This window comes from Psittacula echo (genome assembly GCF_963264785.1).
Source record: "Psittacula echo genome assembly, chromosome: 2".
Classification (NCBI taxonomy): domain Eukaryota; kingdom Metazoa; phylum Chordata; class Aves; order Psittaciformes; family Psittacidae; genus Psittacula; species Psittacula echo.
The window spans coordinates 86,271,215-86,559,572 of NC_137737.1; the positions used below are offsets into that span (position 1 = coordinate 86,271,215).

General features: G+C 38.1%; 1 protein-coding gene across 1 annotated transcript; it reads right to left on the bottom strand.

The window, feature by feature from the left end:
* Positions 1-437: 437 nt before the first annotated feature.
* ADCY2 (adenylate cyclase 2) lies at positions 438-213,906 on the bottom strand (the record flags this gene model as incomplete). The annotated part of the gene is made up of 25 exons (XM_080611585.1): positions 438-590; positions 1,899-2,023; positions 5,731-5,845; positions 7,899-8,006; positions 9,143-9,289; positions 15,764-15,922; positions 22,367-22,451; positions 24,003-24,187; positions 28,398-28,517; positions 35,634-35,771; positions 44,344-44,428; positions 53,323-53,420; positions 55,259-55,328; positions 60,053-60,133; positions 63,302-63,345; positions 64,743-64,919; positions 65,254-65,386; positions 65,740-65,898; positions 70,994-71,121; positions 72,178-72,289; positions 72,849-72,997; positions 109,270-109,419; positions 148,185-148,346; positions 194,431-194,628; positions 213,676-213,906. 25 exons carry the CDS (start codon positions 213,904-213,906, stop codon positions 438-440), a joined length of 3,312 nt encoding a protein of 1,103 aa, XP_080467711.1.
* Between the last annotated feature and the right edge of the window lie 74,452 nt (positions 213,907-288,358).

The window sequence follows — 288,358 nt, forward strand, 5'->3', positions numbered from 1 at the left end:
ACAAATACTGTATACTTTAATACCAGATTAGTGGATGCTATTGGGGAGCGACCGTATTTTCCAGAAAACACCATGCATCAGAAAATAGTATGCACCCCTAGCTTTATTGCCTTTTTTCCACGCATTTGTCACTAACATCTCTTTAAAGTCCTTTCAGGATGAGTTATCTCCTTTTCATTCCTATTCCTTCTTTTCTTGTCTTTGAATAACAGTGCAAGTAGCAGTACAATCTTCCAGTCCTATAGTGTACATCGCAACTGTCCTTGAACATAAGGAATATCAAGGTGCAAAATGATGGCTCATGGGACTATTCTGCAGCCATATTAAAATAAGTGCCACATACCAGAAAATAGCACGCATGTTAAGGGCCAAAATGTAGTTAAAAAGTGCGTGATACTTTCCTGAAAATATGGTACTGATGACACGTACAAGCATCTTCAAGATGCCACGTTCCCTTGTGAAAGGGATCTTGTCATTTCAGTATGTACAAAGTATGTCTTCAATTCTCCTTTTCCTTTTACATTTATTATTCCTCTGCAAGTGCTCATGTACCCCAGTGTCTGCAGGACGTTGTTTGTCTCCTCTGTAACCTGCAACAACACAGGAATAGAACCAGTGTTGATAACAGAGCAAAACAGAATCTTCTTCCACAGCGTGAAGAGAACATATGTTCTGAGGAATTATAAGGCGGTTGCTATAATGCTTATAAGGCCTTTAAGGGTCTCATGTGAGATTTGAGCACCTGGGCTTTCAAATAGTCTGTTGCCTATTTTAGTTGCTTACATCGGGTATCAAATTTGGTATAACCATTTCTGTACCTAGGATTGCAAACACAGTAGATATACAAATGGCACTATGGACAACACTCTTCCTCATATAGAATTTTTTTCAACTTCAGGAGGTGTTTTCCTTTCCAGTAGACCCAACCTTCCCCATCATTTTGCAAATGCTAAGGCTGTGTGAATGAAGTGATATTAAGACATTAGCATCTGTGTCAGAGATGCTGTTGCCAGTTTCGCACATAACTGACAGTGAACCAAACTTCAGGCAGTTCTGCCATTTCAGGTGAAAGGCCACTAGAATGGGGGTTGTTCAACAGCATCAGTTGTCTCAGACTCTGTTTCTTTGTGAAACAAGCAACTGTTTGTAGATGTCATTGCTTTGGCATCCCTTCTGTTTTCAGTTTTGACCACATTTGGTAACTTTACTTTTCCATTATTTAGTTCTGAATAGTCTTAATCATAGATTCAGAGTGCTCTCAATTGCATGCTGGGATCCCAAAGTGCAGGGCAGGATACGAGGCAGATACTTAAAATGTGATCCATCACATGGAATCACTGGAAAGTTAGTAAATTGAAGGTCTTTTCTATAAGGTCTGTCTATAATTTATACAGATAATAATATATAAAGATTATTAATCAGCATGATTCACTGAAAGGGAAGTTTCATGATCACTTTATGGATTTAACTCAATGTACAACAGTTATGGTCATTTACTTTATTTAGAAATAACATCAGCAATGCCCTTCAGACATAAGGTAGCTAGTATTTTATGAGTTTAAAAATCCGCGGAATAAAATTGTGATTTCCCTCAAATCATCCTCTTAACCTAGGGATGCATTTCTAGCCAATCCATGATGTCCTCCACTGTATTCCTCTGTAGGGTTAAGACAAAGTTTTGCTTCTCTTCCCATTTTGCCCATAATTTTGTTTTAATTCTTTAGTTTCCTGCCCAGGGTCTAATTCTTCTGAAATGTAAAGTTACAGCTGGTAGGTAATGTTTTTTTGTAGGCATCCTTAGCTTCAAAACACAGACCTGTTTAGTGTACAAATAGGCGTTTTTTTAAGCGTCAGACTCAAAAGATTAAGATAAATACTAGCACAAAAGGAAAAGTTACCTGTATTTTGTCTAAGACACCAGTGCTGTCCATCCTGCTGGCCACATTTACTGTGTTGCCCCAAATATCGTATTGTGGTTTTTGAGCTCCAATTACTCCAGCTATTACAGGTCCATGGTTGATACCTGGAAGACATCAGAACTTAAGAACAAACATCCATCAAACAGGGATGCACAGAGCATCTGGTGATATACCAAGTCAATAAACATGGTATTTAGCCCATGCTGAATAGTGAAGAAAGCTAACAACAGTTTGTTCACAACTGCTTTATTAACAAATGCACATTGTAAGGGTGAAGAACACCATAGTACAGTCCAGTATTAGACTCTGGCCATTTTTAATCTTGCAGTCATTTTGTATCCTATGTTATGTTTGTAAAGGAAGAGAGTTGTACTCTGCTAGTAGGGAAGGAAACCAGGAGGCAAAATCAAAAGCACTATCATTAACCATCCATCAAATAAATATACTATAATTGCAACTCTAGTTACAGGGATGAGCAGAAAAGCCAAGTTAGATGAGCAGGAAAGCCATGTCAGACCTAGTGAGAAATAAACTCTGGACAAGGAAGTAGTTTGGAGTTCTAAAATTATCTCCATGTCAATGGATCATAACTGACTTCTATTAATTCCTTGATGGAAACCACCACTAGGGATACATCCGTGCAGTAAAATGGAAGTGTGATTGTAGAACAGGGAGGCATTTCAGAGATGGCTCATGTAGTATGGATCATATGTGACATGGCAGCATGGGCTAGCAATCACAGTATGAGCCCACTTGGAAGCCCTGGAAAAAGCGACTGTAGCAGTTAAATTTAGAAAACTGGGGACATTATGCAAACCCTAAAGGATACCAAATATAACCTGATAAATGTTTGTCTAAGTGCTTGAGATTAAATGCACAAAAGGACTCTAGGCCTTGCAACACCCTGCATTAACAACCAGGCCATGGGTGTGTCTTTCTGCCTCAGATCATCCAATGTGTATAAAGCACTAGGGACCTAGGAGTGGAATCCACAAAAGCCATCTGCTGAGTAGCCAAAGCTGGCTAGTGGAGAATATCGAAGAGATGTGCATGGCATACACTCTGCCATGATCCAGAAATTAGGGCAGTGTGGTGGGACTTTCCTACAAAAATACGATGAGCAGGAGGTGACTTTAAATTTTTTACCTCTTTTCTGAACCATTCTGGTGGTTTGAGTAATACCTCAGGGGCTGGAGAGCCAGTTTCAGATCCCCCGTCCTTCAAGGAGACTTCTACCCATATCTCTTTGGAATGCGTTTTGGTCACCCAGGATTTCTGGGATGTGGTGCTCTATGTCACTGCTGCTAGTGCAGGTCTCTTTCGCGTGACACATGTGAATGTTTACTGGGGCAAGGCTGGAAGAGTAGTACTGTCAGTCCAGGTGAATGCTCTAACAGAGGGTGATACCATCTGTCTCTTTCTCTCGTATCCAAAGTGACATTTAATTATTACATGAAAAGGAAAATACTGCTCAGCAAATAACTGTTCTGCAGGACAGACAGAGAATATCTTATTCCAAAGTATCCTACAACCTGGTCTCATAGGATTCTCCAGGGAAGAGGGATCCTTATGCTTGAACAGCCTCAGCCAAAAGAAGAACCAAATTAAGTTCACCTACAACACAGACAAATGTTCTAACCGTAAAGCTATATGGAAAACAACATGTCCAGCCTTTATTCTGTTCTGGAAAAAAGCATTGCCTGTGCAAAACTGGCTGCAAAAGCTTACCTGAACTTGTCTAATAAATCAAGTACTTTAGCTAACAGAAGGAGAGGAACACCTGAAATATAATCTAGGTGCTCCTTTCCCTTGCCTGACAGCGTCAGAGTAGGCTGTGTACTTCCTAAGGCACAACTAGCATTTCAGGCACTCGCAGAAAATGAAGGTTGAAATCTGAGACCTCTAGTGAGTTACAGCAATTCTGCGATTAGATGCTGGCTGAGGAAGGCTTTCACAAATAGTGGTTCGGGCTTAAGTCGTTTCAGTGGGGATATTGTCAGAGGTTCAAACGTTTCTGTGGCTGTAATTGCCATGGGTATCAGATGGTTTCATGGTCAGGTGGTGATGGTAAGTGGAGAAGTGAAGATGGGAAGTCGGAGATTTCAGTGGTGCTTGTATTGGACTGAGGTGGCAAAAGTACCATTTCGGGGCTTGCGTTCCTTTGTACATTTAAACATTCCTCATTTCATGAAGCAGAGGAGCCTGACTTTTCAGGAACCTATAGCAAACACTTTAAAAATCACTTTAAAGTGGGAAACTTTTCCCCTAGAAAGTTTTCTTTGTGATTCCCACTTTAAAGGAGTCAGTATTGCTTTACTCAGTTTGCAGATTCATCCCCAACTCCTAGTAGCTCTTTATCTGTACTGACATTGCTGATAAAAGTATGTATGTAGCATGTCCTCTATGGCAAGAAGAGAACTTTTATTCTGTATGGAAATATGGTCTCTCTACATGTTTCTTTTAAACCCGTCAAGTTCTGTAACACTTTGAGAAGGAAGTATACTTTGGATTTCCTTTCTCATTTTTTTAACTTTAGCAAGGAATACAAAACCGACTGGAAAAAAGGAGTGCTCTAAGGAACACATATTTCGAGTCAGAAGATAGCAAGTTTTGCCACTGGGTGGCACTGTGAAATAAACATGAAAGGAGCAGCCTAAAGTAAAAGCGAGTGGCACAGCAAGGAAAATACAGGACAGGAGAATAACTTGGAAATCAAATACTTCTGACATGTTTACAGGATTTATGGGTTTCCAATATTAATTTAATGCTTTCATTTCACACTTTCCAAGTTACATATTGCATTGTAAAACTGCTGTACTGCTATCAGGAAATAAACATTTCAGAACATATGCTTCTTGACCAGCTTTGAATACATTTATTTCATCATCCTTTCCATGGCTTACTGCAGCTGCCTATTTCTTTTTTTAAATACCATGATGAACAAGTAGAAGCAATTATAAGCTGAAATATAAGGGATACCCCTTTCAAAGATAAACAACTAGTCATCTTTGCTCTTATTTGTCAATAACCACAGAATAACAGAGAGAAATAGAATCATAGAATAGTTAGGGTTGGAAAGGACCTTGAGATCATCTAGTTCCAACCCCCCTGCCATGGGCAAGGACACCCCACACTAAACCATGTCACCCAAGGCCTCATCCAACCTGGCCTTGAACACCGCCAAGGATGGAGCATTCACAACCTCCCTGGGCAACCCATTCCAGTGCCTCACCACCCTCTCAGTAAAGAATTTCTTCCTTATATCCAATCTAAACTTCCTCTGTTTAAGTTTGAACCCCCCTTTGTCTAAAACTGGGAAGGAAAGGGTGCATTTTTTTGTATGCTTACTTGAATTTAGTGCATCTAAAATATTTCAACTCCAGCCTCACTGGCACCTTACAGCTCCTGCTCTCCAAAACCATTTATATGGTTTTGTAAAGCCCTGTCCAGAATCTTCTTGTGTCCTTAGGTATTGATAAGCTTAAAAAAAATTCTGTGGTTAACAATAGCTAGAATAATTATTATGGAGTTACCATAAAACCATTCAGAGCCATGGGAGCATATTTTTCTATTGCTCTTTAGTTAGGAATACCGCCCTTTCCCGATTCCTGCCTTGAAACACGCCTTGCAACAATAGCAGCCATGGTTAATGGGCAATACCATGTAGGCTGCTTTCAGACAGAGTAAAGATGGTGCTATTCACCTTCATGGCACTTCTGGTCAGTTCTACTAACACTTGAATCAGCTGATACTTCACAATGAATTCTCCCTCTCCTCTATGATATTCTTATAAAAATTCTGTGATACATACCTACTCGTAACTTGAAGTCATTGAATGAATGCTTGTTTATGACATCCAGTTTTGCCACCAAGGCAAATGCAAACTCCACCATGGTTCCTATGTGCATGTACTGTCGCTCAGGTTCCTGGATTTAAACAGCCAAACAAGCAGAGTAAAATCATTTCCCTTAGCCTTAGAGAATACAAACCAAAATATTCATAACACTTGAAAGCACTTAAACCCTCAGAGACGTCCTAAAAGATGGTGCCCTGTCCAGCATTAATTAGACCAAACAATGGCCAATAGACCAGGATACATTTTACTTACAGAGGCAGGCAGTCTAGAGGTGATAGGTCCAAAGCATACATAATCTAATGTTTTGATTGTCAAATAACTGATTAGCTGCTACCTAGTCCCACAGGCACTCAATAGCTATGTGTGCCTAAGATTTGCTCATTAATTTTATCTAAGTGTCTGCGTCTATATTATGCCCTTTAATAAATGATATTTGTGGACAGCCCCACAGAGACTTCTCCCTCTCACTGTTGCACATCTCAGTACCTTAGTTAATGCTTAAGAACCGGTGAAATTCGCAATTTTAAGAGTTTCTCTAATGATCTCATCTGGTAGAAAAGCAAACATCTCTGAGAATCTAATAGACCTGAAAATGAATAAAATACAGGAGGAAGAAAGGAAGAAGGCAACCCATCCTCTGTCCCCTCATTTCATAGCTCAGAGCTTACACCACTTATAAAACCTATAGACTTAATGTCTCCTCATACATCAACAGTGTAGCCTGATTTCTAAGTACTGGTTTGAGTCCTTGCAGGCCAAGGAGAAAGCTGATTTTCAGGCTCCCACAGCCCAGAGTAGGCCCCTGACAAGAGACTTATTTCATAAGAGATGGACTCATCTCTATAAGAAATGACCAAGTCTTTCTCATTTCTTGAGATAAAGTGACAGAAGAGATGGGCAGATGACAACTTCAGGAGATGATTCATGGAGTAGATGCCTCAGCCTAGGTGGGACAGTAGTGGTAATTGCCAGAGCAGCTGTTTAGATGAATTAAGTCTGCTTCCTTTGGTGTTCACTCCTACTTAAGACAGACGATTTCCTGTTCAGTTCATGTATTCAGACCCCGTCCTTAAGCACTTAGTCTTCCTTGGGTGTTTGAAGCTGGGGGCAGTTCCCAGCAGTATGCCTAGCAGTCAGTCACTGCCACACTAAGTACGGAGGTATCTGCATTGTCAGGTATCTGGACTGAAAGCTGCTAAATCCTGGTGGATTTCTTTTGCAAATGCGTACTAAATTACCAAATGAACACTGAAACTTGGATTTCTTGATTCACAGTTTGTGGAAATAACTGAAATGATACATTTCTTGCTGTGCACACACTAGTTTTAGTCGTGACTGGGAGCTCCTCTGTCTTCTCATCTTGTCTGCAGTTCTGTATTTAATTCATTCCCTTCACCTCCCTGTATTAAATGTCAGAGCTAATTTAGAATCATTCTTTTGCTCTTTTTTTTTTTTTTTTCATTGTCTTTTTGTCCTCGGGGTCCTTAGGGTCTATAGTTCAGGTGTTAATTGCCTCTGTCTAGAAGGAACATGAGTTTGGCAAGACCACAGTTATTCTAAGCAGAGAATGTGTTAATTCGTAATTGCTGTCTCTGTCACTAACTGGTAGTACTCTAAAGATCACGGCAAAAGCAAGGTTTTTGCTTAAAAGTTATATGAACTTCATTTTGACTGACTGCAGTTCCCAATCCTACCCTATTAAGTAAGCTAGGAACAAAGGAACATGTTCTCAGTGCTGAGCCTGAAGGTTCTACAAGTGTGTGGTTAGTATGGCTAAACCCTCCCAGCTTGCAAAGGAAAATACTCATTTTTGCAGTGGTTTTCACACTTTACAAATCCAGTTCTGCTGCAGCATGTAGAAATAAAATTCTGTATTGTATTTAGCATAGAAGACCTGTTTTAGACTTAGCAAATACAGAGGTGGCATTTTGAAACCACAGTGTGAAAAGCAATAATTCAGAGAGACCACTAAGCAAAAGCATACACTTGTTGACAACAATACAGTCTATCCTAATATAAAAAAAACCTAGGCCACAACATTATACATAACCTGCAGTTTAATGAACAGAATTTTAGCCTTCATTTGAACATGGTTTTTATTAACCAAGAACCTCTTCCTGTACCTGACACTGTTCTTGGTTGGGTGTGGCACTCAGTCCTGTTGCTGCCATGTAAGTACTCCCAATGGTCTTTATCTTTTCAACTCCACTGAACTTTGGCTTCGACAATAACTGTAAAACAAGGATGGTTATTCATTATTCAGATCAGCTGTCTTATTACTCTAGCAGCATTGTTACTCTAACAGCATTTAGACCATCAATTCTTAGAACAGTCTCTTAATAGACTCCAAATGGCTTCACAAATACATACAGGATGAAGGACTTAAGGGTGGATAAAACAATGGTTACAGCCTCCAAGCAAAGCGAATGTCTGTCTGCTAAAATTTAATTTTAATCAAATTTAGTCCCTTTTCATTACAAAGGACTAAATTTATAGTAATAATAATAAATTTCATGTTATTATACATACAGCTGTTAGAAGTCAGTAGGCTTTGCACTCATTTGAGATTGGAATTGGGTCACCATGTGTGACAACAGTTAAGATATAAGCAGTCTTCCAAAAGTGAGCATCTCTTCCACACCAACAGGACAGTCAATGCCAACAGGACTAAAATCCAAGGATTTTAGTTCATATCCCAGGTTGCTGTGGACATTCCAATGTTCCCCACATGGATTTGCAGCTAAAATACCTTCTATAGCTGCATATCCACAAATCCAGACTGTGCTTTCTTAGTCATAGCATGGCCTTAATGTCTTTAAGAAACATACTGTTCTCACTGAGACCTTTACATACACCCTTTTCACAGTCCATCTGTAGTCATACTCTGTACTTCAGAGAATGGAATATTAGAACTTACACAGTTCTTTGACTTGCTCATGTAATCAACTGATCAATGCTCTGTATAGTGAGACAGATCAGGTGTAACGCAAAGCTGTATCATTTTAGGGGACATAGATTTACATACTTGACTTTAGGCAGTAGTATTTAGAAACTGTAGTCGATATATGGCATGTAATATGACTGCCTCATGAGCTGCAGCTAAAGGGCAAAAATTTCTTCATCAGATATACACATAGGATTCTTATTACAGTGAATCAAAAGCAATTGAGTATGTCAGCTCAATATCTGATTTATCTCACATCAACCTCTTTTTCCTTTAATACTCCCTGTTAAGTAATTTCCATGTGACTAGGCACACAGAAGTTCTTTTCTGACAGCTCTCTCTTTCAAGTACATTTGCTTACTGTTGCATACCCTAAGTTATTAAGACTGAAACCATATGTTGATTGCTGTTAGAAGTACATACATCATCAAAGTCAGCAATGATCTCATTTAGCAGCCTGAGACATTCCAAGCCTTCCTTATTTACATCAGATTCTGTGTAAAATTCCTTGAAATCCGGAACAGAGGCAAACATGACACAGACACAGTCATACGACTGATGGTAGAGATCCTGTCCAAAAGAAAACAGAATAGAGAAAAAAATCTGTTATACCCAGCTCTAAATAAAAATTTCCTTATTAATAATATGCAGTATCCAGTTTCTGAAAAGGGAGGAGTTGCAGTGGTTGGAATGCCTTAAGATGGTGGTTGGGTATTTTTTGCATTTAGTTGCATGTATTAATTTTAAATGGTGTATAAACAGACTCAACACATACAGCTGAAAATATTTTAGTGATTTAAAGTTACTTTTTTTCCTCCTGAACATTAACTCTGTGAACATAAAATGTTCAGTAATTTATTAGATAGGACCCATTTCTGAGGCTTCTTATGAGAAGAATTTGGTCTGGCTTGTATGTCTGAAAATATATTTTGTAAAAGAATATCTAATTTATTATTAGCTGTTTGCGTTATTGTAATAACCAGCAAACTGAATCAAAATCACAAAGTGAATGCACTACAAATGCATAATGCAATGCAAACCTGACTGATAGTTCCTAACCAAAAATAACAAGATCTCCATTAGGACAAAATAATTATCGTTTCTATAACAAGGAACTGAGGCAAAGGGAAAGAAGTCACTTGAACTAGAACTTATTTATGTGAGATTCTCCACTGCCTTCTGTGACCACCTCAGCTCCATAGGAATATTCTGGTGTTAAAAATGACCACCCCCCTCCACCGCCCATTCAGTCAGAGAAGGTGGATGATTTTCACTAGATTTTTCTGCTCCTTTGTTCTCTAGGGATTCCATAACCAGAGCATCACTGAAGCTCCACCATGCCTCTGGGCAGTGCAGATGGAATATATCATTGCCATTCATCTTTATTATTTGTATTCTTATAGCTGAGCTGGTTGTACCTGACATCCAGCTTACAGCCATATATACAAAATCAGTATCACTTTAATGTGACCTGATTGTGCAAATGAAAAGCAACTAAACAAAATGTCCAAGCCAATGAGTCCATAGTCAGATTGCTACTAAACTTCAAAGGAGTTCTGGATCTCCCGTATCTTCCTGCCAAAAGAATTTTTCATAAAGAACTAACATTGTGATTATATTTTTCTGTCATCTATTTTATCCATCTCCACCAACACTTGGTTAATAAATTTAATCCATATAATAATGTTAAAAGTAAATGTTAAATAATAATACGAAAGTAACATATAATTTAATCCATATAATGAAGTAATCAAATGAGGGGAGAGGGAACCCCTCTGGCTGGATGACGTCAACTGCATTTATGCAACTGAAGCCTAACTGAATACCTGGCTAATGTATTTAATTTGAAAGCATGGTCATCCTATGTCCATCTATATTGTCAGAACAGCAGATGTGCATATCTGGGAAGTAACTTTAATGCCAGATGAGCAGAATCACCTGAGACAGAATTTCCTTCTCTCAGTCAGTTATGGAAGAAAGGCTAAAGAGGTAATTATTTTTTCCAATGTAAACACTCAAGAGGAATGCCTGAAACTCTACAGGATGACTCTGACTCTAAGAAATTCAGAAGCTCAGGCCCCAAATGATCACTTTCTGCTCCAGTCTCCCACACTTAAAACCAGCTCCACTCTGTAATACTGCAGTGACATACACTGGGGGCTGTCTTGAGTATGTATGCACTTGGACTTGCTGCAGATATACTCAAGTAAGCTTGAAATTAGTGAATTGAAGCAGTAGAAGAAGAATAACAGGCTTAGTCTGGAAATGTTTAGCTTTTGCACTCTGCCTTTTGCTTCACATACTTACTTCAGGCATGCCTACACTGAAGCTACAGTAACATTTGACTATACATACAGTCAAAAGTCAAGATCTGATGTGCTGAGTGCTTTTCACAGACAAATTAGCAAAACAGGTACAGAGATTACATTCTGTGGTTAACTCGGCTTTCTTTCTATTTCATCAAGTCACCTTCCTTGTAACTTAATTTCAATTTTGGGTGAACGAATTCAGGCCAAACACAGGGCTGGTTATTAAAAGAGAACTGCATCACAAATATTGGGCCTTGGTAATAAAATGTTATATAAAAGACTGGAGGGAGATACAACATTATTTATGGCAGAATGTAGATAATTAATATTCAAAACATGGATTATTACAGATAATTTTGAAACTTTACCTGACAAAATAAAATCGTATACATCTGTAACAAATACTTAAGAAAGAAAAAAGAAAAAATTCAGATTCCTACTAGATTGAAAAATCCGGTAAATTAAATCCAGTCAAATTAATAGTACACAATAATACATAATTCTGTTGTCCTAGGGATTCTGTTAATTGGTAAAAAAAAATTTGGTTTCAATTCATCAGATAAACATGAGATAACAGCTGTTTTATTTGCTTTATTGAATCCAGCTGATTTTGCATCCTGAGAATGTAAAACATGCCAGAATTACATTATGGATGGGATTCCGGTTGTAAAGACAAAATCTAGGCACAGAGGTGATACTGGGACACTGCCATATAGAATCACAGAATAGTTAGGGTTGGAAAGGACCTTGAGATCATCTAGTTCCAACCCCCCTGCCATGGGCAGGGACACCCCACACTAAACCATGCCACCCAAGGCCTCATCCAACCGGGCCTTGAACACTGCCAGGGACGGAGCATTCACAGCCTCCCTGGGCAACCCATTCCAGTGCCTCACCACCCTCTCAGTAAAGAATTTCTTCCTTATATCCAATCTAAACTTCCCCTGTTTAAGTTTTAACACGTTACCCCTTGCGCTATCACTACAGTCCCTAGTGAAGAGTCCCTCTCCAGCATCCTTGTAGGCCCCCTTCAGATACTGGAATATATTTCAGATATCTGAAATAGTACTTGGAAACTAGCACCGTGTAAAGGTTTATTTGAGAATAAACTTCAAGTCATAAGAATACAGGTCTTTCAGGAGGTACAACTGAACCCTTACAGGAAAAGGAGACCAACTAGCAGAGCTGCAGGCATATGATATTACTGCATAATATGAAACAGAGAGAGTAGAAGATAGTTTGCTTTTATCACCTCATAATAGAGGAACCAGAAGATAAACAGGACATTTAAAAGTAGAATAAGGAAAAATATTTTACATACAAGATAAATAAATGTTTATTTCATTACTATTCAACAACATGAAAGAGCTTAAAGGGTTAAACACCTGAATGCTTATGTGAATACTAGAAAAATGCATAACTAGGAAGTGAACAGAAAGCATCTGCAGAAGCAAAATACACCCTTACATTTACAGGTAAAAACACAAGGATCAAATAGCACATTAAGCTTCAGCTGTTCCTCGAACTTCTGCTGAAGTATCTAACACTGAATACTGCCAGGGCCTTGCAATTGACTGGACTGCTGATAGGTGGCAACGATGCTTACTACGATTGTCACTGAAAAAAACAGTCTATCTTATTAAACAGAAGACCTAATTAGCTATTAGAAAATGCCTTTGCTGTCCTCCTTGAAAGCAGAAATGTTGCCCAGAATAAATCATGGCAACTTGCACACTGCACAGTCATCAGGAAAAGAAATATGACTGAGCAAAAGGCAGGAGCAGAGCTTCGAACAGAAGTGCTGTCGTGACACAGGAAGATGAGTGTGCATTATGCTGTTGGCACTCCACCCAGTATGGGGATAACCAACATGTAAGAAATGCAACAGTCATGCCTGACTATTAGAATTATAGACACAAATCCTATTTTTCTATAACCAGAGGTATCACTCCTTCCTCTCCTCCACCTCAAAAATACTTGAACAGATTGTATATAAACAATTGTCATATGCTGAAGCTCAGCAACAGTGCCCCATTTCTCTTCCTTTCTGTCTAGTACTGGGGCAATATCCACCTCCACTAATGCTCTATAGCATAGTAGCAGCATGGAAACAACAAATGGCACTGTTTATAACCAGATGAGTAGTAATTGTGGCTGTCACAATAAATGTCAGAGAAAGTAGGCTTTCCCAGCTAGTTTATTTTGATCATTCTTAATAGTAAAGACTGTGGCAATTGAGTGTCTTCATTTTCCTGAGTAATTCTCCTGAAACAGTACTCTCCAAAATGTTTAATCAGAAAATTAAATGCAACACTATTCCAGGAAGGAACAGCTTTGCTTCTCTCAACAAAACCAAAACCATCCTTTCTTCTGCAGTCAATCCCTTTTAATTTTTATTTTTTTTTTTTCCCTTTGATAACATCTGAATTTCTGTTGGTTAGCTCTTGTTACTGTCCTCTCTTCTTCTTTAGTGCTTCGACATCTTGTCGGAATGTAGGAGGGAAATGCTTCCCATTGCACCTCTTGGAAGGGTATGGTGATGAGCTTCTCTGGGGCAGAATATCTGTGCTAAGTAGGATGCTGGCTCTAACCTGTAGCTGATGAAACAGGATTGCTCTTGCTGAGTAATGTGCTTGTCAATTAGCTAGCAGCACAAAAGCTCCTGAGCCCTTTTTACTAATAGGGGATCTGGATGCTAACAACATAAATGAAAAAGCTGAATAAGCCAGGTGCAGATATATTTAATCCTTGCCCTGTTTTCTGCTTTTAGTTTTATATTTGTTCCTATCTTTCTCTCTGTCAACTGGGAAGAGCCCTGTTTGGTACCCAGCATGAAGACTATAAGCGGAAACTCAGTTCCAGAGGTTCTGGTACAGCAAACAAACCTTTATTACAGTTTGCTCGGAAGTAACTTTGCTTTTCCCATATCAGCATTAGTTAATGTGTATCCTGCTATGAAAAGACCGTTGTTGGTCATCTAAAAGTATAGTCACATTACTCTCAGTTAGCATCTATCCACTCATATTTTCCCCTTTCATCCTTGCTGCCTGTTCTTTAGCAGCACACTTTGCCTTCCCTTTTCTCCATTGAACTGCATGCATAAAATTCTAAGAGAAGTAGTATTCTGAAACAGACTATTCATCCATTAGATTAATTTTCATCTCAAAATTGGGTTTAAACAAAAAAGAATATACATAAAACCATATCAACACGAGTGTTTGCAACTAAGGAAAATGTGGACAAATTTCAATTCAGTGTCTGTTGACCTAAATATCCACACAAAGAAAACAAAGGCTTGATCTGTCTTAATGTATTCTTAGGTATATACACATACACACATACAGAATGTCCTTTAAGGGTCAACACATTCTTGCTGACTTTGAAACAAATCTGAGGACACGACAGATGCTTATAATCCTGAATATTTCCAGGGATTTGAAAGGTTCTTCCCTCTTTGAAAAACTGTGTTCGAAGATAAACAAAATAAGAAATAAACCTCAAGATTTTTAATTATTTTTTTTAATAAAATATTAATTTTTTTTTTAATTTATGGATGCCACTAAAATAATGACAAATCATTTTTACTTCAGCTGACATGACAGATTGGAGAGCTCAGCACATTACAATTTCTGTTCTTCACCTAATTTACTGAAGCTTATTTCAACCTAAGAATCTTGAGGGGTGACAATATAAATCCAGTTGCCAATACAAAGGTGAGCAGATGGTGTTGCTCTGCTGGGGAGCTGAAATGGAATAGCACATAAATGAGAAAGCAATCTCCTGATGGTTTGCTGTGTTTAATGCCTGAACTGAGAACTGGAGCTGTGCCAAACTGGCTTCCAGCCAAGGTCTTCACTGGATTCAAAGGAACCCCACAGCAGTTTTTATTCGATATTAGCTACCAAATGAATATTTGTAGGTAGCACTAAACTACTGATTCAAAGTACTGATTAGTAGTGCTTAATGCAAACCACAGTGAAAGGGAAGACATTACCCTTATTGACTCGAGAGACTGAAAATTAATCCCTAAAGCTGCCATCTCCCCTCTTTTGTCAGTTCTGGAACAGTTGCTTGGTATGCACAAGTAATTCAAACTATTGCTTTTACAATCTCTAGAACTACTAAATTCTTTTCTTTTTCTAACCTTTTTTGTTTTATTAAAACTCTAAAGCAATATTAGGAGCAGATCTTATTTCCACCAAAGTCAACAGGGAACTTCTGGTTGACTTTTCTGTTGCTTGGATTGGGTCCACAAGCAGCAAGTAAGCAGGTGATTCAGTGCACAGAACCTCTTCCCAGAATTAACATAGCCACTTTAGTTTAAGGGAAAAGGTTAATTTTCACTCCAGTAAGCAAGATCTCGAGTCACCAGAAGAAAATTCAGAACCTGGATGCAACTCCACTTTATTCACAAAGGAAAAAGTTTCTGAATGCATATGATTTAATTTAAATATATGTTAATTCAACCATCCCATTCTTCCTCCTCACCCTTTTCTTACCCTCCTTTGAAAGGCAAAGTGCACTGCCATTTAAGATAATCTCGTATTTTTTTACTTCAAGGCACTGAGGTGCATTCAGTACTGTAAAGCAAGCCTTTCAGGTAGGCAAGGGGGAATGAAAGTGACTGTAAATCTATAATCTCGCTGTATGGACCTACTGTTCAAATCAGCATTAAGTGGCATTTCCATCATATGCTGCTTTCTTACAGAGCAGAGGATATACAGAGATGGCTGACCTCATTCTTCAGGTTTCTTGCCAAGAAGTGTTCAGCTACGTGGGCTGGAAGCACATTCTCCAGAAGCACCCGATTCAAGTTCTCCATGGTTTCAATCTCCTCCCGCTCTTTTTTGAACTTGTTCTTCCACAGGAAGTCTAACCTACAGTAATATTCATTCTGTTACAAGAGGACACAGAGGTAAAGAAACAATAGGCATCTTGTCCTGCTGGAGTACAGGTTTAAGAGACAAAATAAGCATAGTACATCACCCCTACAAGGCTGTTATTTGGCCACTCAAATACAATTCCAGACACCACAGAAATCAAATCCCAAACACGCAATATGCGACATATATTTCATCAAACTTACATGGCCCTCCCAACAAAGTGGCCCATAAAAAGTCCCAGGAAAAACTAATGAAGTGCCTTAAGCAGTGAAAGATTTATTTATTTACTCTCAGGCTTTAGTAGAAATTAATTCCAAAAATCAAACACTGTTACAGTTTTGCAGCTTAACATGGTTTCTTAAGCGTAGAATTTCACTAACAATAATGGGCAATTGAGGATCATCCTAACTTTTACCAACTTGTACTTATGTCATGCATTCAGCCTCGTAAGAAAAAACAGCCTACTACTATAACATGCCTTAAGTTTATCAAATCATCATCAGGTTATCAAAAATGGCCCAGTCAACTAGGCCAACCCAGTTGAGTTTGTTGGGTTTTTTTTAAATATCCCATCAATGAAAATAACTGGAACTATATGGAAATGTATAACATTCTTGGAATATCAGTATTTTTGTAGATCTGGTTTCATGAAAATTGTGTTGACAAATGAGGAGGAATGCATTTCTGTGGAGCTCTCCCTACTTCTTTTTAATATTGTTAATGTTTTATCAAAAAATCTATGGCATTATTACTACAGCAAAGCCTCCACTGGCCTATCTCATTTGATCTGATATAAATTAAGAGCTATTTCAATATGGTTCGATGGTTTAATGTTATCATGCAGCCTCAGTGAAGACTATGCTATTAAGCAGGGGAACATGATTATGATGACAGTCTTGTTATAGAAAAATCAGAAAATGATAGCTAGCATTATTAGCAGTCAGTAAGCATTCACATAAAAAATTAGAGTAGTCCTGGTTGGACAGTGGCTGTCACAGATAAAAATGATTCATACATGTTTTGTTAAGATCACGGCTGAAGATAGAGTAGAAATGAGATGGTATCAAAATGATTTGGAAATCTTTTAGAAAACAATGAAGGTAAAAATTGGTGGAGCAAAAAATGTATCTGCAAATACTTGCAAGATTTTCTTTGCAAAGAACAGTACCCTCAGGTGGCCTTTAAATTGTTGATAAAGTCTAGGTTCTATTTAGGTACTTAATTATGAAAACAAAAGAGGTCATCCATACCATGAAATCCTTATTGACAAATTCTTTTGTGCTGATACATATACTAATAGGGACAGAATGCAGATCTCAATTGCACTGCAAAAGAAATATTCTGGCTCTTCTGACACAAAGGTAATATTCTTCTGAAAGTAAAATGAGACTTCACATCTTAAAAAGGATCATGATGCATCCCATAAATCTGGCCTTGAGATGTCAAATAAGCAAACAAGCTGGATCTTTTCAAGTAATTACATGATACTAAAGGATATTTGCAGATTATAACAAACGAAGAGTAGGCAAAGAATTAAATGTGTGTAAAGACAAACATGAAGGATCAGTGAACCTTAGAACAGGCTTCTGCAGGAACCTGAAAATAGAATTTTATTGTTGTTCTCTGGCATCATTCCTGTATCAAATGACAGTTATCCCTTCTAGAAGAAAGGAGGTCATGAACAGCCTTTTTTTTCCAAAACTCACTACATGATGCAAAATACATGCAGCCACATTTTTAGAATGTTAGATTTGTATGTATATTACGTATTTACACATCGAAGTTCTCCACATAGATGATAAATTCAACTGTTTAAGTATTCAAGCAGAAAAAAAAATCCAATCAAAACCCGGGATGTCAAAATTACTTGCATAAACTGAAAAAAGTAAACTGGATGCCTGCTGAAATTAGGTATTTATTGTACCAACTATGTATTGAAATAAATGGTGCTGGATAAGCTGAAGTCTTCAAAAGGATGGATTTTTTTCAAGAATTAATATTAAACAGATGATTTTATTTTCTGCTTTTTATTTTTATTGAATGAAATGTAGGCTGCCACAAAAAATGGCAAAGAGAATTCAGAAATAATCAAACAGAATGTATTCTAAAATTTGTTTTGAAGTTAAAAAAAATCAACATACCATATTTCAGAATGTCTATTCAGGCTTTTAAAACAAAAAAAACCCAACACCACAAACCACACATTACCTTATTAAAATGTATTTCAAATTCTGTTGGGTCTTTTTTTGTTTGTTTTTGTGTTGTGTTTTTTTTAATGTTTGTGTGATCTATCCAATTTGGTATACAGGCCATCAAAGATCCTGTTCAACCTTTGTAGCCTTACAGTCATATGAAAAACAAGATTGTTTCCTATTTTAAATGTTATCTCCAGGACTTTTTCAAGATATCAGAATGAAAGTATCTTGGAATGGCTCTGCAGGCACAATATCCTTGAGATACAAAATTTTCCCTCCTTACCTTATGCTGCTTTATTTGACACCACTTCCCAGCATAGTGGAACGCCCAAGGAGGCATGAAGGACACTGCATTCCTCCGGGCATCACAGATTAATTGGCTTCCGCCAGGACAAGAGACTACCATGCATCTGGGCAAGGCAACCCACAGGTTCAAATCAGTGGTAACTTCTTGGGCAAAAGCAGTTAAGTGCAACAGAAACTGATTCATGTCTCATTGATTGCACAGAGATGGATTTATCTATATTTTGAAATTCTAGTGGGACAATCACCTGGGTCTATTTTCAATATTTGCTTAAGTAAGGCAATGAACTAATTCTCCTCACTAAAAGAATGTCACATAGAAAGTAAAGATAGGTGTCTACAGTCAGGGAAGGTGAATGCTATGGCATTCAGCAAAGGGGCAGCAAAGGCAGCACTGAAGCAGCTAAGATCATAGAAATTAAGCCTAGGTTTTCATTCAAGTGAGGGAGCTAAGGAGATTCCACCTCACAGCTATTATTTGCCGACAGCAAGTCTAAGAAAGTATCTCAACACAGAGCATCAGCAGAAGATGCCTTAATAAATTGATCAGCCAGAAGTCATCAGCTCAAAAGTAAGCAAAATGAGAAGCTGCCAGTCTGAAACTCACGGTGGAGAGCCAGCTCATCCAAAACAGCCACAACATTAGTGAAATGACAAATGAATGGTAAGGATATAATGCAACTCTTTGGAACAGAACTGTGCTGACCCTGGGAAAAATTGAGCAAGTTACTTTGAAAAAAAAATATGCTAAGGAAAATAGCTATTTAGACATACTAGCTAAAGCTGATACAATGGGGGAGAGCTGACATCTCTTCTGTGAACATGCCTCCATCTGTTATGAAGAAGTCAATGGGCAATAGGAGTGAAGTTGAAAATAATTTTTCGTTACATTCTTTCATAAGGGGCTCTTGAACAGACTACATTATCTAAGAAGAGAAGGAACCTCTCACAGAATAAAAGCTTAGTAAAAAGCAGAACAGAGACTACACATAAACAGTTTTCATTGCTGAGGGAAGTTGCTATAAACATCTGGGCAGTAAAACAGCCAATGAAATTCAGTGTGGATAAACACAATACAATCCATCATGGAAAGAGCCCAAAATATTCACCTAGCCTACAGAGTAATGGGCTATTCATTATTTTAGGTACTGAGAAGAAAGGAATTCACAGGCCATGATGATACTGGTAATGCAAATTGGGCCATAAGAGAGATTTAATGCTCAATAGAGTTTACATGTGAGCATACACCTTACACAGTCTAGCCCATACCAATTTGCATTCTCCTGGGCAATCTCTGAGCAGGGTGCAAGAGTTGCTATTCTCAACATACTGTCTGCCTGCTGCCATGTTATCTTCAAATAACTGTAATGGCATGCATGCAGAATGAAATGCATCACTTAATCTCAGTGTCAGGGATCAGTATTGGCATGATCATAAAAAAAAAGAGCAGTTCTACTTTTGGCACCTCACATCTGGCTGTTCACTCCCATTCTGTGATCATTCTTTTGTCACAAGCATTGCTGCAGCCACGCCGTAAAACCAGATCCAGAAATAGATCTGTCAGCAACCCAACCATTTTTCTGGTTAACTTTTAAGGCAGATTTTTACCCTATTTTGAGCCACTCTACAGTTCCACAGGCAGCTGTGCCAGTACAAATGAGGCGACAGAACAGTAAGAATGAGTAGCTGAGGGAAGGCCTACTTCTTTCAGTAGGGATGCTAGCGGTGCAGCTAGAACTATTAGTTGAACCTGAGAATTAAATTGGCTTATAAAACATGTAATGACATACTAGCTCTCTGTCTCTTCATTCCCATTCAGTCAGAGACACACATTTGCCCTCCTGCTTTTGCACCAGGACAGGCATATCTCTGACCAGTGGTGGCAGGTTCACAAAGCAAGGCTTGTAAGAAAACATTCTTTGGTTTAGATGATCTTTCTGGTTATCCGCTCTGAGGACAGAGGAGCACCAATGCCAGCTTAAGGGAAATGGAAAGACCACCATTTTCATTAGCAGCTATTACCTTTGGCATTGTTAAAATAATCAGATATTAAAATAAGAGAAACAGTGTTACCTGCAAATCGGAAAAATTCAATAGCAAAGAGAGATAGCAAAGAGAGAAATTACTTGTATTACTTCCCTGTGGAAGAAGGGTAAGGAAGAACTTTACTTTGCTTACACTGCCAAGATGGCTTGACAGTGTTCTGCAAGTGCCACTCAATGAAAGTAGGAAGCAGAAAGTTTAAGAACAAGACACTTTCACAGGACATTTTATCAAGTTGTGAAATTCATTATGAGAGAGTTGGGAAGACCAAGAAGATAAAAAGAGTTTAAAAATGGATCAGACAGTGTAATAGAAAGCAGAGCAGCCAATAGGTATTAAAAATTGCCACAGAAATGCCAACTGGCAGAAGGTGGGAAGCGTATGTCCCTGAAGGGATCACTCTACACAGATTCACTTCCTCCCCTATTCTTTTCCAAAGCATTTGCTACCAGTCAGTATCACTAGCAGTAACTTAAAATGGCCAGTCTTATGCCAGGTAAGTATTAAAATTAGTTCACAAAGTTTTCTAGTTATCATTTAGAGTTTGCTTGAGAGTGAAAACACAGAGGTTTTTTCGCCTTCCTTAAGGAAGAATAAATTAGCACAAAAATCAAAGGCAAAAGACTGAAGAGCCACAAACAAACGGTATCATAACAAGGGTCCTGCACCTATAGCTCCAAAAACAAAGACCTTTTCCATTACAGAATCATTTTATAGTTGGTGTGACAGGGAACAACACCTGCACACTGTTGTATGCAAAACAAACTTTCTTGTTGACGTGACTGAACCTACAAATAAACACTCTCCTTGCTCTGTGAAGATGGCTTCCCTCCTTTTTATCTTGGTGTTGCACCCAGGGACTACAGGTTGTCAACTGGTGCAATGAAGTATTTATCCTGCTTTGCAAGTGAAATAGCTGTGTTCCAGTCCCACTCTGCTACCATCATCAAATTAGCAAACTCATACTGTGCTGGCAGCAACACAGATGAAGAATGTTATTTCTAACTCAAGAAGGATGTTCCCCACTACAGCAAATCTTTGGATCTTCTACTGGAGAAGCTGCCAGGTGAGAATTTTTTGTCTAGCAATCTGCAAAGCCTGTCTGTCAATTTAAATGACAGTCATTATATTTAAAGGAATTGTAATGTAAATGACTGATTTAAAGACAGTCTGGGATAAGATCCTTCCCAAGGCTGCAGGCTGTGGGGGTACAGGCTGTTCATGAGATCCCACATGGATTGCTTCTTCCATCTCAGAGCCCTCTCACGTGCACTGCATCATTCCTGGCTAAATGGGCTGGAGTTGCAGTTTTAACCATGCATCATGGACAGACCAGAGGATTTATATAAGGAATTGCCCTTGCCCCTGGCCTCAGCTTCATAGAAAGTAAGACCATTGACATCACACTGGTACTGGAAAAGCACAATTGGGTAACAAAAAGAGTAGCTTCCTGTTGGGTCATAGTTTCAGTGCAACTGTGGCCTCAGTATGTGGTACCCTTCTGTTTGCATGCTACATTGTTTCTGTGTCTTCATCAAATTGTAATAACTGTGAAGAAAATAGCTTGTAATTAAGCAACTAGGGAGACAGCAGATGGATGCAGACAGATGGGAGCACACTAGGAAGCCATGAGACAATATTGGTCAGCATGACAAGCAATAGTCACAGCACACTATCAGCATAATGTCTACAGTCCCAGTGACAGTTATTGGTGAGTTTTAAGGCCATATTGAAAGGTAATAAAAAAACCCAGCTTTTTTAGATGCTGTGACACTTCTTTGCAAGGGTGTGGGGCAGAACAGAATAAAGGTGTTTGTCAGAAAATCTAAAGCATTCTTGAGAAGGTATGCATGGCTGCATGTGCAGGCTGGCATTGTGTCCACTGATGCAAACAAAGAGAAGTGTGCATCTTACCTGTCTGCCCAAAACCAGTAATGTGATGAAGAATATAAACAAAGAAATTGAGCCCATTGTCTTCAGGTCTTTCAGTATTCCTGGCCTACAAAATAAAAACATAAGTAAAGGAAGTAAAGGAAGCTGCTCAAAAGTTAAAACAGTATTACTTCAGTACAAGACTAAGACCACGATTGATACTACTTTCTAGTATATAAACTAAGACCATTTAAACATGATATGCTTTATTATTTGATGAAATATGATTAATTCCATTATGTAGCTATAATTACTCTACTGCATTTTGTGCAAATGTGCCTACAGTTTGAAATCCGATAATAAGATGAGGATTTAGTAAAAATGATGTCCTTGTTTGCTTACAAATGGAGAGCATTTCGTGCTTATTCTATACAGGCAGCCTAAAAAGAGTTGGTTTTTTTTTTTTGGTTTTTTTTTTTTTTTTTTTTTTTATGTAGTAACACTGCTTCCATAATGGAGAGCTTGACCGTATCTAATGAATGTCAAGAAACAGAAAATAAAGCACCTAAGTCCCAAGATGTCTTTCTACCTCAGAATTACAGGAGGCACAAACTAGATCTCGTACAGAGTTTATTAGCTCTGCTTTGGGAAAAGACACTACAGGTGATGGAGAACAATTTTCCCTAGCACTCTCCTACAGATGCTACTGAAAGAAGAACCTTGGTGAGAGATTTAGGAAGGAAAATACAAACAGACACACATCTTGACTGGCAAAATCAGAGCTGCCAGAAGCACATGCTCAATCTAACCTGTTCCATGGTTCTCCATCCCGTCACACAGATATCTGTTCCTCTAATGCAATGGAAAAAAAGGACCTGGGTTTGTCCGTTTAATCTTTAGATTTAAGTGCAAAGAAAACAGACTTTTTAAAAACTCAGATCCTTTTCCATTATTGCCTTTGCGCCCTAAAGATCTCGAGCAGTTTACAGCACAGGAAAAAGGATACTGAAACTCTATTCTGAACATTCAGTTTTTCTGTTGTGGTATATGCACTGCACACTCAGCCTACATAAAGGAGAATCACCTCTTTGATTGAAAGTGAGGTAGAAATTACAGGTGTCCAAAAATTACTTAATACAGCAGTACTTAGAATTGAGTCATAATTTTGATCTTACGTATTATCACCTCTAACAAAGATTTCAGCAGTCTCACAGAAAAATTAACACACATGAGCACAGCAAAAAAATTCCAAACTGTTGGTTTATTATTTTTTTCAATAGTTAAGACTGAATTTGTAGAGCTTTAAGACAATGTGCTAGTTTGAGGAAGTTGATTTTATTTGGCTTGCAGCAAATGTCTTAACAGTGTTAATTATATTCAGCCTTAGGCCTTAACTACCTTGATGATAACTTCTTCCTAATGTCCTTTATTAAAAAAATGCAAATTAAACCATAGTCTATTTCCTATAGCATGTGCCCAGACTTGTTTATTTTATTCTAATGCTCTGAGGTGTGACATTAAATCATATATTAACTGCAGCATGACAATGTTTTTAAATTATGACTTGTAGATTATATAGCTAAACACACAGAAAAAAAAATCTGTTCCATGACAGAGAAATGCCACAGGCAGTTTTAAATTTCAGTTAATTTCAGAAGGACTGGAGTTATCCACCTACCTTCTAAGAGGTGCCATTGCATACATAAATTTGCTGTAGTCATCCAGCATGGGCCCGTGAGTGTGCAGAAGGATAACATTGTAGCCCACCAATGCAATCAACATTATCACCATTTTTAACTCATAATTAATCCTCAGGAAAACAGAACAGGAAATGAGCCCTAATATGCAGCTGTATATAAAATACTGACAAAGAAAAATCAAATGGAAAATATTTAGAATTTGACCCCTGAGTAGGACATCAGACATAATGAAATGCTAGTATAAAATAAAGTATTATTGACTGATCACTTAAAAATGAAATCCTTTACAACCTGGGACATTATGGTTTACAGACAGTCAACAATAACCAGATGTTGGTATTTAATAAATTAGATAATTTTTTTTACTAGGCCTCTATTCACCCAAAACTCAATAGAATCCAGATTATACTCCTAATTTTTGCCCTTTGTCATTTTTTTGTTTACTTTTCTGCAGTAGTGAGGAGGGCCTATTCATGGAACACCACTGCTGGTGTTGAAGTCTAACTTAAGAGTCCACTGCCAGCAGACTGACAGATTTATTCCTGTGCCACTGTACGGTTTTTACTCATGCTTGAGTTCAGTAACTACCCCGTAGCTATCACTACCATAAGGTTCAAGGTGAAATGCCTAAATATCTGAAAACAATTTCATTGCCTATATTTGCTATATTTATAAACAGATGCAGTAAAGAGTTATTATGAACCTCACAGATACACAATTTTACAAACTGTAGAAATACAGCTGATATGAAAAATGAAAAATTAATAACATGGCCTATGCATAATATAAATATAAAAAAAATCTGTCCATTCAATCCTCTTGAGTTACGACTACATAAGAACACATTAAGTTGCTAAAAAAAGGCCTTTTCTTTCCTATGTCATATATATCAACAAAAATATGCATGGTTGAAATTAAATTCCTGGAAAATACTTTATATACTTTCTGGAAATTTATTAGGGCATCAATATTAATGCTAAAACAGGAATTATACATTCTCACTAGGATTGTTATCTTAGTCCTTAACATACAGGGCCTTTGCCAAAGACGCCTCCTGAAAATTACAGTCCTGCACCTTGTAAGGAAGTTTTATTTTCTGGAGCTACAAAGCATTCTATTTCTAGATATGCTATTTCAGACTACTGTTGACTTGTTGATGGCAGCACTTCTTGACAGAACTTGAATCACTGTATACTAATGTTGGAGGATCACTAAGAAGAATAATTTTCACAGCACCCATCAGACAGAATTGATCTGCCATCTCAATCCCTGCCGTTACTGCAATTTGCTTGTAGATCTGCTTGAAATAAGAATCTGAAATAGCTACTGCTCAGAATCACCAAAAATAAAACTTCTCTGATGCCTGCATTCCACAGGAGGTCACACACTGTAGAGGACTAAAGGTAACTGGCATTCTGGCTAGCATCTTAGAAGGATGCATGCAGTTACAAAGCAGGGAAGACACCGATAAACACAATTCTTTAGTGAAGGAACAGTCAAAATAGCCGTACAGAAAATCAGGACTGGTGGAATTACTGTCCGATGCATATCATGAGAACTCTGGTCTTTGTCAAAGTACAAAGATTGCAAGCTGTCAAACAAATGGCAGCCTGGCTCCCGGGCCAAGAATTCTGCTGTCTGTTCATCAAATGAGCATGAACATTCCTATACAGGAATTAATGCCCAGCTGGGAAAAAATTACTGGTTTTGTGTGCAGGTATACTGGGCTTGTTTCGTAGTGAAGACCAACGTTCATCCTACACCTCTGTACAACCTACTGAAAGAAATGTGCTCAGACTACATAGGCATTGAGGCTTTCTCCAAAGCACAGTTGCAGCGATACCTATCTTTCGCAGTGACCCTGACGGGAGGATCATTGCACACCAAAGTGTTAGCAACCCACACAGCAGTGAAGCTGAGCAGGCGCTCACCTGTGCTGTGCTCTGCATATCCCTCCACTGCAGGACAATATCAGCCACAGCTCAGCCGACTTATTGCAACCAAGGAGGTTGCAGGCAGCTCCCACTTGGTAGCAGCAGTTATGCCACCTCTGTGGCCTCTATCTAGTGCAGCAAGTTCTCATGGATGTTTTTTGTCTGACATCAGAAATGACAAATAGAAATGTTTCTTTTTAAAAAAATCCTGTAACAGCTCAAAAGATGAAAATATTGGGTAACATCTCCACAGGCTGGATCTGCACCTCACGCTATTCCTGACTGGTGCTTCACAGTTCAGGGTTCCTAGTATCTGAAGGGATGTAACTCCATCTACCCCCTTTTTTCTCTTTGTGCTAGCTCCAATAAATGGCATTTTAACCAATACCTGACAGAATCTGAGTGCCTTTCTTACCAGGATCACTTGCCTTGCACAGCACAGTACACCCTTAGGATCAAGCCCAGTCCATTTGATCTCTTCTCAGAAAAATGTAAGATCTGCAGTTCTGTGGTTATAAAGACCTTTACTAAAGTAAAAAGGGATTCTACTCAATATGTCTGTGAAGAAAAACTTGAGAACGAAGTAATTTTGGAAATCCCTAGACAAATAAAGTGTATTCTAAAACTGCATATTTTAGAAGTCGGGATTAGGACTTCATTTATTTAACATGTGGAGGCGGCAGCACTAATACCAGTCTGTAGTTTATCACAGGAACAGACATGCATGACTTGAGATCTCCCATGCCTAACTTCTATTATATGGAAACAACAGAAGCATCACAGCAAAACCCAACAAAACTCAACACAAGCAAAGACCTAACTCACTGTGTAACCTTTGCTATATCTTGAAAAAGAACAAGAAAACAAGCAATACAACTCAGAAAAGTTATTTTGGGGGCTGGATGAGGGGGAGAATCAATTAGTTTGCTTCAGAATGCACTAAATTCTGTTGCTGCTGAAGTAATTAAAAAAGTCTCTTGTTCATTCATTTTAGATAACATTGTCTATAGATCTGTCAGGTCCATTATCATAAATCACAGGAAGTTTATCTACATGAATAAAGCTTAAAAGCTAACACACAGATTCAAAAGATTGAATTTTTAATATAAGGAAACAAACTTTGCAGCTTAAGTATTCAATATCTCATTTAGTAAAGAGAAGAATTCTGTATTATTTTTTTTTCACTTTAGATCAGAAGTAGTAACTCAAAAGGAATTCATAGCTTTTTCAAGCTAGAAGCTCTGCAGTTGTGCAAGATGAAAATTATGTGTATTTGAGAGATGCTGAATAAAAATAGGTTAGGGAAAAAGTTTTTAAAAACTCTACCCAACATAACTTTTTCATTTATTATTATCAGAAGTGACATTTTAACAGATTTTTTGTGCCAATTAATCAGAGACAAAAGAAAACGCAGGCACCTTTCCATACTTGGTGGCATTTAGTAAGCTAAATTTGAAAATAAGAAACAAAGTCATGCTCTACTGTAGCTTTACCAGGGAGATGCTGAAAATCTCTAAGTAAGTGCTGCAGTTACTGTAATTGTTATATATATATTTTTTTTTTCCAGGATGGGTCTATATACAACTAACATTTTGTTTTGTGTGTGTGCCTAAGGGTTGCACAGCTTGTCACAGTGAATAGCTGTTTCATGCAAAACACATTGTGTAGAAATCAGCACACACCATTCTAGTACTGGTTTCATCAATTCTGCCTCCTGCTTATTCATCCAAAGACCGTTGACCTGTTTTGGCACAATACACAGCTTGTTATGTTTAACTGTGTGTCTTTTGTAATCCCTTTAAGAATCATTGTTCTCTAACATATAGATCACACTTTTTTCCAGCAATGTCCTTGCCCCTCTTCTTGCATGTGCTGCTCTGCTTTTGTTCACACTAAAACATTTTCAAATCAGTTCAGTTCTTTTGAACAGCCTATGCAGTGGTACACCAGTGTTGTATTTCTCCCTCTCTCACCTCACCTCTTAATCAAATATGCAATGACAAAAGTGTGATGATCATAGATTTCACATTTACTGCCAGGACAATGATAAAATCTGTGAATATTTTCAGGTCTACCACTAGTGCTTGTGAAACCCATTTGTGAGCTGACCTGGCTTTCAGTGCACAGTCTGCTTTGCAGTTGCTGTGTGTTCTCCTGCTATCTTGTAACACCCATTTGTTGGCATGGGTGAGCTAGGCTTCCTAGTTATTGTACTGTTTCCTGCTTTTTACTCTGACACTCATTAAACCCTCTATTTTCAGAAGTACTAACCTCCTTTCACTTCCTACTTACTTCAAATGCAGTTGCAGGTGACTGAAAAAAACCCAAGCTTTCGCTACAGTCTTAAAAACTGGTGGATGTTTAACTTCAAGCAGATCCAGCAACAGTCAATTTAGTGCAATTGTTGTAAACAAAGAAAGAAATGTAAAATGGACTTACCGGTAGGAAAAAACAGTTGTTTTGTATACACCACCGTGTCTGATTACTCAAATTAGGAAAACTCGCATTTGATGAATTAAGAACTGAGGGAAAAGCTTTTACAGCATTATCCAGGAAAAACTAGAGAAAAACAACATATAATCCATTAGCTTGTCAGCTGTTTAAGGTCAAAACAGAGAAGACAAATGGTGAAGCAGTAAAAGCCTTGCCAGTAATCATTTAACTTTGGTATTTCTCTGCAAATTGAAGTAGCAAAGGGAAAATGACATCACTTGATTACTTGTTCCTGCATCTTCAGACAAAACCATGTTTATTAGCCTCCACTTTCCATTTGAATAAAAGACGAAAGGCTCTTTGTTACGTTACTTTCATATACCATAAGCTCACACAACGAGAGACAATGATTAAGTAAATTCAATATGAATAATTCCTGGATTTACCTCAACTCAACCTCCTATTTAAGCGCAGGAAGAATTAAAGAAAGGATAAGAAGTCTTTACTGAAGTTGATTTACACAGATGTAATAATGTAATAACGATGTCAATAGTATTGGTACTAATGTTACTGAAACAGAAGAGTGGAACCAGTATCTCCTGGGTCATCAAATTCAGCCAGCTGATGTCACATGTAACCATCACCATACAGCACCCCTTAAATGTATTGATCCAATGCTTTCTTAATGAGTTAGATTTCTGTGACTACATTAATTGCACTGCTTTGAATCTCACCACTTAAATAGTTTGTACATTTAATCAATATTCATGGCTAGTTCTCATGTTTTTCTTCTTATGTGAATTTTATTCTTTAATTTCTAGATATCTCCTCTCACTAGTATTCTTCTTAATATTTAATGTTATCACAGCCTTCATTATGCTCAGCAAACTATGTTCTTCTAGTTTCTTCCTAGAAAACATGCTCTTCATTCCCCTAATCATTCTAGTAACCTCTTTCAAGTCAACCTTCTGGGTGACCAAAACTGCAAACACACTTCCCAGATTTTATCAGTGAGTCATACCATAGCATTAATACTGATTTCACAGAAGTATGTTTTCATACATCCTAGAATGACAGCTCATTTGCTCACAGCTACAAAACCTTAATAGCTGACCCATGCAAGTGGGGCTCAGACAGATCATGACCTTATAGCAGCTGAACACATTGTGTTACACATTGACACAATCCCAGTCACTAAAGTCATGCTCAGCAAACATGAGGTAGCTTTCCTTCACTGGGAGCCACTTAAGTAAACAGGATTTATACTTACCTTAAGAGCAGCCACATGGATGGTTATTGTGATCTAGCTCAGTTGTCATCAAATCCACAGAATTAATTAAAATCCTGAACTCACTGCATCTCCATCTGATGGGCTTCCAACTTGTATCAGAATTTCTTGTCACTGATCTGTCAGACCAACCATAACCTTGCACTCCGTACTACTAAATTTCATCCAAGTTCTTTTACTCAGCTCCTCAGGTGCTTCCTTTCCAAAATCCCAAGCCTTCCTCACAGACATTGCTCATTACCTTAATTTCATTAGAAAATTTCACAGTCTGTCTCATACAGAAATCCACTCCAGGCTGGCCATTGCAGAGCTCCAAGGGTTGCCTCCTTCTCACCTGTTGTTCTCTGCAGATATAAATTCCCCATCCCTGTCTTTACCTACTGCTCCAGAGAAAAGCATAGTTTCACTCAGAGTGACCAAATGTGGATCAAAAAGATTTATTGATTTACTACCTAACATTAGATCTGGTCAGCCACAGCTCTGTATAGCCAAGTCTTGAAAACCTCCAAGAATGGAGACTCCCTGGTCCCCCTTGGCAACATGTCACAGCACTGTACTACATATACAGTGATTTTTGGTTTGGGTTTTCTTTTTCTTTTTTATAGACTATCCAACCTCCCATGTCACCACTCATGGTCAGTGATATGTTTTGTGGCACTGCTGAGAAGAGTTTGAAACTATTAACACTGTAACACTACTTTGACAGAAGCAGGATGTGTTGTGGACTTGAGAAGGCGATCAATACACACCACCTGCTACCAAGACCAAATTGGCACTCACCTTTGTTTGCACAGTTGCACATTCAGGTTGTCTTCCTTCACTAACATGATTTTCTGACTGTTTATGTGAAACTGCACATAATTAACCTGCAGTTAGTAAACTATACAAATGGTAGCATCAAACTAGGTTTTGTCAGTCAGCTGTTTCTACTCATAGGTCTTTGCCTCCTGTTACAAATGTCTGTGCTTCTTTTATACTACTTCTCACACTATTTCCTCCTTTACTTCAGAAATCCTTCTTGGTTACTGGTGCTGGTCTTCCTCTTTAACAGGAACAATCCTGAGCAAAGGCCCTCCAGACAGCATTAAGTATTTAATCCCCTTTCCTGCCCCCAACATTCTCATCTTAATAGGTGTCATTTGCAAAGGGTGGGAAAAGAGAGTTCCTACATCCTACCAATAGTGCATTTCTTTTTTTCTTGCAAACATGAAATAACTATATTTTGTTTCAGAATCCCATCCCCCATATGTCCACAGAGCAAAAGAGTAAATACAATAAAGAACTCAAACACAATTATACTATATAAACACATATGCGTATGTATATTTCCATATATTTATTTATATTAAAGCATTTTAATTTTGGTTTTGAGCTTTGTACAGGGCATTTGTGTCCTATAAACATTACCTGCATACACAGAATGCTGTATGAAATGTGGTGTATCTGTGAACACAAATAAATATAGAAAGGGAAAAAAAAAAAAGATATGGAAATGTTGTCATATCCTGTGAGCCAAACAACACTTATTTCTGAATGATGTGTTTGTACTTGCCTTTCTTGTCTCTCATCAGTTACCTACATCTGCTATCACGCTTTGGAGATATATATTGTTCTTCAACATAGTATTTTTTGTAAGAGACAGCTCAGTCCTACTAAGCAGTCACACCTACTCAAATGACTCAAATGAAAGCAATATTTTTTATGAATACCAATGTTTGCCAGGGAACATCTGAGCACACTACCATTAAATTCTCATTTTAACTTCATGTATTCTAACAGCTTTTTCTTTTCTTGTGTTTGTATCACCTGCAATCTTCAGTTGTGAGGTTTTTGCCTCACATGTTGGAAATAATCCTGTGATGCTACTTCTTTCAATAGGAGTCTCATCTAGGTGTTCCTGCTCCGGCAGAGGGATTGGACTAGATGATCTTTTGAGGTCCCTTCCAATCTCTAGCATACTGTGATACTGTGAGCCATGCGGTGACAGATCCTTCCCCCACATCATGGTTAGTGTATCTATCTCCATTGTTATCTGACCACAAAACTGCAAAAGACTAATACACTGGTTTAGATCATAGAGTCACAGAATGGTAGAATCCACTAGGTTCGAAAAGACCTTTAAGATCAACAAGTCCAACCTCTATCCAAGCACTGCCAAGTCCACCACTAAACAATGCCACTAAGGGCCTCATCTTCACACTTTCTGAGCACTTCCAGGGATGGTGGTTGCACCACTTCTCTAGGCAGCCTGTTCCAAAACCTGACCACCCTTTCAGTGAAGAAATTGTTCCTAATAACAAGTCTAAACCTCCCCCGGTGCAGCTTTAGGCCATTACCTTTTGTCCTGTCACTTGTTATTTGGGGGAACAGCCACCTCCTTGCTCCATCCTCCTTTCAGGTAGTTGCACAGAGCTATAAGGTTGCCCCTATCTTAACTTAAAAAAAAGCCAACTTTCTCACTAAGGTACTTTGAACCCTTTTCCTTGCCTCATATGAACATGCAACTATACTTTAAAGCAATTTTCTGATGTTCCAGAAGAGCTATGCAATCTTCTCATGACACAGTGGTCTATGGTTTTTATAGAGCTGTTGTAAACAAAGTTCTTTATGTTTGTACCTTACTCTTGTTCAGCAGAACATAGAGTGTATGTTCAGTACACTTTTAAGTATGGCAGAAACATGCAAGTCTGGTATCACAAGTTGAACTACAGGATTTACATTTTCCTCAACACACAAAGAAGCACAGACGCTTTTGTTCAGCATTGCTCTTTCGCCTATATCTTTAAGGCACACACGCAGGACTCCTCTTTGTTTTTAATTCTTCTACCAATTCTCCAAATATCCATGTAACTTATGAGAACTTTCTTCTCAAAATGTGTATCACTGCTTCTTATGAAGCAGTGATGTGAATTCCTTCCTTCCTGCAAGTTGGGCTGGCAGCTGCATCAGGAATTTACCCCCAGATCCCCACATGAATGCCCCAAGAATAATATGGAGAACCCCAAATGCTGGTATCATTCCTTCCCTAGTGAAACACTAGAATAGTTTGCCCAGAGTGGTGGTAGATGTCCTATACCTGGCTATTCTATGATTCTATGATCCTTTTTGGGGACCTTCCTCGGACAGTATAGCCCTGAGATGCTGTCACTGTGCCAAGAACCATTCATGCATTTGATGCAGAAGTCACTGAAACAAAGAGTTGTTCCAGGTTTCTTTTATCATTCCGTGTTCCTCAAGATTACGTGAATCCCAGACGATGGTGAGGTACAATCATTTGACGTACTGTATACAGTCATTCATTTAGCTTCCAAGAATCAACCCTTTACAGTCATGCAGTCTTACCATCTCTCTGAGATGTCTGGATTGTTCCCTGTAATATACTTTCTCATATTCAGTTTAATACAAGCCAGCTTCACAAAAACATTATACCTCAGCCGCTGATTGTTGCCCTACTCTATATATAGCACCAGATCTAATTCTCAATGGAAGAAACATTAGTCACTCTCTCCCCTCAGCTAAGAAGTATTCGATACTTATGTTACATTACCAGTTTTTTAACTTTCTTCCACTGATGATGACTGCATACCTCTCAAATGCGAAGACTAGATTCAGATGTCTGCTGAAACAGCTAATTTGAAATAAAATTGCACCCCCAGTCTTTTCTAATGTCCCTTGACCATAAAGGCTGAGTTTTATTTGACATTTTGATCTTAATTATGATTTATTAGGTGTGGGAGAGTTAGAGGCTTTTTATCTCCATTAAATCTTAATGGCTACATTTCGCCTTTGTCTACTGAAAGAGTTCACGGAAATAAATGCAGTTAATGGACTCTGCTACTAAGTACATGTTGCTTGGAGATATAATAACGATACTTCAGAGTCTCTCCCACAATTTGCTATTAATATTAAGGGAATGCAAATTTCACAATCACATTTAAAGTAATTTTGCTAGTCAAACTATTAAGGTTTAGTTTCAAGGTGGGAATTGTACTTAAAATTATCATCTCATGAATATCATGGAACATGATTATTTGTAACGCTGCAGTCACTACTGATAAGGCACAAACACTAAAATACAGCCTATTAGGTTTTCCTGTAACATTTAGTCCACATAAAAATGGATGTGAACCAATAAAATTAAAATCTGTTCCTAAAAATGATATATTAAGCAACTGGGTTTTTGCTAGAATGTCTTTTACTAGCTGAAGGTCAAATCTGAAGTGGGCTGTGCACACCAGTAGAACTTTAAGAAAAAAAACAGTTGCTGACCATATCTTCTTTTACACTTTTTAACTTAATAACTATATAGTTGCAGGAACTCTAACTCAAAGTATGCTTTAAAGCCAAGTAGAAGATTTCATTTCTTCTTACATATTTATAGAGTTCAAAATAAGAGAAAGACTAATGTAATCTCCATTTTACAAGCTCCTCCATCTCTGTATTTTTTTCCTGTAGTATGCCAAATAATTTTTGGCTAAAGGTTATCATTCCTAAAGACATACGGACTTCAGCTGCGGACAAGAAGTGATGGAAAATCAACAGCTTTTCAGAATAATTGTTTCCATTGCTTACTGTCTTCACTGATGAAAAGTGGGCTTGTCATTTCCAGCCAAATTTTCTTTGAGTTTTTCCTCTGCTAACCTTAAATTCAGTTAGATGAATTGTAAATTTTGAACATGGAATTGTTTTGGAATCTATCTCCTCTCCCTAAAAAAAGAAACCAAAAGCAGGAGAAAGAAAGGAAACTACCTAATTTTCTGAAAACAATAAAACCAGAACTAGAATCATTTAATAAACAAAATCAAGAGAAAGTTCACCAGAAATTTCAAGTGTTCATATCTGAAAGTCCACATCACATCATCACATCATTCTGACAAGTCTAGTACTTACTGTAACAATGATTGAGTAAGGTTCCCCTCAAATGTTGTGGGAAAACAAATTAAACAATGTAGGTATTACCAATCTGTAAGTCCTTTATGATCCTCAAGTAACAAAACTACCAGCAACTGAAAGGAAGTGCTGAAGTGCAAATCTCACTCACTTAAAATGTGACTAATATCTATGCATTAATGTTGGAGTGGAAACATTACCTAAAGAAATATTACAGTTCCCATTTTGCAGATACAGAACTGAGCTGGAACACTCAGCTTTCAGAGGTTTACAAACAGAATCAGGCTCAGCCAACAAGGCAAAGCAAAGGAAGTTTTCTGATCACACATACTGCTCATGCTATTAGCCAACACATCCTGCAGAATAAACAAGGACATTATGATTCAGGATTTAGGCAGATTAATGACAGAGCTACTCTACATTTGCTACAGTTACAAAAGAATAATAAAATTGCACAGATTTTACATAACGGGAGAGGAGAGAAAAGAAAAAGCACAGGTTGAAATGTTCAAACTAGAGGAAAGCCCTAACAGATCCATAGTTTGGTACTTTTGAAGTTTTGATATAACTTTGTTTGGTTTTTTTTTTTTTTCCTTTTTTTTTTTTTTTAAAGAAAAGACAAGCACATGAAATTCAATCACACATAAATTATGATCATTTTGTGATCAGCAGAGGAAAATTACAAATCTGGATAAAGCTTACTTAGTTTCACACAGTCTTTCACACAGTCATTTTCTGAGCAGTACTCTGTGTTTCTAAGCAATGCATAAATGAGCAAGGGATTTGAACTGTTCAAATCTGGGATTGAACTACCTTTAATTTCTTATAAATTGCATTTTCCTTTAATAAACTTAGCCAGGATCTGAGCTCTTGCTGAGCATCATGTTGGCAGAGGTCCCCATTATACAATATGTTTTCTGTTGCTCTGCTTTACAGTTTTGTCCCTGGCAATCATTATCATATAGGTTCCTGGCATAGCCATGGGCCATAAATTTGACATCTAAACAAATACTGAACTGAACAAAACAAAAGAAACAAGAAAAAAATACCCCTTTTCCGCTTACCATGTTGAATACAGCCATAGTTAATATTATAGCAGTGGTTGTCAGTGTGAGAGTGATCCGAGGCCAAGGACGGTTTGCAATTATTCCAGATGATTTCAGAATCCATAACAATGAAGCTGATGCTTTCTTGCTACATTGCTAAGTGCAAAGAGTTCAACAAAGAGAAAACAAAAATAGCTTTAGTATTTTTGATTACTATAAACAAGAGTAGAATTAAGAAGGCTTAAGGTTGAAGGCAATTAAACTTGAAACACTGTATGGAAGTATTCAACTATTATATTCTCCTGAGTTACAGATCATGATTATACATGAAACTAAATGCAAATTTCATTAACATATCTGCCATAATATAAATTATGTTAAATAATTATAATTTGCAAGTACCTTATTAAACATTCATTACAGATTGCTAATAATAGCAAATACAGAGTTATCAGCAATATAATTACCCCTAATACTAGTGAAAAGCAAGCAAACAAACTGACCTTCCCTGCCTCAATTGAAAGAGAATATTTAGTAGTTTCTGGAAACTTCAAAATGTAAGTAATGACTGTGCATTTTTTGACAGAGACAAAGGTTTCCTCCTGCTGGATAAAGCCTGCATACATAGGTATATTCCTGGCAGCCTACAAAATAGTGGGGTTTCTGGGTTTTTCTTCCATTTGTTTGGAGACATCTTTGATAATTTATTTTATGTCAAAGGTAACTCAGCAAAGAAAATCAACCTTCTCTAAAACTACCTAGAAAACAAATAAGCATTTCATACAATTGGACTTACAATTTGACACAAAGAGTATTTACTGAATAGAAATTTTTTCTTATGTAGTGGTAAAAATGAACAATAAAAGCCTGACTCATTTAACCTGCTTCCAAGAATATGTTGCAAAGCCCCCATTCATATATGCATAGTGCCTAGAGGCACAAGATGTTCATACAGAATAAACAACAATTTGTGGCACATCCAATAAATATTAATTTCCCAAAATGTAGCAATGAGGAGATAAGCTTGCCTAGAAGCATCTTGTGCCCTTTCCAAATGTCAGATTTAGCTTTACTGAAAGCTCTGTAAAAAAAAAGGCAGTGAAAAGTTAAGGAAAGGAACAGTCCCACAAAAGTATTTGCTTTTTATGAATTTGTTTTCTTTATTTACTTAATATTATCAGATATCATTTTACATATCGTTTTCACCTCAGACACAGAAATCAGCAGAGATACAAGCACAGGAAGTCTGTACAATGAGAGCTCAAGCACTAAAACCTACCAAATACAGGACCTAATTCATACCATTTATTTATTAGTTCAGGTTTGATAGCTATGGCACATCATGCTGAACTATACCATTACCCAACACGTGTGATGTAGTTTGCATGAAGATCTTTGTCATTCTGTACATAATTATTTCCTTCCTAATTACACACTATTTGGACAAGTCCACTACATAGCTAGAACTTTTTTTACATCTTGCTTTGGTTTATGACACAAGGATTTTTGCATACTGGATCAGAGAGATTCTGAGTGAATGAAGTCAGTTTCAGGGAGGTCAAAACAATAATTGGAATCTCAAAGATGGACAAGAAAAGAATAAAAAAAGGCAGCTTTATATGCACATTAGTACTCCCTCATATTAAAAAAAAAAAAATACATATACTCAAGAAACCTGAATTTTTGAGCAAGAAACTCCCACTCAAGTGCTTTATGAACTTTCAAACATTGTTCTCCACCCCTAAATACATAGTAAATGTCAAGATAATATTAATCCATATGTAGATTATAGTAAGGTTTTGTCATCCTTCCCACTAACAAGGTAAAAAGCACAAAGCCTAGACTGCTGCTGTTGCTACGGAAGGGGAGTATTCAGCTGGACACAGGGAATGGATCTGTGTGAAAATGAATTATTCAGTTATCTGTCTAGTCAGCCTAAACCCTTATGAATCAGGGAGCATGGATTTGTGGCAAATTGAAACAGTCATGAAATCACACCTTAAATTACTCTTTGTCTTAGTTACAGCACACATGGAACTTTACTACAACTTCACCTACGTTGTTCTGTGATTTTCTTGGAAGTTTAGAAGTAGCTGGAATAGTTTAAGTTCAATTAGGGAAAAAACTAGGCAGGAACACTTCCTATAAGGATTGAAAAATGGTAAGAAATTATATGGATAAAACTGTATATTGTGTTCTCCTTTCTGAATTATGTTAAGGAAAGTCTTTAGGATAAAAATTTCCAAGAAAAGAAGCTAATGATGAAAATAAATTTTCTGGCCTAAACCAGATAAATGTTATTGTGAATTTTACTGGGTTTAGGTTATCTGACTAAAGGCTAATCAAATTAAAGACAAAGATCTGGTGATGATCAAAAGGACAATGATAGATGGTGGAACCAAAGTAGCCTAATCAGTGGAGAACTGATGACAATGAATCTGCTGCTCCAAAGACCATTGAAGGAGAATGTTTCAGCCACAGTTTCTGATGTCCTGCATGATAATGGTGATTACTGCCTAAAAGGATAGTATGTGGGTACAGAGCAGATAATGTTGCAATGCAGCACAAAGAAACTTGGGATTGTGTAAAACATTATGGCACGTTTTAAGAGTGTTGTGCGCATGCGGAAAACTTACAGAGTGTGTAAGGGATGGACACAGGGAGGAACAAATGTGGATCAGAGAAGAACAAGCATACGTAAATGGAGAAGAGAGGGGATGGCTGCATGTAAAGAATTATGTAAATGATCTTACTGCATAAACCCCATCTCTAACCATCATCTGTGTAAATCTTCACTAAGAAAAGCTCTAGCGAATAAAATAAATTTCAGGAAACAATATGTCATTCAGCCAGTGTGATTAATCAATAGATTCCATTCCTCCAGCCGCTATTGCTAAAATTACAGATATTGCTGGCTTTGACCTGAAGAAAAATCTGAGTATTGACAGACTGCAACTTCAAAAATTAAGTTGTAGATTATTTCCATTTGCAAAACGGAAGCACACCAGAACTCATTGATGCATTTCTTATCAAGCTGTTTAACGCACAGCTCTGAATTCTGGAGTGGAAGGACCAGCATTTACTTGGAACAGTTGCCATGCCCCCCTTTTTATTACATAGATGACAAGCGTCTCTAATGGCAAAGAGAACAGCCTACAGAGGTTAAGCCAGAGAAGCTCATGAAAAGAAAAAATTGTGACAAAACCCTCAGTCACACTAGAAATCTTTAAACCATTGAGTAGAAATTCCTTAGAAAACATGAAAAAATACACTGTTGAGCAGTAATTCTCTCTGTGGATTAACAGATTTGCTGAACTTCACTTTTGAGCAGTCTAAATGTCTGCCATATGTAGTACAATTGCAGCAGTTCAGCAACACTGAAAATCTAGGGAATTCCTGGAAGCAGAATTGGAGCAATGGGATGATTATTAAATTCAGACTCTTAATAGCAGAACTATGCAGGTTTATTTTGCTGATTCCCTAGCCTACGTCAAACACTTTTTCTTGTAAATGTTGTCTCATTTGCAATTTTCTTAAGAAAATGGAAAATGAGATGAAAGGAAGAAAGCAATCATTTCTAGAAAGCATGCAAGAAGGGTAAGACATCAGATCTCAGTAGCATTAGCTTCTTTGTTTTTTCTAAGCAGAGCCAGCAGAATATGGTTAAGTGTTTATCATTCACCAACCAGAAATAATAGGTATTTGTAGTATGAAAGGTGACTAATGTATTACCTTTTCATCTGAACAAGTTAAATCTGATACGACAGCTCAGCATGATAGTGAGTAATAATTTATTTTGAATATTCAGGTTATTAAAATGTATCCTGTGTTGTCTTTCCACACACAGAAACCTGCTTCAGCATTTAACAAAATGAATGCTGTCTTTCTGAGTTAGATCAAGGAATGGTGCGAGAATTAATTGTGACAGCTATGTTGTAGATGAAAGACAGTGTCGCAAGAGCTGTCACACTTCTTCACATGCTGTTAGAGGTTGGAACATCTTGACTGAAGACCTCTTATTTACAGAAAGCCAGCAAATCACATTTTCTATAGGTCTATTATTGTTTGGTTTTGCATTTAAAAACAACTTAATATTTTACAAATACTGATGTTACAAAGAATGAAAGCAAGAGAAACAAAATTCAGACTTTTTTTCAAATGCTCCTTTTCACTCAGACTTGAAGACACCAAATTTCAAATCCAAATAACTGGCTGACAGTGATTACACTGACCTAAGCTTAGAGAAGGGTGATTTTTGTATAGAGACACAAGCTTTTAATTTACATTCTGTCTAACGGTCTCTGTTATTGCTAAAAAGTACCAAAGTACTTCAAAAAGCATACTGTAACACCAAACTTTTGAACTCCATGGTGGCACCTGTAAATCTGAGCCAGGCATTTTGAATCATACCAAAGGCAGCCATGTGAGGAGTCTACTCAACTTATGTTGGATACGAGTGGTTTGGCAAAAACTAGAATCCAGAATAAAGAAATAACAGGAAAACCTGAAGTCAGTATCACATTTTTAATTTCATCATACTTTGCAGTATGCATTATCCTTCACAAAGGGTCACGACTAAATGTAACATGTACAGTTGCTGTGCTATAAGCTATTTTAAAGTAAAGACATTCTCAGTCCTTTGCGTCAAAAGTTTCTATATTTCACATGAAATATTTAAAAAGCCACTGGTTTTGAGAAAAGACCAAACCTGAATGACTTTTAAAAGACAGTGCTCAGGGCACTGAATTAGAGGAAGGAGTTCTACAGCTGACTAAGCCTTGGTCTCCAGGTAAGACACTATCATCCAAAAACTGCCTTACATAATAGAAGCCCTGATAAGTGACCAAACTGTTGTACTTATACATCATGGATGTCACATCTCAGGTAAATACATATAAAAGAACCTTCAAAAGAATCTGATTGCTCTCTGCTTTTGCTGTTCTTATTAATTAACTGTAGGGAAAATTATTTGCCTACTGGACCTTTGCTATTAGGAAGCACACTTGAGTATCTCTTTTTTGAAGGTAAGTTACAATCTCATCTTGGGCAAAGATACTAAGAGGCACCATTTCTGGATTTAAAAAAAAAAAAGTCAAGATAGTCTCACTCATCAAAAATATTAAAAGAGAACTTATAGGCACAACAGACATAAGAAACCTGTGGTTTTCACCAGGTTAGGCAATTTCTTCACATATTGGTCACTATCACATAGCATGTCATAAATGTATAACTCAATAAGGAGTAAGGATAAGGATTTTTGTTACTGAAATCAGTCGATTTCTAAGTTCATGAAGTCTGAACATGGTACTTAGTAATGATGGATTTGCTATTGCAGTGCCTGTGCTTGAGGCTTATCAGAATGACTTTTAGGTTTGATGAATCTCTTTCACAAGCTCTGCTGTAGGTGCCAAAGAGCCTCTCTGCATTCTCCCTGCTTTAGCCTATCCCTGTTTTAATCTTAATTAACAAGCACAGCCTTACTATTGACGAAACTGAAGGGCTTTGATTTTTCATTTGTACCTGCATTGAGAGACACATCAGAGGCAAGATACCAGGTTGAAAATATTTTCCAAGTAGTGCTGGTGCTGATATTCCTGTCTCTGCAGAGCTTTTAAGCATCTTAAGTGTGCAGAGTCTTTCTGACTGTTAATAACAATGTCAGTTGCTTTAGAATAAAATACATATCCCTGCAAACAAAGGTGAAGACTGTGTTTCACTCTTTATACAGCTGTGTGGTATAATGCAACTAGTAAATAACATGCTGTCTTCTAGCAGGGACAGGACTCCTCACATACTGGCTGCACATTGTTAGGTGCTCTGGTGACCTCAAATAAGAACGTCTTTCTTAAGTGGATCCAGTTATTTTCTGATGATTGTTTTGTTGGTATTATGTTCTGCATTCCATGGTTCAGTTGGGTATTTGAACCAACGTGTTCAGATGAGATTGTAGGAAAGAAATGCTTTTACTTCTAATCTTCCTTGTTAGCTGAAGTAGCTAAACAGGTTTGCAAGATATTAACATATGCAATAAAAACCCATTTCATATTAATGGAAAATAACTGGCACAAAGAATATGTGGTATCAGTTAGGTGCACACTTATCCCAGGTAATGCAAAGATATGTTTGAGATGCTATTTGAATCAAAGCACAAAGAACATCTGCTTGAGACTAATACTTCTTTGGCCAACTACCTCAGCTACCACAAAGATCTTTTCTTTACATGCTTACTGTGGTTTTTTTCTATTGATTGCATTAGATTTTCCAGTGTATCATTTAGGCAACCAGATCTCTGCTTTCTTGCACTCACATCAGGAGGTAAAACACATCTGACAATTTTCAGGTCTGGGGTATTTCACAGTAATTCTAAGAACGAGTATATACTTCAAGAAGATAAAGAGAGACAGAAAACATATGAGCTAAAGGACAACCACTGTCCTCTATCTTTACATAATTTGGGAAGTAAACCTCTCAAGTAAAAATTCAAAGAAAATATTCAGGATTAATAAAAAAGAATAGCACACATTTAAAATATGAAAATAGAAGTCAGAAAGGATCTTTAAGACCAAGCATAATGTTAAGATTTCGCTCTGAGTAATGTCATTATCTAAAAATAAAAATAAATGCATAGGCATAAAGAAGTAATTAGAAATTAGAATACAAAAGATATAAATCCATTTCAAGTTTCAGGACACATGCCATTTTTAGCTGGGATTGGGTGAAGGTTTAATACCTATGGGTAAATGACTGTTTCTATGAGAACCATCGCCACTCCCTGCCTTCAGCCTGTGTGCTAAAGACCAGCAGGTGATGACACACCATAAAGGCAGGCTCTGGAAGTCGTTATTTCTGCTACCACTCTGCCGCATAGCTTGTTGAAAAAATTCCTATTCTTATTTAATGGCTGATATTATCACTCCATAACAGATTGAGTTGGACCGTGTTGTAGTGCTGCTGAACAGTAAAATCAACTAATAATAAAGTCAGAGCAAAAGAGTAAACATAAATCTCTTCTTACAATATTTTAATTAAATTCCAAAAGAGCTAGTAATTTTAGCATTACAGTCTGGATGTTGGTGAGTGTTTTTTTTGTTTGGTTTGGGTTTTTTATTTACAAGTGAAATGAAAATAGTACAAAGAAACTTGATCAAAGTTGATTTTTATGTGACTTACTCTGCGGTGGTGTCAGTGGAGACTGAGGGCAAAGCGTCACAGTATGAGACAAGCACATAACGCAGTGACAGCCAGCTGTCCTAACTTGAACTTAGATTTTGCTGTCCTTGCCGGCAGTACACGTCCCACTCTATAAATCTCCTCACAGACATGTTATTTTTAGAAAAGAGTTATTTGGTGATTTTATACTGTATAGTTGTAGCAGGTGTGTGTATACAGAAGCGTGTCCACATTTACTACATGCTTTCTGCAAGGGAATCCAAAATTACCCCTTTAGAAAAAGAGATGGGAAGAACCCACGTTGGCAAAAAAACCCCAACAAAACAACCCAAACCCAATTGGGATTAGGACAATAAAGCTTGATTTCTGTTAACATTGACTACAGTGTTAAAAATAAGATACTGATACTTGTTTGCTTGAGAATTTCAGACTTTTTCTTCTAGAAAGAAAGCATTTACAGTTATGGGGCAGATACTGCAATGGATATGCTACTGAAACATAACATAGGGTCTCACTGTGGTTAAAGCTGCAAAAACAATACTTGCATTTTTGACATGAAGGAATAAATCTTAAGGAGAGGACAGAGGAAAGATAAACCTACTGCCTCTTTCGTTAGCTGCCTCTCATCCATCACCTTACAGAACCATGTTCATGCTTGTGAATGAAAGGCAGCGCTGCATCAACTATCGTCATAACTTACTGAAAGCCTTCTTAGCAGCATAGCTTTTGCATTAGAGTAGCTGAACTCATAAAGACATAGACATATATAGCTCCTCTTCAAGCTATTTAGGCTAGAACATGAAATCTCACCAGTCAACAGAAATGTGATTAAAAGTCTCCATTCCTGGAAAGTATTCACTGCACATACAAGACGTGGGAAAATCAGCATTGAAGGTAAGTGTTAGATATTATTCAAGTGGCACGACCCCTCAATGCTGACTTGGGATATTTGCTTAGCCATCCCTTTAAATGCAGAAAAAAATGTTTGCATTCCTCCTAAGCTTCACTATAAAAAGAAACTCCAAGAGAGTGTGTCCCAGCACTTCCTGATACCATTTCATTGTCCCAGCATATTTCTTGATACACTACGGTACAGTACCAACTGGCCCACTCAATGGCAAAACTACTGTAAAATTTTACTGTAAAATTTTTAAATATCAAATTAAATAGTTATCATGAAAGTGTCTAAACTCAACAAGACTTGAACAAATACACTGCCCCCACAAATTAAAGTACTCATGAGTCATGTCCTGTAAGCACAATAACAAAATTTTTGAAAAGACAATCAATCAAACAATAATGAAAACCTCTCAGAGATTCCAACTTTGTGGGGGAAAGAGAATATCACTGTAAGTAGGCACTCCCTGTGTTACAGGTAAATGAGGACATTTTGCAGTAAGTTAACATCAACAAAACAATGTTCTCAGAAGCCTGAGCATGCAAGCCTTTCTCACTTAACTGGTACCCTTTACCCCAGGTAGAGTGACTTGGCAAAAATCAGAACATGTTATTTAAAAGAAACCATTAACTACTGGATTACATTTCCTTAAATACCTACCAAAAGCTGTCCAGCAAAGCAGATAAACAAAATGAAGGAAAGCAAGAGAAATGCAGCCCCAAATGAAATTCCAAGAATAGATGTTCTACAAGAGAAGGAAAACATGTATTAATTTCTGTTACGCATCTGTAGCATGACCTTTCTTTGTGTATAATTCTGAGAATTCTAAACAGTACCATGTGAAAGCTGCATCTTCCAAACATCAACACCATGGAAACACAATTCCAATCCTTACCAGAATGACAGGCCTTTTTGTCAACTCAGGAATGCTTCAATTGGTTTTACCTCTGAATGCAAAACTATTACCAGGAGAAGATACTAATTTCCATGCATAATTTAAATTACAGAGTGCGTTAACAACAGCAATGTTTTGTTTTGGCTTTAGAAAGCCTGTATTTAAAAAACCCCATCCTTATTGCTTTATTTTTATGCTGTTGATTTTATAATAATTTAAGAGTCTAATAGATATACCAAATAAACTTGTTGGTATTGTATTCTCCCCAGAGGTAGAAAAGCAATAGTATGGGACAGTGATGTCCAGCTTTCAGTGTCTCGCAGATAGAACCTGTGATATCTGTGATGTTGTAGTCTCTCAATCAGCAAGGACCCTAATATAGTGTCTGCTATTTCATGAATGGCTAGGGATCCAACACTTCTGAAAAATCTGGCCAGTAGAGTCTGACGTATCAGAGGACACGATAGGAAATAAAACTACAAAAACATGAAAAAAAAAAAACCAACAAAACCAGACTTTAAATGAAAAAAAAAAAAAAAAAGAATAATCTCTATACTCTTCCTGAAATCATGTGGATGAAGTGCTCTATAGGCAGATAGGAACAGCCTCACGCTCACAGGCCCTTGTTCTCATGGGGGACTTCAATCACCCTGACATCTGTTGGAGTGATGGTACGGCCCGGCACAAGGAATCCAGGAAGTTCCTTGATTGTGTGGAAGACAACTTCCTTCTGCAAGTGATAGAGGAGCCGACAAGGAGAGGTGCCATGCTTGACCTCATGCTCACCAACAGGGAAGGGCTCGTTGGAAATGTGACGCTCCAGGGCAGCCTTAGTTGCGGTGACCACGAGATGGTCAAATTCGAGATCCTCGGGACAGTGAGAAGAGCGTGCAGCAAGCTCACTGCCCTGGACTTCAAGAGAGCAGACTTTGGTCTCTTCAGGAACCTGCTTCGTAAGGTTCCATGGGATACAGCCCTAGAGGGCAGGGAGGCCCAAGGCGCTTGGTTGTTATTCAAGGATCACCTGCTCCAAGCTCAGGAGTGTTGCATCCCAACTAGAAGGAAGTGCAGCAAGAGGGCCAGGAGACCTCCTTGGATGGATAAGGAGCTGCTCAGGAAAATTCAAAGGAAAAAAGAGGCTTCTAGAAGGTGGAAGCAGGGACAGGCGGCCTGGGAAGAATACAGGGATGTTGGCCAGGAAGCTAGGGACCAGGTGAGGAAAGCTAAGGCCCAGTTAGAATTGAACTTGGCTAGGGATGTTAAGGATAATAGGAAGGGATTCTATAGGTACGTAGTGAGTAAAAGACAGACTAGGGACAACGTAGGCCCCCTCTGGAAGCTATCGAGAGAACTGGCTACCCGGGATTTGGAGAAGGCTGAGGTTCTTAATGACTTCTTTGCCTCCGTCTTCACTGCCAAAGGCTCTGACTGCACCACCCAAGTCTTGGAGGGCGGACACAGGGGCTGTAAGAATGAAGACCCTAGGCCCACTGTAGGAGAGGACCCGGTTCAAGACCATCTTAAAAACCTAAATGTACACAAGTCCATGGGACATGACAGAATCCATTCGCAGGTCCTGAAGGAGCTGGCGAATGAAGTTGCTAAGCCACTGGCCATCATATTTGAAAAATCATGGCAGTCAGGTGAAGTTCCCAACTACTGGAAAAAGGGAAATATAACCCCCATTTTCAAGAAGGGGAAAATGGATGACCCGGAGAATTACAGACCAGTCAGTCTCACCTCTGTGCCTGGCAAACTCTTGGAGCAGATTCTCCTGGAAGGCATGCTAAGGCACATGAAAAACAAGGAGGTGGTTGGTGACAGCCAGCAGGGCTTCACTAAGGGGAAATCCTGCCTGACCAATTTGGTGGCCTTCTATGATGGGGCTACAAAACTGATAGACAGGGGCAGAGCAGTTGACGTCATCTACCTGGAATTGTGCAAAGCGTTCGACACTGTCTCACATGACATCCTTGTCTCTAAGTTGGAGAGACATCAATTTGATGGGTGGACCACTTAGTGGATAAAGAACTGGCTGGATGGCCGCACACAAAGAGTTCTGGTCAACGGCTCGATGTACAGCTGGAGACCAGTAACGAGTGGTGTCCCTCAGGGATCGGTGTTGGGACCGGTCTTGTTCAACATCTTTGTCGGTGACATGGACAGTGGGATTGAGTGCGCCCTCAGCAAGTTTGCCGATGACACCAAGCTGTGTGGTTCAGTTGATACGCTGGAGGGAAGGGATGCCATCCAGAGGGACCTCGACACGCTTGTGAGGTGGGCTGATGCCAACCTGATGAAGTTTAACCATGGCAAGTGCAAGGTCCTACACCTGGGTTGGAGCAATCCCAGGCACAGCTACAGGTTGGGCAGAGAAGAGATTCAGAGCAGCCCTGCAGAGAAGGACTTGGGGGTGTTGGTCGATGAGAAAATGAACATGAGCCAGCTTCAGTGTGCGCTCACAGCCCAGAAAGCCAACTGTATCCTGGGCTGCATCAAAAGGAGCGTGACCAGCAGGTCGAAGGAGGTGATCCTGCCCCTCTACTCTGCCCTCGTGAGACCTCACTTGGAGTATTGTGTACAGTTCTGGTGTCCTCAACATAAAAAGGACATGGAACTGTTGGAACAAGTCCAGAGGAGGGCCATGAGGATGATCAGGGGACTGCAGCACCTCCCCTATGAAGATAGGCTGAGAGAGTTGGGTCTGTTCAGCCTGGAGAAGAGAAGGCTGCGTGGAGACCTCATAGCAGCCTTCCAGTATCTGAAGGGGGGCTATAGGAATGCTGGGGATGGACTATTCATCAGGGACTGTAGTGACAGGACAAGGGGTAACGGGTTAAAACTTAAACAGGGGAAGTTTAGATTGGATCTAAGGAAGAAATTGTTTACTGTGAGGGTGGTGAGGCACTGGAATGGGTTGCCCAGGGAGGTTGTGAATGCTCCATCCTTGGCGGTGTTCAAGGCCAGGTTGGATGAGGCCTTGGGTGGCATGGTTTAGTGTGAGGTGTCCCTGCCCATGGCAGGTGGGTTGGAACTAGATGATCTTAAGGTCCTTTCCAATCCTAACTATTATATGATTCTATGATTATTACTTAGTGTTCTTGCTCATCCTTGTGTGTCACAAATAGCTCTTCTAGCCAAAATAGCATCACTGTATGCTCAATAACAAAAACAGCGATGCAATAACAATCCGTGCATACATTCATTCTGCAAATGTGGAAATCTCTCTGTATGAATACCACAGTAGAACATAATTGCTCCTTCAGGCACTATACAAGAGCTACGTAGGATGGATGCCTAGGGAAAGATGCTGTGGTGCCTAATTACATTTAATGAATGCCAAGAGATTAGAAGCTTTGGGCCAACTGAGCTGTTTAAGCAAGAGAACTAGATGGCATTATGAAGTCCCTTACCTGAGCACGGAACTTCAGTTTTAACCACAGATTTGACATTTTTACAGAATTAAAAATATATTTCTCAACTACTTTGAGCACAAGCAAATATTTTATCAAACCTTATATGACAGAAATACTGGAATGACATTTTAAAAATAAGTTTTATATCCCTTGCTTTTCTCACAAAACTCCAATAAATGTTCCATTTTAAGTTAGCTACTCCATAAATGTGTAATTCAGAATTAAAAAGCATTATTAATAAAAGCATGCATATCTGTTCTTTAGAAATGCCATGTGAATTCAAATATACGCATTTTAGAGACTATAATACTAAAAATATAGGAGTAGAACTCTATGGATCGTTTTCCTTAGATTATGTACAAATACTGAAAAAAAACCCTGATCCATTTTAACCATGGTGTTATAAAAGCTATTTTCAGGAAAGAACAAAAAAGCATTAACTTCACAAACCAATTTCATGCCATATTGCTGCCATTAAAAGCATTTTGGAAAGTAAACGATGAGCTTCCATGCCAATCATTCAGAGAACCTCTTACATGCTATGTATTAATCAGACTTTGGGTTGATGTGACATGATGAAAAACAAACAACTGGCAATTTGCAACATATATTAGTCTTGAAATAATGTTTCTTTTTTGATGTTATTTGAAAATTATTATTTCTTATGAATACATGTTCTCATGGAGACTAAGACAGAAAGCTGTACATCAGAATATGTAAAACTAGTCTCTACCCTTTGGAATTTAAAAACTAGTAAGCCACAGAAGAGATGAAAGCAAGGAATATAATTAACGGGGTTATTTGTTATATATGCATAAACAGCTCCATTTTTATTTGTTCTTCAATAGGATTCAAGTAACCATTCCTCCATTTCAAACTCTCTGATATGACGGATACAAAAATCAAGCCTGCACAACTTAAGAAATTATTCAACACAAGAATAGCTTTGCGTCAAGTTTGGAGTGCATCCTTGTACAGGAAGAAATTATAATTGTAAGAGAAACTGCAGAAGAAGAGAAATAAAATTAACAAGGCATAAAGAGAGCTTATGAGAAGAGTTCCAAATCACATGGGCAACAGGCAAGAACAAAAGGTCTTTGTAGCTGTTTTACATGATTGTGGTGTTATTGAGGTAGCACAAGAAAAAGAATTACGAAGCAAGGTGAACAAAAGTCTAATTATCAAGGCAAAGAGAAAAAGACAGAGGATAAGGAAAAGTAAAAATTCTATCTTAGAGTCCAGATCTGAGTGGTAAATACAGAGAAAAGAAAAGTTGTAAGACTTTTGCTCCCCACACCCCCTTCTTTTCTGTGAACAGCAGGACTTCTGTTTCAGTTGAGCTGTGCTGAAATAGTTCCATGCTGCTCCTAAAAAGAAAGAAGTGGGCTGAAAATGTTATAAGAGGAAGAAAAATACTAAAATGTAAGCACCACCATAAACAAGCCTCATTTGAAGTAATGACCATAGGAAAGCTATAACATGCATTTATTTTTCTGTCACTGGAACACTGCAAAACAGTACAGGTCTTTACAGTAATCTGTAAATAATTGTGTCTTCACTGTGTAGAGTCATGAAAAGCATTAGACAAGTCACTAGATGCATGGCACTGACAGATTTGGTCAAACCATTTTGTCAGAAGCACCTGTGATCCCGTAAGACAGCTAACCTTTTTACCTGCCTCTTCCTATGCTTCAAGGAATGACCTAATTTCTGAAGGTCTGCTCTTTGTTACAGTGCACCACCAGCAACCCTGAAAGGACAACCTTAGACAATAACCTACAGGAGGGACAGAGTTTAAAATTGAGAAAACAATATGAGAACTCCCTAGGCTTCAGATACTTGCAAGTCTAAATAACTCATGATCTTGGCTATCCTTTTCATATTTTTTTGGTTTCATCAGTAAATATCTGTTTTGAACAATTAATTTTTATCCAGTGGTATGAGATTGGGAAAAAAGTCCTATTTATACATGTGTCTTGTTGGTAACATTTTAACTGAAAAATAAAAACCTGTTACAAAGATAAAGATACTAAAAAATTGAGAAAGTATGTGTATTTCTACACTTCCGTAACTTTTAGGAAAAATGCAACTTATGGCACAAGTCCCTTAATGGGATGTAGAGAATTTCCTTAGCTTGCCAGGTAATTAACATTCATGTTTTGAACTATCTGATTGCAAATTCTCTTGAGGTCATTAAATCATAATGAAGCAATTACAAATGACAATTATACAAGGCTATATTGAATTCAGACTTTTTTTGGCATCTCGTAGTAGCTATTGCTTTCTTAATTCGGCTGATGCTTTCACTAAGCCTTCAATGGATTCAATGGCTATATAGACTAACTGTATGGCACTTCCAGCGTTAATAAAAATAACTTGAGTATTGTATCTCCACATGAGGTTTGGTTTGGTTTTTTATTGGGTTTTTTTTACTTTTTTTTTTTTAATTAGACACAGCAGTAAAATAGCTCGTAATGATGGTTTTCTTTCCTTTAAACTTATATTTTACACATATGCTTTCACACAAAGTTTTAAAGTACTACATTTTCTATGAAGAAATTTAGCTGTGCCTGACCGCAAATACTAGGTTAAGCCCTACTAACCACCTTCCATAGGTAAAGCAAGATGACTGTTAGTTTGGCATGACTCAGGACAAACAGACAAAGTTTCTTGAACACAGCAGTCTCAGAAACTGAAGACAGGAAGAATCTTAAATGCAGCCCCAACAAATCCCTTACTTGAATAGCACAAGAAGTAAATCCCATTCAACAAGTGTACACTTTCATCAGTTCACTAGTCTGCATTTAAAAAATAACACTATCAATTCCATGTTAGTTGACTTTCCCTAAATAAAGAACATAGGGCTGTCATGAATCACTAGACATCCTGCTGTCACTTGGTAAAGCAAGAACTCTACAGAGCAACTGAAGGCCTGTTCCAAGGAAATGTAAAGATCAAGATTTGTTGTCATTTTAATATCAATAAAGACTTACTCTTCATGATACATTTCACCCCAAGATATTGCTTACTTGGGTTAAATTTATATTTACCACTTTGCATAAAGTTTATTCTGAAAATACCATATCAGTTTATTGACCCTGGCAAAATTGAAACATTAATAGATTATTTCAGCCTTGAAATAAATGTTGAGTGATCTTGGAGATATTACTTATCACTTGCAACTTGCTGGATGTTACTCATCAAATATCTCCACATCTACTTTAAAGCAGCAGGTGATGTGTCTGCACAGAAATCAATGATATTACACTGCTGTAAAACCAGATTAATGGAATAGTGAATCAATAAAACCCAATGACAGAAGTAGTTTATCTTCCTGTTTTCATTAGATAACCATTTAAAAATCCTGTAGAATTTTTGGAATAAAACAAAAAGGCTAGATAGAATTTTAGACTAAACTATGATTTATTTATTCATTATTTATTTTTTGCTGGAAGGAAATAACATTTGCAGCACTGGAGTAGTTCAATTTAAGCTACACTCGTGATGACCACATACACTGGTGATTTCTCAACTTTTTTTTTTTTTTTTTAATTTACGATGTTCTCAGTTTTCCAGGAAAGATTCAGATGCCTGTATAATACCTTGCCTTTCTGACTACTATTTTGGCATCAAGAGATGCCAAATTAATCCACAGATCCCTTGAAGCTGAATACCATTCATGTTAGTAAAATCTGATTTTACACTCTTGCTTTTACAGTTCAATATGCAGCCATACAAAAAGACCAAAAGATAATTTACATTTTGGTAATGAAAAAGAAAAATCTTATGTATCTTTTTCTCTGATACTAGAATGAGATCATGTAATAATTGCATGTACTTTTACAAGCTAGAGGACACTTTCCTTAGGTGAATACAGTTCCCTAGAATTCACTAATTTGAAGTAGCTGATATATTTTAATGAGCTTCACAATTGGTTTAAGAGACATAAGGAAATCACAAAATGAGCATCTTACTACATGTATGATAGGTGATAAATTTAGATTAATTTTGATGACTGAAATCAAAGCATAGAATCAGATTCATAAATCATACTGCTGGAAGGGACTCATTAGATCCAAGTTTGGGTTTTGGTATATCACAAACCACAAATTTCCCTGAATTAATTCCTGTACTAATCAAAATTCAGTATGAACTTTTAAAATATGCTCATTATACAAAATTACTCATTATACAAAATTACAAAAAAAATTAGCCATGAGTCTTAATTTCATATTTTGCTATAGTAATGCCCAAAATCAGAACCATATACAGGCTACTGCTGAACTCTTAGAAGAGTGTCCTTTTGTGGCTTGTGTCTCTGCATTAGAAGCCACCTAGGAAACTGTTTGCAAAGAAAATGTCGTAACATTTGAACAGAAGCCCATAAAACTTTATATATGTTATAAAACAAGTCTACAGTATGGAAAGTCAATTTATAATGACCTAACAGTTCCTTCTGGCTTTGAATCAAAATGTGAGTAAGTACTACAAGACAAGACTGCGGCTATAAATACTACTCCTGATAGCACTGCACAAAAGAGCCTATGAGTAAAGAAATACTGTAGCTCAGGGAATATACAGCATCGGCTTTGGAAACAATTGCTATAAAACAAATATCAACTTTCTACTTCTACTATGCAAACAATCAACAGCAAATTTTTATTTCAAGAAGTCTAATAAAGTATTATTTATTACAACTGTCTTCCAGTTTTCTGAGAGAGCAGGATAGCTGATTTATATGCACAAATATAAATTAGCTCATAATATATAAATTCTGATGAAAATAATCATTCCAGCAATTTATTATATTTTAAACTTAGTTTTAAAAAGAGACATTTTATGAATAAAAATGCTCTGTTTGCATGCTGAATAGAGCAGTATTATCACAGTAATATTTTAAATATATTTCTTTAGTCACAGTCCCGATTCTGCAATTCACTTTGTCCCACTTCAATGTCCAACTGTCATTCTAATTTTACATGTAATTTTACTTTCAGACACTTATAGCTTGTATTCCTTTTTTTTTTTTTTTTACACGTACAGATTTCATTCCTGTCGTCATCACACACTTTTAATTCAGAGGGAAAAACTAAAATTAATGAAGAGTTGGTACTAATGCTTGGCACCATACTATTTACAGCATTTAAAATTAGAAACAAGTATAACTTTGGAAATGGGCTGAACTCATCAATCTTTTCAGTTCAATTTCATTTCCATAAATTGAGCTCTGTAATCTGACAATTTCAAAGTTGTTTACTTATACGTTTCTATTTTTTACATTACTGAGCAAATATACATAGGAATGAGTACATGTTAAAGAGCACTTACTTTGGCAATACCAGAATCTGCACAACAAAAATGCAGAAGAATATGAGACAGGCACAAGTCACATAATACTTAAATGCAGGCAGGGTAGTTGCTCGATACTAGAAGAAAAAGCAAAGGTTAAAAACATGATTTCCAAAGCAGATAAAGTATCACCCAAATGAAATTTCAGCTTAAAGATGCAGACACGTATATGAAGTCTTTAGCAACAGTAAATTTCCTATGGTTCAATGACTTACAGATCCACTCACATAGGACTACGGATTATCAGGCACAGTATTGAATCCTTTTACTTCCTGAAAAACAGCTTAAGTAACATTGTAAAATGGTTTTGTCTTGTTCCTCTGCAGAACAGGACTATCTTAATTTCACCACAAGAAGATTAATAACAAAAAAAGTGAAAGCATTTTTTAAAATATTTTTAGGAATTGCCAACTACTCTTAGCTGATTTCAAATTTCCTAGTCATTAATTCTCCAAACTGTTTTTCAATTATTAATAAATACTGAATGGGCTAATACAGTTATAAAAAAAATTATTACAGTCATTTAGACAGGAAACTTCTGAACACACAAAGCAGCAAAGTGTAAAATGTGCTACAGATGTGTATAAACGTTCTATTTCCAACAATATAGCTAGCAGTCATATTAATACTTACTGGGCCTATAGTATTACTTAATCGGAAATATTTTATGTCTGTGTTAAAAGGCCTTGTATGTCCACTCATACTATCAAACACTTGACATTCTTAAGGGAGAATCAATTTGATCTGCTTTTTCATTGAAAAAAAAGAAAAAAAATCTATTTATGAATCTCTAATTAGCCAGTCTAGAGACACAAGAATTAAGCAATGAAATATTTATTAGAGTTATTTTGCTATTTGAGATAGTTGTGTCTAGATTGAAACCAATTAAGTACTCTAAGGGAAATGACCTAAGTATTGAGCCTATTAAAGTTACTCACGCTTTCAAAGTAGGGTAAGAATTTAAATTTTGATTATTGAAAGAAAATGTACCGAAGATTATTTTAGTGAAGTGTTCAAAATGCAAACTTCATAAAATGGAAAGTGTGTAAGCTGTGCTTTCTAACTGCAAGCACACAGCTGTGTCTTTGTGCTTAGTGCCAAGTTCTGCCCTTGAAACTGGTGCACCAAGCTTTAAATGAACATTTAGAAATTGAGTTTAGCAACCCGGTGGCTTTCTTTTTACTTTCATTCTGATCATTACTCCAAGGACTAGAAACAATATCATTTACTCCATCTGTACATACATGTCTCAAACATGTTTTATCACACACATATTAGTCAGAATATTAAGTGTGTTGCATCCAAAACAGCTAGACATTTTTCTTAGAAAAAAGTTTATAGTATTGTTTCTCCACAATGACTATGATTATCAATGCATATGGAGAAAACTAATGAGCTAATATCATCAGGAGACTATCATTACTACAGGTGGAGTCTTTGACACATGGCGAAAAAAAGGTAAACTAAAACCAGTGGTGTATGATAAATGCCTTTTATGGATGTAGGTGATGGAACTCAGGAATTCTTTGTTCCAGCTACATCAAATTTGGACTATCAAACCTCTTCCCACTTCTGCAAGACCATGAAAATTTCAAGACATTCAAGTGAACTGCAGAGCCCTACAAACAGGAAAGCAGTCTCAGTCATCACATTCATAAGATTTCTTCCATAAATGAACTCCCATGGCAGAGGGGTTGGAAGTAGATGATCTTCAGGTCCTTTCTAACCCTAACTATTCTATGATTCTATAAAATACTATCGCAAGATTTGAGAACTTCTCCCTGCAGGAAAGGTGCTGTGGCTATGGCTCTGTGTTTCAAAAGCAAAGGATACAAGCTTCACTTAGGATAAAGCAAAGAAGGAATCAACCATGAATTTGCAGTGAAAAAAAAAAAAAAAAGTGAAAATAACTTACTTCTTTTTCCAGGGTCTTATTATAGAAAAGAAGTGATATTCTTTGAATATCTTCAGATTTAAGCCACTGCCTAGAAGAGAAAAGGAACATTATAACTGACATAAAATAAAGTAGTCCTGTCTTTTTCAGTTACTGAAATGCTGTAAAATAAGAAAATAACTTTGAATAAAGCAACTTCTTGTGAACTGCAATGTATATGGCAAATTGCACTGACAATAAAAGTAGAATCTACAAATCCCGTCTCCCTTTTGAGTTCGGTTGCTAACATACACATGAAACAAAAGCTCAGCCAAAGGAATGTGGATCATTCCTAAGGACAATCAAGGGAGAGATTTATATGATGTAATTCTGACACTGATATTCCCTTCATGTCCAAAATGATGTGATATACCCCGCGGACATAAAGGAATGTGAGACAAAAACAGCCCTTCACAAGGAACCTTTAAGAAATGCAGTTATAGTATGCAAGAGTGGCAGATAAATTACACTTTATGAACTCCTATTCCAAATGAAGATGTTAAAAACATTATTAAAATAGGTGCAGTGATTTTGTCTTTGAGCTGTATTAGTCTCTTGATCATGACCCTGTACTCTAGAGGTAGATTTTAATCTTTATACAGATTATAAAATCTTCCCTGCTTACAGGTGAGACATAGAATAAGTACTTCCATCAAAATGACAAATCTATTTTAAAAGAAGTGAACATTGACAAAGGCTTGACATAAATTTTACAAAATGAAATGTTCTAATATGAAAGTTTACATTTATTTTAAGGGACACTTGAAAAGACATATTTAAATTTCAAGAGGGTTATGTTGCTTGCTTCTCAAGAGGACTAGATAAATCTGAAAGAAAAAATATTTAAGCAGACTACTTCTGTGAACATGCAATATTTGAACTTGAACACTAATAGCAGGGCTTTAGATTTTTTTTGCAACCTTTCCAGCAATAAATTTAAATTAGGCCCGAAACTAGTTGTGTAGTTAGTGCCTTCTAAATAAAAGGGAATGTCTCAACTGACAGGCTGCAATGCAAATAATGTAGCAGCAATAAACCGCAGTGGAATATATCCTAAGTTAAGGTCCTGGGAGAACAGGAGTAGATGGAGTAGAGTGTAAGCTATTAGTTTGATTTATGAAATCTAAAATACTTTATTTTCCTTGCCTGGGAGACTGTCCCTGTTCCTGTGCAATCAGTTTCCTTACAAAAAGAAGATGAAAACATATTCAGTTCTAGGTGTGCTTAATTCAGAAGTATATTTTCCAGTTTGCTTTGTAGTGGCTCACATCTATGTCTGATCATAAATAGGATTCTGAGAAGAAACAGGTATGATAGGCTGTTGTATATATAGCATTATTTTGTTTGGGTCTAGCTACAATCTACTGGAAAAAAACATTCAGTTTGTGGAACATTTCTGGTTAACTATGAAAATTAAGTGCAAGTCTTCTCCAAATTGGTAACTAATCTCCTTTTTTTTTCTTACAGTATCTGACAGGCAAATTCATTTAATCACCATTACCACCAAAAAGTTCTGTCTGCAGACCTGCTCCCAAAGACCTAATTTGATCTGTACACACCTGATTGCATGTGAAATCAGTAGTGTCATTTACTGCAAATGCTGCCTTATACTTCACATTGCAAGCACCCGTTTTCAGGAGCTTTTAGTTCTACTTAGAAAAAAACTGTACTGGTTTTAGGTTGCAGGTGCCAAGAGGTCTGAGATGAGGGAAACAGTTTAATACAAATAAATGGAAGTGGAGTAAGTACAGAATAGGGAGCACAAAGTCACATACCTCCATGACAGAGAGAAGGGCTGAAGAATTCTGCCCTGCTTGACTCTGCAATGAGCCTAAAAGTTACTGAAGTATCTGCTAGTACGTGGGGATATGCCTTCTAGGAAGCTAGGTACCAAATTTCTGTTTACATTCCTTTTGAATTCAAGGAATGACAGAGATAGCTGAATTATGCCAGTATCCACAGAAGCATGTGGTTTGATAGGGCTTATACTGATTGACAACAACGAATTATGCATGCAAATAGCAGCCACCATGACTTAGAGAAAAAAAAAAAAGAAGAGAGTGTGTCTCCTTAACACAGTAACCCACTTATCAAAGAGCAAATAACTTTAGTTTAGCTCCCTCTGTAGGTATGTATTTAGCTAGCAGATTGCTATTCATCCATCACAAGTCCTACAGAAGTCCCTTAACCTCCAAGGTTCAGGGTGGTGTAGCTAGGGCTGCTCATCCCTCTCCTGTGCAGGATGGGCATTTTGCACCCAGGAATATTTTGTTCAAGGTACAGGGAAAAGAAACGTGGAGAAAGTATGATATTGCATCCTAATGCCTAAAGCACTCAGGTGAGAGACAGAAGCTCTTTATTCCTCACTCACTCTTTTAAATCTGTATTTATGCGTCTTTAATGTAGTGCTCTAAAAGAATAAGAATGACAAACAGGTCATAGCTTTCTTCATGCAACTTTGCAAGGAGCATTGCCAACCAAATCTACTACCCTGAAGCATGCAGTAAGGCCAGCGGACTGCTTTTTAGATGCCACAATTTCATCTGCATTCCGCAAGAAGGAATTGAACCCAGATGCTCCAAATTACTGACAGTGTGTGCATGTGCCACTTGGCAGTTTTGTGGAAAGGTAGCTAAGCCTGCTTGCGAAACAGCAGAACAGCAGTAAGGGAGCCCAGAGAAAATGCTACGCTGCTTTGAAAACCTGACGTACCATTTCAGTATGTACTGTACTACTTTATACTACCTAAAAAAAATGATTCATTTGGACCATAGATTTGTCTTGGACTAGGATCCACACTCTACATTCCCTTGTTACTGGCTGTTAAGCACCTGGGCATGTAATGTCCAGAGACACACATACTACAACAATTTGCTCACAAACAGTTACAGAATGATATATGGCAAAGAACCATGATGTCAGACCATGCTGACAGCTCAGAGTAGAAGAAACTATGGCTCTGTGTAACAAACGTTTGGGTTTTAATTGTTTTCATGGAATTTTCTAATTAAAAAGCTTAAAAGAATGGTAATTTTAATACCATATTTTATGTGCAATGTTTTTTCCTCAGTCACAGACCTAGTCACTACACAATCCAAACTTTAGACTTAAAAACATTAAGAAACACCAGTTTTCTCACAGATTTTCTTAAAAGTTTGCTACTTGAGTCACAAAACCAAAAGCTTTATCTTCACAACCAATCTGTTTAATTAGTTGACAATGTTATTTTTATTTTACAGCCAAAAAATTGAGGCACAAAAAACCTGCACAATTATAAAGAAAACAAAAATGTGTTTTGTGTCCTAAACGTAGGAAATCTTATACTTATTTTTCTGAGTGCTTAACATTCATATTTAAAATATTATTCAAAAAGCTGTTTGGGGAACCAGTGTTTTTGACAACTTATTCTCAGGTACCCAACTGAATAATACTGTTTAAGTGATCCATTCAGCAAATCAATATAGGTATAGAGAATTAAGTTTTGGAAGGTGGCATTCAGCCTTTTAGATATGTAATATCTCTCCTTCTCTTTCTGCAGTTCCCCAGGTATTTCATAAAATGCACTGAAACATTTTCAGAAACATTTTTATCATGTCTTTTATCCCCGGGTTTCTCGGGATTTTATGCACCAATTAGATGAGGTACGGATTCCCTGAGATAAAACATACAGTATGATCATACCAATGCTTTATTTTAATGCATTTATACAGATGTTTTACTTTTGGTATTGAACGTCATTTTTACAATCCACTTACTGACGCAAGCATGCCCGAAGACACATACAAACTACTAGAACTTACAGTTTGTTTTAGGCAAGTCCAATATAATCAAAAGGCTTAGCCTATCATCTGACCCACCCTCTGTCACTGTATTCCTTGTATGACCTATACTATCAACACTCTTTTCTATAAATAAATACTTTAAAATATTTTCTGAAGCCAAGTACCTTTTAATAAGGCTATCAGATAAAAAAAAAAAGAACAAATGTTACCTGTGAGCTTTTAATAATTAGGTGCAATACTCAGATGATTAAAATTCTAAGTAACAAAAGAGGGGCTGGGGGAAATATGTAATTCATCACAATTATTGTCCACATTTTTGAAAGGCAATTCTGCTATTTCACCAGATAAATACAAGAAGCCTGAACACTTATTTTGGACTGGTATTGATTTTTCTCTCAGTCTTATCAATATATTCACCAGCAAACAGAGAACATTAATACTGCCTCCAGCTCTTCCTGGGACACAGAAAAAATACATGCCACATTGCCTCCCCCAACAATTTCAATATGCCGTCAAGCTTAGCTGTCTCTAAGAAATAAACCTACCAGTTGAAACAGAAACTATGATTTTAGGGAAAGTTTTTAATACTGAGGAGATGTTTCCGTGACAATTGTGAAGTATCAGTTTTCACGTCATTCTGATTCCTGAGCTATTTATTGTGTTTTACTTCTCTGCTCTCAGATGAGTTAATTCTGCAGTTATGGCTATGAGTGTACAGATACAGTTACAGAGCAAAAATCCCTTTGCTATGAAGATCAAGACAAGCCAAAACCTCTGTCACACCATGATTCACACTGTCTTATCCCATATAGTACAAAATGTTACTGTACAGACTATCTTCACAATGTGCAGAGCTTCCTATGCCAGTGGTAATGACACCTTTACTGTTTTCAGACTTCTGTGTGCATGTGGAGTGAAAAATAGCAAACACTACCCACTCTTGCAGATTTATGTCAAAGTTGAATGAAGGTGACAATAAAGGATAAAAACATACTTTTGAGCATTGATTCCATCAATGGCCTGGATCATTCTCTCATTCAGCTCCTCCTCAAACCTTCTTTTCTGTGATTTTGTTCTGAAAAGAAAAATGCGAGGAGTTACTCTGCAAAATCATTATATTGTTAATAAACATTAACTTTTAAACAAAGGGCAAAGGGTGATGTCTGGCATAAACTTTTGAGGATAATAAATTTTTTTTATCATTTTTGTAATGTTAAAAATGTCCTGGTTTAATGTCCTGGTTTCAGCTGGGATAATTTTCTTCCTAGTAGCTGGTACTGAGCTCCATTTTGGCTGCAGTCTGAAAACAATGCTGATAACACATTTATGTTTTAGTTGTTGCTCAGTAGCACTTACCCTGCTCATGGACTTTTCAGTCTCTCATGCTCTGCCAGTGAAGAGAGGCACAAGAAGCAAGGAGGAAGCTGAGACAGGACACCTGAGCCAAACTAGCCAAAGGGACCCAAACTATGCCACAGCACATCATGCCCAGTGTATAAACGGGGGGAGTCACCCAGAAGGGACCAACCACTGCTCAGGTCAGGCTGTGTATCAGTCAGTGGGTGGTGAGCAAATGTGCATCCCTGCTTTCTCTTTCTAATTTTATATTCTCTCCCTTTGTTATTTCCCTTTTGATTCTCCCCATCCTGCCCAGGGAGGAGGAAGAAGGGATGAATGAATGGCTGCATGGTACTTAGGTGCCATCTGGGTTTAAACCATGACACATTTATTCTGCAATAACAGCTGTAGGCATCGGGTACACTGAGCCTCATAATAAGCTCTTAACAAACCCAGCACACACTGCAATCTCACACACACACAAAAATCTAGAGTTTACATATTAGTGAGCACCTAAAAAATAAACACAAGAAAACATTTTGTAAAAAACCCACCAAAACCCAAACAACAAACCAAACCAACCAACCAACCAAACCCCAAAACAACCAAAAACCAAACAAAAAAACCCACAGAAAGAAAAATTACAAAAAACAACCCAAGACAGTTCAAGAAATGCTGGTTGAAGGAAAGATTTCCATAGTTTTATGGATTTATGAAGAAGAATGGAAATATGCCCAAACTCATAAAACATTCCTGTTTCTTCTAGTTACTTTTAATATTCCTTGTCAGAATTGTATGATGAGCAATAATGGGCTAGCACAGCAAGGCTTAATAAGTATTCACCACTGAAAGCCTGATAACTTCTTTTCTTGGCAATATTTTATTACCTTTAATAAGAAAACTGAGCACCAAGTCTGAAATGAGCTTCAAACATGTCTTGTTTCTCTGTTTATAACTTATAACACAACTACAATACAAAAAGCATCTTTTCTTTTCACTGGACTCAGCATGAACCCAACAAAGCATCACCAAAATTGGTTTTGTCTTTGCTAATGTACGTTACTGCAAACACCATCAGTCCTTTCAGCAGCTGCGCTCTCCTTAAAAAGGGAATATTTCAAATATTGCCAGATTATGCCTTTGCCTCTTGAAAACTTAAATCCAGTGTTTGCTTTGCGAAATCTTCTTAACCTACAAATTGAGCTCCATCAAAGGCACCATGGATTTTGTAGAACATCAAGTTTTTGAGTTATTTTCCCCGAACTGATAACTTGTTGCAGGATTCAAATTCATACAGAAATAGTATTAGTATACTTAAGAATAAACAACACGACTGATTTCATACCTATTCAATGGCATAGAATTTAGGTAAGAAAGTGCTTACGACTTATTTTTGCCATATGAAACAATCTTCCTATGAGAAATAGCTAGACAAATGAGGAGACATTATCTAATCACACTTAATCCTCTTGACAGCTCCCTAACAGCATAAGAGTATTATAAGAGCTAAGACTGCCACAAGCGGAAGACTATATTCAGACTTTAAACCCCACATTTTCATATTCTAATAAAATACTGATTTTCAAAGTGCTGATTATTATTTAGCTCTCTCCTGTGGGAATGACTAATTAGCTTGTCTAGAATCCTAGCTATATGCCTCACAATGGACATTAGACTCCAGCAACGGTTTCTAGAAGCTCCTTCTGTAATATGGTATCAAGACATATGGTAACATTTGCAACTTTTGGATCTATTTTGGAGTGGAATATAGAAACCAAAAGCAAGAACATCTCAGAATCTTAAAGAACTGCATTTGCGTATACTACAGTACAATTATCTTTACCATAAAGCCAATAGAAGTCCTTTTGATGTACTGTCCAAATGCAAATGCTCAGTTTTAAAATCAGAGACTGTTTTTATTACTGTCATGCACATTCAGTCAAAACTTGTTCATCTGCTGCAATTTAGCAGTATTTTAAGTAATCACATAGCTCTCCAGTAACCTGGGATTTGTTGAGGAGACATTTACTAAGCAGAGAGACAGGGAAGGAATAGACAGAATGATTTATTTGCACAACCAAAGACAATAAACCCACAATTTTTAAAAGCTTTTTTTCAAATGTTTTTACAGTATTTGTGATGCTACTTCCAGTTTTGCAAGAAAGACATTATCTGAATTGTTATCAGGTCATTAAAATAGAAATTAATCATCCCAGGTTTCTGACAGTGCCAAGCTTGTTTTTTAAACAGATGTCATTCAAGACTGCTGCCATTTCTCAGCGTCTTACCCTAGTCATTGAAGTACTAAGCAGGTAAATGAAAACATAAAACTACTGTGATTTTGCAAACATCTTGTGTAGCAAGAGCACTACAGGAAGACCATAAAATAGCTTTCAAATGTTTACTACTGTAAACATACTATAGACTTTGAAATAATAAAACACAATGCAAATACAAAGCAATTAACAAAATATAGAAAATGTCTCTTTCAGTACATATTATTAGCCGTTGTAACACAAATTATTAGTAACCCTTTCCATCTTCCCCTTTCTTTCCCCTCTGTGCCTCCTCTCGATTTTCCTGCATAGAATTTTCTCCTCACTGATAGAGCAATTGGGTTGTTAGGAGAAACAAATAGTAGCCCATCGACATACTTATACTAATTCAGAATAATGCTATTTGTTAGTAGGAAGTGTATTCACAATTCGTAAGTAACATGTCTGACAAAGCTGTTTCCATAGTCCTTCTCAATGTAAGAGGTATCAGCTGAAAAAATAGTTTTGGTGAGAAATGGCCCTCAAGATTTGAAAGCATGCATTATACACATAGCTATATGAATGCTTATGAATACATATGTATTTATATGGACTTTATATGAATAAATAACTTTTAAAAATTAATTTACCTCTCTCTGCAGCGCTGAAAATGATACTGCCCCATGGGAACATCCTGAAAGAAAAAAAGAAAATATTTATCAACTATAACAGACTTTGACAATACTAAGTTGTTTTAAAAATAGTGCTGAAAACAGCATCAAGTAAGGAGTAAAGCTTCCAATACAAATACTTTCAGCATTAGATTAAAACTACATAAAAGAAAAATCCAGCCGGGGAACCATCACTTCACTAAATGGAGTGACCTGGAGACGAACTGATCTATTGTTAAAAACATTAAGTAACTAACACAATAGTCTGAATCCAAGAATGTTTGTTTTACTAGAAAGTCACTCCTTCAAAATCTCCACTTTTTTAATGTAGCCCAAACTCCTGCCAGCTTCAGCAAAAACCAATGTGAAGCGTTTTTGAAAAAAAAACCAACCCAAAAACCCCAAAACAACAAACCAGATCTGTGTGGCCACATACAAGCAATGGTCTTTTTTTTTTTTTTTTGATAAGAAACAGCAGCCATCACATCACAGTCACATTTATTTTGTGATTAACAGTGATGGCTGGATACTTTGATAATGAACATGTCACAATCTACATTCTGATGCACCGTATTTATTGAACAAGATGGGTTAGGTAGCTCCATCCTATGTTCTCATGTGTAACAGGAATAAAACTGAATGCCAATGTTGAAAACTATTAGAATTTACTTTCACATTTGCACTTTTTAGAAGCAGAAGATAAAACCGTGTAGAAGCTGTGGACTGAAGGCATCTCTCTGACAGCAGTAAAATAGTGTCAGCAAAATTAAAAAGAAATACTTTCTGTTCAGTTTTAGAGATGTAACATTGCAGTATAGACAGTACTATGAAACTCAGGCCATCAGCCACAGCTGATAAGTGGTTAGTGCCCTTTCAAAAGGCAGATGTTATAGTGAGTATGGATTTGGTTCCCAGAGAACTCTTCTAATAAAGTCCACTCCAAATACCACAAGAATATTCAAAATTCAGGTTTGAATATTCTCTAGGTTTGGCCATGTTCTAAATGGAGGATGTGTCTAAATAGACAATAAATCTCAGGGAATTTCTCTGTATCAAAAGTGTTCCTTCCCAAAGGTGTTGCATTCTTGCTTTATGTTCAAAATGTCTTTCCACAGGGTGAACAGCAGCCACTCTTCATGCTGTGACTGGGGCTCACATGCAGAGGGTCCAATTCTGTACTTTACTAAGTACGCTGCACTCCTTGTAATTCAGAGATGCACTTGTAGCAAGACATGGCTCCTTAGAGTCTAACCTAAAGCTCAGATGCCAATGGAAAATCTCCCAGCAACCTCACTGGGTTTATGCCCTGTACAAATGTGTGTATCTTGTTCTATCAGAAATATCCACATATTTAACAGTGAGCACCATTTTCCTTTCAAATATTGCTAAATTGTATGAAATGACATAAGTAGGCCCCTACTGTTGTGCTAATTTTGCCGTTTTCAGTGGTCATGCTGTCCCTGTGGTGCAAGTGTGCAAATGGCTTGGCTGCTCCCCAAGATTCCAGGTACCGGGTCATGCGGACAGAAGCTCTCATTTTGGCTCCATCAAGAGTATGTCGAGGTCTAATGTGATGCTGAGGGCTTCGCTTCTCTCCCTGGTTGACAGAGAATAAAAGGTGATATCAGCCTTGGTGTTCATTACTTTTTGAAGTAGTAATGCATTGTCTGGTACCACTTATCTGCATACTTAAGAACTTAAAAATGGAGAGATGCTAAGAACCTGCAATTCTTAATGATATTGCTGGGAAATATCAGAGACTTATTTCTGAAACCGGGAAAGATTTGCAATGCAATCATTATGTATCTGTGGTCATTAGTAATAGCTCTGATCAATATCTTCTGGTAGTGAATTGAAAAAATTCACTAGAGAGATTGGTGGTCCTGCTCAAAAATAACTATGACTGGCAACAAAATAAAAGTGCTACTAACCTTAGGATTGATTACAAAGTAAGTCTTAACATTATGCTCTTTCAGATATGGGTCCCTCACATCTCCATCCCCATCTTCCACTTTGTAAGCTCCATTCAAATGTGCCAAGGTGACTGAGGTGATGTGAACACGGCTGAAATTATATTTCAAAAGAATGACAGAATCACAAACACCAATCAAAAACATAATTTGAACCTGATCAACTGTTTTCACTAAATTTTGATAAACTTTTTATATGCTGCTTACTTCATTTACAATCACTCTAATCTCATTTTTAGTTCTAACGGGAATAAATCTAAAGGTTTGCATCCACAAAGAAACACTCCTTAAATCACAGGAAATACTGAGTGCCCCTTTTTTTTCTAAGAGTACTAAGAATTAATTCAGGCTTCCCCCTCAAGACTGATAGCTGAAGACATGGTACCGATGCATTTCTCCGTGATACAAAAGTCCATGTGTGCCAAAGCTAACAGAGAAGGCTCTTACCCTGGGACTCCTCCAGCTTCCATGTGATTTGCCAGAGTAACATCATGTGACCACACATCATACTGCCACTTCTGTAGTCCAATGACACCACAAAGCACATTTCCAGAGTGCACTCCTACACGCATGTTAATATCAACTCCAGTTGCATCTCTCACTTTCCTGCAGTTGAGAAGAAACCGTGTTAACATACATAATAAGGCCTTTGTTTTCATTTACCAAATCATCAGTAACAACACTTATTTATTTTTAACACTGCCTCCATTCTTTTTATGCTAGGATTATTTTTGTATCTTACTTTTCCCATTATCTATATTTGCAACTGCTTGTAGCAAATATTAATCCTCAAGTCCACGTCTGAAGTCCTTTCTTTTATTCTGATCTGAAATTATTTGGGAGGGATGAACTAAGTAGTGGAAATATTTGGTCTCATGGTAGAACACAGGGACTATTTTTGTTCCACAGGCAGCTCTGAGATCTGGAACTACTGGTACGTGCCCTTCTATCTCAAGACCCTAATATCTATGTTGGAGACCTTCTCATATCTGTCATATCTAAAAGGAAGGATAAAAAACACATCACCTCAGGATATTCTACAAGCTGGTTCACTTACAGGAGATAAAAAATGCAAATGGCTCCTATATGTGAGTCAGGTTCACAGTTCTAGCAACATCTTCAGTCTCAACAATAAGAATAATCATTACAGAATTAATTTGGCCTATTTCTCTTAGTTTTTTGAAAGGGGCAGAGAACTTAAGAGGCTTAATTTGATATGGTAAATCCTACATTTAAGCAATAGTACTCAAGTGTTCTTTTTCTGGGAAATTAAAATAATGGGAGCATGACAAAGTATTTTATTAAACTGTGTTTTCAAGTTATTAAGAAGATGAAAGGAGAAGCTTTTTTAATTCCTTCAGTCTCTTCCAAGTGTTTATTGGCATCTCTTTTCACTTTGACGTTTTATACTGTTCTCGAGCAGTTGAAACACTTGAAAACGAACTGCTTGTAAATGAGCTTCGTAAGCAGTCAGCAAATTACAAACACCACTTGGCTCTGCACAAGGAATATGGCACAAGCTTTTCACTTTGGGGAAAAAAAAAAAAAAGAAGTGCTTATAAAACTGGGCAAAGTGGAAGAGGAACATTTAACCTCTAGGATTGCTTGTTGAAAGGCTGCCCTGCCATATTCTGCAGCGCAAGTCATGAAGTCTGTTTTATAACAAGCTCTTAGGAGTTTAGGAGAGTAACAAGTCGAATATGTTCCAGAACTTAGTGTTCTCTTCTATCCCACAAATTAAAGAAACCATAGAAGATTTTAAATTACAAGTGTTAGTCTGGACCAAATTAGGGTTTACTACTTCTCTCTTCTGGTCCCTGAACAATTGCTATGACTATGCAGGCACTGACTGCGTCTAAGATTGTAATCTATCACACCCCCATAGGACACCTGCGTTACCTACACAAGTACATCTGAAACTTCCCATTATTATTTCATTTTCTGCTCCCACGGTCTCTCCGGTTTCCCTTAGCACACCACAGTCTGTATGCCCATCATGGCTAGGCAGTCAAAATACTCATCAAGACTGTATTTTTCCTACTGCAGCCTGAAATTTGAGTCTGTAAGGTTTCTATATTTTTCACAGGCATGGTTATCTGTAGTTAGTAGGTAGCTGTAGCAACTTTACTTCACACAAGCAAGAGTTTAGGTCATTAAGAAAGCATCTACTCTATTTACCTGAGCTTTATTCATTGGTAATTCTGGACTAATGTATCTATGACTCACTCAGTCCTGTCTTAACGCACTTCTACACATTCTGTGACCCTTGAGCATTCAGTCTCCTGCTAATTGCCTGCTTTAAAACCACAGTTGCCTTTTGGCTCAGAGCTTCAGGACTGAAATCACACCTACAAAAATATTTTATTTTGTATCTAGCTTACAAATTGGTACAACTATCTCATGCAACTGTTTCACTTTCCTCTGAAATGGAACCCATTTCACACTAACAAATCAAGGACAGCCTTTGAGAATGTGTGGCTGAGAACATTTAAACTAAGAAGTCATCAGACAGACAAGGGGATGGAAGTTGGGCCTAAAGAAAACAGTACACAATATTCATACATAAAAACCAAATTTTTCCTTAACAACAAGCTTAAGATATAGCCTTAAAGCACCCAGTTAAGGCGGCCAGCTCTCAACATCACAAGCAGCACTGGCATCTATGGCTTGATAAGGTGAGCATCCCACTCCTGGGCAAGTATGCTGCAGACTATAAGAAACATTGGATTTGTCCCAACATAGAGCAGGGAAACAAAGCAATTAACCAATGAGACTACTGACATATTTAATGGGAAACAACCCCTAGTGTAGTGAGGCTGAACTGCTCCAAATGGACACATCATTAGGAAACAAAATGGAATAATGCTTTGTACTACAGATCAGCCAGCAGTTTGGTAGAATTCCTCCTTTTTGCTTCAAAAAGAATGGAACTTGAGACCATATTCAGGTGGTAAAATCTCTACAGAACTGTTAATCTAAACAGCAAATAGCTTTATTTCAGTAATTTACACACTGAGGAGTTTTTAACTCAGTGACTGAATATAAAAACCCCTCATATCTGACAAAAAAGATATTTTAGACAGAGTGAATCAAACATAGTCTTCTGGACGAAACAAAAACATTTTAGAAAATGCAGCAGCTCAGTTCCTGTACTGAGGTTAGTTTTACAAAAGATCCCTAAAGCAAGGAGATCAAAATCCCAGTTTCCATAAATATTATACCTTTTCCATGAATACCTTGAAAGGAAAAGAACAAAATTTGCATTAATCAACCTGCCCATACAGCAATTATCGTGGATCAAATCACAAGACCAGGCAACTGAAAGCTAAAACCCTCTTGTGACTACAACTACATTCATATGAGGGTAGTATTTAAGTATTAGAGGAATTACCTTTGTATGCTTGTTTAGTTAATTGAGACAACACATGACTATCCATTTCATGATGATGTGCAGACCACACATATACCTCAAAAGGATGAGGTAATTTCTTACTGTGCTATCTGGACAGTGGTAAATGTGATTTGTACAAAACCATCAAAATTAGAATTGAAACTTACAGAAAAGCATATCAAGTTTTAAAACCAAAGTCCAATTTGTTTTAAAAAAATAAATCACACAGATGACTACCAAATACCCAGACCTTCACATGATATATGTTTTTGCAAAGTGTAACTGTCGTGGTTTAAGCCCAGGCCATAAATTAGAACCACACAGTTTCTACACCCCCCCCTCCCCCCCCGAGGGATGGGGAGGAGAATCGAAAGAATGTAACTCCCACGGGTTGAGATAAGAACAGTTTAATAACTAAGGTATAACACAAATCACTACTGCTGCCACCAATAATAATGATAAGAGAAATAACAAGGGAAGAGAATACGATACCGCCCGCCAGAAAAGAACCCGACAGAGAAGAGGACGTGCCCTCCCGGGTAACTCCCAGGTACATCCCCAGGCATGACGTGCTGTGGTATGGAATACCTCTTTGGCTAGTTTGGGTCAGGTGTCCTGTCCCTGCTTCCTCCCGGCTTCCCCTCCTCCCTGGCAGAGCATGAGACTCACAAAGTCCTTGGTCAGGGTAAACATTCTGACCAGCAACTGAAAACATCGGCTTTATCAGTATTATTCCCAGGCCAAAAGTCAAAACCACAGCACTGCACCAGCTACTAAGAAGGAGAAAAACTGACTGCTGCTGCTGAACCCAGGACAGTAACTCACCTAGATATACTAGAATTTTAGTCAAAGGAAACTTAGCTTTTCTACGGAAAATATGTCTGTGCCATTAATGATAACTGTTTTAAACAGCCATTTACAGTACTTTAATTCCTAAAAGATAATAAGAACTTCAGGTATGAATTACAGACAATGAATTATCTTTGGTTAAAAAAGAAAAAAAGAAAAAAAGATGTGGAAGATAGTGGAAGATATTTTAATTGTCCTTTCCTCACAAAATATTTTCTAAATTAGCTAACAGGATAAGAACCTTGCTTAACAAATAAACTACAATACTGAGCTGTACTCTGGGTAGCTAGGTTTAAGACCCTTCAGAATAATGCGCAGACATCCAGACTAGGTTTAGGTACTCCCATGCTGAAATGTGGCCAACTACAGTAACCCACAAATCAAAAACACTGCTGATAAACACATAATTCTCAATACTGCCCTAATTTGTTAGCTGACAAAGCTTTTTAGAAAATCCTCATCTAAAACATTGATTAAATTTGAAACATTGATTAAAGTTGAAACTAACACTAAACCTGCAGTCTAGTAAGACAAGCATACTTAATTGATTATTTAATAACATGGGAAGTAGGCCTCTCATCCTAGGAATCCATAAGCTGTTAGAAATGTCTTTGGCAGACATGCTCAGTATCACTTCACAGGCTCAGAGCTTGAGGCATCTTAATTGTGGAGGAGCAGCTCCTCCTGATCACCACTAAACATCAAACCCAGCAGGATGCAGGAGCTCTAGCCTCCCACAGTGCTGTTTGACTAACAGGTGCATCATGACTTTGCAGAAAGCAAAGCTTCCAAGTCCTAAGTGATGTCTATTCGGATATTTAACATCTTGTAATCACAGAATCACAAAATAATTGAAGTCAGAAGGGACATCTGAAGATTGTCTAGTCCAACTCCTGCTCAAAACAGGGTCAGATAGAGCAGGTTATTTAGGGCCATAACAGTTGGATTTTGAGTGCTTTCAAGGCTAGAAACTCCACAACCTCCCTGGGCAATCTGTCCAGTGCTCAGTTACCCTCACAGTGAAAAAAACCCCATGTTTCCTGGTGGTCAGAGGGAACCTCTTGTGTTTCAGTTTGTGCCCATCGTCTCTTATCTTGTCACTGGGCACCACTGAAGAGCCTGGCTCCTTCTCTTTGCACTCTCCCTTTAGGTACTTAATGCATTGATGAGACCTTTCCCCCTCAGCTTTCTCTTCTCCAGCTCAAACAGTCCCTTCTCTCTCAGCCTTTCCAAAGATGAACAATGCTCCAGACCCTTAATCATCTTTATGGTATAGTGACAATATAGCCTGGCACAACCCAATATTTCTTTGCTGAGGCTGACATCAATATTACCATGCAGGACTCTGTAGTGAAACACACCAACTACTGCAGGTCTGAATGTTTCAACCAGTAGCACAGCAAACGAGAGAAAAGACAGAATTTTAATTGTTGAGTATTTAACAAGAAATTCAGCACTTACTTAATGGCTTCACACATGTCCAATCCCATTTTCACGCAATTCTTGGCATGATTTTGAAGAGATATAGGTAGTCCAGAAACACAGTAATAGCAGTCACCTAGGATTTTAATTCTCATGCATTCATTTTCCTGGAGGAAAAAGCAAGTTGAGATTGTCACTTTCCACTTGAATTACACAAATTCAGGGTTACAATTACAAAGGCTGACTTAAATACTGTTAGCAAAATCATTTTACTTAAGCTTGTTTCAGTAGAAAAGCTGAGAAAAATAAGCTACAAAAGAAGTCCTGTCAAAGAGTTTTGTACGGATGACTGCATTAAGGAGCTCATATGGTCCTTAATGGGCAAAACCAGGAAGTAAGTTTACTGAAAACACGTATCTGCGGTGGTATTCACACCTTAGATTAAAGAAGTGAGCCAAAGTATCACATACTCAATCTAAACAAAGTCCTACTGTTTGAAATATGAAATCAAAAGCCTTCCACAGTTATAACTTTGAAGATACTATGCAATACTTTCTGAAACTAGTAATCATAATCCTATTTCTATCTAAGGCAACGTAAAGATTTATTTTTTTACCAATACTGGATGATAGGTTTTGAACTAATAAAAACACAGAAAATTTTTCTGTTTTAGTGTTTCTGATTTCACCTTCACACACAGCATGAAATTTATTGCATTTTTATAAAAATAACACTTAAATAAAGAGAACAAAACCTTCTGATTATACTTGAGTCTTTTCTTGAGTAAACAAGATGCTGTGGTCAGTAATTAAAATTGCTTCAATCAATATTGTCTCTCTTGTCCTCCAGCCTCTTAAATGTTTTTCTTGAGATCTGAAAACTGACTGTATCAATTTTCTATCTTAAGTTTCTTAATCCTTGTTACTGTAAAAAAATCTATTTAAAGAGCAGTTCATCTGCCATTAGGCTTTACTGGGCTCCATGAGCTGTCTCTATTGGTCCTGTTAGAGAGCTATCTTGGGTTTCACAGATTGTCACACTGGCAGAAACACACTGCTGCACTCAGTGCAGAGCCAGATTTTTTCTTCACATGCTTCAAGTCTAGTCTTCCTGCCAAAGCCTCAGAAAGACTGCCTGAAGGTAAAAGAGTCCTCAAGAAGAAAAAACGTTTTAAATATGATTTCCTTATTTAAACTAACAGTAGCAGCCCATTAGAAACCCACCTTTGCAATCTGATCAAATTTGCCAAACAGCTCGTTTAGCATGTGCACCAATTCCCCTGGTGAGCAGTCACTGGCCAGGCGAGTGAATCCCACAATATCAGCATACAAGATGCTGCAACAGAAATGAACAGAGACTTGGTCACGGTTTTCATCTGCAGAACTCAGATTTAGCAATCAACAGCAAAACCTGGCAGCTTTCAAAAAGCAATTTCTAAGGATGTCAGGCAAATTAATTTGTCCAATAGAACACAGAATATTTTAGCTCAGGTACTGTGTAAAATATGTATGTAATATAGCTGCCTTTATATACATTATATAAAACCTGATGCATTGTTCCAGTTAAGAAAATTACAAATTCAGAATAATGTAACTGACATGAACTACAATTATGATGGTGTACATGAAAGCAGGATTTGGTAATTTAACCGGAAAAATCAAGGAATTATGAAGAAAACCAGTTAATGAGTGGCTTTTTCTAAACAACTCCTTTGTTTTATCACTTTTGTTGCTCTTCTGGAACATGGAATTGTTAGCATTTGATCAAATTAATTGATATTAACATGAGTGTTTTGAAAAACATATTAAACCAATTATTTCCTTAATTGCTCCCTTTAACTTTCTTTTCAAAATTTCTCTGAATATTGTTGATACATTTTATTTCAGTACAATACCTTACATTGGTGTGCCTTTTGACATACAAATTGTGGAAGTTGTTTGTGTTTTCCAGCTGGCCTGCCTTGGGACCTTGTAGCCTCTGAATGATCTCTGCTTTCATTTCCATGGCAATGTGAGCCGGCAGTAAAGACAGTAGAAGGCGCTCCTAAAATTTAAAATGAAATGTCCACAATTTCTTTTAAGAAGAATGAAATTAGTATGGCAGCAATACTGTGCAAAGCATGTGCTATTGTCAATACTCTAGAACATTTTGATGAAGCTTGCACTCAGGCATTTGCCTGGTATGGCCTTCAAAATTAATTAGTTCCTTGAAGAACTGGACAGAAATATACACACATTTCCTGACATCTAACATCTTCAAGGTTTTGCGTATATTAGAAAAACATCTGAAGAAGTTATATACAGTAACCTATTCGATATCTGAGTACGATGCAGGAAATATAGATTAGCAAATAAAGCAAGAGCTGCAAGGACTCTTCAGAGGACTTCAGGGAAATGTATTCCAACTCAGGCAAGAGTAGGCTAATATTTTTTAAATGTTTAGCCATAGTTTCAGTGGCCGTTGACTGAAAACGAAAAGACAAAATCAAGACACAGAACACGTTGAAAATGTTGGACTTTTCCAGACTATTTTGATATGTATTCTCTTCTTCCTTTAAGATGGCATTAGACAAATGGAAGTTTTATAAAAATATTAAGCTACAAGGAATTTGAAGATTTTGTTTAAAATCCTACATGTATTTCCTTATTTTTTATTGGTGTTATACTCTAAGTTTTCACCTTGTGAAGTTCTCTTACATCAGTATATTTTAATTTTCCCCATTTTATCTGTGACAGCTTTTCATTGAATTCCTACTCTGGAAAACTAGATCAAGGGAATAGCTTGAACTCTGCAAAACAGAAAAACCCTTCCCACTTTGATTATACTCCACCTCAAAACTGAACAGGAATTTCTAATTTTCTCATAGGCAGAGCAGAGAAGCTAATTTTGGCTAAGCACAAAAAACAGAACCCTGAACCAGTGAGGAGGGGAAAAGCAGCTGTAAAAGCTCATGAATGAGTCAGAGAAAGAAAGAGATATGCCAAAAAAGATGGTGACCTCAAAATGTGTGCAGTCTGCAGGTGTTACTCACAGTGATGTGTTCTCTGGTTCACAACATGTATTTTTGCAGTTTGCGGTTCTGTTCATAAAGGTTCCAGAAGTGTAGCCATTAACCCAATGCTCTGTCTGGGATAATTGTTCCTGTTGGGGTCTAATGACCTTGAATAGAGCATGGCAATAACAGGGCTATAGAGTGATATTTGCAGCTACCTCAGCTATCTATCTCTGTAATGTCTCAACACTTCCCATTCCTCATAGCATTTGTGTACCTGTAAGCATAGCATTTACTTACATGAGGCCCTATGAAACTGATCCTGCAGACACTTTGTAAAAATCCCTCTATTTCATTGAATCTAGACAGAATTTTGCTTTGTTGCTAAATGATACTGTACTAATAATTTTCTTTCTTTTTTTCTTTTTCTTTTCCCCACTTTGGTGAGATCTAAAAATAATTTTGATCACATATGTATGCCCTGCTCTTTAATTTGCATACTAAAGCATATCACATAAACAGTAAGAAAAGTCATGAAATAAATGTTCAAGGTAAAGTATACCTATCTCAAGCCCAACTAAAGGAGGTGAGAATAACAGAAAATATGTACTGTGTTACTACTGCTAGGATCTCAGATTTAACACAATGTACTTGAGAAGTATATATACAATTGACTTAATAAAAATGTTAACATGGCTTTATTCCATAAATGCAAGATTAATTTAGTAAGTTTAGGTATTTTAGCAAGTACATATCCATGTGACTGATACATTTTCATTTCTAATGTAGTCCACCAGTCCCTCATGGGAGGTATTTTGCTGAATTATAAAGAAGACCTGCAAAACCAATGGACATTTTTCTATAATGAAAGCTTACTCTTGCAAGCTGCTCTCTATATAACAGAAATCTGTTGTTTTGTGATGTACAGGGCAGGTCAGCACTTGGTAATAATTATCATGTTATATCTTGCAAAGAAGTGAGTGCTCTCAGCTCCAATTTTATATCACTGTGCTCCTGTAATACCGTGGCCAGTAAATACAACCTAGTTTACTATGTTCCTGTGACTCTGTTAGGATTCCATACATGCAGTAAGGCAGACACTCAGGGTCCAGGTTAATTCTTAGGTCTTTGAAACCCAGGGAGGCTGTCAAAAGGTCAAATAGAAAAGCAATAGTTTTCAAGAAAGCAGTAGAAAAGGTAATAGAAAAAGTTTTCATAGGAAGCAGGGTGAAGTCATCTACAAGCTAAAGAATCATAACAGAAAAGGGAAAATAGAATGCCGTTATTTTGTAGGGGACAGCAGGAGAGACAAGATATTTCCCCTCCTTTTTCTCTCCAGGCCAGACCACTAATCTGTTCTGCTTAAAGGTCCTGGCGAAGCTGTTCACCACATCAGAATCTCTCTCCAAAGATTTTTTTTCCTTCCTCCAGTTCCCCTGCACAAAAGAGAAATTTACAACCAGAGGTGGCTTTAGAGAACTGCAACTGGTGAAGCACGCTGCAAAATATCCTGCCATGCCCAGCTATATCTAAATGCTTCAGCCACCCTCTCCACCACGCAGCCTGGGAGTGCTCACGTATCTGTCCTGAGGTTACCAGCTGTCTGTTAATGTGTTATCAAGTCACATACTGCATTTCAACTAAACTGTTAGTTTTTATTTCTTTCACTAAAAGACAACTGTGAAAGAATCTGAATCTCAACTATTTATGAAGACTGTAGCTGCTCCTGTCAGCTAGCCAAATACAGAAGTTACAAACACATTATTCCCTCTCTTTCTGCTGAAAGAGCCCCCAAAATGCAAAGGATTTAAGAACACCTCTTCCTTCATGTTTTGTTATCTCTGGTGGCTACAAATTGCATAGTGGAAGGATCAAAACCAACTACTAATCAGATTGTAGTGCCTGATGTGCACTAAAATTTCTGTAGACTGAAACAGTGTGAGAAACACAGCAAATCAAGATTGCTGCTTATGATGGCTTTTTATTTGAAAACACATTCTGTACTATTCTTTCAGCTAGAAAATCCACACAGCAAAAACTAGGTGAACTAACATACAAGACTGACTGAGACAAAACACTTGCCTATTAGTAGTAGACAGAGAAGCCATTCTCAGAGCTATAACCTGTAAGAAATAAGCCAAAGTAATTCTGAATGCAGGTCAAGATGCAGCATTTAAAAGTCTTCTGACTAAAAATAACAGTACCTGCTTCTGGTGAAAGAGAAACTGCTGTGCTATGGCAATAACGAAAATTTGCTTACAAATATCTTTCTCTGACATATTACCAACATGATCTCACAATCAACACGAGACCGATGTACACAAGACTATTTCCTGACTATCCATGTTCTCTGGGGCTCTGCTTTCCCCTCACCACTCAAATTATTTATAGCTGAGATTTTTAAGTCCTAGGGATAAAAGACAGAGCACACAATCCATATGGATTATAAAATTGTGATGCCTTTCAGTACTGCAGAGTTAAGAACTCCTTTCTTCTCTGAACAAGTCCATCTGTATCCCAATAGATGGCTAACAAGTAGTCATCCTCCCTTGATTTTCTAACTGAGGAGTTTCAGTGGTATCTGTCAAACTGTTACTTGAGTTCTTCTTCTCCCAAACCCCATATAGGGATATTTTTGCCCCTTACAATGCCGTTGAGGGCACTGAATCTAGAATTCTACTTTTCTGTCGCTTGGGTTGTTTCCAGATTCCTGTGGCACGTGTCTACTCATTTATTTAGCAAGTTTGAAAGAGCAGGCCAGTAAGTCAGCAGTAAGAGCTCTAGAAGCAATTAGCCTATACATGCATCCAGCTTTACAACAAAGTTTACAAATAAACATGGACAAAATATGATTTTCAGCTGCCCTTGAAAGGTATAGAGAAATAAACTACAAAACAGAAAATCTTGTGATTCCTGATCACACAACGATCTATCAGCCATATAGAGATGGTGATCAACAGGATACTTGTTTGGCAAATTATTGTACTGTTTACCCAGATCTCATGCACGTTCTCTTAAATACACCTACAGCGTTAAACAGCTGTAAATTTGTTTTTTCTTAAAGCTAACTTGGACTCCTAACTGGGAGAGGAGATTGTTTTTAAAAACTAGGTGTTATTATCCCCTTAAATTTAGCCTATATTAGTAACCTCCACCAACCTTATTACTTGTACTGAGACCAATAAATTGCATTTTGCTCATACACAGCAAGAAAGGTATTCAATCTTGATTACAGAGACATAAAGAGATGGAGAATTCATCAACTCCTTAGCTGCTTGTTCTAGTGGTTAATCAGCTGAACTCTTTAAAACTGTTTAAAATGTGTTCTGTATTTCTTCCTTTGAAGTCTTGGTCCTGTTATATCTGTCTCTGCTCAAGATTAATGTCCGCACTCTTTTCCCAGTGAAGTTAAACACTGATCAGATAACTCAATTTTCTTTCTGATCAGGTAAACAGACTTGGCTCCATAAATCTCCTGCTCCTTAGTATTTTCTACACTCTCTTCTCTAAACCCTCAAAAACACATATACCCTCCTGCTTTCTTCCTCTCAACACGTTCATGACTTTCACTGCACAACTTCCTGCTGTAACATCTCTGGAGTTCCCTGTCTGCTACGTATCCAAAATTTTTTTCAAAGTTGCATACCCTTTGCTTTTAGAAACATGACTTTCCAGACTGTTATTATAAACTATCTTGATGAATATAATTTATAAAGTATTCCATATTATGGTATTTACTATCAGATCAATATTTGGCTTTTCTGAAGAAATGACTGTGATTGCCTTCATGTATCTCCTACATCATTAATAAAAAATGCATAGCAGCATAAACAATGAGAACTGGTTCTTGCAGAACGTGAGACACATGACAATTCATTGAACAGCTCCACGGATAATTTACAGTTACCCCACTCAAGATCCATTAGACTGTGCTCTTTTGACAGGAAGTAGTGTCGGTACTTTTAATCAAGATGCCCAGAATCATTGCATCAAACACCTTACTGAAACCTACTGCTTTTGGAAAGTTACTTAACCCAAATCTGTTCCCCATTAAAAAGTTAGAAACATTTTCATATGACTCAATTTCCTACAAGTTTTTGAGTACGTCACTGTATTTCTTTGCAAATACAAAACCATCATAGCAGCATCTTTTATTTCCCATGAATTGTTTATATTCTGCCTATCTAGTGGCAGCCCCTTCCTTTGTTGGGATGGCTTTTTTCCTGGAATACTTTCAAAACACTGTCATCAGCCTTGACAGAAACAGGCAAGGATTTTTCCTGACATCTACAAGTCTACATATCACAATTTTTGTCATATTGAACCATTTTTTTACATAACTAATTGCTGCTTTTGCTTTCAGTCATGGCTCGTAAAGGCTTTATACTACAGCTGACATCTTTTCTGATGACAGAATTATGAACTCTCGTCTGTTCATTAACAGCCTTCTAAAGGGCTCCCCATTGCTAACAACATTCATCTATGGTTTGCTTTGGGTTTTTTCTTATGGAAAACAATTTTTTTTCAAGTCCCTAAGCACAGCAATGTAAGACTTCATATCTTCATGATCCTGTAAGTGAAATTTCAAGGCTGGCAATACCAGGAGCTGATATCAAACCCAGAAAGTCAATACACATAAGCAGAATGAGGGCACCATCCTCTCAGTCTTCTCTACTTCACCAGCCATGGGACATGAACTCCCTCATGAAGATGTTCTGCAGAAGACAATCCATAGTTGTTTGGCAGCTGCTCTAGTGAGAAAGGGAGTTCTGAGCAGCGGCTGCCACTGGGGCAGTGTCCAACCCCACAGCTAGGCCAGTTGGGCAGGCCCAGAATGGCCACCAAGGGTCCAAGCGACCAGCCCAGACCATGGCAAAACATCCGTGGCATGACTTGCTCACTTAGCAAGAACGGTACAACAAATACAGGCTTCGGACAGAAATACACATAGTGGTTTTCAGGCTAAATACACACCATTCTGCACGCTCATTTGATGCACAGTAATTCTGTGAATATACTGTTAAGCATCTAGCCAGTCACCTTCATCTCCAAGTAACACTAAGGCTACCTGAAAGCACTGCTTTGCTGTGACAGTTGCAATGTATGGGTCTGAGAGCTAATTTAAATGCACAAGCTCACCACGTATTTGGCAAAGACAAATTCCTTCAAGGAGCTTAGGGGATACTTAACGTTTATGCATAAATTATAGTTTGTACATGCAGGCTGTCTATGACTAATTTTTCGAATGAGGCTCACTACACCTTCAGAATACGTGCCTATCTTGCAGCTGTTCAAGAGACGAGTCATCAAACAGCAAAACAATAGAGTAAAACCAGAACATAACGACATACACAGCCAGAGCTTCTTAATTAATTGACACAATTTCAAGGTTTGTTTCTGTCTGACTCTGTTAGCTCTTGCTTTAAGTCTTTTGTATCTCAAGATCACTGCTGAATAGACAGAAGCAGCATTTTACAAAGAATCTATTTGATGAGATTAACATGGTTATTACTATATCAGCCCTTAATAATGGTGAAGTATTACAATGCTGGCATTTGCTCAATACAATTCTTTTATTCTTTTAAAAAATAAACCCTTTAACTCCAGTACATCTGATTTCACGTTTTGATGAGAAGAGTTTTATGGTTTATTTTTCACTACAACTGAACAAAATGCTACATGAATCTCCTTCCGTCTTCTAAGCCATCCATGGGACATTTCAAGGAAGATATTCCCTGAGAATCTATGCAGCCCGTTTGCCAAAGAAAGTGTTTTCCTGTTCAGCTGCCCAGTTTAGAGTCAAACCTTGTAGCTGCAAGCATCAAATCCAAAGCAAAACTAAAAGCATTTGTAAGGCACAGCATAACCCTTCAGTTAGAGGATCATGTTTGAAGTACATTGGCAACACAACTCCTCCATGCTTTTCTAGGTAGCATGAAACTGGTTTTTTCTACCTCAGACTTTGCTTGCTGGTGTTTTAGCCACCCGCTTGCAGTTAAGCATGTAGAATGAATTTCTGTATTTCATTGGTAATTTTCCACTATTTTATCAGACACCATACAGATGCCATACATTTGTGTGACCAAATGTGTGAACAAGTCCAGAGGAGGGCCACGAGGATGATCAGGGGACTGGAGCACCTCCCGTATGGAAACAGGCTGAGAAAGTTGGGGCTGTTTAGCCTGGAGAAGAGAAGGCTGCGTGGAGACCTCATAGCAGCCTTCCAGTATCTGAAGGGGGCCTACAAGGATGCTGGGGAGGGACTATTCATCATGGACTGTAGCGACAGGACAAGGGGTAACGGGTTAAAACTTAAACAGGGGAAGTTTAGATTGGATCTAAGGAAGAAATTGTTTACTGTGAGGGTGGTGAGGCACTGGAATGGGTTGCCCAGGGAGGTTGTGAATGCTGCATCCTTGGCGGTGTTCAAGGCCAGGTTGGATGAGGCCTTGGGTGACATGGTTTAGTGTGAGGTGTCCCTGCCCATGGCAGGTGGGTTGGAACTAGATGATCTCAAGGTCCTTTCCAACCCTAACTATTCTATGATTCTATGAATGTTAGTCACCACATAGAATAAAGATCAAAACCAATGATCAGTCACCCAACTACGGCTGTCAGGAGCTCACAAACACTTCAAAGTGGGTCAGACAGAGTGGTCAGAAGCAGGACCAGATAACAATAAAAATTAATCAAAACTCTCAATCTCTGCATTAGATTAGACAAGAGTAGAGGTAGATAACAATTGGTTTTCCCATACAACAGCCTATTTAAATGGAGGGAGAAGTTTATTCAAGCAGAAGCTAATTCAAAAAATTCATTTCATCCATATATAAATGAAAAGTGAGCCTACAGTGAGGATCTGTCCTACTTCTTGTGAAACAGCGATGATAAATTTTAATGACGAAAGCTGTATACTTTAACGTCTTTTTTTCTGAGCAGCAGTAAGCATCACTATTCATTCAACAGCTCACTTCCTAGCCTTGAAGACAGAGGAAGCTGACTCACCCTAGGTAGAAATCAAAGAACAGGCAGATGTCTGCAGGGTATACACTGTTACTGCATTCGTAAAGCAGACCTTTTTGTTTCCTTACAATGGTCTAAATAAAAAGGAACAAGAATGGTTTGCATTACATCTCTACCTTGGGAATGAATGTTTCTCTTTTGCTTGTTCATGGAATATGTATCTTGTAGAAATTTCCCAACTGCTCTTTAGTGATTATATTCACTAGCTACTAAATATAGAGATATTTAAATGAAAAACTTTTATCCCACTGGAAAATAAACAAGAAAAACAGAGTTTTGAAAACCAGTTCTCTTTATTTTGAGGCACCTCATCAGAAAAAAGAAAACAAAACAACAATAACTTACTGTACAGCAGATATGTGTTAAACTATTAATGAACACTCATTACTAAGCCTAACCACAAAACAAAATTTAGCATAAATCATAGCAGGGATTATACCTTTCATAATTATTTTGGATTTATTTTCTGAAACACCTAAACAGCATTTTTTATGTTACCATATGTATGATTTCTGTGGTAGGTTTAGGCACAAGGACGCAGACAGAAACTCCAACTTAACCCACAGAAAGACTGGGATGGTAAATACCAGACTTTCAAGTGCCTTGTCACCTAAGCAAAGCCAATCCCAAGAGGATAGGCTCTAAAATCGTGTGTGCAATCCACAGAGAAAATCAGAATATAAAAATGTGACTGAGAAAAATTACAGCTGAAAGTGGAAGGGGTGGGAGGCACATAAGTACAAAATGCCCAGAAAAGGATATTGCTTATGATTCTGTAGTCAGAGCCACCAAGTGCTTACCTCCAGGCTGTAAGAAGCCCCTTTTATTGGCTTGGGGATCTGTTGTGGGCAAAACAGTCTAGACCCAGAGAATTTCGATTGAATTAGTTTATTGCAAACAAAACCAAACCTCCCATTGTTGATTGCAGGTTTGGAAAACAAACAAACAAACTGCTCCAGTACAAGTTGTCCGTGGGCTACAGTCCATCAGGGGTGTAGGTATCATCTTTTGATGTGCGACTCCTCTACACACAATAGGTTGCCTTCTGCCTCCAGCAGCTGCCTGTTCCTTTCTGAACTCTGTCTGGGCAGGGGCACTATGAGCCTCAGATTAGGTATTATTTTGGTGCTCAATGGGCAAGTTTTTGTGCACAAAGCAGTTTTTTCCATGGTTGTTTTTATGCACCTCATGGTAGGCTGGAGGCAGCTTTGACTGACGTGTCAATTCAAAACACCCACCTCACAACTCACCAGTGCAGCCCCCCGCAACGCGCAGCTGCTAACACAGGCTCTGTACAGAGCCATATCCACCAGCCCAGCAGAAACAGGGTGTCAAGCCTAGAATTTTTTGCGTTTTAACAAGAGATCCAGAGGTTAGACAATGCACTCCACGAGAGACCCATGTTTAAAACAGTCATCTCCCAAAAGAGACTCCTCTCTCTTCCTATTCCTGAGGAAAAATGTTATCAGTATGAGGTTATTTTGAAAGTAGAGCCCTAGAAGCCTTTTCAGGTGAAACTAATCCACTCCAAAATGAAATGATTTAAAAATCACTGAAGTATATATTAGATCGCCTGCCTCCACCGTAGTCTGGGCGAATTCCTTAATCCCCAGGCTCCTGCACAAGGGCTGCCGCACTCCCTCTCTCTCTCTCATGAGATGTACAATTCAGTAGAGATATTGGACAAATGTCCTTTAACACAGGGGAAACCTGGTCCCAGTTTGTAATCTTGTGGGATTAAGTACAGACTTATTGCTATCTAAGAGCCTCACATGCTGAGAGGTTTCATATGGATCTAATTCTTACTAATTCCACATTCTATTTCTATTGCTTTGAAATCACAGTTTACACACTGATGCCAGCACATTTGTACACGTGAATATGAATTAAATATACAGTAAAAACAAATACCAAAGCTACAGCTGATGATTTTGGCAGCATTATATCTAATGGCAAATATGCCATGGATAAGTATTTCTGTGATTACTGCACTTTTATAACTTCCAAGCTTTTGAGAAATTTGGAAATGGTTTGTGACTTCTTTATTTAAAATCCTTTTTGACAGTTTCCAGCATGCATCATCAATATACTCAATGCCTCTATTCAATGTGATGAATTTTGAAACTCCACTCTTTAAACATGGGTTAACTCATCTATCAATCAGAAAAAAACCTATTGACGAGGACTGTGTTGTCATTTAAAGAGATAAAATTAAAGGAAACCAGAAGTTAATTTTGAAGACACACCCTTTTCTGAGTATACATAATAAACTGATAAAATTTTAACATGTAGTTCCCAAGATCATAATTTATTTATCATTGAAACCTCAACAATACAGGCACATAATGCCCACTATGTAGCACACAGGAACCATAATTCCTGGAAAGGGAGGCAGAACTTAAAATTTAATTTTAGTTTAACAGGATGCTTATTTTAATTTCTGGCTCCTGTTCCAGTCTTCTTCATGAATTCTTTTTACTGCTTAAAAACTCTTTCTACATGATATTAGAAAAGGTTACAGAATATGTCCTTCTTTTTTACACTAGCATTGCTGTTCCCAGCATTTACTTTCAAGAAAATGGCAAAAAGACTTCTGTACATTTTCAGTCACTTGTAGGAAGAAATGCTATAAAATATATATTTTTTATTTTTATTAGCACACAGTTGTTAATAAGCCAAAGGAAGCCAATTTCCTTTTCAATCCTGATTTGGCAAAGCCTCCAAGACACACCCTAAAATGATAGCCTCATATCTGTATTCAGCAGCACTTGCATTGCCACATCCAGCACAGCTTAGCAACATGCAAATGCTAAATCCTGCCAAGAATTCACAGAACATGTGCTAAAACCAGTCATGTTCTGGTGAATCAATGTCTTCCTACAGAAAAGTGGCCTACATATTCAGTTTGGGTCATTGCAGAAGTTGCTTGTCTGCAGTTTACAATCTCAGTATTAAAAAAAATAATACTTTTTTCCATGGGGTGTGACTGGAAGGGAGTGTTATTCTCCAAATGCGGCATTCTGAGTAAAGTGGATCCACCTAAATGAGAACCACTGAGAGGCGAAGCAGAAGGAACCCTTCAGAAGACAGAATGCAGCGTGCAGGGAGACAGCACAAAGAAGAAGGATATTACTCTCTTGCAGTGAAACTGACTTCTGCAGAGAAGACTGTCAACCAAGCATGAAGGTGACAGGAAGATTCCCTAGAGACCCAAAAGGGAGTTGCTGAGGTTGTTTCAATGCTGGAAGCCACTGGCAGCAGTTGAACTAGAAGGGCTTTGTAGAAGGCTCAAGGAAACTGCCCTGCAAGGACTCAATGAAAAGATGTATTTTCAAGTCTTGGCATTTTCCTCTGTTTCATCAGCAATTCTGAGTTTTCCTTGGTTGAAGAGTTAACTTTTTTAAATAAGTTAACTGTGCTGTAAATAAAACCCAATTGTTTTGAGACTGGAAGCTATTCCACCCAAGGATCAACATGAGTCATGTTACGTCATAATGAGTGTTTGAATAGTCATACTGACAGTCTGAATAACCTCTCTCAGTGATCCATCAAGGTTAAGCCTTTACCTACTTCTGTATGAATTGCAGCCTGTGCAGTGAGTAAATTCTATAAATTGTTTGGGACAAAAGTTTATTTCATATTTGGATGAGTCAAGACAGAAATTTTCAGGCAAAAGCTCATCCCTTAGTTCATAAAAACTGCCATTCAAAGACTATCATTGCACATACACAAGGCAATTCTTATTTAATGCTTGACAGATAAAGGTCTGCATCTTATCTGTGTGGTGTGCTATCAGTTCTTCTGCTATTCTCCTGTATCCTTTTCCTTGTGTATTCTCCAAAGAAGCCTGTCGCTTTTGTCTGAGACTGCTGAAGTACTGACAGATGTTTCAGTGCAATCGGTCCATTTTTGGCAAATCTACTGCTCTTCCAGAACTGCAAAATTCACTGGGTTCAGGACAGTAATAGCCAGCCAAACCAGTCCCTTCGTGTCTTCCAGCACAACTTCTTCCAAGTTTGTTTTGATTTCTGCACTAAGAGGAAGGTGACATTTTGATAACAACCTCCTCTACTGGTTTCAGCTAACTTTCCTCATCTATAGATTCACTTTTGCATTCTTCAGAAGCTTGTTTCTGGTGTCTAGGAGCAGCACACTGAAAGGATGACTCCCCAAGTGTAGTTTTTCCATTCAAGTGGTACAGTAATCTAACAGCATATGTACAGTATTTTTATACTTACAGTGCAGAAGGGAGTAAACAGAAAGGAACAAAAAGTGGCCCAGGAGGAAATGGAAGACCAACAATAAATCATGTTTCTTCAATGTGATATAGGAGACAGAAAGGGAAATGTTTGTGCCAGCTGGCCAGATTTAAAATCTGATGTTTTTCCTTTTCTTGTTTTTTTCTTTTTTTTTCTTTTTTAAATGGTCAACAAGAAAACGTGGGGCTGCACCAAAAGCTGAGGCCCAAGCTACACTGAAAGATGTAGCCATAAACATAGCTGTTGTTTTCAAACTCTAGCCAGAAACATTTTTATGAAGAAGCAAAGAAAATGCCTGCTGAAAATTTTACAGTAACAATTCATCCTACCCTAAACATCCATGTTTACTTCATAAACAAATATATCTGGCTACAGTAACGTGAGAAAAAAAACAGCCAATCTGCACTTTATGAATTCCAGAAAACTACTCTTTCAGTATTATTTTCACCTTATAGAAATGTACATAAATTATCATCTTTATACTTGCATACTCAGGGTTTATTTTATATATGAATAGAGATCTAAAAATATCTTACATAGCAAATCAAATTTATTTACAGATTTACTTTGATAGCATAAAGCTTACTGTAAAAGCTGACGGATCTCCATGCTGTGGTGTACTATGTAAACTACAGCACTTCTGTGAATAACACTATGCAAACTGGTGGAACATGCTTCAACAAGAAATTATTGTTTCTAGGACTCGTACATATTTTATGTACAAGCAATTTATGATAAGCAACTTTCACTCAAATCTTTAATTTGAATGCAGAAAGCTTTTCTAAAATAATCTGAGCATAAAGGAAAATTAAAGGGACATCAGATGATTTTTTTTTTTTAATACATCTTTAAAATATTTCTCATAAGGGCAAATAATCAAATTAAAAATATTTGATTATGCAAAGACATTTGTCCTGTCCCATGACTGCTTACTTCCTTCAAGACCCTTTTGAGGGACCTTATCTTCCAGAAATATGGGTAGCCCATATCAAATGGATCTTTCTTACCCACAGGATCACTAAAACTGTCAGAGAATTCTTAGTTTTTTCTCTACGGTAGCTGTCTCGACTTTTCTTCCATATCTCACCCTCACCCAAATGTGCAGGGATTTTATATTCTACTTCTGCTAATATACCCAAAACAGACACCATGCTTCTAAGTCAGTAGTGCTTTGATCTCCCCTGGAGCTCTGCCACTACTGGCATCGCAGTTGCCTCCCTTCTGTGCTTCAGTATCAGCACAACTCTTGGTAAGAGACTGCATAAGAGGTAGCGGCAGCATTTCAGCTGTTTTGTTCCTGAGTTTCTTTAGATGTCTCTGCTGAATACACAGATACAAGGGTTTATTGCCACTTATTTTATTTAGTCTATCTATTCCTTGACCTCTCCTCCTAACATTTCACCTTGACATAAATTCTGTAGTGAGTTTTCCATAAACATGAGAAACTCCTTTTTTCCACAACAAATGCAGAAGCATGAAAAAATTACTTGGACTAGATTTATTACAGGGAATCACATGGCATAGTTCCTGAATATGAACTTACTCTGAAAAAGACAAATAAGTTCATTTTTGTACAATCAAAAAATACTTCATGTTTTTTTCTAATAATTGCTAAACTTACAGTAAGATTTATCCTTTCAATGCTAATTTGCCAAAAATATGTAAAACACTGGCTTTAATTTTTTCTAATTTTTCAGTATCCCCTTTCATCAAAGCAAAACTTCAGATGCTCTTGCAGTTATTTAAAATTACTCTTTTACCAATTTGCAATCATGATAACAAGGTATTGAACATTAAGAATGGAGTAAATCTAATGCTTTTTTATTCCTTTCTCCGCTCCTGTGTGTGTCCATCCACCCCACCTTTTTTTTCACTTGCAAGCAAGAACAATCCACAATGAACTATATTCATGCTTTCAGTGGTGAAGGGGAAGTCACTTTTTTACAACTGATTTTTAAGATTTTAATACACTTCCAAGTAAGCAAAGTAGGCAAACTACACAACACAAAATAGTCCTTTAAAACTTTTACTATTTCTTTTTATATGCAATTACATTCTGTATCAACAGGAACTTGAATTTACCCAACACGACTTGCAAGAGTGGGTAACTTAAGTGTGTTAAAGCATAACTAAAGATACCTTTCTTAGTAAGTGCCCAACTTTGTTCTCTATGTTGTTTATAAAATTAAGTACTATATACTAGCTTACAAGTTTAAAGGGCATAAATATGACAGAATGCCTTAAAACTGTATTCTTCAAACTTTTTAAAGCTGAGATTAGCATCATGAAATTAAAATGAAATCAAAACACAAATTAACAAAACCTTACTATGCCATCTTCCCATTCTGCTGTAATTCATTACAACAGTACTCTTTTTTATATATATGCATGTATAAAAGAATCATTTCATTTCAATAATAGTGTATTCAACAATGGATGTTACGTAATTTTCAGCTTTAGTTACCTACATCATGTCTAGTCCCTTTGAAAAAAGCAATTAAGCCACCAGCACAGCTCCACAGCTAAAAGGCTAAAATCTTCCTTTTCTGAAAGAATAAAACCTATGAGCATAATTTCCTGCATATGTGTTGCCCTGCATAGAGGTATCAGACACAAGACAGATAGGAACTTGTGGCAACAGGGACAGAATGACAATCATGCACTAGTTATAATTACCACAAAATGATGGGTATGGTGTGGTTACAGCAGCCCTTGCAGTGCTTTTTGCTAATTTGCTCAACAGCACATCTTTCACTGAGGGGTAAACAGCCCTGCATCTGTGTTAACACAGGCAGTGACTCAGAAGTAGCTGTCAGTGAACTCACCCTGCAGCTGATGCCAGAATGTTCCCAACTCCAAATCTACCTGACAAAATAAAAAACTCTTTTGAGAGCAATTTATTTTATTTGTTTTAAATATATGGGCTTTTTCAGACTAAGAAACTGATTCATTCAATAAGGCTAGGCTAAACAACTGACCAACTCAAGCACACATTTCCATGGAATGAAAACCTTGCATCTTATCAGTAATTTTATTTTCTTTCTACTTCTTAAAAATGTGTCTTATTATCTACCCATATTAATAGCTTGAAATTCCTGCATATTTTAAGATAAGCCAATGTACTGGAGAACTGCTAGTGACTTTGTGCCTTTCAGAAATAATAAAGTTGACTTGCCAAATAATGTTAGATTTTTCAGTCATGTTACCCACTGTTTCTTCCTCTCAGTGAAAATGTGTCTCATTGCAGGTGAATGAGTAGTTGCTATGATATTTTTAGGGAAAAGAGTTTAATCTGTGAAAGTTTCAGATATTACATCTGGAAAGGGAGGAAGGCAGTGAGTTACTTAAAAGACAACAATGGTACGTAAAGTCTATGCTTATGCTCAAGAAGAGACAGAAGAGTTTTGGCAATGGTCCTCAATTCAGTAGCAATGCATCTAACTGTAAAAAATCTGATATACTAGACAAAGACAGTGATTGAACCATATGCTGATCTTGTATCAGATTTTTCATGTGTATGAAACCTGCTTGAAAATGACTATTCCATGGTAGATCTCTTGATGAATTCAGCTCCCAGAAGAAGAAGTGGAAGAACAACCTTTGATGTAGGCATATGAGGACAAAGAGGCTACATAAAGCTGACACAAGGAGGCCACAGAAGTTAGTAGCAGTAGCTAGCTGGGAGAACTCTAGTCAAGTACTTTCATGGACTAAATGGTTGGCCCTTCTTATACATAGCAGAGGTACTCAGACTATACCAGCAACAGCCTTTCCAGATCTGAAACCACTGCCTAAGTAAGGTGGTTCTGAAGTCTGCTGTGTGTGCGCATTACGTCTTTTTCCACTTTGCTCCTGTACCATAGCTGTTTATTATGATTTAAAGAGTTTTCTGAAACTCTTATAATCATTTTCAATGACAATTTTATGTGCTAACATTTTTTTAAATCTGAGCAATACCACTGAACTTGATGAATTCCAAGCTTTCTGAAACCAGGTTTGAGGAATTCACTAGAATGTGATTCTAGATCTAAACACTAGACACTAGATCTGTCATGACAAGAGTCATCTTCAGGCCATCTGGTGATACCTGGAGTAGACGAAAATCCCTTGGTGTATGCAATTTCTTGGTTTTAACAGTGATACCAGTGAAGCCAGTGGAAAGGACCACATTTTTATGTGATTTTGGGCGTTAAAAGGATATTGAATCTCTTTTGGAAACTTTCTAACTATTTCTAGTAGTGGTACACATTGTGGCCACTCCTTCAGCTCCTCCATCTCTTACATGTTCACCCTGTCTCTCACGGCTTTCCACAGTTCAATTGTCTAGTTGTCCTGCCCCATTGCTGACGTAAGATCCCAAAAGAGTTGAAGTCCTTATCAATTTCCATTGCATTGCATCTTTTTATCTTGTCACTGAGACTCTGATCACTTAGTTTACTCCCACTAGTATGGAAAACTATAGCATGCTTTTTCTGAAAACCACTGTAAATCGTTACTATAACTAACATATGCTTATCACATGGCTTCTACATTTTTATCATAATCTATAAAAGTCACTTTCTTCCTCAAAATGGGTGGCTATTTTCCTACCCATATTCATAACATACACTTTTCATTTTTACTAAAGTTTCAACAAGCATCAAGCTGTCTTGACTCCTTTAAGTATGTCCCTGATAGTATATCATAAACTTTGCAGACCTTACAACTACCTGTATTTTAAGGTATCATAAACATACGTTGTTCTACTAAGCTGTCAGCAGAGCTTCCTGAGATTCACCTATTGCATCCATGTTTGCATTCCAGACATACTACACTATAGCACTGCCACTGCCTTTTCTTTCAGGTTCGTCTTCATTCATACTGTTCACACTGCCAACCAATCCACCTTCAGCCAGTCATATCTTTAAAATGCTAATGTATGCTATGTTATGCAGCAATGTACTTATGCCTTTCAAAGGCTGGATAATAATTTTAACTGAATGAAAAAATTTAGGAAGAAACTGGTACAATGATTTATGTAAGTTATAGTACATCTATTTATAGCATTACGCAGCCTTTTAATGATAGTCTGTTGGCATAATTGAGAATCCTTGCACAGAGCTTCGACAAAACTACTAACAATAATATTTAATTGCATTTTATATGCAAAAAATATAAATGGGTCTTCAGCTAACAGCAACATGTTATTCATGTGCTACTGATTCTAAATTGGGTTGCTACATATTGTTTGTTCCTCTAACTCATTGAAGATGCATACATTAATTTACAAGAGCTCTAGAAAATGCATGTGGGGAAGAAAATTACCTCTACACTTTAAACAAAATGAGGAAAATGGAGAGAAAGTTTATCGCAGAACACCCACAAAATAAGCAATCAATTATCATTAGAAATGTTAATAGAACAACAAAAAATACATATAAAAGAAATATTTAACATAAAAATCTGGTATAAAAAGTCAACCAAAAGACTGAATTTGTTTAAATTATCTTGTTAGAGCAATACAAAACTCCAGACCTCCTTGGACGTATTGGCAGAGCATTTGCATGCCACAATAACAGTCCCAGGGAGACTAATGCTTCCGTCTTCCTATTTTTATACCCAGTATAACAAGCTGAACATACTTTTTACGCTATGGTACCAGAAAACAAATGTTGATTCTTAACATATGGTGACCATGCAAGAATGTGTTTTAAAATAACCTGGAAAAATGTCTTAAAATGAAGGAAAACTACAGCAGCATTTTTTTAAATTTATTTATTTTCATTTTAATATGGAGAGAAAATGGATTTGTAACTTTATTTAGAATTCCATTCTTCACGGACAGATTTTGTCCAACAACCTGTACATTGCAAAATCAAAGATGAGGAGTTACTTGTCTGGAGTAAACATCTTTACTGTAATTGTGCTTCTAAAGTACAATTGTGTTGTCAGTGTGGATCATATTACAGCTGCACATAATCCCTATGAGCACTAGGCCTTTTTTTTAATTAATTAAAAAAAAGAAATGTAGCTGCAGCATCTCAGCTCTGGGCTGCCTGAAGGTTTACTTTAATGCTGTAAAGGGCATTATTAAAGGTATCTGTGATATACTGACTTGTGCACAAAACGAGACATGACCTATAAAGAAAAAGGAATTTAACAAAGCCAAATTATATCCTTATTTTCCCTCAGTCCTCTCACATTTGAAACATCACAGTAGCCAATACAGCCTGGAGTTGGGAAGGAAAGCAGGTGTCAGGATCTGCTGTGGCTAGACAATTTCTAAAGGATCACGTATGTGACTGGAGAAAGGCAGTCCTCCAAAACTGACATTCTTTTCAAACATAAGAAAGAGAGAAGAGCATAAAATCATTGAAAGGCATGCAAAAAAGTTCTGCAGAAGCAACTTTCTCTCAGTAATAGAAACAAAGAATTTTTTTATTAGGGAGTTTAACCAAAGTTGGTGGGGCCAAAGGAAGATTAAAATGCACTGCAGAAAGACTGCGAAAAAGCTAGGTAACTTCTTTCATTCCTACCAACAAGAGGAGATTAGGAAGATGCAAAACTATTAATTATCGGGTGTGAATCAAATAAATTGATACAAATTAATGTCACAGCAGAACAGGCTTTACAGCAAAGTCACAATATGAACAGGAAAAATTATCAGGACCAATTTTTTTCCAATCATAGTTTTTCATAACTAGTTATTAAAACATAGCTTTTAATAACTAGGAGAAAGATGGACTAAGAAAAGCTGTAGAAAGGGCTCAAAACACCAAGGCCATTGCTTCACAGGACACACAATACATTATAAGCACCAGCTGTCAGCAAGAGCTCCCTTCCAGCCTCCCCCACCACTGTCACCCATGATGGTCCCCACCTCTCTTCTGTGATACCTGTTTGCATTGGGCATGGGTGGCAGGGTTTTGACAGCAGAGAAGCCACTGTAGGAAGAGGTCAGTGGACTGACTGCAGAACACAACTGAGCCCATCAGCAAAGCTGGCAGTGTCTCTGGGAAGATAACATGTAAGGAAGGAGAGAGGAGGAGGAAACAAAAAGAGTGAGAAATAGCAACAGGAACACCAAGGTCAGGGGAGGAGCTCCATGCTGCGGCAGGTATCCATGCTACAGCCCATGGAGGACAATGCCAGAACAGATGGGTATGCCTGAAGGAACTGCAGCCTGTGGAGGGTGCACACTGTAGCAGAAGCAAACTGTGAGGAGGAAGCAGCAGAGGGGAACTGCTATGTACTGACCACCCCTTTATTTCCCCTATGCTGCTTGAGCAGGGGTAGAGGAGTTGGGAGTGAAGAAGTGAAGTTGAGCCTGGGAAAGGCAAGAGGAGAGATGTGGCTTTAATATCTGTCTCTTTTGCTTCTCATTAGCCAAAGCTGTTAGTTGTCAAGAGATTAAGTTAATTTTCCCAATGTTAAGTTTGTTTTGCCCACAATGGTAATTTGGGAAGTGATTTCCTGTCTTTATCTTGACCCATGAACTTTCTCATCCCTGGTTGGTGTTTGGTTTTGGGGTTTTTTTAATATTTTCTTCTCTTTTCCTGCTGGGTTTTAGGGGGAAGTGAATGAGTAGCTGCACTGGAGCTTGACTGTGCACCATGGCTAACCCACGACAACATTAAACTGTTTCCTAACTACCCTGAGCTTCCTATTCAGTGCTGCAAGAATGTTTGAGCTTCTCAGCAATCACTAAAGCTAAATGAATTTTCAATTCATGATCCTGTGTAAAGTTACCAATACAGTAAGTTTTCACTGTCTGCTAAAAGTAGAAAATTAAACAATACCACACATATTTGGTACTGTTTTACTGCTTAAGCAGTCACATTTGATGATATGTAATGAAAAAGTTGATAACGGCTGAATTTGAGAAATCCAATGACAGTAGCAAAGAAGAAGAATCTAAAATAGGCACACAGCGATCTGGGCATTAGACAATTTGAGACAGACTTAAGCAAGCATCAAATAAAACTATGCAGGCAATGACTAAAACCAATAAAAAGAAATTATTTTTCACAGCATATGTTGCCGAGTTGAAAAAGTGTGCTATAGGACTTGCGAATGTCAAAAATGGTTAAATGCAACAACATCAATTCTGGTTCGTTAAGTAACTGAGCCACAGATTTCCTTGTGCTCAGGCAGATTACTGGGGAAGTATTGCTATATATATACACATATATATATATTATGGATATATAAAAGGTTATTTTTTTTCCACTTTTTCAGAGGCATAAGCTACTGGCTAAAAAAATATTGGGCTAGATGGGAATTTCCTTTGTTTCAGAGTGCCTGTTCTTATACTCTATTCCTACCAATCTCCCTTACTTTGCTTTTCAACTTCTCTCTTTTGGTCTACTAAGAATATTTTAAATAAATACACTTGTTCTGGGGGTTTAAACAGACTTCATGTCTCATTCCTGCCTTTTCAGATTTCACGTTACCTCCTAAATGCTGTTTTCAATCAGTTTCCCGATATTTGTGTAGTTCCCTTTTTTAAAGGAACATTAATTTTGAGTTTGGGTTTTCTTGTTTGGTTGTTTTGTTGTTTTTTTTTTTTCCTTTAAACCATGCAGGGATGCTCACATACAATGCTCAGGGAATAAACCAAGGCTTACTTTCCCTACAGGATTTCTTCAATTAGCTTAAGAATTGAGAAGGAACTTAGCTTAAATATTTGACCCTAGTAAGCTTATGCCTGCACATTGATGCATGCTATATCATAATAACCCAAACCAGATCATGGCCCACTACATTTACCCAGCCCATATGGATGTGACTGAAGCCTCCTGATGTTGTTGCATTTGCCACTGGTAAAGATACCCTTCCCTCCCCAAGCAGTTCTTCATCCTCAGAGAGAGGCTGAGAATACAGAATAGCTGGGTCCTCACTTCAGCTTTCATTTTCAGTGTTTTCAGGAGTTTATCATTCTTTGCACAGACTGTTTAGGTGAAAGCAGCAGGCAGGTTCTTGAGGGTTTTACTGAATGGCCATTGGCCATCTAAAAAATTAAGAAGGGCGTATAAGGAAAGTGAATAAAGTTTGAGCAGGACCTGCATATCAGACACTCACAAATATTTATAAGCACTAATCTGACTAATCACACAGAAGGAAGACACTAGTAGGAGTAGATGGCATATTTTCAAAAAGTAAACTGCTCCTGGACTTTATAGGGCAAAAAATCACCCTGAACGACTGTACAGGGGAAAAAAAATATAAAATAACTATTTTAAAAGAAGAAAGATATACATGAGGAATGAAGGCGATGTCCCAAGAGATGAAAAGAGGCATGGAAGAATACACAGATTTAATGGCAGAGAGAGACATGAAAGAAGGAATAGAAAGATATTTAAGAGAATAAAATTAATTTTGAGATCCTTTTAACAAGAATATCTGATAAAGACTAAGGATGCCAAAAATGCAAATGACAGAGGAAAAGGAATGCTTCTTGATGAAATTATGTACAGAATGGTTTGGGGCATTCAAAGTGATGAATCTGAGAAAAGTAGTTTCAGTTCTTTGCTCCATCAGATTTCATTAGTTCACTAGTAAAAAGGAAATCCAAAGCAGTGGAGATAAATAACAGTGCAGGGAAAAAGGCAACAGTTAGCTTATTAAAATACAGAGCAGCCACAAATGCATATTAGCTGGAAGTAGAAAATCCTCACACAGTCAAAAGAATAAGACTATGTAAAAGCTTTCAAATACAAGCAGTTGCAACAAAAGCTCTACCTGGTGTTAAGAGGGAGGCATCTAAAGTTACAAGGCTGAGACAATACACTTCTTTGCAATGCCAGGGTACAAGATTCCAGGGATCTTGCAGACTTCCTTGTAACCAACTAAAGGACAACAACATTGCAGCCATGTTTTGTTTTGGTTTTTTCTTAGATTGGGGTATTATCCTACACAGACAGCTAAGTTGTATTAAAAATATTAAAAATATGAAAGCACTTTAAATTCCAGTAGTCTAAAGTGCTACAGGTGATTTTTGTTTTCTCATTTTAGGAGAAAACAGATAATTACTAAATATTTCTATTAGATTTTGGTTACAGTAAATAAGCAAAAATAACTTGTCCTTGAATGAAGATCTGTAATTCAATTAAGTAGATGGTGGTTTATGTAGACACACTCTGAAAGTAGGAAAATCTACTATATAGAATGGAGTGGTGAGAAATCAAACAGTGAAGATAAATCCATTCTGTTGTGCGGGATTGGAACTAATTGCTGACTCTATCTGCCCTCTAGTAATTTGATTTTTAAACAAACTTTGGGAAATGCAAAGATGAGAGGACAATGTCCTCTGAAATGTCAAACTGGACTTAAAAAGAAAAATAGCACTACCAAAGTGTTGTAACTTACAGAAAATCATCTGGACCAACTGGAGAAAGTCTGACAACAAAAAATATCACAGGTATAGAAAACATGGCCTAGAAGGCACAGTGGAAGAAACTGGGTTTGTTTGCCCTAGTAAAGGGATAACTAAGCAGGGAGGGGGCAATAGCCTTCAGGTGTACAAAAGGCTGTAATGAAGAGGAAAGAAGCAAACCTTATCTCATACCCGCTGTGAATTGCATTCACAAGCCTAGATTGCATTGCACGATATTTAATTTGGGCAATGAGGAAAATATTCCCCAAAGATAGAAACTGAGGGAAACAGATTGTCTAGGAAAGGTACAGAAGCTCCAGATTTTGAAAAGCTGGTTAGGCAGACATCTATTGAAGGCGTTTCAAGTATACTCAGTCCCGCCCTCAAGCAAGGAGAAGGATTAAATAACCTCTTCACGCTCAAAATTTCTTTATCTACAGTTTACAAAAACATTCCAAAGTAGAAATAAAACCTTCTACAAATTATATTTTGAAAGGAGGTCTAGTAGGGTCTACTCTACAATTCTGCTTCTGCTTATAACATTTCAGTTATACAAAAATCCCTCTTTGTAAAAGGAACAAGCTAAGTTCACAAAATGGGTTTCAATAGATATGCAAGAGGTGAATGTAAGAGCGGTAAGTAATTAAATCTGTGGACTTCTGCTTTCTCTCTCACTTCCCTTTTTTCTTTTTATTCCTTTTTGAATCTGTCACCAGAAAACACAATAGAACTGGAGGAGGCTGGAAAGTGGCTCTAGAAAGGGCTTAGAAGGAAAGTGTCAGGTTTCAGGGAAATAAGGAAAAACAGGGAGAGGAAGTTCAGGGACGGTGTTTATTTTCACCACTCCAGCATTTTAAAAAGGTTAAACAGATTTTTATCAAGATGTCAAATTCACTTTCAGCCACGACCATATACAAAAGCTTCATTTAAACCAGAGCTACATAAAGAACTAAAGCATCTGTAAAGTTTTTTTTTGTTTTGGTTTTTTAATGAGAGGACATTCGTTGACAGTAAGGACAACTGTTCACATGATAATTTAGATTTATATAAACATATGATTTAGTGTTATTCAACATTCTGGTTTAAAAATTAGCACAGACTGAATGGCTCACAATCCAACTTCCTGACAGATTTTAAAATGCTGTTTATTGAGAAACATTTTTTTTTTTGTTGAATATTTTGAGTAGCATGTCTGAGACACCACAGGTTTCCTTAAAGCTATCTGAGAATTTAGAAGAATAAATAATTCTAATGCTTTTAACAAAAAATTACTTGCTTCAATGTCTATACCCTTTGAGAGCTGTTGTACATAGCTATGCTACAGGTATGTATATGCTCAAGCATCTAAGGTTGGATATGCACATTTGGACAGCATCAGCATGTCCCCCTATTCCTCTCCCTATAAATTGAGTACATTCCTTTCAATCTGAAAGCCTATTTAAAAGAAAACCAAAACAAAACAAAGCATAAAACATGGCTCTGAGAAGCAGCAAGGCACAAAGACTGTGAACATCTTTCAGTAGAATATAGTTCACAGAACCTCTATTTACTAGTAAGTGGATTTTCTTCCTCATTTCAGTAAACATCCACAAGCATGAGTCTTACCACCTTACCAATACCTCAAATATAAGGCAGTTGCCTGAAGAGAAGCCTGGTGACCTATGGGAAATGACTGTTATATTCCTAACACTATCTTTTGAGTATAAAATGATGAATTCAGTGACCACTCCAACAGGAAAAAAAGTGTTTCTCTTTATAAAGGAAAACCCAAGAGATGTTTCTAAGAAATCCTACCATATTTAAGAAGACATTTCAGTACCTACTATGAAAAGTTGCCTCTGCTGAAGGTGAATGACATCTCTGATATAAAACCCACCAGACAAGAAAAACAAAGCAAAACTTCAGTTGTGTTCAGTGTCTGACCCTGCCCTGAAAAACCTTCTGTAATTGGTTATGCCAACCTCCATCTCTTCTACAATTGTAGCTGAATCATTACTAAAAACACAGCTTATTTCATTAAGGGGTTGAGGGGGAAACAGGAAGCTATTGCTCAAATTATTTTCTTTTTACACTAACCAAGCCTAAGTTTAGTTCCCATCACAAATATCAGATTTTTGTCCAGTGGAAAACCCCAAATGAGTCTGCTAAGAAAGCATCCTGCAAGCAGATGAGAAAAATCTGACCTCCATACTTTTTGCACATGCAAGTCCAAAATAACTGTAAATTAAGTTTCCTGATTAAATAAAGAATGGATACCTTAATTCCCAAAGATATTTTGGAATTAAATACAGATACACTTTCTCAAGAACTACAGAATAGTTAACAAATCAATTAAAAAAATATTACATTGCCACCCATAGAAACTTTATGGATTCTTGTTCTTCTAGCCATGAGGATCTTCTTCATTCACATAATTTGAAACCCCCAAACTGTCAGGTTCTAGATCATGACATGCCGAGTTCTCTCCAATTCTTTCATAATGAGATCTAACTCAATGACAAGTTTCAAAACAGTGTGCAGAAACAGATAAAGAAAGTCCTGAAATCAGCAGCCTTGTCTGTGCTGAGACAATTAAAGTTACTTTAGATACACAATACACCTGGGATGAAAGGATGAGCAAGAAATTAACATCAGCTTTGAATGATCTGAGCAGGACTGGCTTTGAAACAACCAACCAGGAAATAAGAGCTGTGTGTCCAGCATGACAATGTTACCCTGTAAAACCATGGTAGCCACTGTTTGATAGGTATTATGGTATTCTCATGTCTCCTGTCTTTGGCTCTCCTTGAAAGACCTGTGACCTCCCAAAGTTAGAGTAGCTTCACCAGATCTAGAGGGGAGCACTTTGTGGCTGGAATTTGGCAAGGCCAAAAAGAGTGAGTAGTGGTGGAGGAACACCTTTCCTGTTAATTCCACAACAGACCGACCCCCTTGTCTGAGATACACAGAATGGTTTGGAAGATGTTTGTTTCTTCTGTCTAGAAGATGGGTTTAGATAAAACATCCAAGAAATAGTCAAAGAACAGTTAATTAGAAGAAGAGCTGATAAAGTACCATGAAAAAAAAAAAAATTAGTCTCCATAATAGTCATTGAGCAGCAAGGGCAGACTGTTTGGCAAGGGAAGACAAGTTGGGGGCCAAGAGGCAGGACTCAAGATCTCATCAACAACAAAGTACGAATTGTGTCAGCAAGTCAGGGTCTGGATCATCTCTGGAGATGGTAACTGTGACAGGCAAATACGAAGTCAAGCCATGAAGTCAAGCCATAAACTCAAGCCTGCGGTTTAGGGCCCAGCTCAACAAGCTTGATGGCACAGGCATGACTGCAATGCAGCTGCAATGTAGCTCCGGTGGGGACCAAGGGTGATAGACACACCAAAAAAGCAGCCCGAGGGAAGGAGCGAGGATACTATTCCATAACTTCTTCATAGCTTTCTTCATAACAGCTCTTATTCACAAGGTGGCCACTTGGTGTGTACTTTTTGTTGAAAGCATCTGGGAGTAGTGTATTTTCCAGTTATCTTTTCCCCCCTAAGAGCATTTCCTACAGTCTGAAGTCCCAATTTAGCCAGATTGCTGAGAGGACTGTAAGACATTGAGCACACCTCTCTCTATCAGTCTGAACGTTCATATGGACAATCACTTGAAGAATGAAAAATAACAGAAGTGACATAAAGAAGATATTTAGAAGTGACAGGATTATTAACAATGCCAGGAAAATAGAGAACTACTTGTGGGCAGCAATACAGAAGGTATTTAAAATGCCCAAAGGAAATTAATTCAGAATCAAGCCACCTGTTTACAGTATGGAAGCATGTATGTTGGAAAGCAATAATTCTGGAAATAATATAAAGTTCATAGTACTTAATCAAATGAGCAGGATCTCCCAGCATGATGCTGCTGTTAATGAGGCCAATGTGACCTGTAAACTTGTTAAAAGACTTCTTTATGGATCTTTACGTCTTTACACGCTATTTACCAAGAGCATTATTGATAATAGTGTGTGCAAATATTCTTGTTATAAAAATTATATGAGAAATTATGAATGAGCTCAGTAAAACGGCACAAGAATGATCAGATGCCTGGAAAATCCTCACTAAAGAAAAATCAAACTATTTACAATGTTATAAGGATGTGGATGACATAACTGAGCGATTCTGTACATAAAAAAGATAATATTGGAAGAAACCTCTGGGTTATCAAAATCTAGGTGTAGTTTCTGTGGGCACAATATCCTGCAATCCCTACTTGTAGAGAATATTTTTTAATGTAGAGAGATGAAAAAGACAGCAAAGACAGTAAGGACAAAGGGATCTAGTTTGATTTAAATAATTCTTAACTGGAAACAAAATGGCAATTTAAAAATGAAGCAATTAATTATGAGAATAATTAACAATTAAAAACTTTGGACTCACTGTCAAAATACATTCTCTTTTTAAAAATAACTACATTTTAGCTATTCATTTTAGGTTTTGTGATGTGGCTGACAAAATTGCAGGTGGCATGACAAAAATTTACATTTGCCTGCCAGCTATATATTTCATCAGAATTATCAGGATATCTATGAAAACACAGCAATTAGTACCTGCTTAAACTATGCCTTTTAGTCTTAAAACAAAGCAGTGTGACTCATCTGTTTATCTGATCATGTTAGATGTAATAAATTACTGCAGATCAACACACAGAGAAGCCGCTGAAATCTCATCTACTGCACTGCAAAATGGTACATGACCTTTTCTCACTATGAAGTCCTAAGGTAGAAAAAAACATTACATGCAAGAACTTCAGTGTCTCTATTGACCTGTGTAGTAGGTATTTGCACAAGGCATTTTGCTAAGCCATTCATTTCAAAATAGTGGACAGTATGAGTGTCTTCATGTAGATAACTAGACTTCCAATAATGGATCTCTACCTCTAACAATGAAATACACATTCCCTGGGGTGAAAGGCACAGCTTATAACATTTCTAAACACGATAAGCCTTATTTCTACATACGGGATGTCTCATAGCTCCTACAATCAATTGAGCAGAGCAAAAATTGGAAAATAGCTTAAAAAAAAAAATTGGTCTTTCTGTCAATAGTGGTTCTCCACACATTTCAAGGTAATTTCTCAGATCCCTGAGAAAGCACTGAAAGGGCAGTATCCCACACCTGATGGGCTTCTGGAGTTTTCAAAAGGGGTAAACTGAAAAGCTGCATAGAAAGAGGGCTAACCAACCCCCTTACTTCACTACTCCATCTCTAGAGGGCAGAAGCTCCTAAGCAACCCTTCAAATACTGAAATATTATGAAAGAGTAACTTTAAACTCCAAGACTTTAAACAAGATGTAGGTTGCTAGTGTAGTGCATGATCCATTTGCAGGCAATGAACTGAATATCTTTCCTATCTTAAAAAAAAACTTTGGTCAGCAAGGCCTATACAAAGCCTCTGTACCTCCTGTAACTACCCTTGCTATTGTTTTATTGATCTACAGGCCTTTGCCATGACATAAAAGTAAATCAGAGTAGCTGGTTTGGATAATAAGAGCCTGGACTACCTCCTCAGTCAACGTGTTCTGTGCGAAGGGTGTTCCACAAGTCATTGGGAGCAGGAAAATATTTTGCCAGTATCCCTTATACTTATTGGATAGTCTATTGCCTCAGACCTATTTTTCAGAAAAGACAGTGGTATGTTTACCACCATGAAAGTGTCAACTGAACCAATAAGCATCATGAAAAGGAATCAAGAGAGTGAAAAAAGGCAATTGCAGCCATGCAAACTGAAAACTGATTTTGATAATGATTTTGCTGTAATGTTTACAGCACTAAAAAAGAGGGTCCAACAAAAATCCTTTACGGATGTGGAAAAAGGGTCCAATTATAATTCAATATGGATGTGGAAAAAAAGGAAAAAAACACATCTGGGAAATATTATATTTTTATGGTATATCCAAAGCAATCAAACCAAATCCATCCACTTAAATGCTTTCTAGGTGTCTCTCACTGTATAATATCATCACCTTTGCAACAAATGACAGATACTTCTTTGGTAATGGTGCAATGGAATACTTGTTACTATCAAATATAGATGTGTAGTACCTTTCCCCACAATAAAATGCTAAAATCAATTTTTTCTTGTTTTCCTAGTGAATAATAAAAGCCAGCAGGAAATAGACTATATTGAGATGCCTCCAAATAGGACTGAAGTGAATGAACAGTATAGTCACTATTAAAGCAGAGTAAATGTCAGAGATACATTTACAGCACATGCAGTGATGCTATTAAGAGAATTGGTCTATTTAAAGAAGTGGAAAAATCTTTGGGGTAATCTAGTAGCTAGTGCAGAGTCATCAAGAATGGTGGTTAAAGTTTCAGTTGTTTTACTAATAGTAACAGGAGAGCCCTAATTATTCCCTGTGATTTATTCACATGTACTTAAAACATGCCAATGCTTCCCCCTCCCCTCCCCCCAGATAACCTGGAAACCAGACAGTTTAGCCCTCGTGCACTAGCTTTGTAAATATACTTCTAGTAGGGAAATGGTGGTAAACTGGGACAAGCCCACAATTTCATTCTGAATACATATCATTATCAGAACTTGTCCAATTTAGAACAGCAGCTTTCATGTTAAGAATCACGAAGACATCTTGGTAGAAGAGGCAGCAGAATACCATACCCCAATGTCAGTGCAAAAAGATAAAAATATTAGTGAGAGTAAACAAAGACAATAAACACAGATACTGAAATCCCTCTATTTTACCGGCCTCTGAAGTGTTAATTTCTGAGGCCAAAAATAACAGTCTTTGAACCACTGACATTGATAGAACAATATAAAAAGAACAATTATATCTGTAAATTGATCAACCTGCTGCACTGTTATGTACTTATCCATTATTCTGCGAAACTTAGTGAAGTAAAGGTCTATGTGACAAGGTGATTTTTTAATGAATTTTTTTAAAAACACTCTTCTACATTAGATTAGAGACAAAGAATAGAGAAGCATACATACCTACTGAAAATATCCTACTTTAAGTTACTCTTCTTAGTTCCTCTTGTGCTAAATCAGGCTTCCTACTTTTGTTGGAGAATGCCAATGCTAAATTTCACATTCATTTTACCTCTCTCACACACATCATTATACTATAATCACTAATGTTCATTAAAAACATTATAAGGGTCATAAATAGAAATAATAGTACTAAACAGCTACTGTATGATGAGTAGGATAACCTAGGCTGAAAGAGCAAAAAGACATCATAAATACTATATGGTCTATTTTCATCACCAAACGACTGGTATATGATGTAAAATTATTATATTAGCCATATGAAATTTATCAGTGAAATGTACTTTCTAAAACACGACCTAGCTCTAGACATACTCTAAGAAAGCTGGCCTATCAAACATTAGTGCGGAAAGCGGGTTCTTAAATCTGCATTTCGGACCTTTAACAAATGACCTAATTTTTGTCAAACATCTACACTAAATGTTTCTGTATCCAGAAGATTTCTGTATTGTTAATTTTAAATCTACTAATATGCACCAATTCTCTATTTAAAAACACCATTTATGTGAAACGGCTCAGCGTGTAAATAAAGAAACAATTCTAAAATGTAGAATCAAAAGAAGTGCTTCTAAGCTTTCAGAAACCGAAGTTTCAGATTTTCATTGAAATATTGAACCTCGTCTGAATATCAGTTGCAGATTCTTAAATAGATATCGGAAAACATTCTTACTGTATTATCATCATGCTTATGTTATCCATTTTAACTTCTTCAGTGACTGAGTAACCTGAATATAATGAAGTGACAACAAGTACGCATGCAATTTTCAAACCACTCAACTTTTGGCAACAAAGATACACTCTTGCAAAACTACAATTATGCTCATCACTAAGTTGGAGAAAAAAAGGCTACATTATTTCTGGTGTTAAATTTCTGTAAGCTAAGACACAGTATTAGAAACTTGGAAGAATTTCAGTAGTACCTGATAAGATTTTTTTGTTAATATAAAAACCATTACTTTGACAATACAGGATATGATTCAAGGGGGCCCTTACCTTTTCATTTCTCTCTATCTGAAATCAGTGTTCCTGTATTTCACAACACTCTGCTATAGGAAGGACATTAAAGAAAACTACAGACTCACTGAAAGATTCCAGCTGAGTCTTGAAAATCTCCCTGCATACAGACGCCATGACCTCTCCAGGCAGCTTTTCCCACTGCTTAACTCCTCTCTTATGGAAAAACTGTTTGCCTCCTTCTGGCCAGGATTTCCTTTGTAGCAGCTCACACCTATTGCCTCTCATCCTTTCACTGTGTGTCACTGAGAAAGACCTGACCACATCTTCTCCATAAGCTCCTTCAGGTGGATGTTAGTTGTTGACACCAAGCCTTTTCTTCTGCACACTAAACATCCCAAATTCCCTAATTCTCGTCACCTGTCATAAGCTCTAGTACTCTAATCACCTCTGTAGCCCTTTGGTGGATTCCCTCCAATTTCTATTTGCACACTTTATCCATCTTCCACATGAAGAACTTTGGATGTAAGTTCTTCCTCAAAACATGCTATAATTCTGGTAATGACATGTCGATTAATAGAAAAGATTGGCACCTCACTCATGTGTATGTGTATGAACATGCCTGGAGTAGAAAAGGGATTCTAAAATATAAAAGACCCAAATTAGTTTTTGTTGTTCCTGTTTACTAACTTTGAAGCTCTGTGGGGAAATAAAAAGAGAAAAAAGAAATGAGGAAGCCCTTAGAAGAACTATTCTATGTTCATGAAAATATTAGCTTACATTTTAAAATGCATTATTTGAACTTACAGGAATACACATTTGATATATTAGTTTAAAATAATATATTTCAAATATTTCTGTTCTTTACTAACAGCCTCAAGTCTTAGAAATGTATGAGGCTTCTCTGGTTTAGAATAATTTAAAACCAATATTGAAATATTCGAGTTCCTGTAATGAATGCTTTTCATTGCTTCACCACATTTTGGTGAAAAACCAAAATCCCACTCAATTATTTGAAACCTCATTCATTTTCACCTGTTACCTGACCATTGTTTCTAAACCCATCATTACACTGCCTCCTCTTCAAAGACAGCATCTAGAGAACCCACTGAACACCAGCATCTTGAAAACACCTCACTGTGATGTTGCAAGGATTTCTTAGTGTATATTCCTACGTCTCATGATGCAAAGCATCAGAAGAGAGAAAGTGATTATGTTAACTGCTTGTCAGTGACAAGATCTTGCACTCAGTGAGTCATTATCCCTACAAACTGTCAGCCAGGCTGTATCAGTGAGACAAATAACATTATGAGAGGCTATTTTAAATATATATCTTGCAATAAGGCTGCACCTTAACAGAGGTCAGGAGAGTTTTACATTTCTCTTTCATATACACTGAAAAGATAGAAAAGCTGTGTGAGAAACACCAGAGTGGGCGTTTAAAATACTGCCTTTTACCACAGAAGTTTAAAAGTGACTCTCACAACAAAGTACGCTAACGGAAATAAAATCATAGAATCATAGAATGGTTTGGATTAGAAGGGACCTTAAAGATCATCCAGTTCCAGCCCCCCTGCCATGGGCAAGGACACCTTCCACTAGACCAGGTAGCTCAAAGCCTCATCCAACCTGGCCTTGAACGCTGCGAGGGATGGGGAAGCCACAGCTTCTCCGGGCAACCTGCGCCAGTGCCTCACCATCCTCATGAATTACAGAATTTCTTCCTAATGTCTAATCTAAATCTACCTTTTTTCAGTTTAAATCTATTACCCCTTGTCTTATCAGAAACTTTGTCCTATCAAAATCCAGTGTCCAGTGTTATCAAACACAGCCCTACGAAACCAGAGTTCATAAAGGTGTTCTTGATACGCATAAATATTTACACATCTACAGCTGCAGGCAAACACATATTATGTAGTGCAAAAACCAAGCCAAGCCGAAGTATGAGTCCTATGCAATAAAACAGACGAAATTGTAAAGGCATTTGGGGCACTGACTGGCCCTGACCAACTTCACCTTGGCCTCAGATTCTGCCCATGGCCCAGGAGCCACATTTCAGCTCAGCCACTGCATGAGCTGTGCTGTAGGAGCTGGCTGTGGACCCTGCTGATCCTGGCCCCTGGACTGACTTCTCAGCTTCACGTTGGACCTGCCTAGCAATTGCTAGGCCTGATCCTGAGACGTGTATTGACTTCCTGGCTTGGCCTCAGACCTGCCTTATCACCACAAACTTAACTGGTGTTCTGGACTCTTGCTCGACCCTGGGTGCCAGCAGCTGGGTTTGCCCAATTTTCCCTATGCTGTGGGACCCCTGCCTTGCTGGAGTGTCACCACCCATCTCCTTGAGAGCCATCAGCCTATGCCATGCCCTAACAGAAGTACACAGTGGTATGGGCACAACATGTCTAACTTGTACCTTGGTATACATATGCACACCCCTATTCTAACCAGATACTAATGTATGCTGGTCTCACTCAAAAACGATTAATATGGCATTTCTCTTGAGTTTTTGGCATAACTGTTGAGTGGTAATTCAATACACTTATGTACTGATACTGTTAAAATGGTGCTCTCAAAAAGGATATTCAAAGACAAAGAAACCCCCCAAAAAACAGCTGAAATACAATAGCGGGCTACATTGTATGAGCCTACTCTCAAAACACAGTAAGAGGAAATCCATGGAATAATTTGGAATATAAATTGTATACCTTTCAAAAACAATTATAAAAACATGATGTCCTTCATCTGGAAAAAACTGCAATTTGATCTGTAGCCCTAAGCACTTAGAAGCACATCCTACGCTCTGCACTTGTGTAAAAGTAGTGTTACTTCTCACTCAAGTAAATTAAATCAAGTAGAATCAAGGGTCATGCTACAATCTTTCACAGGCTAATAAAGGCTTTGATAAAACTCAATGTGTTTTTTCAAAATGCACCTGCTCCTGCAGTTTCAATGCATCCCAATCCTTTAAAAAGCCAGCAATATGATTGACTAGCTCTCTGAATTCTAACAATGTGGATGAAGACACAAACTTAAACAGGAAGTTTAAATTAGATATAAGAAACAAGTTCTTTACTGTGAGGGTGATGAGGCACTGGAATGGGTTGCCCAAGGAAGCTGTGAATGCTCCATCCCTGGCGGTGTTCAAGGCCAGGTTGTACAGAGCCTTGGGTGACATGGTTTAGTGTGGGGTGTCCCTGCCCATGGCAGGGGGTTGGTACTAGATGATCTTAAGGTCCTTTCCAACCCTAACTATTCTATGATTCTATGATTCTTGGCAAAGCAAGCAGTATTAAAAGACAGACTAAAGTACATCAATTTCTGAACAAATATTTTGCAAACAAAGAAGTGTGTTAACCCTGGGGGAAAAAAAAAAAAAGAGAAAAAGAAAACAAATCCCAAACTTATCTAATTAGTCCTCATTTACCTTTTCACATTTAAATATCTAGCACTCATAAGTGCAATAAAGAAGTGCATCTCTGTCTTTTTTACTGTAAAAACTGACATGAGATAAAGGACATTATGAGGATATTATGAGGTTGAGAGGATAAATGCTAAGGAAATCTATATAAGTTCTGATGAGCTAATGTTTCATCGGAGGTTAAAAAAATCATTAACATTCATAAATACTTCACTTCCATTTAATAAGACATTGATCCATTATTAATCCAGACCTGCAATACACTACTTAGATCTGCGTAGGTATCTAAAATAATTTGATATGTTTATTTCTACAAAAACACAAATATGGCAACACATACATATATAACAAATTATATACAATGTCCTTCACTACTCTTTAACAACACAATATATCAATGAAAGATGGCTGTTGCTGCTTTTCATCTTGCTGGGCTCCAGCATATATGAAGAAGCATCCGGTGCAAAATTCCAGATAGTTTTGCTTCTCTCCATTGTCAGGTTCTCAGCCATTTCTGTAAGACCTTCAGAAGTGCCAGGAAACCAAAACTACTTTGTTATGTCTTCCCACAGAAGTTAGTAGTGTTTAGGCAAATAATACACATTTACAGAAACCACCTGCTAGCACTGCGTATGTTCCAACTACTGACTTCTACAAGCAGCATCCTTACCCCTTTGAGTTCACCTACCAACAGTGTTTAATAACACACACTCCTGCTTCTCACAGATACACCAATGCATTTCCTATGCCTGTAGGAAAAAATAATCAACAGTAGAAACCTGGGCCCTTACAGCTGTGCTCAGCAAGCTAAGGTCTCACAGGTCTCTCCTGAATAAGGGAGACCTTGTTTGATAATGGTCTGCATAAATCCTTTTGGCAGCTGAGGCCTAAGCACAGGCAAGTGTTAACCATTTTCTAAAGTCACTACAAGCCTAGAAACCATCACATCAGCTCCGCATTGCTGGAGACTGCTCAGCCTGCAGATACCTGGCATTGGTAGCTCTGCAGTCACAAACTGTCTCACTGGAACTAATTTGGAGATACTCTCATCACAACAGATAGTAAAATGTCCATTATGTACTATCAGTTACAAAGCCTACTGATTCACTGCACACAGCTCATGGAAGCAGAGGTGGAACCTTATAAATGACTGCTCTTATACAGCCTCTCCTGCTATAGTACTTTATGCAGATTTTACATCTAATCATCAAAGCCTACCTTTACTATCAAATATTCTCCTTAAGACTACCTTAAATGTTCTGCAGCAACTTCAGCCAGTATACAACCCAAGTGCCCAGCAGGATAGGGCTAGCCCTCTGAATGCACACACGACCTTATTAAAGTCCTGGTATCGTCTCTCCATTTGCTTTTTCTGCAAAAGCAGTGTTGGCTATGGATCTTGAAAACCTTGATTTAATACGGCTACAGGTATTTGTGAGACAGACATGACAGTTAAGGTCAGCTGAGACATATGAGCTGCACGTACACCTGCACTTTTTGTGACAACAGAAAAGTGTCAGTGAAGGCTTTATTCTCTGACCCTTAACAGTTCATAGATGTTTGAGTCTGGTGACCTTCAAAACAAAATATACCTATCTTCTTTACTACTTGATGAGCTAATTTGTATTTCAAATTCCTTTAAATGAAGCACCTATCTGTCAGGATGATAGGCACTGTACAGAACTTGCAAAGAGAAAAAGAACTATATAAAGCAATCAGAGAAGCCTTTTATTCAGCTGCTACAATAAATGACAGATAGTCTCATTATGCAATTCCCCCAGCTCCTCTTAACATACCTGACCCCTAGAGCTGTATCACATGATTCATCAGTACTATAGTTTAAAATATTTTTCAAAAACATTGCAGTAATATCTCCTTGCAGTGATTTTGCAGTATTGCTCTTGGGCATGAAGAACTGAAGTACACAAAGTGCACATGCACATCTCACAGATCATTCAGTGAGAACAACAAAAGAGATGGTGTGCAAACAGAATCTATATATATCTATAAAATATTTTCAACTTTATCACAAAATATTCTCATAGAACAAATTAAAGAAAACATGTATTTGACAGCACAATTATAATACCCTCTTATATTCAGATGGAAATCATGCACGACCTTTTTCAAAAGACTTTGAATATTTTGTTTAGTAACTAAATAACTCATTAAGAGCTCTTGCATTAGCAAACTGGATTAGACAGTGATGAATAGGAGGACAGTGTGAAAACAGCAAAAAAGACCCAGACGTGGCTGTGATTTTACCTGTTGCCTCTTCTCAAATTCTAACTTGATACGGGATTTGATGCAATTGCACGTGTCCTGATAGGTCTGCTGCAGCGCAAGTTCCATGAGGTGTTTGTGGTATGCTCCTGCCAAGTTTCCACAGATAAAAATGATTACGTTTGCCAGTATCTACGGGTTTAAAAAAAAAAAAACAAAAAGAAAAAAAGTTAAGAAATGTATTTAAATAAATTAACAGAACATAACCTTAAGATTGCTGCAGTTATACATTTTGGTTTTGTTTGATTCTAGCAAAGATTCCAAAAAGCCTTTCCAAAACCCATCACAATTAGTGGCACAATCCCAAGCAATGATACCATTTTGATTTAGGTTTAAATAAGAATGACAATGTGCCACATGTTTTCCTACTCAAGTGAGGCACACATTTTCTGTGAAAGAAATTTAGCTCATGTTCTACATCCACTGCTGAGTATTAATTGGGTGGAATCATGATCTACTGACATAAAACAATAGCTATAGCTCCTAATAACAACATCGAAGGCCATGTTATTGCCACACTCTTTTGGCAAGACATTTTCTTTTGCAGTGCCATATGATTAAGGGGTGAAAAGTTCCACCTACATCAACAGCATGACCTGCATTTTACTTCAGCCTCTGACCCACTACTATCTGTCAGTCAACAAATATTAGCCTTGGTAATGGTGAAGCAACTTTTAACTAGTGAGATATAACATCTCCAGCCACAGTCCAGGAGGTTCCTCCAGTGTATGGATGATAACTTCCTCATCCAAATGGTGGATAAGCCAACCAGGAGAGGAGCGCTGCTGGATCTCATCCTCACTAACAAGGACGGTCTGGTCAAAGCAGTAAAGGTTGAGGGCTGCCTTGGTTGCAGCGACCACGAGATGGTGGAATTCAGGATCTTGTGTGGTAGGACCAGTGGAATAGCAAGTAGAATTGCAACCCTGGACTTTAGCAGGGCAAACTTTGGCCTTTTCAAGCAATTGCTAGGGGAAATCCCATGGGCAAGGCTGCTTGAAGGTAAAGGGTCCCAAGATAGTTGGTTGGCATTCAAGGATTGCTTATTCCGAGCTCAAGAGCGGAGCATCCCGACATATAGGAAGTCAAGGAAGAGGGCCAAGAGACCTGCGTGGCTAAATAAGGAACTGCTGGGTATGCTCAAGGGGAAGAGCAGAGTTTATAGGTCATGGAAGGAGGGGCTGGCCACTCGGGAGGAATATAAGGCTGCTGCTAGAGGATGTAGGAAGGCAGCTAGGATGGCTAAGGCCTCCTTAGAATTAAATCTGGCCAGAGGGGTCAAGGACAACAGAAAGAGCTTTTTCAAATACATAGCTGATAAAACTAACACCAGAGGCAAGGTTGGCCCACTGGTGAATGGGATGGGTGCCCTGGTGACAGAAGATACAGAGATGGCAGAGTTATTGAATGCCTTCTTTGTGTCAGTCTACTCTGCCGGAGGCAGTCCTGAAGAACCCTGTACTCCTGAGACCTCAGATGAAGTCAGGTCACTGGAGCAGTTTGCCTTAGTCGATGAGGAATGGGTTAGGGACCAGTTGATCAATCTGGACATCCATAAATCCATGGGTCCAGATGGGATGCACCCGCGGGTGCTGAGGGAACTGGCGGAAGTCATTGCTAGACCACTCTCCATCATCTTTACCAAGTCTTGGGAAACGGGAGAGGTGCCTGAGGACTGGAGGAAAGCAAATGTCACTCCAGTCTTCAAAAAGGGCAAGAAGGAGGACCCGGGTAACTATAGACCGGTCAGCCTCACCTCCATCCCTGGGAAAGTGATGGAACACCTTATCCTTGATGCCATCTTAAGGCATGTCAAGGATAAGAGGGTTACGAGGGGCAGTCAACATGGCTTTACCAAGGGGAAGTCATGCTTGACCAACCTCACAGCCTTTTATGAGGAAATAACATTGTGGATGGATGATGGCAGAGCGGTGGGTGTGGTCTACCTTGACTTCAGCAAAGCATTTGACACAGTCTCCCACAGCATCCTCATAGCTAAATTGAGGAAGTGTGGCCTGGATGATCAGGTAGTGAGGTGGACTGCAAACTGGCTGAAGGAGAGAAGCCAGAGAGTTGTAGTCTATGGGGCGGGGTCTAGTTGGAGGCCTGTATCTAGTGGAGTGCCTCAAGGGTCAGTACTGGGACCAGTATTATTTAATATATTCATCAATGATTTAGATGAGGGAATTGAGTGTACTGTCAGCAAGTTTGCTGATGACACTAAACTGGGAGGAGTGGCTGACACGCCAGAAGGCTGTGCTGCCATCCAGCGAGACCTGGACAGGCTGGAGAGTTGGGCAGGGAGAAACTTGATGAAATATAACAAGGGAAAGTGTAGAGTCCTGCATCTGGGCAGGAACAACCCCAGGTTCCAGTATAGGTTGGGGAACGACCTGTTAGAGAGTAGTGTAGGGGAGAGGGACCTGGGAGTCCTAGTGGATGGCAGGATGACCATGAGCCAACACTGTGCCCTTGTGGCCAAGAAGGCCAATGGCATCCTGGGGTGTATTAGAAGGGGGGTGGTCAGTAGGTCGAGAGAGGTCCTCCTTCCCCTCTACTCTGCCCTGGTGAGACCGCACCTGGAATATTGTGTCCAGTTCTGGGCCCCTCAGTTCAAGAAGGACAGGGACCTGCTGGAGAGAGTCCAGCGCAGGGCAACTAAGATGATTAAGGGAGTGGAGCATCTCCCTTATGAGGAAAGGCTGAGGGAGCTGGGTCTCTATAGTTTGGAGGAGACTGAGGGGTGACCTTATTAGTGTATATAAATATATAAAGGGGGAGTGTCACGAGGATGGATCCAGGCTCTTCTCAGTGGCAAACTATGATAGGACAAGGGGTAATGGGTATAAACTGGAACACAAGAGGTTCCACTTAAACTTGAGAAGAAACTTCTTCTCAGTGAGGGTGACGGAACACTGGAACAGGCTGCCCAGGGGGTTGTGGAGTCTCCTTCTCTGGAGACATTCAAAACCCGCCTGGACACATTCCTATGTAACCTTATTTAGGTGTTCCTGCTCTGGCAGGGGGATTGGACTAGATGATCTTTTGAGGTCCCTTCCAATCTCTAACATACTGTGATACTGTGTGATACTGTGTAATATAATTTTCACTACTACTAAAGAACTGCATTTGACTAAAACTTAATCTATTCAGATTTAGGGTCAAACTTACAGCATTAGGTGCTCAGTATACACAGCAACACATGAACACGAGAAATAAGTTAGCTTAAGGAATACACTTTTATTTAGTAATCGTCAGTGACATTTCAGAGAGTAAAGAGAGGAGGGAGGCAGGCCTTTCCTGTGCTTGAACTCTGAAAGTGACAGAATACTGTGTGGTGATGCTAGAACTTTCAGCTGACCCCAGTTTATTGCTGCAAGAAAAAGACACATTTACCTATCTTAGATCACCTAGAGCAGAAGAAACACAGTAATGAAACTAATTCTTAATTCAATGAAAAAAAGATACAGCCAAATGTAGTCAGAGCAGGTCTCCATCTGTAAGGCCCCAGTGTATAAGGCCCTATATGATTATAGTCTGGATTACAAGTGCTACATGATATCATAGTATCATGATCTGGAAGAGAAGGAAGAAGAAAGGAGGGTAAAATTTCATGAGTTCTCCACAGTTAATCTAATCATGAGGTTTATGATAAATTTCCCCAGCCATTATTCATTGGTTGGTTTTAGGGTACATTTGTTTTGGTGTACATTTGTACATTTGGCTTTTTTTGGTGAAAAAAAAAAAGAATGATAGTATGTGATAGTGGTTCAGAGAAGAGATATTTCCTATTTAATAGAAATCCATGTCTTTGATTTCACAAAAAATTATCATCTTTTTATTCACAAAAAAAAAAAAAAATGGAGTTTGAATGCTCTTTTTATAAATGCACACTTTAAAATTAAAGTTTTAAAGGAATGTTTTTATTTTCTACACAAATTGTAACATCGCTACAGGCAGTACCTGTTCCTCCGTCTGTGACATGTCTGACATCTCACTTCTCATGGTTCCACTAAGCTAAAAACTAGAAGTATACCCCTTTGCCACAAAAAGGACTGATGTTTTAAATTTGATACAACTTTTCTATCTTTCCCTAAAACTTTTTGATCGTGGGATTACAACGTTCCTAAAAGCAGCATCTGAGGTCTTAAATTTTTCTAAAATATGTAAATGTAAGAACAAGGAGAAAAATCTAGATATTTCACTTTCTCCAAAGAATTTATGTTATGAAATAGATGGATAAGAAATTATTTATATGAAGCCTTTCATAAAAGCCAACAATTAAAAAGAATAAAAGTAAGAGCTGATGGTGTAGAAAAACATTTGAACTCAAAATACTTTTGTATTTCTTTGTTAATCACAACTGCTTGATTCTGCTTTGATGTTAGAAACGTCACGGCACTCTTAGTGAACAAAGATCTTATGTGACAGGTTACAGTGCAGGGGTAGGGTGTTCCAAATGGCAATCATTGACAGTTTTTGAAATGAAATTATGAAATGAGAACAAATGCCTGGAAATAAAGGCTGTTAGGCAGAGAAATTCTCAGATACGCAGTGGGAAGGTTTAGTAATAAAATGAACACTGAATTGAACTGAAATCAACAGTGTGCTGTCATAATCTCTATGTAGACATCATTGTTGAAAAGATGCACGCAAACTTAATAAATGCATTGTCCAACTTCATAAAGTTATAGACTATTTAAAACAAACCTTCAGGAATATAACCAATCAGAACAGAAATAATAAAATACTGTGATGGGTAGATGGAGGAGTAAATTATGAGTATCATCTTCACAGCCATAGAAAAACAGATTACAGTTTTATGACTGAACTAGCTGAAGTGAGAAAATAGATGGAAACAAGTGACTGACAGGTAAGGAAGCTAATTAACCAGGCTTTTCAGATTCTCAATGGGGTAATTCAGCCCACATGAAGCCGTGTTCTGGATTCCAGTACCTGAATTAGGCTGTTCAAAGACAACTCAGATACCTCAGCCATTGCCATACTTAGTGTAGATGTCACACGTAAGTGAATAAGTAGATAGAAACTGTGCTCAAAACATCATTAATTCTTTTGGCTAGCATGGAGTTCATTCAGAAATACGTTACTGGTGTATTAATTTAGAAAAAAAAAAATCCAAGAAATAGATGAGCTGGTTTCTGAGTCAGACCAACAGATTTTTGCCTTTACATGGTTTGGCTTCAGTGAATATATCTGCATGTGTCACTGAAGAGTTACTGAGTGAAATACATACTTTCTATGGACTGTTAAATGAAAACTGTAATAAACATTACTAAACAAAATAAAAGCATATACCCTTCATACTGTATATCTCATTTCTCTAAATCTGGCCATCTCTTCTGAACTGTGGTCCAGCTCCAACATACGAGCTGGAGATGTGCTCAATCCCACGTTTGCTCTGAAGGCTCATAGGCATTCTCCCAGAAGGAACAGGTTCCAAGTTTTCATCAGTCGAAAAAAAAGAAATAAATAACTGAGCTTTCAATTTCCTAAACAAGCTCTCTAATCAGAATGCAACTGTACAAAAAGTTCCTTCTGTTCAGGCACTGCTCTGAGAAGACACCATGCTGCGAATACTACCTGTACAGAAACACCTGGAGTGAAATCCTGTGGTAGATCAGTCTTTTACCTTGTCATTTCTCTAGGCCACAACTCTGCAGCAATCTTTTCCTCTTTTTTTTTTGACACCTGCCTCCCTTCCCCGTCCCCCCCCCCCCCTCCCCGGATGAATGCTGGCTAATAAGAGAAGATGTGATGGATCTTCTGGTAAGCAAATGCATCTTGCTGCAAGACCTCTGATCAACTATGCAGATAACCTTATAGCCAAGAGACCTCTATAACAGAGTTAAGGGGCACCTGAACAGACTTACACAGCTTTGTGAGGGCTTCTGCCAAGAAGGATAAGCCTGAGCTTTGGAGAAGGGTATAAACAGCGATGTAATTCAACAGCAGAAAATGACCAAGGTGACCTCAAAGCCAGTGTTGCACGAACCTAATTAATCTCCTTTACAAACATACATTATATAAAAAAAACCCACCCCACAATAAACATAAACTCTAGTAAGCTCCCATTCAATTCAACATATGGAAACACTGAGTCACATAGTAGAAGTTCTCATCTCTGTACAGCCAGTGATGAGGCAAATCCATCTCCTGCACCATCTGCACTCCTTTAGATATACCCATGAAGTGTATACTATAGTGAGCTTCTGCTCAATCAATGAATAAATTCAATGTCTACAGAAGGTGGTCTAAGCATCAGCCAAAAATTAATGCAAGGAACACCAAGATACCTCTGGGAAGTATCTCTAGGTACTCCAAGTACCAGCTTGCACCTCTAATCACCTAAGGACCATTATCATGCCTGATCTCTCTTCCATCTCTTCTGACCTATACAAAACTGTATGCACTTCCAGGCAATGGGGTATTTCTAAATTGTATTTTTACATTCAAGCACATGTATTTTTCAGTATCAGTGAATATAAAGTAATCTGATGTCTAGTGCTTAAGTATCAAAATAGACTGTATTTAAAAGCAAATGAAGACAAAGTAGCTATGACTAATTTCTCAAGAGAGTACTAAACTTCACTGAGTTGCTCAAAAAAATGCAGTGTGCTATATAGAAGTTCAACTGATGAAAAGTGCCTACAAAGGAATATGTATACAAGGAAGTACTATGCTAGATAAAAGATTTATAATATCAGCTGCTGCTTCTGAACCAAAGCATTATTTGTTAATATATTAGTATCTGCTGCTCAAATACTGAATATAAAAATCAGAGTTCTCTACAGAATTTCCCTATGTAGAAAGTCTCCAATTTATGAGTGTTTTGGGGTTTTTTTTGCTTTTCTTTCTTCTTAGCTATTGTACATATCCTTCCTGTAATTCTTGCATGAACAGCATTTTTACCCCAAACTCCAATACAAACAATAATTTATTTTTTTTTTAATAGACTCCATTTTTATTCTGGACAAGAAAGCTGAGGAAATGGAAGCTGAGGGGTGGGCAAGAAAGGCTATAATTTATAATGTCTGCATGGAAATTAATGGGAGAAAAACAAAGAATTCTTGTGTCACTGCCAAGATGCAAATTCTTTAGCTCTGCAAAGATGAATTGTCTCTCCCCCATTTGATCTTTCATTTGATGGTCTGCAGTGTGACTAGCCAAGCTAGGAAACAAGTCTATACTTCTTTGGAACCTGTACAGTTTCAGATTCAGGGAAAATTCAGCTAGTAAGAACACGACAGTGTAGAAACTGAAAAGCAGCATTTGAAAAGGAAATGTTTAGCTACCATGTAAATTAGTCATTCACATGGTCACGATGTACTATGCAAAATGCCATTATTTTAAGTACTAGTGTTCAGAGGGTTCTCCAGCTATTCCATGCAACACTTGCCCACGGAGCTGTGTCCAGTCACATGCTGTTGACATTTTCCTTTCACATTTCCAGACCTATGGAGATCCAAAGTGAGGAGTTCCAACATTTTAATACATTTCAGTGTCAGCAATATCTATAGCTATATGATTAACTCACAAGAAAGATGACAGAATTAAAAACAGGAGACAGTTTGCCCATATGGCAACCACTGTTTCAAAACCAAGCAATTTGATTAGTAGCAAAGTTAATCAAGTCTGTATTCCTATGGATTTGCATCGCTTTGCCCATTATTTACTTATTATATAGTACTTCAAATTCCTCAAAAAGACCAAAGATACCTGGCCTAAAACTAGTGATCAGGTGATGCCTGGTCCACCAGCTGCTGTTGCACAGTGTAACAACTGGCCTTTTCCCATATTTGTCTTAATGAGATCACTGAGTTGGCATCTTTACCGTAAATACTCAGGAATTAAGAGTAAAAATCAATTTCTTTAATGACTACAACATTATATTTTATACTCTGAAAGGTAAAAGGTATTTAAATCCTTAAATACTCACGAAGGACACAGTAAGAACATACTACAGAAGGAGAGAAAAAATAGGAAGCTTAGTAGCCTCAGAGACCCTTTGTCTATATCAAGGAGATTCTCAAATGTTTTTCAGAAAGATAAGTAGAAAAAAACCCTGCAACTTTGTGAGAAACAACCCAATTAAAAAACACCAAAGAAACAAACAAAACTCCAAACAAAACAAAACAAAACAAAACAAACCAACAACCTGACTTCTCAAAATATCTGAGAGTCAACGAAACAATAAGAACATGAATTACTCATTATTCCAGACATCAGCAAATTGCTCCATATCTTCAGTGCTAAAATAAACTTGGTAAAAAGTCCCTTTGTGGAAGGGGAATATATGCCATTTTACAAGCCAGGAAGCTGTGATGCTGCTTTTCTAATTTGTATGTGTCATTTCCTTGTAGCTTATGAAATCAGAGCATTGTGGACACCAGCAGGATATCCCTTTTTTGTAATATCTGTGTTATTTGATGTGATTTTCTTTTTATCATTATTACAGATTGAAGCTTCTCATAGCTCCAGGCTGTTCTGTGGAATTACTGGATTTATTTTATTCAGCTCTGTGCATACACAGAGCCTATCTATATGCCAGTATAGAAGAAAACAGATCATACACTGTAAGCTCTTGAATCAAGCCCAGGAAAAATACACTAGAAACATGAATCAGAAATTATGGTCCCTTTAGATCACTTCTTTGTAATATGCATAATCAATATCATTGACTCTAATTAATGACTTTTCACATTCTGAATCTAAAATATATTTTTCAAGAGGGGAACTCATATTCTCTTCACTCAGAAAAAAACAGCCAGTCACTACATTCCCCTTCCTGCCTACAGTGAGGTTTGATTGTGTTTACATGCACCTCTGGGATAATTTTATTTCTTTACTATTAAAACTGCTCAGACACATTTGAATATACAATTAGTTGAAATGAACAACAAAAAAATACAAAATTCAAACTGTTTCAGATATATATTTAGGTAAAACTAACAGTAACTTTGGGTTTGCCTTGAATTTTGGAAGCAGAATCTGTAAACAACTGATGCTGTCATCCGTCTTAAAAACTAAAATGCTACCCCCAAAACACTGATACTCATTTTTAGGTCCTGTATCTGATCTAGGAATGAGTACTAGCATGCTATAAAAAAAGAGACAAGACATTTAACACCACAAAACTTGAACAGTTTTCTTAAAAAGAAAAAAACCCAAAACCTATGGGATTAATACACCAACCTTTGACATTTTACAGAAATAGTCCCATGTCTGATTTTGAGATACCCACAGTCTTTTTCAAGAGATTATTCTACTTCACTCTTCAAAAGAAAGACTAAAATCTCTAATATAAAGGTATTTACTTACAGCACTATGCTGCCAAGTTAAATGTGTCACAGTAGATTTCTCCTTGCTTCCCTTCTGCTGGAATATTACTAGGCTATCTCTCCTGTACTATCTAGCAGTCTTCATAAAATTTCCTATTATTATCTACCAGCCTTCATGAAATTTCTTCATACATTATATATCTCTAAGCATCTCCCCTTCTGGCAAGTTTTATAGAAATTAATCAATAGGTTCAAAACCTACCAGGAAAAGGCAGGACAAACACATAAATGAATTGACACTCACATATGTGCTCCTTATTAATGTACTAACTTCTGGCATGCCTAACTGGAAATGAGACTGCACTCAAAACCACAATGATTATTTCAGCTTTCTTCCCCAATCACTGTAGTTTACATTGTGTCTAACTGCACTGCATATTATATATGCTACATATTCTCAGTTATCAATATACAATTAAATCAAAATCGATGTATAGTTTGGTATTACATGGATAAATTACACTAAGAACATATAATTTTTTACTGCATTGCAAACTGTTAGCAATTAATATGTTTTAGTCTAATTGACAGACAACAGTGATTACACATTTTGAAATAGTATTTTTTACGATCTCTACCTAAATGAAATTATGATTCATATAAGAATGTTTTTCTTATGTAATACTTTTCTCTATCAGTATTGATAATGATCTGGATAAGCTGTTTAATAGGAAATATTCCTCAAGTATTTGTGCTGCTTGCCTGATGACTATGGCAAACTTTCATCAAATTAATTTTTCATAATTTGGCAGTTTGTGCTGGCAACACTTGTCTTTGGCTATGTACTTCATGATGAATGATATGGAGCAGAAGGGAGAATAACAATAGCAGTGTATAACCGAGGAAAGTGATGACCTACAGAACTGGATTAAACTGATTCCAGAACTTCCTCAAAGCCAAAGTTTTGAATTATCACACTCCTATATGTATTTGCAATATTTTTAAAGACCTTGGTTCCCATTTTAAACTATATTGAGATCAATCAGCATTAATTCTTAGCTGGAAAACATCTAACAGGAAAATTTACTTTCAGGAAAACTTAAAAGTTCAATTTTCTGGTGTCAGCCAAACGCTATCAAGAGTCAACAAGTCAAGAAAAAGATAGTACTTAATTTGGTTTACATTCAGGAAGGAATAAAGTAAATATTAAAACCTCTTCATGCTGGTGCTAACAACTTATTCCACCTTTACACAAAAGATGCAATTTTCTTTCCTTCGTGCCTCAAAACTGCCAAGATGTCCTTAGTCAGGTCAGGCTTTCTATTCCAAAGCCTCAGTGTGAAGCACGTTGGACACCCTGAAACAGTTTTTTATAAAGCACATGCACTGTGGGTATATATTCTGACTAACACCTCAAAAGCTAGCACAGTACCTCAACATTCATACCAGTATCAGTGACAGCCCCTATATAGCAGCATGTGGTTATACCTCACATACTAAAATACTATGCAGCATTCTTAGGAATAGGCTAATATTCTTAAACTAGCTGAGAGCAACTATTAAACAAACAGCTACTTGTCCAGAGAAGAGACATTTTCCATACTTCCACACTTGTTCTATTCTTTAAGTCTGAAAATAAGAATCTACCATTCACTCCTATCTTTTGTTCCTTGTCTTTTAAAAAACTGTTTATCCATGCATGGATCTTCCCTCTCAGCTAATCAATGCATAGAAGAGGCTTGGGAAAAGAACTCTTCCAAAAGCCTCTTGGAAATAAAGTAGAACTATCTATTAAATCAGCCTCACCCACATGTTTGCTGATGCATTTTGACAACTTAAATACATTTTTAGCGAAATACTGTCAAAATAGAATGTGTTTATCCCATTCTTTATTCTTACAGCTTCAGTTTTGACCTCATGAAGACCTTGAGTTTACAGACCCACGGTGTCCCTGTCTCCTTCTAGAACCTTCTTTTATACTCACATTTGCTACCTTATGGTCTTCAGAAACCGAAGTCTATTATAGACCAATCTATATACACCCTCATTCCCCCATCTGTCTGAGAAGGATTTTAATGTGGGAATTTCTTCAATTTCTTCTTCACTGAACAGGGATACAGGAGTTGTTTTTCTACAGTGGCCCTGTCCTCCCTGAATGATTTTATAATCTGGATATCAAATGGCCTTAGAGACTCCCAGGAAGCCCCTTCATTACTCAACCGCTGAAACAAGGATTGAGCATGCAAGGAAAAGGAGATTGGTCTGACTCACTGCCATGGCTCTAAATGGCATCTAATATAAATTATATACTTTCAGATATATGTTCCTCAAATTCCTATCTGACCTATCTAACAGCATAGAAATTCAACTAGCTTGTTCAACACAGTGTTAACCACAGAAACATCTATACGTTTGTAACTTCAGTGGGGATACACCTGCCCTTAGCTACACAGGCACTGTTGGCAGCTGCACAAAATATCCCTTTCAAAGTTCTCAGGCCTTCCTGAGCCTAACCCAAGCACCACAGGGCTTCTGAAAAAAGCTGTCAGCCAGCATGATAAGGACAATTGATTTTGACTATCCATAAGAAAAGTGGTATGAACTTTGAAGGATAATTTTCAGAGAGTTTCAGTTTCTTTTTTGTGCCATTTTATACGAGGACTCAAGCACAGTGCTGTACTGGCAGTACAACCATTTCACATGTTACTCTGGAAAGATGCAATTCATTTCACTTTATTTTCATTAAAAGAAAATGATTCACCTAAGAAATTCATATCACTGCCTTCAATATTTTCAAGCAATTTCATTGGATTGATATTGAAAACATAATCAGTGCTTCATAAATAAACAATGACAGGAAAGAGTAAATTCATGAGATATATTTCGATTTGCAATACATTAAAATAGCATACTAAGTCAGGACTAGGACATAATGTGAACAGCATCTATTCACTTTCTGTAGCATAGATACATCAGCAGGAATATTCCAGCCAATTAATACACCAAGCTTCATCCGTGCTCCATTTAAGAATCTTTCATTTACTGAATTAAAGTGCATTGAATAATTGATAGCTTTTATAAACATAATTTCCAGTTACTGTAATTATACACGGGGAGCATTTCACATGGATTAATGCTTAAAAGTTGCCTCTATATCATCATTTCTAGAATTCACCAATGTCCCCAAACTTGGGCTTCAGCCATTGCTTTCATATATATGGTTTGATGAATGACAAGTTACACCTGTGCATAAGATTGTACAATAAGTTATTTTACTGTACTAAATTATAAGCATAAATATTAGCTTCAGCATACATAAGGAAAATACAGTTTTCATTATATGTTATATGTATTATATGTTGGTAAAAATCAGAAAGTTTATAAACTGCCATGCGAAGTACTACTAAGTGTAAACTTTATCAGGGACTGTAGTGACAGGACAAGGGGTAACGGGTTCAAACTTAAACAGGGGAAGTTTAGATTGGATATAAGGAAGAAATTCTTTACTGTTAGAGCGATGAGACAATGGAATGGGTTGCCCAGGGAGGTTGTGAATGCTCCATCCTTGGCGGTGTTCAAGGCCAGGTTGGATGAGGCCTTGGGTAGCATGGTTTAGTGTGGGGTGTCCCTGCCCATGGCAGGGGGTTGGAACTAGATGATCTTAAGGTCCTTTCCAACCCTAACTATTCTATGATTCTATGAATCTTCTAAGTTGCAGAGCTGATATAACATTGGTAATTTCAGCAAACTGGAGTTTTGAATAACATCAGTGCTAACTACTAGGAAAGCTGATTTTTGTCCCTTTAGACTTATTTCCCTAGGAAGGCCAAATTACAAAATATGTTGAAACTTATTATTCTTTTTCTTAAGTGACATAAAATGACCAATACAGTCATCAAATCTTTCATTAATTTCTATGTAACTGCAGTAACTTATGTTTACAAACAATAAAGACAACGTAACTATATATAAAAATATTTAGATATAAATACTACATTTAGTTTGGGAAACCAAATTACTTATTTAAATTTAGAAAAGATAAAATTCTAAAACTAAGTTAATCCTAGGTATTTTTAATGATTGAATAGTTAATATGTCTGAAGAAACCTTAAAATCCTAAGAAGCAAATCACATATGAAGTAGTCACTATGAATAATGGTTGTTTCATCTTAATGAAAACACATCCTGCTTAAAAAGCATTATTTTATTCGTTTGACAAAGCTTAAACAAAACATCATTTTAGCAAACAATGATCTGTGCTGCCACATAATAAAAGACAGAAACTACAATTTAGTTGCACAGCCTGTAGCTAATGAGCACAACTGACAGCTGAGAGCCCATGTGTTACAAATTGTACTACATATTCTGTAAATGCGGTTCTGTATGGCAAACGGCTAATCAGAGAACTGCAAGACCAAGACCCAAAGTTTAACACCTTAGAAAATAAACTTCTTTGACCAAGAACACAAAGTTCAACAGTAACACCCTGGTCATTCACCACTGTCAGCACACTACACCTTTAAGTGTCGTAGCAACCCTTCCCAAATTATATCACATGCTCCAGTGCAGGTAACTCAATACTATTACCAAACCCCTCTCCTTAATTCTCCTCTCGGATGTCCTTTTGGATGTCACAGAGAACATGCTGGGATGCTGTTATTCTCTCTGGGACATAGCTGTACACCATGGTCAGCCACTTTCATTTTGAGTTAGAGGTGTACAAAACCCTCTTATGGAAGAGTAACTCCAGAGTTACTCAGTTCAGTCTGAATCCCACTACTGCCATAATGGAAACTACACAGGCTTGCAAGTGCTTTATGTAGCTGGCAGCAGTCAACCAAACAGGCCACTCTGCAAAAGCACAGCCTGACCACACATTGAGTATTACACACAGTATTAGTCTACCCTTCTCAAAAGGGGTGTAACAAAAAGGAAAATATATGGAAAGAAGAGCCAGCTTGGAAAAAGGACAATACTGTGGGAACATTATGAAGAACAACACACTCCTGGATGGATGGAGCAGAGTGTGCAGGCATTGACTGTTCACTGGTCTCTCAGCAAAAGATTTAGAGGAAGTCAATAAAACGGGCATATTGGACAGACGACATGTGCAGTTCCTTGGCATGTGATGCTGAGGAAGCTAAAATTTGTATTAACCTCATGTCAACTGGAAAACTTATCAAGAAATAATTGACCAACTTTTATTAAATACAAAGACACCACGTCCCACTTGGGAATTGCTGGGAGCTGGGGGAGTTGGCTTGGAAGTAATTATAATATTCTTATATCATTATTTTAGATTAATTTTGCCATAGCAGTTCCATCACTGTACTGATGACAGCATAGTCAGAGCTTTGCTCAGGCTTAGTAAGGCTGTTTTTCCTGGTCCTTATCTTTTCTCAGCCAGTGTGGTTAGTGATTAGGCTACTTTCGAACTGGAGGAAGCTTCAAGCAAGCACGCAGGGTATCTCATCTAGCTGCCTATAGATAACAGCCTCACATGCACATGTAAGTGCAGTAACAGTGAGGATATAATAATGCACCATGCCAGGCTAATGAAAATGTACACATGCAATGTATCAGGCAATTTCTACAGAAGTACAGCTGGGCAAATGGCACTCTCAGGTTTGGGCTACACATTATTCTCCTGTTGCTGGACAGCAACACTGTGCTGATCAATGAGAGAAAATCAAAATTGGCCTATGTTTTTTTTACTTCTCCTACCCAGCAAAGTAGTGATCTGACAGAATAGGTGCAGCAGTTCTGCACCTAGTATGTTAAGAATGTAACAAATGTTACAAAATTAAATGCTTTTTCCTTGGAATTTCCTTAGTTAAAGCTCAAAATTATCTTTTCTAGAGTAATACATAATGCTACAAAAGACTACAAAATTATTTTTGTCTTGTTTTCACTGTAATATCTGAAAGCTCATAATCTTTAATGTATTTAACTCCAGATTTTTTGGGGAGGTAAAAAATACTAATTATTGTCTTCTAAATGGAGGTAGAACTGAGGTAGCAAAGCTGCACATAAAGTATATGTTGACACCATGCAATCGCTTTTACCATGCAGGTCGCTTCAACTTTTGTTACCTTCCCACCCTACAAATTAACTATAAGACTTTGGAAAGTAAGCCTGGACTAAAATTCAATTTGTTTGCACACAGTACCAATGCTGCAATGCTACTAAATGACGTACCTTTATGTTTTGCTTTATTTACAGATAATCCAGGCATTCAACGGGTAAAAAGAAGGGATGTCAGATGTGTTTTAAAGGGAGCTAGCTGGGTTAGCTACAGGTTACAGGCAGCAAAATGACACTACATGGCATCTGTAATGGGCACGCACCTATTAAAATATCAGAAGAGGGTACCAAATACTGGTCTACTCAGATTTTAAAAATCAATAGTCTAACCTAGCTGAAAAAGACATAGAAAGTTCCTCCATGTTTTTAAAATACTGTAAGTTTTACTAGGACTTTTTCAGCATTTCTTCCTAGTGAAAAATGGCTATATGTGTTCAACAAATGATGAAATGAATGAAGCTGAAAATAAGGCAAATTTTTAAACAAATGCCACAATAATCAGAGAATACTCAAGCAAAGAGCTTAACAGGAATTAAACTAGTAAGAAATAAAAATGGAGTTAGAACAGTTCATTAATATATTTAATGACTATGCATTAAAAGCTAATTAAAATTTATTCTAAAAGCACCTCAAAAAATATCTAGCTGGCTTTAATGAACTTTTATTCAGCAGTCTATTCTTCCATAAGATCTTTGTACGCTTTCGTGCTCTTTTATATTGTAGGCAATATTACTCTGATATTTAAATGATCCTCTACCAGTCTTTCAACATTAATTTAATATTCAATACAGAGCTCATGGCAAGCAACATGCTTATCATCAGATTGAAACTGCTCAATGGATTTTCAATTTGAATGGATAAATTCAACAACCACCAGCAGTCAATTCAAACAAAAGTTTAACAAACAATAATCTACCTCACAACCCATTATAATTTCATATGGTTAAAAACATATCTAAAAATAAGCAAACTATAGGACAGTAGTTGGAAGTCTGTTGAAAATTTCTGTTGTGGATGAAACAAAAGATTAGTATTCTATCATAACTATTACAAGATAGATAATAAAGGACTGAAGTACACAGAAAATATAAAGATTAGTTCATCTAAATATACAGAACAAAGTCAAAAAATAGAATTATTAAGAAATTGTCTTACAGCAGAAGAAAATGTAAGAAATTTTAAAAAACAAAAATTATTCATTATATTAGCTTCTATAGTACTCATACTTTGGAGAAATACTGAAAGCAAATCAACTGCTTTAAAGATTCAGGTTGAAATATGATGCTGACCAAGGTTGTTATAAAACACCAAGAGTGTCATGGACATGTTAAAAAAAATGCCTTACACTTAGAGACATCTCTGTAAAATGACTTCTGGATTCTAAACCTCCTCAGAATAATATTTTGTGGCACACAGATGATTTTTATGATTTCCACATTTGATACTATCAGCTTGTTTTAATAGTTTGATATTTGAAATATCTAAAATATCATATCCTACCCCCATCAAATAACCTTTTTTCTCCACAGGTTCTTTTATAGCAAATAAAATTAATGACCTTATATCCATGATAGGAAAAGTAGAAAAATATTAGCAAATTACAGAGCTGTTGACCATCTTGTTTTGCATCATGGGACAGGATGTGGCCGTACCTGCTAGCTCTCAGGGTAAGGTAGCTCAGAAAGGTGATGCCTACAAGGATAATGCCTTTTCCCCTGCTGTAACAGCACAGTGACTTTCCCTCTCTCCTGTGAGCTTCAGGCAGTCTGCCTAATCCCATGCCAGAGTGGGTCCCCAGGCAAGGACGAAATTACAGGCTGTACAAAACAGCATGTAATACAGGAACTGCAGGGGAAAAGGAAAAAACAACTACCAAAAAAACCTACAAAAGGGAGAGTAGGTGGTAAATGACTAAGTTTTCATGTGCTGTGTTGTAGACGAGAGATGCTTGTTATTGCTGTTAAATATAAACAAACAAATTAAATACTCCAGATTTGTCTCCCATCTAGCATGTTTATGGTAGTTACAGGAACTTCTATCATATCATGGGAAATGTTTCCGTAACTAAGGAAATTTAAATTACATTTTAATAAAGATGTTTTGGAAACAAGTTAAATGCATGTATTTTAGCTTGCCTACGCTGTGCTGGCTTTTTTAGCAACTACTGCAGCAGAGGACTATCAAAATAATGTGTGACATTACCTGATACATGGTGATTTGGTCTTTAAATAAGGTCAGCATGACCTAGTTCATAGCAAACATCTCTAAGCCTTAATTCTGACAGGACAACCCATTAACAAGATAGAATCAGGTTTCTTCTATGTTAAGAGAAACAAATCAGTCTGGAATTTAAAGTGCAGGTATAGAGGTGTCAAAGTGGATACAGAAAGGCTCTTTATAGCCATGACAGATGAGCAGAAATAGATCTTGCTTTCCTTCATTTTTGTTGCTTCAAATGCAATCACAGTCCAAACTTACTGCACTGGGGGGGAGCCAGAAACCTTTATGAGAATTGTCAGGTGAGGAACATAATATTGATCTGAGCAACACTCACAGGTTGCTGCGTAAGATTATTTCTTCCTCATTTTTCCCCTGGTCATCAATCATTTCTATGTAAGTCTCTATTCAGAGCCCTAATAGGATTTTCTTGTGTCAGTCTTTAGACCAAAAGGTCCACTCAGCACAACAACCTGCTGGTAGTGTGCCTCACTCTAGAAGTACATGATCCTAAGACTTCACAGTTTGTTGCAAAGCAAGCAGGAAATCTGTACCTAACTCATGTGGAAGTTAAAGCACTTTATAAAATATTCATAAGTGGCTTTTAGGTACACAAATATCTGTGCAAATTTGGTCGCAGTTCTTTTACATTGAAATAACCTATTTGCACTTCAGTCGTGTCTGGCAGCGAGCAACTCAGGAGACTGTTTTATTCCAGTTCATCTCATCCTGCTTCCTTCTGCCAATCACTTCTCCCTCCTTGACTTTGTATGCATCTCATTAAGCAGTCCCAACCATATGGAGCCCAGGCCTTGCCCCTGAGTGAGTCAGTAAAGCAGCTCTTCTCAAAATTAAGGTCACTGAGATGCAGCTTACATGGCAGCAAAGCCCCAGCCTCCCACTGGTTTTCCAAGACCAGCTTTCTAAGAATGGTTGGTCTGCTTATCAATCCAGCCCTGCCTCAGTGACTACAAAACAGACTTCCTAGAGTGTTTCGTGTGGGAGCTTCGTGTTTTCACAGCCATGGCAAGAGGGCTACTGAACTACTCTCTATCTGCTATGGTGGTCTTGCAAAGTTACAGTAAGACAGAGCTAGTCTGTGCAACCAGATTTTAAACTAAAATTTCAGTAACAAAGATGGATGGTGGTCCACAGGAGCTACTGTAGACCTACAGTAGGCCAAGATTCAAAGTTGGGGAGCCACAGCTAGAGTGCAAACAAAAACTGACTAAGTTAAGCTATACAAGACTACAAGACCTATGGCACCAGATGATCCTCACAGCTCTTTCTGGCTTTGAAATCCATACATTAGCCTTTACTTCTGCTTGATCAGCACATTTAAGACCCTAAGGCACTTTCTGTCCCTGGACAATAATAATTTCCAGGCTTATACCGAAGATACAACATACCTCCTGCTCCATGTGAAAAGCAATTAAACTCCTTACAGTGCAGAAGGAGACAACAAATAAAATCACAGTAAGGAAACCCATTAAGTTATATTGATTTTTATAAAACTTTAAGAAAGCAGGATAGTTTTTTTATGTATCATATGAAAGATCTTAAAATAATAAATAATAATGATATTCATCAGATCTGATGAGGCTAGACAATAATATGGCTACACACAAGGTGTTAATTTCCACTCCAGATCTGAGCTTTTCGTTTGCAATCATCTTCCTCAAGATAAAATATTATAGCATGTTACAAACATTATATAGCATGTTTGAGGTAAAACTGCATGAAAGTAAATATTAAAATCAGCATTTAACCAATAAGGAAAAGGAAGAAAGGGAGGCATATAGCAGAAAGCTGCTACTTCAAAGAACTTCAAATAAATGAACAGGAATTCAAGAGACAAAGCCAGAGATAAAAGCCAATTTTTCTGAATCCCAATGCAATGTATCATGGCATTGTGGCACTGATGAAATGTTATCACCGCTTTAGCTTTAGAAAACACAGAATTTTAAAATAGTTAGGTAACTGAATACAGCTTTGGATTTCCTTTTTTTTTTTTATCCAGATCAACAAACTTCTTAAAAACTTAAAGAGAATTCAGTTCTCTTAGAGATCTTTTGATTCTCTATAACATTATGAGGAAAGGGAAAACAAATCTACCCAAAACAACAGAACAGGCAAAGCTGTTCATACAGTATTAATCACATTTGCCATTCTCTTTCCAAAAGCTTACTTATGTAAATGTAAAAGTGCAGGAGACTTACCAAATATTAAAAATAACTAGGGTTTTAAAGATAAATTATTATTTTTCCATGTGCATCAACATTTAACACTGCCCTTTACCTCTGCTACCTCGCCCACCCTAAAATGCTGTAAATGACAGTAAAAGAAAATTGAATATCAACACCCTGAATCTATGTAGGAGGTGTAATCACTACGTGCTCACCTAAGCCTATCCCACCCTTCCAGATAGTCTGACTCTCAGAGGCAGCACCACATTCATCATGTGGTCTGTGTTTTAAGCTATGAGTTGCTCAACTCATGGCAAAGCGCATGAAGATGCTGAACAAGTACAGTCCACAGAAAGAAGGGTTGTGTACTTGGGTTCATAGTTCTAAGAAGGTCCTGCGGTATTTGAGTGTGCTTAATTCCAGCTGGATCCACTGAACTAAAATGGAAGGTACTTACACTCAAATCTAACAAAACCCCTTGGTTAACCACAGATGAAACAGAACAGTATAGTCCAGACCCTCTGATTTGCTACTAAAATTACATGTGTAGGAAGCGGGGGAAAAAATAATGTATTTATCTATATTAAATGCATATTTATAATTTTGCATATTATACATATACGTACATACAGTTATACTGTCAAGACCTCATAAAATGGAAAATATTTCATCACTGTTAAAATGTTGAATATCACAGAACATACCATGAATTTCACCTGAAAAACACTGTGAACTATCTCTTATCCACAACATGAAAGATCTGCAAGCCTGAGTTCAAGGAAATAGGTATGAGGTTCAAGCCATACATGCTACAGTTGTACTTTGATCCATGTCTTGGGCACTTGTTAAAGGAAGGCTGGAATATGTGAAACATAACACCCCATTGAGACACTGCTTATTGTTCTTTTTGCGAACTGAATTTGTCAGGATGAGGCACAACATCCATAATGCATTATGAAAATTCTCTTATCAGCAGCTACACAATTATCATTACCTTCTTTTGGCATCTAGTTAATGAGACTAATTGTATTATCGTTCAGATACACTGCAATTTTTCTTTTTGAATTCATGCCCATTATACACCTTTTTGGTGGATGCATTTTTTTTTAAATAGGAACACATTTATCTTAGAAAACACCGGAATGTCAAATTATTCCTCCCAGACTAGAAAGGATTCTTTGACTGCTCCTAAGCAAGGATTTTCATTTCCCACATCCCAAGTAATATGGGTAAATTATTTTTTTTTAATTCAGTTTCCCAACCCTTAAATTGGCATTATTCAAATAATAATAGTTAAATAATAATAATAAGCCAACAGGCAACAGCCCTGCAGAAACAATCCTAAATGTTCAGGATTTAGCATAATGCAGTATAATCACAGTCACCCTTTTCTTCTTTAGAATTATTTTTAGTATAAGCAGACCTCAGCATTTTAACTCCTGACATAAAAAGCATATTTATTTCTATTAATTCACTCTAATAAATGCACAACAATTCTTTGAGCCTCCTTCACAAATGGCAGAACCATGTCCATTTCGTTAAGCAAAACATTCTAAGTTTTCATCTCAAAATTGCATGGGTCAGGTCATAGATTTTTCATTTCCTTCTCTAGTAGCATTTCAGCTAATTTGTGCTTGCCTTGAGGATCAAGCTCATCTCTTCTTTCTTCTTTTCTCTCTATTCAGGGTCATCAGAATTTACAATGACCTACTTCCTTACTAAACAAGCAAGCTATAAAGTATTAATGGATTTTCTGTCTTACAGACTGTACTTTCATTGTGTAAGCGAAAACTCCTTTCAGATCAGAGAAAGGCAACAGGAAAGATGAAAGGTACAGAATGGATTCTAAACAAGGAAAGACAAATAATTTCCAATTCTTCAACTTGGGAAAGAGATGATAGGGGAAGTGCGGTTTAGAAAATTATAAATGGCCTGGCGAGGATGAACTGAGATTGACTGTTCAGCTTTCTCCAGTATAAGAATTTGGGGGACTCAGAGATTACAGGTCTGAAACAAGCAAAAGATGGTTCTTCTTAAAATGCAGTTAAGCTACTGAACTGTTTGTCACAACATGCTGTAAAGCAAGATGCATTTTACTGAAGGATTAAGAAAAAAACCCCGAATTATTATATTTTTAAAGGCCCAGCTGGATCAGAAAAAGAAGGCAGAAATGGGTTCATAAGAAATAGAAAATAAGAAATGAGAAAAAATAATTGATGCAAGAAAACTTTCAGCAGTTTACAAGGAAAACTGTGACTTTGAAAAGCTAAAATAAAATAGCAGGCTTCTGACTTTTGCTAGTTTATAGTCAAAATGAACTGAAGGTTGCCATTTTTAAAGCTATCGACATGAAGGCAAACAGTCCTAGTTTTTAAGGAATATTTCTTTTTCTTTCCATAGTACAAGAAAAGCCAATTTAATTGCATGCACTTCAACTGCAAAAACACATCACAGACACGGAGCATCACCCTGAAGCAGTTAAGTGCAAAGGCAAACAACTATAGATCTTCCAACCCTTGCTTTACCTCTTAACTCCTCAGTTCTCTAACATACCCCATTATGCCTCACATCAAATCATCCAAAACGTGCCTAGCGTTAATGAGAATCTGGACACCACTATCTTCCTGGTACTCTTTTCACAAATTAACAGGTAATACTAATTTTTAATGAGAATGGAGGGAACTGCATCAGACATTTACAGATGGAAAGAGCATTCATTACTGTAGATGCCTTTTCAGAAACTTCATTAGTTCAATCTGGTTCTCAAAAAATTATAACAACCTTTCTGGCTTATTCAGGGCTCACCTCTCTCTTTATCTTTATTATTCTTTCAGTGAAGATTAAAAAACCAAAAAGTAGACCACCACCTGAGTGGATGCTCAGTGTCTCTAGGGACAGCACTGTCTGCTCTGGCAGTCTGAATAAGTAAAGCCTTTTCCTCAACATGCACAGTCCCTTCTCTCTGCACCCCTACAAGGACTGCCTGCAGCAGTCCTTCACTGTCAGGTAATGTATCAGTCCAGCTATTATAAGCAGCACTTTCACAATTATTCTTATTCTTTTTAATTCTGCTACTGTTGTGGTTGCCTGGAACTCTGACACTGATCAGCAAGTGTACAGTGAAAAATCAGTTACCTCATCATGAAGTAATGCATATGCCTGCAACTCCCAGAAGGAGATAAGAAAGTTCAATGTTCCTCATGATGACCACGGTTTATGGATTCAGAGCTTTGCACATCCCACATTCGAATATGGAGGGAAGGGATGTCCAGAGAACAAACTGCCCCATGTTATATAAGCATATGTCACCTCAAGTAGTGCCAAAGAGTGGAATCCTTTCTGCAGAGATTTCTGCAGATGTAAAAAGACGACAATCACACTAACAGAAGAATTGCACGCAGTTTTCCAGGGGAAGTATATAGTTTTATTTACATAGCACATGAGGTTATATTGATTTACTGAGGCAGAAAATAATTCTGTGACCTAGTTTTGGGAAGAGTGACCAAAAGAGAGTGCAAGACAACTAAATCATTCATTTGTAAAGATACTAAATTAAATCATCATCAAGATTAGCAAAAAACCCACTTCCTACAAAAAAGCCATAATGCTCTTTAATAATGTAGGGAATACTACCTGAAAATATATGACTCTGGTTTATGTTGGAGGTTGCTGAATCTGGTAGCCTCACAGAGGCAAAGCTGCTGCAGCACCAAATCCCCACATTCATCCAGTTGTGAGGCATATGGGCACACATACATACAATGCGTACACACATACATCCATAGCCAGCCCCACGGAACAACATAGACTGAAAAGGCAGCACTTGGGCAAACACGAGCTGCACCAACATCCTGATCCTGATCCCCTCTCTGGCTGACCAGGATGAAAGCAATTTAGCACAAAATACATACATAAATGCATTATGTATCCTGCCAGTAGCCGGCCATATGGATGTACAGATAGATATCCAGTCCACTCAGTAGCTGGCCCCTGGATCACCTACCCACATGTACAAACAGGTCCCTCTCTGGGCCAGCTTGGATTCCCTGCTTCCTCCAGCAGCCAAACCACAGAGCCTTTAGCCTTCCAGTATCTGACCTAAACTTATGGCCTCATCTCCCACTCACCATGGCCTCTTGCCCTATAGCTGGTACTTAGGCCTCTCCAGTCTCTCCAGATGCATGACCACGGATAACCTCGGACCCAATGGTCTCCCTTCACATATACGCATGCACACGGAATACATGTCCCTTCATCTAGTTAGAAATGGAGTTTGAGAAAAAGACAGGACAGGCAGTGTGGGTCAGGCACAGATAACTCTTAACATACGATCAACCCCTTTTATTGCCTTATCCCTCTTTTCCCACACTCGCTCCTCCTCCAAGCCTCTATGATACCTCAATCCCTCCCTTCCCTCACCTTTGGTTCCTCCCCAGAACATCCCATAGTAAGCTTTGCACGGTCCAAAAATGCTCTATCCCTACATCCATATTAAGATCCACAGGCTGCTGGCAGTGACCCTCTCCATCTGTAGGGCGAGCTGGGGAGCCATTCCTGTTGACCCACCCGTTTGACTGTTGTCACACCTAGACACTAGGTCTAATGGCTGACCTGTCATAGTCCAGTGAGGAGCTGGGCCATGGTATCCTATTTACTCTGACTGGGTTATTTGGGTTTCTCTGTCATTGTTTCCCTGCTCCCTTATATTTTTGAAGGTTAGCTTTTAATTAACATAGGTGTCAATCTGAGAAGAGTCAGTGGAGTCTGGAAAGCAGAGACATGGACATCAGGAGGAGGTTATGACAAGGAAAGCATCCAAATCTCTTGTGAAAGTAGGGGCACATTTTTTCCAGAGAGGACCAACTGGGTGCAGCTGCTGTGATTTCTTAGCCCAGTAGTAGCCTGTAGAGGGTTGGAGTCACTGCTGGGGCTGCTCCAGCAGGTCTGAACATGGCTCTCCAGCATACCTTCTGCTGCCTGACTGGTCTCCTTACTGTTAGAGGAGGGAAAACAGCAGAACTTTGCCACTTGATACTCATCCACGCCAGTCTCTCATCCAAGCCCTGCATCAGACAATTCAAATGCTGAGATGGGTTTAACACTGCTGAGGAAAGGAGTGTTGCAAAGTGGGATCTTTATTTGCACTCTAACTGAGCAGGAGCTTAAAGGTTACTGACGAAGTCCAGGACTGTTGACACAGGTAGGTCCAGGGAGGATCCAGAACATGCTTACCAAGGTTGCTGCTTGCTCCCCCACTGTCCCAGGCAGGCCACCTCTGCTTGCAGTCAATCCCAGGATTCAACTCGGGAATCCATAAAAAAATTTTATGAAAAATAAAATCATCATAGGACGGTTAGGGTTGGAAAGGACCTTACGAACTAGTTCCAACCCCCCTGTCATGGGCAGAGACACCTCACACTAAACCATGTCACCCAAGGCTCTGTCCAACCTGACCTTGAACACCACCAGGGATGGAGCAGTAACAACTTCCCTGGGCAACCCATTCCAGTTCCTCACCACCCTCACAGTAAAGAACTTCTTTGTTATATCTAATCTAAATCTATCTCAGCTTAAAGCCATTACTCCTTGTTCTATCGCTAGGTGCCCTTGTAAAAAATCCCTCTCCAGCTTTCCATTTTTAGCTAGTGCAACTCAATGGAAGCTGAAATAATGTAGCAGAGAGAAAATAACTAATGATTTAGGGAGCTATGTGTGTAGCATGTACAAAAGACTCTGAAGTGACTTGGTCAATCGCAATAACAACAGAAAAGGATTCTGCATTCATCAGGCATCCCTGCATTCAGAGGTCACCAGTGCAGCATCAATAAACTGAACTGAGGTAAGAAAGTTAGCCAAAAACACAAGGAAAACATGCACTGTCTAAACTGCTGGACAGCAGAAAAAAAAAGTGTCATTATGCATGACTGAAGAGCAAATGAAGCAAAATCTTAGGGCAAATAATGCAGAGAATTATCAAAGGTGCCTTATTATCCACCTTTTATTTTTTTTCAACATTCCACTTCTCTTATTTATTTGCATTCATGCTTTTGTCACCATTTTTGCATGGATAATTTCCATCTGTTTCTTCTCACTCTCCCTGTCCTTTTTGCTGAATGTTTTTTACATCGTGACTGCCTCTGCTCTTTAAAAACTTTGAAAGTGTTATCCTATGCTTATTTTACTGAAAAGAAGGGAGAAAATGCAAGATAAGCCTTAAGAGTCTTAACCAAAGAGTCTGTTACAAAATCAATTAAACATGATGAGTGGACCTAAATAGCACATTAACATAAAAAAGAACAGACTTGAAATGTCACCACTTGTCCTGGGTTCAGCAGCAGCAGTCAGTTTTTCTCCTTCTTAGTAGCTGGTGCAGCACTGTGGTTTTGACTTTTGGCCTGGGAATAATACTGATAAAGCCGATGTTTTCAGTTGTGGGTCAGAATGTTTACCCTGACCAAGGACTTTGTGAGTCTCATGCTCTGCCAGGGAGGGGGGGAAGCCAGGAGGAAGCAGGGACAGGACACCTGATCCAAACTAGCCAAAGAGGTATTCCATACCACAGCACGTCATGCCTGGGGATGTACCTGGGAGTTACCCAGAAGGGCAGGCACTGCTCTGTCGGACTCGTTTTCGGCGGGCGGCATCGTATTCTCTTTCCTTGTTATTTCCCTTATCATTATTATTATTATTGGTAGCAGCAGTGATTTGTGTTATACCTTAGTTACTGGACTGTTCTTATCTCAGCCCATGGGAGTTACATTCTTTCGATTCTCCTCCCCATCCGCAGATTAGAAACTGCGTGGCTGACTTGCCAACTGGCTTAAACCACACCACCAGTTCACTGCCCAGTTAGGCTCAGGAAACTCTTGTCACTACAGCAACAGCCTCTCCAGGTGTCACAAAGAGAGCTCATCATCTCCTCTCTCTGCTCCTGCTTGCTGGCCTGTGCAAGTTGGTTGGAGCAGGCAGACAGCCTGGGAGCACTTATCATTGTCACTATGGGCTGTTCTTTTCACAGGTCAAATTTTAATGACTCTTACCACAGGCCAAGCAGCGCGTAAGTATCCAGAACATCTCTCTCAGTAAGACAGAGTGCATGTGTGTGCGTACACAAAGGCCAGCAATAGTCAGCATTCTGAGACCATCAGCAAAACCCCAACACATCTCTGGTAGAAGTATTCTCACCACCTATATCCTAGAGGAAACAGGATTACTGCACATCTATTAGCATTCAGAGTGTGAAGCTCTCTCATGCAAGCTGCTGAAAACATCCCTGAATAATCCAAACAGTTTCACTAGAACTATACATGTGAGTAAGCAGTCAACAGGACAGTGTCTTTCTGTCTAGAAAAAACTTTGGGAAAGATCTCATTTCTATGAGTCTTGGGCAAACTACAGTAAATAATGCTAGTAAATAGGACAGCCAAATCCTGATGTGGTTAGCCCGAACAAATGTTGCTCTGATAGAGATGTTGCTGAACTAAGATCACACAGTGAGACAGCATTCAAGACAAAGAAGATTATTCAAAAGTGGCCCTTAGAAATCTCAAATACAGCAACTCTCTTCAGAGCAAAACTCAGTTTTGGCTTTTAAAAGAAGCAACAGAATGCATCTCTGTTGAGGAACTCAAAATCTCATGCTTCAAAGTGTGAGCTATTCATTTGCATGGAAACTGACTTAAATAATTTCCCTCAGTTTAAGACTGGTCAGTTGAACTTTTAAGTTTTTCTCTTCATCATTTTCTGAAGTACCAGATACTGGCAACAACTGTAGGAAGTAAAGGCACTGGTATCTTGAACAGCTAGTCTTCTGCATACATGGAAGTCTTCCTACTTACAGGATCAGTGGAACCAAGTATTCTTGCTTGGGAATCGAGAAAATTTTCTCTGGGTCAGATTTATATGGATGTGTAGGACAGTCCTTCAGCACTAAGAACAAACATCTACTGGTATTATTTAGAGTTATTTTCTTCAGGTGTTTGTTTCGTCCCTGCTGAGGCCTCAATTACTGATCACGTCCTTCAGCACTGAGAACAAACATCTGCTGGGATTATTTAGGGTTATTTTCTTCAGGTGTTTGTTTCTTCCCTGCTGAGGCCTCAGGTACTGATGACCTATCAGTCTTAGTTTTGTGCATTTGTAAGCAGCTGAATCTTCTAGAGACAGATACTGTTTTGACATTGATGTCTAAATTATTTGTTAAACAGTGTAGAATACTGTGGGTTACGTGTGCTATTGTATGTCCAAAGATATTGAAGCTAGCCTAAGATTCTGGTTCAGAAATAGCTCTGTGTAGCTCTGTGTTTACAGAGCAGCTCAAGTGCTACCATCCAGCTTGGACTCCCAAAGCCTGTGGACACGAGTTAGCTCAGTGCAGAGCCAGCTTACTTCAAGCCTGTATTCTTCTGGCTTTTGTGCTGATAGTCTGCAACACATCTATGAGAAAATACATCCTCAAAGGGACAAAGCAAATAAAAATGCAAAGAGATTCACAAATATAACTTTATGTCTGATAGCTTATGAACACAACTTTATGTCTGACAGCCTAAGCTGTTTTCATACTGCCGCTGTCAACGTTAAAATGTGTAGAACAAAACCAGTAATAGCGGAGGAGCCAAACATAAGTTCTAGCTAATAACTGTCCCACACAGAAATTGATAGAGCTAGCAGAGTCCACGCAGGTGCAGAAAATTTGCAGTAAATATGCAGCATATAGTCTTTAGCATACCCAGAACCTGCCTAAACTGACAGCAGATAAACATAATTTATCATACGTAACTAGTGAGAGGCATGGGAGAAACTTGATACCTCTTTAGGCCCACACAGAACAAATACTGATGCCATTTACTAGGTGTACAGTAAGAGATGGACCTTGAGAAGGGACAGAATATGCTGTGTAATAACCAAAGGTGAAATCCCTGGGAAGAATTACTTTAGGGTTTGCAGATGACGTCCTCCAGCTGTATCTCTCTTGGTAAACTAAATAAGACTAGAAAGCCGTTTTGAGCTCCATAGTCATCGCTGCTGTATAGCTGTTATCTTGCTCACTAGCACTGTTTGGATGTGGGCCAACCATCATTCCCCCAGATCCATAACATATCTTAGGGGACAGAACGTGTCAGGAATTATTCAGAAAAAGCTGACACCTGGCCACCCTGTTTGTGGAAGGAAGAAGGGGCAGGAGTTTAGGCATAAATACGAGCTGTGCCATGTCACCCAGCTCCTGGGACAGAGAATGCCCCCTCCTTTCTACCAGCAGTGAGGCTGTAGCTGCTAAGAAAATAACCCAATATAAGTGGCAGAAGTTTGTGTTACCTCACTTTGCTTTTTTGGGAGCATTAAGCAATTCCATCACAGACTTCCACAGTGCCTACAACATTGGCACTTGGAGTCTGTAGTTAAAATTAAAAGCCAGGCAGCTTTGTAGCCAGCACTTTACTGAAATATACTGAGGACCAATATATGGTGGAAGTGGGCTGAGGGAAACTAGGGCTATCCAAGGACTCGCATGAGTGAGCACTGTCAGGAATGCAAAGGAGTGCAAATTTTGGCAGGTGACTGGAAGAGAAGCGACTTCTGCCTGAACAGCAGCTTAGCATCAGGGGATAGCAGGGGCTCAGAGGACATAAAAAAGATCACATCCTATATAAGACAGCTCCAAACAGATGGGAGCCTGAACCACTGCAACTTCAGGAAGTCAGTAATTTGGGGAGGGTAGCATCTCAGCTGGATTCTGACTTGCTATAGGCTTCTCTAAACAAAAAACCTGTTTGTTCTCCTGATCCCTCTTATTTTATACTGTGCTAAAAGTGGCTGACAGGATGGGGAAATGTATCCACATCTTGATAGTGAAAGGCATTTTTCTTCTACCGAATTCTTGAAAATGACGTGTTGGGAGAGATGATAACTCTACAAGTACATAAAATGACAGAGCATCATGTCTAGAGTGAGTATCTCACCCAGAATTTTATGCTTCAGCTGCAATAAGAAGTAATTCATAATAAATTTGACATAATACCACACTGTAAAGGTACTATGTAACTGAAAAGGCTAGGCAGTGTCTGTGAAAATGGAAAGAAAACAGCAAAACTAACTCAATTGAAGGAATTACAGATGATTTACTCCGGAAAAATTACCTAGAAGGAATGTATAACAAAATTCTGAATGCATAGATTTAGCCTTTCACTGGTAAGTTATTTACATTTATGTCATCCTCAAAAGGATATAGAATGCAAGTCCCTTGAAGAAGGTATTCTGTACAGTGAGTGTTTAGTTGCTGCATCAGCAATGTTGTGCAAGAGAGGAAGGGTTGGTACAGCGTGCTGTTTTCTGTTCCAGTTTAGAAGTACTGGAATTAGCAAACACCTATTTAACTGTTGCATTTTTTTGGAGGTATAGCACCCTTAGCATTGAGCATTCTAACACAGACATTTTATAATATAAAGTACTAAAGTACTGTGGACTTGTTCATCAAATAAATTCCTGTTCTTCAAAACTAAAACTGCTAAAGAAATTTGTCATTTTTTGGATAAAAAATGTAAGCTAAATTAGTATAAGAGTGGTAAATAAATATACAGGTCAAATGTGTTGATGCTAAAAATATTAGCTTAAATGGAGTGGACACAAAAGGCAATTTGACCCTTTCAGTAAAGCTTAAGAATCAATGCTAACTGGAGATATTTACACAATTTTTAAAAAAGAAGGCATTTATTACTTATCATCTGCGCTTTGAAGACTTCCTACACATTTCACCAGAATTATTTTCTGTGCATTTCTTAGATGCTGAATTCGGGCTGCAGGTAAATGCTGCTCTTGAAAACCCACATGGCCACCTGCATACATGATTTCATTTCACCGTGGCACTGCAATTATCAGGTTTTTGATTTGCTTTCACCATGGCACACAAGTCTTTCTTTGCTGAATTTTCCATCATTCTAAGCATTGCAGGACTTCTCTTTACATCTTCAGGGACTTTCTAGAAGATGTTCACATTCTCCATGTTAATGCTTGAATACTACAAAATGCAGATACGCATTCTCCCACATACTCTTGTAGGCAAGTGGACTTTTCATAAGCATATCAAAACTCTGCAGGATAGATCTCTGTCTTAAAGAATAAGTGAAACACAAAGTATACCTACAGATTGTAAAAATTAGTTAAAATAACAGATGGCATTTCAACATCTGCCTAGACTTAAGCATAAAATCAAGAGTAAAGAAACTTGTGCAGTAATCATAAAATATGCCTACCATACTGTGCTACGCAGGATATAGCAATCCCTTCTCAAACTGGTTTGCAGCTGCTGCACAACGTGATGAGCCAGACTGCTGCTGGCAGTGGGACCAAAGGGATGAAGGGGCGAAGGATGAGACAGCAATAGCTGCTGCTACAAGAAACAGTCTCCCTCCTTCAGTAGCAGCCATTGCTCTCCACCCCTTCAGCAGGGATAACAGCAACTCAGTTTGTATAACTGCAGGAGAAAGCAAGAGTTATTTAAGCTGTGGTACCTTCATGAATAACCATTCCCCATTTCCTTCAAGAAAAGGTATTCAAGGGAGAAGGATAAATTCAACCCACAGCAACAGCTTTTAGCCATTCATACTACTCAAATTCCTACGTGCTTCAAGCTTTCACTATGTAAGCTATACAACCTCAGGGGTTATACAGTAATGAATATATTTAAAGACGGGTTTTTTTTCCCAGCCTATTTTCTTGATAAACATTATTTTTTCTTGTACTGCATTATAATAACATCAATCAATTTCTATTCGAATTCCAAGCCCTAGAGCTGTACATTTTCTTCTTTTATTACCTACTGAATACTGATGCTTTTTATTTTGCTGTTACATCACTCTACCACATAAGATGTTTTTTCTTTAAATATCATCACCTATTAAAGATATTCAGTTAACGAGTTTAAATCAGTGGTCTAAACAAAAGGTATATGCCTATATGCTGCATGTTGATTAGAACATCTAAATGTATATTATAGATGCCATGCATATCAAAGTTGTCCATCTTTGAAAATCTGGTCCACCATCTGACACTGTGAATTACTTATTTTTCTAAGAGCTGATAAGATCTAGAAGAATAAGAAGCACAATTAACTCTGAAAACCCTAACCAGATCTACAGAAATATTTGTAATTTAGATATGGTATGATATTTTAGAGATTTTCCTGAAGTATGAATTGTAAAAGATGTGTTAAGCATCATCTCATAAATCTTGATAGCAATAATCATGTAATTGTTACACACACATACACAGGGGAGCACAGAGACACAATAGCAAGGGGAAGCCTGAATAACATCCAGCTACTCCCAGATCCATCACAGGAGCCATCGTCAGCCAACCTGAGCAAGCCCAAAGAGGAACAGAGGCACAAAGGCAGGCATGAAGCCAAATTAAGGACTCAGAGGAAGGGGCACCCTGTTCAGACCTGTTTCTGGGCTGTCCCAGGGGAGCTTCAGCCCTAGTGTTCAGGTGTGACACCCATTCCCATAGGTCATCAGGACATAGGTCACCTCTTGGACTAAGGGAGGTTACTGCCTGGGGGCATGGAACACATGATAGATACAAGGCAGTGCAAGACTTATGGGATGTTTAGGGCAGGAACCAAAAGCAGGGAAAGGGAGAGACTGGTGGTTTGGAGAAAGACAAAAACATAGAGGGAAAATAAAGGGATAAAGAGATAAAAGGAGTCAGTTGCATCTAAACAGGTTACTTGTTGGTATGCTGGCCTGGCCATGACCACTGCAGGTCACGTAGTTCTGTCTCCTTGTTAAACTCCATTTCCAATTCTTTTTCTTTGTGAGGGACCCTCTAGTCTGTGCTAATGTGTGTGTATGTGGGTCTTTGAGCTGCAGCTGGGGTATGGCCATGATCCACATGGGCCGCTGTGTCAGCAACTGGAGCAAACGCAGGTGCACAAGTGAGTGTATGAGCACTAGCAATGATAGAGCTGGTGGGTAGGTGACATGACCTGGAAGAGATGTCCGTGTGTGTGCACGGCTGTGAGCAAGGGAGCTGTACCAGCAGATGGAGTGGGGCTTGCATGCCCAGATGCCAGCAACTGGGGAAACCAGGCTCCAGGGGCACAGCTGCTGGGAAGACTGGGTGTCTGAGCCCAGCTGCTGGAGGGATGCACACAATATATGTGCATTGATATATGCAATGCACCACATCCACTGACAGACCTTCATCCCGGTCAACCTGAGAGCAGAGCAGGATGAGGCCACTGGTTCTGTTTGGGTGAGTACTGTGTGTGTCAGTCTGTGTGGCCAGCTGTACATATATGCACAGAGTTGGTGTGTACATGCGTTCAAATGCGGTGCACTTTTGCCAAGTGCAGTTCATATCAGATTAAAGTTTCCCTTGACAAGACACATGAATTTTCCAGACAGAAAACACACACACAGAAGATCTTGTATTTTAAACTTAATAAAAAACTTCACTGGTTACTCCAGAAAAGACAGGGAAGATTATAACTGCTATCTGTGGAAGAAGATATACAACATAAGTCTTAAGGCTCATATTACTGGTGGGACTCTGGGACAGTCTCAAAGAATCAGCATGGCAAAGGAAGCCATAGCAGAGAGAGTTTTGTTCATCAAGGGGTACCTGCTGAAAGTGCTCTGAGGACTGAAACAATGATACAACCACTAGGACCCCAACAGCAGGCTTATGAGTAGCCAAAAAGAGGAAGGCCTGCCACATCCTACCAAAATTATCTACCTAACATTGAAGAGTGTCCATAAAATTAAATCTATCAACATTTTCAAAGAATGAGGCCCCAGAAGAAGGCATCTGGGCCACCCATTCCCTCTAAGCAGGAATAAAGAGGGTCTAGTAGCAGGAAAGTTAGAGATTCAAATAAGCAGGAAGATTTGCCTGATTGCTAAGTTAAAAAAGAATGGCCATGGCCTATTAAGGAAAAAACAAACCAACGAACCAACAGTGGGTTGAAAATGGGAAGTTGGCTTTAGTAAAAGACAAAAAAAAATAATTACCAGTTTCTTATTCAATACAGATCTTGAAACAAATTATACCAAAACTTGATGAATCAGAAGTCAAGCAGAAACCATAATCTGATGTACACTAACACCATTTGGTGCATATACAACAGCAGATCACATAAGAATAAGGTAGCAACTTCATCTTTAGCTGTTCATAGCACATGGGATAAAATTCATATCATAATAGGACATCTCAGGCTAGCTGATGGTAAATGTGCAAGGCCTTGTGGTTATAGCCTTGGAATTTCTCAATTCAATCACTCCTGAAAATAACAAAATTTTCGTGCAGCATTTGTTTTTGTCCACCAGGACAGAGTAATATCTTAGCATTTATCCAGGCTACCAGAAATGAACTGATCACATAAACAAACACCACTTACATAAAAGTTGTTACAAATTGTTTCTTTTTGCTACATGCATTCTTGAACAGAGTAAAAAAAAAACAATAAACCAACCCTATATATATATATATATATATATGAACATATGCTTGCTGCCCAATTACAAGTTTTTGCCTCTAAAAGGGACCCCTTTTACAGTGCTGAAAGAAGCCTCCAAAAAATTCCAAAAGGTAGGGAACACTAGTTTAAAGAAAAAAAAAGAAATGACAGTTTGCAGTCATTTTGCCAGTCTGGAAAACAATTAGCAACAGCTAATGCAAAAAGATTACAGGAGCAACAAGATTGCTTGCCGAGAGGATAAAACAACAATAGTTTTGTTAAAGACTAAAGTAATCACACTCCTTATATGCAACACAAGGAAAAAGAAAAATGGAAGCTTATAGGATGTTTAATCATTTTGGTTAGCACTTTTTTAACAAATTAAGGACAAAATGACCTCTAACGACAGTACCAACCCATTATGAGATCAGAATGGTTGAGCAGCTGATAACAGAGCAGGAAAAACTCAAATACTTGATTAGAATCTGTTCTGGTTTGGGGTGAAACTGGTTATGTGTTTATAGCAAGGGATGGCAGTGAAATACTTTACATTCCAGCAATAACTGAAAGGGGTGTTAAATCGCAGAAGTCTTCTGAGGCAAATGCCTTAATGCCATAGAGTCATGTTCTCTTCCATCAGCCCTAACCACCGGGCTCCCAGGAGTAGAAAGAACAACATCCTCTGCTTGGCAGTAGGATTCTTACCTGGAAAGACGTGGCAGAGTCCTGGTTCCAGACCATGTGCCTTGCAAGGGTTAGGATTAAAATTTTCAACAGTGAAAAAAAAGAACCTCATAAATACACACAGTTACTTTTTCATAAACAGAGACTGGAACACAGGACTCTTTTTCCTCCTCCCTGTCACAGATCCCATAGCCATGCATTAAACGCCCCACAAAACAGCAAGGGTAGTCTAACTGGGTATTTCACTGTGGTGTCTGTGTCTCTGTGTTAAGCACTGCAGCACACTAATCTCTTTGTAGACTTTGCCCCATTAGCATTTGGCACCACTGCAACTGCTCCTGGTGTGTTCCTCTAAGGATAATGTCCACATTGGAAGAAAGATGTTGATGAAGCACAAGGACTCGAAGAAGAACTATGAAAGTGATGAAAGGCTTAGCTAGTACAAAAGCAGGCAACTCATTTATTTCACTGTCAAAAAGGTTAAGAGACAATTCACGATAGTCTAGAAGTACTCTAATGGGAGAAATAGAAATTGGATGCTACTGAGTCTGTAAGTCTACCAGCCAAAAAAACCAAGATCCATAAGCCAGATGACAAGGCTAGACAAATTCCTATCGGAAAAGAGGAACAAAACTTTAACACTGACAGTAAACAACCAGGAAAAAAATATGAAGTCTTGTAGGAGATCATCTCCATCACTTCCAATTTTTAAACCAAGGTGGATTCCCTCCCCTCAAAAAATATGCATAGGTCAAACAGAAACTAGTTCATGCAACTAGCAAAGAGTGTGTTGAAGGATTCTTTGTCCCAGCAGGAAGCTTTTATCTCAGTATTTCTGACTGCAACCAACACTGGATAATCAAGAGCATGCTAAGCCTTTCAGCTTTATGAAAACCAATTTTGGCTGCAAAACTTTACAGAAAACAACAAAGGAGCGACAAACCCAGTAAGATAGGCTGTGCCAAATCTCAAAATAAGCAAAAGCTTCTGAACATTGATTTTTCTCTACTGATAGACTGAAGGTATAATTAACTTCCAGAATGCTATGGAAAGCCAACCAGTCACTGGAAGATGCTGAAATAATTGAGAAGGTCCAGCAGAGAGCTACCAAAAGCATTATAAGGGAAGAGAACTTGACATAAGAAAAAAAGACTGAAAGAATGGTGTTTGTTCAGCCAAAAGAGTAGAAAGCTCAGAGATCTAATTAGTCTTCCAATACATAAGAAGTAGTTATAAAGGAGATGCAGGTACTCTCTACAGAAGGATACTTGCTATATATACAGGATATATGTGCTATAATATGTGACGTTTACCTACAGGTGGATTTGTTATACCGTCTGCTTCTTAAGTGCATACTCCTGGATCTCTATCTGTCCTCTAGAAACAAATCCATGCCCAAAGGAAATCACTATTCATTGCTAACACTGTAATATAATTTTTATGGGTTTTTTTTTTTTTTTAAGACAAATCAGTAGCCCTGAAATCAAAATAATATATTTTTGTCCATGTTAAGTGTAGGCCTGCAAGCCAAATTTACTTTACTTAGCTCTGAACATGTTTCTGTAAGCATCTGAATTTCAGTTTACCCATAGTTCCACATCTTTGGGCCATAGTGACCAAACTCTGCAACACAGCTTCAGTCCAGGCCTCACTAATATATTTTTTTTAATTTTCTTTTTCAAAACAGAAAAAAGAAAGCAAAAAAGAAAAAGGAAAAAAAAGAAACAAAAAACCAACAAACCATAAACCCCAAACCAACAAAACCCACTACATTCAACAGCATGGTCCTTTTAAATTACTATACCCCAGCTCTTTTGTTGTTGTTGTTAATTACACACACATCCCATACCAATCTGAGGTATACAACTGACAAATGTTATATCTCTTATTAGTGTAATTGGTATCTCCAACCTAATCCTCTATTTGTGGTCTCGATTTTCAATAGCAGAGAACACAAAACAAACACTTTTTTGCTTACACTCCAAAGTATAAACAATAGTAATCTCAAAGTGTACAGAGGGCAAATGAACTGCAATAGTGGCATTTAGTCCCTTCCACACACTCATAAGAATGCAGGGCACTCAGTACTTTCAAACTGCCAAACTATTCAGAGCACTTAAAACATTTTACAAAGAAAGAACAGAAAATTAATAACATTCTGGAAGTTAAATACTCTTAACAGAAATTGCTCAAAGACTTCCTCTTTTTCTGAATGAAACTGGAAGTTACAGAAGAGATGAAAGACACTAGTTGTACATCACAGCACATGATTTATTTCTTTTTATTCTGAAGAGTGGATGTGTCTAGAAATGTAACATCTTCTGAAAGTACAGCTTTAAATATATCAAATTTTAATGGTCTAGAAAGGTTAAAAAAATAAATTAAAAATAGGCAGGAAAAATAAATAAATTCTGCAAACAGCAGCTTTAACCCATGTTTTAGGGAAGGAGTTGCTAACCATAATACTGTTTTAGCAGCTTATCTATGCCCAGAATAAAAGCCATAGATTGACATAAAACCAAGAATAACATTCTCCCTGTTTTATTCCACCACAATTATCAATAACAATAACTCAGTTATTAAAGTACTACATTGACTGAGATGACCCAGTCCTTGCTTAACATATAGCACATCTTAGCAACCTCTGCAAAAAACACACAACTAACCCAAATCAGCAAGAGAAAAGCATACCCACTTATGTCACCAGTTAAAATTTTACAGAGAATATTCTTAGAACATATTTTGTTCATGGGACTTCAATTCCAGTATCCCATATAACACATCTGCAGCCATATCTGGAAATAAAATGTATTTTCCTGAACAATAACTTACAAGGCATGACCTCTGTAAAATCACTGCAATTTTGAAGTCATTCTTTGAGGCACAATGTTTTTCAAAATAAGGCTCAAGTAACTTAAAAGGTAAGTAGAAACTATTTTCTTCATTTTTCATGCTCTTCACAATAAATAGCATAAAGTCTGTCCTTCTTGTTCTGCTGGTATGTTTAAAAAAATGTACTTACTTTTAAGCTTCAGCATCATTTTGATGCAAAATTTAAAATAATTCTCTTCCCTAAAATGACATAGCTATATTTAGAAAATACACATGTATTTGCTTTTCAAAAGGAAATCTAAAGTTTTCCTTAAAAATGCAGATTTCTATCAATGACATCTGGGATCATCACAGTACTACAACAAAAACTGTAGTATTTCATCATTGAAAAGATCTTCTGCAAAACAGTAAGGAAAAACAACTCCTAATATTTGGATATTTAAAAATTATTAATCTGCAGTATGTCGTGTAGTGAATTATCAGAGCTGAGTTACAAGCCAAGACCCAACTGCAAACACAGATGGGTTCCCTAAATGTCATGGAGTCTGGAGCCAGCCAGTCCCCTTCAGTCAGGGGGCCCAACCAGGAGGAGGCTGTGAAATTCCTATAAATGGGTGAGAATTACAGGAGAAGCCCTACAGCAGATTTGGAAAGGGCAGTGTATTCACAGCAGATCTTGAAAAGGCAGTGTCTTCACAGCAGATCTTTAACCCAGCAGATCTCAAGGTATTTAAATGAGCAATGTTTTTTTGAGTCAAAGATAACACTGATACCTTGAAAAAATCCTTGTTCTTAGAAGTTAGGCTGAGGTGAGGAGAGGAGCAATGTGGTTTACACACCAGAGCGGTAATGCATCTATCACAATACAGCTGCATCACATAATTTTTTTAGCAATGTTAGTTTTTACATTGACAAGCACTGTGAGACTGTAGATTCTACCACTTAAGTACGTGATTCAGCAAAACATAACATTACTGACACTCTCATTATTAGAAAGTGACTACCTGTGACTTAAGTCTGCAGCAATTCAGAAATTAAGAGGGAAATATGTTTATACTCTCAAGCACCCACTGAGGCACTCCTGATCATTTGCCAGGCTATTCAGTGCACAATTAATCATTAATTCCACAAAGCACCTACCTGCCAAACCAAGTGTTCCTTTACAACAGCTGTACCTGATAGACAGACGCTCAGCACAATTGTATGAGATGCAGAGGTCAAGACGCTGGCAACTATGGCATCTCTCATGTTGAAGGGCAGCATGGTATATACCACAAAAATAATGAACAAGAAAAATGATACCTGTGCAAGACAGCAAGACAAAAAAGAAACATGTCAAATTCACTTTGAAATAACACTGAAGAAATAGCATTTAATTTTGAACTGTCTTTAGTATATAAGGTTGCACACCAAGTTTTTTTACAGGAAATTTACTATTAACAGCAGAAAATCAACTTAGGAAAAATTCATGTAAAAAAATGTTGGAAATTTTACATTATATTTAAAAAAAACATTTCAAGATACTATTTTATGGTTCAAGAAGTACAAAAAACTCCAAATATTTCAAATTTAACTTAAATTTTATCTTTTAAAATTTTAATTTCATTAACACTCGGTTTACAGATATCATTATAGTTCTCCTGGGTCTGGTGGGTTTTGATTGTGAGCTGCATTACAAAACAACTGACCAAACCTCTCCACATGGCCTCAATTTCAATGCAGAGAAACTCTGTTCATCCTGATGCAGTCAAAATTCATAATTTAATATGACATTAAGCGAAAAAAAAACCAAGTTCAGCTAGCATTTTGGTTTAATAACATTATACTTTATGTCTATCTATATGACTCTTGCCAAATTCCATTAAAACACTACCTTTTAAGCAAATACATTCACTTGGACATGAAAAAAACAACTTCAGACAATCACAGCCCATAAGAAGAATATACTGTCAGCTTCTTTTAAGGGGTACTAGCGTCAATACTAACTTTATAGAACAAGCTCTCCAAATGCACAACCCAACCTGTAACAACAAAAATTTCTTCGCTATACACACGAAATGTTATATATTTGATGGTATGCATATGTTCCAACCTACAATATGATTCCTTTGCTATACACACAAAAGGTTATATATTTGATGGTATGCATATGTTCCAACCTCCAACACATATTTGAGAAAATGTAACTAGATTTGGGGGACAGATTTTGCACACATAAGTAAGTAGGCAATTCTGAAAATGTGCCAAATTGCATGTAATTATAACCCTACATAAGCTTCTCCATCAGTTTTATTTGACTTACAAGCCTATTAACCATCTAACAATTGTGTACACACAGTATTTAACTCAGAAAGCTCTCAAGCAGGTATAAGCAATAACAATTTGCTGCTCACTTTCCTTATTGTTAGTTTTCTTCACATCTGCATGTGATGATTACATGCTCAAAACTGAACTCTAGTGTATGTGTATCTACAAGACAGTAGAGGCATTCTTCTCCATCATGGACACAGAATTGGATGGAGCAGGAAGTCCACTTCTCCACTCATCTTTCTCCAATTTTTCCATTACTTTAATCCAGCTCCTTCCAGACCACTCATACTGCCCAACCATCCTGTATGTTCAGGAGTCGGAGCATTCAATGGCATGAAACACAATGGAACTGCAAAGGACACAGGGGATAATAAAGTAACAAAAAAGCTTCTCTAGTCTTTCAGTCTAACAGCAGATAGCACAAGCTAACAGAAGTCTGATACCTGTTTAGTTTCTGTCCTGCCTAGAAGTTTTAACTGAGATCAGATGTTAATAAAAAAACCAGCAAAGAAAAGGGTGCACAAACTTGGTCTAGATGACATAAGGGTTATGTAAGTATGACGTTTTCAAATTGTCCTGGCTAGGTAAAAATCAGCTGTGATACTGAGAGAACTAATTGATAGTCTCAAAACTTGGGAAAGATGTAGATGTAGAAAGTTCCAGCATTTGAAAGGCTGATGAAAAGGCTGACAAATTATGAACTGGTCAGCTTAGGTTCAATTCCTGGAGAAATAACAGCCCAAAAAATAAGCAATTCATACTCATGAGTTCTGAAAGCTAACAAAAATGTAAGTAACAGCCAATGTTATTTTGCTGAGAACCAATCATGTTAAAGCAATCATCTTCTGTCATGGTAACACGCATCAGGATAGGGGGAAAACTTGAACAAACACAGCAACAAGGATGTGAAACATTCTCTAACATAGGCATAAGGTGAATGAATGTCAGAGGCAATATACCTCACCAGCTTGTAAGACCAGCTGCCTAAGACATGTTTACAGTTAAAAAACATTTTGAAGGAGAATCCTGGACCCTAGTCCTCGAAGAAGGATTTCAAACGCTTCCAATTCCAATGACTTCTCATGAAAACAAGGTTTTGCTGTTTCTAAGTTTAGCTTTCTAATTTACTAGGAGGGATATGGCAGTTATATATTTGTGAGGATTTTATGATTAGAAATTAAAAAATTACTCTTGTCTGTCTTGTATTCAAAAAAAAAGAACTTGCATATTTTCCATGTTTAAATATGATTTGAATAAATAATCCACCCCAACTGTGAGGTACATGCTACGTAATTACTAGAACTCATTAGTGACACAAGATATAATATGATGCTGTTGCTTTTCAACCTTGACATAAACCAAACTACTAAGCACATAAAAAAAGATTTGGTATATTGCAGTGCTTCTAGTGGTATCAGCTGCATCAGCTCCGAATTTGTTATACTGCTGTAAACAAGTATCCTTTCTTTAAATTACCCCGCTACTTTCCTTACTCAAAATAAATGGGTAATTTCAACCTTCCACAACTAAAGACAGAGTTTTTAGAAGTGCCAATCCCTCTTGACATTACATATTCAGACATCAAATTCTTCATTACTCAGCATCAAGCAGGCTGAATTGGACTGGAACTATGTTAAAGAACATTTGATAACAAATTAACTTGTCAATCCTTACATTTGCATCTTGAAATATGGGTCTGAGAATACTGTCATAAAGCAGGAGATATATTAGTCATGCTAAGACAGAAACTTTCATCCAAAATGCACATCAAAAATGGCTCTTGTCAATATCTCTTGATTCTTGGCCCCAATCCTTTTCTCCTATTTCAAGTACTGGTCTAATGTCCCAAGGAGTCGAAAGCTCCATTTAACACAGAGGTTCCTTTTTTTTTCCCAAGAATATTTTCCCCAAGTACCCTGAAATAAGATGCTTCTACCCTTCTCCTGCTATCTCTGATAGCAGGCATACACAGTATGCAAGGCTCTGGATCTTTCAACATATTTCAGAATGTTGCCGTATTTAAGTTTGAAACTGTAGAAGTCAACACTCAAACACTTCTGAGTACAGTGGTTCTTCATGTAGAAAGAGGAGACAGGCTTTCTGTATTGAGCCACATTCCGCAGAACGGACAGCAGTCCTTGACCCTTTTCATGATCTTTTTGTGAGAATTAACAAAATATTGCTGATACAAGCATTAAAAGGCCGTGGTGCCAAGCCATTACAAGGGTTGCCAATGTGCGTCACTGCATGTCTGCTCTTGGTGTGTCAGTAAACACTATTAATTTACAGTGCACTACTTTTGTCACTATCAGAAGCAGCCTGTTCCACCAAAGTGGGCCATAACCATAAAGCCTACCACTGTTTTGAAACTGTTGGAAGCAATTTTTGATGTGAGTCATCACTACAACTGCCTAGTTGAAACATGAAATGCTTTTTGTCCTGATCTGAACTTAGACTGCTTTAGGAATTTGATTCTCAGAGACTTTTTCAATGAGCTCATGTTATCCCTAACTTAGAAATTAGAAGTATTTGGGCATTTATGGTACGCCTTATAGCACATAGCATTCACATTTGAATTAACATTGAAGTAACATCTTACAGAGAAGTATGTGGCTTTCCTGCTTTAAGCAGTATCCAGTACTCTTGCCCATTATCCTTGACTGTCAGAGTTAGCAAACTCTGAATGTGTTTGCTGCTCACTGTACCTCTTCTCCCACACTTCAACAGTGCCACATTTTCATCTGCTATGTAAGCAGTTCTTTTCCACCACGATTTAAAGGATGACGAGCTGCCATAGTGTGGCTGTCTAGTTATATCATGAGTGTGAAAGGCAGTGAAAGCTCTCATACAGATTGCTGTAGTGATGCCATTAGAGAGACTCGGACACCAAATGGTATAATCACAGCACGGCGTGGGATGTCACCGATGATACTCACATTCATCCTTGTCACAGAATACAACATAAAAATATAGTTAAGCAACTTCATGCATCTTGCAAAATGTAGTTCCTTCTTTAAGTCAGCCCATTCTGAGCATTTTTAATGCTGTCATTTTTGCTCCAGGATCTCCCAGATGTACACTGGCCACTTCAGCCCCTGACCTATAACGGTGACAGTGACCGAGGAGAACTGGTATGAAGTTGATAATTCTTGGTGTTTCACAGACACTGTCATTGGAAAGGTCACTGATTTGGACTGTGATGGCACAAACTGCAGTGGATCTAACCAGGTTTTGGAGCCCGTAGACCCAACCTGTTCTCAGAAACTTTGTCTCCCTAGTGTCGTCAGTTTCTACTCTGGATGGCAGTGTCTTAATTCTAGAGAGTATCTGGAGTAGAAAGTTTAACATATTTTACAGATTAAAATTGTCTTTCCTAGCATATAGGGTACCACAGGGGATTTTGCTTTTGACACTGAGAACAACTGTACAAAGGGATACTAATCATTCATTTTATACAAATTAAGTTCCAACAATGACTCACAGTTTCCCAGCTAGACAGCCTTTTAAAGATTGTGCTAAATGGTTAATCATAACCGGCTTGGCATCATGTGTAAAATTCACTCAACTTAATGTTACTCTGACCAGAATTTCCCCTTGATGTGTATGAGTGCCAAAATTGGCACTGAAGCAGGCATGCAAATCTAAACATGCTGTTTCAGTATAAGTTAGGGGAAGGCACTGCTTTGGATAAAGCAGTAATGACGCTTCAGCTAATAAAATATCTCTAGCTCTTTGGGACGACTTCTTACACACAAGTGTAATCACAGCAAAATGGTTGGGAAAAGAGTGCTATTCACTGTGTAACCAGAAAAGAACCTGTTCCCATAATTAAACTGTTAAAATACAAATATTCACACAAAGTGGGTCAGCCCACTACAGGATCACTTTCAGAGATTTTTCAAGATCAGCTTCCTCCTTATTGTGTAAAGGGAGCCAAAATTCATCGAGCAATTAGAATAAAAGGGCACTGAATTAAACTAGTAGATTGACTTGAAACACATGAAAAGGAAGTACATCTTTACCCAGCAGATAGTGACCTTCTTGAACTTTCTGCCACTGGAGGCCATAATGTACCACCAGGTTCAAAAAGAGATTAAACAAATTCATGAATACCTTGGCCATAAACCAGTACAAAAAGACAGGGCAGGAACATACCCTCTGATATTGCTAATACAAGTGTGGAGCCTGACAAAGTATGAAAGTAACAGACAAAAAAGTGATCAAACTTGTGTGCTGCCTTTTAATAGCAGGTTCTCTTGCCATTCTTGGAGACAGAATGGACTGTGGTTTGTTCCCGCAGATCTTGTGTTCTTGTGCTGAGCCAAGCCAAGAGGAAAGGGGGAAAGGGGAAGAAGAAAGGGGGATGAGAGAACAGTTATAACACACTATACACCCTGACTTTAAAATAAAGCAAGGTTATTCAGAAGAACTGGTTTAATTCATGTAAAACCAATGTTTGTTAAGAGTTAGGCGTACCATAAACCTCAAGAATAAAATCAACAAGGAAGATTTTTCTTGTGATTTACTCCACAAAATTATGTCCACAATAAATTATTACTTCACCCATTTTTACTAAACATAAACTTTTATTTTCCAATAATTATCATAGAAGTAGTAAACAACCCTGTAAATCATGCCTTGTTCTTAATCATGGAGAACACTCGAACTAATAATCCTTTTCTTTCGTGCAGAGGTCCGGACTTAAATGTCATCAGGAAACAAAATAATTACAGCCTCTGCCAAAAAATCAACCACAACCATTAGCAAAATAGGAAAGAATAAAAGCAAGTTGACTGCAGGAAAATGGATATTTTAAAATAACTGTGCAATAAGAGACCTTCAAATGTGCTGCTGAAATCACAGATTAAAACAATAATAAAATTAAACACTCCAGAGATAACGTGACTCCAGATTCATGTGAGATAATCAAGATATAATCTGATAGTGTGCTGTCTACTGTGTGATTGCTTTTTATGTCACAGAATCTTTCCTTTCACTGAATGGGATCAGTAAGGATATAGAATCTGGAAGGAGTGACCCAAGGATCCATAATAACTTTTGGTCCTTTCTGCTACAGAAAGAGGGGACTGAGCTACTGTTACCTCTAGCAATTTTAAGATTATTCCTGAACACGGTTGAAAAAGAAAGAATTTGGTTCACTCTGTAATGCCCATTTTCGCTATTATTCTCTTCCACTGTATCTCACTGCGCTGCAAGCAGAAACACAACTTCATAAGGCACTATACAGCTCAACAATGGCCTGTGTTTGCAGTGATTTGAGTCTCTAAGTGGATCAGGAGACAGTAAGCTATGCCTCTGTTTTCTTCAGTGATGAGAAGTGAAAAACATCAGAGAGAGAGAATGTGTTGCTCATCCTTGTTATTATTCCCTCATATGTTTTGCCCATAATATTAAGACCAGAAACCTAAACCAGCAGTAACTCTTGATATCACAGCTAGAATTTTCTCTTGAAGGGACAGCTGATGCCCTAGTCTTCCCATGCCACTGTAAAAGTAAAACCAGACACACTTTATTCTGGCTAAGACTATGGTGCATCCTCTTTGGAACAATACCACACAATTCTAAAGTAAACTGCAATTAAATTAATGCATTTTAAACATTGAAAATCAAAAAACATCCGAATGATTACACAGTATATGTAAACAGACTTAAGTGTAAAGCAATAAAAAATCATTTCACTCAGACTATTAAGGAGGAACTTTTACAACACCCAAGCACTTGTGCATCAAATTTAAAAGGGGTTTAATAAAAACATATATTGAAAACATTTTCCAAGCTGCCCTAAAAATGAAGAAACATACACAAGTGAGAAAGAAGCATAAAGTGCCTCAAAAACTAGCTGTCTAGAAAGGATGTGAAAGTCCACGTAAAAATATGCATGCTTGCACATTCACAAAATATATGAGCAATGACAGCAATTACTTTAAATCAGAAATCCAATGAGGGTGAAAGAGGAATACACTACATTTCAGGAGAACCAAGGAGGGTTTTCTGCATGTTAAGCATGAAGGGAGTCCAACAGTGAATATGATCTACTATTATAAGAGAGTGTAAAACAGTTTATTATAATAAAAGAAAAGCAGAACCATAAAATAGAAATGGCTATTCTCTACTAAGAGAAAAGCTAAATTATATATTTACATTATGCTAAAGAATAATTGTGTATCCTAAATATCAGCTCATGAGTATAGAAAGCCACAGACACCAATGCTGAGACATTTTTAAACAGCAGGTCCAACAAACTATGCTCAAGCATCCTATAAAAGTTCTGGATTACGTAGGTTGATTTTCAGTATTTCCCAAATACTAGGACAGTTCCAGAGAACTGGAGGCAAACCAGATTGGTAAAAGGTAAAAACAGAGGGTGAAAAACAGTAAATAACAAATGGTCAGCTTTTACATTGATGTGATTGTGTCGGAGCATTCAGAGAAGTTTTCAATGTCTTTCTAAATGTTTTGTAAAAAGGAACAGAATAGTAATGGGGCAATGTTTGATGGGGTTTTAATATTATTCAGAGTATGCAGAAGCAACAACACCTGGGAAAAGTTGCAAAAGTGTCTCACACTCCTGTGACTGGGCCATAAAATAGCAGATGAAATTGAACATAATAAATGCAAAATAGCAGGGATGGGGAAAACAACTTTAACTTACAAAAGCAGGCTTCCCCCCAGTTACTAGAATCTCAGAAAAAGAAAAATAAATACAGGAGTCACTGTGACCAGTTCTTTGGAAAACAAAAAAACCAAAACACAACAACAACAACAAAAAAAAAAAACCCAACAACAAAACCAAAACCAAAACAAAAAACACCAAAAAAACCAAACCAAAAAACCCCAAAACAAACCAACAAAAAACCCCACCAAATTATAGCAGTGGTTGAAAAGGCAAATGAAAGGCCAGCAATTATTAGGAAAAGAATAGAGAATCCAGCATCTTGATGACATTGTATGAAGCCATGGTGTGCGTAGTTCTTGTGTAGCTCATGCAATTCTTTTCTTTCCATCTTAAAAAAAACCTGAAGAACAAACCCTATGTTGATGACATCCCCCCTAAGACTTCTCTTCCCCAGGCTGAACTGCTGCACCTCTCAGCCTTTTTTTCAAACGAAAGATGCTCCAGTCCCTCAGTCATCTTCGTGGCTCTTCGCTGAACTTGCTCCAGTAAAACAAAATCTCCTTGTACTACGGTGCTCAGGACTGGACCCGGCACTGCAGATTTGGCACCACCAGCACTGGGGGGAGGAAGGATCACCTCCCTCAGTGTGCTGGCTTGGCTCCTCCTAATGTATCCCAGGGCATGACTGCATGACCAGGTCCAGCAAAGTACCACCCAAAACTGTGATGAAGTCTAAACCCTGACAGACTTATGCCTCTGACACACTGACACACATATCAACAACAGATCAAGAAGCCCTGGAAATCTTTTGTGTTCATGGTTATTAGAGAACTCACCAAGAGCAGTAACTGAAAGTAGAGAAGGGAAAAGCAAGGGTGAGAAGCAAAACTTTATTGCAGCTCAGCAGAGTAACTGCACCTTTGTGTGCTGAGGTACACAGGATGCTTCAGAGTAAGAAGTACCTAGGGTAGGGTACCCAGTAACTCAGCAATTTCCCAGGGAAGGAGGGCATACCTCTTCCTGCCCTTATCTACTCTCCTGCAGAAGTATGCTAATGCTGATAAGAGCAGTCACTCCCCTGAGAGAGCAGGAGGTCTTCCTTCCTTGAGACACACTTAGCAAAGGACAACATACCTCTGGTGAGCTGACATATGCTGTGCAAGGTATCAGAATGAGAGGAAAATAATCAGAAGGGTGATAAAAGGCCATGGCTGGGGTATATCTGATGGAAAAAATTAAAATAGCAAAGAGCTTGAACAAAGGAAACTTGGATTTCCTCTGCACAGATCAATAGTGCACAGATCAACAGTGTCATGAAACAGCTCAAGACAAAATCTGCTGCAGAGGAAAGATGTAGTAAATAGAAATGACTGTGCGGTACGACTCCACTTACAGAAACCTGAATGGATGTTTTTTTGCAAATTACATTTTTTCATAAACATGTATTTTGGGGTAAACCAGACAAGAAACACAAGAAATTGCCAAGGAAAGGAGCCTCTGAATGATAGCCATGAAACACTGTGCATATAGAGTGGTAATAGCATAATATTAATAAAGAGGAAGGAAACATTTCTTCTTTATGAGATCTGCCAAAATAGGACATAACACTACTTTGGAAAATTTTATTAATAATAGAAAACATGCACCTAGAAGAGTATAATGTCAGAAGAGTGGGCAAAATCATTTTGAGATAATATAAACTTTGAGGGAAAAACCAAGGAAAAAATCATAGCATTTAATTGTCATGAGGTTAAGTCAGGTTTTGCAGCACTTACCATCCACCTGCAACACCTGCCTTTCCCAAAGGTTTTCAAATCATCTGCTAATGCATTCCCAAAAACTTTAATACAGGGTGAAATTACCACTTGGGTTGTTGAATAGTGCCTTTGGGAAGTCAGCCTTTTGTACTGCTTAGAGCTTGCTATTTGCAACTGTGGCCTGCACATGCCAACTCAAACAGAGCTGCTGTGGTGGGTTCTCACAGGAAAGGATTGCCACTAGCATGGGTATCATCTCTTTTTTCACCTTTTTCCTCTCCTCAGTGGTGGCTTTTGGTTTACATTAGGGGACCCAATAATAAGCATGCAGAGAGCTTAACAGCCAAGCAGCGTGCAGCACCTGTCCCCATTATAAGCATGCTCCAGTCAGCACCTACAGCATCACGTGCAGGAACAGTCATCTCTGAGTCTGAGCAGATCCTGAAGAAAAACACACAGTCACTATGGGAGAAGTATTACAGGGAAAACCACTCACTGCACTAGACAGGACACAAAGGGAAGGATCCTTGCTTGCAGTTCCCCTGATACTTCTCACCCCAGCTGGCCACTGGGATGAGAAGTTTGTCCTTTCCCTTTTCAATCTCTCCTAGTTTGTTTCTTCACCACTAGAGTCAATGCATGCCGTCAGCTAGAAGCCCTGTCAATAAGTATTTGTGCATGTGAATTTGCCACAGCAACACTTAGGCAGCATTGTCTTTCCCCTCAACTTTTGTAAACCACAAAGTTATTTCCAACTTTGGAAAGTGGTCAGATTTTGGTAGCCACTAAGTCTACAGCCTTTAGCCTTTACATGAACCCTGGGGAGCAACAGTGCTAGTAACCTGGATGCTGCTTCCTCATGAATAAAGTAGTGCTGCAATGGGCACGTGTACCAAACCTAGTAATGATGCTGAGCATCATCATCTCTTTTTCAGTTTTTACATGTAAAAATTGCATGTATTTTACTCGTAACCCTCCCACTGCCTCATTTATTGATAAATGGGAAACATAAATAAATGGGAAACATTTATTTCCCACTGCCTCATTTCTCAGCCATTTTTAGGTGCACTAATCCCTACTAGGTTCATGGATATAGATCAAAGTTCTTCATCCTCTCACAGGGATTTAATTTTGATTTCAATTCAAGAAAAAGATGTGGGTAAAATAATTTAATGGTAAATCATAGAAATTCAACCTGTTTTGATAACATAAATAGGCTTTTACTTGAGAAGTTTGGCCTTTTTTACATGAAGACTGAAAGAAGAAAGAAGATTCAAACTGGTGAGAAATTACACAGAGATTATATTAAGTCTTGAATTTAACCTGACAGCCAAGCAGATCCATCATTAGCACAGTCATCCCAAACTTCTCTCATTGCCTGCCTGTGTATTGATCAAGGTCAAATGCTTTTCTAAGCCACGATTTTTCACAATGAGCTTCTTTTCCTCCTAAATCCTTGTTGTCATAACAGAGCTGATGTTTGTTCTCCAGAAATTTTTATGGATTTCTTTTGGAATTTTGAGTATAGTGATGTAGAAATTAAAAATTATAATATAGATAATGTCCTTGTTACTGAGAAATTCCCAGATGAATTTTTCACATGCACACACACACTTTGTTATGGAAATTAAAAATAAAATCCTGGTCATTTCTGCACATAAGTAAATAATTATAAACTGATGTTACTTTAATGGAACATCTGTATTTAAAACAATATTATGTAACATTTAAAGTAATTTTGCAATGGATAGCAGCAGTGAAGAATATCCTTAGGCTGTGTGATTTTAATAATCTCAATAATCCTGATCTTAAATACAGAGTCCTCCACTTTCTAAATATTGTAAACATTTTTATAAATATGACTAATGTATGCCCAGATACTCATGGACTAGTGATCTGATTTCATGTGCAACTCTTAATTGTAGCTATCTTCTAATTACAAAGAGATTCATTATGCAGCTGTAGGATTAGTTAAATGTGGTAGACTAAATTAACCCCAGCAGAATGAATATAGAGAAAAAGTTATTGTAGTCTGTAAAAAGCATGGGGTTTCATCTATCACTGCGTTCTAAATATTAACATTAGTCAACATTAATTTACATGTTATTTTGCAGAAGGTTCCAGCCATTTCAGCTTGCTGAATAGATTGTGTTACTTTGTTTCACACCTTTCTTTTCACACCTTTTAAATCACAAAGCTCTTTCTCCTCAAAAGTTTTCACTGGAACAATTTGTATGGAACTTCAGGTCCCCAAAGGAAAAAAGTGCATACTCACCCCAGAAAACCCCACAACTTCCTAGGAATCAGAACAGCACCTTCCTACAATGAAATTTGTCTAGGCACACACATCACAGGAAAAATTATCTGAATTTTGCAGCACAATGTTTGGCATGTTTCTCCACTTAACAGAATCAGAGTAATTTAGGATGGAAGGGACCTCGGGAGGTCATCCAGTCCAACCGCCTGGGCTGGTTTCAAAGATAGACAAAGTTCAAATTATTTCATATAATGGGCACAAATCTTGAATTAATTTATTCTTGTCTACCAAAACTGCATGTGGTTTTATACCAAGATGAGTTAATTAAAAGAAAAGCTTTAAACATCAACATATCTTTTAGAAAGAGATAGCATCTTCTTATCAATAATGATGTTCAAATTTGCAAGTGAACCACACAAGGAAATTCCCCCCATATGAGAGGAATACTTTTCATCTCTTTTTTGACATATCCAATCCCAAATCACTGACAAAGCCAGATCCCTAAATCTAATTAAGTTTCTGCTCTTAGTAGATATGACCAGAGGAAAGCAAGTGCCAAACTCAGAAGAGTCACAGAGTTTTAAAAAATAAATGGTCTCATTCTGCTTAAATTATGCCACAGTCCCACTTAATGGTACAGCACAACTTTGCCCACGAAAAAATACTGGGAAAATAAAGGCAAGAAGTTCCAGATACTGCTGGGATTGAAATGACAAAAAGACACTCCAACAGAAGAGTGAAACACAAATGTTCAATAACGTTCAGTTATTACAGCAATATAGTAGCGACCTGTTCTCTTTTTTTGCACAGAAAGAGATGGAAACCCACGGACATTCACATTAACAGCTATGGCTAAATGCTACATCCTAATAAATGTTTGTGGATCTATTACAGAAATCAATGGGAACCATGCATGCCTTGTAGCAGAATACAGTCACAAGACAACATTCTCAATATATTTCTGAGAAAACTGACCAGCTAAAAATGAGTGCTCTGTGAATTCAAAGTGACTGCTGACCTGATTTAGGTGCTAGCAAAATGAAGGAAGCACTTCAGAAGCAGCTGGACTTTACACCACCTCCATAACAGCTGAAGTGAAAAGAAATCTATTCTGCAGCCAATTTAAAGGCCTGAGCATTTAAATAAGCCAGAGAAATAAACTAAAATTTAAACTAACTTTAAACTTTATGTCCTGCATCCTCAATTTCTTTCCCAGGCAGCCTGTCCAGAGGATTAACACACTACTATCACCAACAAGTCTATGTCACCGTATATTCTTAACACTAAGCTGCCTCATTCCTTCTCCCTGAATGGATTCAGCTGCCTGATCAGTGGAACAGAATAATCTTACAATGCTTAGCATGAAGAAAGCTTCATTCAGGTCAGTGCAAAATGTCTCCTGTTTTCCTTTGTGTTTTCCCAGATGGACAAAAGACAGGGAACTATTTGGGAGCAAAGAGATATATTTTTGCTTACCCATTAGCCTGCCAACTGTCTTCCCCTCTTGCAGTGGCAGGTTAAAAGTCAGCCATAGCACAGTGACTGATTATCACTGTGTCTCATCTAACCCAGAAAAGCCACAGGTATTAATTCCACTGAAATGACTGGATAAAGCAAGACTGACAAGCCACAGCTGTAACACACAATGTAATATTCAAAGACTCAAAAGATATACTGAGCATGAGCACTGCCCCAATCAGTGAACAAAAGTGTTTCACCTCACACTAGGCTGGAAATTTGTAGGTTAATAATTTAATGCAGCACTGAGTCTTTCAACAGTCCAGTGGGAGGGGACTCAGGGACAATGTGAATCTGAACAGAACCACCATAGGCCAGATTGCTTATAAAGAAAACATACATGTCCAGATCAAATTTCTGTTCCATGAATAAAAATGCAGAGTTTGCGTAAGAACAGGTTTCTTGTGCATAAGCATGATGCCCAGCCACATGATTAGATGGATGCTGCAAACAACCAGACAGCATGAGGTTCAGAGCAGCCCTGCAGAGAAGGACTTGGGGGTGTTGGTCGATGAAAAAATGAACACGAGCCAGCTTCAGTGTGTGCTCGCAGCCCAGAAAGCCAACCGTATCCTGGGCTGCATCAAAAGGAACATGACCAGCAGGTCGAAGGAGGTGATCCTGCCCCTCTACTCTGCTCTCGTGAGACCTCACTTGGAGTATTGTCTGCAGTTCTGGTGTCCTCAACCTAAAAAGGACATGGAACTGTTGGAACAAGTCCAGAGGAGGGCCACGAGGATGATCAGGGGACTGGAGCACCTCCCATATGAAGAGAGGCTGAGAAAGTTGGGGCTGTTGAGCCTGGAGAAGAGAAGGCTGAGTGGAGACCTCATAGCAGCCTTCCAGTATCTGAAGGGGGCCTACAAGGATGCTGGGGACGGACTCTTCATCAGGGACTGTAGTGACAGGACAAGGGGTAACGGGTTCAAACTTAAACAGGGGAAGTTTAGATTGGATATAAGGAAGAAATTCTTTACTGAGAGGGTAGTGAGGCACTGGAATGGGTTGCCCATGGAAGTTGTGAATGCTCCATCCTTGGCGGTGTTCAAGGCCAGGTTGGATGAGGCGTTGGGTGGCATGGTTTAGTGTGAGGTGTCCCTGCCCATGGCAGGGTGGTTGGAACTAGATGATCTTAAGGTCCTTTCCAACCCTAACTGTTCTATGATTCTATGAGAGAAGCTTTGGAGTTGACCTAAGGATAGCTAAACCTAAATGTTCACTTGTTGTTTCTCATCTCAAAAACATTTGCAACTATATAGCTTTCTATTTTCCTATTTCGTAAACAAATTGCTTATTTTACAATTATTTTAACCTGCATTGTGTTATGGGTGGTTGGTAGGTAACTGACAAATACTATCCCTGCCAAAGTGATAATTCTTAAAAATGAGATACTCAATCATACACTCAAAGTGCTCAGTACAGCTCCAGAGAATGTAAAAATAAGTGTCAAGCTAGATAAAATGCATGGAAATTGGCTCAGGTGGAGTTTGTATGGAAGAGATGTCTTCTGATGATAAGCATGGATCAATGACTTTTAGAAACACATGAGCAACAGTTTTACCTCTAAGAAACTTTCAGCAAGTTCACAGCATCTATGAAGCTTATTCACTTTATTCAATCTATTCCCCTGCTTCAAGCATCATAATTCACATCTAGTTTTTATTCATTCATGCTAAGGATGTCAATGAAAACAATATACCTGCACTAAGGTGCCAAGCGAGTGACACAGAACAACTAATTCTAATACACTGGATGTTCAAATCCATTGATAGTTACATATTTCCAGTTCTTACAGACGCTACTATTTTTAGGTGTAAGATAACTATATTAGGAACATGATTTAGCAATTAATAAGCTCTGAGGAGTCACAGACAGGTTAGATAAATATCATTATCCTCAGTGCCTGAAATAAGCCAGTGTGTGCTAGTACACCCAAACAGCATCTGAAAAAGTTATGTCAGTACTTACCAAGAAGGGGAAAAAGATAGAAAATCAGCTATCATAAGACTTCAGTGTTCACATACTCATACTTTTAAAGATTCATAAAAGTACTTCTGAAGTCTTATTACAACATCTAATTATACACATCTTACAGACACTGTAATTATTTCAACAATATGACAGGAAAAATCTGAAACAGAACTCCGCAGCTCTGATATGCAATTTTCAACACTTTGAAGTACTAATGGACAAATCTCAGCATTATTCTGTATTCAGTCCACCTCTTCAAGCAGTTTTTTCCTAAAGGAATAATTTGGTGAAAGCATTAGCTACAAATGGAAAGAAGTATGATTTAAAGATGACAGATTTTAAAACTTTAAAACTATAAAAAAGTGGGGCTTTCAGTGGCACCTTTCACATCACTGCTTCTCTAAAAAACAGCTCACACAAGAGACAGCTAACTACATTTTCAAGGCAGGCGATATTTGTCATCACTGCACTGAAGTTGAATAAAAAGATAATTTATGTATTCCTGAGTCTATTTGCAATTAGCATTATTCAAATTATAAATTTCTTTTTACCACAGATATTATAATTTTTATTCTAATACATATTTTAGCATATATAAAAGCCATGCAAATGCTTCTTTTCCAGGGCATTTTCATTTCCATCTTCATATAAGAGAATATGTTCTCTATTCCAATACACGAATTCTCAAAGTAGGAAAACTGTCCCAGCCACTGGCACCAAAGCCTGATAGTGCAGTATCCAGTGATTTTACTACAGATGTGTGCATGGATTTCCCCTCAGATTGCATCCTGGAGATTCATGGCCTAAAGGATTAAATTTGCTGATTCCTTTCACTCCTATCATTGTTACTGGAATATATCAGCTTTCCCTTTTTGTCATGTAAAGTTATAGAAAAAATGTACTTTTCTCAGTAATTTCCTTCCTCTTCTTAAGTGTTACCAACTAGTGTTTAAGATCAGTCTGAACAGGGAGGGGATGAGCAACCTGGCGGGGAGGTCGGAACTAGATGACCTTAAGGTCCTTTTCAACCCTAACTTTCTATGATTCTGTTATTCTTATGACAGCACACATCCCACGGAAAGAGAAAAAAAAGGAATTGTTCTTCTGTTGCTACCATACTCTGACAAATGTTTCCATACTACATAGTTGGGAAAAAAGCTACAATTTAATGCAGGTGGGATTGAATACAACCAGAAAATGTTGCAAATGCAAGAGTTCAAAGTCCCCTTTCATCCCCGCACATGAAAAGGTAAAGCTTTCATGTCCTTTGAAACTTTATATTCAAGTTATTATATAAACTTGACTTATCTCAAAATGATGCTCACACATTTTAGGTACTATTGGCACTGTTCATGAGATAGTAACACTTTTTACTTCATTATTTAATTTTGCACAAACAGCAGAACAGAAAATCTTGTTCGGGAGGGAAAAAGCACAGGCTTAATTTTGTTCTCCCTCACCTGGTTATACTAAGTTGCTAGCAAGAAAGATATTTTTGACATACAACAGTATGGAACTAGAAACAAGTTTGATATGTTAGGAACAGGTCTGGATTCAGGCAGTCAAACTAAAACTTCTAAACTTGTTCATTCTTATATTTTATTGTGTACTTTTGCATGCTCATTTAACTCATTTCAGTAGCTGGGAAATAGCTAAAAAAAAAAAATCTCGGCGAAATAATGGAGTGAAATTGAAGCCGGGAGAGGCAAAACTCTCCAAAACTTCAGAATGCAAACAAGTAGAGTAGTATAGGTCAAAACATTAAAGTTAAAATGTTACCAGATGGGAGAAATTTATGTTATATGTCTAAAGTGAATGAGAAATCACAGCATGCATCAGCTAGAGAACAATTTTGTCAACAGTGCTTTTCTTCTGCAATATATAGTGTGGTGGGTTTTCCTTAAATCCACTTATCTTTCTCCCATACTTTTATCTTAGGCCCACAGACTTACTCACATAAGATTAGACACTGGAATAAATGAAATAGTACATTGGTTTCTGCAGAATCAACCATTTTCAGTACGCTTTATTTTCTATCTTCCCTCTTCACACTTCTTCCCATTTCAGTTTGGAAACATTCAAGTTTCGCCTAACCAAAAGAATCACTGATGATCTGCCAAGAGACAGAGAAGCATCAGTTTCATTTCTAATGTGCAGCCTGACAGGCAACCCACAGAGCTGTAAATGCTTCCAGTGCTCCACCTTGATCAAGGCAATCTCTGCATTGCTCAGGTAACTAATAATGTTAAATCATTTAATCTGTCTTGCAACTCCACATGCTTTGCAGAAAAACATCTTAAAGATATTCAACAAAGCCCTGCTTATGCTATCACAAGTGGAAGTTTTAAACAGAGAAGAACTGATGGAGTTTATAGCTCTTATGCAGCTACCTAAGATGGGTTATCAATATCTACTGTCACTGCTCAAAGGTTCAATACATTTGATCCTGCTAGGAAAAGACATAGCTTCTGAGTAGTAATTGAAAAATAATACCCTTTGAAAAGTGAAAACTATTTTTAGCCTAGGTATGTTATGATATGTATAAAGAAAATATCTCTGCATTCTCAGGGGAGAATATGAAAGAATATGATATTCAGGGTAAAAACACTACTCACTATTCCCAAATGCCTGGTAACATCATAAAAAAATAATTACAGAGTGGACAAGATCCCAGGTCTCCAAGGCAGCCAGGCATCCCTCTTCCTGGGTGCTGCCCCTCCTGCGTGATGGTCACCGAGTCTTTGCCTTTTCCACCCATTGTTTGGTTTGGGGGTGGGGAAGGAATTGGGGGTTTTAACTGGCAACAGCACAAAGGTGGATACTAGAAACAGGTAACTTTGCCTTAAAAACAAAGAGAAAACCCTTTGGGGAGAACCAAGACAAGAAGGTAAAATAATTTGCAGAAAAGGGAAGAACAAAGCAGGTAACTGGGAAATAGCAGTAATGTTACCAGACTATGACACAATAAATGCAGAGAAACATTTCATGATTTTAATGGCAGTGTGCTGGAGCTGAGCTACCTAAGTTTATAAGGTCTTCTTTTTAACCTTTTGTTGCAAGCAAAACGGCCTTGACTTGTGAGTTTTTTACTTAATTCTGCCGCTAATGCAACTTTTGATCACTGCTTTGGTTACTGGAGAAAAAACCCAACATGAACAACTACACCAGCACTGCCCTGGCATTAACCACCCATGGCCACTGTCCCCAAGAGGTGTCCATGCCCCAGTGTGGATCACCCGTGGCAGGCATCTCTTGATGAACTTTTGGATGCTCATTTTGAGTACTCATTTTGGATGGATTGCCTCCTTCAGGAGGACACCTTCAGCCACGTGTCTCATCAGCAGCCTCTCTCTCCTCATGTCTGCTCATGAGCACCTCCCTGCCTGCGTCTCCCTGCAGAGATGCTGGATGCTGCTGTGGCTGGCACACCACAGGATGCTCAAACTGGTTTCAGTGCTGTCTGGATCTCACTGCAACCTGCATAGGCACCCTGCAGCCTCTGTCCCTGCTACATATGTCTCATATGCTTCCCCAAACTGCTCCATTATATGATGCATCCTCTGAATTTTGGTTACTGTTAGTTTACTGCTTGTAAAAACAAAAAGTCTTGTGGCATCATTTCTATATAATTGTTCTCACTTATGAATAATTACAGGTGCAAATACATATTTACAAGAGTCTATAGCTCTGCTAATGTTCAAATTTATTTCCAAATAAGCTGCTTAAAAGTTCTTGAGCGCTTTCCCACACAAACTTGTCAGGGTTATACAGCTGTCAGCATAAAGCAGAAGAGCTGTTTATCACACAAAAAAATGTTACTCTTTTAAATATGCTGCAATACAGATACCTCTGTATGCACTAGTGGAGTGGAAAAGAAGTCTAAAGAGGACACAAAGCCTTCCATTAAGGCCAGAAATGGAAAACAGAGTCATAATTAAATTAACCAGATTTTTAATTAATATCAGTACCTATTCATAACATGAATTAAATAAAAATTATTAAAACCCAGTACTTTGGAACACTCCACTTCCCCGCTTTTCAGTGATTTGCATTGCATAAAAGCCTAAAAATGAATGAGCGCTGAGCGGACGGAAGTCTGCACCCAAACTGAGCTCCACTGAGGCTCCTGGGCTCCAGATGTATTTGTCTCTTACTCATAACAAAAGGCCCCTCCTGCTGGATTGTACAAGCTAGTCTTGCTCTCGCATGAGCAATTCCATATCGGAAACCCCATACCGCACATTTACAGAGGAGAAATATGTGCAACTAGTGCATCAATGCTAAGAAAAAACTAAGTAAAGCTAAGCTAAGCAAAGCAAAACATAGCCAAGTACACATTCCACAGCGGCAAACCCACAGGTCTCATTCACATAGCTCAGTAATTATGACAAGTGCCCATTAATGCTGTAGAAACAAACTTAAAAAAAATCTGTTTGAGTTTTCAAGGTGAAATACTCTATCAATGTGACCTTGTTTGTCCAGAAACTCTGAAATGAGCCATTAAAACAAGCAAAAGACAAACTGACTTCCAAATTTTCCTTTTGATCTTAGTAAATAAGGAACTGAAATATCAAATAAAAATTCAATTGTTTACAAAACTAAGACCATTTGATTACATCAATAATAAACTAAGAAAATTTTTTTTAATGGTATTCTACACGTAAAGGCTTCCCTTGGAGAAAACTAAAATCTGCTGCTTTGAGCACTGCTCTTAGACAAATAAGTAGGTCCACTGACCTTCGAAATAAAAGACTTCACACCTCCTGATGTGTCATTAATTCCATCTTCTGGGAAGGTTAGGGAAAAATAATAATTAATGTACTGCCAGAAAATGGTCTCAGATTTAAGGCTGTTTCCTTAGCTACCAATTGGTGTGTATTTTGCTTTTATTAAATGTGTAAATCAACGGTCACTATTTTTTAATGAGGATAGTAAATAGCTTTTTGATTTAAACTGCCAACTTTAAATCTGGACCCACATCTCTGCTCACACTAATAATATTCTCTTGAAACACTAGCCTATATGTCCAACAGAAGCCTCAAACATAGATTCTGCTTTTATTAAAAAGATGTTTCTTTTAATTTTCCTTTGTGAAATCTAACTTTTTAATGAGAACTTTCAAATCACATAAGATTCACACTTTAATTGGTGAATTTTCACTTTATATTCCAAGCCTTGAAATCTTGAAGAAAAATATGCTTTCATCTCTGAAGAATTAATGTAAGACAGTACTGCTGGAAAGGTAGCTGAAATTAAGTGATACAGCTCTCCAGCATTCTCTCTCTTACACCTTCCCCAAACCTTTTCTCATGTATTTATTTCTTTATTTTATCTTTGTAAAGCAAGGATAAATAAAAACACTGCTCTCAGAACTCCAGGTCATTTGGCAGAATTAAAAGTACTTCCAGAGAAATGTCACATCACAGTAAGATTACCAGCAGCACATAGTATGGTTTCTTTCCTGTTCTCATTTAAATCATTTCACCGTAATTTACTTCTTCAAAGGTTATTTAAGACAGGTGTTATAGTGTCCTAGTGGTCAAAAATTTGGCCTTGATTTGGCTGGTTTTAGTGCTTAACAAAACCCAAACATCTTTTCCTCTTTCTTGTCTTTCCCTAGGACCCCATTTACTAGTGGTTCCCAGACAAAAATGAGAACACAGACAAGAAGACACTGCTACACCATTTTCCAATGAATTTCATTTTCTCTTCAACACGCTTCTCTGTTCAAAATAGTTAGCAAGCCTAAATAATACAGAAGCACTATTGAAACCTGTTCTTGGAGTTCTGCATGAAAAAGCCCACCTCCATACAAACTGTAAGACTGGATGCATGGAGAGATAAAAAGCCTTGAAGAGTGATAAGAGAAGGTGCCAGGAGGAGGGAAGCAAAAGGGTCTTGAGGGTCACCACTTCACCTTCTTGAAGGCAATCATCTTCATTCCTCAAGGAAAATCAGAGCAGCAGTTTCCCAAACACTGCCAATTCAGTGGCGCATTTACATTTTGCCAGTAGTGGCATAAAAATCACCTTCCTGAGCCCTCAAGTCCTCTTCCATAGCACATCCTCAGGCTAATGTATGAAAGGAAAGCTAGTGGACAAAATGGACTTTTCAGGGAAATTCTCTTGTGAAGGCAGCAAGAATATTATTACAGTGCACCTGTATTGTTGAAAGAAGGCAACAGTGCTCATTAGAGTGAAAAAAATCCTCCGGACAATCTGTTTTTTTCCTTATTTACACTGACTCTGAATGCTTGCATTATTGGAGGAGCACAGCTGCCTGCTACCATTGATAAACAAGAAGAATCAAGTTGTGCAAGATTGGTGAAATGCTTTCTTAACATAATTGTTAAGGTACTGCAGTAGCCCTGTGCTGAAGTACACTTCCATTTACTATTCCAAAGTACAAAGGCCTTTCTGAAACAGTAACTTTAATTCACGATGCACATGCTAACAAAATGTTAGTGTAATTTTCATCTGAGTGCTAATGCAATGCAAAATTCTATTGATGCTTAATTTTCAGACTGCTGTCTTCCATGTATGCCTTCTGAGAATAAGGATCTAAGAGTTACTCATTCTATCAGCAAGCTCCTTATTAGTCTTTGCCAATAACAAATTCATTCCGATGGAAACTTTCCTCTTACTTCTACTCGTGAAACAACGTCTTACCTACGGTTTATGGTGATCAAGCAAAACTGCGTGTGAATTTACTTGTGAAGTAAAGACAAATCACTCAATTACTGTGGAGTTTGGTTAAAAATGCTGCATGCCACCGTCTTTTGATGCAACGCTTTATGATTTTTACTGGTTTATGAAAGATGTGAAAAGGATGAACAATGTAATGGGATAGTATGTTGCTTGTTTACAAGGTAAGAAATTAGATAGGGACTTTCAACCATCCAACTAACAATTTTCCTTGTGTGGCAGTACAGCTGTACTAGCATGCTTAGTAAGACTGTCCTTTGAAAAAGGACCTCTACAACAGGATCAAACTTGATTTGGAAGGGAAACTGTTCCCAGTTTCTGACGGGTTTGGGCAGTGTTTTTTCTTTTCAAAAGACCAGGCTCTTTTTGCACATTCTGATTACTTCTCAAACTGTCTTGTCCCAAGCATGTTATTGAAGTGTCCTTGCATCTCGGCACTCACACAAATCTTTCTGCCGCCAAACCAAAGATTATCTTTATCTCTTAATTCCTGTACTGCTTTCTCAAGCAGTTGGGGACACACCCACCCACCCCCAAAATCCTAAACCAAAACCACAACCTAACAATAACAATAAAACAAAATAACAAACAAACTAAATTATCAGCCTGGCTTTGCTTCAGGCAGAAAAACATTACTTTCCCCCTGATTTCTGGTTTCCTCAAATGCAGATTATACCCTATCTTGTCCTAGCTCTTCTGTCAGCAGTCATCAAGGCCAGAAATTTATTCTTCTTGGGTGAAAGCTAGGATTATCTGATGCTAGAATCTGTGGCTGTTTTACTCAGAATTCCAAGACACAAAAATTAAAAATACTTACATTCTCTTCTCTTCCTAAATCTTCCTTTTATTTATCTAGGTTTAAAAAAGCAACCCTTTTTTCCACTTGTCTTTCATCTTTCTTCCCAAAACTGTGAATGTTTCAAAACATGAAGATTTTCCCATCTTCTAGCGCTCTCTTTTACTGAATGAAAGCAGTATTTCCTACATCTGAAACGGATTTCTCAAGTTTACAATATGAACTGTGAAGTCAGAGCTCAAGCAGCCCATCTGGAGAAACAGCTACTGGGCACTCACAACCTACACCCATGTGAAAGTTGCCATGCTGGATGGAAAAGATGTGCACCCACATCCTACCTAGGAACCCAAGCCCATTGCTCCTGGTAGAGCACTGTGCAGCTCACTCCTTCCCCATGTGTCTGGATTTACTACCAAAGGTAACAGCAATGAGGAAAGAAAGATAAGAACCCAAGTTTCATCAAAACACACCATTTGGTCAGGATTCAACCATGGATATCAGGTCTGCAACGTGCACCACAAAGTAAATCAGAATCGATCTCTCAGGACTAAATGACATAAAGGCTGGCTTGCTTTCTCTGCCTCTCTTTCTCTAAGGCTGCCTTCTTGTTCAAGAACAGCAACAACAAAGACCATTTAAGAAACTGTTAGCATCTCAATTGCCAGTTATTTATTCGAAGTGGGGACAGAAGCCTCAAAAGACTTTTGAACAAGCTGAACTATGGATAATACTGCTAACATGCTAGTAGATTCAACCTGTTGTCAAAACAAATCTGTGACTTCTCAAAAACAAGACTAAAGAGCTTATGAAATGATTCAGACACAGGAGGACCCAGAAGCCCATCCAGGAGGGGAAGGGTTTGAGGAAACATACAGCAAGAAAGATGATAGCTCATCTCCAAGGCAGGTGATCAAACATGTAACACATCTGCAGCCAGCCATATGTATTGCGAAGAATAATTTCAGGCTATCAGCCTACAGAGTGTACAAAATGGGGAACAAACCTCAACTGCCGCAAAACATACCAGAAGAAGCTTCAGAAGCAGAAACTTCTATCTATTCCACACTCAACAAAACTTATTTTGGAGCAAAAAGGCTGTCCAATTCCAAAATCCACTCACGTTTATGCTATGTAGACACCTAAAATGTACTCGACATTTAAGCAATGGAGATTTTTCACCTTGTAATTTGAGTTATAAAAAACCAGGAGTATTACGTGGCACATTATTTTTAAGTACTCTGCAGGCCATACAGAAAATATCACATCGACTTGCCTACATTTAATCGTACAAAACCTCCTACTTAAGTTCTTGTCAACAGCAAAAGCACCAGCTATAAACCGGTCCTCCTATCATATATAAAAGACAGCTGTTGATTGAGAGCACCAATTTATTCCACCCAAATCTGGAAAAAAAAAAACCCAACTCTGCATCCACTAAAAATATTAAAAACTATTTTCAACACAATTCAAGCAATGATATCCATAAGATCCATACAGTACTGACATGTGTTAACACTTCTGCTTCCCTTCTATTACTAATGCCAGTTGTGATAACATACATCATTTCTCAGTAGGACTTATGCTATGCTGTACTTATTTTTCAACATTGACAAAAATTAGGTAACAAAAATACGTAATACACAGATCAGTTTTCTTCTAAGCAAAAGAGAACCAAAGCTCAATTCTTTGCCCAATTCACATTTACACAATCAGGCAAACAAAGATTTTTTTCTGTTAAGTAATCCATATCATCCAAAGATGATTTGCTCAACAGAAGGGAAAACCATGTTCTCTCTTATCCCTTACGCTAGCCTGCAAATTAATCAATAAATATTAATTTATATATAAAAATTCATGAAGATATTCTCTTTAGAAACCATATTTTGCAAGATAATTGTTTTGAAATGAGAAACCTCTTTTACAGGCTTTCTTTGGAGAATAGGAAGATCAAGTGTTTTGCAGAAGGTTCCCAGACATCTTTACAGTACAGGCAACATATTTATAGGGATGGTTTATCTCACAAAGCCATTACTTACCCATAGGTAATTGCAGAGACCAGATTCATTCCCAACTGTGAAACATCAACTTCAGGAGCTGTTTATATATGGGAAAACAGCATTGAGACCATATTAAAATTTAAGCTTTGCTCAGGCCAATTTGGGGTTTTGAAAAGACCTATGTGCAAGTCATCTCATACCCTTTATACAGGGATTAAAAGCCATGCTGATTACCCAATAACTTGAAAAGCTAAGAAATGGTAATATTTGTCCAGAAGAAGAGCATAGGCATAACATGTCTTGAATCATAACCTATGTTGATAGTATGAGAGTTTTGGGGAAAAATTAGCAATTACCGATCACTCAGTCAAAATAAATTAATGTTACTGATTTATTCACAACAAGTTCTAAAACAGTTTTATCATCAGTCCTGGTTGGCTTTTTCCTCTCTCAGCATCCTGTAGATTTTAGTCAATATATATCAGCAAAAGAGTCAGTCTTATACACGAACATACTGAGCACTAACAGTTCTCTGTTCATTTTGCTGTCTGGACTACAGCTGCCCATGGTGGATGAAAAGATGGCTGTCTCTCATAAATGTTTGCTGTTGGTGTAACTGCTTTCAACGGCCCTGTTTTTAAGACTAATGACTTTCACTTCTAGTATTTCACTTCTAGTATTAGCATCTTTCAGTACAGTATTCACTCAACAAACCTACGGTAGTGTATCAATCTAAACACACTCGGCGTCTGGCCTTCAGTGCTCACAAAACGTGAATTTAAATTCAAGGTAAAATATCTGCTTCAAAGTCAGTTATATTTTACACTGGTCTTTTGTTACAGACGAATTCAGTCTTCAGTGGTTCAGGGTTCAAGAGAGGCTACCGTCTTAGGAAAGATTTGTTCTCTCAGTTTCACAAAAAAGCATACAGAAATTCAGGTAAAGCAATAACCCATATGTTTCCTTTAAACAATTCAAGTTTCTGAATGTACAAAGTCTTTGTGGAAGTGACCAGGAACTACTCTATTTTAAGGCTGCCATTCTAAAATCAGCTTCAAATGATATCTGCAGTCCTGTTTTCCTCTAAAAGCTGATGCATAAAATCAGTCAGAAATGTCAGACAGAATAATTGTTAAAACTTCAGACTTCATGGTGGTTTGCACTTGCTTTCTCTGTGCACTTTTAAAGATAAAATATGGGTCTTGAAGAAATAGTTCCTTGGCGGTCCTGTTTTTCATTACTGACCAAGTTATCTGCAAAAAAATATTGCTTGTCCTACCAAAATAGGAATCTCAAATACATCACATAATATAATGATTTTTTTTTTTCAGGGTTGAATTTGGTATTTTTTAATCAATAGGTAAAATAATTAAATGGCTGTGAAGCTAAATGTTAACATACATAAAACATGTTACATTATTATAAAGTGCATGTGCTGCTCACACAAACACAACTGGGCTATACAACAGGGCAGTGACAGAGGACAAACCTAGAAACAGTATAAGAAGAAACCAACCACACTTGGTCCTCATTCAATGTCGTATTTTCTGTCTGTTTCGTGGGGAAGGTAGTCCTAAAATAAACACATATTTGTGCTGAATTCCTAGCATTAATGACTTATTTGTGATGAACTTTAGAACCTATGATTCCTATGACTTAGGAACTCTCATCAATTCTATGACATCAGCATGCAGCTTTTACTTAAACAAAAAGGCTTCTCCATCATGAGAGGCTTCCAATATAATCGTCTATTTAAAGGGCAATTGCAAAGCCTCAACTTTTGACATCACTTCAAGCAATAGTGCTTATGATAACAGGAACTGGAATTTTTTCCTGCCTCCTAAGAGGAGAATGCAGAATGGAGTTTCCTACCAAGGCAGAGAAATAAGCCTAGGAATTTTAAAGATACCTGGCATTAGACAGAGAATATCTTTGACTTTTTTTGACAACTCTTCAGATTAAGACACCTAGAAACTATCTAGACAATATGTATCTAGATAGATAAGATATTTTGCATTTGAAAATGTGCAGCTGCACCTGGCAAAAGCTTTAAGGAACTGGGATAAGAATGTGGGAAGATTTGACACTAACTCATCAAGCTTGTAGTGGCAAAGGGAGCAGCAATCACAATAGGGAAATAGGGGAAAAGCAATATCCCGCACTTTAAATGATATAGGATTTACAAGCACACCACTGAAAATTCTCTGTTAAACAGAATGCAGCTACCTGGTGGCTCAGGTACCTAGTTATTTTAGAATTACTGAAACCTGTGATAAGTTCTTTTTACTGATAGTATTTTTACCTTCTTTTTCTTTTTAAACAGATGACGTACTTTACAAGCAGCACAGAACAGAGGCCAGGTATATCCCCCTAATGGGAATATGATTATGAAATCAAAATACTAATGTTCAGTCCTTAGTTTTTATCTGCCAAACTCCTGGCAAATCCAGAAGAAGGGCTCCCAAACAGCAGATGGCACATAAACACTCTCAGGTTCCTAGAGCTGCTGCTGCTGCCAGATAAAGCACTGAAGCAGGGATTCTTTAAAAACCCTGATCTAGAGCTTTAGAAACACTGTTCAGTAAACTACAAATATACACTCAAATTGGCATCTGGAACATCAGCTGCTTTCCTCCTGCATCAGACACTGTCACCTGTGTAGCAATTCAGGTAGTGTTATGTAAGGCAGCACAGACAGCAAGACTTTCTGCTCAGCATTAGTTCTTTCACATGGGTAAATCAACTAACCAAACATAACTGAAAGACATGCAAAATATTACTCTAGCCTCCATTACATTGCTTTCACAGCAGCATAACTATTAGGATGTTTCCAGATTGATTTATTATGTGTTATTTTGCTGGTAGTTCCTGGATTGGGTTTAGATTTGTTCGGTGATGAAAATGAGAATTCAGAAGTACTCAAATGAACATTTAGAAACACTAAAGCAGGGGACGGTGGGTGGAGGAATATCTGAATACATGCCTGCTTCATCCCATTTATGCTGCAGCACTGGTGTATCTCTTTGAAGTGCTGGTGTGGGGGAAGAAACTGCATTACCCAAATACCATTTACATAATCATTTTTTCCACTTTTAAAGAAGACATTTCTCTCTTTTTAATTTGTTCCTTGTAATCATATACCTGTGACAATAAACGCAAAATATATGTTAATTTACTCCATCATTTTTATTTCAAAGAAAGATGTCACCTCCAGCAAAGCAAGCATTATCTTTATGGCACTGATAGAAAAACTGTACATTGGCAATTTATTATTTTGATTCCTTCTGAATCCCTTTGCTGTGCTTGAGAGGAAAGAAATCTCTAGCTACTATTCACAGTTCTGAAGCTCCAACCAAGTGCAGATATCTAGGTATATATGAATCACATCTATACCCTGGTTCTAGGGACCACGTAACACAAAATAATATACATATTCATTAAAACTTTTCTTGCAGCTGAAAACTGCATCCACATGAAGATTTTATTCACAAAATATGCTTGAAGTTAAGATTCTGATGCATCTCACAGGAGCAGTGGGTCCGGACTGTGCTGCAAATCAGTACGCGTTATTCCATGCATGTAGTTATTTCTATGTTTGTTATTAGCACTGTCCAGTACCATATGAAGGCAGATAAACAAAAAAAAAAAAAATCCAGTGTTTTCACACCATGTAATGATTACACGCACCAAGACTACACTAGAAGTGTTCATCTATGTCTCTTTTTAGATGTTAATGCTAATGAATCCTGTGAGGGAAACCTTCAATTCAACCAAAACTAAGTGGAATTACATTCTGTGGATTTCTCCACACACTAATGCCCACCTTCAGAGCATTTTACCAACTCTCCATAGCCCAGCGCTCTCTCCACCAGCAGTAAGAACTGATCAGTGCTGGTAACACTTAAAGAGAGGCAGAGAAAACAGCTCCAGAAATGTGTGCTCTTCTCCCAGTGTAATATCTTTAGACTGAGCACCTGCTGCTGTAAATCCCACTTAAGATTTCCTCTGCTAGGAAATACAAACACCAGGTTCCCCATTACACCCCTGCTGTGATATCACTTTCTGCCATGCCCCATGACCTGTTCCCCACTGTGGCCCAAGGTCACCACACAGAGCAGTGCTGGCCCTCAGCTCTCCCACCAGCCAACTGAGCAAACCAGTAGCACACAACACTCCTTCGTGCCACTGTGGCAGCACGCTGCCTGCCTGCTGCACAGGCACAGAAGAGGAGAACAGGTCTATCTGCAGTGATTGCAGCCAGGCTCCATTCCTACGTATCCCAATTCAGCAAAAGGTACCCCATTTCTTGGTCCAGATAACAATTCAAGTGTTGCTGCGGATAAAACATGCTCTTCCTTTTTCCATTGTACTGATGGCATGGAAGCTCATTATGACCATACTTTGACCTAAAATATATCACCTTCTCCATACCCACTTTCTCTCACACACATATGGATTATAGCTGTCCTCCAAATAACCAGCTGCACAGGCAGGCATCAGACAATCCACTGTGTTCCCCAGTTTGTCAGTTTACATGACTTGCTACTGGCAGAACTATGCTGCAGGTGAGCAGCCACACCTTTGATAACCTCATCCAAGTGGCAACATTCTGATTTCTTTCTTATCTCTCTTCCTCCACTATTTAATTATTTCAGCCAACAATATGAACACATCTCTGATGCAGCTGCAAAGGCTTGTCCAGCTGCAAGGACTGCCAGAGCCGGCTCCTGATCAGCAGAGTGGCAGGCAAACAGTAGCAGGACCAGTCGCACGATGCCACTGCCAGCTCATCAGCCCTGCCCGAGCTCCAACAGCACTACAGGGTTCAACCTCAGCCTGCCCTTCACAGACTTCGAATGATTTTTGCCACTTCTGCCTTTGTCTAAGCTTGCCACTTTGTATGCTTTCCCATTTCAGCACTTGACAGGAATACTTTCTCTACAGCATTACCTTGATCCATTTCCAAGTGGTCCTTGGAGACTTTACACCACTATTGAACTGCAATAAAGTAGGACATTGACAAAACACTGCTGTGACAAGCAGTCGATCCTGCTCTACAAGGACTCCCTGAAAAATTTGAGAGGTAAATACTTGCGATGAACACTAATCCACAAATACAATCCAATAAGGAACTTTCAGTACTTCCACCAAAATACAGCTGTTGTTACAAGTAGCTGGATTTATTCTCCTACAAGTAAAACCTTCATTGTGGACTATCAATATAGACATAACAATAGTTTCTAGCCATAAAACTTGCTTCCTTTATAGAAACATATAAAGGATGCCAGATAAAATTATTTACTATTCCGTTACCACAGAAAAAGGGCACTATTCTAGCGGAGAAAGAAGGTATTTTATTAAAATTCATACTGTGCAAGTGGTAAATTGAGTCCTTCTCACATCAAAATGCCTAAAGTGGGAAGCCAAGACACTAAGTATAGAATTCAAAGTTCTTGGCTTCTGAGACCAAGGCTTTTTGGGAATAAAAAGGTAAAAATAAAGAAAACATTTTTAAAAATAATTACAATATGGCATGCAATTTGTCCGAATACATTAGTTATCTCATGGAAATCCACTGCAATCAGAGATGAAACAAACATTACTGTTGATGCACTAATAAACTCCCATTTTTTATTCATCTGAAAACCATCTATTGCAGGCTTCATCACAAATCTGAATGAAGTTGGTAACAGACAGTATCTGTATCTCATCTGAAATGTAAATGAGTCATTTTTGCCTTTTGGGGACTAGGATAGAAGAGACTGCTCTTCAGTCTTGTACTTCAAAATAACTTTCCACTCATCACACACAATATCCCCTTTAATGATCCCTGTTTAGTATTACTTTCATGATGTCCTATTAAACAAATGCAAACATGATGCATCCTCCAATATTCAAGGGAAGTCAGATATTTAAAATAAAAGTACGCACATGTAACTTAAGACCGGGTATTGCATTACAACCAAAAATAGCCTGCTTAGATTCAGGGGAAAAAAAAAAAAGGGAAAAAATAGAGTTGTGAGATACTGCAAAAGAGGGTTTTGAACTATTGGCAATCTTGACTGTTCAGAAGAGATGCCACTCCAGGGGATATTTCATACTCTGCTTCAGGCCTTGTGGAACATTGTAATTGTACCAGCTGGTTCTTCAGCTGTTCTCCCTTCCCTTAGAGTAAGTCGAAAAGCCATCACCCCCTGAGTGCAAAGAGGATAGATCATATGTCACCTTCGCCTGCATTCATGCAAATATCTTCAGATAATCATGATAAAATGCTTGCCCAAGCACAATGGATTAATGATTTCAACAGATTGTCAACTGAGCTGTTCTATGGTAGTTTGTCAACATTAAAACTATGCAAATGTCAAAGCGGACAGCAGCAATATATCATCTGGGAATTTCTAACTGTAGTAATCTAATTACAACCTTTATAACATTGCTTCTCACTGGGAGAGGTTTAAACTGTAACGAAGAATTCAAGAACAACCTTATAGGAGGCTTCTTTATAGCTTTTAAGCCAGTTTTCTAGACTGGGGATGGAACAAAGCCTTCTGCTAGAAGGATGGATAGACGGATTGGATCAGAGCTACTATTCTGCGAAAGATTCAACTCTGGGTATGTCAGTGGAAAGAATCACTGTCCCACATCACACTTGTCCCATTTTGGTGGTCCCACACACCAAGATGCATGTAGAAACAGACAGCCACTTTAGCTAGATCTTCAGCTAGATCTGATGTGAGGCTGCATTAGTGTGCTAACTACAGTACCATAACAGAGTTAATTTACTGTGCTGACAAGGTCCACTGTCAGTGATTCCCAGCTTCGAGATCAGCCAGGACTGCCCATCATAAAATTACTCGGCAGTGAGATGAGGAGGAAGCTTTCACTAATCAGTAGTGATTATGTCTTAATACTGCATGATGATTTCTGATGTGGTCTACATGGATGCTTTAATGCATTCACAGAAACTGCATACTTCAGTCATTAATATTTGTTTCATTTCCCTATTTATCTAATATTATTTTTTCTCTAACAGTAGAAACTTTCTCTCTTTAACAAAACCTGAGAGACATAAACTGGCATATATTTAAAGTTGGCTAAATATGCACTATCCTACAAGTTTAATGAAATCAGAAAAATGGCAATTTGAAAATGATAATAATTGAAAAAGTTTCAGAAATTATAGACAAGTTTAAATTTTTTCAGAAATTATAGACAAGTTTAACTGCATCTTGAACAGACCTGCTGTGTCCTAACCCTTTTTCCTGTCCTCAAGAGTCTTGTCCAAAACAATTTGATAAATAACACCCATCTGAGATATTTAAACCAGAGCAGAAGTTGTGGCTATACTTCTTTGGAAGCCCCCCTGATAAATCAGGCCCAGCTATTTTTAAAGACCAACTAAAGACTGCTAATCTCCTGGCAAGGAGTGAAATACCATGTCACAGTGGAGTAATTACAGTAGGACTGATGCTTGAGCAGACAAAACTGTGGCAAAAACTGTGGCTGGGAAGCCGAAGAAGTAAAAGACACAGACATTTCCTGGGCGAGGAGCAGGGAACCTTGACTATGGGGTTTTGACTAGGAGGACTTAAAAAGGAAGAATGGGAAACCCAGGAGGAACTACTGAGAGATAAGTTTGGGAATAACTTAGAAGATTCTTTGGAACAGGAAGGTTTGGGTATAGGAGTTGGGGTGTGTTGGAGTTCTGAGAGATTTGAGCTTTCAAGTAAAAGGGGTGAGAGTCCATTTCTGGATAACAAGAACTTGTGCTTCCACAGGGCAGCTTGACAGCTCTGCCTGGTGAGGCACCAGTGCTCCTGTGATTTCCCACCCCACCAGCTGCCTAGTGCTTTCTCTTCCCTACCTTGTGGCTTTAGTTGTGAAAAATGTATAGCCCTAAATATTGAAGTTCCATTAAATTAAAACAACACTAAAAATACTCCAAGCTCTCTAGCCAGAAAATATAATGACACTAGGAAGACATCACTAGTTTGAGAACTTGAAAAATGTGTTCTTCAAGCAGTAATTCTCTTCATATTAAGAAGAAACCTAACTAGAGCAACATCTTAATTGCATAGACACAGCTATGGATGTGTTTAACTGCCCAGTTACAATTTAAGTGATGGCTTCATTTGGAGGATCTCAAGGTTAAGCCCATTCAGGATGAAGGAGGGATTAGAGCACTACAGTCTTAAACAAGTGTTGGGAGGTCATTTAGCTACTCCATTGTTCAATAATGATGATGATACGTTGCCCATTAAGGGGATAGTGAAAAGGTAACTTAATTAAAAACACATTTGGTTGGTAAACTTTTTCTTTTTTTTTTTTAATTTCAAGTATAATAAAATATGGAAAAACCAACTGGAGGAAAAGCAGAAACTTCACTTTCATTACCAGTAAGTCACTGAAGCAATCAAATTTTCAGCTATATTTCATAAGAAGAACATTTTTAGAGAATTCTTTTCCCCCAGAAATTTCTTTGCTTTAAAATAAATTCTAAAATTGTGACAAGTCTAATGCATTACTTCATATTGCATGACTTCAACAACAGATCCTGCCTAAAAAGAATGACTTCCTTATGCATATTCTGCATTAAAATTAATCTATTCAAAACACACACCCCCTCTTGCTAGTGTTACATTTTTTCCAAACACCTGAGAAATCATATTAATATTAGTGTGTCAATTTTTAATTTTTTGCAGGGTGTTGTTTGCCATCCCATTCCTATCCATTGGTACTGGGTACAAAAATAACAAGAGTTGAAAGTCTATTTCCTGTACACACAAAATGCACGCTGTTCCTTGCCTCTCAACCAGGGTTTTCATTTACCATCAGGTTACGCTAACTTATTCCTAAGACTATATTACTTTTACAGTTTTAACTCAACCCTTCTTCACCTGAGACTTGACTTCTCCAGACTAAAGTGGAGTAGAGGTGCACAGCTTTTACCGCACTTCCAGGCAGCTTCTTCCAAGCCCTGAAACCCCAGGAACTGGGATCAACCTCCAAAGGTTGTGGCCAGTCTAAACTCCCTAGTCCATCCTCCATAACAACCTTATACGCCAACTCCAAGGTTTTTTCCCCATCTCTGGAAGTGTTCAAGCTCAGGCTGGATGAGACGTTAAGCAACCTAGTCTAGTGGAAAGTGCCCCTGCCCGTGGCACGGGAACTGCGACTAGATGACCTTTAAGGTCCCTTACAAACATTCTATGATTCTCCAGCATCTGATGCTCAGCCTGTGCACACCAAAATGCAGCCATCAGCCCATAGGCAGAGGTCGCGTATCATGGAAACAGAGGGGAGGCAGAAGCCAGACATGGTAGCGGTGGGCTTTTGTCCTAACCAGTTCTCTTCCACTCTCATTAAGACTACAGCAATCCTGAACAAAGGAATATATCTGGCCTGGCAATCCCAATCTGCTTTGACAAAACAGGTTAAAAAAACCTCAATCAAAACCCAAAAACCCCTCATGTAAGAATTGCAAAACAATTGCAAAGGTACTGAAAATTGAAACCTGACATTTTATTACATACATCAATTTTATTTATAAATCATCATGATTTGTGGTTGCTGAGCATGGTAAATAAGCATGCAAACTCTACAACAACACAAGAGGCAAAGTTATTTTGTTCTCATTTCTACATTACATGAAATCACTAATTTGTGATCACTACCACTAGCTAAATAAGTCACAGAATGTGCAAAATCCTATGGATCCAGATTTTTTATTTGTAGTGGCCTTCAGTGTCCACTACATATCCCCGAAATACTGTAAAATGCCATCTGTGGAATATTCACATGTTTTGAGAACAGTAGTACTTACTGAAATGTGATTAAAAGTAAACAAGAAGGGGTGAGAAGAAAACTAACTAAGAGGTATTAAAGTACAGATTCTTTTGCTAGCCCCTCTGCAGAAATATATCCTGTAACCATCTGCCTACATCACTAATGAGTACAAAACACTTGTGCTCCTGTAGAGCAAATCATGTGGTAGTATAGAAATACATATGATTCACAAATGATAATGTGCATTTATTGCACTTTTCTGCATTTCAGGCTTTGTTATTAATCAATATTTTGCTTTCCAATCTTCATCTGACCAAAGAAACATGATCTATCTCAACTTTTCTTGCAACCCTCACCTTTTAATGGAATTTAATGTACAAATTAATGTCATACAGGCAACGTGCTTTCCTTCCCTTGTCAGTAACCTGCATCATCCAGTAGACCTGGCAGTTTACCTGTACTGGACCTGACAAAGACCCAAAATTGCATTTGAGGCTCCTAAATAAGTTCTTAAATGCTAAGTAAATTCACGTTATTGCAAAGAAGAAAATAAACATCCATGTGTATCTAAGCAAGACTGCAATCTCATCTATGTGAAAGCAATTTAAAACACCATATTATACTTGTTTATAGACCTGTGCAAGTAATATGTACACACTGACAGGAACTGTCATTAGATGACATATGCAGTCTTAACAGGTAATCAGAGAGTGGCATAAAAAAAAAGAAAAAAGATTTAGTCAAACCTTTACCTCATTTCATTGCACTAAGATTTTTGTTTCTTTATGAAAAGTAGACGCTTTCAGGCACAGGTGTGTTTAGTAGGATTTATGTAATGTTCACCATTTCATATAAATATTAAAGACTGTTTAATCCATTTCCCTCCTTACTGTAAATTCTTTGGAAAAAAAAATTGATGATCAAGAATAAAAACAGCATAATGAAGAAAAATTTATCCAACACTGTCACATAAAATGCACAATCCTATTTACTTAGGATCAATTCTACCTCAGATTAACAAAACAGAATAAAAGCTTTTATTCTTTTTGGAGGGGGGGGCAGGTGGAAGCAGAACTGCAATGTGGTCAAGAGGAGTCAATGAAAAAACTCTGACTGAGCCCTCAGATATTTGAGCTTGCTTCCTTAATGACACCTAAAAGTTGTAATTTACAAAAACCTTATCTATACCGAACAAGGCAAAAAATATTGTAAGACTGCAGCTGACTGCAAGACAAAAATACAGAGTAATGAAAAAAACAATGTATTAGATTGAAGAAAGGCTGTCTTCATTAATAAGTGCGAGAGGAGACAACTGTCATGGTAAATACAAGAAGGTGATGCAAACTTAGGAGGAAATATATGAAAGGAAGTGCTGAAAAAGGAATACAAAGGAATTGTGAAATAACCAAAAGAAACAGAAAATAGTCAAAGGACAGTCATACCACAAATATGCAAGATGATAGATTACAGAAACCATCTCAAATGGGAATATTACAACAAGGAAGAAATCTAGAAAGCACTAAAGTGTGAAGAGGTTGCAAATTACAAAACGTAAATTACTTTGCAATGCCACATGAAGACATGAGACAGGGAGACTGTAGTTACTAAGTTGTCACTCCACCTGTCATCTTGAATAAGATTCTTGCAAAACAAAGATATCTGCAAACCAGTTAAATGTTGCAGAAATCAGAACATTTAAGAAGAGATTCAAGTCTGCCAGTTTAAGCGAAGATAATGTCCTGGAAAGTAAGATACAAAATTTATATACATATATAACTTAGCTAAAACAGTATGCACAAGAAGCAAATAAGAAAAATGCAATCTAGAATCCAACATGATTAATATTTATTCAAGTTCTAAATTATTCAGACTAAGTCTGCCAGAACAATATAATCCAAGAACTTAAGATATTACATAAAATGGACACTACTGAGAAATAAGTTATTTTACAGCAAGTTTATTTTAAGCTATAAAATCAATATGAAGCTTTCTACTACTAAGTAACAGAAATGTACCTTTTTCCTAAATGGTTCAACGGTGCATGCTGTATTGCATGAAAACATGATTATTCTTCTTAAGCCTTGTGAACGCATGTTCAGAACAGAAGGTAGGTTTTTTTCCTGATAGACTGAAAAGGTTCTTCTCCCACTGTCACAGATACTGTGTGTAATTCTCTCAGCTTTTGAGTTGCCTTGAATGAAATGTCTAGTATTACAGGCTGCTGTTTAGGGATAGGGAGGGTTTTTGTGATTTGTTTGGGGGTTTTGGTTTTGGGTTGGGTTTTTTTAACATATCCCTGCCCAAAATCTTCTAAATCAGTGAAACCTAGCCTGGGCTTTCACTTTCACTACTTAATGTTTGCTGTTCTCACCTTGCAAGTTCAGATGAACTGTGATAACTGTGCCTCTTCTTTCTGTAAGGATGAGCAACACTCAGCTACTGTGGTCAGATGAAGACAGGCTGATCAGTACTTCTCAGCACTCAAGTACTTTTTATTTTTGCAGAAGAGACAAAGCTTTTAAAAGACAAACACAATTTAGATTGGTAGCTAAATTCCTGTTATAGCGACCCAAGAGGCTTAACTTGTCCACAATGATGAAGCTGCGAGATGTTGTGTCCTTCTCCCTGATTCGAATGTCCCAAACAGTTAATAGTTCCCTTTTGAAAGACTGCTCCTTTTGAAAACTGTTTAAGTCCTCTTGCCTTTCCTGTTCCCAGCCCTTCTTCGATTAACATGTAAATTAGTCTCATACATTACCTAAAGAGGTAGCAAAATCATAAAAGATAAATACTTCTGGGATTGCCCCTCAGCAACATAGAAATGTTTTCTGAGAATGTATTATTATCTCAGTCCATTATTTTTCTCCTTCCTGTTTTTCTAGATAGCCAATTGCTGAATCAAGCCAATATAAACATAAAAGTTATGTCCCAATATACAAGCAACATACAGTGCTTTATAGGCAAATAATTATTATGTGATATAGTAAAGTAAAACAAAAAAAATCACTAAATGAACATGAATAATCTCTTGAAAGCACATCTGTTTTCTCATCCTCAATAAATTTACCATTTATAAACCATAATTATGTATATAACTTACATTTTAATTGTACATTATTCTTAAAAATCTGAATTTAAGCACATTTGAAATAATAAAATAACACAATTCTGACATAATTATATTTTGCATTTCAGATATCTATACAAGATTATTCATCTAAATTTTAAAAATTATATTTTTTCATATGAATATATTAAACATGAATCTTCCGCAGCTCATACTCCGCAAGCCTTACTACATGAAATGTATTTCTACCTCTTTATCTCTTCCTTTTGTAAAACTTTACAAACCGAGCACCTTGTTTGTCAACAAATTCATGACCAGCAGACCATACTGCTTTCTTTCAAATATTAATTAATTTAAGGTAAGCAATGTTTCCTAATATCTGTGTAGCACTGTATATTTGTAGACTGGCAGATGAAACTGAAAGCTATTTCACAGCCAGCATATGACAAACTGCAAGCACACAGGGGAAAATTCTGTTACCTGCCTCCTAGACTAAAAAAGGAGTGATCCTCTGACAATCCAGATACTAAGATTCACTTTTTCAGCACCACAGTTGTGCCTAAAACTTCATAAAAGCTACAGAAACAGGGAACACCCTCAAACAAGCAAACTGAGGTCTTAGGAAGCTTGCAGGAAACATTTTCACCACCCACTTGTTTCTTTGTGTAACAGCTTACTAGCTAAATTGCTACAGCACTAGAAACCTGCAAACAGAAACGGACAAATACTGAAAAATGACCGAAGGTCGGGATCTATCATACACCCCTTCATTATCTAAGTCACAAGAATAAAAACATACAATATCACACCGGCCAAGTAAAGGTACAAGCTTTTCCATGGCAGGCAGGTAAGCAAAGTCAGAGTGCTCAAACCAAGAGACCCATGCAGTACCATACTAAAACCTTCCCTCTGGGAAGTAAGGTAAACTGTTACATTTCTGAATGGAAAACAATTCAAATTAAAGGCTTACATGGCTACCCTAAATTATACTTGTTAACAGAAAGTTCTAGATAGCTTCTTTAACGGTTCACTGGTAGCTCCATCATACAAGCAATTGTCAAGCAATAGGTACTATGAAATAAATAGATGTTTATGTTTATTTCCTAATGTCAAAGCAATTATTAAGCACTTAAGAAGCCTTACGAATGTCATAAGTTATTAATTTCCATGTGTCATCTGGTCTCTTGACATCAGCAACATCCAAACAACATTATGATATTTGAAATTAGCATTACTCAGTTTCAGTACTCTGAGAAGCATTAATATTCTTATTGATAAGTGTTATTTTGCATTACAGAGAAAAATCTTGCCATATTCAGTTTTGCATATTTATCTGAGATTTACATTTTTATTACACTTCAATGGCGTTACCTTAACGCTTTCCTTAGTAAAATTCATCCACATGACTTGCACAGCAAATATCACACGGCACACAAGCTATGCAATAATCTTGATGAAATCTATAATCAGCTCAGCCTTTGTACTTAATTGTATACTCCTGAGATGGAAAAATCACTACAGGAAATGGAGTAAAGAAAAATAAACTAGCAGGGAAGCAAAGGTTTCATAAGGTTCTTCTGATCCAGTTTCTCCTGCTTTACTTCACACTAAACCTCTCTCATAAACCTTATAATGAATGCCACAAGAAATCAGAAATATAGAATCATAGAATCGCAGAATAGTTAGAGTTGGAAAGGACCTTAAGATCATCTAGTTCCAACTCCCTCTGCCATGGGCAGGGACACCTCACACTAAACCATATACATATATATAGCAAGATTATTACTCTCGATGTTACAATTCTTGAGACTACTGCTCCAGAAGAATGCTGGAAGGATGAAAGACATTTAAATAACAAAAAGTTCTGAACTTCTATAACTCAGAAAATCCATCTCTTTTGGTGGACTTTGGGCACAGGTCAAAATAAATTGTCATTTAAACTAGTTCAGTAGTCCTCAGATGCAAGAAGTGCATAGGAACAAAAAGAGAAAAGGGTGCTCCTGAATAACTGAAGTCCATGTCCCTTCTAATCGAAGACATTGAATGACTCTGCTAAGCACAGCATTCCACTGTAAAACCAATTCATTATTTTAATTCTTATTATGCTGAGGATATTAGCCACTCCACAAACCCAGTGCTCTAACGGTTATGGGATTTATTCCAATTTCCAGTTTAAATTTTATTAATGGCTGGCTGATTATTTTTCTGGTGTGTATGTGTCAATAGTCCTTTATTTTTTGTAGCTCCTCCTCAACTTTGATGTTTGCAACCACAGATTATCTGTAGATGGCAGTCACACCACTCTCAGCACTCTTCTCTTTTGTTAATCTATACCAAGTCGTTTTTCTCCTCTCACAAAAAGCTTCTTTCTCCTGGTGATTTCACTTGGTGCTCTCTTTATTTGTTCCAGCTTCAGTTTATCTTTCTGAATGCAGGGGACAAGAAATTTACATAAGTCATTCAGGTGAGGTTTCATCCTTAGCTGGACACTTTGCCACCATAACCTCATCTTTTCCGGCTGCATATCCTAATGATCCAGTGGCCAGCTAATGCTTCTCCCTCTTCATTCTGCTTGTCCCTGCTGATTTTGTACTATGAACTCTCAGCTATAGCTGAGATTTCTGCTGTTAGCTCCCAAATGCAGGCACATCACATTTCCTATTATTAAATTTCATCTAGTTGCTATTACAGTAGCCCTCAAGGTCGCTCTTTTCTTTCCTATAACATTCTGATCTTTTGCTCTATTAGGAATCTTTTAACTGGGTCATCAACAAATTTCATTACAGCGGCGACATTCTGTCACTCCTCCACAAGTAAAAAGCACTAAAAGCAAACATTCCCCAGAGAGCCCCCTGAGAATTCAGCCAGCAATTTTCCTCCCGCCTCATACACTCTGAAGTCACACTAGCTGCCATCTACCCTCACCTGCATGTACAGTTATTTTAATAACACTCATCTCTTCTAGCAGTGCCTCTAGTCTTCCATTTTGCAATAAAATAGATATTATTTTTTATTTTCTTCTTACAAAATTGCTTTCCCTATTTAGAAAAGAAATCCATTCTCTTTCTACAAAGAACAATAACAGTGTTTTGCCATGACACACCAAAGGCTAACAATGGCACATTAGTTATGCTAACAGGGAGTTCCAAGGCTCCACACACTATTTTACTATATTAAACTACTATATTACTGATTTTCATGACTGGCAGGTCTCTAATAGCTCAGCTTTTTCCTGTTTTCTATAAAGATGTAGCCACACCAAACTTGATAAACACATTGAAATGTCTTGCTATTAAGCCTGTGAATTCATATGCCTATAAAAATTTAATATTGAGATAAAAATCATCTGTTCTTCTCCTTCCTCATATATAACTGCAAATATGCTTTATACTTGTGGATTGTGGGTTTCTTCCTTTTCTATCACACCCACTCCTAAAGCACAGTATCATCTGCTGGGCAATATTTTCCCCTTTCAAACAAGACTCCTGGTTTTCCTTATATCCTTTTTCAGGTGACTGTTCACCTCAAAGGGACTGAACCATCCTCCTACAAGATTTACTTCCTTGCCTGGGATACTCATTCCTGATAGTCTGATTAATCTTAAGCTTGAAAAAATGTCAAGTCTCCCCCACACTCCAGATCCTGAGCCAGTAGGACAGCTGATAGCAACATATCCTCACTCTCCTGTGTTGCAGGGACTTCACTGACACCTACCCTGCTCTTCTCAAGCATCTAACTCCTTTTATTTGCACTGCTTAACCACACAACATGTTATTAATACATCAGCACTGACCTCAGATAAGGCAGGTCTCAAGTAAGGTGAGGAAATCAGACACGATATAATTCTGTACAAAGAAAATTCTTGCCTTTCTGCGGACCCGCTGGTTTGCCCTGCTGCCTGATACAGGAGCTAATTACCACAACTGCAGAAACTCAGTGCAGGCTCTCACCCCTCAGCCTGATATCCTCAGGTACCAGGAAAGTATCAAAAAAAATGAGAATTATAAATACTAATACAGAAAATTTTTCCTGCACTCTGTAATTCAGGGCTGCTCCAGGGCCCAAACTGAACCATTCCATACCAATGCATTCAAACAAAAGGGCTTTAGATTCAGCACAGAAAGTAGCATTTAAGCTAAAATAGACAAACATATTCTAAACACATCACTCTCTGGATAATTTTTTTTGGAAACCAGAAGTGTCAAATCATGCTTGAAGTAATTTCTGTGCTGTAACTGAATACAGACAAGGAGGAACACATCTGGTGCCTGGGCTGTGCAAACGTATTTATAATTAAGTAGAATTGAATACCAAAATCCAGCAAAGATAGAATTCATTAGGCTAGCATAATGCTGTATAATTACTTCCTTTTTTTATATCATCCACTGTATGCTTTAAGAGCTCTTTTTACCCACTGATATCAATGTGCTATGACATATTTACGTACACCCTGTATAAAAGGTTGAGGAAGTATTAGACATGTCAGAGATGACATGGAAAGGCGACTGTTGTACAATAACTACACTGTCAGTGAAACAAGAGGAAACTATTTTAAATTCATTCCCTGGCATGAATGTAACTCTATAGATAGGTACTGGATTTACATTTTGCAAGGAAAGGTGCTCCTTTCTAGAGTAAGGAGAAGATCTAACATGACAAATTCAATACATCACCTTTTTTCCATCATACTTCCTCAGCTTGCCTGCCTTGCATTACTGGCCCTCCACCAAACACACCATCCACTGATTTCCACATGGACCTTTCTAAGCATCGCCCTGAGGTCTTTCCTCACTGAAACTATTTCCACACATTACTGCTCAAACCTTAGATTTGCAAAAAAAACTGCCAGCAGGCAATTGCTTCTCTGAGCCTCTGCGTGACTTCCTTTGCTCTACTTTTTTTCCTACCAATCCTGGCCAGATGTTCTGCAACTCCCACCAAACAGCCCAGCCACCCTCCTGGGCTGTAACACAGTGCTGCGTATCAGTGTCAGTCCTATCAAAGCATCCAAGTCCCCCAGGACACCAGCGAAACCCAGGGGGCTCCACTGCCAAGTTTGGCACTGACAGAAACTTGGGCTGACACCAGTAAAAGCAGGTTGCAATGCTTTAAAAAGAGTGTCAGGTATCAAAGACATTTGCCGTCACTGTCCTAGGTTCTTTTTTTCATGTAAAGCCACTGACTACCTCACTAAGGTACCTTTTGTCTCCTTCTCAGTGTACTTGCTTCTCTTCATCGACCATATACAGAAGTAAAGGACCTACCTAAGAGGTTAGTTACTAAGGTTAATAATGCCAATATCCTGGCTGCTCTTGGAGACGGGCTTGTGATAATGCCCATGCAGCCCAGCGACAATAACAGCATTTGCATCAGGCTCAGCTGGTGATTGTGGAGACAGCATGGGGCTAACAGACCAGCTCAAGGGATGAAGTAAAACCATCTACAGCTGTGCTGTCTTCCCCTTCAAGCAGTGGCCAGACACCTACCTGATAATAGCTCTCTCTCCAAAGCTGTAGCTGCAAAGACAAGGAAATGCAGACATAAGAGCAGTCTGCAGGGACAGCAAAAAGATAGCTGAAACCAATTATGATTTCCACTTATTTCACATCAGCCTACAGCTTTCTAACAAAAAAAACACCACAAACCAACAAACCAACACTGGCTCTCTCCAGCCGCTTCATTTCCAGCCCTCTACTGTTTGTGGAAGCTATTTGAGCTGTGTGCCTGCAGGCTTAGGAGGCACTACTCTGCATTAAATATATATTGAGTTCATAACCAAAATAATCTCTCTGAAGAGGCATTTTTATTGTAAACTGAACCTGCTAAAGTTCACACATAAGGTTCCTTCAGACAACAGAGAAAAACTGCAAACAGCCAAAGTGAAGATTAAAATCATTAAGCCAAAATTTAAAGGATGCAGGGTCATCCTTTAAAGGGAGAAGGCTTGAGCAGAAACAAGAGAATAACATGTTCTTTCTATAAACTACAGTATACAGAACATTTATCTTTCAATAATTCCTAGTACAATTAAGAAATGCCATATTTTTAACAATCTTAGGACTGAGAAGACATGAACGATAAGATGAAAAGAGTATTTTTAAACTCTGCTGGAGCAGAACAAAAGTTAGGCTGTAATTTGACGAAAATTAAGGCACTTGTTTAGCAAATAAGTGTGGATGAACTTTTATTTCTTTTATTTTCATAGTTTTCTAATTAGCTATGTTGACAAAGATACTTGAAACAGAACTATTCCAGATTTTACATCATATTTCTTTTCTTTCATAAAAAAGCATAAAGGAACAACAAAAACATCCTAATAAGACACAAAAATAGTTTTAAAATTCATAAAAAGTAAAACTTCAACAAAGAAACTGTCAATGATCACTGAGGAAGGATTTTTTAGATTTGCTTTCACATGTAATTGTAGAAGACAAGACCAATTATTGACCTACACATTCTTGATACAGAGCAATCAAAACACCAGCAGCCCAGGAATACACAGCAGCATTTTACTGCTCACAGCTTTTTTACAAACCTTCAAAACATCGAACCTGCAATTAGCCTATTGTGTAAGGTGTTAAATGCCCAGAAAGATCCCCATATTTCCATAGTTTACTCTTAACTGACATCAGGTGAAAGAATACCTACAAAAGATATCAGCAAAACAGCACCACTATTCAAAGGGGGAAAAACCCCACAGTTTGGGGGATACAAAGGGTCCCACTGCAGGGAGGCACGCAACCTCCAATTCCTGGCAGTGGCCAGGGGCCACCCTGGCACAACCCCTCTGCTGCCGATGCCAAGTGCACACTGGAGTTAGCCACGTATCTGCAGCCATGACCAGGCTTCCCTGAAATCCCGGCCCACTGTGGGCGGGAGCCTGCACAATGCTAGGCAGCGCAGCTGCCTGGAGCCGGCTGCTGCTGGCAAAGGAATCCATGCAGCTCTCTCCCAGATTATCTTGTCCTCCAAGCAACACTTGCACGCAAAGCAAGAAGCAGACTGGAAGTCGGAGGACTTGCGTCCTGGCAACCTGCTGGAAGACAATGCCTTTCCCAAGAGCTCTGCAGCCCTTCCTGCCTCACATGGCCACCACGTCCCTCAGATGCTGTGTGAGTGCCTACATTTTTCCTAAGAGGAAAGAAAGGCAGGACAACCACCTTCACAGGCTAAATACAACCCCAGGACTGAGTCATCAGCATCCCTCTTAGATATCATTTATGCCCTATGCTATTGAAAATCATTATGGTATCTTTCAAATAACAAAATTTAACTCAGTAGAATTTGCAATGAACAAAAAATATGGTAAATTAAATACCTGCATGTAAGCCTGAAAGCCTAAATATTCTAGTGTAACATCCCACAATTGGCAATTAAAATAAATAAATCAAAAAAGTAAGACCATGTAGATTATCTAGACTTGATATTGCAACGATGCAGGGACTCCCATGGTGAAGTTAGATCTAGATAAAAATATTACATGTTCTTGTTTGCTTTTTATTACATGCAAGTGTGGCCTGGTTTGTAGTTTCAAATACTTAAAAAGCTAATGAAGAAACCAAAACAAATAGGGAAGCGGTTTCATGGATAATTAATCATTAAACCTACCAAGAAAATGAAAATATAAGTCATCTACAAATTTAAGGGCCCCAAAACTAATATTACCAACATATACCAGTAATTTAAATCATTTAATTTCAAGATTATAAAGGAACTACTTGCACATTTAAAGTTCAGTATTTGCATAAGTCTTTGCAAGATCTGAATAACAAGTCAAAGAATTTGTTTCAAGTCTATCTTAAACACCTAGAAGGCATCCTGCATACAGTACCACCATCCTGCTTACAGTACCACCACAGGGAATCAGTGTCAAAATTTCAAAAGACATATTTGTATATTTACACGCTTTTTTCCATCCTTTGAAGAGTTTCACAATTATTATATCAGGAGTATTCCTACATAGAGAGGCTTGGGAAATGGAAAGATATGGCAGAACACAGAAGAATCGGTCAGGCATAGTGTTAGATATTGCACATCATTTATTCATATTTCAGAAGTGGTGCTATTAGGATGCAATTATAGGTTTTGGTTTGTCTTCATTGCAAAACTTTTTAAATATGAAGGGCATTTCACTGCTGCTCTATTCATACATTTCCCTAGAAATGTGAGGAAAGTCTCAGTCCTTTTTTCTCATATGTTGCTAGAGAACATCTTGAAGACCACAGAAAGCCAACACAGAGAAATTGAACATTTTAAGCTGAAGAAGATAGCATGAGTAGTCTTGAGCCAAAGTAGAATTTCTGTCAGGTTAATTGGTCACTATAAACAAATATTCACTACACCAAGAATTGAAGACTGGAATCAGATGTTCATTATGCAAAGGAGCTTAAAAAATATAAATCTCCTTCAAATATTTCCCTATCCTAAGTATGTACAACTCTTTGGTATTTATAAATGCATGCAAACACTTAGTCACAAAAACATTTTATGAGATGTCCCATAAAAATGAATGTGAATGATTTTGCATAGAATGGTTCCTGGAAATGTACCTAATGGTAGTAAAATTAATAATAATGTCAGTCTTACCTGGTCCCAGGGACAGATGATTCCTCCAAAACACATAAAGAGATATCCCATGGCAACAAGACATACCCAGACCACCAGAGAAAATACACGAAGCAGCTTCTTAAATACAGGTTCTATGCAGACAAGGATAAATATAGCGAAAAAAATTGCTAGGGCCGTTGGAACAGTTATTAAAAATGCCACGTGGTCTTCAACTTCCTGGAAACAGAGGAAAATGAAAATGAAGTTAAAACCTAATATACTTAAAGCTCAGACAGAAATCACATACTCTAAACTGATCACACATGGAGATCCCAGAACGACATGATTGATTATCAAAAGTGATTTCAATCAAAATCGGATTTCTTTTACTGTAAGAAGCTGTTATGTGGAGTAGTAACTTCATAAACAACTATTAACCACACTACTGCATGGTACTTCTTTTATTAAATTGAGCTGCAGGAGGCTGTGGGAAGGCTGCATAACATCAGGGAGGCTGAGAAGGAGTTAGACAGCTGGTTCCAAGTGCAGACTGCAGCGGACCCACAGCTATGGCCAAACAGTCAAAAAAATCCCCCACCAGCACACAGAAAGAATAGAAACTTGCAACAGCAAGAACCTGCAGGAGGAAAAGGCTTCCCCTGAAGCACCTTCTGAAGGTGCAGAACCACTTCGCTGCTCTGCAGGCTGAAAACAAAAGACCTGTCGCAACAGGAGAGATGCTGGTGGTGAGTACGGCAGCCCCCCTTGCCCTTGTGTGTAACAGACAGCACAGCTAGGTGATGGGAGATAGGTGACTTTCTTCTAAGGTGCACTGAAGCACCCGTTTGCTGACCTGATGCACTCTCCAGATAGGTGTGCTGCTCACTGGGAGCTCGTATCATGGGTGTCACCAAGAGACAACCAAGCCTTGTACAGTCCACTATTATTTACTGCTGTTGTTTCAAGTGGGCACCAGTGATACAGCCAGGAGCAGTCCAAGGAGTATAAGGAAGAATCACAGAGCAATAAGGGATTCTGGAGTGCAGGTAGTTTTTTCATCAGTTCTTCTAGTCAAAGGGAAGAGGGTTGAAAAGGCCAGTCAAATCTGGCACATCAATGAATGGTTACAGGACTGGTGCCACAGCCAGGGGTTCTGCTACTTAGACCATGGGGCTCGCTTTTAGAAACCTTGTCTGTTGGGGACCGATGGAGTCTATCTGTCAGAGAAGCGAAAGAGCATCTTTGGTCATGGCCTTGCCAAGCTGGTAAAGAGGGCTTTAAATTAAAGTTGCTGGGGGAGAAAAACCTCAATCTAACCCACTCCTACTCTGATGCCAGTGCCAGCAAGAGATGCCCAGAACCTGCAGAGCAGTCGCATGTCAGCAGAACACCTGAAGGGCAGCACAAAGGAATTCCAGGTACTCCAGAGAGTAAGTTTGCTTCATCAGGGGTCCTACTTAAATGCTTCTATGCAAATTCACATAGCATGGGGAATACCTCTTGTTAACAAGAAGTTGACAAGATGATCAATATGCCCCAGCAGTGTGCACTTCCAGCCAGTCGTATCCTGGGCTGCATCAAAACAGGCATGACCAGCAGGTTGACGGAGCCAGTTCTCCTCCTCTGCTCTCTTCTCATACCAGGAATAATGTGTTCAGCTCTGGGGCCCCCAACATAAGAAGGATATAGACCTGTTGGAGCAAGTCCAGAGGAGGGCCATGAAGATGATCAGGGGGCTGGAGCACCTCTGCTATGAAGACAGGCTGAGAGAGTTGGGCTTGTTCAGCCTGGAGAAGAGAAGGCTCCAGAGAGACCTTAGAGCAGCCTTCCAGTACCTAAACAGGGCCTACAAGAAACCTGGAGAAGGACTTCTTACAAGGGCATGTAGTGATAGGACAAGGGGGAATGGCTTTAAACTGACAGAAGGTAAGTTTAGATTATATATTAGGAAGAAATTCTTTACTGTGAGAATGGTGAGGCACTGGAATAGGTTGCCCAGAGACATTGTGGATGCCCCATCCCTGACAGTGTTTAAGGCCAGATCAGACAGAGCCTTGAGCAACCTGGTCTAGTGGAGGATGCCGCCACCTATGAAACTAGGTGACCCAAACCATTTAATGATTATATGATACTCTTTGAAGCAGATTGAGAAAACTGTAAATCACAATAAAGTAATGCACTGGGTCCATAGGACTGAGATAATTAAAAGGCAAACCCAATCTGCATTAGTGGAATATTCCTTCTGCTCCAGAATTCAAAACATTTCTGTGATTAATGTGGTTTGTAGGTGAAATTCAAGCATCCCTACTGAATGCTGCAGCTGTCAAAATGCCTCCCAAATCAACTATGTGACCATAACTCTATAAAAGCCTTTTTGACAGTGATATTTGCCAGGCACTAGGCATTTTGCTTCTGTTTAAAGTACTTATCTGTAAGGACGGGCTTTAGATTGCATATATACACTTTTTCACAGCAGCTGCTTACTTCAAAATGTTCTAACACCCAGAGTAAGGACTAGAATATAACTTGAAGAGAGATTCAGAATAAATAATATTTAAATTTATTTACAAAAATTACATAGGAGCTGCTACAGTAATATCTTTAAATCACTTAGTGATGGATGCATTAAAAAAGAATAAATATTTGATTTTATATTCCTGTATGTGATCAAAAGCATCTCTAGCTGAATTACAACAACACTACATCAAAGTCTGGTCATAGGATTTTAGTCATTCCCTCAGCTGTTATGAATTCTAACAGCCTCATTTGTACCAAACAGGATTACAAAAGCCAGCCTCAAATACTGCTGCTGCAACAGCATAAAATCCTCCACTAACCATACACTTCATGCAGAAAAGCTTCGTATTCATTTTTCACACTGGTGAAGTCATGGGAACAATTTGAAAGTAGCGATTTGATGACGTGTAAGATATCTAAGCATAACGAAATAACATTTCTTTTTGCTTTGCTTTGTAGTTTCTTCCTTAGTGCCCTGATAAGTCTTGTTTACGGGTTTTCAACTTAAGTACTTCATATTTTGCTTAAAAGCTTTTTTATGTGATTTTTTTCTTTCTTATGGGCAAAATACTTGCTACAGTTATAGCAAAACTAAAAATTTACCGGTAGATATGTAAATTTACCAAAAAAAAATTACAAAAATTTACTAAAGGTGTCAGTAGCATTTTGTTGGTTGGGGATTTTGTTTGTTTTCCCCATATTTATGTTTTAGAACATATCTATGTTTTAGAACCCAACATCTATAGGTACACTTGCAGTAAGGTTCTTTCCCCATCCTCTGTTCAAGCTTCTTTGTTTTCCTTGCAGCCCTGACTCTATGTGCACTGCACATTGCAACCCCCACCTGCTGCATTGGAGTCTGCCCACTCCACTGGCTGCAAACACAGCACCAACATGCCTGCACCTACTGCAGCACTGGACAGCCCCTAGTACACACAGGCCTACTACAGAACCTCAACCAACCACCTCCACATTTCAGGAGAGAAGAGAGGAGCTGGGAGGCGCATATTGACTTTCTGCAGAGCACATTAGCTGTGGTTCTACTCAGCTCCATATGGCCTCTAGCCCAGGATCAGCAACCACACCAGCAGGTTAAAAGCACAGGAAACACCATGATGAAATTACATCCACATCTGATTGATTGTGCAGACTGCAGATTATCTTTCATGTACCCTACCCTGCCTGACAAAAGCCAGCCCATTTTTCAATTCTTCTTTCTTCCCTTTTAAATATAGGAAGTCACACATTTCAGCAATTATCACAGCACTGATGATCAAATATATGAGCAAAAGAAGAGTCGAGAAGCTGTAAGAGATGGTGCTAACTTTGAAATGCAAATGCTAATCTTCCGAATATTAAATACACTCATGAAGGCTTTTAAGCACTTGGTAGTTGTACTGAAAACAAATTTACAGGCTTAAAGTTAGGCATAGAGATAAGTGACCACATGAGTACTGAGCTGTATTAAGATACATGTAATCTTGCATAGTACGAGACAAAATATAAAACCTAACTAATAGTAGTAAGAGCTACTGATTTATGTCTCCAAATTTTGTGATTTTTCATCATTCCCATCTCTGCAATTTGTTTCAGTGAATTATTTAATACTGTCACTACCGATGTCAGCCCAGATAACACCAAAAGTACTTAACTTCAGCCTTTGACTTCTGCGTTTCTAAGTGGCATTGCAAAACTCTTGTTGCAAGGTCAGAGAAATAAGACCCTCTGCCAGTGACAGGACAACATTAAGTTCCTTGCACCATCTGTCATGCAGTCCAGGTCACGGCACGGCAGGAATTCACAAGCTCCTGTAGGAAGCTGAGACTCAGGAAAACCACAAATTGAAATAATGGCAAATTGGTATTTCAGTTATAATGATGACGCTACACATACACTAGCATGGATATCCACATGCATTTCAACAGCACACTTCTCCATGTCAGTAAAAATATAAAAGTATTGTGCTTTCTAGAATGATCTTGTTTCATAATACATCAACAATATTTAGATTCCAGTTTAGAGCATATGTATGCTCATACAGCTAGATATTTTTATACGTATTCTATCGTTAGATCAATCCATCAAAATCTTTATTCCAAAGTAACAGCTAATCAATCAATTTCCTTTTTTTAAGTGTACGCTGATCTCAACTCTTAGCTGAGCCATTTTGATCACTAAATCTAAAATTTCATTTCCACTCTCTCCCTTCTACTGGCTGCCTACCGCACAATTTTGCCTTCTTTTTTTTTCGTTTAAATATGTGCAGAGAAAAAAAAGAAAACAACAGACCACAATGTAGCAACTTCTCCTCACAGGTAACTGCATGCAACCTCCTTGACTGCAGTGGGACATCACCTCTTTGAGCTGACTACACAATAACTTGCTTGCAGTGGCACAAGCTGATTGCTCGTGCCCACACACTGTGTGAATTCTGAAGGAAAATTGAAATTTGAAGGCAGAATAGTACTACTCATTAGGCAACTAAAAAATATGAGAAAACAATTGTTATTACAATTTGGATCCTTTCCAGAAAGCCTGAATGTGTACAGGGGGATTTTTCACAATCCTGCCTTTAAAATACACATTAATGTCAGGTCAACAAAAGCAGTCTTGGAAGGCAGCGGTTTATTTGGAAACTACTTTTAACAGTATTACCCTATTGCTTCACAGGAAATAAATGTTTAAAAAACTATAACTTGGAGAGAAAGACATTTAAAACTTTCAGCTTCCTGATCAATATTTGCAACCATTAGTAGGTTAAAAGATGATGTTGGATGCAAAGACAAATCCTGAAGGCTGACTATTCCGTTATCTTAACCATCTCCCAAGGAGGTAGGAAAAAATCCCAAACCAAACCAAAATGCACCACTTTTCCTTATTTTTTTTTTTTTTTATAATCTCAGAAATTAAAATTTACCAGAGGTAGTGCAATTAAAACATCAGCATGACACTACTGAAATAATGGCTAAGCCTGCAATACATGGATCTTGCCTGACAGATCTGTCTTCCTGAGTGTTTTCTGTCTTGCTGTCTTTTAATTACTGAAGAACTTAAAAAGTCTACTGTTAGAAATTTTCCCAACCCCATAAATTCTTCAGGAGTATGTGATAATCTTATCACCACTAAAATCTGAAGAATCACTTTCATTTTTCCAAAACCCACAACCTTCTCTCATTCTACATCCTGTTCTTTCCTTTTCCAGATAATGCCATGCCCTCAGTTTATTTTTAAACAGAAAAGCTGCTGTAAAGCATTTCACTGGTTTATATAAAACCATACAGCCCAACAAAGTACTCTATAAAAGGAACAAACAAGCATTTAAAATACTGTGTTTAGCATAAAGTCCTTTAACATGGTCCCTCATTCTTTTGCTACTTTTTCCTTTATGATGATTTCCTTTATGCTTTTCATCTACTCGAATTCAACAATCTGTATAGAGAAGACTCCTGCTGGGATCTGAAATATCACATGCTTTGAATTAGCTCAAACTATTTACTATACCAAATCCCTACTAAAACCACTTTTTACTGAGATCAGTGAAACACTTTCTAAATGTAAATATAAAAACAAATTAGTAAGGTTCTTCAGCCTGGAGAAGAGAAGGCTGCGTGGAGACCTCATAGCAGCCTTCCACTATCTGAAAGGGGCCTACAAGGATGCTGGGGAGGGACTCTTCATTAGGGACTCTAATGACAGAACAAGGGGTAATGGGTTAAAAGTTAAACTAGGGAAGTTTAGATTAGATATAAGGAAGAAATTCTTTACTGTAAGGGTGGTGAGGCACTGGAATGGGTTGCCCAAGGTTGTGAATGCTCCATCCCTGGCAGTGTTCAAGGCCAGGTTGGACAGAGCCTTGGGTGATACGGTTTAGTGTGAGGTGTCCCTGCCCATGGCAGGGGGGTTGGAGCTTGATGATCTTAAGGTCCTTTCCAACCCTAACTATTCTATGATTCTATAACAGAGACAGGCTGACAAGCAAAGGTTCAATAAGCAGCTAAGAAAATGTGTTTAGAAATTCAAAGAAATGGGGAAATTTTGGGAATAGGGAAGGAGCCTCTAGAAGGTAGCCAAGTTTAATCTAAATGAGGAAAGAATGAGCTTGCAGGCACTTCAAAGGTCACCAGAAAACATTAAAACTAAAGAAGTTATAGAAACATAGTATGTGGTTTAAGAGAAGCATTACTGTCATGGAGACCTGTATATCTCAACTAAAGGAAAGCACATAAGATGATTAAAATCAAGCTAGAAGAAAATGGTAAAGAAAAGCCAGAACAGACAGATACTTTCAAAAAATTTTGCAAAGAAATAAAACACTCAAATGAAAGCATATGCTCTTCTATATAAACATCAAAAGCCTAAGAAGCTAGATGGAAGAACTAAAATGCCTGTTGTTAAAGCAACAGTATTTACACAGTAGTCTTACTGAAAACCGGTGGAAAAAAGACCACCAGGAGAATACTGACAAAGTAGAAAAGCCTGAAAGCCATACACTTCAGCAGGGATTGACAAAAAGTTTATACTAACCATCTAGGAGAATCAACAATTAACATAAAGTTCCTACGAACCAAAAAGCTACACTGAACAAGCAAAAGCTTATTAAAAACAAAAAAAAAAGAATGACCTAGAGGACACCTTCCAACCAGGATGGAAACTACTTGAGCTTCTAAGAAACGCAGAGAAAAGAAAGCCTGTCAAAGAAGAAAACACAATGGGTCAAGGGATAATTCAGTGACTCACAGTTAGACTAGTTAAGGATCACAACAGCAGACGGAAGCTGAGACCACTGCCTATGTCTCATGCAGAGCTGAAAACCAAAACAAAGATGTAAACAAACAAACAAAAAAACACCCATACAAAGAAAGAGGAACCCTCAATCTAATCTCAAGAAGTGGAAAGAACATGGCTCATAAAATATTACTATTGAGAAACTGCTTTCTAACACTGACAAAGCTTGTTAATCAAACAAATGAAAAACAAAATCCAAACACTAAAATTGAAAGGGAGAGCTAGAAGTTTACATATTAAAATCTTTGTAGTTGGCCTGAAGACACTGTAAAACTCAGAGGCACAGGCCAAAAGCTAATCAATTCCCAAAAAACTACTTGAGAAAGACCAAAACATAACCAGAATGCCTGAACAGCCAAGCAGGGAAGTTTCTGAAAACTATCTTAAAAACGATAATAAAAAGGATCATAAAATTTATCAGGATTAATATAAAGACTCAGTAATGCAAGCCAAGAAAAGAGCTTGAGAAATCATTTTTAAGAATATAAAAATAAGTAATAAATTATTATTTTTGAAATCTTATCAGAAGTTGGCAGCCTGATAAAGGATTTCTAAGAAAACAGATGATGCAGGTATTAAAAAGAGCAGCTAGAGAAGAGCAGACTGTAGCAGAAAGGGGTTGCTGTGGGGTTTTCCGTATCTGTGTTTAGCATGTGGTAATTCTCATTCCAAAATACTTTATACAGGGAAACACATCAGAAGATCTCTCTCAAATTGAAGTATCAGTATAAGGCGTTAGAGAAAAAAGAATCATCACAAGGAGATAAGGTTCACCAGAAAAGGCCAATGGGACTCAAAGGAGAAATAGCTAAAACTGTAGTAACACGTAACTTCTACCCAAAAGTGCCCCAGTATCCAAAGACAGGAAAATGAAGTGACTCCAGTCTCCCCTGGGATCCCTCCCAAAGACTGAGGGAAGTACCAATAGGTCTGGTATCTATCCTGGGAAAATTTATTAAAAACAAAGGTCCCAAAAGTGCCCACAAAAGTCCTCAGTAATCCTAGGGTGTATGTTTTTCAGTATATCCATAAACAACTTGGGAAAAGGGGTGAATAGCAATCTGACAAAGATAAGGGCCAACTATTAAGAATTATAAAAGAATCTCATAATAGTCACTACTGAGCAAGAAAACAGCAGATGAATTTTAGTGGACATGTATGTGAAGCAATACAGCTAAAACAAAACAATTCTTATTTTATACACACGACAACAGGCTCTTCGTTGACTATTAACACTTGGAAATGGAGATATCTGATGTCTATCATAGGTAGACCTGTGAAAACATCACTTTGGTGCTCAACAGCAGTCAAAACCAACTCAAAATGAAGAACATGGGAAAAGAACAAATAAGAGACAACATCATAATGCCACCTCAATGCATGATGAACACTGTAAACAATTCTGGTTCTACCACTGCCGCTTCCAAATGAAGGGAAAAGAAATGGAAAAGACAAGTTTCCAAGGACAATCAAAGCTCTAACACAGTGGCTAGATACAGATGGAGTAACATTTGTATTTAAGGTTTCTCTTCTCTGCATGTTCTTTGATACCGCTCTTTTAATTTTTAAAGGTAGTGTCCATCTCAGACCAACAGGGAGCGACCTCTAACTGAGCTACCCACGCTCAAATGTGTAGCAAATAAGTAGCCAGAGAACCCAATGGGCCTGTGACCATTCCTGCTATATCATATGGCATTGGAGAGAGGTCAGATACCTATCCCTGGCAAAAACATAATTAGCAGAATCAGGATGTGTGTGCTTGTGTATTTTATATACATGAATGTGCCCTGTGCAAACCTCATGCACCCAACCTGAACAGTAAGCAGCTCTTCCCATTTCTTTATACATCCTCATTTGTCATATAGACAGCTTTCTCGATTTATCTTCCATTGATTTGTATCCTCTAATATCATTAATTGCATGTTATATAAAATCTGTCAGTGCATACTACCATTTATTTAATAAGCAGGTGTTCAGAGGGCCCACAGGGGTCGGGGAACATGAATGGTCCTGTCATGCTTTTCGTCCTCCAGCACCACCTCAATCTTCTTTCAGGCTGGCAATTACCAAAGGTAGCTAGCTCTACTTTAAGACTCTTAACAGCCTACGAAGAAAAAGATGGGCCAACCCAGTTATTAGTGGCTACAATACTCAGCTGATGCACTTACAGAATTGTCCTACCCAATGGCACTAGCTGGCAGCCACAGAAGATAACCAAATACCAGAGAGCAATGACAGCTAATTACACTCTGCTCCCTGAAGTGTCCCTTCAGAACAGGGCTGAGACAATATGCAACAAAGCGAGAAAAAGTTTGTACCTTGATGAAACTAATTATTTCAGGCTCCACAGCTAATTAGCGCCTACTCACATCATTTAGAATATTTGTAATGTAAATGTAGTGATCAACATATTCTTCTTTCATGCTTTATTCTACACATACTGGTTCTGAATTCCTCTCAGAAGATGCAGCTTAATAACTTAGTTTAGCCGTTTTTTCAGATGTTCTCAAAATCATTCCTCCTCTTATTTTCAAAAATAATCTTAAAGAAACTCTCCAACAAATGCAACTGCTATTTATGCAACATCCAAAAATGTGGATACATGAAGATAAATTGAGTAAAATGCTTATGAAAAATTTATGCTTTGCAGTTAAATATATTCAAAATATGTCATTGTTGAAAGAGCTCCATCAGTTAAATGTTATGGATAATACATTACTTTACAGGACTCAAAGACATGTTTTTCAGATTAAATTGCACTGTAACACAAAAGTGAAATTATGGCCTTCCTTATACAGACCCGTGGAAGTCAATATTCATTTGATTCTTTGAGCTGTTTTAATACTGAGTTACATATTTTGACTGACACTTTTATATGGAAGTTAAAAGGTGGCTTTTCCTCATCACTCTACTTCTGACATAATTATTTGAGAATCTGGGTGTAATCAAGAAAAATGTCAAGATGGAACTTGCTTAAAAGTAAGGATCAGAAACTTTGAACCAGGGAGCACATATTCAGCACATGGAGAAACAGTGTTCATTTTAGAGGTCTGGTTAATGAAGAAAAAGGTAAGCTTAGACTTTTTTCTCTACTGAGTTTTTTAAAAATAGATTTTGCCACAATATTCCAGAGATTTAACATATTGCCATAATAAGGTAACATGAAAAATAGTTTTAATATCAAAAAGTCACTACTGACATTGTGTAATTACTTTTCAAGTTTTTCCTAAGGTTTTGCAATTACTTACTAAACACAGTTATTATCATAGAAAATGTTCTTAAAGTTTACTTCCATAAGGACACTTTCCACACTCTCATATGTCTCTCAGTTCAACTAACTTCAACCCAAGGAGCTTTCTTATTTCATTTCTGACTCCAAGATCAAGCTCTTTTCTGCAATGGGTATTACTTCTACAGTGATAAAATTTCAAATAAAGGTAACAACACGTTAACTTACATTTGAAATATAACCATGCCAAATAAAAGCTCTATAAAGGAGCAAAACTTCAGAAACATTCATAGGAAATAGATAAAAAAAATATTCTGCAAATACAGGCATTTCTATTTAGCATTAGCTGAGGGCTTATTTAATGAGTATTGATACCCCATTGCATTAAGGCACAGGTAAGAAAACAGTAAAAATCAAAGTAACCAAAAATAAATGGGTAAATTCTTTTAGTACTAAACAGACTTAAAAGAAGTGTCTAAAATCCTACCATCTACCAGTCAGATTTGGAAGTTGCCTGGGCTTGCTGGGGAAGAAAATAAGCCCAAGTGAGAAACTGTGGCCACTTTCTGGCACAAGCTAGCAGGGTGCCAATAGGGATTACACGAGCAGTTACTGATCTGGACAGTCTACCACCTCCTAGGTCTTGACCAGAATAGGCTGTGCTCAGACCACTGTGCCACTACAAAGGACTACCACAGTGGCTGCATCAAAAAAAGGGAGCCCAACCTCCTTCCGGGGTCTATAAAGCAAAGAGGAGTGACTTCTGAGGAGCAGCTGAGGGAACTGGGGTTGTTTAGTCTGGAGAAAAGGAGACTTCACTTAAGGGAGACTTTATTGCTATCTGTAACTACCTGAGAGGAGGTTGTAGTAAGGTGGGTGTTGGAATCTTCTCCCAAATAACAAGCAATAGAACAAGAGGAAATGGCCTGAAGTTGAAGCAGGAGAATTTTAGATTGGATATGAGGAAAAAATTATCCACTGAAAGCGTTATCAGATATTGGAACAAGCTGCCCAGGGAAGTAGCTAAGTCACCATCCCTGGAGGTACTTAAAAGACATGTAGATGTGGTGCTTAGGGACATGGTTTAGTGGTGGGCTTGGCAGCATCAGGTTAATGGTTGGACTCAATTATATTAAGAGTCTTTTCCAACTTAAATAATTCTATGATTCTGTCAGAGTGGGAGCAGCAGCACGCAGGTCCTGAGCCAAGTTCAAAGAGCATCTGTTTTCGTAACACACCTCGTAGGAGAAATAAAGCGTCCGAGTCTTCTGCCTGAATTCAGTCTTGCTGGAAAAAGAAGTGGGGGAATCTAGTCTTTCTAGAATTTTCCTGCAGGGCTGACCAAAGTACTAGTAAATTGGAGACAGGGATGGAGAAATTTTACCTGGAATTGGAAGCACAGCAATCCCACTTGTCCAGGCAGTGGGCATTTCTACTCTGCATGCCACAGCATTTAGGGTCTTTAAGAGGTTCTATAGCACACAGTACATCTGCTTGAGGAGACAGGTGGAAAAAACAAGTTCTAACTACTTTTGCAAACCCCAGTGAGTGGCTCTGAAAAGCCATCGGTCCATGTGGGATCTCATGGGACTATCCAATGATCAAACACCAGACTGGTTGTTACCTGAAGCTATAAGGGAAACATATCCAGGCCAGAGCATATCTTACCTCAGCTGCCCTCCAGAGCACACTATGAGCATGCAGCCAGAGGTTCCTGCACTCTAGAGCACATCTTCCAGGTTAGAGAAACTTCAAAACTAGAAACATGGATGGTCAAGAAGTGAATGCTCACACAACAGACCTGAGGGCAAGGCTAAGAGACTGATGGGTACTGCTTCCTCTCGTCTCCCAAGCAGAAACAGCAAGGAACTTTTACATCACATAATCACCACTGAGAACAAGAGTTCTGTTTATAGAAGAGATAAAGAAAACGTTTCTATACAGGTTGGAGAAACAGACAACTGGGAGGATAAGTGTAGAGACAGCCTCACACTCCTCTGCACAGATGGTGCAACAGTCACTTGAATTTTCAGCATCATCTGAAATTCAGTGTCCGGAGGTTGCTTATTCAAGATATAAAAATAAAAGATCTGGAGAAGAAAATGTGTGGAGCCATTTTTTGTTTGGGGTTTGTTTTTGGCTTGTTTGGTTTTTTTTTTCAATAGCATCAGGAATGATACTCAAATGAAAAAAACAGAAGGCAAAGGAAGGTGGCAGAACTGTGCTAAATCACTTTTTTTTTTTTTTCCGTCCCCAGTTTAATCTGTTGGCATCTTCGTCCATTTGGCATGGACACTCCAATCTTGGACTGATTCATGGTGCAGTCTGGAAGATTCCAGTGACTGCTACCATTATAACGAGGAAGTTTTCTTACAGCATAAATGTAGGGACTGAGATCGCTGGTTAATGTCCTTAATCTAGGAGACCTCTTGAAGGCTCAGCCAAAGAAATCTGTTCACCATTTTTATAGCAGTTCTAAGGTCCCCGCAAATGGGTCAGATATCTTTGTCCACAAGGAACTCGGAACCAACTGAAAAAATTCTAAGCAAGATAAGCTGACAGATATTCACAGGTCCATGGCAGATCTACTATGAAGGTGCCAGTACATGATTTGTGAATCCACATACCTGGCTTGACGCTGATAAAGACAGCATACAATCATAGCCCAATCTATCATCTGCCTTATTCCCACTGCACCTCAGTAAACAACAGCTCTAGTCAGTATGTTATTTGTCATTTTTTGACAACTGCACTAATGATGAGAATTTGTGGATCCACAATTTTGAGTCACAATCTGTGACATTAAATAACCTTTCCACTGCCAGGATATCCACAAAACATTAATTTATTAAGATTACAGTTCAAAGCTAAGTATTTTTCCAACATAGCCATGCCTATGGTTCTTTCCAGTACTTATTCAGCATTCATGTTATTAAATACGAAGGATAAAAAACAGGTATGCCACTGGCATGTCTTTATCTCAATGGCTTTCTGTTTCCAGGCTTGTTAGGGACTGGCAAATGAGATGAGCTTTAAGCAACATTAAAAGTAACCACAGATGTACTGGGAGAGTCATTAACAAATAAAACAAGAAAAGGCCCAGACTGGTGCAGTAGTGAGAAATGAAACCAGACACAAAGCTAGGCAATTCCTCCTTCAGACAGGAAAATGCAGCAAACTTGGGCCTAACTACAAAGGTAACACTGGCCACAAAAGTCGTGCTCAGACAACCAGAGATACTACTGGAAGGAACATTCGGTAGGGATGGCAATATCCTAAGACTGTATCAAATAGCTAGCAACTACAGCTGCCAAACAGCCAGCAACTATAGCTCGAAGAATATATTGTCATATAGTGCCTAGAGACAAGACATAGAAACATAGGATTTCCTCATGGAACATTTCAAAACAGGACATGAAAGCAGAACTGTATGCACAATTATAGCTGGAATTATGGAAAGAAAAGGTATCATAATTATACTAATGTTTGTTTTGAATTCTTCCTCATCTTGGTAGTAGAATAATTTGGCAGAATGAGTTTAAGAAGAGGTAGGATACCTCCTGGGCACAACAGCCACAGCATCAAGCATGCAAACAACCCTGTTTCTGCTTGTCCTTCAATTAATGAGGATTTTCCCACCTCATTACCTTTACTGTGACTTAGCTTTCTTTTAAGGGGGGAATGCATAAGCTGGTATTTGAAAACAGTATAGCAGATGCTTTGGCTTACTTTCAGTCTGCAAAGATTCCAAGGAATGCTTTCAGACCTTGGGTATTCTTGTACTTTGGGAAGCCAGTTGGTGCTCTTAAACAAAACAAAACAAAGCAAAAAAAAGCCTTAAATTGCACAGGGCTTATCTCAAAAGATTTCCTAAAATTGAGAGTTCGAATGAACATACAATACGGCTGTATTATGCTATGCAATTAGGTTATAACAGAGCATCTCATGGATAGCGATATACCACCACCACCACCACATCAGCGTGGTGACCTTTTGGTGTGGACAGATGACTTTTTCAGATTCAGAGTACTGATGAGGACATTACTGGAGGCATGCAGCAGATGCCTTTATGCAGACACCTCATCACTTGAGACACTGTGATGAGAATGATGGAACATGTCTCCCAAAGCTACTTTATCCACATGGACTGGAAGACTTTCCCCCCTCCATTTCAAACTGAGATTCTGATAATGAAAATCTGGAAGGGTTTGATTGATATCCAGTTTTTAACAGAAGCAGCAAGTATTTCTGTTAGAATAAGACAATTAGAGGGAGGATTTGCTGTCATTCTGACCAAGGGCCCAAAGAAATATTACATACCACTTAAAGCCCCAGGACTCTCATGATTTTCTTCTCTTTGCACAGAGACAGGTTGGCAGCTATAAAGTTTTAATGTGTTCCTTCAGAATGAGGCAGCTACCTCTGCTTCCATGCAGGATCAGCTGAAGGTAAATCCAGTCAGTCTGATGCCAGAAAAACAGTTCCTGCAGAGGGTACATCTGCCATGTTGTAGGTACACCTCCCTGGTTACTTGTACTCCCTCTTTGAGAATGATTACCTACTCCCACTTTTGCTACAGAAGGTATTTGGGCACGTCCGTGATGTAGGTGTGCAGTCAACCTTTAGTTTCTTCGATTTATGAATCATTTAAAAGGTTCAGGAATCACTGCATGATCAAGAACTTTGCAGGAACTTCGAAGTGGTTAAGGGGGATAAATAATACCTCTGTTCCAACAGACAATCATTAGGCAGTTAACCCAAAGCCATCTCATGCTGCTTTAGAAGAGGGAAGCCATCAGAATGCCACACTGTAGAAGCACTTTTCACCCAGCACATGCTCTACTTGGCCAGTGATACCATCAAGAAACATGCAGCTCCACATCCATGTCAATACATAGACAACCACATCTTAAGAGTTTTTGCAAGATCACAAGGATCTGGGAGACAGATAAGGGCTGAAGACTAGTGTTGAAGGTAAACACTGCACAGCAAGATTGTAGTCTTTGAGAAAGGGGCACAGGCCAGTCTAAAGGAAAACATGTACATCAGGCAGCAAACTGTGGACCATGAGTTTTGGGAAAAGGGACAGAAAGAAGATCTTTACAGACTTAGGTCTTCTCCCACTTACATCATAAGTGCTAAAAGATTCTGAAATCCCCAAAATTCAGTTTTTAATTGAAGCCTGTATCTATGGACTGTGCACTTTTTATGTTTAGAAAATACATGGGTAAAGTTATGGCCTTCCAACAACTTGTGCAATTTGGGCATCATCCCTGTTTTCAGCCAGTTTAGCTTAACCACATAAGAAACAAAACATCACAACTGCAAATATTTCAGATACACTCACATTTTACACTATGAATTTTAAAATGTTTTTTCTTTTTTTTTTTCTCCTACAGGTTGCAGTTATAATAAGTATGTTCTGGCCATAGACAAAACTGCTCAAGATATCACTAAAAATGGTCATAAGTTTTTAGTACTAAAAAGGGAGAGGAGGGCAACTAATGAGTTTGTCTTATATATTGTATTGAAAGAACGAGACAATAACCAGACAGAAAATGAAGCTGACCCCTGGCATTTCTAAGCACTGGAAGGCTTTCACAGGTTTGGGAAAATAATTTACTCTCTATCGATTAAAGCAGCAGCTAAACATGGATGACTGATCTCACTTTGCCAGTTTCAGTTCACGCCAGTTTCAGTTCACGCCAGGTACAGACAAATGCAGAGGATACTCTGACACAAGAAATTCAAAGGTTGATACTATCAGTACATTATTTAAAACTCTAAGCTGTGAACGATCACCTTTCAAGCAGACTCTGGGTTTGAGAAGATAGAGTGCTTAATTCCAAAGGTCAAAATCACAATAGTTTTCTGAAACAAACAAAAGCAAAATCTCTCAAGAAACTGCTCTCAGTAACAACCACAGCACATTGCCTGAAAGAATAGTAATCAGATTTCCAGGCACACTCTGTAAGTAATCTTGTTTACTGTAATTTTGCCACAGCTTTTATAAATTTTTCATCTGAAATCAGGAAGACTACAACTCATACTCTGACAGGTCGAAATAGCTGAGTAAGTGGAATACAACCCTGTGTTGTTGGCTGTGTCTGGGAACATTTAAGAATACTTTGCCAATTAAAAAAAAAAGGCAGCCCAGCCATCACAGCGATATATCCTAACAACCAAATAAAAAATTAAAATAGAAGGAAAGCCTCTCACTTCCATTGGTTTCAAGGTTAGGTTTTTCTAAGAAAGCCTAGAACATAAAAATGGTTCATGCTTCATGAACATCCATCTTGTCTTAACAATGTCCAATCCCACTTCTTTGAAGTACAAGTGAGAAATAAGAATCAAGTGTTGTGGTGAGTCATTTTGGAGTTTTGTTTCCACACCGGGCTTAGGTAATTTTCAGTAAAATCTTGACTGCTTTGTACAAAATCTAAAGGAAACAACTATTGAGAAAGATTTCCTTTAACTTCAAATGCACAGACATACACAGAACTATCCCCATCATTTGCGCCTCCTCTACAAAATTAAATCTTCCGTCAAAACAATCGCATACGTACTAGATACACAAAATAAAGACAAGGATACTAATACTGACTCTTGTGGCTCAGACGCTCCTGTGTACCCCTTTTATATAAACAGGCATGAAAAAAATTACTAAGATTGTACAGCTATATGAAAAGGGTATATTTTACTCAGGTGCGGGAGAAACAGATCTGAACTTTCAGGAATATTTTAATCACAAATGCAACCAGAGCTAGACTAGAATAAAACACTTTTAGGTGAGACTCTGGGCAGGCCTCCAAAGGATTTTGTCCAACATCCTGTGGCTGGAAGTCTGTATAGGCAACCTTTCTCTTTGCCTGAAGTTACTTTCATCCCTTGACTGGAAACTTTAAGGATGAACCCCACCTCTCTCTCCACTCACCCTTCCAGTTGTTAGCCACAGGAAGATAAAGGCTCAGGAAAAAGGTTTTAAAAGCATTTTTTTACCTCTTCCGGTATGTCTGGAATTCCAAATGCAGACTGAACTATAAAATTCCCCCTTTCTGAAGTAGCAATGCCAGGCAAGATCCAGCCAGCTCACAGTTTTGTTTCCATAACTTTTGGCCATCCTTCAATTTGGACCCACGGTTATGCCACCATTGTTATCGTGAATGATTTACCTCAAGAAACAGAATTATGAAAATAACCTTGTGCAACTTGTAAACAAGCTGTAGATTGTACCATGAAGGTATGAAATTTAGTGCTAAATACTGCCAAGCCCAAGATCTGTTGCCCTGACTGTAGGTGAGTACTCCGTATGCCTCCACACATAACTATGCCTCAGCCTTAGCATTCGACAGACTTCCATTTCCATCATTGGTCCCTTCAGCTGTGATGGACAAGCACCACACCAGAATGAGATATGATGTCAAACCAGTATTTTGTACACAGAGCTCCAAAACTGAAACATTTAGGCACTAAACAACTGAGTTACGAGGTGTTGCTATTTCTGGCCTCACATTAGCTCTTTTACAACTGCTCTGTATTTAGCAGGAATGGCAACTTAAATAAAAACCTCAGAAAATATTTCATAAAAATACCAAAAGCAAATAAAACACCAATTAACTCTAAATTTAGCTGATCCTGCAATCAGTTCCTGCAGTTTTTAAGACAAAAGTTTGATCACGAGCAAGAAAGCAGGATTCTGTCAATTTAAGCAAACACCGTTACGTGCAGTGCCTCTAGAAAAGAAACCATTAGATTATACTAAGCTTATCCTCACTCTTAATGTTGAACAAACATTAAGCTTTCCAGAAGACCACTATTTAGGAAAAAAATAAGTAAACCAAATAAAAAGTCTGAGACTCCTCAAATCCCCATTCTTTACCTCAGAAGCATACAGTAACGCAAACAGCCTGCCTCTAATCGCTAACAGCAGGAAAACTCTGTAAGGAGCAAGAATTTTACTGCCCTCTGCAGCTTTTCCTTTGCGTTCAACGCAAGGGCAAAACGCCACGGATTTCTGGGTGAGATAAACTGATACCGACTGTCATCTGCCGCTGTGACATATTTTTCCTCCCAAAGGCTGGAAACTCCGCACTGGACATGCAGAAAAGGTATCCAACCGCCCTAACTTCTCCTCCCGTTTTATAAACGAAGGCTGCTCTGCCCAAAAGCTTTCTTAAGAAAACGGGTCAAACGCTAGAAAATGGTATGGGGGGGGGGGGGGGGGGGGAGAAAGAGGACGCTTTGCCATAAAAATGTTATTTTTATGGCTTGCTTCCCATAAAAATGTTATTTCAGGTACTGGTAGAGGCTGCATTTTTGTGCGGCGATTTCAACCCTGCCACTGAAGAGGCCAATACGGCCGAGCTGCCAGTTGGAAGGGAGCAGAGCCAATGAATTAAGTGTATTAAACTCGATGCGCTTGTTGACTCAGTTTTCGCTCCATCAGCCCCGCTGCCGCCGTTCCAGCTTCGCCTCAGAGCACCGGGCAGCAAAGTTTGGGTGCGGGGTCCCCGGGCTCCGCAGTCGCTGCCCGCCGCCACCCCGCCGCCTCCCGACACCAACTTTCCTCCGCAGGAGCAGCGACACCGGCTCTCGCCCGCCCTGTCCCACCCCACACGGCCAGGCTCGGTTAGGCTGGGCTCGGCGGAGGGCGCCGAGTGAGGGGATGCCAGGCAGGAGGGGAGATCCCAGCCGGACGGTGGGAGCGGGGATGCCGGGCGGCGTGGGTCCCAGAGCGGGAGGGCGTCTCTTACCAGCCCGGAGGCGAAGAAGACGGCGAGCAAGGCCAGGCAGGCGCCCATCACGATGAGGAGCAGGAACACGATGAGCGGGTGCTGCTGGCTCATGCAGTAGTAAGACTCGTAGAGCCAGTCCCGGGAGCGGGACTGTTCGCCGCTCGCCCCACAGCCGCCGCCGCCCGCCTGGTCGGCCCGCTCCAGCAGGTAGCGGCGTCTCCTCCTCATCATCATCGCTTCTTGCCACATCGGGCAGAGCCCGCGCAACTCCCTCAGCGCCTCCGCCGCCGCCGCCGCCGCTGCTGCTGCAGGAGGCAACCGGGGAGTGGAGCGGAGCGCGCTCCCGCGCGGGAGGCGGAGAGGAGGGGCCGCGGCGGCGGCGGCAGCGGCATGGTGCGCCGGGCAGCCGCGGCCGCCGCGCAGCCAGCCCGGGGCTTGGTGCGCCTCCGGAAGGCGCCACCCCGCACGCACATGCCTTGCCCGGCTCTTCCAGAGGTGGGGGCGGGAGCCTCGCTCCTCCTCGCCGGGGAGGGGAGCGGAGCGAAGCGAGGAGGGCGGCAGCCCCAAAGCAAGCGCCCAAGGGCGGCGGCAGCAGGAGCAGGAGGCGCCTTCGAGGGCGACCGTGGAAGCTACCCCTCCCTCGCCCTCCCGCTCAAGGGCGGTGCCGGTAGGTGCCCACGGGGCACGGCCACCTGCCGCTGCCCGGTCACCGCCTGCGTGCGGCCGGAGACCTCGCCATCCCCGGAAGGTGCCTTTCCCGACGGCGGCAGTGAGGCTGAGAGCGCCCGTGTGCCGGGCCTGCCCCGCTCCCCGCGGGGACAGCAGCCGCAGCAGGGCAGCTCCTGGGCGCGCCGCGCCTTCCCGCGGGTGCGTGGCAGCACCTCCCGGCACACAGAGGGAGATACGTGTGAAAGTCTTGGAAATTACTCCCACGGGCAGAGGGCTTGGCAGAGGGTTTCGCTGGGTACCTCTCCCGGAGGCTGAATCTCCTTTTTAAGAATCATACCTTAGTTTCTGTCAAAGCCAGGAATTCCAGTTGGGAAGCAGAAGAACATGCTGGGAAAACGTGAAAACATATGGCTTTCCTTGTTCCGAATGAAGCAAGGAAACTTTCCTTGTTCATAACAAAGCAGGCACTTGAAACTGGACACATAACCCGCTACAGTTCCACATCCATCATACGCAGCATTTACTAGCCAAAGTTTTGTAAGTGCATGGAGGCAGTTCTTTCCTAGTGTACTGCCTCCCTGAATGGTGTCCCCGCAGGACAAATCTCTCTGCCCTTTCCAACCCACTCTCTGGCCTCTGCTGTAGTTTTTGCACATCCTAGAAGATGCAGGCCTGCCTAAGCTTTCTCCTAAGGGAGAGGAAAAGACAAAGTGGCACGAATGCTACCGGGCCTGAATGTCCCAAGTGTGGCTCCTGGTGACTGGAGTAATGTCAGAAGCAAGAAGGACTTGAGAGTACTATGATACTACAATAGGTGAAAAATTTGGGCTACCATAAGTGGTTTTAAGTGAGAAATGAAAAGCAGAGAGCTAACGATTAGCCAGATGGAAGAAGAGAAGGCTGGTAACTAGGATGACATGGACTGACACTCTTCTTTTAATGCTTAATGCTGCCTTCTTTCTCTGCCACTGCATGTTTGGGGTTTTTTTCCAGGAGAAGAGGTACACTAACCACCAGTGGAACAAATCGTAGAAACCAACAATACATATAGTTTGGAAACCTTGTCTATACATTTGCAATTCCTAGATTCCCCAGGTTTGAGACAAGGATGAGGCCTGTACTTCCTTTCCCCCTGTTCCTCTCAGCTGACTGGAAGGAAGAAAAGTTCCTTGGCTTTCACTCTTCCTTCCCCTGAAGTGACTGCTGGGGCAGGAAGAACAGATGAGGAAGAAGTAAAAAGTTACAACTACACCCACTGTTCTGGGAGAGAGAGGGTGAAAAACTCTCAGAATCAGCAGTGATAAGACTGAAGGATGAACACAAATCTATGTGGGGAGAACATTCTGGCAGAATTAATTGCTGGGAAGAGGTGGGTGTGAGAATTTCTGCAACATGAAAAGGCTTTACTTGCAGTCACTTCAAAAACTGTGGAGCTGGCCACCCTCACTGTCACACACACACATACAGTGGGATAAGCAAGGAGAGTTCAAAACAAAATCAAGAGACAAACCAGAATTGTAACATAAATCTCCTTTTTAAAAGCAGATTGCGGTATTTGGGCTTTGAAGGCATCTGAATTTTGATCTCTCAAGGGTGGAAAGACCAGTATCACATATACACTTACTGAAAATGCAAGAATAATACTATGATTCTGTACATACTCACAAAAGTGTGAAAGGTCTTAACAGGCAAAATGACGCATGTTCTCTGCTCCGCATACACAACCACCATTCCTCCAAAGTATTTGAAACATGCACAGTATGTTAAGACAGATGATGGTACTTTCTGCCTCTCTGAATTTGAACAGAAAAGGCCGTATTCCAAAGAGTTTACTATGTTGAGCATGTCAGTTGTTTGCTGTTTCAGTAAGATCTTTTGCTTGTAACAGCTAATTCCTCATTATATTAGTCTCGTGCAATTTCTCAGGAAATAAAATTATAATTCTGCAGCAAAAACTTAATTCACCCAACGGTTGCCCAGTGGTATCTCATGCCTTTCCAGAAAGATGAGTTCAGCATAAGTATCTTCTGAAAGACCAGATATAAGGTGCTTCACCAGATAAGCAAGTGGAAATACTAAGTTACATTTCCATCTGACTGTTTTCTTGCCTATCTTGTGGACTCATGCCTCTAATTTCCCTCTCTAAACTAGAAGCCTGCGTCTTTTAATTCATTCTTCAAACTCCAGCTAGGGGCATCCCACATCTTAAAGTCTAAACCCCCCATCAGTCCTTAGAACGTATCTATAGTTAGAGGCAAAGGTTCAGTGAAAAAAAAAATAAATAAATCACACTGTCGTGTAATTAATTATTGCAGCATTCTGTAGATGGACAAGGTAATTAAAACTGCACAGTACTTAAATCTGAATTTGAACTTCTAATTTAAACACTCTACTTTTTAACTAACATTAACTAACATATTACCACTTTCCCCTCAAGATACATTTAATTAATGAGATGAACATTATTACAGTCAAATGACAATTATGTCACTGCTAAAGTTGAAATGCCATATGTTTTTAGACACCAATTTCCCTAGGTAGCCTAAAGCATATATCTTTACTTGGTCCAACTTGAAAGTTTGCTGTGCCTCAGGGAAAAGGAAAGCATAGTGAATTTTATAATCTGGGGTTGAAAAGCAAAGGGCTTTCGGAAAAAACCTCTCCATGTATTCCACCTTGTTTCTCTAAAAGGATGAAAAGCAAAGCTAGCACTTAAGATTGTCAGAAATTATCCATTGTGTCCCCTTGGGATTCCAACAATGTCAAAGTATTTGTTCCATAGACAGATGGTGTCTAAGCATCTGCTGTACCCCTCTGGAGAAGCAAAACAGCACAGAAAAAAGGTTGAGGTCTACAACTGATTGTCAAAGAAGGTGCCAGAGGCATTACGCTTTCCAGTAGCAAATTGATTAACCTAGAGAACTTCTGTCTGGACTGTCTCCAGAGGTCCCTTCCAGCCTCAGATGTTCTGTGATCCTGCAATATTACTGCTTATTACTAGTGTCAAGGGATCTGTGATAGGTCCTAGGGAGAAAGCTAAATAAGGACGAGAGATACAGGAAAACCTCCTGTTCCCTACATAGCTTTCTTTGCCACTCAGGCTTAATCAATCTCCATCACCCCTTTCCTCAATTTTCTCTTCCCTGTTGTCTTCTCCTGCATGGGTATTCTGGCTAGGGATGCAGACCAACTCTCAGAAAAATGAGAAGAGAGACAAATCCTTTGCTCTCAGCTACTCTGCTGAGCTCAAGGACATCCCTAGCCAGAGGAAATAAATTGCAAAAAAGAAGTTCTGCAGCATAGCAAGCATTTGGAGGACCCATAGTAAGTGGCCTGAGCAATATACACTGCCCACAAGTCCACTGGTGGCCAGATTCCCCACTCAGCAGCCAGCCACCAGAATTGCCCAGAAGAACCAATCCATCACTATAGTCTTGACACTGCGCTGCCACTGCCCACTTCCACACCTTACGCTGAGCTGCAATTTCAGGGCAAGTTGCCCTGTCAATAAGATGACGCATGGCTGACTGCTGAATTGTGTAGTACAGCCAAAGACAGGTCAACAAGCCCTTCTTAGTGCTGCTTTTGGGGGACACCAGCCCATGAGCTATCCTGCCATAAGAGCAGTAATACATCGATATATCTGGCTTATCCACAATTGTAGAAGGGGGGATTAAATTTTATGCAGGGGGCCTGCTGTTCACTCTCACCTTGAAACCCATAGGCTGAGAAATAATAAATATATATGGGCAATTACTTAACACCATTAACCTCTCCATCAGGGATGCACAACTTTTTCTTATGGTTTAATACTGAAGACTGCTATTTTTTGCTGAATTTTTCTGGATTCATTTTACTGAGCTGACTTACCAGGGCTTGTTTTCTCTGACCTTATAACTGCAGCTATGTGCTATTGTTGCTGTTCAAAAACTGATGACAGAATTACCTACAGAAATATATTTGATTTCACACATCTGGAACCTGGAAAAATTCGCTTTTCACTCAGTACAGACTTGCTTGAACTGCTTAATATTATCATTTAAGGTGCTAAATTACAGTCTGACTGATCTATAATTCTTTGTGTTCTTTTACTTTTCTTCCTCACCCATTTTGAAGCTAGTTTCTAACTTCGGGCCTTTCTCAGCCTTCATAAACTTTAAAGAATAATTACTAAAACATTCTGAAGCTACTGAAGGAACTGCTTGAGAGCCAGATTATCTGATGATACCTCAGTAATCTCCCTTCTTCTCTGTTTTCATCACAGATGGCAACTACATTGATCATCTAACCAGAGATAACCTTTTTATTAAAGATTGAAGCAAAATGCAGATCAGTATTTTAGACAGTTTGGTGCCATCTGTTACTAGCTGAATAGTGGGTCAACTATTCTCACAGTCTCCTTCTTTCAAAAAGCATGGATGAATAGAAGATTATACAGAAGTGCATTAGTTTCTCTCTGCTTGTATCTTGCCCTTTCTTATTTTGGTCAGGCTGTTCTTTATACTCACTGCTATAACTTGACTTAATTTCCAAGTTCTGTACTATATTATGTTTTTCCATTTTCAAGACATTAACCTCCAGTTACACACTTCCTAATCTTTCATATGGGGGCAGTTTGCACTTGTGCTAATTTTGTAGTAGTATTTAGGAAACCGTCTTCTCTTCCAGATAACCTGCTTTCAGGTGGGGTATCACGGGAAGGTGGGAGGAAAGGAATAAAACTCTTCAGAAATTTAGAACTGCTCAGGAAGTTTTATAGAATTCCAAATTAACTGGACATGCTCAAGACCAATACTGTAGGCAGCTCAGGAAAGGCCTGCTTGGTATACAACTACAGTCAAAACACTTTTACAGCATTAGAATGTATGAAGAATATGATGGTGAATAATTGAGAGCTTACAGTAATGACTTTATATTGATTAATCATACAGCTTCATCTTGAGTTGTTTTACTCTACTTAGCCAAACTCATTAAAAATATTGCAGAACTAGAAACAGATTCTTCAGAACACAAGTAAACAAAAACAACAAGGAAGAGTTGCTTCTATTTATCAAGTGTATAGCACTGTTATCCACGGAAATGAAAACATAAGAGGCAACACAGTAAAGGCAAGTAACATAAAAACTTTAGAAAAGACTGCTTGGAATATTATGTTTTCTTTATCTTTTTTTTTTTTTTTTTAAGAAAAAAAATACACTGAAAATTAAAGGAATAAAATGTGAAATTGGTAACTGGGATATGTTATTTCACGCAGCCTGTAGTTAGTCTGTGGATCTCTGTCATGGGAGGCTTTTAAGAACAAGAATTTATCAAGGTGACAAAATGGATTTGGTTTTATATGGTTGTCAGAATAAGTCTGATAATCAATAATAGCATAAATTATGATGAATATTGATCCTATTGTTATATAAGTCATGTCAGTGAAAGGCAGTAGATGCAGAGATGAGACAAAAAAATGAAAGGCAAACTGTCACAACTGATTTCTTGCATCTTACACTGAATTATAATGTGGGTTTTTTTGGTTTGGGGTTTGTATTGGTTTGGTTTTTTTGTTTTTTTTTTTTTTTCCCCTGAGACAGTTTATTGGACCGGATTATTCTTTTTTTCATTCAGCTGTGGTAAATGGTGTTCCTATTCATTTCCATTGATTAAAAAAGATACTGATTTCCTGAATACAAGGCAAGACCACTGATTCAAAGACCACTGACTCATACAACATAATCTACATATTCTCCCCACAAGAAGAAAGGCATATATATGGTAAAATTATTTTGTAGACGTTTTACTATGACCTTTACTCCATCTGCACAATCCACTGAAAGTAAAACAAAATACACCTAAGCAAAATTGTAACTCTGCAACCCTTCAAAATTATTGCCATGATCAGATTTGATATGTGTCACTTACAGACCTTTACAGATTACTTAGGTTAACCCATACTATGGAACAGAAACATACAAAACAATGTAAAATGAGCAGTTAAAATGAATACATACATGTAGCTACATTCATATCAAAGAAAGCCAATCGTATCCTGGGCTGCATCAAAAGGAACGTGACCAGCAGGTCAAAGGATGTGATCCTGCCCCTCTACTCTGCTCTCGTGAGGCCTCACTTGGAGTATTGTCTGCAGTTCTGGTGTCCTCAACATAAAAAGGACATGGAACTGTTGGAACAAGTCCAGAGGAGGGCCACGAGGATGATCAGGGGACTGGAGCACCTCCCGTATGGAGACAGGCTGAGAAAGTTGGGGCTGTTGAGCCTGGAGAAGAGAAGGCTGAGTGGAGACCTCATAGCAGCCTTCCAGCTGAAGGGGGGCTATGGGGATGCTGGGGAGGGACTATTCATTAGCTACTGTAGTGACAGAACAAGAAGTAATGGGTTAAACCAGGAGAAGTTTAGATTGGATATAAGGAAGAAATTCTTTACTGTGAGGGTGGTGAGGCACTGGAATGGGTTGCCCAGGGAGGCTGTGAATGCTCCATCCCTGGTGGTGTTCAAAGCCAGGTTGGACAGAGCCTTGGGTGACATGGTTTAGTGTGAGGTGTCCCTGCCCATGGCAGGGGGTTGGAATCAGATGATCTTAAGGTCCTTTCCAACCCTAACTATTCTATGGTTCTATGATTCTATGTATCTAAAAAGCCTTTTTTGCAACATCTCTGTCACTGTTTCAGTGTTTTCCTCAGTAGCCATCAAAGTTCTTTCAAGGGCAGCTCCTTCTGAACAGGGGCTGCAAATGAAAGTGCAAGTTAGTGGTACAACCCTTCAAAATTCAAGATATGATCACAATTCAGAAAATATTTAAAAGCAAACAGAAGTCTATACATGTTACCTCCAGGACTTCTGTAAGACTTTTTGAAAACACTGAATTAATCAGTGAAATAAGGTTTTGCAGGATGTATTTTTCCTAAATAAAAAATTTCCTGCTGTCAGTTTTATAGTCTTCTTGGCTTGAAGAAAGTCAATCTGGGCTCATGTTTTTATCATTATTGTGCTACTATGTATTTAATGGCCATCAGTTCCTATTTTGCTTAGACCAAGACAGGAACACTCTAGGAAACGTTATCAAGAAGTTAATATTTAAATTCGTTTGCACATAAGAACAAAAAAACAGAAGAGTTGAACATCATTACAGATTTGAGTCTCAGGTAAATTTTGTCCATGATTTTCCCACTTGCCAGAGCTGTACTGTCTCTCCCATTTCTGCAGAGGTCCCGTATTTCTTAGTCTCCTTTTCCTCAGCTTTAGCATGTTCTCACAGACAAATGACACATGCTCCCCTTGGAGATGGAGCTGACACTGTTTGCTTTCAAACAGCCTTCAGCTGAGCTACTTAGTGACCTTAGTATAAATGTTCCAACCACAGATGGCTTCCGGAATCGTGTGAAGCAGCACAAGGTAATGGTTTCGACTGCATATTTGATAAGAGAGCTCAGCTGACAGCAGAAAGCTGTAAGAATTGGTAATGCTCCAGGACCCAAGTTTGGGGAGTTCTGCCAAGAGGAATGGATCCCAAGATTTTGGAGAAAGTATTATTTCTGGAGCGAGGGAGGAGTGGCTGAACTGCTACTGAGGAAAAGAGGTTTACTCTGGCCATGAAATCCAGTGGTATTAGATGAGTAATAAATTTAGGTGCTGGGGTTTGGGAGGCTGGTGTGATTTTCTGAAGACAGGCTTTGGGTATGTGGACTGAATGAGGTCCTGGCACGGCATCACACCTTCACCATAGCGATCGTGGGTTGAAAGCGCAGCTTAATCCTGCTGCAGCTGCCACTAAGGAATGGGGAGCTGTAAAGTAAATGTCATTGGCAAACACAGCCCAGCCCTTTGCCTCAGTAGTGAGGCCCACTAGACATTGGGAATGTTTCTCTAAAGAACATGAGGATTACCCAGTCTTGTTCCTTTGGGGAAAAGGTATTGATATTAATGAACAAAATACTCTAACTTCAGAAGTTTTCATCAAACCAGCTGAATGATATGCAACTGGGTACTGCTGACATGTATTTGGAACAGGTTAAAAGTGGCTGTTACAGCTATCTCTCAGATATTTGAGCACCATTTTATCATCAAGAGTCTTTGTGTAAATTTTTTGAGATCAGGATCTCAACAACTAAAGTACCAGAGACCTGTGCATTTCACACAGGCTTTCTGTCTTCTCAGGACTGAAAGAAAAATCACAGAATCACAGAATGTTTGAGGCTGGAAGGGACCTCTGAAGATTGCTTAGTCCAACCCCACTGCTCAAAACAGGGTCACCTAGAGCGGGTTGCTCAGGAGCATATGCAGTTGAATTTTGAAATCCTCCAAGGATGGGGATTCCACAACAACTCTGGGCAATCTGTTTCAATGTTTGATCAGCCCTACAGTAAAAAAGCTTTTTGTAAACAAAATTTGTTGCCTTACATTTCGTATCCATTGTCTCTTGCCCTTTCATTGAGCAGCACTGTAAAGAGCCTGATTCCTTCTTCTCTGCTTCCTGACCCCATCAGGTATTTATGATGCTGGTAAGATCCCCCTTGAACCTTCTCTTCTACAAGCTAAATAGTGTCAACCATTCCTCATGAGACAGATCCTCCAAATGCTTAATGAACTTCATGACCCTATGTTGAACTCACTCCAGTATTACCATATCTATCTCCATCGTACTGAGAAGTGCAGAAACAGATTTTTAGCACTCAGATGTGTCTCACCAATGCTGAGAAGATGGGAAGAATTATCACCCTTAACCTACTGGCAGCGCTCTTTCTAATGCAGCCCAGTAGGTTGTTGAATTTCTTTGCCACAAGGGCACATTGATGTCTTATTTTCAGCTTAACCATCAGGACCTTGCTGGTCCTTTGTTGCCAAGCTGCTTTCCACACAGTTCATAATATCAGATATCAGGTAAAGACCTACATGTTCTTAAATCCTCTTGTGCCCTCATTTGTATCCTTACTGATTGCTAGTATTATCATAGGATTAAAAGAATTTGTTTGCTAATCCAAATATTTCCAACATTTTTTTTTTTAATTTTAGTTCCTGAGCCTTCATTAGGTACATTTACTAAATTTCACATGTGTTTTACCTCAAATAGCTATGAGAAATTTTCCAAGTTTCTAAAGTATTTTGTGATCTCCAAGAAAGAAAAGTAGCACAAAAATAAAGACATTCTTTCCTACTTATATAAGGTCGAAATATTTTCCACAGGGTTTTTCAGTTTAGCATAACACGGTGCTTTTCTATTCCTTGTCAGTTTTCAGTATAAAAATGGCACAATATTCATCCAATCAGCACTAATTTTTATTCCTAAGATAAAAATATTGATCAATTAGTAAGTGATTTTGGTGTTGTGCAGAGTTTTATTCAATATAGGTCTCAGTTATAAGGATCAAAGGTTTAATATGCAACCATTCAGAACTTACATGACCGTACTGTTTTCTGTGATATCTGAAAATGCGGTGGTCAGTCTCATAGGCATAAGAAATCATCCAGTAAATGCATTTTTTAAGTTAAAAACACAATAATCTTGATCATGCATTTTATACTATTACTGTCAGTCTCATGCTTCTCAGATGCGTGTTTATTGGACATGAGTTATTTACATTGTTACTGGAAAACCACCTGTGCTAGTTTGAGACAGCTACTTAATGAACTGCTCTTGAATCCATGCTAATTAGGTGAACATTAGACTACTGTGATAACATTATGCTTACTACAGTAAATAATGTAATGTAATGTAATAACTGTCGCTACACTAGTATGATAGAATACTCCTACACCTCCTCATTTTCACTTTTAGGGCACAAGCAGTGAGTTTTCAACCAAGAAGTTACGAACTGTTATGTATAAGGTAATTCAAAATAACATATGTTAATGTGTACATTCATGTATCAATACCCCACACTTAGATTCTTCTGCACAATTCCTCTCTCAAAAAAAGGTATCGAACATGAAAAAGTATGGAAAAGGATGATGCTCTCATGTTAGAGGAGAGACTTAACAGAACAAAACTCTCTTCAAAAGAGGGCATATCCTCCCAGTCTGATTGAAACCTATGAAATATGAAAACCGTAAGGGCAGTGAATAAATATAGCCTTATTAGCCTTTCATTATTTTCTGTAATGCGAAAACTAATACATACTTGGTAAAACTGTCATATGGCAGGCTTAAAGCAAAGAGACATTTATCTTTAGAACAAAAATACCCCAAAACATAATTAAGTTGCAGTATTCACTGCTAGTCCCTGTTACAGGGGCTGTGTATGAATTCATTAAAAATGGACTAGAAAAAAAATCAAGGTGTTCGATAATCAAGGGCTATTAAAAATTATAATCAGGGTAGAAAAGCTTTCTAAGGAAGACCCAAACAAGTTGATCCATAGAAAGTGAGTAGTTAAACCAGAGGGAGTATTATGCTATACATGCCCTGTTCTTATGTGCCTTCTCTAATCCTCACTACTAATAGGCAGGAACTTGTGCAAGAGCCTGGACAGTCTTATAATTTTTATCCTTGTGGAAAGACACTAGAATTAGTCATAACTAACTATGGCAGTTCTCATCAAAATTACATCCTTGTTGTATTTTATTGTGAAGTCCTGTTTCATTATAAGCTCTTAACATCATACCTGCTATATGAATTTAAATTAAATTTTCATGTAGGTCTTTAACTGAAAACAAACAAGCAAACAAATAGCATTTCATTTAATCAGGAAAGAGTAAATTCTTTGTGATACCAGCGATTTAGCTATTGACATGATCTTTCACTAGCAATGTGTTTTCTTCTTCGTGCGTTCGTAAGTGTGTAATCATCCAGTAGTGGAGTTGTGTTTAGTCATACTGGCCATGTACTTAATGATTCAAAACAGTGTAACATCTAAAATTCATATGCAGATAAAGGCAGCAAAATGAGAAAACCATATGTGATTGATAGAGAAATATCAAAAGGATGTAAAATATAGACTATACCAAGTACTACTTCAAAATGAATTTGAGGCTTTGGAAAGGAAATAGCGTTTATAGAGAAACAACTTTTACTTTTAAAGATAAGGTAGGAAAAGTCACAGAATAAATAAATAAGCAGATTCAAGAATAAAGAACAAGCAACAGTTTGATGACAGCTAGAGGAAATCAGTTAAGGATCAATATGAAACTTGGAACATTGCCCAAAGTACAGCATTAGTCTTCAGCGGAATGGCAAAGTCAAAAGAGGGCAATAGACTGATGAAGAAATAAAAAAGAACACTTATGTGACTTGGTAGAGAATACTCAAAGACAGCTGTAACAGTAGCATAGAAGTATTTTGGAAAGTTATCAACATATAGAGAAAGGGATAAGAATTATAAGGCAATCTAATAAAGGATACAAGTAGGATAAAATCTTCTGATTAAAAAAAAATCCAGTTATAAAACAATTAAGACAGTACTTTAAAGAGTTCCTTCATAGTGAAAAAGGAAAACCAAAACCAAAATTTGGCCATTCTGTAGGCAGCTGAGACATTTAGAAAAGAGTAAAATTTGCAAGTGTAAGTTTAAGTACAAAACTCAAAAGGCAATCAAAATTCCCAGGAGCAAAGTAGGAAATGTTCATAATTGTCATGCTGAAACACTAAAAGCAAGAGGAAAAAATCTAATGCAATCTTATGCAAAACTGAAAATATCCAAAGGAATGAGGAGTGATAACTTGCTCAATTAAAAAAAGAACCAACAACAACAACAACAAAAAAATCCCAAACCAACAAAATCCAAACACAACAACGATGACAAAAAAAAAGCGCAAACCAACAAAACCAGAACTTTTGCAATGATTCGCAGCTCTTAGGCTATGTAATCCTTTTTCATTTGTTTTTACTACTGAACTGTAGTTTTATGTCTTAAACACAAGAGAAATACAGTAATTTTCTGGATCTGTGAAAAGCTGATTCTTTTAAAATTAAACATGTTCCATTCATTGACTTCTTCAGGGGAAAAATAAAATTTATAAAAGCTGCACAAGTATTTTGAGAAAGGTCACAGTAATACATTTTGAGGTTGTGAGGACGTCAGTACTTGTTTTGTCTGCTATCAATTCCTAATTAAGCTAGGGAACTGTTTTTCTGCCATTCAACATGAAGAAGCCATGCATGTGTCCCTTTTATTTCCAAATTCACAGGTCTGGTAGGAAACACTGACTTGGATGAGATTAGTTTTTATAAAATTAATGTTCTTAGCTCCTGTAGGAAAAGGCAGAGGATAAGGTATAACAGAAATAAGGACTTAAATGTATTACTCTTCCACAGACCCTATTTGATCTTAACCTCATTTATCTTATTAGACTAACAAGGTTTAGTAGGGAGAACTGGAAAAACTTTCAGGCACATGTGTTTTGTTCACATCAGTTTTCAGGTCTGAATCAAAAGCTGTAAAATTTATGTTAAATATAGACTGGAGAAATTGTCTGAATTTAAATGATACATTTCTTTGCATTGTATATGAGCAAGGTGTGCAACTCTTTGCTGAAGGATGCTGTGAACGCTAAATCTTTCCAAGGGTTCAAACAGCAAATTGAGAGAGCTGGGGACTAGTGAGGGGAATCTGCTGGTGGCTATGAGGCTCAGAAACAACCTTCAGAAAGTTCCTAAGCAACTGTTTTTCACAGCCACAAATTACCAAAGGCTGAAAGGGGAGACAGAGGAGGCATCGCTACACATTTTATCCAGTTTTTATAACCTTTCATGTATTGGCTCAGCCAATCTGGTATTTTAAGTTCGGTTTAAGTGTAGGTAAAAAAAAAAAATAAATAAATTATGGAGTTTCTTTTTCTCTGTGATCAGATGACTATTGCTCAGGTTTTTACAGCTGTAACAGCAAAACTAATCAGCTTCCAGGTGTCTGCTGCTTGTCCTCTTGGTTGAAGCTTGTTTTATATATGATGGTACCTAACTTGGTTCAGCTAAATTTTTGCTTAGCTTTGTTCAACTACGTAATTGTGGTTCTAAAGGAATCATGCCAATAAGATGTACCAAACCTAAGTAACCACAGTATAACTAACCCTGGTGAAATCAGGAAGCAAGGCAAAATAAGTCTAAGCAAACCCAAGGAGTGAAACTTCAAGACTGTATTCCTCTGTGAAAACTCAGGACACTGATAACTTGCTGTAACAATCCACTGGAAGGGTGAGAGCTTAAAGGACACATAGTGTTGATTTTATTACATTACTAATGACCATTAATAGAATTAAGAGATTTGGATTAAAAAGTGGTAACGTTGTTGTAACTGAACTAAAAATAAGGGGTCAGTATTTTTGATCAGGCTGCTACAGCATTAGAATAGCAAGTAATAGATCTTCACATAGCGTGTGATCTATTTTTAACTCCTCGTGAACTTCTGTGCATAATACTAAGCACCTACTATTGGCCACTGTGGGAGATGGGTTCCCAGATGGATGGACTTCTTATCCCACTCAGTAGGACCTTTATTGAGAAGAAGCCTTAATGGAATTATCTCAATGGATTGTTCAAACTATTTCCCTAGAACTGTTTCAAAGTTTTCTCATCTTGGACAGCGGCAATCTGCACACATCGCAATGCTCCTGCTATTATAATTTGAGTTTCTGGAATGTTTCAGAAATCTTGGAGGATAGTCATTAAGTCTGGAAATAGAAAACAGATATCTTTTCAACAAACAGATCAAGGGATGCAATTGAAGTTCTCACCCACACTGTACTCTCCCAACAGTAGTTAAATTCAATGTTACATAAGCATCATTCAAAGGTAAGCTGCAAAGCCATTCCCTTTCCCTCTTTTACTTTTCCTAGAGAATTATCAGTAAATTAACTGGTGAATCAAAAAAACTAGCCTTTATTCTGTGAAGGTGAAACCGTGCAGAAGCTGAAGAATATCTGCCTTTGAAACTGACCAGATGACTTCTGTCCACTGAAGAAGAGATTATGTTGCCAAAGAAAATTTTAGATCAGTTATTCGTTTCATCCTTCTCCCCTCTGATTGCTGTATAAAAATGGCATAAGCACCATTCCAATACAACAGGAACAGTCACTCTTCTCTAAAAAAGACAGACATCCGTAACAATGAGAAAAAGGCACAAAAAATATTAGTTTTAGCATTATGCCAGAGATTTTTAAATGTGAAATACTAGTGATAGGCCAAACAATTTAAATTGCACAATTACTGCTAGAAACTATAATTTAAAAATAAGGTCATTCTTTTATTATTGTTGGGCCAATTCCTGCGGCTGTCTAAATACTGATACATCCCATTGAAATAAAGCTCACAGTCCTCTAAACATCAAGACCTCAGTACAAACTGTTTCAGCATTCCTAGGGGTGTGATTTATAGAACTCCTCTGGTGAAAAATAAAGGGACTCTACTTGGCTTTATGTTTTCTTTCAGCCATACTTATCTCCAAAAAAGTAAAAAGCCTCCTGTATGAACACTACAAATGGACTTAAATCACTTCTATCCTGTCACTCAGTTTATAAACCCTTAAAGCATTTCCTGGCAAACAGCTTTGCTCGTTCAAATTACTGCAAAATATTGGAACGTTTTACATGCACAGATGATGCATAAGGCTATTCTGGTGGTTATATAAGAATATGCTCTTGGTGATCAAAGCTATTCATTACAGAATGAAAATCTGGAATGTCCAAAGGCAAGGGCATACTTTGAGAATTTTTAAACAGGTGAGATAATAGCTGAAAGACAATTGGGGAAAAAAACCCAAACAAAATAAAACCCCAAAGAAAAAGAAACCAGAAAAAAACCAAACAAGAACAACAAAAAACCGCACACAACAAAGAAAAAAAACCCAAAACACAAAACCCCAAAAACCTGTAAGAAGCAAATGTCACATAAATTAGAGGAACATGGAATTTAAAGTGCAAGAAGTAAGTAAATTAATTCTTCTCTTTAAGTCAAAATGGTTCAAATAGATTAATTAAAAATGCCTGAAATTTCTGGGGGGAAAAAATCACCATTTTATAGATGGAAACCCAGAAACACAGAGCAAGTGGAATAATCACTTCTTGATAACACTCTGACACTGCTCATTTTCCCTCCCTCTCTGATAAGCACATGTTTTGAGAAAAGTATCTGTGACTTAAAAAAACCAGATCACAGATGATTTGCATTAACTCACCACCTCCTCCCCAGAACATACTGATAGTATTAATTAGACTTTATCATTTAGCTAGTACTGCAATAGAAATGCACTAAATAGCTGTTAGCTTCAGAAACTTCTAAGTGAGCCTGGAAACTGTAAGAATGTCATAAAAAATGTTTTTATTAGAGCTGTATGGTTTCTGATGTTGAAGGCTAGAGTGAAAGATCAGTAACAGAGAAGCTATAAGAGTAATATATAACTAATATATTATATGGTGCCAATGGATAAAGAATAAAGGTCTTCCTGTAACACAGAGGTCCTCCTTATTTTCAGAGGAAATCAGGCATGGGAAGGAAGGAACCACATCAAGTATGCTTGAGTACAAAGGTCTTCAGACACTTCGAATGTTGACACTGAGTCCTGGCTCTGCATGGACACAAATTAAAAATAAAGCATGTGAAGTCTTCAGCCTAAGAATAAAACTTATTTCAATTCTCCAAAATACATGACGACTGAAACCAGAGAGTTTAGCTCAGAACAAATATTTATACTGACTGAAATCCCATTCGGGTAAAAATATTCTCGTGATAAGACAGTCATTCCTAATATGAAGTATTCACTGCAATATTTGCCAGTGGTAGCCTCTTCTTCTTCCCTCATCTATAAATAACTGCTTTACTTTTTTTTATTACTGAAAATATTGCTTCACTTTGCTTAAACAGGGGATATGATTATCATAACATTGTTACTGTTATTATAAGCAAGACAATAGCATTAATGTAATCATGAAGATGAAAAATCAAGTGCAGAAAATGCCAGAGCAAAGGCTGAAAGCTTTATCCATGCCTCATGTATTATTTGTATCACCAAGAAACTGTAATATACTATAAACCAATGTGGAATATCTAATCTAGCATAACAAATCTATATATGGAGCATACATTCTTCCTCAATGGATTTGCTTTATAGATTTGTGTGATTTACAAAGCCTGCTATATTTAAGAAAAAATGGAGATTAGCACAATAGGGATGGAATAATTAAACTAAAATTTAATAAGAGAAGCTTCTTATGCTTAGTGCATTTATTCTGTAGGAAAAAAAAGAAAGTGAGAAACATTTATTATGCGAATGGATTGTTAACTTGAAATAGGTTAAAATTAGGTTGTAGGCTAGTGCCAAATAGTTACTTAAGAAGAAGGCATGCAACAAAGTTGCGCAAAGTATCAGGGAAAAAAAAAAAGAAAAACTAAACTGATATCAAAATACACAGCCCTGTCAATTGTAGATCAAGTCCCCTATAGTCAAGTGAACTGTGAAAGAATAAATCCTGCAACTTCATGCTTTATTGAAAACATGTTGGCAGAAGGAGCAAATTTGTTTTGCAAAAGGGCAGATTCACAAGTGTTGAAAATTGCATATTACATGTGTCATAGACAATGCAAAGATTTTCTCTTCCTGGTGTCTCGATACAGCTACCACCTATAGGAAAAGGCACCAAATTTGAGAATTTCTGGGATAAGAACAGCTTATCTCAGTGGAAAAGAAAAATAACAAAAGACATGACATTTTTCAGAAGAATCATGATGATTGTGGTTAAGAGATTTAGCTGGACCCCAAGACAAAGTAGTGCAATTCTGGATTTGCTATAGATTTCTAGAACTGTATCATTCAGGAAAGTGATTTTCCAGCTTCCTAAAACTGTCCTGAAAATATAGAGATTAATTTAATATTGAGGTACTTCTTGTGTACTGATGACCCTTTCAGTAGAAAGCAATACCTTTATAACACTTATATAGTCCCAGGAAAAGTTATGCAAGACTTAATGGTCTGGAGAACATCCAAACCAAACAAGAGTGCTTGTGCAAGGCTGGATGTTAGCATAGGAACAGACATTCAAGAGTGGAAACAGACTGACAGGTGTCAGTCCCAGCCACCCGTCCTTGGAAAGGTGCTCCTGCTTTCTCATTCTCGGGTTAGTACATGTCTTGGGTTTTTCCATAATTTTTCTCTAAAAGAGCACTGCCTGTCTTGCAGATCATCCACTGCACTCTCATTCCACACCTGTCTCTATAACACATGCCCCAAAACCTCCAAATAAAATCTTTGGAAGTGCTTCAGGATTTCTTTCATAGGTTTAAGAGCAGACATATAAGCTAATTGTAAGGTTCTTCCTATTCTCCTACTTTCCTTGTTTTCTGTTTGGTTTCACTGTTACGTTTAGCTGGATTTTGTTTCCTGTTTTGTTTTTTGTTGGTTTGGTTGCTTTGGTTTTGGTTGGTTTTTGTTTGTTTGTTTGTTTGTTTTTGTTTTTGTTTTTGTTTCTGGAGGGGGAGTGGTGGTGCTGTTGTGGCTATGCTGTCTATGTTAGAAAATAAATGTTTAGGTCCACAAAAGAAGAGTCCAGGAAGTCTAATATTAGTAACAGTTTTTATAGTTTTCCTGTTGAACAACCTTGGTGAATTCCTAGAAAATATACTTTCCCTTTAAAAAAAAAATAAATAATGGAATATGCAGAAGGAAATCCTGGGTCAGATTAAAAAGATGAGAGGATAAACAAGGAACAAATAAAAAAAAAAAATATACAAATCAAATTATATAAATTATGTAACAATAAGGTTTTTTTAATTATTTGAGTTGTGAAATTGAATACAAAGACCTACTGAATATGAGGGGATGCTATGACAGGTGCTATGGAGAAGCCTGTTGGTTAGGCATAATTTTTTTCAGGGTTGGTTGCAATCAGATGGCTATCAGAGTATATATAGTTAATAAAAAAGCAAGAGTCTGCCCTCTAATAGAGGCAGAATATCTGGGTAGAACAGATGCGTTTAGATCAGCTAGACCTGATTTAATTCAACCCTAGGCACTGGTGGATAATACCTGATTTATGTCTGTGACAGTGTAACAGACTTTGGAGAAAGAAGATACTTCAATAAGATTTTTAAAACCACCTCAGATGGCATTCTCATATGTAAACCAGGGAAACAATCCACAGCTTAAATTATTATGGAGTGGGTGCAGAATTGCTAGAGATCAGAAAATCTGCGCCAAGAGAGAAGCTATTTCTGAGTCAGTGTCTGAATGAATGAAACGATCTAGGAAGATACTGTGCATGTCTGTCTGAAGTCTGATCCTAGGGATGAAGTAAGAGAATGATTTCTTAAATCTGCAAGTGAGATCAAGCTGAAAGAGGACTTAAGTACATTTGAAGTGAAAATGAAACTTAAGAAGCTGGAGATATGATAGAAGGAAGTAGGATTCTTCAACACAAGCTGAAGCATATGGTGCTACCTATAGGCAGGAGAAATCCACTTTATACAGAAACTTCATACAGACCAGAAACAGCTGGTCTGGTACAGACCTGCAAAAAGGGATCTAAAGGTTGTTGCAGAACAGTAACCATGATATGTTCCCTAGAAAAAACTACATACCCCCTGGAGTTTATAAGCAGAAATATAACCTCTAATGCATACTGAGTGATTCTGCCACTCCACACAGCACTGGCAGGGCAGCAGCTAGAGCACTGTGTTCAGAGCCTGGCACTGGTGTTCAGTAGGGAGCTAGACCAGAGTAAAGATAATCTATAATATGAAAATGAGAGTGGGTAAAAGATGTAAAACATTTAGAGCAGTTGGTGAACAAACTCGGAGAAAGAGAGAATAATTTGTTCATATGATAAATGGGGGAAAGTAATGGATTGTAGGTTTAACAGGGAAGATTTTAGTAAGTCTGTAATGTGGGTTTTTTTTCTTTTTTGCCTAGAAAGTGTCTTACGTCACTGGAACAAGTTAGAGAGCAGCTGGCATGATGTATGCAATGGTAAATGACCCTGTTCTGGACCATGGGATGGACTAAATGACCTCTTGAGTCTGTTCTTCTTATGATAACTGCTGCAGTGGTGTGACCATGAAGTTCAGATAGTTGCAAGTTCCATGTTAAATGACTGGTTTTAATACTTGAGATCTTCAAAGCAACTCTGAAATATGCATAAATTAGAAAAAATATTTTGGGAAAAGCTTGGTTCAACATCTTGATTTTCGCAGACTACTAACCTGTCTACTAGTACTGCTTTATGTAGACTACAAAAATATTTCACCAGGTGGTGCTGTTACACATAACCTTCCAAGTCTTACCCTACCACCAGAGCACATGGTAGTCTTGGCAAAACATCTGTGGTTTATGCAAAGGTGTCTGTAGAGGCAGAATTACTTTTAGTCTTTAACATAATTGTAAGAGTTTTGGAGAGAGGAATTGTCTACGAGGCTGCTTGGCAGACTTAATTCCAGATTGCATAAACAATATTGTATAAGTATAAAAGTATAAGTGGGAGTAGGAGTAGGAGTAGAAGAAAAAGTAGAAGTAGAAGCAGAAGTAGAAGTAGAAGTTGTGTATGTTTATATGTGCGTGTATGTGTCTTTTATAAATATATCTGCTTTACAGATTTATTCTTCCTTCAAAGTCCTGTATATGACTTAGCAGAACACTGCTGTCCACGGCTGGTACATATACAGCTGAAATATATAAAAACGTTCTCTACAAATGTATTTTGAAAAACACAATTAAGGTGAGTTCATTTAGGGACTGTTTTTATTGTGCAGCATAACAAAACAAGCCTTCTGAAGTACATGGCTAGCAAAGATAAGCTTTATATTTACATTAAATTAAACAAACTTGGGGAAACTATAAATCTGCATTCTAAATATAGAAAATGTTTACATTGTCTTCTAAATGTTCTCGTTTAGAAAATGAGGAAGTTAAAGTATATCAGTACAATCTTTTTACATTACATTAAAAATACAGGATACATACAAACTATGAAAAAAAAAATCATAGAATCTATAAATCAAGGCTAGAAGCAACTTCTAATAGTCATCTAATTCAAGCAGGTTCCTGCTTCAGTCAGGCTCAATCAGATCACGTTGTTCAGGGCCTTGTCGAGGTGGATGGATGGAGATTTGACAACCTCTCTACACAACTTGTTTGAGTGCTTAATAGCTTTCCTTGAATCTAATAACAATTTTCTGTCTTGCAAATTAGGTCCATTGGCCTCTGTGCAATGCACTCCGCACCTCTGAGAGGAGCCTGGCTCCACTTTCTCTATGCCATTGTGTTAAGAACTGTATAAAAGCAGTAAGAAATCTTCTTGACTTCTCATTTTAATGCTAAACAGACCAGTTCCCTCAATCTTTCCTAATACTTCATGCACTTCATCTCCGCTGGACTCACCCCAGTAGAGTGACGTTGTTCAGCTGCAATTTGTGCTGCTGCAATTGCTATTTTTCCCACCCCCATCTATCGCTGAAAAGAATCTGTCTCTGCTTTTTCTACACAGTCTTATTAAGACAGTTGAAAACAATAAGATGTCTTCTCAGACTCCTCTTCTTTTAAAGGTAAATAAAGCCAGGTCCCTTAGCCTTTCCTCATAGGCCATGTACTGCAGGCCCCTAAGCATTTTAATTACCCCCACTGGACTTGCACCAGGATGGCAATGTCTTTCTACTACTGGGAAGCCCATAGGCAGGCACAGCAGTCCATCTGTGAATAGGCCAGAGGGGAAGTATCACTGCCCTTGACTTGCTGCCTACACTCCTTCTAACACAACCTGATATGTTTTTGTCTGTCCTTGCTGTAGGGGCACATTGCTGACTCATATTCACTTTACATCCTTACCCTTACACCAGGGTTCCCCACCCCTTTCCTGCAAAGTTGCTTTCTAGCCAACTGGTGCCGAGCCTATATTGTTGTACAGAGTTATTTCACTGTTGAACTTCATAAGCCTCCCGTCAATTTGTTTGTCCAGCTCATTGAGGACCCTCTGAGTAACAGCCCTGTCCTTCAGTGTATTGATCCTCATCCCCAATTTGGTGCCATCCATTAACTTTCTGAAGATGCTTTCTGTTCCATCAATTAGCAAAACCACTAAAAATATCACAGCCATATTAGCCTCTAAGAGATGCCACTAGTAATGACTACCATTTGGACTTTGCACTGCTGATCACAACTGCCTGCTTATGTATGCATAGCGTGACCAGCAGGTGATCCTGCCCCTCTACTCTGCTTTCGTGAGACCCCCCTTGGAGCTCTGCAGTTCTGGTGTCCTCAACATAAGAAGGACGTGGAGCTGCTGGAAGAAGTCCAGAGGAGGGCCACGAGGATGATCAGGGGGCTGGAGCACCTCTCATATGAAGATAGGCTGAGAAAGTTGGGGCTGTTCAGCCTGGAGAAGAGAAGGCTGCGTGGAGACCTCATAGCAGCCTTCCAGTATCTGAAGGGGGCCTTACTAGGACACTGGAGAGGGACTATTCATCAGGGACTGTAGTGATAGGACAAGGGGTAATGGGTTCAAACTTAAACAGGGAAAATTTAGGTTAGGTATAAGGAAGAAGCTCTTTACTGTGAGGCACTGCAACAGGTTGCCCAAAGAGGTGGTAAATGCTCTGTCCCTGGCAGTGTTCAGGTTGGACAAAGCCTTGGGTGGCATGATTTAGTGTGAGGCATCCCTGCCCATGGCAAGGAGGTTGGAACTGGATGTTAAGGTCTTTTCCAACCCTAACCATTCTATGATTCTATGTGACATCTCTATATTCCTCCTGGGTAGTTTGTCCACACCTCTGCCTTTCACAGGGCTCATTTTGGAGCCTGAGCTAGGTCAGGAGGTCCTTGTTCATGCTGACCTTCTGATTGTGCATCAGAGTGACCTGCTGTTTTTTGAGGAGGATGCCCCTGGAGATCTAACAGCTCACCTAGGTTCCTCTCTCCTTTAGGGTTTTTTATTTCCTGGGAGTCCATGGTTTTGATCTTTCTACTGTTTTGCTCAGTGTTCTCAGGATTTTAAATGCCAAAATCTCGCCATCAGTGCAGAGAAAGTTGATCTCAGCCTTCATGGCCCCCTGGTAATTTTTTTGTTGCTTGTGAGTAACATGTTATACATAATATCTTCCCTGCATGGTTCATTGATCACCTGGATTAGATCTATGTTCTAACCTCTGTTTAGGATGGAGCTTCTACATTTTTTCTCTCTTGATTCCTTGTTAAAAACATATTAACCTTTAAATTGCAGACAGTAAATAAACAGACAGCTCAATAAATATTCAATCTGTTTCTCTTTTCAAGATTGAAATAAAAAGGATCATGGGATAATAGGATAATTCAGGTTGGAGAGCACCTCAAGAGATCATCTTCTGCAAGGCTGGAAAATACTGTCCTCAAAACACAGTGAGCTATGAGGTCAGACTGTGTTACTAAGGGCTTTATCCAGTCTGGTCTTGAAAACTTCCGAGGATGGTGACTGCACACAACTTATTTAGGTGAGCAGATCTGGTGCTTGACTGTCCTCATAGTGAAAAAGTTTTTTCTTATATCTAGCCTGAACCTACCCTGGCTCAACTTATGCCTGCTGTATCTCATCCTCTCATCTCTGTGAATAGCTTGGATCCATCTTATTGATAACTTCCTCATGGGTACCAGCTGAATGCTGTTAGGATACCCTAAAGCTTTTCTTTTTCTCTGGCTGAACAAGCCTCATTCCCTCAGCATATCCTCATACGGCATATGCTTCCTTAACATCTTATGCCATCTCCAAGTCAGTTTGCAGAATTCTGTGGCATCAGGACAAAGCTCTTCTCACATGTCATTCATGGAACCTTTAGAACCTACTTAGGGCTTTGAAATCCCACCGTGGTAACAGACCATCTGGGACTCAGGCATTGCACTGATGAATGTGGCGATGCTTAAAAACCCTGTGGTAACCTAAGCTGATGTGTTTTGATGCATTTAATCTTTGGCATGGAATAGAAAAAAAATGAGAAACAAAGGAAAAAAAAAAAAGAAAAAGAAAAAACATGAAAAAGCAGAGTACCCTAGCGAGATTTTCAGAGATCGAGACCTAAGAGAGTTAGGGAAGGCATCCTCATAAAATAGTAAATATAATGAATTTTTTTAAAATTTTGTGTCTTTTATCAATTTAAACTGTATAGGCAAACTTCTTAACTTCTTTGAAATACAAGGTAGAGCATTAAAGGCATTAATAGTATCAGATGTATTATCTCACTGTAAAGAAAACTCCCATTCAGAGATAACTGTGTCCTGCTACCACTTCCCATATTTGTTAATTTCTGAATAGCTGTAGCAATTCCAGTTATTTAAAATTTGGCTATAGGATAAATTTAGTAACACCTCCCGTATGAAGATAGGCTGGGAGAGTTGGGGCTGTTCAGCCTGGAGAAGAGAAGGCTGCGTGGAGACCTCATAGCTGCCTTCCAGTATCTGAAGGGGGCCTACAAGGATGCTGGGGAGGGACTCTTCATCAGGGACTGTAGTGATAGGACAAGGGGTAACGGGTTCGAACTTAAACAGGGGAAGTTTAGATTGGATATAAGGAAGAAATTCTTTACTGAGAGGGTGCTGAGGCACTGCAACAGGTTGCCCAGAGAGGTTGTGAATGCTCCATCCTTGGCGGTGTTCAAGGCCAGGTTGGATGAGGCCTTGGGTGGCATGGTTTAGTGTGAGGTGTCCCTGCCCATGGCAGGGGGGTTGGAACTAGATGATCTTAAGGTCCTTTCCAACCTTAACTATTCTATGATTCTTCATTAACTCCTCCCCCCACCTCTACTATATCTAACTATCTCAAAAGTGATATACATGGTGGCATTATAACTTTCTGATGTTGTATTTTATCATAAAAAGGAAATCTTATCTTATTCCTTTGGATACAGGGAAAGTAAAATAACATATGTCATATCTAAATGGCCATGACTGTAGTTCATAACTGCAGTGACTGATACCTACCAAAAGGTTTAAACTAATTTCTCATAATATTGCTTAAGTGGGATATAAATAATACAGATCTTTGAGCCATCTTTCAGCTCAGGGATGAATTTCACAGACTTGTTAATTTATGTGAGCTGAATGACTAAGGACTTTTAAATTGTTTCTAGATACTTTTAGCAACAATAGAAATGAATGGAATTCTTTTCCTGCATGGGTTAAGATTTTTTCCTAATTAGTAACATCTGTGAATTGTTCAACTATTTTGGATTGAACATGATCATGTATCACAATCTGCCTTTTGTTTGAATTTGTCTGTATTTATCTCTAAGATGTGTGTGTGTGAATATATATATGTAGAGAGAGAGAAAGTAGTATTTGGGGATATGCAATGCACCAAGTTTGCACTCACATGCAAAGCAGGCTGGAAGAACAATCAATCAGACAGCGCAAACTATCAAAGATGTTTCCAGAATTACTGGGTTGAATTAATTAAGAATCAGTTGGTGGAGAGAAGAGAGAGAATTTATCCTCATAGGAAAAAAAGATCCTAAATTTCAGGGTTGAAATGAAAGGACTGTTGAATGGGTTCATGCAGTTTGGAAAGTGAAAAAAATTTGCACATCATCCAAATCCTGGAAATCCTGACTCAAATGCACCTGCTGTTTCTGTCCAGCCTTCTATTATTCAAAATAGGAAGTATCTGTTCCAATGGTAGTCAATGTCACCAGAAGAACCTAGAATCTGGAGGGGTTTGAAGCGTTAATTGCTTAATTTTGAATAATTATTTGTCAGACGTTTTGACAAATGTTAAGGCAACCTAGAGAGTGCTGCAGGGCCAGTATCATATTTTCTTTGCAGTTTAGCACTGGTTTACAAAACCCCTGAGAAAGTTTCACAAAGTCTGTTACTGCTTTTAGTAGACTTGCTTTTGTAGATTATTATTAACCAGGATAAGTGAGAAATTCAGAATCTAGCCCCAATATTAAACATGCCGTGGAATAGAAATAGAAAATATGAAATAGAAATATGAACTACCTGCTCTATTTCAAGTATTTGACTAAGGCAAATGTCATATCTATAACTGAAAGCTTTCTAAAAATATATAGCTTTTTACAGAGACTTGTGTTAATGATAGCTCGAATCTAGAGCTGTTATATGAAAGCATAACATCAGAGGAACCCATAATGGCAATTCTCACTTGGTTTAGAGCTGACTTTGCTCTCCAGCAATAAACATGTGGGAATAATTATCTAGCTGAGCAATGGGGAAATACTTGCAAATTTCCAGGCAGATGGATATTGCCCTAAAAACCACACTGCTCTTAATTTGTTGTGCTACTTTTATTATCACGTTGCTTGTGAAAGGCAGTCACGTATCAAATTGTGACAACTGTCTTGCTCTTCCTTGACCTCTCTTTGTTCTAGTTATGACTAGGACCACATTACTGTGTCATCACACTGCTTGTTTCCACTTTCAGACGGGTTCAAGATGAGCATGATGCTTTCCTGGGGAGGAGACACTCTCAAATTCGTTCTGTTGATTACAATACCCTCTCCCAAGTGGACTTCCTGAAAGAGAAGGAGATAATTTCCATGCTTGAGACAGCATTTCTTCTGAAGCTAGAAAATATCTAGCATCTGCTGAGCTTTTAAATGCTCTGTTTAACAAGTATTGTTTTGTTAATACCTAAAATAAAGTTGCAGTTGCAACTAAAAGTTGCAGTTGCCTTTCAGAAATAAAGGTAATTTGAACAAATTGATATAAATAAAATTGTAAGGCTATGAAAAAACAAAAAAAATCCCAATAGTGTCAGCATCTAATGCTCTTATTTGCACATGTAGTTGTCGTAATACTTTTTATTTAAAATTTCTAGTATCCTTTCTTCGGGTAAACATGTGGAACTTTTCATTTTTTAATGTTTGACCAGTTCAGAGTTCCTTAAATCAACAGTTAACGTACTTCAGAAAAACTGAAAATTATGCTTTAATAATTAAAAAAAAAAAAAGTTTCCAACATACAGATGTGTGCTTTTATTTACTCACGAGTTACTCTTAATTTATCGTGATTACTCACAGCAATGATATTAAGCATGAACATGGGGACAAATAGAATGATATCAGTAGACCTTTTCCACTTCTGTTTTCTAAGATTTCTTTTAAACCTTTAACCCTTTTAGCATTCTCATTCAGCAGCTCTTTTATCTGAGAAGTATATAAAGGAGACAAATCTTACTTGGTGAGAATTATATCACTGCTTTAAAATGAAGAAGAGACAACATAGACATTTTTTGGTTACAATATTTATCTTCATTAGCAAAACGTTAGCCATCATTAACTCAAGTATGAAGAAAACTGCTGAAATTAATCCTTAATACATTTCATGGTGTTTCTTCTACAAAATTAAAGATTTCTTTTCTTATTTCAGTTGCAGCTACTATAGAAACAGCAAAATAATACAAAGAACAAGTAAATGTAAGAAATGTTAACTATAAAATTGCATCTTTACATTTACTCTGATTTTCATAGTAATGGACTGAGAATGTACTTAGCTTGTCAGTGTTGAAGCTGATGAAGCTTTGCCCAGTGGCTCTATTTGATCTTAAGTGGTATTGCAAGCTGTTCAGCCAAGTGAGGCCAGGGTCACAGCTTCTGAGAGCAAAACTATGCACACAACAAGTCAACAAATAACAGAAGAATTCATATTAGTATGATCCAGTCAACAACTCAATGCTACTGATAGCAACCTAGTTAAGAATCCTGGTTTTAGAATTCAGAGGAGGTCACGGGAAATGCCTGAGGGCACAAAGGACTGAGTCTGTGGGTGCCCCAGTGAAGATGGACTCACCTAAGTCTTGCCAACTTTGAAGATTCTTTTAAAGCTGGTCAGAACACATTAAGGATGGCAAAGGAGCCTCAGCCTCTGTCCTGACATTCCTGACACTTGACCAGCTCCTGAAAAAGCCTTTTATGATTGCAACATCATGCAAAATACGCTAGAAAGAGCTAAGAGAACAACTGCAAGCACTTCAAGTTATCATTTATTTTTTCTCCTTGTAACTGTTTCACTTATTTAATGAAGGCTGTCATCATAATTATTCTCTTCTGTAAGCTAGGAAGTCACAGTTTGTTCAGTTTCTTCAGATCATATATACTACAATTTCCTTTTTTATCATCTGAGATTCCATTAACAGCTTTACATCTTTCTCAAAAATTAAGCTTCCCTTATAGGATACAGTACTCCAGCCTTACCTTGCTTTGTACTACATAGCAGAGTTACTTAATATGCCTGTTTATACTTCCCAGAGTGATGTTTATCTCTTTTCACAGTATCCTGACACCGTCGTGTCACAGTCGTGTCATCATCCTCAGTAGTTTTTTTATATGTTTTTCTGCATAACTGCTAGCAACCCACTTCCACTGATGTAATCCAATCTTCATGCTGTTTATTATTGCTGTATAGGATATATTTTCACCTTCTGTTGAATTTAATTTCTTTCTTAACTTTCCTTAAGTAATTTTGTATTTTTTTTTCCCTTTAAAAAGGTTCACTGAAGTCAAACTAAGCAAAATTTGTAGCTTTTCTTCTGTCCAAGTAGAGCAAGAAGTAGTGGACTTCTTCAGAGGAAATTCTGATTAGATATTCAAGAAATATTTCAACTGCTAAGAACAGCAGAAGAGTGGGATAGAGTGGGTGTGAAATCTTCATTGCTAAAGGACTTTCAGATCAGGATCGACAGGCATCTGTCAGGAGTGACATAAGTACAAGTACAAAAGTACTTTATTCCAGCAAGGGAATAGATGAGGCTCCTTCCAATGATTTCTCTGCACAGAGGAAACCAAGAACTGTTTTCAACTGCACGAAGCTGCAGAGTAATTTTACCCCAGGGCAAATAAAGAAGTCTTGATTAAGGAACAAAAGCTACATTTTAATCACATTTGTCTACATGGGTCCTTTGAAACAAATTTCTAAGGATTTCCATGGAATCTGAGGTATCAGGTGTTTGGAAATGTGCACGTATGTAGACAGAAACACTGTTTGAATTACTTTAAAGCACTTTTATATAAACATAAAGCATATTGGATTTGTAAGTTGTGCTGTAAAAGCCGCTCTTCCCAATGAAAAGGGGTGCTGCTATACATGTGATCTGCTATGGCAAGTCTCAGGGACTGCTATTGAGATGAACTGAACAAATGGTTTTATATTCTAGCAGCAACCACAATAAAAAAATCATACTTCTCTTTCCCTTCCCCTGCCCCAACAATATTCTGCTTAGGAAATAACTGCATCTTAGCCGTTATCTTGCATGTGAGAAGTTAACATGAGAAGATAAAACTATCACAAGGAGATCTAACAGGAGAGCAATGGTGTACAGTAAATGGCGTATTAGACGTGGTGAAAGAAACATAAGTAAGCAAAGTGACTTGGTGGCAGAGGAGCACTTGCTGAGTAAAAGACAGTTGGGCAGTACAAGAAATGCAGTAAGACAGATGTAAGGAATACCTTGAATTTGTGACTTGAGTGAGTGACAAATACTTATATTAAAGCTTCTTCTCACAAGTTTAACTTTTAAATGCTCCAAATAATTATATCCTTACACAAAGTTAAGAGATTAACAGCCAGCACGTAACAACTGTTAGTAAAAGTACCGTATAGGAGAATGAATAATAATAAAAAAAAGCTCAGTTATCTTAAAATAATTGAGTATCTGGTTTTATAAAACAAAGTTAATCCAGCAAAAGAAGGAATTAAAACTCCAGCAAATAAATAAGTTATACTTGAAAAACAAAAGAGATTAGAAAAAAGGTCAACCACAATTAAATACTTTTGTAATTGATGCCCACAGTAAAAGTTTCATGAGGTAATAGAAAATGAATAATAATTAGAAAAATTTATGTAATTTGATCTGGTGTGGGTTTTTTTGTTGTTGTTTTTTTTTTGGTTTTTTTTCTTTTTTTGCTTTTTTTTTTTTTTTGTTAGAAAAACAAATTTAAGAATATGTAGTCATAACTCAATGATACCATTAAGGACAAATGACAACCAGCATCTGTGTTTCAGGGGAGTTTTGCTATTTGTAATTTCTTCTGCTTCAGAACAGTAAGGAAACAAACAATAAATGAAGTTACTCTGAAGACTGCGTGCAATTCTGACAACTCTTTGCATTTATGTACTTGATGGCATTTGGGAGTAGAGAGCTTCACAAGAGCAATATTTTATTGTTGGCAGACTATTGGATGGAGCATGACAGCTCTAATGCCATCTCATCCATGCCATGCACACAGAGCACTCTTCCCTTCCAAACAAATTCCACATTTCTTTTCAAAGGCAGCCAGCTGCTTGAAAACAGAGCCAGGAGCAACTTTGCATTTGAACAGCAAGAATCATCACAGAATTTGTTCCCATGTAACACTTCTGGGCACTGTTTTGTTTTGACATGATCTCTTTCTCCCCTTGCTTTTCTTTTACGTTAGATCTTGCCTTTGAAGCAGTCACACTCCTTCAGTACATATTCCCTGTGCTAGATTTATCAAGAAAACTAACTTTCCCCCTTTAATTAACAGCACACTGATTCTGGCTCCATTATGTAAAGTGGGATGTGTAACTTCTACTGAACTTTTGAAAGTGCAGTGTATGCATGATGTTTGTCCTGTGTTCAGCAGCAGCAGTCAGTTTTTCTCCTTCTTAGTAGCTGGTGCAGCGCTGTGGTTTTGACTTTTGGCCTGGGGATAATACTGATAAAGCCGATGTTTTCTGTTGCTGGTCAGAATGTTTACCCTGACCAAGGACTTTGTGAGTCTCATGCTCTGCCTGGGAGGAGGGGAAGCCGGGAGGAAGCAGGGACAGGACACCTGACCCAAACTAGCCAAAGAGGTATTCCATACCACAGCACGTCATGCCTGGGGATGTACCTGGGAGTTACCCGGAAGGGCACGCTCTCTGCTGTCGGGCTTGTTTTCAGTGGGTGGTATAGTATTCTCTTCCCTTGTTATTTCCCTTATCATTATTATTATTGGTGGTAGCAGTAGTGATTTGTGTTATACCTTAGTTACTGGACTGTTCTTATCTCAACCCGTGGGACTTACATTCTTTAGATTCTCCTCCCCATCCCTCCCGGGGGCAGGGAGTAGAAACTGTGTTGCTGTGTTGCCAACTGGCTTAAACCACAACAATATTGTATTTGTCCTTGTGGGTATCCTTTCTATTCCAGCATGTTTACAGTCTTCCTGTTGCGTTGCATTATTCTTCTGATTATTTGCAACAGACAGGAGTCATATGCCCCTCCTCCCTTTTTAAAACATAGTCGTAGGTAAGCACATGTTAGGGAGCACAGTTTAGTCTTATGAACTAAGAATTGTTAAAAATTTAATAACTTATCAAATTGTTCTTGCTGCCAGTTTGAAAAAAAAATGCATCACCTGAGTGCAAGCCTAGGCTCACCAGATCATTGCCACAAAGAGCATGTTATAGGATGCTTAGAAAAGGGGTATTGAGTCAGCCACCAGCAATCAGGCACAGTGAACATGGTTTCACAAAGGAAAAGTTCTATTTAACTCATTTGGTATCTTTCTACAATAAGGTCACTCACCTAGTAGATGAAGAGAAGATGGTGGATGTAGTTTTTCTGGATTTTACTAAGACTTTTGATACTGTCCCTCACCGTATCCTTCTGGACAAGTTGTCCAACCGTTGTATGAGTGGTTTCATGGTACACTGGATGATTAAACCTGCCTGGACGCTATAGCAGAATAAACTTCGGCTATGAAAACCTAATAACCTAACATATTTTACTTACTAGAGAGAATCCTAACAGAGTACAGGGAAGACTGGAAATCCCTGAGGTATGAAAGGTAGAAAAGTCAATAGCTAGCTGTCTACATAGAATGAGAGAAATTCTCCTATCTAATTTTGCTGTAAGTAGCTTTCTTTTGGGTTTATCTCCCTTTTCTTCACCGATAATGTCAGACATTTCCAGCTAAGATGTTTACTTCAATGGATGCAGAAATCAGAGCTCTCTAGAGGTTGTGAATAACTTTTCTTTGTTCATCTTACTGTACTTTGGCTGAAGAATGATTTTAGCTGCATAATAGTAGGGTATCCCTCACAGAGTAGTGTAATGATAATACAGATCTGAACACTGAAAATTCAGTAAGCATTTTCCTGCAGCAACTGTGCTTGCCAGGTGGGGAGATGGTGTCATAGATGTACCTGAGGGAGAATATCCTACCCTGGGATCCCAGAGATCCTCATTCCTGCTCAAAAAACATATTGCTCAAAATGTTGCTGGTGTAACCCATACTTTAGTAAATTCAGTCTTTAATTCAGCTGTGCTGTATTGCTGGAAAAAATATGGCGAGCATCAATGTTCAGTTAATAAGCACTATGGATAGGAAATCTCAAAATTTTGCTGGAGGAAAACAAAAGTGAGACTGCCACATATAGACTGAGCACTATATGTTACAAAAGTATTAGACTGCTCTTTAGAGGTTTCTCTAGTCTGTAGGCCTCTTTTCTTTCAAGTTTTGCGGGCTGGTATGTTTTGCTATGAAGTATTGTCTTTTTTATACTGTTTCTGAACATGTGCTTACTCTGAAGTTCAATGTTTAAAAATTCCATTGAAGAATCTTAGCAGCAAGGGTTGGTGAAACTATTTTTAATACATTCATTTTACTGATTTTCAGGGGAAAATATATCTATACTGGTAGTATAAATGTTCATTAACTAGCTGGGATGAATTAAACAGCTGTGAAAGACTGCTGAATAAAATGCATTCAAGTAAAAGGAAGTATTACTCACAGGCTCCAAGCACCTGCCTTAGATGAAATAGGCATCAGATACTGGAAGCAGCAGAGCCTTGTTCCGATGTGAAAAGAAATTATCTTATTCAAGAGGTGAAATCAGTGTACTGGACTGGCTACGGTTAAATAATTGACACCCCATAGGACAAACAGATGAGATAATGCTGAATAAATAAACAGAACCTAATAAATGACTGAACTGTATGCAGAGTGTGAAGGGGTTGTTTCGATAGATTTTAAAAGTTTTTTGTTTAGGGCAGAGAATTACAAAGATTTATTAGAAATGTGAAGACACAGCATAACATAAAGCATACGTTTTCCTCATCTTTAAAGAAGCTATTGCTTTATTCAGTTAGGAATAAACTATAAATTGGGAAAACGCATGCCTCTCAAAATGTTGCAATGAGTTGTAACACATGAATAAACAGAAGTCAATTAAAAGTTGCAGAAATGTCACAAATATTAATTCCCAAGATACTATACAGAGCTTTTTACACCTTTTCTTAAATGTCAAAAAAGGTACTTAAGGAAAATAAATACTGAGTAAAAATCTTTGTATATTCTCTTATTATTCCAGCAGAATTTTAAATTCAGAAAAAAAGGAAGTTCCCTATGCCAGTCCTTCCTCCCCTCTCACTTTTTCCCCTATGCTAGTAACTAAAATAGTCACACTTGAAAAATAAAGGTGCTCATTACACACTATTAGTTTCAACTCCATTTGCCTGGTTAATCTTTGCAGCATGATGAGGTATGGAGAAGAAAGTAGCATTTCTCTTTTTGTATAAATTTCAGAAGTTTGTTTCTTTATGTCATTATTTTCTTCCTTATATAAAGGTTGAGTGAACATGGGAACACTTTCAAATAAAAATTGAGGACTTTTGTTAGCAAATTTCAAAACATTGGGAAACAGCATGACAGTAGAATATTAACTTTTACGTATAATATTTGAGTTTCAAGTTTCATAGGTGGGAGTGTTTAAAAGGAATAGTATACATTTATTTTCTGAAAATATTAAGTAGGTTCTCCTAAAATCTCTCAAAGTCTGCTAGAATGGCTGACTAATTTTGCTAATTTTTCCTCTGTGTTTTCCACTCCTCAGGGGGAGAAAAACTTGTTCCTTTGACGCATATTCTAAAATATCTGTCAAATTCCAGACAGTATCACTGCCTCTGGAAATCTACTGAACAACATACAATATTTTGATCAGAATATTAAATTTTCCAAAAAGGTATTTTATACCTTTTCCTTCTTCCTTGTAAATGAACTGTATTGGTCTAAAAATTAAAAGCAGCACTAATGTGTCTTATAATTATGAATGTATTTTGATGAAAGATCTTATTGCAAGTTAAGCATTCAGTCACAAGTTAAAACTGATAAGTGCCTGCAATTTGTGTACGAGGCATACTGATGAAGCACTCTGGTTTTGTTTACTCCACATTTTGGAAATGTAGCTATAACGCCGATTCATAAAACACTTAAAATGTTTCCTTTTTTAATATTTCTGTTATTGCTACATAAAAACATTTACTATCACATGCATCATAGTATAAGGACTTCTGCATATAGGTAGTACTGTCTTATTCTTAACAGACCTCATTATGCAGTTAGGAAGCTGTGGAAAGCAGAAGAGGAAATAATATGAGCTGTGCTATTCCCTTTTTTTAAAAAGCTTATTGTAAAAAGTTCTCATATTGTTTTCTATCTCGTGTAGAACTGATTTCTAATAAACACAACTTAGGTGTCATAAGGAGCAGTGAACATGTTCCCTTTCCTACAATAGCACTCTGGAAAAGCAGAAGTGAAACATCCTGTAACAGGTGAATCAGAAGAGTCTGAAAACCATGAGAAAGGAAATAACTGAACTGGGGCTATTCTGGTATTTCACTCCCATGGCTATTTTCATTCATTTACTTCTGCTGGTTTGGACAGAATCACATGCTTCCCTAAGCTTTCCACAGATGTATTCAGTATGTATTCAAGACTAAGAAAGAGTCAAGAAGCAAATGGGTTTGAATGATCTCACATAGTTGAACAATTCAGATTCCTATTGTTTTCACCAGACACTCTGTCTGTTGCTGTCCATTTCCCAAATATTACTGACATTTTGCAGAAAAATGCTGAAACCATGGGAAACTCTTGCTGCTGACACTGACTCCAGCTGACACAGTTTGTGTGATATATGAGCAGCTGCAAAACTGATGCTCATTTAAGCTGATTAGGAAGGCTGTGAAGCGAGGATGAAACAGGAATAGGAGAGGAAAGCAGTACAGGCTTCTGAAAAAAGTGTGCAACCATCAGCTCTGAATAAACCTGACACACCCATAGGTCTCTACCACTGTGCAGCTTGTGTGAGTTACGAACTCCCAACCGCTTATGCCTCTCTCCCAGCCCTGGCAGCTCTGGATCCCTTTGGAGCACACTAAGGCACTCCCAGCTCAGGACAATCTCCAGCAGGCTCTTCCCAGCCAGCTGCCTCTTGTTAAAGATGTACAGATCAACTGCTAACAAATAAAACAGATAATGCTGTCACAATCTAAAACTTACATTTCCCATAGGAGACAAATTTACTTTGTGAAATGTGAAACAGCAGCTGATAAAGTACATATGAGATTATTACTGACTGGATTTTTCTATTATAAGTTTCAAATGCTCAAACAACTGCTTTGAGAGAAATATATCTAGTGTTTTTTTCCTCTTGTTCTGAGACATCATAAAATCTTTCTACATTCTAAACTGCCTTTTCTTATGTTTTGCTGTCTTCCCAATGCTGGCGCCCCTTCATTCTTGCAAAAGCAGCCTGCGTTTCACATTAGTCGTTTCACAGTCTGGCTCTCATTCTGAAATTTTCAGATCTCTGTGGAAGATATACAGAAAAGTTCACAGTAAGTTGTCAATGTTTCCTCCTAACATTAATTTTTCCAGGGACATCTTAACTGCTTCACTATCCAATCATTCACTAATCTAGCCTCAGTGGCCACTTTGCAGGGAACGTTTTAAAACAGCTGTAAGCAGCTACATTTTGTACCTTATAATTTGGATCTGATTTCCCTTAAAAAAGCTCTGAGTGTTTATCATGTCATTCTGGATCAGGCTGCTCTGAGTCATGTTCTGCCAGTAGCAGTTCAGTCTTCATCCTAGCTATCACAGTGGCCCAGTCTGATATTTCGGACTATTAATAAAAACATTTGAAAGAATAAGTATGTATGAAATATTACTCTCATGGATAAAAGTAAATCTATATAAAGAATATTATCACTTTTAATTATAAGAACATTAGAGCTGCAATGTAATTGTAAAAGAAAGAATCACTATATTACAGTTAAAATATAAACTTATAACTGTAGTAAAATAATGTTAATAGTAACAGTAAAGATCATATTTATTATATAAGCAATTAGATGCTGATGAAGCCAGTATGAGCTAATGCTTATGACAGCAATATTATTTATAATATTTCCTGGGTTTGCTGTGTTAAATATTGTTTGATTCCATGTTTTATATCTTAGTGTGTCCTGTTAAAAATGCATCAGCCATAAAGCACATGTATTTTGACTCCTTCCTTCTGTATATATCATCCTACTTTCAAATATCCCACTCAGTGACAGGCTAACCTTTTTTTCAAAGGCTATGACAGACAATCACTGACCATAACCAGTAAGATGACACATTTATACAAATTGCCTCTTCCACCCAAGGTGGGTGAAACATAATTCCAGAATTGCCTTCATTATGGTGTAAAAATAGTTCTGAATAGCCAGCTAACACAGCATTATTCTTTTTTATCTTCTCAAGGGAGATTTTTACTCTGAGTCAGACAACACTGCATGGAATTTAGTACTTTTCTTTCTGTACATTTTTCTTAGTTATTAAAAGCTTTATTCTGCAGAGTCTCAGTGGAGATAATAGAATAACAGTACCCCAGCCTTAGGTCTATGTAAGACCTAAAAATATGGGGTTTGCCATATTTCTCTCTTAGTGATATTCTGCCAGTTTAAATTATTCACCAAGTAATGGCTTATATTTTGTAATAAAATGATAAAACTTCCTGAAATACATGTGTTAAAACAGGATAACCATGTGATAAAATCTTCGAAATGCCCATAGGCTCCTGAATTTTACTGCCAGCCTGCACTGTCAAATAGCCCCATATGCACTAATCCCAGGATAGTCCACACACCTTGCCTCTACAAGGCACCATAGCTCATCATTTGCACCCAGCAAGCAGCCAAAAAGCCTGCACAGGCTCTGGGTACAGGGGTGGGAAGCAGATGTATCATATCATCAGTCTCCATTTGTTGGCCAAGATTAGAGATACTTATTTATTACCACTGCAGTCTCAAGCATGATCCATCCCTGCCCATGGCAGGGGGTTGGAACTAGATGATCTTAAGGTCCTTTCCAACTCTAAGCATTCTATGATTTTATATAAATAGTTACCTGACAAATCAGTTAAAATGGTTTGTCAGTCACTGTAAGCTTTACCCCTTTTTAGACACACTGTAATAAATAATTCTCTTTACTAACTACTTCTTATTCTCCCAGAAATCATTAAGACATTCTAAGTGCACACCTTAAGTTTCTCATTAAAGGACATATTAGTAAGGTCATGAGCATAGTTGTCTGTATTATGGTATTAAAAACATTCTCATTTTTAAAAGAAAGAGTTCTGGATTAAATCACTGTGTTTCCTTTCAGTCATCTTGCATTTCTGCACCACCTTAGCTTTTTCTTCCCTTTTACTGAGCTTTCAATATCCAAATCAGTTCAGGCAGGCTCAGCATTTAGAAATATCTTCTGCTGGTTTTCTATGTCAGCCTTTTACCATGACACATCCTTTTCTGTGATTTTTTTCCTCAGTTTTCTATCCTTACACAGGGTTATGTGTTTGGGGTTTTCTCATCCTGAGAAAACCAAGCATTGTAACTTTCGCGTTTTTACTTTCTTTGCATGAATTATGGGTATCAAGACATGCTTTCTCTTCTCTCTCTCCAGAAAAATTTATGGCTTCGGGTCCCTCCTAAGTAGTTATCAGAGTATGCAAATATTAAAGTCAACTAATCTGGAATTATGCATTTTCATCAGCATCCTACCTCAGTGTTTTGAGTACAGGTTGCCCATACAATAGTGTCCTCAAAGTCTATCTACCTCTACCTTCACTTTAGGAGAAGCTATTTTTCTAGGTTTCTAGCTATTTTATGACCAAGGTTTATTCATAACCTATCACCACAGCCAAGTTTGTTAAGAATCTATGCTTATACTTTAGATTTGAAGGAAATAACACTGAAAGATAATTGACAGTATCAGAATTTGGATGACTGTTCTTAGGTGCCATAAAATAAAGCCCTTCTTACCATGCTAAAGATGAAAGCAGACTTCATCTCCTTTGAAAATTCTGCTTTCCATCATGGACTATTATTTTGGTTTGATATTACCCTGCCTACTTTGTTACATTAAATTACCACAATTTTTCATCTTGGGGGGACACAATACATTAGATTACTACATGTGAATCAGATAAAAGTCAATGAATCATCCTTTTGAGAGAGCTGAGCAAATAGAACAAGAAGCACTGTCGTTTCCTTACCTTATATTCATCAATATTGGAAGTTAACTTAAATCTCCATGAAATGGGGTGGCGGACAGAACGCTAAAACCACCCATAATCATTCAGAAATGGTGATGGAACTGGCTGATATTGCAAGAAGAGACTTTGTTATCATTAAAAGTTCAGGGAAAATGGAGAGGAGGGAAAGAGAAGATGCTTCCCTATGAATAGCAAAAGGCAAGTGTCACCCCCATCTTAAGGAAGGGCAAGAAGTTTCTCCTCATATGCCCTGTGCTGCAGTCCTCTATGTATTTTGATTACCCTCCATTTGCCTCTCAACAGGACAGCCATGTATTTCTTGTACTGGGAAGCCCATAAGCAGGCACAGCAGTCCAACTGTGAACTCCCTAGCACTAAACAGAGGGGAGCTCTAAACCTTTCTTGACTTGCTGGCTATATTCCTGCTGCCACAGCTGCTGGCCACCTTTACTGCAGAGGATACAGCTCACCCACGTGTACTTAAAGTCCTTGCTGTACACCAGGATTCCCTGGTCCTTTTCCACAACTCTAGCTGGTTGGTGCCCAGCCTGTATTGCTATACAGCTATTCCAGCCCATGTCTGAGACTCCTTGGTTAGTACAGTTCGAAGCACTGACCTTTTTACAGAAATCCTAGGAAAACGGTTAAAAGGCTTCACCATCTGTTGAAACATTACAAGGGAGAAGCAGCTGACAGGTACTCACCACAGAAGAAAAGTAGCCCAGTACCTTTAAAGATTGCTATTGGGTAAAGGAATCAACAAGGATGATGTCAATTTTATGAAGCTTAACGTATCTGTTCTGAACTGAAGCTAAATTTCGAAGCCACTGTTACAATTTGGTTATGTTCCTTGTTGTGCTGTCTTTCATGTTTAGTTTTTGAAATGGCTGGCTAGTTCACATTTAAAAGGAATCTACACAACAATACTGATTGTTTTGCCATTACTTGGTGATACAACTCCAGAAAAGTTTTAATTGCTGTTGGTAGAGGAGTAGCATGAAGCTTTGAGTCAGAGACTAGTTTATTATAACAGAACAGATAAGAAATAAATGTTACCTGCATATGGGTTCTCCATCTTCCAAATAAATACCCTTCTTATTCCACCTTTTTTAAAGAAACGTTTACATAACTACTAATTTCATAGAGAAAGACTTGATAACACGATCAAGCATAGAGGAATATAACTCAAGCTATAGACATTGTAACAGACAATACCCAGTTGCAGATGAATCTAATTCAAAACATATGGACTGGGAGCTAGAAGAGAATAAATGGCTAAAGCATACAATGTTATAAAATGTAAATTACTATTCCATAAGGAAGGCTAAAACTACAATTAGCATAAGAGGCTGTACAAACATAACAAAAGAGCAGGAGTAGGGTTCTAATTAATAGGAAAAAAGAGCAGTATAATCACAGGCTAGGATCTGTCTGTCTCTGTTTCAGCCTCTGGTTTGCATTGGAGTCTTGTTAATTAAATATTTATGATGTACCCTTTTTGCCAATTAAAGAATAATCATGTCTATCCTAAGTTGAAAGGTCATTTATCTAAGGAACTTTGCTCCAGATTCATTCCTTTCATCACGTCTTTTATTTGAAACAGTTCTTTCCATGACAACAGGTACTGACAGCCAAAATTGACTGAAATTGCAACTTGTCAAGCTATTCAAGAGTACACCAGACATTATATTATTATATGGAGAGTGTTTCACGGCTGAAGAAGCTTGGGGAAATGCTTTTTTGTAGTTAACATATCTCCAAGCTATTTTTTTAAACAAAACTAATGAATGCATTTCCATAATTCATGTTCTTGCTACCTAATATGACACCAGTGTGGAACACTTTAAATTATATGAAGTTCTCAGTGTTTCAACTGTGTTTCGACATATGACACATTTAAACTTTACAACAAACTAATCCTGCTTCTCAGAGGAAAAAAGAAGTGTCTTTCCTTTTAAGAGATGTTCTATAGGATTTCGGCAATCTTTGAATATTTGATGGCAAAGTCTTAAAGATTTACCTTCTAGAAATCTAATTTGAATGTGTCTTCTTGGTATAATAACAAAATGCAAAATTTGGATTTTCCTTCCTTTCCTTTCTGTTTCTATATTTTTTTCCTCTGCATTTCAGAAGAGCGTTTAGATGCATTTTTTGAGGTCCCTCAGACAGATAGTTGAAGATAGTCTTTATAAGGAGGTCCTAATAGGCTTAGATTTTTCTCGAAGCAGTTCAGATGGGAAACAGCTCTTATCTGGAAGCTATACAGGCTTAATAGGATTGACTGTGCTTGACTTACTATCAGCCCAGAGAAATACCAACAGAGTGTTTTTTGATAGCACACAGAGCAAGCTCAGGACTGTTTGTAGCCAGTCTTGCAAAGACACTCCTTAGCTTGCCAGTGGGATATGAGTAAGATGCTGTCAATGCTGTTGTTAGGAAGATATGGGTTCTTGGTCTGTAGCAGAAATTTGTTCTGGAAACAGAACTTGATGCCCGTAGAATGTTCCTTAGTACTTATTTAAAACTACCTTAAAACTTAAATAAAGCACCTCCAGACTCAAAAATATTCTTTTCTAAAACAAATAAATGGCATTCCTGCAAAAGGCAACTTGCCAGAAACTTACTGGCCATTACCACCAAGCCACCAATCCGACTGAAGGAAGTAGAGGTGCTGCGTTTAAAAGCTCCAGGCCTTTCCTCATTATCTGATCGTTTCCTGAGCAGGAATAATTTCTGTCATCTCTGGCAAATTAAACCAGACAAAAAAAAAAAAAAAAAAAAAAAAAAAGGAAAAGAAAAAGAAAAGAAATCCAAGCAAGCTACTCCCTGAGATTTATTTCTTCTGTATCAGTCAGCAGTCCTTTTTCTTGCATGTCAGCCAGTGCCCATGAACAGCCTGACCTAATACAGTGTAGTTAAGATAGATTTTTAAGTAACTTGAGAAAAAGGGATGGACAGCGTATCATTTCCTTTGCAAATGTATGAAATATGAAAGTGGAAATACCAAAGCATTTTAACATTAACTCTTGATTCTAACTGGTTTTCATGACTCATTCAGCTGGTGTAAGAGCAACGAGATTGTGCCAGAAAAGGAACAGATGAACAGCTTATTTAAATTAACATATGTTTACTCATGAAGCTATTTCCTGCTCTGATTGCAGGTAGGGGTGAACTAACTTTATATTGCCACAAATAAGCTTAAAAGCAAAGAAACTGGAAATGTGCATTGAGGTAGTTTAAGTATCGTAATAATTCTGCCTGGTGGTAATACACGCCTAGAGCTTCTGCTGGCTAGTGCCACATCTATGTGCCCTGTGACATACTATGTTATGCACCATACTAAGGTTAAACAACTCTGTCTTCTGTGTAAAGCATCTTTCAATATCCCGGTGAAATTTTTAACAGAAAAACTTCTTTACAGTGCTGGAAAGGCACATGGTGCAGCGTTTCAACCAAAACCTAAACCTGGACTTTTTGAGCCCCCCTTTCCTCCTTATGTGTTTGTTTGACGGCTCTTAAAATGAACAATTTCCTACTCAGTCTTTCTCTGAGGACTGAGGTGCAGTACTTGGATGAGGCAGCTGTAGTAAACTGACCCATGCTCAGTTTATACGTAATTTTCAGATATCAAACTGACATTCTTACACATGGTAGAATTGCTGTGCAGTGGCCCACTGGATTTCAGATGGATGCTTTAATGAACATTTTCTCAGCATTTTGCTTTTTAAGGCTTTTTTTCTACATTCCCCATATTCTTCATCATCGCAAGTGTTTTTACTTGCATCTTTTTTCTTAGAGTTTTTCTTACTCCTCTTATTTACTCACTGGAGATTCATGCAGGTCTTCTAACACAGCCTCCATGCCACAGTATCTAATAAGATTTTTTTTGTACTTCTCTGCTTGTAAAGTGCTTTTATTGTTAGTTTCTTTCTAACCAAGATAACTAGCATGACATCACTATACAACATGGAGATGGTAGAGACTCTGGTTAATGAAATTTCGAGCTTCAAATGTACCCAGTGGAACTGTGCTGCTATGGAGTTTATATCAGGGTGGGTCTGGTGGTTTTTTTAATTAAATGTTGTGCGTGTGTGTTTATGTGTGCACATTATCTGAGGATAGGTTTTTATTTTATCATAGAAAAGCATATGGAGCTTTAATCTCCAGTCCCAAATTCAGGTTACTTGTTGCTTACATGTTCAGATAGGTAAGCTCCATTTGTGGATGGGAAGTATAGGTGAACAAGCTCTTATGCTATGAATGAGGTAAAATTCTGTCAAAGTTTAGGATTGAGCTGAGAGTAAATTTTCTGTTAATGATCATGGGGTCATTTCCAGTTTGCAGCTCCTGAGTACAAGAAAGGTGCTGCCACAAAGACCCAAGTCTAGTGGAAACCCACCACTTGATTATGGAGCTGTAGCTCATGATATGCAAGGAGAGGCTAAGAACTCAGTTTATTTGTCCCTGAGAAGGTTAAGGAAATATCTTACTCATGTTTGAATTATGTAATGGGAGGGTATGGAGAAAATGTACCCAGATTCTTCACAGACGTGCCAATTGGAAACACAAGGAGCAATGGACTAAAGCTGCAAAGAGAAAATTCAGAATAGATAAAAGAGAAACATTTTTACTTTGAAGGTTGATGAGAACTGAAGTTGCCAAGAGAGGTTATGGAATCTCCATATTGGAGATATTAATATTTCAACTGGATGAGGTCCTGAGTAAACAGATTTAACAGAGCCCTGATCTGAGTGAGAGAGTTAGACCAAAAGAGATCTAGAGGTTGCTTCCAACATGAAGAACTATGGCCAGAACTATGCAAAATATCAGGTATATCTCACAGCACCAGTGGGTTTCTTCTCAACCCTGTGGTGCAAGGAAAGTAATGCTCAGACTTCTAAGGCTGAACCTCCCTTTGTGATAGCCCAGTTACCTACTGAGATAGAAAAAGGATATGCACTTTTAGGGCAGTGTCATATTCCCAGTGTCCTTAGATGCCCGCAATGCAAGAACACTATAATGGCATTGTAATTCTTTTGTTGTAGATCTTAGCAGTTCCTCTCCCTAGGCAGTGTCCTTCCAACAATCTTTCAGACCTGTATGAAAAGGCATTTATCTAATTTCTCCCTGCCCATTCCACAATGTGGACACTTTTCAGAGTCTACATTGGTGTGTGAATCCATTTTACTGTGTGGCTTGAGACGCTTTTTGAAAGCTTCTTCCTTAATTTCTATTATCGAAACTATCCTTATTTTCTCTTAGGCTGGATAATAAAAATAATAGGCCATGTCCTTGAGACAGTGAGAGAAAGGTGTCATACACACTCTCAATCTTCCTCTGTTAATACTACACTTAACTTTAAAACAAAGTGTAAGATAATTTGTGTAAATTTTTGTGAATACATTTATTATTTATTATTTAATTAAATTTAATTATTTTAAAACTATTAAATGTATTGGTACTTTGGATCACTTGTTTCAGTTATCTAAAGAGCTCATTTTAAATAACTCCAACTGCTCTTTTGCCTTTTCCCTCTTCACTGCCTCTTTCCGTACACTATACTCATTACTGCTGCCTCAATAGCTTGATCTATTTTTATACTTCCCTCCCAATGTGTTTCTGGCATCTGGTCTCTAATAATCTCCTCAAATGAGTTTCTCCATCCCTTTTAAATGCTCATTTGGTCTCCTACAGAGCATGGATGACTCAGTCGAGAAAGGTACAAGGTGAGAGTTTGTGTTCCACTCTACTCGAAGATCAGAAAATGGAGTTGTGATGACAAGTCTGGAGGGTTTCAAATTCATCTCTCTACAGACACTGTCTCTTCTGTTTCCTTTGTGGGCATAGACAATTGAAGGGATTGAGTGGCAAACGTGCTGAACCAGCTCAGCTCACATTCTGTGTGTTTATCAAGCCTGCCCAGTGAAGTATAGGAACTCATGAGAACAGACTAAGAGCAAGTGCTGCCTCTCACTACAAAATATATAGTGATATTCTTTCCCAGACCTCAGAAACTCCAAATACCTTGCACCCTGGATAGAATTGAGATTCTTGATGAGAAACTGTAAATGTGTCTAAACGTGTATAATTACAGCATTCTTTATTTTCAAAAATTAAAGTGTTTAAAATATCCGTCTTAAAACTGCTATTAAACCCTGTAGGTAAGAGTTAAAAATATAGAGTTCATTTCATTCATCCTCCAGGTACTGCAGAACTGAAAGAAGCTGGGCAGAATCCTTTATGGGAAATGACACTTCCTATTTCCCCCCCAGAGATTCAAAACATTAAGTCCTTGTTCCATAGATAAATCCTGACAGTACAAATGACTCCTTAGTGTCAACCGGGGGTGCTAAGAACATTAGAACAATTGTATCGGGTCGGAACAGACATCCGTCTAGCCCAGCATCCTGTCTGGTGGAGCCTTAGCGGATGCCTTGGAAAGTATATGAGAACAGAGCAAGCGTATAATGATGCTTGAAACATCTGGTGATTTGTAGCTCAGAGATTTTTATCATCGAAGAAAGTGTCTTGGAAGTTAGGAAGTGTTGGTAGAGTTTTTTACCCCCCCTTTTTTTTTTATACCTTCTTTTCTTCTAAATACCTTTAAGCTTTCAGACTCCGCAGTCTATGTGTATTTCCACAACCCAGTGGCATGTTGTGTCATGAACCATGACCTTCTTTTTTTTCCAAATCTGTCATCACTACATTCATTCAAAGATCTCTAGGTCATTCAGAGCTTGGAATTTTGTTTCATATCAGTCATCCCCTTTTGTGGTTGAAGAGTCCTAGCATTTTCAGTTGTTTCTTGTATAGAAACTACTCAGTACCTTTGATCACCCCTTTTGCCAGTCCTACTTTGTTCTTTTTGAGATGAGGAGCAGAACTGATTTCACTGTCTGCCATCTTCCAATACTGAGAAACGCTAGACTAATGCACAAATGCATCAATCCTAATGCAAATCCCAGTCCTGATGTTGCAAATAATTGTGCTGTCATTGCTGAAGGGCAGAAAGAGTGGGGCTGCTCCATAGGAGAAGGTGAGCCAGAAGTCAGTGGGGATGGCAAGGCATATAGGTCACCTATATGTAAGTTAGTCACCTGCACTTACAAGAGGTGCAGTCCCACAACAACCAAAACTGAAGAGCATATACAGAAGTGGTGACCGGGTTCAGCTGACAGGCCAGTGACTGTCACACAAGCCTGTAGCAGTGAGGCAGACCCAAGATCAAACCAGGAAGCCATTTCACAAAGTCAAGAGCAGCCAGGTATATGGCCAGGCACAGGCACAGCGTAGGTCGAGGCCTGAGCCTACCTACACCTGACAAAAAAAGGAATGGAGACCTCCAACAAAGCTTCTTACAGCTCCTTCTCATGTGCCCCTTGCACAGCACTAGGATCTGAGATGCCATAGTAGCACCATGCCTGAGCCAACTGTCAGCTCAAGCAGTCAAACCCTGACCAAGGTGGAAGAGGCAGCAGAGTTTCTGCACTTTAATAGGAATGAGGAAATATAGAATAAAAAAAATAGGAATGAGAAGCTGGAAGTGAAAAATGAAAAAAACTAGAGAAAAACCTCATGCTGCTGTTGTCACAAATCCATTATGCTTGTTTGAAATGCTAGGTGTAGTTTTTATCTGTCTCAACAAATCTAGTAATGGTTGTTTGTCAGTTCATTTTTTTCTACATGTTTGAAAAGTTCTGTATGTTCTCCAAAGGAAGTGGAAAGATTTGGCTACATTTCTTTCGTGGTTTTCCTTGTTTGCCTATTTTGAATTTTCTTTCTTCTCTGCTGCTTCCCAGATCAAAATACATTTCCACCCCAGGCTGTGATTCACACTTCTCTGGCTTAAAACTATACAAGAAAAGATAATATAATATCTGGAACAGCAGAATGTAACAGGCCATCTAACAGCTTCAAAATTGAGAAAATCTGTCTGAAATAAGTTTTGAGGAAAGCATGTAATATTTCTTAAAAATAAATAAGTGAAACAATGCAAATATTCATTTCATATACTTAGAGCATTATTCCCCTAAAGCGAGTGGTAGAATCCTGTTTACCTCATTAAGAGTTAGAATTTAAACCAGAAGAATAACACAGCTATATGAACCAAGCAAGACATCAGTTCTGGAGCCCTTTGTTAGCTTGTGTATATTGTTTGAAGTGATTAAGATGCTGAATGCCTCTGCTTATGTGTGGGTATATAAATATTCATGGACTTCGTGGATTTAGTTTAGATCTTTTACCTTGATCCATCAGGTCATCTTAAAAAGGAATTCAGGCTTGCCTCAAAATAATATTTATACAATAGTGCTGCTGCAGGTCAAATCTCACAATTAGCTACAGTTCTTTGTGGCTCTTCAGCTGCAAGTCTGTGAGTCACAGGCAATGCCATTTGGCAATAGTTGCCAAAACGAAAACTTTGTGAAGAGTCACCCTCGGGTCACGAAAGAGACCTTGTCACAGAAAAAGCTGCAGAAGGCAGTTTTTCTCTTTGCAACACTTTTGAAGTAACAGTACTTGGAATAAAGTGAAAAGATGCCAAGTGGTCAAAACTTCCGGACTGAAGAAACGTGCAACAGTGCAACTTACCAGCTACATGTACAGCTTCAGGAAATGACTCACCACTGGTAGCAACAAGAATTCCAAGGAATGACTAAGGCCAGGGTGCAAAACGGGATATATTTTATTCTCTCTTATATAACATCTTCGAAAATATTGGATGCATCAAAAATAAAATGAACTGAAAGATTGCACCGTCCCTGAGGTACACAAAAACCAAGTATTAGGTTGATTGAATCTGACTAGTACCATCAATTTTCATAGAACATCTTTCAGAGGCTGATAAATTACGTTTCTCAGCTGGTGCTGCAAATTCGCCACTTTTATTTATGGAACAGATAGAAGACAAAATTTTAAACAGTAAAGTTTTCCATTTTCTCTTAGTCACATCTGAACAAATCCTGAACTGGGAGTGACCTGGAGATAGCATGGTAAGTTCAAGCTTGTTCTTTTCTCTCAGTCCTGAGCACACACGCCCATGGTATTTCTAGAATGGTAAGATTTTGAATTATAATTCTTCTTTCCTAAATATACTTAAAATTATACATTTTAAAAGAACAACAACAAAAGATCTTTTCATTTACCTACTAATATTCTTTTTCTTTTTTATTTATAGATTCATCATCCAAAACGTGGGGCATAGGAGTTCCAGTTTAAAAAGTCACCCCACTGCAAAATCTTGTATTCTCAGGCAATCATGTAACTCAGACACTAAGAAAAATACCAGTATTATAAACTTGGCAATAAACATATGAAAACATTAAAAATCCTTCATCTCAGTGATGAAGCATCACTAGGCAAATTTGTATGGTAAATTAATTACAATATTTGCATTTTTAAAGGTAACACCATATGGAGCATAATACCCCAGGAACAATAATCCTTGTGTATTATTTTCTTTAGAGTTAGTCTTTTTTCCAGTAAAAGGAAAACTACCTCAGCTATTCTGATTTTAGGATATGATTGTATGTTGGGAAAACTACATCTGAAAGGGAAAAGAGTATTTACAGACTAGCTGTGCTCTGGTCATTAGCCTGAATGAAATTTGCATTTTAATGGAAAAGACACATTGTTAACTGCGGGTGGGGAAGGGGTGGGGATAGGGGAATAAACACACAGCAAAGTGAAATATGAATATATATTTGGTTTAGAGGCATAAATATGTATATACTATAATAAAGAAGCTTATGAATGCCAGTGTGTTTACAACTCTCACTAGTCCATGATGCATTCATTGTGTCAACAGTGTGTATTTGCTCAGGAAACATTAGTTCCTGTCAGCATCTGTGTATTTTGCTGGCAACAAAAGTGATGGAGTAAACAGCTATGTCTTGGAAAGCTCAGGTCTCCTGAAATGCCAGTCTCTCCTCCTTCCTAGCCGGTATTCTAACATTCAAACCGAGCGCAATCAAGTCGCTCATTCCTGCTCAGTAAATGCTCAGCTTATTCTCTCTTCCGCAATTTATTTCTATTTCTGTCATTGCAAGGCCCTGTTTTAGAAGCTGATGCGTTTGTGATTTTTACATTGTGGGAGATGAGAGGTGCTTCTCACAGATCTTTCTTCCCCATGTTGTATCTCTCCCAGAGATCACTGCTCTGGTGGCTTTAGAAAAACTGCATATTACTTTTGCTAAATTAAACTCTCTGTAGCTTTTAATTAAACTTCCAGTGCTTTTGTTAATAGCTGTTCCTATTTGGGTGTAACTTAGTGATAATACCTGCCCTGTAAAAGTAAGCTGCTTTCCAGGATGAAACGTCACCATCTAATCTTTTCTCCATTTATTTTTGTCTTTCCTGTACTAGAATGTTTCTTATCAGCTTGCCTTATCAGAAGAAAAAAACTCTTTCTACAAACTAATTCTCTTCTTCTGAACACTAACAACCTGGCACTGGAGAGAGGCTCTACACAGAGCCACATCTGTGCTTTTCTTCTGTTAGACTTGAATAAGAAAATGTACATTTCAAATCTAAGGTATTTTTTACTTGACAAGGAGCAGAAGTGATAAATATAGCCTCAGTTAGACATGAAAGAAGGCCTTGTAAGAGTGTTAAATTCTGCATTTGTTACATTTAGTTATTATTTCTGAAGCTATTTTATCTCAGTCCACTTGAAGTAGACTGGATATAATTATTTCAGCTATATTGAGAACCATTATCTAAAAAAAACCCTTACAAAATAGCATGGAAAATTTACAAACTCTTTCTGTCTGTTTAGTTTTCATGTAAATAGTTATGATTGTGATAATTGTGAATCTGAACAGTCTACCGTGAAACTTGAACTTTTGAACTTTTTGCTCGTGGAAAATGCAAATATTTTTGTGTCTGAAATGTTGATAACTGTACAACTGCACATCTATTGTACATATTACGTCTATTGGCAACCTCCAGCTAATTCTCAACAGCTGTGTTAGGTCACCAAGGCCAACATATGTTACTTGCTCTAAAACTGTATTTTGATCATTAAAATAAGAAAATCTGAAACTCCCATAATATAGTAAAAATACCTCTTATTTCTGCTTCATTTTCAAGAATAGTTTTAACAATAAAGCAAGTAACACTTGAATTGTGTTTAATAGATGTAATTTTGTGTGTTATTACTCATTATTTTATTATGGAAATGTAACATTTTCTGGAATGGATAATAGTAAACAATTGCTCACAATGATGAGAAAAACTAAATGTTCTTTTAAGTGGGGACTCTTTGTGACCTACAGGAAAGAAAAAAATTGATAAATAACATTTTAATGAAACCCATACCTGAGGGCTTAGCAAATACTTTTTAATATTAATCCAGCATATACAGAAAATTGTATTTTGCAATTAGGTACCTAAATATAGACCAAACATAATACTAAACATAGACCAAAGGGATTAATGTTTAATCACCATTTTTTTGAAGAATATTTACAAGAACCAGTGGCAGAAATGTTGCCGCTGGTCTTCAAGCTGTCCTCCGAAATACGGACACAGAGTGAGGAGTCCATCTGTTTATAAACAATTGAGTTTGTGTTTCAGGAAAACAAAAAAAAGATATGTGTAACAGATGTGATTAGAGAAAGCTGAGATTTTCTGCTGAAGTGATTTATTGATGCAACAAGCTGTTTGTAGCAAGTGTGGCTCATCCTGGTAAATTTTAAGAGTTCTGATTTTCCATCAGAAAGCTCACAGCAAAATATTTCATTTCAGGTTGATTTGATCCTAACCAGAATGTTTTGTGTTGCCTTATGAGTCCTGCACTTCTACCTTCTGGTGTCTTCTTGGGGTCAAGCTACAACTCTGACACAGGACTATGAAGTTTTCCAGAGCATCTCTGGACTGGTGGGATCCTTGGTGCATAGTGAGCACTGTTGTAAGACTGCAATGTCTGACACACAGGCAATCTCTATTTTAATCCAGGTTATGACTGTCGTGGTTTAAGCCCAAGCTGTAAATCAGAACCACGCAGTCTACTGCCCCCCCCCCCCCCCCCACCTTTCTTCCCTCCGCTTCTGGAGGGACGGGGAGGAGAATCAAAAGAATGCAGCTCCCACGGGTTGAGATAAGAACAGTTTAATAACTAAGGTATAACACAAATCACCACTGCCGCCACCAACAATAACAACGACAAGAGAAATAACAAGGGAAGAGAATACGATACCGCCCGCCGGAAAAGACAGCCCACCCGACCAGGGGACGTGCCCTTCCGGGTAGCTCCCAGTTCCATCCCCTGGCATGACGTGCTGTGGTATGGAACACCTCCTTGGCCAGTCTGGGTCAGGTGTCCTGTCCCCGCTTCCTCCCGGCCCCTCCTCCTCCCTGGCAGAGCATGAGACTCACAAAATCCTTGGTCAGTCTAAACATCGGTGTTATCAGTTTTTTTTGTTCCCAAGCCAAAAGTCAAAAACACAGTGCTGCAACAGCTACTAAGAAGGAAAAAAAAAACAAAAAACTGACTGCCACTGCTGAACCCAGGACAATGACCTTCGTCCTCAGGGGTAACATTCCATCAGGGAAGACAGAGATTAACATTAATATATCTGTAAATTAAGCACATAAGTTCATTTCATCAAGCCAAGAGGAAGTAGTTCGATTTGATGGGTTTTTGAAAAGCTTTGAAATGAAATTGCTGATATTTCTTGCTATATATTTTTCAGAAGTTCCCATTTTGGAAGGGAGAGGAGATAAATATTGTTTACATTTCAGTGTAGTTCTTTACATTTTTCCACAGAAATTTGTCATATTTGTAGAAGAAGAAAATATCTGAACAGTTTACTTCCAAACTTTTTTGCTTCCTAGAGCACGGTAATAGTGTTACTGTAGAGAGCAACACATGGCATCCTTTGAAGAATATGGAAATATCTGAGCAGTGAAGGAGAATGTAGTGCTGCCCCATCTTGGGTGAATAATGCTCTCATTCAATCCACCTCTGTAGTATCAGGTTTGGGAGGAGAAAGAGTGAGATGAAACCAGATATAAACACCTGTGATGGTAATTAACTGCAGAAGGTGAGGACAACAGAAAATTATTTGCACAAACAGTTTTGTGCAAATTGTGGAACCAGGAAAATGCAACAACCACCTGCATAAACAGAACTCTTCCAATAGGATCAAAGTCATTTCATGCTTGAGGAACATGGTTAGACTTTCAAAAAGGAAAAACCTTCCATGCACATAAAAAGGACTAAAAATCCATAATCTATTTTATTTCTATTGTTTTTTCCTAATTTCAGGCAACACTTGCAATTTCTAGAGGACTGGCTGAGGATTTTTTTTTTCATTTTTAAGTTTTATTTCTACATTTTACACGTGATCTCTATGGCTGAGCCATTCCATCTGGAGATAACGCCTACAGATAAACCATGTCTAAATTGGCACAACAGAAAATGCAATTGGAAATTATGTAATATAACCCCTCCTCCTGCCGGAAAAGCAGATTTAAATAGGCATTTCATAAAGTGAGTGGACAAATAGGTTGATCTAAGATCAGAATACAGCAGGCCAGCTGAGACACCAAAGACAATAAGAGACCTTACCTCACATGCTAACTTTTATACTTTGTGACCCAAGTGGCAGCCAATAAAAAAAGTTCTAATTATAGCACAATCATTTGTCAACAACAACAATGCCTGTATTTCATTATTTGAATTTATAGGAAATGTTTTGTTATAAGAATATTTCTACCCAATATGAGAGATAAAACTAAAGTAAAGACTGCATTATTATAGTAAATGTTCAGTTGCAACAGTACTGACTACAATCTCACTTTGTTCAGACTTCAATGGCTGGTTTGAATTACAAGTCTGAAAATTTGCCTGGTCATTAAAAATGCCTCCAGTATATATGAAGAAAAAAACTCTTCCACCCCCCTACCCCCCAACTATTTAATAAAGGCATTCTTCTTTGGAGGAAAAAAAGAGAGGTTTTATGTAAGTTATTTGCATTATCTTGCAAACCACACATAAACTCCAGTATTAGCATATCCAAAAGACAAATACATGCAAACAAAATGCCATTGTTGCTATAAAGATAGCATGTCTGTAGATCTGCCAGCACTACAGGTCATATTCTGAGGCTCCTCCAGCATCACAGAGGTATCTTAGTGGATGAAAGCTTCTGGCTGGTTAGCTTGGGCAGCACTGAAGGGACTCAGCAAGTATATGCACTGGTCAAAGCTGCTTCTATGTCACAGATCTAGTTTAAGGACTAAAACCGTACACTATCAGCAGTATTTATTACTACTTGCCACCTTATTTCAGGTCAATCAAATGTCAGTGCTCTAAATTCAAAGGCTGGACCTAAACTTGCAAACTATTCAGCAGGACTCTTGATGGAGCTAAGTGGGTGCAGAGAACTGTCTGTCAAGACTTTTGCTCTGGTTGGGAGCCCTCAAGGTTTAAAGAAAAAAATAATAAATAAGAGAGATAAGTGTGTAATATAAGGAACCATGACCTTGACTCATCCAGAAAAAAATCCTGACACATAATAGGGGAAATTTTGTCCTGGCTTCAAAATGAAAGAACACCACTTTTCTCTTTCCTGAAGCAAAATAAAAATTCACATTCAGATGTGGTTTCTAAAGATTCAGGAAAGGGGCCAAAAATTGTGATCTGGCACCTTGTGCATTTGCCTCTGTGCAGCAACAGAAGCAACCTCCTACGGCTGTAGAGAAGAACTGGTGCCAGCAAGACTCCCAATCTCTTCGCTTTTTGCAGCAAAGGAACTGGCAGCAATGTTCTGTTACTGCTATGATGCACAAGTGACAGACATGGCCTGCCATATATCTTAACTCATATGCTGAGCTGCAGAATTGCTTTCTAACTGCTGCTTTTTCAAAAGTGATGTTCTTCTGCAAATCCCAGCTGTGAAGGGGCAGTATGAAGCAACAGCAGTCTCCGGGAGGGTGGTAGCAACACTACATAGGATGCAAAGTTAGCGCTCCCACTCACCACCTCCTAGTTCTCCAGAAACCAAACAGAACAAATGCAGCACCCAGTCTCTCCAGCAGGTTTTTCCAGTTCCCAGAGTACTGTTGCTCCAAGTTATCTTCTGCACCGAGCAAGCCTAGTAAAGATTCCATCCCACACACATATACATCCCACACCTGTAGCAATTCACGATACCAACCACCTACCAACATACTCCCATATGTCTGCTCAGTTTTCCAAGGAAAACAGCTACCAACTTTCCTGTTCCACGTATATGTACATGCTCTGAATCCTACCCTAACACTGCACTTTCAGGACGATTTGATTAAGGGCTGACACTTGGCATGTAAGTATATCAATCTGCAAAGTGCCTCAATGGATTTGACAAAGTATCCCATGCAAAGCAATACAAAACTTGATAACTCGGTTAACAGAAAACAGATGGTAATACTGTATTCCAAAGAATCTTAAAGAAAAGTTCATGACATGGGAGCAGGATTTCAGTTGCTACAAATGCTTTAAGCTAGGGTTTCAGATAAATTGTTGAAAAGCATCCTGAAGTCTTCAGCTATTAAAACAAAACAAAAATGAAAAGAAAAAGAAAAAGGAAAAAAAAAAAAAAAAGTCTTTTCAGCTCAGATATCTGAAGTTCTGCTCCCAGCTTTTCCTAAGGCTGATAGTGAGCAGTCCTTCTCTCTGCTTTCCATGGGCAGATTCCTCTGCTGAGAGAATATGTCTTTGGTTCTCTTTGCCCTTTGGCTTTTCTTCAGCTTTCATGAACAGGCTGGCTAGAGAAGCTGGGTGCTTTCTCCCTTTATCTCTGCTTCTGGCTCTGATGTTTAAAGATATTTTGGGATATTACAGACTAGAAAGTGGGCTTAGAAGATGCTCTTCTGAAGTGTTATCTAGGGATGACTAGACCTCAAATGGGACAACTCTTGGTGCTGCTGCTGCTGTTGCTGAAGTTACCCCACTTGTCAGGTTTGGAAAACAGTCTGCATACGAATTGGTGCTAGAAAGGAGAAAGGGAACAAGCTATTAACTGAGCAGGAGATGGATTATTCATGGCTTTGACAGATTTTGGAGCTGTCCCAAAGTACTGTCAATTGCCAGTGGTAAATAGCCAAAAAATGAAAAACGAGCTCTTTTTTAGGCTGTGTCAGCGGTATCAATCACAGCAGCATCCAAAAATCTTGAAATGAATAGAGCACATTTCTGGCTGATGATGCTCAGGCAGAATATATTTAAAATGGACATAAAAATAATGACATATCACCTAAAAGTTTTTTGCCTAACCACATTTTTTCAGAGACTACACAAAAAGGAAGGGCATTTCTGAGCATTTCTGTTTTTTCTTAATTGCTTCTTTTCCTCCAAATGCCTAGATCGATTTTACTGAGAAGTTTTTTGGCATGCTTATGCTTAATTTTCAGGAAGAATAAAAATTTGTTAGGATACACAACATGCACCTGTTATGCTGCTGGACACCATGGAGAAAAATAGTAGGGGGTATTACTTGATAGATTTGCCACAGACCAATACCAAATGCACACTTTTTGCCTTCAATATTTTTATTTATTAAAAAGTAAGTATTGGAGAAACCTCTGCATCTGTGAGGCATTTTAGCAATTACTGTTAAATTGTCTGTTTCTGAAAAACAGGAAAAAAGCCTTTATAAACTAATGTGGAGGTCCACATAAGAGACATAAAGTAGACAGGAAGCAATGCAAAGCTGTGAATATTTGAGCCATAGGGGTTTTGTTTGGAAGGTTATGAAACCTAGCCTTTTAACTTCTAAGCAAAACTAGCAGACTGATCACAGTCCAGATGCAGGTTTCTTAGGATTACTGTTGTAAAAGGAACCAATAATAGTAATAATTATATACATTTAAAGAAATGTTATTCCTCAGTTCTTTGTCCAGGTCTTGGAGAAGCATGGAGAATATAGCACAGGTAAAATGGGGACTATGTCAACACCTAGTACATACTAAAAATCCCCTGTAAAGGACAGTACTTTGAATATTCCTTTAATACTTTCTGTGAGAAATTTTCACAAAATTAAAGTCGGACTATTGAATTTCTTTACGATTTTTTGTTATTTTCCCACTTAGTAACAAATAGTGCCAACAATTTAACTATGGCTGTTTTCATGCCTTCCAATTTTAGCAGTTGCCTTTAAAGTGAAAACAGAATTCAAATATCTTATTAATTTTTTAATGTAAGCCTTATGACTAGTCTCTTAATTGAACTTCAAAAGAGTTTAACTTAATTTCCTTCAATACTTGTCTTCTCTCTGTCTTTCCAATAACCTTGGATTACTTTTTCTTTAATTCTTTACAAATTATTCAGATTGTTACTTCTTAATTTGAAAATTCTATAGTCAGTAACGAAAGTCTTGATCCTCCAGAATAACTTTTCATATATATCTCCCACACAGTGAGTAAACTTCTTGTGTAGCTGTCTTCTTAGTAAGTTTTAGAAGCCCACATAGAAGAACTGAACAACATTCAGTGAGGTGACCTGCTCCTCACTGAATGTCATATAGTTTCTTACAGTAATTTCTACAGCCTTTAGTACAAATATATACCAACAAACAGTATACAAACCTATAATTAGAACATTCTCTCTTTTCACCTACAGCTATATTAATAAGCATAATATTAAATTGTTATACTTTAAAAAGTAGGTCCTTACAAGTCCTGTGTTAATACAAATTTTGAAAACTGTAGGGATTTCATATCTAAACAAATGCAAGTAATTATCTTCATATTCTAGTCTCAGTGTAGCATTAAATTTGAATTAGCTTCAGTGGGAACTGTAGACATAGGACTGAAGTTGATCATAGTGTTTGGCAAATAAATCAGTCATTAACTGCGCATAGACTGTGCCTATGAAACTAGGGTTTCATCTTAGGCCAAAGTTGGTTCTTCTTACGTTTTATGAATATGATTTATTGGATTGAAGTATTATTGAAAATGCTGAGAATAGCTCTTAGTTTATGGAAGCTTCAGAACTAATTTGCTGCCCATTCCTGTTTGTTTGAATTTGAAGCTCCCCTCATAAACTCACAGGGATCCAGCTGACACAGCACAGTTGTTGCACACCTGCAGGCTTACACAAAAGCAAGGAATCGGGGTGTGGGATGAGCAGAGTACTTGAGAGTAACCTGCTCCAGCACTGCATCCCCCATCCCGGGATTCACCTCTGCTCCCTCCCCTACCCAGCTGTAAGACAAGGGCAGCTTGATGAAGAGATCACGCAAACCCAGCTGGGACCTGGGCTTCCTTCCACCCTGCTATCTTCCCCTGTACGCTCCCTTGCTCCCTACCCGTGTTGACTTCCTGATCTTCCCTCTGCCCTTTCCCTCATGTCAGGGAGGTTTGGGATGCTCTGAACCATTCAGCTCCTGATCCAGCCAGCATTTTCCCTTTCCCCTCCATGCCAAGGGTGTGTTTGCTTCGGTAGGTGCTTTTCTCTCTTTTCCTTACCTCCCCTTTATTTTTTGACTGCCTATGGGGCAGCCATACAGAGCCAACAGGGCACAGAGCTGAGACTGTGCCTGAGCTCAACTTGCAATATGATTTATTATGTGATGTCCAGACTCACATTCAATCAGAGGAACATTGTCAAATTAAAAAGAAACACCCTTATGCTCCTTTTATTATGACTAATATATATATATCCATGTATAATATGTAGTATCCATATATATATAATATGGATTTGATGCACTATAACATCTCTAATAATTGCAATATTTCTGCAGCCTGTTTATTAGAATTATTTTAAAAGGCTTGTGCCATCAGTAACTATGCCTTAGAAATCTCTTGTGGGTATCACCTTCAATTCATGGCTCAGAAAACTGATAGCACTTGGAATAAAAAAAAAAGATATTTTTGTTTTCCTAATTTTAAAATTCAGTGAAAACAAAATTTTCCTCGAAATGAATTGCATAAAGATGTGTACCATGAGTGGACAAACACTATGGAAACTAAGAGTAATACTGTGTATCTGAGATGATACATTTAAAATATAACCTAATATTTGGATGATAAGCATAAAGTCTAATAAAATGTTAGCTAGTTGTAGGCATATTATTAGATACGTAAGCAAATAATTAACTGTATAATTTTTATTAGAACATGTCATTGCATTGTGGCATGTGGCATATAACCAAATAATTCAATAAGATTTGAACTGCAAGCACCACATTGTCCTAAGATGAAATCAAAGCCTTGTTTTTTCCAAACCAAATTACTGCAGAAAAGCGTTACAGGGACTATCTTGGTCAAAGTGGTAATGTATGGTGACATTCTTCACTGCTGCAGAAAATCAGTACAATTTCATTACCTTGTCTTCCTGAAGGCAGCTTGATGCACTTACATTAAAGTCTCCATTTCTTACCTGCTTCTTAAAATGTTTGCTGTTTAGATCTTCAGGGTTCTAATCTAATTTTAGCAGCAAAGAATCCTTTAAACCAACTTATTTTAGAGTCAACTTACTGATATTTTTATCCTGTATTTGAAAAGCAAACCAACCCTAAAATAAAAATGGGGTTTAGTTTAAAAACTTATGCAATGTCATGCAAATCCCATAAGATCTTTGCTTACCAATTATTTTTTCTCTTAGCTTGTTGCAGTCATAGATAAAACCCCTGCTTTGTCCTGCTGTTTGCTTTAGTGTTTTGTTTGAGACATCATGTGATGAACATTTCATGAAGGATGATAATGAAAAAATACCACTAGCCCTGAGTTGCAGCAACATAAACTGAGATAGCAAGCAAAAATGAGAAGCAATGCAGAAGGCTGGAAGGAGGACAGGGCTCCCTAAAATGGATCTACAGATAGGAGAAACAATCTGTAAATAATCTCTAAACCATTAACATTGTAGTAGTTCATAATGCACAAAGCAAATGATTATTCTTCATAGGGAGAAGAGATGTGCTAAGGGAAAAAATATTTTTTTCCATATATACAACCATATAATAATAACCTATTTTTACATGATCTCCAAGATGTCTTTGATATTAAAGCATTTTAGCTAGAACTCTGTCTGCTTTAAAATAATGGTATATCATAATTTTCTAACTTCTGTTTTTGTGTGTCAGATTTATTGCTAACATCAATGTCAACTTGAAAACAGTGGGGGCTAGCCTCCTCTGTAAAAAGAGTATTTTATAGGACACAGCAGTACAAAGTTCCACATGCTGTTCTGCATTATAATTCAGTACTTAACAGGAAAGGCCACTTCTCAGTGTAAAATGTAGTTCAATTTTCACACTGTTTTCCCTCTTCAGGCTGCTGACAGCTTTGCCAGTGTGCAGAACTGAAAGCACTATTTTAATAAAAGTTGTCTGAGGGCTCAAGCTCCTCCACCTCCACAAAATATAACAGTAACAGTGATACTCATCCAGCCTGTGATTAGATGAGTTTCCTGACTATATTTTAGATGTTACAGGACTTACAGTGTTTTGAAGGGGAAAGATGGGGAATGTGGCTGTAATGTTTTATATGTGCACTCACATCTTGGGACTAAATTTAAGGCTGATTTTCAACAAATAAACATCTGTCAAAGTCAGTAAGTCTGCTGCTTTGTGGAGGCAAATTTAGTAATATGAAGTCTAATTATTTTCGAAGCATAAATTGTTCTTTTACACACATATCCCCAGTCTTAGGAGATGCTTTTTCTAGCTTTTCCTTATATCCCAGAGGAAAGCTATATCCCATGTACTGCAAAGTAGCAGCATACGTGGAGATCTAATTATCTGAGATACTAAATAACCAGCCATAGCTGCGTAAAGTTTGCTCAGGATGCAGATTGATGCTTATAGCCATCTTTTGCTATTTAAAGATTTTTCTTGAGATGAGGGGAATCGTGAGTTTCTTTATAGCTGTTATCTTCCAACCCAGCCAGAACAGTAATTGCAGTGTCCACAGAAGTCAGCAGGATACCTATTAAATCTCTTCTGCATGTAAAAGTCCCATTCTTGTTTATGCTATGGCTGATTGGAGGTGGTGGGAAACAATACGGCAAGTTCCCTCTCAATATGGCAAGGCTCAGCTGGCTTGGAGACATAAATGTGCCTCATCATTGTTACTGCTGCATGTAAACCAGTGTCTGTCTTTTACCTGCAAAGAACCACTGCACACAGCCATGAAAATACAACTGAAGAACAAGTGCGCACTGAATGCTGAAGAGAATCTGCTGTGATATCTCTAGGTCTCTTCTCGTTGGAATACTGGTTTACCAGCAGTGATGAAGACCAAGTCTGACACAGTCATAATTTCTTCCTCTGGTCTCATGACAGCTCATACTACTGGTCCATATGCTCAGGTACATTCAGAAACCTAAAGAGACACACATACACTTCTTCTGTTTTCCCCAAAGGTATTCATCTGAATGACACTGATGCTTTTCCTCTTGCCTATTTTATCTCTTTTATATTCACTGTGTTCCAGGAACTTGTGAACATTATTCTACTTCAGGTTATACTTCTGGTAAAAGTCACATACCTTTAACTCAAAGAATTTATTTTGTTGTTCTTGTGTAATATGATTTACTTCACCCTTGCATAGGAGTTGGGATGAAAGCAGACACTACAGTAGCCACAATCATTTTTGCAATGGGAATCCTCTAGTTATAACCAGAGAAGGGATGCTTTCAGATCTGTACTTGATGTGTGGCACCAGTCTTACTTCCTTACATAAGCAGAGCAGGAGGAAATAAGCTCAAATGCTGGGAAATAATGAAATGAATGATCTAGAAGAAAAAGAGGAACACTGAAATACAAAACAAACTAAACATTCTGTGCACCACAGTTAAAGAAACCTGGAATCCCAAGATTTTTAAGCTATCAAAACCCCAAGAGAGAGCTTCATCTCCATTTTACATCTGAAGTGTCAATTTTACCATTTTTTCACAAATGGAGGTTTACTCTCTCATTGTTATATGGATTATTCCGAAGGCTCCAGGCAAATTATTAATCTTTGCTTTTTCATGTGACCAGTCTCAGGAGAATCCATATGAAGTTCACACTCTTCAAAAGTTACTCCTTAGCTGAAAAAAAAAAAAGACAATGGGAGAGGGAATTGTTGTGCCATGTGGCTTTGTATCAAACAAAGATGTTACATGCATTATGTACGTTATTCACAGTGGTGTTACTGAGCCTGTACTGAAGCCTTTTGTCCTGGGTTCAGCAGCAGCAGTCAGTTTTTCCTCTTAGTAGCTGGTGCAGCGCTGTGGTTTTGACTTTTGGCCTGGGAATAATACTGATAAAGCCGATGTTTTCAGTTGCTGGTCAGAATGTTTACCCTGACCAAGGACTTTGTGAGTCTCATGCTCTGCCAGGGAGGACGAGAAGCTGAGAGGAAGCAGGGACAGGACACCTGACCCAAACTAGCCAAAGAGGTATTCCATACCACAGCACGTCATGCCCGGGATGTAGAACTGAGAGTTCCCGGAAGGGCTGGATCACTGTGGGGTGGGGGTGAGGTACCGGTTGGTGAGCGGTTGTATTCTCTTCCTTGTTATTTCCTTTATCATTATTATTATTGGTGGTAGCAGTAGTGATTTGTGTTATGCTTTAGTTATTAAACTGTTCTTATCTCAACCTGTGGGAGTTGCATTCTTTCGATTCTCCTCCCCGTCCCTCCAGAAGCGGAGGGAAGAAAGGTGGGGGGGGAAGTAGACTGCGTGGTTCTGATTTACAGCCTGGGCTTAAACCACGACACCTTTATTTAATACTCAGTCAATGGAGACTTGTCCAAGAAGAAATGAAAAACAGCTACAGATGGCCACCAGTTACATGGAGCAGCCTTTTTGATTAATGAGTAAAACATCCTTCTTTTTTAATTACTCTTTATGAACAGTGTATAAATAGCTAAAAGGGATAGTTCAACTTCACTTGGGGCTGATGTTGTGAGTAACAGTAGTTATGGGCTGCAATTAATCTCAAATGCACCAAGCAAGATGTGATTCTAGTTCAAGACCATGTGCCAAGTTGATGATCTCTCTTACCTGTTACGCTCTTGGTCTGTGATGGGAACAAAAGCTGTGTGTGAGGCATAATGTGCTCAGAAGACTCTTATTCCAGATGGAAAGTTGAGACTTCTTGATACAAGGGTGTTTTCTAATTCATCATCTTTTCCTGATAACTAATTTTTTTTTTTTATGTAGAGCATTACAAATGTCATTTAGAGAAGCACAAGAGGGGTGTGGTGAGTTTACTTTGGATATGGTGACTTCTGTATGCCTTGTAGGAAGTCAGTGAGCTTAATCACTCTCCTGATAAGCCTAGAAGCCTTTAAAGCCTCCTATAGTGTAAACAGGGTAAGAAGACATCTGTCCCAGAGGAGGTGAATTGCAGCTATATGCAGGCATCTTCTCTGGGGACTGTGGAGGATGACACTTAGAAGAATTACAGCTTGTATAATAATTCAAATGCATGGTGTGATACGGAACCTTTTTGTTTCTCTTTACACCTTTGTTTTTTATCATCAATGAGATGTATTTCCTTTTATTCCTCCTCTCATGGAGTCAGAGCTTGGGAATGTTTATTTTGTATACACAATATTTTTAAAACATTTATCTAGCTCCCTACACCAGATTTAAGAGGAATGCCCATAAAAAGCTGAGCTTATTTTTCTCACACAGTACTCAAGAAAAATTTCCAAGTATAAATGAAATTATATCAATATAGAATTACCAAAAAAGAAAATATAGACACTAAAAAAAGAAAAAAAAATGGATATACAAACTGTGCCACTCCATCCCTGTCAGAACTTGTTAGGAAACTCAAGATTTAACAGATTAAGACAGTTTTTTTAATAAGTAAACATGCAGGACTGCTGTCACAATAATTAACCTGATTACTGCATCTGAATACTAGTCTCAAATGGAGTTTGCCAAACTTAAACCAATCTAAAACCAAACAAATAAAACACAACAACAAAAACCTCAACCAAATTAATCAAAATTTTTATTGATTTTTTAATGAGTATTCAAATCTTTTAAAATTTAGGCCTAAACCAACATAACTGCAGAAGATTCACTGTTCAGATTTCTATCCAAATACTGTAAGTTGAACTAACAGAAATACTAAATAACATTTGTAGCAAAAGTAATGATTCAAGTAATGAAGTTGCCTTTGTATTTTTTCAGAAAGGTGATGTAGGTTATTCTAGCCCACTAAGACAACATTTACATAGGTTGTTCTCTTTCACAGCCAGCAAATGAGAAACTGAGATGAAATACAGCAGAAAAAAAGCTTATTTTTCACTTGCAACTACATTTTAAAATGTTTCAGCTACATTTTCACTTGATTCAACTCCTGCTCAGTGTTAAAATACCATTCTTCTGCTGTACCAATCAAACCGCCTCAATGCCTGTTTTAACAAATATAAATTTGGCATGTTCACACTCTCTTCCAAGGTTCTTCATAAGGCACAAATCTAATCTGCTCTGAGCAGTTAAGGTTTTCAGTGGAAGTGCCTTTGCACTTTGAGGTGTCAAGATTTTTAAAAAATGAAGGGCAACACTTTGCTTACAGCTCTTAATACTCCAATGACACCTCTTGTACACGAAGTATATTTCTTTACTTACTGACATTCCTTTGGGGATCTGGTTGGAGCAGCTTAGTGCAATTGTGCAGGTAATTTTACTAGGTGCTAATTTCAGTAGCTTGTTGACTCAAAACACAATTAGCTTTGGAGATATTATTAATCAAATTAGTTATTATGACATGATTGTGCCACCATCATTATATTACAATATATGCCAGCTGGTGAACAGGTGACATGGTCTGGGAGCAAGAAGTATGAGTGTCCCTAGGCACAGCTCTGAGTGTGAGAGACAGCTGTGGGAAAACAACTGAGGTGAGCACTGATTGGTGTCTGGACCTGCAGACCACACCTGGCCGAAGGTGAGGCCAAGATGGTTCTTATGAGTTGCTCCTCTTGCATGTATTGGTTTACATTTTAAAATGTCCTTAAAATGCCTGAAGACAAGATGCTACAGTGAACAAAGGGTTACCCAAAAGTCGTAACAGTCAAAATCAATGAAACCTAAATAAGCATAAGCACTGAATCACATTATTGTTGCAGATAAACATTGTGGATAAATCCAGTTCCCACACAGAATAAAGTTGCAGGAACTTGATAATTTTTTACATAACTTTTTTCCCAACTTTAGGCACATCTAGGAGAGATATGGCAAAATTCTGGGGTTTTTGCTACTACCTGACTTGTCTAACTCTGTTCTGTCACTTTGTGTCCCACGCTCATCAGGAAATGACAGATTTTTTCACAGGCATATACAGGCCAAGAAAAACAACAACCACTAAATAGGGGAAAAGGGAAGATTTATAAAATCACTCCAAAAGTATTATTTAAAAATTCTACTCTTCTCATGAAACAAAATTTTCAGGGTTAATATGGACGTGGGAACAATGTCAAAAAATTAACAATTACTCACATGTATAGGTCTGATATATCTCTGAAGAGAATGGTCATTTAGTGTCTTCTTTTTGCAATATTGAAATATAAAGTGCAGCTAGTCCAACCATTATCTGCACTTTCCCTCCCATTCCAAAATTACACATAAGGACATGTCTGGTAATGAAAGGATGGATAAAACATGGTGAATAACTTAGATTTTAAATATGACATGGCATTGAAAGACTCCACCGATTTTGCTAGCAAAAAGGCAAGGACAAAATCTAGTTGATTCAGAGATCTTTGAAGAAAAAATACATATTTTAGTGTTACAAATATAAATATTTGTATTCTGTACTGTTTAGTTACACCTGAACTCTGTGTTAGAAGGACACAGTAAATATCCAAAATTGTTAATGAAAGACATTGAATCCACTCTTTTCCTTCTTTAATTTTTCCCATAAAAATAAGGAATATAGCAGTAATAAAAAAAATTTTAAAATTACTAATTATTAGGTCAACTTAGAGTAAACAGAAGTAGACCTTATTGTAACAAGTAGAGACTGTCCATTTCATTATTTAAGGTTATTAAAGAAATTATTAATGTCTCCTTCACAAAGACAGCATGCCCTCCAGAATCTGGTGGGGAAGGGAAATGAAAGAGCTTTTACAGCTTTTCTTTCCCACCTGTACCCTTGCTCCCATCTACACTTTCTGGGCTGTGGAACAACTAAGCATTTTTTCAGCACATAGTCTGAACAAATGGCATCAGCTAAACCCCTTTTTCTTCTGTTTCCCCACAGAAACTAAAAGATGATCTTTGATTGCTTCATGTATAGCAACCTAATACAGTATACTTGACTATGTCTCCTGAGTTTTCTATCACATTTGGCTGGACAAAATACTGAGAATCTGAAACTACAAATTAATGTAGATATCCATCTGGAACCTTTCTATGGTGGTTGATGGATGATTATGGTTGAAATAAAAGCATCATGACACATTTTTAGAATCAGTCTTCATTTATGTGTCTTCTTTTGATCTTTTGTAGATAAAAAAGAGCAGTCCTGCACTTTTCATCCTGGTAATGATTTCCTAGCCATTACCTCTAAAGCTGTAAAATTTCACAAATAATGGAGTTTTAGTTTGTACTAGCTTGCCATGTACCTAGGTCCTAAGTAGAATTACAATGCATCAGAGAAAAATCTTCATTTAGCAGAAATAAATACAGTTTCATTTCCTTTAGGGGATTTCAAATAAAAGCATTTTGACAGGAACAGACGTTTTTCAACAGCTATGATCTCATGTTAAATTTAGTAAGTTATATGACAAATAATTTTGGGGTGCTGAATCACATTACTAGTATTATACAGAAACATATCACAAACAAGGCTTGCTTCTTCTTAAGAAAATATATGCAGTATAAATACGGAGGAACTATCACAGAAACACTTAATGATTTTTAAAAATGTGTCTGCCACTGCTGTGCATCTAGAAATGATACAAAAACATTCTGAGATAGAAATGTAAAAATCCTAAGATTACAGAATTCATCCCTCTGGAAGTGCAACGTATGCTATATTACACTTGAGTTTAATATAAGAACTTGGGTTCTTTTAAACATTTTGCTATTGGCATATGCTCTTGAACATCATAGTGTGGCTTTTGATATCTGGGATATAAAGAAGGCAAAGGTATGTTAGCAACATACTAGCTTATTTATAAATTGCAAGGTGAAGTGTTCATTGAAAGATGATTATTGCACATGTATCTTAGAGTCATCTGTACAAATGCTCACCTCCTACCTCCCCCAGCCCTGAAGCAGTGCCTAACTTATCTATGACAGTGACAACAGTAAGTCATATATAATGGAACCTTCATGACACATAAAAATACTCTGGAATATTTTAGGTCTTAATTTTTGTCAGTAAGAAATATTTTCTGACCTCAAGTTCAAGAATTGCTTTATAGTTCCTGCAGTAATATTAAAAATTGAGAATCTCAGTACCTACTTGTCTGAAACATTATTTCTGTTAAAAGAGTGATGGTACATGTGTGAAGGCCCATATGCTTTCTTGATTACAGGATCCATAGTTTGTAAGCTCATTAGTATGTGGATTGATTCAACTGGAGTTCTTGTAGAACTTTCTGATGTCACTGATAATGTTTCCCAGGGCAAACAGCTCAGAATCGTGGAGTCTTGGCCATTTCAAAAGGGTGAACATCAAGAAACCCACAGTTTGGAGTGATCCAGGTAATGGGATTACTCCAGAGCTTCAGGATACCGGCCTCCATTTTAATTTCAGGGGAAGACCATAGCCTTTGGCCAAGTGGGAGACTGACTTCTTCTAGAGGAGGCTGACTGTCTCTATCCTATATGGGACTTGGCTCTTTTGGCCTATCTGTTGTCCCACGGCACTGTGATAATATTATTAGTAATAATGCAAAAGCTGTGCTGCAGCCACCCAGAATTGTTATTCTGTAATGTGGAACTGAGGACATACCCGGCAGTAAGACACACTAAGGCACAAACAACTCTGAGATAAGGCTGAGACAATGCATGTGGTAGCAAGAGTCAAAACTGTTCATCCTTACTGCAGGCTGGGAGGTGTCTGCAACCATAGCTGGGTTTTGTTCTGCATGCAAGAAATTGATCCACTCCAAAAGAAATCCTGAGGCTGAATTAAAACATGTGAACAAGCAGAGGAGCAGAACCCTGGAGAGAACTGTGAAGGTGAGAGTCTAGCATAGATAGCAAGGAAGCACAGAAGGTAGTAAATATATTCAGTGTATTCAGCATTTCTATATAAAAATGTCTTTTATCTGGTACTTAATGCACAATATTAATTTTAATAAGAATATATGAACTGATTATACAGAAATCTTCACATTCATAGTGACCCACTTAGCTCCCAAAAATACAGACCTCTTGCTGTTTCAATTTGATTCTTACCGCACAAATTCACTAGAGAGTTACCCAAAGAGTAAAGGGATTCCAATGGCTAGTTGCAGGGAAGCTGTCCTGGAAGAGGTGGCAAATTCCACTGGATATCCAACAAACTCTCATCTAAACATCCAGGGCCTCATTCCAAGTAAAAAAGACCCTTCAATCTCATTTGAATACTTAGGCATCTGTGCTATAGTTGGAAGCCATGTATGATTCATCATATCATGACACTTTCTATTCAACCATTCCTTCTTCACATTTTGGACTTTCCAAAGACATTGTCAGCATTCCCACTCCTACTTCTGAGGATGGTATGTACCATGGGCTCCAGCAAACAGAAAATGCAGACAAGGAAGACGTTAAAGAGTTTCCCTTATCCAGAACTGCTGGAAAAGCTTCCTATCCCATTAAAGGCCAATGGATACTATAATACCTGGAAGATCCTCATTTCAGAGCTGGCATTACAGGAGACAGGTCAGCACCACTACTGACACTCTAACACAGATATGGAAGAGGCAGCCTGTTTTCTAGAGTAGAGGACCATATTGCCCATCTGGTCAGTCCAGTTAAAGATGGGGATTTTTGTAAATAGCTGGCATCCTAGTTGTACACTGGAAGAGGTTAAAGCATTTCTACACAAAAATAAAAAAGAACAAAGGCAAAATCTATGCCTGATTTAGGTAATGGCACTCAGTTCTTCAAGTCTTGTAGTAAAACAGTCATAACCCCACTCCTGGCCCACTTCATCAACAGATACATATATAGGTCTCTGTCTCTCAGACTTCGTCCTCACACTGTCCACCTCTTGTTCCTCTCAGTGTACATTTCTGGAACACAGACAGGTTTTTATTGCTCTCAATTACTGATATGAGCCTTTGGACAAGATTCTGTTCTCTCCAATAATTCAAGGCAGAGGAGGGTCTTCATCTGGCAGAACGTCTCCAAGTCCTCAGCATCCCAAGCATGCAAATCTATTCTCCAACCAGTAAGGAATCTACCATGTGAGAGCCATCACTCATTTCTGACCACAACCTCTGGAATTTCTTGTGCTTGCAAATATTTTTTCCCCATCTCTGGAATATACTGATAATGGATTACAATAATGACATGCTTGTGGTCCTGCCTTCTTCAGATTATCGGATGAGGAAGTGCACACAGAGCAACTGAAATGAATGAAGGAACTCCAGCTAGTGTTGAATACTGTTGACCATCCTGGAGCCACCTGCAGTGAAGAGCTTAGTGGCTGGAAGTTTCCTGCTGCTGAGTGTGGTAGTGAATGAATGCCATTTGTAGTAATCACAGAACACAATTGGTTTTTTCAACATGTTTTTGACCAAAAAAAAAAAAAAAAAAATCAACGTAAGATGAATTTTTTTTATTCCCTAAAAAATGTTGCCTTTCTATCTGGCATTCTGAAAGAGAATAAACTGCCTGCTCCTCTGAGTAACTACATGCAACATCAAGAGTTCTAGCTTGGGTTTTGAGTAGCAACATTTTTCCTCTCAGTGCTCAGCTATACCACCAGGCTCCTTTCATATTCAGAAACATGTAAAAGACTTTCTAATACAGTCTTCTAAAATGCAGTAGGAAAAGCACTATTCATTTTCCCTTTTTTTTCCTCCTCTAACCTCTGCAGTGCTGTTTGTTAGCACGAATGAAGGCACTGCAGGCCTACTATGCAAATGCTAGCATTTTGTAAGCACTAAACCATTTTCAAGTTCTACCCACTACAGAAGCTCATGGTTTCTCAGAACAAAAACTTTATTTTTTATTTTATTAGTATCTGCCTTACGTGGACAACACAGTGCAGCTGAGATCAAGAGATAGAATGAGAAGACCAAAGCAAAGAGCATTGTGGAATGAGTACAAGAAAGATGAAGTAGGTACACCTCGCTACCTGTTGAATTCATATTTTACTTTGTATTGACATGAAGTCATGTCAGAAGAAGACATGAAGCAAGAAAATAAAATATCTCCTTTTCTTCACTTCTTTGTTCAGAAACAGCTGCCTGCCTCCTTTATTTGTATGAGTCTGAGATAAAAATACATAAGATTATACATTTAACCGAGTCTCAAACATATATGAATTAAGGAAAGAAAAATAATATTGATAAATGCCCTGTTAAAAATGTTGATTCAGAGGAGCTCTTTAAATGATGCCAAAGAGCTGTCTCAACCTTCTGAGGTGGAGACTAATGTATTCACCAGTGTGGCACAGAACCAAAATCAATGGCAATAGATTAACTTCAATATGCTAGATGTAATGGCTACATTTTGGAAAGAACATTATCTCAAAGTAGTTTTAGCCATGCTGCTCGAACAAATAAGGACAGTACTTATAGAAGTTAAATGCATTTCAATCCATTTAAATGAGAATGTATTCAGTTGACACTACCAAACAAGCATTTTACTTCAGTAGTTACAGCTCTGGGACGTCTCTCCAATGATGTTAGGTGTAATCATCGGTCAGCCACAAATACAGTTCTTACTAATTCAACCAATGCTGAAGACAGGAAAAATAACCTCAGAAGAAGATTTGGTTGTTTAATACCTCCTCTGTATACTAAACATCTCTATGTAGAGAAAACAGTTAAAAAGCATTTCCAGAACCATTTTCATAACATGCAAATCTTTTCTGCTCTCTCCCCTGTTCCCTAAGCAAATATTATTGGATGTATTACAGTCCTGAGAGGGTGATAAAATGTGCTGCTGCATGACATATCAAGGAATACATCCCCATTTGTCTCTGCACTCACTTTTCCCAAACATTTTTACAAATCCTGACACAGTTTTGGGATGTTTTATGTTCTGCAGGTGATGTTAATTGCTTTAGAAATAGGCTACCCACTAGAGAAAGAGGTGTGAGGTAGCTGAGCATCCAAATCCCTGCTTCATTCATTGTTTAAGAGGTAATATCAAAATTTAAAGCTGTCTAAAGAGTCTGTCAGAAATAGCTGGGAGATACAGAGGGCAGTCAGAAAACCACTCAGGGAATTATTTCTATTTGGTTGAGCAGCTCAGAGTGCTTGTCAAATATTAGTGGAGTGAGATACTTTGACTTCATGAAGTGACAGTCAGGGAGGAGCTGAGATGGATTCATAGATATGTGCCAGCCTTGGAATTCAACCAACCTCTTCATCTCAGTAAAGGATTTCTCCTTTTTTGGCCACAGGTTCCTCAGGTTGATTATGAACTCAGTTTTGAAATATTTCCTTTCATCATTTTACACCTCTCTGAGAAAAAAAAAAAAAAAAGGAAAAAGTGTGAGTATATCAAAGTATTTCTTTTCTTTAAATTTTCAGCTGACATAAGTAGCTCCTATTTTAGAAGAGCCACTGACAACATGAAGGTTAAGAAGACCATAATTCTGACCAATGAAAAAACAAAGTGCAGATTATTTTTTAAAGTAATATTAATAATCATTGCTGTTTGCATCCCTCTTTTGTATACCCTTTATTTGTGAAGGATTCCTAGAATTATCTGTGTGTGTCTGAATAGAGAATTTTACAAAGTTGGGTGACAGTTTAGATGTGACATAAACAATCTGTTTCATGAACGATGATGTAGACAAAAGTGCTCATTACATGCTGAATATGAAGCTATTATATTAAAAGATACCACAATTAAAACTAAAAAACCAATTTTCTTAAAATACCATGTAGAATTTAAAGTATGAATTTAACTCACTTTTAGAAAAAACTAGAAGCAATTAAGATAACAGGTTTTCAAATATTATTCATTTATACAACTAATTTCAAACTAATGGCTGTCAGACTTCTGGCTATCTTTCATGCTCGGGGGAATGTTTTTTCCCCTTTTTTTTCAAAAGTACCAAACACTAGGTGGATGCATGTCTCATGAGAATAAAATCAGTATTGCTATATGCAAGGCAATGCACTTGAAAAACACTATAGATCTCAGTGTAAATTGGGAGTTTCTTTTCAGAAATAACTGGTAAACCACAAGACCTGTAATCTCAACTAATTAGCTACAGGTTCACCACAAACTATCAACATTAAGCACCAAGGAAGGCAAATGCAATTCTGTTATGTATGAGGAAAGCATTTCAAAGAAAGAGAGAAATACTAGTATCATTATAACACATAGTGGTGGGACTCCATCAGGAATGCAAGATAAACTCCTGTCTATCAGTGCTGAAAAATATGAATGCAAAACAGATTAGGTTCAGAGAACTGTAAAACTATGTCTACGCTGTGGATCTGGGCACCCCACAGCATATTTTTCCTTATGTCTAGCTAAAAGGGTAACCAGCTGGAGGCTGTTGCTGCTTCATTTCACTTGTGTGCTTTGATTTTCTTTCCATGCTTATGGAGGAAAACAGACCACTGTACACCCAGATTTCACCCCAACACAAAACAAGAATCCTACTGGAAAACATACGTGAACCGAGGAACCGGAATATGCTAGAGGACAGGCATATTCTTAATCACCAAGTCAATGAAAGATGTCTTTCTTACTTTACTTTCTTTATACTTTAAATGAGACTAGAAGAGCTTGTTTTTTCCTAATATTGCACAATTAAGTCTTAGCTGGAACAATTGCTGTCTATAAATAGAAAGGACTGTTAATACCAGGAAGAGAGAAGATCAAAATGATAAAACTATCACAAAAGCAAATGGACAAAAGCAGCCTAGATGTTAGTGTACCTGGGTGAAAAAGAAAGGCCATAGCAAATATCAGAGCACTGAAATTCTGGAACACCTTTCCAAAGGGAGATCTAGCTGTTCTCAAACTTTATTGCTTTTGCAAATTGAATTTCAAGTGCCTAAGAGGAGGATTATCAGATTTGTCGTTGTGCAAGGAGAGGATGGGACTCAAGCCCTAGTAAGCCTGCCTCTGCAAGATTTCACTGGAAATATTGTTGTCAAATGGCAGGTTGTATTTCACATGGACTTTTTCAAGGAGAGCACCTACACCTGCTTGTCTCTGCAGAATTATATATTCATAATAAATGAAACTGTACACTTTTTGCATTCCTGAACATTTTAAGGTAGTGCAAAGCAATCTCCTCAATAATAGTTCACTATATTGGCGTTGGATTCAAAGCTTGATATGTGCCCAGAGGGTGTTGTGTTCTGGAATGAAGCACAGTCAAGGATCGTATTGGACTGTAGCAGGAAGCAGGCCACAGCTCACTTACAGTCAGCTAGCGATACCTAGACTACTACCGGTTGTGAATTTGTGTATCATCAGCCATTCTGTCAGACCTCAGAGAAGTCTTCTTCAGAAATCTAATACTTTTGGGAGATTATGATGAAGAAAGTGTTTTCAGCATGCAGTCTGAGATCTGTTGTTCCATATTCCATACACGAATGGTTGCTCAGAGGATGCAGCCTTTGAATAGCTCTGACATTAGTGAGGTTCTCAGGTTTTTTTCCTGCTTCTGAGGAGCAGGTGAGGAAAAAGACTAGGTTTAATAATGTATCTTTCTAATTAAACTGCAATCTAATCTGTTTCTTTGTCCTTTACACTTGCCTGCATAGAGAAATGTGTTATTTATTAAGTAATAATGTAAACACAATAATTTCACCAACATACACTGGAAACAGGAGTTTGGAGAGAGAAAGAACCACTGTTGAATGCTCACTTGGCTCAGTACTGCCTAACATTAACTGACATGGGCAACAGGTGCTTTTATTTGCTTAAAAATTGCAGGGTGATTCAAAGATAAGGTTTACTCAGTCAGAAAAGGGGACAAATTCTGTCCTGCCAGCTGCATTGAACATGATTCTCTCAGGAGATGGGCAAGATCACACAAAGATAGCATTCCCACTCATGTGTTTGGTTACTCCCTTTCTTGTGGCAGAAGCAACATGCTGAAATATTTCTGTGAATATGGTGAAGTGCAATAGAGCCGGGATTTCCCTGCTAGTAGGCCAGTACACAGCACTCCAGAGATACCCAGTGGAACAGTTATGTGAGGGATTGACACTGCTTCTTACCTCCATGTGAACCGGCCAGGCTTCTGACATGATTCTGCCTTCACCATTTCCTTAATCTGAACACCTAAAGTACTTGTGAATGCTAGGCTACTACAGCAGCAACTAGAGCAGAAGATCTTTTGAACAGAGAGGTTCATAAACATGCCTCTCTCTACCTACTGTCCTCTTTCATAGTCCTTTCCAGTCTTACTTTAACAGGCTTCATCAGATTTCCAGTTGCAGCAAATACTATGTTAGCCTTCTGTGTCTGTGAGAAACTGACTGTGCCAAGCCCTATTTTCCCAAGAGTTTCTTAGCGTGCATTATGCTGCACACTTCCAACTCTCCCTTCCCCCCGTCACAATCCAGAGACAGAAACCGCACTTCTTGTTGTCCTCCCACTGCCCTTCTAAGGGAAGATAATGTATAGCATTTGTAAGCTCCAGATATGCAGCTCCTACTCAATACATGTTATACAATTAGCATCCAAGTGGCAAGAAGACTGCCTGTTAATTATTAGTGTCACTAAGCTAGGATTGAACCTTAGTTGTTCCTATATTTATGTAAAAAAACCCAAAACCAAACCAGGTTCTACAAAGATTTGTATTGAATTATACAAGATCATGAATTTAAGGAGGTATTGCTGCCTTTGCAGGGATAATTTTTGTCTCAAACACACAGAATTCTGTCCTATCACTCATCTGAGAATATTTTTATCCTATTTTTTTTTTTCTTCTGGTAGCATCTGCTGAAGAGAAACAATATGTTTCCTTGCATTAAACAAGTTCTGTACACAGGGGAGGGCTGGCTTCAAAGCTTAAACTCCTTTCTTTTGGTTATGCACTTTTCATGGTTGCTGAAAATAATTTGACAAAATTCATATTACTTACTTTGGTAATTGCAAACTAATAAATGTTTCTGAATGTCACAGCTGCAAAGATTTGCACTAGTCTCTTGCAGTTTCCTAACTACAAGCCTGCATATTGTTATGTCTATACTAGGAACACAATAGTATTAGGAAAATCAACTCTAACTGTATTTGAACACACTGAAAAAGAGAGGACTGCACAATTGGCACAATTCCTATGCAGTTGTCAAAGCCTTTTAACAGTCCTCCCTCTCCACATTGCTGTTTTGCATAATGTTGTTAATAATACATATACTCAGTGCCAGTTTTCCAGGTTGAAGTTGTACTGCAAGGATTAAAGAAAAGCTCAGGTGGAAAAGGACCTCTGGAGCTCCTTTATACTAAATTTACTCTAAACAGGACTGGCTTCATAGCTACCAGGTTGCTCAGGGCTTTCTTGTAAGGGAATGAAGATGATTTCCTGTTGAGGGAAGATGACTGCATGACTTTTTTGGGTAGTGTGATGTGATTCAGATGTCTGAAACTAATAACACTAGCAATAATTAATACATGCTATTTAAACTTCAGAACTGTCTTGTACGCTTAAGACAGTTAGGTCTACAACATTTTAGGCAACAACAGGAAGAGCTGAGAAATCAGATTTGCAAAGTTTCTGTGCAGGAAAAGCCACGAGAAGAGGTACCTGACATGGTGTAAAGTAGCACATGAGATACCTTGGCAGATACAAGGAGAGAGGTGGGAAAGGGAAGGCAGAAGAATACAGAACCAGGAAAAAGAAAGTTTGTATTTACCTGTCTGCTTGTTGGAGGAACAGGTTTGTGAATTTTGCCATCCTTCAGCTTGTAACAACCATTTTATGAAACTTGTTTTCTCAAGGTCTGCTTCATAAACACATAGTGTAATGCAAACCAAGAACCTTTCAAATACTTATACTGACAACTCGCCATGAACTGTTCAACTCTGTTCTGCCTCAGTTGTGCCTTGTAGGCTCAGCAGCGTGTAAAAAATTAAAATTGGCCCAAAGAGTCAAAAACTGACTCCTCTATGGAAGCAGCACCTCCAGATGCTGTAAATGAGGAGGCTGCTATCTCTGTATCATCAGCTTTTGATCTCACTTTGCTTAATGAATACCTCAGAGAAGTTGGGAGGGGATGGGGATAAGTTAAGACCGACATGCACTGTGCGTCAGTTGTCCTGACAGCCAGACCATTCCCTGTGAAACAGCATTGCCGCTGAAAAATAGAAGAGCTCTAAGACTAGTTTAGCACATTTTTTGTGTCAGACCAGAGCATGACTCCCCCATTCTTATGAGAGGGAGGCTGAACAAAATCAAGCTGCATGTGTCTGATAAATGGTTCTGCAGAACCATTGTCTGAAATTATTATATTACAGAAGGAAGGATTTCATAGATTGTTTGAATAAGAAAAAGCAAATACCAGAGTGTGATATCAAGTATTTGTCTTGAGAACTCTATGATTTTGATATATACAAATACAAAAACATTTATGGTTATGCAACATCCAACCAAGTTGATTTTAAGTATTTGCATAAAAGATGTATTTTATTATTCAGAGCAGTCTTCTTTGATTGATTTCACTGGTTGGTTTTTTTTTTTCAAGGAAAAGAGCCCTCTATCATATTGATATTTCTAGCTTATGCTTTTGGGG